A 288,358-nucleotide genomic window follows, 5' to 3' on the forward strand; every position below is an offset into this window, starting at 1 on the left:
CGGACAAAAAAAAAAATTCAGATGTATGAAACACTGCGTACGCCGAATCCCACGCATATTCTTTTGTACATCATAATGAACGTGAAACTGAGCGCAACATGCACGAGCGCAAACCCCCTCCTTGCCTCCTCCCCCGTATGAATATGCTAATGACTCTACTTTGGCAAAACCCAACGAAAAAGCAGACCGGAGAATAACGGTGTTATTTGCAAGTTTGTCCTCCGGAATTTACAACAAAAGAAAAAAATAGAGTGGAGAGAGATTAGCTGATGCGGTTAACACAGTTAAGTCTGCACAACGCACTGTGTGGATTTAAAAAAGACATAGTGTGATTCATAGGTGTAAAATGTTGTAGCTTCCTCAACAGTCTCAGTGGCGCAGCTCATAAAACGTATGGAAACATGTTTTGACACATTCAAGCCTGAACTCGGTTCGAATCCAGCGTCTAATGAACTCATTCTTCTTTTTTTCCTCCGCTACATATCAGATTTTGCCTACTATTTATCACGAGATAGACAAGTAGGAATCATTAATAAGTTTGTGCATCATATTTTATTTGCACATTTATTGAATGGAAATGTTTTTGATTCACGCATGCAAATTCATCTTCAGATAGTGTCTTTATAGCAATGTGCGTGCAGTAGATTACATTGGGAAAACAGGCGACCGATGCAAATTGCGCTTTAATGTTTGGCTGGTCAACTGTATGGTATGGAAACCTTATATACCTGCTAGATGATCCCGTCTCATACAGCTGCCATTGCAAGGCTTAAAGAGACTTTGTAGAGTGCAATTTAACACAACTGCCTCTAGGAGTCGCCAATGGAAATAAAACAGACACGCACAAAAAATGTGCGTACGCCAGCCATAAAGCTGGCGTGGAGCTGCACACATTCCCACGTTCAGTTCATCGTTAGTAAATCCAAACATGAGCGATTCTGAGCGTGAAACCTGGCGTACGCAAAGTTTTTTTTGCATACGCAGCGTTGATACATGAGGCCCCAGGTGTTATAGACTTGCCAATTTTGTGACTGGTTGCTGAAAATATCTGGGCATTATATAAACCCCGGGGGATCACACACTAGGGTTTCAAATTGTTCAGATGTTAGAAATTCACACAGAAACACATGCCTGATTGTTTTGGAGATAAGTAAAACATTTTGTTGTAATATTTTTTGACTGAGTGGGTTTTTAGCTGTATTGTGATCGTAATTCCAAAATAGTGGCACGGCAGTAGCTTGCAGTGTCCGCTCCAGAACCAAAACAGTGCTATTTTTATGTTGTAGCCTGTCCTACGCAACATATGGACACCAGAACAACCAGTGTCCTCGTGTACCGCATTGTCATGTTACACAAAGTTAAGGATCCGATATTTGCACAGCATCCGTAGTGTACTGGTCGGCTTTATTCGAATCAATGCACTCAATTTCAGAGTTGAAGTTTAGTTTAGTGTGGTTTAAACTTCACTGCTGAAAGTTCAAACACTGAAGAGCAAATCCACCGAAGCGCAGCTCCACAAGTCCTGATTCGAGCAAGCCAGAAGCAGCAGTGGTGAGGAACCAATTCTTCTGGCCAAACTTTCTGTGTGGAGCTGCAGTCTAGGCGCCGCAGGCTGGAGAAGCTGGACGACTATTGTGGAGAAGCTGCAGGTGTGAGTAGGGCACCTGCGAGAGGTCAGGCCGTGCGGGGACTCTTTTGTCTCTCTGGTCTTTCAGGAATCAGTCTCATGCACTCCATTCCTCAATAACCACCACATCAGCTTGGGATACGGCTTGGTCCAGAATTATGGCTACCTTGTGATCATCTCCTCACAGGTCTTGGATCGCATCAATGGCACTGCATAGTCTCCAGGGGCTTCAAGATGAGTATCCCCTGGTGGAAATATGGAATAAAGTAAAATGATTAGCATAGCTGCTGTTAATAATGTATTTAAAGAGATGCAATGAAGTCAGAATTGTGAAAAAACATTTAATCTTGCAACTGCAAAAACATTTTTGAATCTCAGAACTGTGGAATAAAATTTAGATGTCTGGCATTTCTTTTGAAATCAAAGGTTTTTATGCAGCAATTATGACATTTTTATTTCATAAAAAGTATGAATTGTTAGATTCTCCTTTTATTGGATTCCTTACATTGATTTCATTTAGCTTATAATGAGTGAAACATTTATAAAAACACTGTCATTTTAGTCAAATATGTAAATTATAAGGTCACACTTTTTTAATGGTTTGTTTGTTAAATTTAAGTTACATTGCATCTACAAGCCAACTTATTTTCGTTAGATTATAAGTAGACTGTTAGGTTAGGGGTTAGTGTAAGTTGACATGTACTTGCAAAGTTTCTTATAGTCAGTTAAATGTCTGTTGAAGAAGCATACTAAAAGATTCAGATAGTCTACTAATACTCAAATGGACCATCAAAATAAAGTGTTACCAATTGTAATTTCGATTGCTTAAAACCAATCAATTTTACATTACCATAAACATTTAATAGTGATCTCATTCAAATTCGGTAAACTCATAATAAAACTGTCCCATATATTATGTTTTGAAGGTATTTTTATTGACGATTAAACAAAAAAGCAGCCATCACACATGCGTGAAACAGAGAGTGAGAGGCTTCAGCGCCTTTAAGGGAAGACAGTAAATGCAAATAACATGATACAGTGCACTTCTCCATCACTGTCTAGTAGGCCTAACAAAACACACACATCAACACAGAATGCATACGCATCCATTCGTTTTATGGTGACAACTAAATAATTTTCCAACATATTATTGTTACACTCGTAAGTTATCTAATTCATTCATTTTCTTGTCGGCTTAGTCCCTTTATTAATCCAGGGTCGCAACAACGGAATGAACCGCCAACTTATCCAGCAAGTCTCTGGGAAACATCCACACACACACACACTACGGACATTTTAGCCTACCCAATTTACCTGTACCGCATGTCTTTGGACTGTGGGGGAAACCGGAGCACCCGAAGGAATCCCACGCGAAGGCAGGGAGAACATGCAAACTCCACACAGAAACGGCAACTGAGCCGAGGTTCGAACCAGCAACCTTCTTGCTGTGAGGCGACAGCACTACCTACTGCGCCACTGCCTCGCCGTTATCTAATTTAATTTAATAAAGATCTATAAAGAAGGTGCCACCCTCATAAAGACCAGCAATACGAAAACTGCAGGATTGGTGTTTTCTGTGGTGGTAAAAAGTACTCAAATTAAGTTCTTTTACAAAATATGATTTATATGACAATGCTTCACACATTCATAAAACAAGTTTATACTTTACACACAGCAATTAGCAACAGCCTTTTCCCAAGTAGGCCTACAGTTGTACACATTCACGATCTCATTTACATTAACAAAATAAACACAATATACTATATTCATTTTTGAATGCCTCCACAAGAAAATTAAACCCATGGCTCGTTCACACTGTACTATTTGAGTACTGGTCTTGGTTATTACAGTATGTCGTTCAAGTCTGTCCACGAGTGGAGTAATTATGTGCTGGTTTATATTTAAGAAGTACATACTATTTTGCTTTATTTTTCTCTCATATTTTATCACAACCACATTAAGTGCTATAATTACAGTTCATAGCTTATAGAGTTTATACCTCAAGGTTTTTCCATGGTCCAAATGATCAGTAGTGACCTACTGAAGTGATATTGTGGTAGCAGATCTGCGGAGAAAAAAAGTATATGAAAATTATTGTGCACAATAAACCTAACAAGAAAGAAAATGAAGTGATCTTACAGAGGATAATACAGCATATCTCTACAGAGGAACACAATATCTTGCCACTTTTTTCAACATTGTACCAGTTTTGCAAATTCCCTTTAGGCATTTTTCAATTACTTATTATTCATTTTCCCATGGAAAACTTGTAGACAACAGGTTTCTCAAGCTTTCAACGTGCACATGATATTTGTGATGAAAACAAATAACATATACGGCTGCATATAATATTCAATGTTGGGAGATTTGTTTACCTCTTAACTATTTCTAGATGTTTTTGTTTGTCCTCTTGATTCCTGTGAAATGGCAACGAAACCAGGAAATTTATTTTCCTTGGAGGAGCCTATATGACGGAAAAGTCATGTTCAAATATTGAAATCGAAAAAGACTTCAAGGGAATGAAAGTCGCTCTATTTAAGTACATTTTCATAAACAGAGACAACAAACAAGGCAGCAGCCCTCAGAGCTATTATTTCATTAAATATAATTTCAGTGCTTGCTCTTAGCAAAGAAAAGCATACCCGGACAAAGTATAAACTGTAATGTGAGATAATGATCTATGATCGTTTTTCACATGAAACTGTGGTAAGTGTAGGTAAAGTGTGTGTGCATGTGGACCCTCTCTGTGTCCAGTGCAGAGCACAGTAGTACTGTATATGTCAGAGCTTCTTTCAGGAGCCCATCATTTCCTGTCTCGTTTCTTTGCTGGAGACACAGCTGGCCTAGTCTGACGTGCATCTCAGCCATTGTTTCTGCAAAGGATCAGCTCCCAGCTGAACTCACATCCTGCCTGCGAAGGAAGCAAAAGGGACAACACAAGAATGTGCACACATAGACCTTTTTTCTCTGAACAGAAAAGTTTAACGAAGCCTAATGAAGATCTATGCGAGTGCAAAGTGGTTTTGACTGATCCGTTAAAGGAGCGAGGCTATGAGCATTTATTCAAAGCAACGGCTTCCCAAAGCTGCCTCGGGTCAGACTCAAAAATTGCTTGCATCACCTGTTTGGAAACAATGTAGCTGTTTGGATTTATTTCAAACAGTATTGTTAGGGAATGGATTTCAATATGGCAATCAGCGATGCTGTTAACATGACTGAAAAGCTACACAGGTTTACTGGAAAAATGTGCCTCTACATGTTTTCTAAATTACATTTTCACTAGAAATGAATTCAGGAAGCAGCAAAACACCATCTATGCTTAAATGAAGATTATCAAAGAAAGCTCATTAACACAGTGTCTTACATAATACTGTTTTAAGTATAACCTTAAAAACACCTTTACTACATTGCATCATTTGCTAATATTTGTCTCAGTGTATACAGTATAGGTCATTTGATTGATTTGATCTCACTAGGCCATAATTTAACTGACTGAAGCAGTGCAGAGCAGAAGGTGAGTGTTTATTGATAGATTGTTATAATTTCTGCATGAGTAGTTCTTTGTCAGAGCATACAGTTTACAAATCATCACGGGGGAGCAATCATTTCCCATGAGTTTCCCATCATGTAACGTTTTTGCATTAAATTGTCAACTTGATGTTGTTTTGACGTCTATGTGCTTGCTGGCCAGAAGACAAAATCCATCTTGGATGTCCTAAGGGGGAGTAAATTGAAGGGAATTTCAATTGAGTAAAAGAGAGGGTGAATCTCTTTTAGTGGGGTGGCACGGTGGCTCAGTGGTTAGCACTGTCGCCTTACAGCAATCATAGCACTGTCCTCCAAAGGCCCGTTTCCACTGAGGGGTACGTTTAAAAGGTACCAAAAAGCGAACCGTACCGTACCACTTTTTGGGTACCCCTTTGCAAAGGGTGCCTAGCACAGCAAATGGGTACCAAAAGGCGTAACAAGACGCACAACTGAACGGCATTGGTTTACAGAGATACATCACTCACTTGTGCAACAAGCCAGGAGAATGAAAACAAAGGAAGTGCCATTTTTAAAAACACAGCTAAGACATTACACCATAATAATATATACATATAACAATGAGCCATGGTTGACCTGAGCTCAAACAAACCTTGTCGTCGTCTTGATAACAAGCCACAAAGCCAAGAAGAAGAGCAATAATCTACCCTGTGCTCCGTAGTTGTTTACAAGGCCGTCTTAAGCACGAGCGGTTTCACTTTTTCTCCAGAGAGCTTGCGATTGCTCGTCGCAGGTATATATTTGAAATATTGAACTTCTTGAGCTGATGATAATAACGTGCGCATGATTATTGAAGTGCTTCTGACATGTGATCCTTTCAGAAACGAACAAACACAAGAGTGAATCGCTAATAAAAACAAAAGAGCAAATGATTCTTTCAGCAATCTACAACATGAACAAACTGTCATGTTTAACTGCTATCATCACCTTTTGGACTATTATGAACTGGGAATGATGGAATGACTCTCTAACAGAGGTTACATGTGCTGGTGAAGATTAAAGATACAGATAAGAGGTTTGCACTGACTGCAGACTATGTTGTTGTTTTTGAACCCAAATAAGGACTGTGAGTAGTTTTTCTGTAATTGGTAACATACTGGAGACTGTAAGTGTTCATCAGTGTTGTATTTATTTATTTTATATAATTGCAGATGTTGCAGTAGCCTATTTCGCCCTCATTGATCTGCAGTTATAATCAAACTATGTTCATAGAAAAGTTAGTAATGAACATTTATACACAAGTATTTATGTGTATAAAGCATATGTTTTGTGAGAAGTGCTTCTCATATAAATGACCCATACAGCTTTACCCTTGACATTTACCTTGACTGAAACTTTCTGTCATACACCACACCCACCAAAAGAGTACCATTTCAGCAGTAGAAATGCAAGCCTGATAAAGGTTACCCATACCATACCATACTGTACCACTCAGTGGAAACGGGCTACTAGGCTTTGTTCATGGCACTAGGTTAACACCTTGGGTACACTTCCCTGCTTTAGCCTATGCAACCAGGTGAGATATAAAACAATGCAGTCCTCTGTAGCACACTCTCATGGTGTCTGTAATTGTGTTGTTCCAGTAGTGAAATTTTAAAAATGTCTATTTCCCACTAACATTTAAGCACCGCTGAGAGCGTTCTTAAACACTACTAATTTGCCAATGTGTTCAACAGTGCTCAACAAAAATGACTGTGATTGCCCTTAAAGGTCATCAGCTCTTCACTGACAAAAAAAAAAAAAAATACACCGACACTGGAGCATTTTAAAGCCGCGAAGATCCGTCGAGTCATCAGCAAATTGCTCATTTGTGTTTGCACTTGATAAACATTGGTGAAGTGAAGTGAACTGATGACCTTCATGGCCAATCAAAGTAATTTTGTCACGTTCAGTGGGTGGGGAAAAGGAGCAAGGACTCAGGTGCATTAAAAAATGGGAATTCATTCATAATAAAATTTCATTAAAGACAAAGCAAACTACCCCGAGAAGAAAATCATTAACAGAACAAATAAACAAACAAAATAAACAAGACTTGGCAGGCTGGCAGAGATCAGGACTGGAACACAACAGGATAATGCAACATATTACAACAAACTGGCATAGGACAGCAGACATAAAGAGAATATAAGCAGAAATAATTAACACACAAACAGGTGAACATAATAAACTAATAATGGGTTAACAAGGAGGTTAGGACTAGACAATAGACAGGAGAGCACATATCACACAAGTCATGCTTTCACAAAACGAGACTAATGTTCACAAAGCACACCACTAAAGCATGCGGCCACAATGTAAACACTGAGCTACGTGCCTAGACAACACCAACATAAACAGAAGCAAGACACAAGCACACGATAAATGAAAACACCTTATCGTGCGCTCACACATGCAACGTGCATGTTTAATTTCAGCGCCAACCAAACCGAAACCAACCAGACTAAGACGCTGGAGAATGAAACAGCGTGATGCCAACAGAACAAAACACAAACTTGAGAACAAGAGCGTGCATCCCAAGTACTCCCAGACCTGCTCAGCACAGCCTGAGCGCGGTCGCGACGCGAAAACTCGAGCCGAGCACAACATACAGGACAAGACAGAACTAGTGTCTGGATTCTGCCACTAAAACAAGAATTTACGACCGAAGACCGAAGTGGCAGAACTCTGACAACTTTCTGTTGAGCACTGGTGAACACAATGGCAAATCAGCAGTGTTTAAGAACGTGCTCAACAGTGCAGTACCGAAATTCAGTATCGTGACAAGTCTAATATTGTGAAAGAATCAGTTCATTAACGTGAGTTTGATAAATAGCATCTAAAACATGTGTTTAGGAAAGAAAATTTTAGCTAACTAGCACAATATTCCCTAACATAGCTGAAAGTGAGATTCAATCTCCTTTTTTATTTTCACTATGTATTCAGAACAGACCTTCGGGTCACTTGGAAGACGGTGAATTTATACATTTGTGTCGCTTTCTTCTCACTGATAAGATGCACAGCCAGGTGCACAATGTTCCTGTGTGACTCCAGGCGATGTTTCTGGGTTTCTTCTCACCGTCTACAGGTTAATTAAATATAATTAATCGACTAGACGAGGCAGTGGTGCCGTAGGTAGTGCTGTCGCCTCACAGCAAGAAGGTCGCTGGTTCGAACCTGTGTGGAGTTTGCATGTTCTCCCTGCCTTCGCGTAGGTTTCCTCCGGGTGCTCCCCACAGTCCAAAGACATGCGGTACAGGTGAATTGGGTAGGCTAAATTGTCCGTAGTGTATGAGTGTGTGTGTGGATGTTTCCCAGAGATGGGTTGCGGCTGGAAGGGCATCTGCTGCGTAAAAACTTGCTGGATAAGTTGGCGGTTCATTCCGCTGTGGCGACCCCGGATTAAGCGGACAAGAAAATGAATGAATGAATGGAAATCGGCTGTAGTGTTTGTGTGTGTGTGTGTGTGTGTGTGTATATGAATGTGAGAGTGTATGAGTTTTTTCCAGTACTGTTGCGTCTGGAAGTGCATTTGCTGTGTTAAACCTATGCCAGAATAGTTGCTGGTTCATTCCACTGTGGTGACCTCTGAAATAGAGACTAATCCGAAGGAAAATGAATGAATCTCTTTTAGCACCACTAGTCAGCCTTTTGATTTCCAAAACACAGACAAACATGATGCATCAGAAGGAAACTGTTTTGCCCTCAGTGATGTGAATATCATATAGAGCTCCCAAAACCCACATAACCCCAGGAGTTCTGTGGTCCACACACTTTAGAACATGAGTACAAAATAAGCATATTTCATCCATTTCTTCTAATGCAAACAAAACCTGAATTTTGGCAGTGGCCCCTGTACTTCGCAGATATGCAGCTGTTAATCGTTCTATAAGGGACTTGGTGAAATCTGCGTACTGTGTGGTAAGTAGGTGTGCGGTCTTGCTTCTTGCGATAGTACAGGCCTCCTTCCTTAAGCCTGAATAGCACTTCTTGGCACACGTGGGATCAGGTATAATGATGTCTTTGGCTGCCGGTACACGGTAAATGAACTCAAAACGCTTGTGTTTATGAGTGATCGGGCTGCTTGGGGACAGATCAGAAGCAGGCCTGTAGCTTAAGCTAGAGTTACGTTATATATTTAGTCAACTGAGCTCATACATTTGAGTCAAACTACATAAAAAGGATCGTCAAAACCTGACAAAGCAGTGAAGGATGTATCTGAAGAATTGAGCCTAGAGATGATAAGAGTCGAAGGACCTCTGAGGAATTTTGCAGACTTGTACAAAATATAAAGCACCACATACCGGAGTATGTCAGGATTTGTGTAATGAGGGAAATTCCTTTTGGTAATTTCGCACAGATGATGGCCTGGATTTTTTTGGTATTATCTGAAGGACTTGCTGCTGCAAATATGCTGTCTAAACGCTGTTTTCTGGCCTGCACTATATTTCTTTTTTCTGAGAGGTATATTTTCCCTAAAATAACAAGTGAGAGCAGCAGATTTGAGTCTTATTTCTAATAGTCCAGATGAATGTTTTGTGGTCCTTTGTGAAGAAACTGAGGAAATCGTGGCATTTATAAAAAGCGTGTGAGCTGGAGGCAGAGATGAAGTAAAAAAGTGAGAGAGCGAGAAAGGAAAAAGACAAAAAAAGAATAAGGGAAAGAGAGAAGGGGCGGTTTTTGTCATCATATCTCCAAAGCCTCAGTTCTGCATTAGACTCATGGAAAACTACTTAGAACTCCAGACGTGCTAGTCTTGCCAGAATCAGCTTCCATTCCAAAAGGAATTAATATTAATATTAGAGAGAGTCGACCCTGACATGTGCAATTTAGGCCAGAACCCGTATAAATCTATCCCAGAAGCCCTCGCTTCCGGTCGGCCGAGACCTGAAATGCTGGAACTTGGAGAGTGGAGCGTCTGAAATATCCATCGGCCAATTATCTCCCTTGCCCTGCTCGGGCTCAGAGCTCCATAAAAAGCCGTCTGTGATGGACACTGAGGCATTTCTGTCTCTCGTGTGGATACGGCTCTGGGCCTCGTATCCCCTCTGACAAGCACTTAAATATGAAGGACAAAAAGAATTCTGCAGTTCATCTATCACCTGTTACAGATTTGGGCTGTAGCTGAGAAGTAATAGTGTAGTGTTACTCACAGAAAGAGATCCATGAAATCTATTACTGAAATGTTCCTAAAAGTGGTTCAGTGTTTGCACATATGGTTGGGTGTGGGCATTTACCTTTTCTGAGTTTAAATGGAGTGAATTTGAATTTGAATATATTGGTCAAGGCCCACAGGACGTTGAAAAAGATTTAAAATCACTTTTAAAAGTCAGTGCATGTAATGAACACAAAATTATATTGATGACAATACAAACAGACTTAGGCGAGGCAGTGGTGCAGTAAAGTTTGCATGTTCTCCCTGCTTTCGCGTGGGTTTCCTCTGGGTGCTCCGGTTTCCCCCACAGTCCAAAGACATGCGGTACAGGTGAATTGGGTAGGCTAAATTGTCCATAGTGTATGAGTGTGTGTATGGATGTTTCCCAGGGATGGGTTGTGGCTGGAAGGGCATCCGCTGCATAAAAACTTGCTGGATAAGTTGGCGGTTCATTCCGCTGTGGCAACCCCGGATTAATAAAGGGACTAAGCCGACAAGAAAATCAATGAATGAATGAACAAATAGCCTTACAGAATCAAACCTTCAACCTAATAGAATCTAGATAAGACTTTGTCAAGCCATCATTCAAGCCAAGTTTTTTCATTTCAAATGACACACATCTTGCAAACCTTTGGATAATTGTTAAGTTTAAATTCAGTTATAGTTTGTAGGGTTAGTGTGAATATTTATACTACAGGTTGTTGAAAGCTTGTCTCTGTTTAAGGAATGTGCAATTGTTTTCATGAAAAGGCAGATGTTGACCTCATTAAAGTTTTATATTACTTATCCAAATGATTTTAATTATTTCTAAATTTCTAACAGCCCACATCAACAAAAGACATTGAGGAAGCAAGTAAACCTAAGAAAAACAAGATACAAAGGACAAACTATACATAAAAAAAATAAATGCGCATGAAATGTACTGCCATTTCCAGCTGAAAAACTGTATGACTGAAGCAGTTAGTAAGGACATACTACATCTGCCATGTTATCGTTGACATATGACCAACCAATGACAGTTGTATCACTTCAATTCTGTTCATCAGTTCTTTTCCACGGACTCGAGAAATAGTGAAATGTCCATTGAATGCGTACTTCATTTCTCAATTTCCTTCGGCTTAGTCTCTTATTTATTAGGGGTCACCGAAGCGGAATGATCCAACTTATCCAGCATATGTTTTACATAGCTGATGCCCATCCAGCAGCAACCCAGTAATGGGAAGCACCCACACATCCACACTCTTACACTACAGCCAATTTAGTTAAACCAATTCACCTCTACCGCATGTTTTTGGACTGTGGGGTAAACTGGAGCACCCAGAGGAAACCCACGAGAGCACAGGGAGAAAGGCAAACTGGCTGAGCACTCAAACCAATGACCTTCTTGCTGTGAGACAACAATGCTACCCTGTACGCACTGAGCCACCATATCACCCTATATATACTTTCAAATACTATGAATTTTTGCATACTATATAAGTAGGATGTACTGAATGCGATTTACAATGCACTGTCTATCTAGAAAGGATGCAGCAGAACACCATCAACAAATCTCTGACTGTAAAATGATCCTTTGCTCTATTTCTGAGAAACTCGGAGAGCTCGCAAAACTTCTGATATTATGGAAAAGTTTATTTGAAATGTTTGATTTGTTGTGTCCAGTGTAAACAGTCTAGTAGTAGTATATACAGCTCCCTCCTGTGAAATTTACATAGTATTTCCTATATTTAATTTTTCTGGAGAAATTCTTATTTCTTTTTAACTGGAATAAAAAAAATTGAAATAAAAAAAAACTGCAAAATTTTATTCTATTGGCCTTCTTAAAAAAAAAAACGAGTATTTCAGATTGGCAACAGAGCAACCCACCATTGTCCAATGATTGCCTAATCAACCCAACTTTTTTTAGTTAATCTAATTAAGCGTTTGAATTTAAATGACAAGTTTGAATTGCACTTTAAGCTGAATGTGTTGCACAATGACTAGAAAAAATATTGTATACAGTCATTATGGCAAAGACAAATAAAATTAGATAAGGTCAAGAATCTTGGTTTGATTCTGGAGTCAAACTTTCAATAGTCATGTCAAAGCATTAACTAAATCAGCAAGCTTTCATCTCAAAAAACATTGAATTAGATGCTTTGTTTCCAATGATTACTTAAAGAAATGTGTTCATGCTTTTATCACCAGCAGAGTGGATTACTGTAATGGACTTCTTACTGGCTTTCCAAAAAGACAGCCAGACAGTTGCTGCTCATTCAGAACACTGCAGCCAAGATTCTGACCAGAACCAGGAAATCAGAGCAAATCACTTTACACCGGTTCCCACCAGCATTCAGAATAGATTTTAATGTACTATTCCTTGTCTCTAAATCACTAAATGGCCGAGGACCTCAATACATTACAGATATGCTCACTAAATACAAACCTAACAGATCACTCAGATCAACAAGATCAAGTAAGGGCGTACTCACATTAGGTACAGTTGCCTTGAACTGTGCCAAAGCACGATTGTCCTCCATCCCCTCTTCCCCTCGGCCTGCACTCACATTGCATTTTACCTACCGGACATGAGCAGGCTTACATCATCGATGATGCAACTGTTTAATTTAACAAAAAGAGAAGTGCTCTTGCTTAGCACAGTGGACATTGCTTTAGTTTTATCATTTTGTATTATTTTTAGTCATTTGGGATGTAGTGACATGCAGTCAATAGGCCTTCAGCTACTACAGCTATTTCAGCTTCCAGAAATGATCAGATGTGCTCCAACATTAGGCACATTCAAAACAAGACTGAAACACATCTGTTTAGCTGTCACTTTACTAACTGAGCACTGTGCTACATCCCACAGATCATAATATTCCGTCTTTCTTTTCTTTTTCATTCTTTAAAACTTGTTTTAACACACTTTAATCTATTTTTGTCTGTTTTTGATACTTTTTAACTTTTTGTTTGTGTTTTTATTTTCTTGTTTCTTTTATTATTGCTTATGTAAAGCACTTTGAATTACCATTGTGTATGAAATGTGCTATTTAAATAAACTTGCCCTGCTTAAGATATTAAAAGATAATTTTTAAAAATGTTGAAATATTTAAAAAAAGAATTTGTAATAATAAGGCTATTAATTTTATCTTAAAACTGTGTTCCTGTATAAATCTTTTGACCAAACTATGCTTGGAAAGATGAAACGTATATTATTTCATTGTATTGGATGGTTAGTAAGCAATGCTCTGTGCAGTCAATGAATGGCTTCTTGTAGACTCCCACGAGAGACCTTCGAAATGGAAGATCTAGCTGTTGGAATTACAGCTGAACGATCCATTTTCACTGGTCTGTTATGAGAATGTGATTTTCATTTCCAGATTTATCGAACTTAATAGATAATATTCGGAACTTAACACTACATCTACAAAATCAGTTGACTGAGTCGCCAATGCTAAGACCCCACTGTTTTTGGGCCTTGTTCCACAGCCGCTCAGCAGGTTCATTGTGTAGCCAATGCTAATATTCTTTGCACCTGTGTAATACGTGCTAGAGATCCCACTGCTTAAGTTAGCCGTGTCTGTCATGCTAGCTGTTTTCATCTTGCCGTTCATTTATTTCTCTTTGCCTCTGGCATGTAACCACCCGTGATTGAGAGAAGTTGAGGGTTTTAATGTTTTTTCTTTCTCTCTTGCGCAGCAGAGTCGACTGGCAGTGAGGAAAACTGTCCACCTTAAACGTCAAAATGACTAAGTATGACAAAGTGAATCAAGTGAGCTAATATTTGAACTTTTTTGAGCTCTGATGGATTGACTGTCCAACACTGAGAAATATCTTCATAATATTTACTCAAATACCCCAGGAAATGAATGCCTCCAAATGGCAGGTTCAATTTACACCCTCTAAAAAGTTTTCCTTTGCTCCCACATGCTCTTCGATTTACATCATGTTTTCTTTATAGCCTTTTTAGTTTTCACATAAAAGGAAATGCTAGATTGTTGGATACTGCTGACGCTTACACCAGCATGGTTGACATATAGTTGGGTATATTTAAAGTTGAAGTCAGAATTATTATCCCCCATGTTTTTCCACCCAATAAAGTGACATTTAAAGGCTTAACTAGGTTAATTAAGTTAACTAGGCAGATTACAGTAATTAGGCAAGTTATTATGTGTTGATGGTTTGTTCTGTAGACTATCAATAAAAATTATAGCTTAAAAGGGTAATAATTTTGACCTTAAAATGTTTTTTAAAAAATTTAAAACTGCTTTTATTCGAGCCAAAAAAAAAAAATAAGACTTTCTCCAGAAGAAAAAATATTATCAGACATACTGTGAAAATATCCTTGCTCTGTTAAACATAATTTAAGAAATATTTATAAAGGAAAGAGGGGGGATACTAATTCTGACTTTAAGTGTAGTTGAAAAGACAACTGGAAGTTTGAGAGTCAGGAAGAGCTTCAGTAAATGAATGTCCTATTGATCAGATTCGATCTTTTATTATCTCCATAAATTGAAGAGGAAATAGTTTGAATTGAAAATGTTTTTTTTATGGCACACAATAAAACAGATTGATGTAGTTTTATTTAAGAGAAAAAGAATAAAGTGAGATCTAGAAGAAACATTCATTCATTCACTCGTTCGTTTCCTTTACTAATTTGGGGTCGCCACAGCGAAATGAACCGCCAACTTATCCAGCATATGTTTTATGCAGCAGATGCCCATCCAGTTCCAACCCATCCCTGGGAAATATCCTTACACACTCATTCACGCTTATACACTATGGACAATTTAGCCTATCCAATTCACCTATACCGCATGTCTTTGGGCTATGGGGGAAACCAGAGCACCCGGAGGAAACCCATGCAAACACGGGGAGACCATGCGACCATGCGACAGCACTACCTACTGTGCCACTGCGCCGCCCTAGAGGAAACTTTTACTCAGAAAAATACTTTTGCTGCTTGTTCAAGCTGATTATTTAAAATGAGTTGAAACAACACAGTTATTGAGTTCTTTGGCAGTTTTTATGTTTAATCCATTTAAATTTGCAAAAGCAATTAAAGAGCACCTATTTTACCCCTTTTTCAAGATTTAAGATAAGTCTTTTGTGTCTCCAGAATGTGTCTGTAAAGTTTCAGCTCAAAACACCCATCAGATTACTTATTATACCTTTCAGAATTCTGCTTTGAGCACAATGTAGCTGTTTTTGTTTCCTGTGCCTTTAATGCTAGTTCTCCTCGCCCACCGTTCCCTCGTGCCTGTCAGAATGTGCCTCAAACTCCGGCTCGGCTGCATCAGATAAACAGCATAGTGACAGACATGAAGGAAGCAGATCTCCTGTAACGTTTGGGAGAAATACTACAGTAAGAACTTTCCCAATGATATTTGTTGTGGAGTTAATGAGTCGATGAGAACGCTGAGCCACACACAATGTTGTTAAAAAGTTCATGCATGCTCACACACACACACGGACACACTCATTTACAGGTTTACATTTACATTGTTTAACTTTGCATTGTTTTTGCATGGCAAATATGACAGGATACATGTTACGCTTTTTCTCAAATGCTAAAACACAAAAGACAATCCTCTAAAACAAATGACCAGTTGTCTAAACACATTTACTAAATCTAGCCACCATTTTCCAATATTATAAAAACATTTCACATGAAGACAATTTACAAAACACAATCTTCTGTTCCCATGAATCTTAACACATTTTTCCTTGCTAAAACACAAGTTGAAAAAGAACTCTGCTCATATTCTCAAATGAAAGCTCATGTGATGCAAAATGCTTGACACAGTCAGCAATATTTCAAGAGTTCCCACTTAGATATGCTTGGCATTGATAGCAGGTTTGGCATGCTGTCTCGAGAGAGACCCCAGAGCTCAGAAATATTTGAGCCCAGGGCTCCCGTCCAGTCTACAAGCATATCATGGGATCCGAGATCAGGTAGGTCTCGATCGCTCCCCCTTTAGAAGGGGAGAAAAAGGAGGAGATGGGGTGGAAGGGGGGATTCTTCCAAAAAGAAGATAGAGCAATAAGGAGAAAGTGATCCATTTATATTAGGTTGGGTCAGTCTGATTGGATTATTACTGATTACGGATGAGTGGCCAGCAGTGCACAATCATATCATGCGCTCCTCTCGAAATTAGTTTATGAAAGTTCACTTGAACACAATGAGCACACCTGGCATCATTCATTACACACAACGACTCAAAATTGAAGACACTAGTTGCTATTGCTGTGACCACATGTATAAAAGAAAACTCAGAGTGCACAGTTTACTGAAAATTCCAAACAAACACAATGGATGAAGGAAGAGTCAGGGGAAAAGGAATTTGAATCAGAGGAGAGAGAAGAGCTGGCCATGGAAAAAGAGGAGCAGGCAAATGAGGAAGAGGAGGAGGCCAACAAGTGAGAGGAGCAGGTCCAGGATGGAGAGGAGAAGATCCCCCAAGACAACCTCGCACCATTATTACGGACAAAATGTGAATAACAGTCATTGACAATGTCATTGTCCATGGCATGACAATGGCTGGAGCAAGATTAAGGGTCCGTCCGAATCTAAGTGGATTCACCGTGGCCACCATAATCAGGGCATTCAGACAACACAACAGGTATTGTACTCTATTGCTTTCTTTGTCACAATACAATTTTACAAGACTGTGAAAGTAGTCTATTGTTTTCAGATCAGTTGTGATTGTGAAACGTGTCAATTGACAAAACTTTTCTTTCTTTAGAGTTGAATGAATGCTATGTTACGTGCAAGTAAGTATACTTCCATGTTCACAGTATAGTTAGAGGACATACTGTGTTGCTCTGTGGCCTATACTGTACATTACTTCTGTATAACACTGTGCTACCTGATTGACTTCCACGTTATCACAGTTGGACGCGATGGCCAGACCTCATGAGTACCTCTTCCTGGATGAGGGCTGGCTTCAACCTGCAGAAGCAAAGCCAAAGAGGCCGTAACATCATTGGCAAAAGGGGGGGTTAATATTACTCTTTGTGAGGCCATGGGTTAGGAGGGGCTTGTCCACCGGCATGTTGTACTTGGGTCTTACAACACCCAACATCTCCTCACCTTCCCAGAGGATCTAAGAGACATCCTCCTAGACTGCCAACAACACCATCCTGGGCCCGCACATCACATTTATGTGTCCATTTGGGACAATGTCCGCTTCCACAGAACAAACCAAATCAGAGAGGAGTGCACTACCAACAGTAACCACTTTTTAAACGTCTGGTTGCCACCCTACTGCCCTTTCCTGAACCTCTAAAGGTCTTATTCTCATCGTGGAGATGGAAGGTTTATGGCAGACAACCATACACTAGAGAGAACTTCCTAAGGGCGATGGAGCTGGTCTGTGTTGACATCCCAGTGGAGGCCTTCCAAGGATGGAATCGCCATATTAGGGTAATTTTCCCACGGTGCCTGCAAAAGACAACGTAGCCTGTGATATTTTTGAGGTGATGTGGCCCGATGCAGCTCAGCAACCTGATGCCACACTGTGATTGTGGTGTGTGTGGTGTGAATAAAGTAAATAATAAAAACTTTACACCATGATGATGTGTTCAAGAGTACTGTTGTGTGCAACAGATTCTGTTTTTTCATTGAGTTGTGTTACAGTAGTGTACATTATATTCTATAGATTTATACTCTTCATATGAAACTCACAATTCTAAATGCCTAATCCTCTGCAGAGATCTAAGAAGATATGTTACTGTAAAGTTTCTAAAAATACATGCATTGGCAGTTATAAAACAAAGAACCTTCTCACAAATTGAGCATTGTGTTTTCAACTGTTTTGCTGTAGTTTGTAATGATGTGAATAGTGTTTACATTTTTTAAAACTTCAAGCTGCTCTTATTGTGAGTTTTGAAGTGAGAAGGTGGGGTTGTGTTTATGTGGGTTTAGAAAAGGGTGTTGTGTTTAGTTATTGGGGAACATGGAGGAAATGTTTGTGAAATGTATTTTAGCACTTGACAAAAACTGTAATATCTACTGCTGTGTATATCCGATATGTTCATTCATTCATTCATTCATTTTCTTGTCGGCTTAGTCCCTTTAATAACCCGAGGTTGCCACACCGCCAACTTATCCAGCAAATATTTTACGCAGTGGATGCCCTTCCAGCCGCAACCCATCTCTAGGAAACATCCACACATACATTCACACACACACACACTCATACACTATGGACAATTTAGCTTATCCAATTCACCTGTACCACATGTCTTTGGACTGTGGGGGAAACCGGAGCACCCGGAGGAAACCCACGCAAACGCAGGGAGAACATGCAAACTCCACATAGAAACGCCAACTGAGGCTTGAACCAGCGACCCAGCAACATTCTTGCTGTGAGGCAATAGCACTACCTACTGCGCCACTGCTTCGCCATCCGATATGTTAATGTACAAAATAAACCTGATTTAGCATCCACAGCCCGGGATGGATTATTATTATATCTTTTATAACCTTTATCTGTTGGGATAAAGATGATAAAATCATTGTAATTCAGTACAAACATGCACTGCTTTAAAAAAGTTTTAAACTCGTAAAACTCATTCTTGATCGCATTTGATGATGATTGATGATCACCGAGAGCTGAACAGATCTTTTAATCCCAGTTGCTTTGCGCACTTCCTGTCTTGTCCTACGTCACATTGGGGTGGGCCCCAAAATGGGAGAAATTTGGTTCCTATTTTAACATCAGGAAATTTAAAAAAGAGACTTATTGTCTTTATATCACCCCAGAATGACTGTGGTCACACTATACCTACTCACAGTTTTTGTCCAAACAGCTTACAAAAGATGATTTTCATTATAGGCACCCTTTAAGTAAACTTAATAAATTTGTGTTGGGCAGGCCCGGATTAAGACCTCAGGGGCCCCTGGGCACATTGTCTTGTAAGGCCCCCTACCTGGCCGCACCCCTATAGTTGAATTTAAAAAATAAGAATTTAATAATTTTTAAATAAAATGAATCTATAATTTTTTGCCCACATATTAAATAAATGATATATAGTACATGTGTATTTATAGTTTACAAAGATTTAACTTATTTTTCAAAGCATTGAATAAAAATACTAATAAAACTATATATATATATATATATATATATATATATATATATATATATATATATATATATTTATGTATTTATGTATATTTTCTGTCTGTCTCTCACACGATGAATCCAGTCCGCGCTGCGCTGCCGTTAGCCTCCTCCGCCTGATTAATGCTAGCTTCTCATCATTTAAAGTTACCATAACGTCTTCTTCTGTACCCTCATTCTCCTGATCATGGGTCAGTTTAAAGATAGTGTGTATGGAAAATGCCTCAATAAAGATGCCTCATCTCCTTTTTCTCTTGCGTTTGCTAAATCAACTTGTCCACTCATTTTTAATCTATGACAGATATAACATTACAAATACAGTCTGCTCAGTTTAGTGCCGGTTATTACAAAACTGACGTGTCCGCGCTTGACCAATGACAGCATTCTGTTTAGTTAAAGAAAGAAAGGCAATTTAAATATAATAATAATATTAATATGTGATCGCGATTTTTTTGCTCAGAGGAAATACAGTTGTCTGAGCAATATAGTTTTTGCAGAGAGGGAGGCACCTATAAGGCTAAACATTGTTAAATACCCACGAGACACTTGTGACTTTATATCACATTTGCATTATTTAAAAAAAAAATTTCCTTCCTGTTAAAAATAAATATATTTCCAATCTGATATGTAACGGGGAGAAAAAAAAAGTAGCCCGAGTTCAGCTGATGGTGGATTCGAACCGAGTTGATGTTCAATAGCGTCAAAACATGAAGATGCGCGCCTTACAAGGTGCGCCACTGAGGCTGTTTTAATTATAAGCTCTTTACTCATCTTGTCTCTATCAATCAGGCATCGATGGGCGTAAACCCTGAATAGCTTATTCCAACTAGATTCCAACTAGATGCGCTATTTGTAATTAGCCTAAAAAAGACACTCCGAAATTGTCTTTTTTTTCTCCCTGCTCGCAGGGGCCCCTAGTGCGCACGGGCCCCTGGGCCTGTGCCCATAAGGCCCATTGGTTAATCCGGCCCTGGTGTTGGGACAGCATGATGGAATTTAGTCGAACTCAGCATTTCTACAGTATTGGGTGCTGTATTAGAGATATGCTATAGACTTGGTCATTTGCTGAAAATAAAACATTTTTTTGCCTTTTGGTCATGGCCACAAGTGTTTTCATTAAATAAAACTGAGAAAAAAAAAACTAAAACACATAATAATTAGGTCTTGATAAATAATTTATGTGCAGTCAAAGTCAGTTTTATTGTCAATTCAACCACATACAGGACATACAGAGAATTGAAATTGTGTTACTCTCAGAGGTGTATGTCACAGCGAGGCCAGGTTCTCCCCACTCACAGTCACCACAACCAGTTAGATCCCCATCACCTGAACTCTAATCATCAAGTTCACCTGCACGCCATACCCGCTCATAAATACTTGCATGCCCCTCACTTAGTGTACAGCCTCGTCTAAACGAGAAGGACAAAAACGGTCAGTCTATTTAGGGTCAGTCATAAATTGTACTTACCTTGTCTGCTCCTTGTATATCTTGGTATTACCATGTCTCTTTCTAGTGTGTATCCCTCCTGGTTGTGTGTCTCCTAATCCTGTCTGTCTCATCTTCATCATCACTCGGCAGTTCACTCCATCATGGTTCCACTGCTCTCCTTCTGCAAGATAAAAGACTTTACCTGTTTGACATTTCATCTGTTTACATCATTAGTGACCATAAACTGTTTACTTACTCACTCAGTCCTCGTCTACGTCCTCCTCCTGTGACAAAAAGATAATATTAATACAAAAAAATAGATTTTTGAGAGAAATTTACAGTAAATTACAAAGAAATTATCTGGTGGAGAAGGTTGATCGCATACTGTACATGTGAATATGCGGTTGGGGGGGCGGATTTGCGCGGGCTCTTGCAAATGTCTCTGGGGCCATCCTAAATGTATGGGCCCTTAGAATCATCCTTATCCCCTCACCCCCCATTATAATTAAAATGTATTATAGTGCAAAAAGCTTGTAAATTTGATAAAGTGACAATGTCCTAATAATATACAGGGCACAAGCAAAGTTCATGGGGAAAGTAAAGCTAATAGCAATATAATATAATAGTTGTCACTTCAGCACATTTAATAGAATGAACATGCATAAAAACATGAACATGCATAAAAACAAAGTAAACTTATTCATAGTGAGTTTTATTATTATTATTTTGGCCTAACCCCTCCTGTTATTTTCTGTAAATAAATAATATTTTCTTGTTAATTCTCAGTGGTTTGTGTTTTTGCTTTATATTTTGGGGAGCGAGCGTGCGGGAGAACCAGGGATAATGTTTGTAATCCCTGTTATCTTGTTACATTTTGGATGAACTTCTTTTTGATTTAAGGATTTTTAAAGTTAGTTCGTATTAGCAGTGCATTATGAATAATTAATTTGGGCCAAAGTAGGCTAAATCTGCAACACTTTTTTTTATTCTGCCATTAAGAAAATTTTAAATAGAATATCTTATACCAAGGAATTTATTTTTGTTTTATTAAACATTCTTGCTGTTTTTTGTGAGAAAATAATCACATCACACACTAAAAACATGTACATGTTACTGTATATTTTGGAAACAATATATGCAGTGCTCAGCATATGGGTACACCCCCCACAAATCTCTCCTTTAAATGAATATTTTCTATAGAATGCTTTACAATATTGTATTTTACATATTCATTGGATCAGTCAGTACTGAAGCCAAATCTGAAGCTTATCTAACAAAATAACTTACAATAATGGTTAAATTAGTAGTCCAAATTTATGGTAGGGAAAAATGTTAAATACAATTTTCAAAAATAGCAAAAATCAAGAGAAGCAAAACATATATACAAGTTTGTTAAAATTTTATAGGTTGTCTTTTTTTTTTGCAATATTCTGCAAGAATTTAAATGTATTATCTTTCTATTTCTAAAGATGTTCTGTGACTAAAATATTATTTTAATAAATATATGTTTAATAAATCTCTTTAGTTTAAATGCACCAATATTTTTTAACCTATATTCACTGAAGAATGGATAAAAAATAGTCATTTTCAAAATGGGCTGTACACAATTATGGTGAGCTCTGTAATTATACCATATTTTGGAAACAAGGTTGTAAATATATCTGTAATCGGTTTTGGCTGTTCATTTACACAACAATGACGTGTTCGGGTTCTGAAAAGTTATACATACATTAATGCCAGGCCAGTATACAGTACTTGACAATGCCAAAACTGACCTGGCATGAATAATACACTTGTTCAATTTTTAATTGTTTTTTTATTTCCATGTGAACAGGTGTTGTTGGGTTCACAATGTGAAAAAAATGCAAGTGTAAAAGATTTCAGTTTTAGTAGTTTGTTGTTGTGTAAACATACCCTCATGCAGTATCATTATTGGCTCGTATTATTATCCCCAAAACAAAAACAGTAATAATTTAGTTTAAAAAAGCAACAACTTTATATTAATAATTATATTTCTTGGCTTGCATTAGGAATATGCTATCTTCTTATGCGTCACCTATAGTGTGTTTTAATCAGTGTACAATTTGTATATTATAAATTTTTGTGCAAAAATATAATATGAAGCATTGAACTATAAATAATTTAGTGTAAACCACTGTTTGTTTTGTTTGTTTGTTTGTTTGTTTTGCATAGTTATGAGTACGACGGGTGCTGCAAGCAGGAGTACAGTTTGTAGTGAAACTAGTTTAGACTGAGGGCAGAGGAACATATCCTGAGCAGAAATGAAGTGGTTTAACTGAACGCTGTAACCTTGAGAGTCCGGCTAGAGTTACAGGTGTACTTCCTTTCCCAGGCTTAAGAGGAGGGAGTGCAAAAATCTCTGCGGCTGAGGAAAGATGCAGCCAGGCCTGCTATTGTCATACACACATTCGCACACAATGAGTCAGGCAGGTGAGCGAGTGTCTCTCCACATCTGGCGCGAGTGAGGGAGAAAGAAAGAGCGGTGAAACCAGAGGCGTCTCGCTGAGCTCACCTGGGGATGGAGCGCCGTTCAGACTTATTCAGGTGTGAGGAGGGCTGTGTTGATTCCCCACACATACTGCACACACACACACACACACACACACACACACACACACACACACACACACACACACACACACACACACACACACACACACACACACACACACACACACACACACACACACACGCACGCAGATACATGATACTTCCTCTGGTCCCACATCCCATCATGCTTCATTTCACACGAACAACTTCTTGCCAAAACATCAGTGCTATGATTAGATGTACTCAAACGTACGTATTAATAGTTTATTATATTATTTGGGATGTTCTTAAATGCATAGCTCACCGTCTTTGTGGAAGAGGGAAGGAATAAATGGAAATTTCTGTATGTGTGTGTGTGTGTGTGTTTGTGTGTTTGTTTGTTTTTGTCCTCCTGTTACGTTTTTTTATTCACTTTCAAATCTCAACATGCTTTTTAAAGAGAGATTTATTCAATAGATATTTAAATAATTTTAATAACTAATTTCTAATATCTAATTTCTTTGATCTTTTCCATCATTAAAGTACATACAATTTTGGTCGTTATTTTGTATAGCCTTCTAGTTTTTAGTGTCATATAAAGGCTTAACTGGGTTAATTGTGTTAGCTAAACAAGTTAGGTTAATTAGCCAAATAATTGGACAACAATGGTTTGTTTTGTAACCTATTAAAAGCAAAAGATTTCTTTTTTAAGTGATATATTTAACATTTTTACAATTAAATTATACAAACATATCAAACAACCCTTATAGAAATAACTCCCCAGAAGGGAAATATAAAAGAGGTACTAAAACAAATCCTTGCTTTTATTAAACATCACTATTTGAAAAATAAAATAAGTAAATAAAATGAAAAGTAGGACTGATAAACAGTATGGTGTTGCACATTATGCCTCTTATAAGTCAGCCTATGTACACGTTAAAAAATGTTTGCTACTTGTTCAAAGTACTTAAAATGAGCGGAAAAATCACAATTGTTGTGATTTTATTTGGAACAACTTAATTGTTTTGTGTATAATCCACTTAAACTGATTAGAGTTATCTTAATCTATTGTGTTTGAACAACATAAATGAATTGTGTGGAAGCCTCCAGGTGTTTTTTTACAGTGTGTTACGATGTGATTTACAGTCCACTTAAATTGATAAGTTGTCTTAATTGATTTTTGTTTGGACAACATCAAATAATTGTGTTTTTATTTATTTATTTTTTATTTTATTTTATTTTTTTACAGTGTGTCTGTTATTGGCTTTCGAATAGGAGGGAAACCAACCAAAATTTCCATATTAATGCAATTCAAATGAGGGCTCAAGATCCCTGGGAAAGTCGCAGGGAAATAACTTTCTGTTTTTCAATTTTTCTGTGTTGCTCAACTTTTTTTTTTTTTTTTTACATTTATCTGAATTCCTATTTTAGTGAGTTAATTGCATTGTAGTAATCACATTGTAATCATTATCAGAAATAATTGTCAGTAAGCATAGTAGCAAAGCTTGTTTTGTTAATTGAAATAATGAAATGTATTCAGTTTGATGATTTTTTTTACATTATCTGTTTTTTTTCCACATACAGATCGGTTAAATGATTGTGAAGTGACTCTCAGGGCAGTTCTGATAATTTCATGTGTTCATGTTTCATATGGCAGACACTGTAAACCGCATGAGGGTCATGTGTGATTGAGCATGTGTACAGTAAACAAAGCACTGTCTGCACCATCCATTCACACACAGGCGTGCATACCATTAATGAATCATATTTAAAAAGTCTTTTCTATATTAATATTCTAATCCAGTGACTCATTAGTTTAAGTTTACTGCACAATTTTTATAATATTCATACAAAAATTACCAAGCAAGAGATTCAGAATTATTCAGCTAATTTTTATTAACGCATACTGTAATTCCAACCATGTTTTATAATAATCAACTGTACCATAAATATAATCAAAGTATCGATTATTCTTTGAATGACACAATGATGAACTGATGCCAGAGAAATGCAGAGCTTGTCAAAACGTATCCGTATTGTTACGAACCAATACTTTTTCAACTGTTGTTTTGATTTTTGCATTCATCTAAACATGGCTGTCATGTTTGTTATACTTATGCAAAGGTATTTCCTACTTATTTAGTTTTATCGTGGGATTAAATCACACAAATTCTCTTGCACTGTTTGTTACATGTACACAAGCGATAAGTTGCTGACTAAATTTAATGGCCATTGGTGTCACTAATTACTGAATTATGTTAGAGATGGTGAGATCACAAAAATGTTTTATATAACTTGTATACTTGTGTACTACTTATATACTTGTGTATATAAGTAGAGCATCTCTTCAATTGATGTTATTTGCATAAAAAGCAGACGAGGATGCTTTATACTATGCTCCATCAACTAAACCCTTTGTGACCATCTTCTACTAGCTGTTTGCAGTCTTCTTGCGGATTGATTTCAGCAGCAATGTGATTATCCTCATCACTTTAGTGTCCACAGCCTCTCATTTCTCAGCGCTGCAACCCTACACTAATATAGCTAGAGTTTATTTCACCCGTTTATTTTTACTGGCAAATGTCTTCCGTCTTCATTCCTCCCACTCCTTAGCCTTCCATTGTTGGAGAGGAAGAACCAAGAGGATGAGAGTTTTGCTAAACATGTGTGCTGTTGGAAAAGTGTTCTGGCTTTCCTCTCCCTCAAACTCTTTCTTCCTTGCCAAACATGCTGTGTTTAAAACACCACTATATTTTGTGTTATACATGACAACCCCCCCACACTGGGTTAAATAGTATATTTTACTTGACCAAAATGCAAAGTCTGCTTTGTTTATTAACCAGAAAATTTTAATATTTAAAACAGGATCATTTGATAACATATTTTAGAGTTCGCACTTATATTGCTTGATAATAATAGCAGGTTTGGCATGCTGTCCTGGGAAAGTAACCCTGAAGTTTTGAGATAACTGAGCCCAGGGCTCCCGCCTAGTCAATGAGCATGTTAGGGGATAGGAGATCAGGTAATTCTCGAGAGCTCCCCCTGTTAAAGGAGGAAAAGGGGAGATGGGGTGGATAGAGGGATTCTTCAAAAACTGAAAAATACTCGTCGGGCTATTTATAGTGAGTTTTTGAATGATCCGATTGGGTTAATAATGATTACAGACCAGACCAGCTGCGATCAATCATATCCGATGCTCTTCTCAAAATTAGTTTGTGAAACTTCATTTAAAAAAAACTACTAATACTAGTACTAATTCATAATAATTTTTAAATGTTTATGTTATTACACCCATATTTTCAAATGTTATTTTTACAAAAACGGTTTGAAGCATTAAAACTAACAGTTGCACTTAGCATGTTTATTAGTATAAATAAAATCATTAATTCATTTTTCTGTGTCAAATAAAATCACAATTGTAAATTTAAACTGATGCTGATTGTTGACGTGAGATGGGAGGGACTTACATCTTAGACCCAGGTATCTTCCTATTTCAAATTCCATTATAAAAATTCACTATACACACTCAAAAAATGGCATTTGCTGTTTGTTCGAACTACTTATTTAAAATGAGCTGAATCAACACAATTCTTGAGGTTTATCTGGGGACAACGTTGTTTTATGTTCACTACACTTAAGTTTGTACAAAATATTAGGTTAACTTAATTCCTTTATGTCATCCTAACCCAAACCGACTGTGTGGAACCCAGCAGTGTTTGTTTAAACTACTTCTTTAAATTAACTTGATTAACAACACCTTTTTTTTTCAGTTTTTAGGGAAGACAACCTAACTGTTTTATGTTCATCCACTTGAACTTGTTAAAAACAAATATGTCAACCTAATTCCTTCATGTTGCCCCAACACAAACTGATTATGTGAGATGTTTTTACATTATATGTTAGTTTTATAGACTTTAAATGAATAAACACTGTTGACTGTTTTTGTAAATTGCACAGTATTTAACTGTAATATGAACTGTCTTTTACTGTAGGACAGTTATGCAGAATGTAACTGTATTTTAAAGTTGCATTATGAATATTACTGTATATCTTACAGTAATGGAATACAATACTGTAAATGCACCTACTGAACGATAAATGGTGCTGTAAATACAGTATTCTTGCTGATTTAACATTTGTTAACAGTGTACCTTTTTTAATGTCATAACATTTGAATAATATTTTCCCCTAAATTACACTCTTTAAATAAAATTGTAAACAGTTGATTTGTTAAGACTTTTGTTCAGTAGTAGTAAACTTTATTGTCCTTGACAGGAAGTTTGTCATGGGCATCACCATATTGCTGCAGACATTCACTAAAAACAAGCAATAAAAACAATACAAAATACAACAGTTACAAAATTTATAATGCTAATAAAGATAATTAAGACTCTCGGTCTCGGTCTCGGTCCCACTTTATATTAAGTGGCCTTAACTAATATGTACTTACACAGGAATTAATAGTTTGTTACTTATTGTGTAAATACATGTATTTACTGTGTACTTATGCTTAATTAAATACATGGATGTAATTACATCTGTAATTAACTTTTGCATTTACATTTGTAAATACACTGTTGACCATCCCTTAATCCACCCTTAAACCTACCCATGCCACCAAACCTGTACATAACCCAACCTCTATCCTTACTCAAAAGCACCACAAGTGTTCTCAAATACATGATAAACACTGTAAGTACATTGTTTGTATTCTTTATGTAAGTACATAGTAGTTAAGGACACTTAATATAAAGTGGAACCAAGATCTCTTATAACGATTTAATCAACACTTTGGGACTCTATATCTTCTACCAGAGGTAAGCAGTTCATAATGTGGAAACAAAGAAATGAGTTGGAACGTTTAAAATCCTTTCCACCTGATTGAGGACACAATTCTCATATAAAACTTGAGGATTAAAATATTCATTACAGAAAATATTCATTAAAAAAGTGAGAGCAAAGTGACAAAAAACAAATACAAATAAGAATAATGCATCACAGTTTACATTCATATATTAAGCAAACAAAACATTGATAACAATTTTTTAATCAGTTTTCAGCATTGATGATAGAAAAAAAATATCGTGAGCAACACATGAAGCATTATGTGGCACTGAAGACTGAAAGAATAATGCTGAGAATTCAGCTTTGTGCTCACAATAAAATATGTTTTAAAATACATTTAAAAAATAGAATACAATTTTTTATTGCAATAAGTGTTCACACATTACTGCTTCTTACTCTAGTTTTGATCAAATAAATGCAGGTGAGCGAAAACAACTTATTTTTAGAAGATGTACACCTTGGAATCAAACCTATTATCTTGACGTTTTTATCGCCATGCGCCATCAATTCAATTCAATTCAGCTTTATTTGTATAGCGCTTTTACAATGTAGATAGTGTCAAAGCAGCTTCACATAAATGGTCATAGTAACTGGAACAGTGTAGTTCAGTTTTTAGTGTTTAAGTTCAGTTCAGTTCAGTTTAGCTCAGTTCAGTGTGACCATCACTCGAAATGCCTTTACTACAAGCTTTACAGTGCAATAGTCTGCATTTTACAACTTTTTGAAGATGTCTAGTAGGCCAGACTGAGTCAATGTACTGGATTTTGTGTGGATTCAAGTTATCATTCGATATCTGCAGACTATAGATGATCTCCATCAAAACCAACACACATATACTTCTACTGACCGGAAAAACAGATTTATTTATTGAAGTTGCACGTGTCAGTGCTTTTCATTGTATCCAGCAGAGGGAGATAAAGGTGTCAGTCTCTTGAGAGTTCAACGATAGTGCTGAACACACTGTATGTACTAATGCCAGACGTGTTATTCAAAGGTCACTCGTTGTTCTTCCCTGAACAAGAGGCCTTTAAGAAAATGAAGTTGTAAAAACAGGTTGCAGGAGGTCAGCGCTAACATGTGTTTGGCAACTGGATGTCCTGTTGGGCACCTGAAAGACTGGCTGAGCGGCATGAGAAAGGTGTGATGCTTCCTGCTTCACAGTGTGTTCAGACTTGACTGTTCTGGCAGCTGCTCTCTTCGGCTTGGATGAACTCTTGATGACATTCGTCTGAGTGTAATGTCTACTCTGACTGCATCCATATTCACACACATGCATTCTGAGACGGTGACCAAATTAGTGCAGGTGGGAGAAAAGCCTGGAGGCGTGAAGGCTGATGGTTTTGGGTAAAGACGTAACAAACTTTATTAGGACAGACCCAGCAAAGCCTGCAAGACCTGTTAGACCTAATTGTCAGTGTTCAGGAACAAGGACATGAGACGGTGTATGTCGTTTGAGTCAAGCCAAATCATTTATAGAGCACATGTACGTCTGGAAACATATTTGTACAATGAAAGTACTGTATGTGTGTGTGCGTGTGTATGTGTGTGTGTGCATGCTCTTCTCAAGTTTCCCAGTCAAATTATTCAAACCTGGTGTCTGTTTCATAGCAAGTGACAATGTCTACACATGAGATGAATAATGATGTCTTTGTCTGGTGTGTTTAAATGAGTCTCTTGGCATCAGTGATTGACATATTACGTTTTTGCTGAAATTCTCAGCTAGGGCTTGACGCTGATGCTAATATTCGTATTCAATGAAATGACATTTTCTCAGCTAATAATGTAAACTATTTAGGGATCACTGTCCTTTGGTATATTACTATAAAATTAAACGTTAATTTAGCTGAGGCCCACTGAATGTCTTTGGGATGTGCTGGAGTATAGAGTTTTAGCCTCGATTACTGTGTGCATTTGTCATTGTTTTGTGTTGACAAGCTTATAATGTGACAAATTTAACACTGAGGCATCCATTATCTACTCCTGCAGATCTCAAATTTTTCAGTGGCGTTTGGGTCGATTTGTGGTCAGTTCATGTGTGAAAACGAACCCTTCTTTAACAGTTTGAGCCCAATGAATCTTGGCATTGTCATCCTGTAATATGGCCATATGATACGCCTTCTAGTATCTTCTGACTAGTAGTAAGTAGTAAGAGAGGATTGTTTCACATGTGCTTCAGTTGAACTGCAATGTCTTCATCTGTCATGATACATTAAAGAGGTTATGGAGCAGCCCGTGTCAGATATTTTTCCCCTTTTTTTATTACTTGTTTGTGAATAACTTATGCCGAGTTCAGACTGCATGATTTTCAAACTAGTCGTGTCACAGATGTTTTCACACTGCATGACTATCTGGGCTAGCGTTTCGTCGCTGCTTTGTTTACACTGCAAGATGGTTCGGCGGCATGGACATTCACATTGCATGAATTTACTATAGGGAGAATCGCCGACAACTTCGTCCAAACTACGTCGCACAGCCAAAAACATGTAGTATATCTTTAGTTATTAACTACATAATGAGAAAGAAGCCTTTAATGGGGTAGAACATGTACATGTTTGCTCACCTGGGTTTAAAGGGAATTAGCCGTTTCTCCTAAACATTGATAATAAACTAATTTCTTTCTGTATGAAATCTCAAACAGACACGGTTGCTCCTGAGTCCTGTCAAACCTCCACTAGTTTTTCCTCCATTTCGTGGGTCCAAATAAACCGAAAAAGAGCGCTTTTAACTTCTCCCTCAGCCTCCCGCTGGCCTGCAGCAGGTATACACACACGCACACACAAGTGAAAGCTGCTCTCTCATTGGCTGTAGGCGATCGCTGATGTTATTTTCAGTAAAAACTCAATTCACACGGCATGATTTGAATCGCCGACAGCTCCAGATATTTAGCATGCCAAATATCTCACAGGCATCGGCGACTCATCGTCGATTCTCTCAGATCGCGTCTTTGATCGTTCATACTGTGTGATTGTCACTCACGTGCACGAGCAGCGATTTGCCTGTGATTTCAGGCATTTGTCTGCGATTTCTCAAAACCTGTCGGCGAGCCAAAATCGGGGCTAAAATCACGCAGTCTGAACTTGGCATTAGAGCAACTAAAATAAAAAAATGGACTTTTCCCAATTTCCTTGATTTTTTATGAAAGCCTGTTGATTTTATGTGAAGGACTTGAATCTGTAACAATCTGGCTGTTGCATTCTTTGACATGAAACAAATGCTTATAATGTTCAGTTTGTGTTTGAGACAACATGTTTGACGTGTTTTATTGTTGAAATCAAAGCATAAATAATGGCACACTTTCAGTTTTATTTATACATTATATTGTTTATTACTGAAAATATCAGTTTAAGTTTTTTGTTGATTTTCCACATCAATAATTGCCAAAGTGGATATCAAGGTGGACGACACAGTGGCGCAAGAGTTAGCACGGTCGACTCACAGCTAGAAGGTCGCTGGTTTGAGTCCCGGCTGGGTCAGTTGGCATTTCTCCGTGGAGTTTGCATGTTCTCCCATGTTTGTGTGTGTTTGCTCCGGGTGCTTCGGTTTACCCCACAGTCTAAAGACATAATGAATTTAATAAACTAAATTGGCTGCTGTGTATGGGTGTTTCCCAGTGATGGGTTTCCCAGCTGGAGGGGCATATGCTGGATAAGCTGGCGATTTATTCCATTGCGACGACCCCTGATGAATAAAGGGACTAAGCCGAAGAAAAAATTAATTAATTAATGAATTATATCAAGGTCTCATAATGCAATATGAAATTGTAAAGAAACAAAAAAGAATAAGCAAGAGGCGGCATGGTTGTTCAGTGGTTAGCACTCTTGCCTCAGAGCTAGAAGGTCGCTGGTTCGAGGCTCGGCTGGGTCAGTTGATATTTCTATGTGGAGTTTGCATGTTCTCCTCGAGTTCACTTGGGTTTCCTTGCAGCAAAATATTTGACTGAGTATCTGTCAGTTATTAAATTAAATCTGTTAATAAATTTATTGAATTTGTACAATAAGCTCATTCTAAAAACGTAGCCCTATCTATACATTTTTGACGATTGTGAATTACTTATTGTAAGAATGGCTGCATTTTATCTTTAAAATGAAAGCTATGTGGCGGTATGACGTCGTTCCTTTTTGTGCTTACCAGCTGACCGCTTATCTTTGTATGGATGGCTTCCTGCTGTTACCAGTTTGTCCAGTAGCTCGTTATGTACATCGGCAAACTTGAGACACGATAATGGGGTTTGAGTACGATGACAAACAGTTTAGAAAAAAGGTAAGACAAAAACACCAACGCCAAAAAATTAAATAAACAAATAAATAACAGTGAGAATGTGTCCAAATCTGAAAACATGAAAAAAAAATCAGGCGAGGCTTTTCTTTTTCTGGATTGCTTTTTTAAACTGTCAATTGTGTTTAGGGAAATGGGTGGGCAGGTCAATGGGTGCTTTTGAAAACACTAATAGTTGGGTTTAGGGAAGGAGGAGGATGGGTCAGTCGATCAGTCAGTCAGTCAAACAGTCAGTAGACAGCAGCCTCTGGTGGATTTACACAAGAAAAATAGGTATGAATGGCACTCGTGAGAGAAATTTGAGATCTCAAAAAGCGTACACAGCGGAAAACAAAAACTGGCCAAAAATGTTGCTCCTGGAACGTATTTGGTGCTCTACAGTAGTGTATATAGCGGTATGTTTTCAAAATGAGCTGAGTTGAATTTTTATATTCGTTAGTGAGAAATACCCAATTTGATCTCAAGGCTCCGGCAACTGTCACTGAGTTACTATGGTTACTACTAATGTTCGGGGGAAGCACATTTTTTTGAACTGTGATCAAATCTGATTGTACCTATGCATTAAACGATTTTATTGCACAACTTCCAGCCAATCAGAATCAAGAATTTCAACTTTAAATTAATATTGATTCAGAAATGATTAAAATTGAGAAATCACAACCCAGCCTCAGTGTCAAAATAAACAAAAAGCTTATCAAATTTCCAGGCCCACAGAATTTTCAATCCGGATTTGAAGCACTTGAGGATCCTAATGCTGAAAGAGCTCACAGAGCTTATAGGCTCTTGTATTAAGGGTGTTGACAGGCCAGAGCTCTGTCGTGTGTTGGAGTGACGGCGAATAGTTAATGACTACCTGTACAGGTGAAAGCAGCTGTGAAACCAGTCTGAAGACTTGCACTGACATCTTCTCAAGAGAGGACGGGCAGAGGCTGATAGGCCAAAACTTCCCCTAAAAGACAAAGTAAACAGCAGGGTTAGGATGACAGCACAAGAATGCCAAAAATGCTCTTTAATGGATCCATCAGTGCTCCTCAGGGCAGGTCAGTGAGTGGGAACAGAGAGGTAAAAGTGATGGGCTGAGCTTTTGGAAGAACTATACAGAAAAGGGAGGATGGAGGGGTGTGATGAGAGACTGGCGGACTGTCAAAAGCATCCACAGATGGAGGTGGGCCTTGCTGGATATACCAGAGACGGGACTCACTACACAGTTACTTATTGTTCAAAGGGAAACTGCTTTCAGTAGACCTTTCGAACACAGTCATGCTCGCTTTGCACTGCTGACAGATTTATCTTGGAGGACGTTAGCGAAAGGCTTAAGCTTTTGAACTCTGCTGTTGTGCCAAAAATATTACTCAACTGTGGCATTACATCATTAGGACTTTGTATTTTTAGGTGGTTGCAATGACTATGTTGGCAAATTATTAAGGAACTTTTAACAAAAAAAAAAACAACAACAACGACGTGCTTAAGTTTAGAGTGAACTTGCTTGTATGTTTACTGTTAATGTGATTTGAATTTGTAACAAGAATAGCAGCCTTATTCTAGGATTAAGTGTAAACACTTCAGTCGTAATGTGTGCGTAATTGTCAAAAACAAAAAGACTTGCTGAAATGCAGTTTAAAGTGAATCATAATTCAGCAAATTGAGGTCAAATCCGTGGTTTTTGTCCAAGCAAATCTGCTATTGTAAGAAATATAGCTGCAATTGTTGACAATTGTGCCTGACCGCCAAAGGAGGATATCCCATGTTAATGGGGTGTTAATGGGTTTCTTTATTGCTAGGGTAATACCATTGAACACTTTCTTGTATTTAGTGACACTTTAAAGAGACAAAGTGGAGCTATTATGTGCTGATTCTTAAATTACACAGATTCCTAGGTGGCACAGAGCAAGACATATATTTGATGGGTTTACAGCGTAATTGGTGTAACTGGTTTTGGTTTCTCTGACCTCTGACCTTTGCCCGCAAAGGCTAAGATGCACCTGCAACTGTGTGTCATGACCCATGTAACCTCAGGCTCACACACACTTTACTTCAACAGGCGAATACTGGTCAACAAAAAAAGGGGTCACACTTAATTTTAATGGTCTGTTTGTTGAATTTAAGTTACATTGCATCTACATGCCAACTAATTCTCATTACATTATAAGTAGACTGTTAGGTTGGAGTTGGGGTTAAGGGTTAGTTCAAGTTGACATGTACTTGCACAGTTTCTTATAGTCAGTTAAATGTCAGTTTAGCAGCAGTCTCAACACATATTTAGTAAACAGTCTACTAATACTCAGATGAGCCATCAAAATAAAGTGTTACCAAAAATAGCAGTGAATGAATTCTCTTTTCCTGTCTATAATGCAATAAGATCACAATTGGGCTTAATATAAGTGACCTAGCTAACTCAAAATGTAAATGTTGTTATTATTTACTCTCATGCCACTCATAATTATAACCAGGGATGGGCAAAAATACATTGAAATGTATTTTAAAATAAAATACCAAGTACAGCAGTGCTACGTGTATCAAAATAAACTACTCAATACAGCAGTCACAAATGTATCAAAATAAATGTATGTATTTAGCATTTTGAAAATACTACAAAATACTTTCAAAAGGGAGCATCACTTTTTTTTCACAAAACTTCCATTAATAGACCCATTGGATCAATCCCTTCACCATTAAACTGATTTAGTAAAGTAAACAATTATTGATAACAGCAGCTTTTCTTTGAGCAAGTTTAAGTCAGCTTCTCTGCACCTCATTCATCTCTACTGTACATGAGGAGGTATTCCAACTTTTTTTTTTTACTTGTATAAGTTTTATTCAGAAAACTTGCACTACTTATGAGTAAAACTTTTTAGTTTTATTCATAAAACTTGTTTTTATCTTTGATTTTTGTACAAGTTTCATACAGAAAGTCCTGTCCTGAAGATCACTGTAAAAACAATTTAATGCAGATAATGAATTGGAATATAGTACTACTGTATATCTATTGATGGTGAAAATTGCCACCATCTCTTAACAGTTTTATTTATTTATTTTTTTTTTACATTTTTGCAATTAAAATCCTCAATAATCAATATGAAATCATGATTTGTGAAAACTACTATAATTTCCAGTTTAAGTCATTTCCATAAATCTTGTTTTTTTTTTTTTTTTTAACTATTGTACACTTCAAAACAGTATATAAAACACGATATCTAAAAGAAAATCGAAAGTCTTTGATCAGTAGAATATTATTTAATTCTGTCTGTTTTTGACCTGCTCCTGAATTTATCCATACCATTTTAACTGTTACTTTCTTTGGTCACATTTTTTTTGATGGTCCATTTGTTGAATATAAGTTACATTGCATCTCCATGACAACTAATTCGTTTTAGATTATTAGTAGACTGTTAGGTTGGGGTTAGGGTCAGTGTAAGCTGCCATGTACTTGCAAAGTTTCTTATAGTCAGTTTCTTATCATGTCTGTTAAAGGAGCAGTATCAACAAATATTAAGCAGACAGTCTACTAACACTCAAAAAGACCATCAAAATAAAGGGTTACCCTTTCTTTATATGTCATGCATAATTTCCATCCAAACTCCAGGCATTGATCAACTTCATTCATTTAGTTTCTTTTCGGCTTAGTCCCTTTATTAATTCGGGGTTGCCACAGTGGAATGAACCACCAACTTATCCAGCACGTTTTTATGCAGCGGATGCCCTTCCAGCTGCAACCCATCTCTGGGAAGTATTGATCAACTTCTTCAACATTAATCAATTTTCTAGTCTGATCTCAAGCCTTGGCAAATAACTGAGAAAACACCAATCAAATGATAGGGGTCTGGATGCAGACCTGATGCAGTGCAATCTGGGCTGCATCCAAAGTTTTTTAATGGCTTCACCTAACCCTACCACTAACCCTACCCCTCACAGTGACGTCACTTGCTACATTTGAGTGTATTGCATCTGACATTGCATCACTGAGTGATGTAATCTCAGCTTGCATCATAAAGGCTGCATCCAGATACGATTGAATCGAAGACCACAATTTTTATGTCATCATGTAGACTTCTTACAAAATATTTTACAGTACTTTAAAAATCCAAAATGCTAACTTATTCTGATACAAAATATTAAAAATATATACCTATTTTCACCAACCCTATTAAATACAAACTCCAAAATACCATTTATATACGTATTTGAAATACTTGTATCATAAATACTGCCCATCTCTGATTATAACTCTATGTCATTCAACTTATGTGTTGTATTCCAAGTATAAAATTTTTCTAATAAATTTTAATAAAGCAGTTTTAAAAACATTATGTGACAAATAAAAGTAAATATTGTGGTTTGTTTACATAGGATGATTAAACTATAGTTTTAAAAAAATCATTCCAAATTTAATAAATAAATGTGCATGATGATGTTCAAATGTGATTTAAAAAAATTATAATTCATGCAGGTTTGGAACAAGAGCAAGGGACTAAATGATGACCACATTTAAACATTTGGCTGAACCACCCCTTTAATATATTGTATTTATAGGATTTAATAGTAATAAATTACATTCATGTTGTAGTTGTAGTCTATTTATAACTCGTGTGTGAGCACAGACCTAAAAATGCTTCTTTTTTAATATAAAATAAGATTTATGGCAGAATACTGTGGAAAATGCATAAACCATTTGGTTTGGACCTTGTACCAAACTTTCTTGTAAATTGTGTGTGTTCACATGGCAAGTGTCAAAATATTTTCATTTATTAATTTTCCTTTAGCTTAGGGCCTACTCACACTATGCCATCCGTACCGTGCCCAGGCCCGTTTCCCGGATCGTTTGAGAAGTGTGAGTGTGCTGAATCGGGCTCAAGTACCGTTCACTTGGCCGGCCCTGGCCCGGTTGGAAGAGGTGTGCCTGAGCGCGGTTCACTTGGGCTTTGGCGCGGTACGCTTGTGTGTGAGTGCAAAACGCGCCTGAAAGCAAGATGTGACTTTTAAGGGACTGTTTCATATGGATTTATTAATCATTCTTACTGTTCAGTGAACGCAAACTGCCGTAGTTTATTAAAGACGCAAACTCCTCACTTCACGACAGCTGGGCGGCTTCAGCAGACCTCCTCATTCCTGCAGCACGAGGGCTTTATGATTGTTTATGAGCGGCAAAAGTGGCGGATCTGTTCGGCGAAATATCTGACTGCGTGTCCCCGAATCCCTAAGGACTGTTTGGCGAAATATTTGACGGCATATCAAACGACTGAAACGATATAACTAGAGAAATCTCCACTGTGCTGCTGAGTGAGAGAGCGCTTCTCACTGAACAGCCCAGCTGCAATGACGTAAGAGTGCCGAAACCCGTTTGTGGTGTGAGCGCGGGCCGTTGGGGGAGACGGGAGGGGGGACGAGCGTGCTTTGGCCCGGTTCGAGGCAACTGTACCTAGTGTGAGTACGGCCTTAGCTTCTATTTCAGAGGTTGCCACAGTGTGCCACCTCAAAACATTTTCAAACTTCTGTATTATTCTGAAGGAAAAAAGAAAACTAGACAATGATAACATTTTGTCCACACCACAAAGATTCATGAAGGCACCCATCAGTAGAATCACTTGAAGAAGGTATTTCGGCAGATGAACGCTAAAAAGATTGATAGTCAATTAGAATCCAATCTGCTTTAAAGAGTGTTTAAAGTGATAGACCATAAGACTATAGCAGAGAGAGATAAATAATCGCTAAAATGAGCAGATGAGGTGGTATTCATGGTGTAAGTGTTTGAGTGATGAATGAGGAGTAATGGCTGATATTTCCATGTGTGTGAGTGTTTATGTGAGTTTGGAGTGAGAGAGAGAGAGAGAGAGAGAAGCGAGATGTGGAAGTTGATGTTCCTTTCCCTCAGGGATGTGACATCCCTGCAGAGGAACAAAACCAGCACGGTATTAGTAACAGGATATGCTGCTAGCGCAAACTGGAAACTTGTACCTCCTTATCTAGAGGGCAAGTGAGTCGTTTTGTATCGCTTTCCCATACATACCTGATCCACCCAATAAGGTCCTGTTTGTGTCTGTGAGCTCTCAATTTACTAGAAATTCCCCGACGATCAGCCTACACACAAGGAAACAATATGACTTTCAGTCTCACGCTGATTTCAGTCACTGTGACTGTGACTGAAATCATCAATATCAGCTAATTGCTTCCTTAATTATTATTGTACAAGTAATACAATGACATACCGAATGAGAATGATCAATAATTCAGACAGCTGTGTGTGACCTTGAATGCCTGTTGTTGTATGCCTTTTTGTTGTCTTAATTTCCTGATTAGTTTTTTTATATTTGTTTATGTTGACAAATGTCACATCTTATAAGACACATGTACAGTGATGTACAGTATACGCACGTTCACATTTGTGAGGGAGCCGTAGGTGAAGACATGGAGGCGGAATGAATCCAAAAGCTGGAGGTTTATTTAAACAAACAGCTAGCATCAAACAAAGGCAGAATTGTGATCATAAACCAGGCAACGACAAGCAAACAAAGAGGCAGTCCATAAAAGCAAACAAGGCAGAGTCCAAAATCCAAAAACAGTAGTCAAAAAGGCAGGCAAAAAGGTCGTAACACAATGGCAGAAACAGCAGTAGGGAAAACGTTTAGTAGGCAGTGAAATTGGCAATACTTCGCAAAGAGCAGACATAAGCCGTGTGCTTATATATGGTGGCTACCAGGTACCACCGAGGAAGTACCCAGTCAATATTCGGGCGAGAGCTCCCTCTGGTTGACGGATGAATGGTAGGCTGCCATTTTCGTTACAACATTAAAGAAAATTTATATCTTAATTAGAATTATAAATAATTTTTTGTACTTTTTTACCATTTTAAAGAAGTAGCAAACTTATTTTACGGGTTGAAAACATCCAATCGAAACGGCATTTTCTTTAAAGTTTTTAATTCACACAAAAATTAAATCTTCAGTTAATCCAGTCATACAGTCATCTATCGTCCTTTGGCTTAGTCCCTTTATTTATCAGGGGTTGCCACAGCAGAATGAACCGCCAACTTATCCATTGTACTTCATTAAAAACCCATTATCATGTTTTACTCAGCGGATGCTCTTTCAGCCGTGACCCAGTACTGGGAAGCACCCTTATACTCCAGCATTCACACACACACTGATACACTAAGGTCAACAGCATGCAAACTCCACACAGAAATGCCTACTGGCCAAGCCGGGACTCGAACCAGTAACCTTCTTGTTGTGAGGCGACCGTGCTAACTACTAGGCCTCTGCCAACTCACTCCAATCAAAAAGTAATTATTATTTACACTTTTTAGTTTGTGCAAAATTGAAACCCTCAGTCAATCCAAGTTATTGATGACATTCTTGTTCAGTAGCGTATTAAGAAATAATCTTTAGCTGAAATATTGGTGATTCAAGTGGTACTTTGGCAGTTAACAACAGCATATAGGGCTCTATTTTAATGATCTAGGTGCAAAGTCTAAAGCACATTGCCCAAAAGCATCAAGGGGATGTCTGAATCCACTTTTGCTATTTTAAAGACAGAAAAATACAGTTTGTATCACGGCACATGATCTATGTGCTTATTCTCTTTATAAGTTTAAGGTGTGTTTTGAGCATAACAAGCATTAAACCAATCAATCTCATCTCCCATTCCCTTTAAGAGTCAGTTGCATCATGCCATGGTGCATTTGCTATTTACATGGTTGACATTGTAAGTGGAAAAACTGAATGCTTCACTAGTGAGAAAACCGTTAAACAGACCATCTGCAGCACAAAGATAAAAAATGAGCCTCCTCATATCTTACTTTCTCTTTACATTACGTTTAATTTTTACTTTACTCCTTTATTTTCATGGATGAGGAAATGGTATTGTGCGCACTCCACTGAAGAAATTCATTAGCCTACATAATTAATTTTGTTTGTTAATCGCAAAGATTTGTTTCAAAACTAAATTCAGCTCTAATTTCCAGCAAATTAATAAATAAGCATTAATAACGAAGTTATAAAAAAAAAGTCATATCCAAACACACGTCCTATTCTTATGCCCCATATAGTGATGCAGGCGTCACCAAAACCCGACAGGTGGACAAATCTAAACTTGTTTTTCTTAAAACAAATATAAATATGCATATAATAAATAATACTGCTAATAATAATAACATTATACGAATGCAAATGGTCATGAATAAACTGAAAAAAAGCCCCTCGAGATGAAGAAGGCATGGAGGTAGTGGTTTTTATATTTATGTTGAAAATAATCATTTTAATCCTTTTATTCTTTTTCAAATGTAAATATATTTGTGGATTGCTGTACATCCTGTGTGTATTAAGCAGTGTGTACGCGTTTGGACCTGCATAGGCGCATAACTAACTTATTCTGTGCTAGACTTTCGACCTGCTTTCAGTTGGTCAATTGCGCAGTCTGTTCTAGTACCTCAAAATAGCAATGCGCCAACAATGCACCACACCTCCTTTGTAGACCCGAACACCCATGAGTCCACAAAGCGCAAATGGATTTGCTATTTAAACAACATGGTGCAAAACATGAAAATTAGGGTTGCGCTTGTCTTAAATTAGCAACAAACGTCTTGCACCTTATTGCGCCAGTTGTATGATAGCCTATACTGTCAAACAATACTAATGTCTGCGCCTCCTGCTGTAGAAACAGTCAGTACAAAAAAACAGAACTTTATTTACAACTTTATATCTTCATTCAGGAGCCTCTGCAAATGATTTAATGACAGTCTACAGCACAAGGTATGTGTTGCTTTATGATATACAGTATGCATTGGAGCAAACTCATGTGAGATTTTGCTATTTGTGCATTATTGAGTAGTACTGCACTAGAACTAAGAAGTATTTTAAAGTCAGTGTATTTGAGTTATTTTAGATACATAAAAATAAGGATCATGTCATTGAGTCTATTGCTGAGATGCTCTAAAATTATATCAGCTCAATGTCTTCAATGTTAAACTGAAGGTGGATGTTGCTATTGATTATGATAACAACAACCAGACATTAGTCGAGAAAGGCTGCAGCGAGAGACACAAATTAAGACACAATTGAGAGCTCTATTTGCTGCCTCGCCTGAGGTTATACTGCTCAACATGACATCTCTCTTCACCCTTTCTCATCAGCTTTCGCTCTCCTACACCGCCTTCACCCGTTTCTGTTTCATACTGAGTTCCGAAGAGTGTTAGGTTGCATGTTTTTCACCTTTTTTTCAGAAAAAGTAAGGCGATCTGATCCGGCTTTCACTTTTTTCTCCCATAACAATTGCAGGAGGTCTGTGCAAGTGCAGACAGTGGAATGAGACGACGGAAGAGTTCAGGGCTCATCTGTAAAATCTCCCTTCTCTGGAGGATGTCCATCTGCCTAGTATCTGGTTGCAGAAATCAGACACACTACTTTTTCAGGGATATTTCACTTAAAGTTAATAGTAACTGTGTGTTTGGTCAGCTAGAGCCTTACAGTTCAACCTGACAGGCTTATGCAGAACCCAAACCCTGGGGTGATCATAACTTTGTTGTGGTTGAATTTAATTTTAATGCTCTGTCATTTATCATTAAGTTTGTTCACACCCAAGGATATTATACTTGCTTACCTTCACTGGAAATGAAGGGTTTGTTGTTTGCATAGTGATTTTAATCGCAGTTCTGTATCAAGAGACTTCAAATGTCAATGAAATATCAATGTAACTGTGCTTATATAAATAGAGATTAGAGTGAACGTCCACAATACGGCGCGTGGTTATCACATGACATTAAGATAATACTGAGTAAACATGAAGTGATAAACATCTCTGTTCTTTTGAGGAACTATGTAGAAGTTAAGTTGAGGTAAAATGTAGATCTTTTCCTGGATCTTTCTTTCTTTCTTTCTTTCTTTCTTTCTTTTTTTTTCTTTTATTCTTTAGTTCAAATTACTTAATATATAATACAGATAAAATAAGCAAGGGCGAGGCAGTGGCGCAGTAGGTAGTGTTGTCGCCTCACAGCAAGAAGGTCGCTGGGACGCTGGTTCGAACCTCGGCTCAGTTGGCGTTTCTATGTGGAGTTTGCATGTTCTCCCTGCCTTCGTGTGGGTTTCCTCCGGGTACTCTGGTTTCCCCCACAGTCCAAAGACATGCAGTACACGTGAATTGGGTAGGCTAAATTGTCCGTAGTGTGTGTGTGAATGTGTGCGTGGATGTTTCCCAGAGATCAGTTGTGGCTGGAAGGGCATCCGCTGCGTTAAAACTTGCTGGATAAGTTGGCGGTTCATTCTGCTGTGGCGACCCCGGATTAATAAAGGGACTAAGCCGACAAGAAAATGAATAAAATAAGCAACTTTGTGATTACTTTTTGTCTGAAATATTTTAAAGGGCACCTATTATGGAAAGATTTACTTTTGTGAGCTGTTTGAACAGAAATGTGTAAGTATACGGGTGCCACAGTCATATTGGAGTGGTACAAACTCAACAAGTATTTTTTTTTTTTTAAATGTCCTGATTTAAAAATTGGATTCAAATCCCAGTGATCTTGAGGCAGGCAGAACCCTCTCCTTTAGTAAAGGTGCAAAAAACAGCTACAATTTTTTCTGACCCAAAAATTAATAAGGCATATAAACATGATAAAATTATTAATAAGGCATATTATAAATGATCTGATTAATATTTTGATGTGAAACTTCATAGTCAAGCCAAGCGGTGGCGCAGTAGGTTGTGCTGTCACCTCACAGCAAGAAGGTCGCTGGTTCGAGCCTCGGCTGAGTCAGTTGGCGTTTCCGTGTGGAGTTTGCATGTTCTCTTCACGTTCACGTGGGTTTCCTCCGGGTGCTCCGGTTTCCCCCACAGTCCAAAGACATGCAGTACAGGTGAATTTGGTAGGCTAAATTGTCCATAGTGTATAAGTGTGAATGAGTGTGTGTGGATGTTTCCCAGAGATGGAAGGGCATCGCTATGGAAAACATATGCTGGATAAGTTGGTGGTTCATTCCGCTGTGGCGACCCCAGATTAATAAAGGGACTAAGCCGAAGAGAAAATGAATGAATGAACTTCACAGACACATTCTGTAGATACGAACAACTTATTTTACATCTTGTAAAAAGGACAATAGTTTAAGCCCTTTTAAGGCTATTAAATTTACAGCATTACAGTAATAAAATGATGGTGTAAATTGACATAAAAGCTTCACACAATTTCTCCAAAAGTGCTTTTTTGATTGAGATCTGATGTGGAGGCCATATACAGTAAGTATAGTGATACAGTATTTTCAAGACACCCGCTTGAGATAATTTGAGCTTCGTTACATGTTGCGATTTCCTGTTAAAGTGTCCATCACCTGATGAGTACAATGCATTCATAAAGAAATGGACATTGTTAGAAACTCCTCTTGTATGCCCATCACCTTCAGGGGGGTCCATAAAGGGCTCGTGCATTGTGGATTGGGCAGTCAAAGACCAGGGTTACAACAACACTCCCTGGAAACAGAAACTAGCTCTTGCAACATTGTCTATACTAGGAGAGAAGAAGCCTGAGCTTACAATTACTGGTAGTCTGTCTTACCACCATGCACAGTTTGTACTCTGGAACTCATATTCTGTAGAAGGTAGTCTGGAAACTCTACAGCTGCAAGGCAGTGGAGGGGGAGGAGATCCTCCCTGAAAACCTCAAGTCACTGGATGAGGTGGGCTGTCTTGGTTGACAGATCTTTACTTCATTGTGTGAAAGTCAGGGAATCTGGCTCTAGACAAGGCTACTGAGATGGTGGTTATTATTTTAAAGAAGGGGGACTGGGGAGTGTGTTCCAACAACAGGGGGATCACACTTCTAAGCGACCCTGGAAAAGTCTATATCAGGCTACTGGAGACAAAATTCCAGCCGATAGTAAAACTGGACTAGCTCTATAGTGAAGTATGCAGATCACATCCATCATCACTGCCCTGCCACTGCAGAGCTTGCAGACTACCTCTGCGACTTCAGTCTGGGTGATGGGCGAGTCAACCCCTGCATCTCCCATCTCTGATTCTTAAATGTAAAGCATGTGAGTTGGATTTATGAGATCCCCAAAGTAGCCTATTCTTTCCACTGGCCGACCACATCCTCAGCCCAACAGTTTCCTACTTTCACTATTGACAGTGAAGTACAGCTTTACCAGAATCTCTTTTTTCTCTTATATGTTCTCTTCCATGTTCTACCTGAACTCTTTAAGCTTAGGTTTTTGCTTATCTGACCACTCCAGGTGGCAGCATGCTTGTGCTCATCAGCTGCCTTGGGGGTCCCACAAGCCAACCAAGCTTGGAAGGGACACCTTTTTTTAGCTTGACAGCACCCCTTACTTCTGGTGTTCACCACCAGGTTTGTGACTTGATGCCACCACAGGCACTAGAGGCCTCACAGCTCCTTACAGGTGTGTCAACAATGGAGTAGAACAACATGGACCACTTGGTCTCAGTGTCTCCTGCCTCCCTTGGGATCTCGTCAAACGTTTTTTGGAGATAAGAGTTGAAGGTCTCTCACAAATGATTCAGTCAGATGTTCCCAACAGACACTCACAATATATTTGGGCCTTCCAGATCTATCTGGGCTCCTCCTCGGCCAGTGGATCCAGATAACCATCATGTGGTGATCAGTTGACAGCTCTGCCCCTCTCTTTCTTTCAGTGTCCAAGACATATGATCGAAGATCAGATGAGACGACCACAAACTCAATCATCGACCTCCGACCTAAGATATTCTTGTGTTATGTGAACTGATAGACACTCTTATGCTCAAACATAGTGTTTATTATGGACAAACTGACAAGCACAGAAATCCATCAACAGAAAACCACTCAGATTCAGATTGGGGAGGCCATTCCTGCCAATCATGCCTCTCCAGGTGTAACTATCATTGCTAATGTGAGCCTTTAAGTCCCCTAGTAGAATGAATGAGTACCCATAATGAGTACCTTCTAGCGCCCCTCCAAAGGACACTGAGAAGGCTCAATTACCCAATAGTAGTGTTTATACTGCAGTAAAGAGCAAAGCATCATACAGACCATAAAAGTATCACAAACAGTCCTGATTTTGGACGATGACAGGATATATCTGCATGTCTGTAAGTTATTGAAACCACACATGAAAGCGTAAATTACACTAGACACTTATGAGCTGCATGAAGCAGTTCTGTTCACACAGCAGTACTTTACCAGAAAAAAATGTGTGACTCTTAAAAATGTACAGGTGTAAGTTTGGTTAAAGAATGCAGTTGTCACTTTGATAAATGACCTAAATGTGTGTGAACGCAGCCATGTTGATGTTTAATACATGGGTTGACATCTGTATTCTGCTGTTTTTGTTCAAGTAAATACAATTGCCTTCAAAAACATTCACAGATTTTATTATACATTAATTCATTCATTTTCTTGTCGGCTTAGTCCCTTTATTAATCTTGGGTCGCCACAGCGGAATGAACCGCCAACTTATCCAGCAAGTTTTTACGCAGCGGATGCCCTTCCAGTCGCAACCCATCTCTGGGAAATTTTATAATACATAAAAATAGAAAAGCATAATTAGATTTTTTGGTCATTGCAATTCTTGACTCTTAAAAAGCTCATTTGGCCTTTTTTCTCTCCCTTTGAGGGATATTTTGAGTTTGATGAATGTTCAGTTGGCCCAGAGCGTTCTTTAAATATGACCACATTTAAAAGGAGCGTGTCAAAAAGAGATTGATTTCTCTGCAGTTGACTTCCGTCTGCTGTGTTTATTACCAGTACAACCCATTCCCAACACAGCCGCTGTGCAGGGACTCTCATAGATTTAGATAGGCTAAATGGCAGTACTCTGAACGTGAATGAAGCAGTGGTTAGCATCATGATAAAATATAAGACCCTTTTGGCCAGAATGCAGGCAACATAGACAGACAGCCATGACTCATTGCTACTGGAGCCAACCTGTCTGCGAAAGTGCTCAGAACCTGGACCCTGGGTCAGACACCCCCCTCTGCCTTCTCCTCTGTCCCCCAGCTGCTGGCCCTTGACAGGACCACAGGCGGCCCCATAGATGGGGGTGTTATATGGGCTGTTTGATCGGCCATAGTTTCATTTTTGTGCATGCTTGTGTGTGTGGGTGTGTGTAAAACAGAAAGTGAGTTTGAGAAGGATACCTGATGTTATTTGCCCCAATATGGCTTGTCTCCTATTATCTCTTTCTTAACCCATGGTTTTATAACAAATGTATAAAGATGCCTATATTGCAACCCTTTCCCCTGGGGTTTTCTTTAGTGCAGCAGAAGAAGGGTGTTGGGTCACAAACCACCATGTCCAACGCAGCCATGAGTAATGTTTCTATTTTAAACCACAGCTATAAACAACATGCATATTTTCTTACAGTGAAAACAAATAGACCAAGTTGCTGAGAAGCCATTAGCTATCAATAAACACTGAGCTCCATTTTTTTTACTTTTAGCTGGAAGTCCTCCTGTGCAAGCAAGAGATTTTTTCCCCCTTCACTGGAAAGCGGTCTGCCGTTTGATCAATTCTTCCTCAATCAGAATAATTATACAAACCTGCTGTTCATCTAACACCATCTCTGTCTGTTTGATTTGCCTAACCAAAGAAACTTAGGCAGAAAACCTTATCAAGTTCAGCCCGGTGTGTCATACTTTAGGCCACATTCAAAGTGCAATTAAATGTGGCTTAAAATTGATGTATTAATTTTCATTTTACACCTTTTCTCATGAACAGCACAAACCACATTAAATCAGATCAATAAATCCATTACAGTGTAAGTCAGGTGTTTTGAAATGCGTCTTCAGTCTGAACATTCATTGGAACTCGGGTAACTTTTTAAACACTAAAGATTTATCACGATTCTATTCTCATGACTCTTGACACTATAGCCCCTTTCACACAGACAGACCTTTCCGGAAAATTACAGGCAATTTTCTGGAAAGGTCTTTATGTGAAAAGACACTTTTTGAAAACACAGGTAAATTCGTTCCGGCTATTTTCCGGAAAGAGAAGTTGTAACATAACTGGTAATTTGCCGGAATGCTGCGCTTTGTGAAGAAGAAGTAGGATTGCCGGAAAGAGCACGTGCACGTGCACGTCTAGAACGCACTGACGTGAGACATCTACTTTAACCAATCAGAACACTCAGATGCATTCACATCCGCGCGGTTTATGAGAATAAAAGACTGCATTTAGCATCCAGACACATTTAGCTGCTGGATGTCAGACATATAACATTTATATGTTACTTCCTAATGCCAACTGTGTAAAAATATCGATACAATACTTATGAAAAGCCGTTGTTTATTTACCTTCAAGCTCTGACACGTGTGCCCGTGAAGCAACTTGTGAGCGCCAGCACACACACATTGAAGTTGTTCACAATACTGATCCATCCACAGAGTTTGTAATGTAGATAAATGTTTACAAATACATGCGCAGCCGTTTAGAGGTTATTTCTGGTTAATGATGTCAGAATTTACCGGTATTTTGGAAAGGTGTGAATGGTCCGGAAAAATTCTGTAACGTCCTCGTCTGTGTGAACAGTGCTCTTTTGAATTTACCGATCAAGGTGTTCCGGAAATTTTCCGGATATTTACCGGTATCACTGTGTAAAAGGACTTATGTTTGAAGGAATTCACATTTTAAATTGCCAATAAATTGAGTTCAATGTCTTTATCTGTGAATGCTTCATTCCTGGGTCCTTTGGATTGATGATTATACACCACCTGACAAAAGCCTTGTTGCCTATGCAAGTTTTAGAAACAACAAATAATAACTTGACTTCTAGTTGATCATTTGGTATCAGACGTGGCTTGTGTGAAAGGCAAAGGCCTCTAGATGACACTTATTTCACCAAAATAAACAATGATCAAGCCTTGATTTTTAATTATTTAATTAGGACAGTAAGGTCTGACTTTGCTTAGACAAAAATCTTGACACTTATCAGAAATAATGTCCAGTATAGAATATAAAGTCATGGTGCAGTAAAAAAATAATTAATATTGTGTATGACTTCCATGAGCTTGGAGGACTGCATCCATACATCTCTGCTACGACTGTGTTATTAATAAAGTTGTATGGAATGGCAAAGAAAACGTTCTTGGAGGACTCCCAGAGTACATCAAGATTCTTTGGATTCATTTTCAGTGCCTTCTTCACCATCTTACCCCAGACATGCTCAATAATGTTCATGTCTGGTTACTGGGCTGGCCAGTCCTGGAGCACCTTGAACTTCTTTGCTTTCAGGAACTTTGATGTGGAGGCTAAAGAATGAGGAGCGCTATCCTGCTGAAGAATTTGCTCTCCCTTGTGGTTTGTAATGTAATGGGCAGCACAAATGTCTTGATACCTCAGACTGCCATCCACTCTGCAGATCTCTCGCAATCCTCCAGACTGAATGCAACCCCAAACCATGATTTTTTTCTTCACCAAACTTGACTGATTTTTTATGTGAGAATCTTGGGTCAGTGCAGATTGCCACTTTTCCAAATGATGTTGGTGTATGGCTTATACAATTAATGTTTAAAAACTTGCCTGTTTAGGCCTACAACAGAATCTGATATAGGTTTATTGGTGTTGCAATGACAAATGTGAATAAAGTCAGGCAGTGCGATTGCATCTCGTTTATTACATCAGATTTTTAAAATGTGTTGTTTAACTTTTTGATTGCAGCATATATTTACTTATTCATCTAAGCATCACTCAAATGCAGCCTGGATGGTGTCTGTATGTTTGTTTTCAGTAGTCTATATTGCTGCAAAGGCTTTTCTAAATTCATTGTACTTCTAATTAAAGAAGGACAAATTAATTTTGCCATGAGTGTGTGAGGGCAACGGTGGTTTCAGAACTCTCCATAGAGCAATGACAACCCAACAAAATTACACATGTTTGACTTAACTTTGGTTACAACAAACAACCACAATTGTCCAGGATGTGCTTGTTAATATTCTCATGTTCAACATAAGATATAAAGTTTTGTTTCGATTGGCCTGTTTTTCAGGATTTTACGCTCAAGGGATTTACATGAGAATGAGGAAACAGCAGGGCTTGAGGCTCGGCATGTCATTTCCATGACAGGGTATAAGATTCTGACGGCATATTAATCTTGAATAAAGATATCAGTTTCCCGATATTGTGATTACTGCTCTAAAATATGTACTTTTTAAATGTCTTGGTAAAAACAAAACCTTTTCCCCCTTTGAACACATGTTTTATTTTGAGAAACATTTAAAATATTTTGGAACAGTGAACATGACAGGCTAAATAATTCAAATGAATCATTGACCTGCTGTCTGCAGTTTCAAAAACAGAGATTTCATTCATTTGTTTTCTTGTCGGCTTAGTCCCTGTATTCCAGGGTCGCCACAGCGGAATGAACCGCCAACTTATCCAGCAAGGTTTTATGCAGCGGATGCCCTTCCAGCCGCAACCCATCTCTGGGAAACATCTACACACACTACAGACAATTTAGCCTACCCAATATACCTGTACTGCATGTTTTTTGGACTGTGGGGGAAACCGGAGCACCCGGAGAAATCCCACGCGAACGCAGGGAGAACATGCAAACTCCACACAGAAAAGCCAACTGAGCCGAGGCTCGAACCAGCGACCCAGCGACCTTCTTGCTGTGAGCTGACAGCACTACCTACTGCGCCACTGCTTCGCCGAACACAGATTTCTTCACAATTTAAAAAAGCACATTTGGATATGTTTTTGCTGGAGATACTGTTGCCCTAAAAAACTAAACAAAAAGAAATGTAAATAAAAAAGATCATATATCACAGTAACGGTAAAGCAGAAAATTTTGACAGTTTTAAAACATTGACTTTTCCAAACCACGGTATACCTTTAAAACAGTTATCATGCCTAGCTATATCAAGATTGTCATTTTATAACACCTTCGAATTAATGTTTGAATCATTCAAAACAACTGCTAAAGTAAAAATGCACGTCTCTGATTGATGTTTTGACCTAAAACCAGCTACAACCACTACATTTGGACTATTTTTTATGTTTGTGAGCATAAATCAACAACCAACAAAACAAACAAAAACACTTTAACATACTCTTGATTATTGTTTTGTTGGCTTTAATTGTATGATTCCAAAATTATTCCAAAAGTCCCGAGCTAGTTATCCCTATAAAAACAAAATTAAAAAGATTTAGCAAATATATTTTGTACATACTGTAAATGTAGTTAAAAGGGCATATTTAGTGATAATTGTTTATCATCAGGCGACGCGGTGGTGCAGTAGGTAGTGCTATCACCTTACAGCAAAAAGATTGCTGGTTTGAGCCTCGGCTAGATCAGTTGGCATTTCTGTGAGGAGTTTGCATGTTCTCCCCCCGTTCATGTGGGTTTCCTCCAGGTGCTCCGGTTTCCCCCACAAGTCCAAAGACATGCGGTACAGGTGAATTAGGTAAGCTAAAAAATTGTCCATAGTGTATAAGTGTGAATGCGTGCGTATGGGTGTTTCCCAGTGATGTGTTGCAGCTGGAAGAGCATCCGCTGCGTAAAACATGTGCTGGATAAGTTGGCGGTTCATTCTGCTGTGGCAACCCCAGATTAATACTAGGGACTAAGCCGAAAAGAAATTGAATAAATGAATGAATAAATGAATGTTTATTATCATAATAAGTCTTAAAACATGCATAAGAGAAGCTGCTTAACCTTTTTGTTATTAAGGATCCTGAAAGCGGGACTCAAAATGTGGTTTTAGCCACTGTGTGCTAAATTCTTTTTTCCCCCTTTCTTTTTACTCTGCATTAAAATTTCCAGGCTGGAAAATCTGAACATAATCCGAAAACATAAAAAGGAAATGAGTGTGAATGTGAGACGGTGAATAAACAGGCTTGGTATATTTCCATAGGGCTCCGCAGTGCTGTGTGGAGCTACTGGGGCCGAGATGCGTGTGTCAGAAATAATTAAGGCTCAATGTCTCAGTCCGTCGTGTCTGTCTGGCCTTCTGTAACAGAGCTGATAAAGCCATGCCTCTCCTGGTGTGCCTGATCATGACCCTTGACCCCTGCCCAACCCCTTAACTCCACATGCCACTATCAGCTATTCAATATATAGCCTACTCTGGGACTTCTGTTGGTCTCTGACCTTTTCTGCCACACAACCCTGATAAGCATCACTATTATGACAGCTTGATGACAGAGATACAACAGTACTTAGCAGGATATTTCAACATATTGATGGTAAGAAGTGCATTGTCTTGTTATCTTAAACTGACATACTGAATATACTTGGTATAGTCAACCACATGGGTTATATTCTCGATTAAAAATATGCAAGAACTTTTTAAGAACTAATGAATGATGGTTTCATAAGGTTCCTTTTTCCTTAAATACCTGTAAAAAATATAGGCAAATGTATTTATTTAGTTGAAATAAAAACAAATACATTATTTCATATATTATTTTTTTGGGTACATTTTACATAGTAGATTTTTCAACTTGCCCTTAGCTACCATTACTTTGTTGGGACTGAGTTATGTTGGTTTGTGTTTTAGTATGTTTTGTCTGTTCAAGGTTGGGGCATGCCTTCAGTGCACCTGATGCTCATCAGCACCCTTGTTTAAACTCAGTGAGCGAGTTTGTCTGGGCTGCTGTTCATTCATTGTTTGGGCAGTTGGCTAGAGCGGCGCTCTAATTTGGGCTTTACGTTTCCATACACTAGCGCTAACAACTGTTACTACATCCACTTGCTTGCCTTTCACACTGATTGAACTTTTGATTATTTTTAAATTGTTAGAATAAATAATATTCTTGACTATTTTGCCATGTTGTCTCCCTTAGGGCCCTATCATACACGTGGCGCAATGCGTCGTAAGGCACGAAACAATTGTTGTTTGCTAGTTTTAGCTCGGCACAAGAGTCGTTTTGACGTTTTGCGTTACGTTGTTTAAATAGCAAATGCATTTGCGCTCATATGTGCGCACATAGGCATTATTAGCAGTATTATTTATTATCTGCATATTTATATTTGTTTTATTAAAAACAAGCTTAGACTTGTCAACCTATGACCTATAAATGCGCTATGACGAGGCGCAACTGGCACTTAAAGGGAATGGAAAATGAGACTTTGATTGGTTTATACTCAAAACACACCTAGAACTCATTAAGAGAATAAGTTCAACCCTGTAAGACCATGCGTCATGGTGCAAAGTGGATGGTCATTAATCAGTTTCATTGGTATACAATTATAATTATTGACATTTAAAGGGCACCTATGATAACAGTCATCTTTTGTAAGCTGTTTGTTCAGAATTGTGTGTATGTAAAGAGTGCCCACCGTCACATTGGTGTAATAGAAACACTATAAGTCTCTTTTTTTTAAACTTCCTGATGTTGAAACTTGGATCCAGATCCCTCCCATTTTAAGGCCCACCGCAACGTGATTTAGGAGTGTGTTTTTTTCTGCTCACCGAATTGATTGACAGTCATGTATTAACAGGTCTTCATAGTAACGCATATAGGTGTGAACCTACACTTGTCTCACGGTTCTGTTCGGTTATTATGCCATCGATTCTTTTCAATTCGATGCATCTCGGTGCATTGATGCTTTCCATACACAATTTTATACTTTACAGCACAAGAAAAATGTATAAATATATTTATATATTATTTGTAATACAATTTTGTCCTTTAATACAAACAGTCAGAACTACACATGCACAAGTACATGCACAGAACAACATGTGCATTTATAGCAAATAAGCAAATGTAAATATCCCGCTGGCTTTATGAGCCCTGTCGAGCGAGTTCTTACACCCCTATGATTGGTCACAAGCTTAACAGAAAGGCCTGCAATTGGCTCTAATACTCTGGTGCTGTTTTACAATGTTCACTAGCGGCAGCAGCAATCACAGCTGATCCATAATAGACGTGGAGGAGAAAACTTGCCCTGCAGACACGCTCGTGTCTGGATCCATAAGTATCGCTGTAACAGCCGAGAGGAGGGGAAATGTCACGCCAGCAGGTCAAACGGGCCACAGTGAGCGAAAGAGAGAGGAATGGAATTACTTTCATTTTCTCAATTGCAGTGAAACAGCTTCTGCTGTAAGTGTCAGACTGTCCAGCAAAGACACACAGTAAATTGTTCAGAGCTTCTGTGTTTTTAAGTAGTCACAGTGTTTGAATTACTTGTGCTCGCCTAAACAATATGCTAATTGTGGTCGTTAATGTTAAGTTAAAATTATGCCAAGTCGTCACAAATTAAACAATGCATGGGAAACGGCTTTAGCATTAGCAACAAGCTAACGTTAACTAGATAAGTAATTTTAATCGCTAATACAGCAGATTCATGGGGAATTACATCGGTAATCAGCATTTTTGCCCCAACTAATTTATGAACGAGTCTGTATTAACTACATTGAAGAGAATCGCCTTATTTAAGATGAATAAAAGCCCCTACTTAGATAGTGAAATTCTACATTTACTCAGCCACAGCCGCACACCAGACGTGTGCCTGTGTGTGAGTAGGTGAGACGAGAGGGAAAAAAAGCACACAGTGGACCGAACCACTTTGAGGAAGGGGAGGGGGAACTTAACTGTTTCTAAATGCATTTTAAATGACAAATGCGGTTTTTCGTTCTACTTAGACAATTATTTTAGGTATATATACATATATTTTTTACAATGTTCCCCCCGTCCCCCCCGGGATTTATGCCCCTGGTCCATTGTGTGTGTATGCTTGAACTTCGTAATTACATTGTGTGTGACTCATCATTGCAAAAAGGCTTAAAATATCTCCACTACAAATACATCAAATAATCATTAGGAAAGTTCTTACTGTTGTATTTATTACAAGCATTACATAAGATCTTCTTTCATGTCTGTCACTGTGCTTACACATCCGGAGATGGAGATACACTTTGACAGGCACGTGGGAATGGTGGGCTGGGAGAATTAGCTTATTTGCATTAAAGGCACAGGCATCAAAAACAGCTACATTGTGTTCAGAGCAGAAAATCTTAATATTCTGAAAGGTTTAATAAATAATCTGATGGGTGTTTTGAGCTGAAACTTTACAAACACATTCTAGAGACACAAAAGACTTATCTTAAATCTTAAAAAAGGGGTAAAATAGGTGCCTTTTAAAGTAATTTTGCTTGTGTGTTATGTGTATATATATTTATTTTAAATGCTTTCAATGTCACAGACACTATGCACCTGTGCACATATGGGCCTTTAGTTTTGGTTGTCAAGTACATACTGTGCACCAGTGTACATTGATTTCAGAAAATTGACAAGGACATAAGATACTAAACGTCTGCACAAACTCAGCACTGGCAAACATTTTGCTTATAAGCAACACACTGAACCATAATGCAGATGTCGCGAATTCATCAACAGCACATTGCAGCGGCTGCTCATGCCATGCACCCCGTCAGTGAGGTTATTGCATCACCGAGTCCTGGAAGACCCATCAGCCTCCTGGCTCTGGGAATAGAGGGGGCTTCCCTCTCACTGGCAACAAGCAACCTGATCAGCACGCATTATCACCTCATAATTACAGTCCTTTTGGACATATTAGCGTAGGCGTTGTGATCCGGTTTCAATGCGGAACCCAATTGCCCAACACATTCCCCACCTCTCCAGTTTTTACAGATGCCTTCTCAACAAACAAGCCTTGTATAAAAATATCCCCTGGCACTACTGGTTCTCCGATGCCATTGGCCGGAACACGCGGGCATGTGACGAGATGTAGCCAATGGGGTAAGATGTAGTGCGAAGCGTCTTATGTTACCTGAGTGGGGCACGATGATTTAGCATGGCGATGGTATTTATATCAGCAGTGAAAGTGTCATGGCGAGAAGGTCAAAGGCTTGAGTAAACACATGAGTCTGCCGTATCAGAGAGAAATCTGCTTGTTAAACGTGCAAGGCCTGCGCGAACACACATTTACAGAGAGCACATATGCTCCTAGCGCTTGTGGTTTTCTCATATCAGGAGGCCTGTCTGACTCGATGAGATCACTCAAGTAGAAATCGAGAGTTACATTTCCCCACTTCTTTATGGCACAATTTATGTCAATTGAAATTGAGTGGAACCAAATCAAATGTACTGAGTCTGCCTGAGGTGATAAAGTGCATATTTCCCCAGTGTAGTAATACTGTAGAGTTTCTTTCACACGTACAGTCTAACAAGTCACACATGCAAATCTCTGACCTGCAGAGCGGGAATAAAATAAAAGCCATGAGAAATAGCAGGTTATCATCGAACTCTCTGTGGGGCTAGCATTTACTTTCCTAGTGCTTCCCTTGCGTATCAGTTTCAAATGACAACAGTGGTGTAATTGCACCATTCCTGAGTGTGATAGATGAAACCCTTATGTCTTCCCTTGGTTATATGAAAGAAAAAACGCTGTTTATTTTCTCCAGGCGGCTTCGTGCTGTCTCAAATGGAAACTATTACCTGCAGTCGTGTTGGGCCAAACAAATATCTATGAAAGCGAAATAATAAAACAAACGAACGTAGGCCGTGAAAAAAATATTTAAGCCCTTAACACTAGTTCTGCACTGGAGATTTATGCAGCCCTGCCTTCCAAAACAGACTTGAGCTTATAAAGCAGAGAAAGCATGAATCTCCGCGGTGTGTGAACAATCGCCTACTTTTAAATCTAATTGCTGCAATCTATTTCTAAAAGCAGCAGATTTATTGTAGCTATTACCTATATTTTTCAGGAGTAAATGTGTTTTCAAGCTTTAATTAGTTAACCGTTTCCCTTACCCTCCTCCTCCAAGAGCTCATATCATTCCTTGGATGGCTTTCATAGTTGTCGAGTTAAACGAGTCGATCTTCCTTCAAGCACTTGGACTTGATGCATCTGTGGGCCTCCAGGACACCTGTGTGGACCATATCAAATGTGCCACTCAGTCAGTCTAATAAACATAATACACATATGCGCACTCACTTAAGAGACACTCGTTTTGGATGCTGCTTTCCTTCCAGCATTTTAGCCTGTCTAGAAAGTACTAGAATGTAATATGACTTTTTTTTAGGGATGTACACAAGTACAATGGTCCCAATATATTTTCTCTTTTACATTTTTAATCTCTATAGCTTGTAAGAAATAGCCACATAATGATAAATAATGTTATGTAGCTGTATTGACATTAAGTTATGAGTGAACTGTCTCTTGTTACAGTTATAAAATAGTTTGATAACAAGCAGGAAATGTTCATGGGCTAATGATATAACCACACTGAAATGGTCTATAACAAAATTTCCTTTAAATGAAAGTCTAAAAAAAAAATGGCTTAAAAATGTCAACATGCTAAAACACATCCAGTAAAGCAACAAAGGCTCATTCTGAAAATGTAGCCCAATATACATTTCTGGAGATTGTGAATTATGTAGCCAGAAGTACATATGGCTGCATTTCATCCTTAAAACGAACGCTACGGGGTGATATGATGCCGTTCCTTTTCATGGGAATGGACAGCTTTCACACCCTTACCAGTTTGTCCCGTAGCTCGCCTTGTACGTCAGGTGTTAATCACGATGAGGTGGTTCGAGTCTGGTGAAGAACAATTCTAGAAAGCGGGAAAGACAAATACAGAATACAAAAAATAAAATAACTGGTGAATCTGTCTTTTTAAAACACTATCGATTGGGTTTTAGGGAAGGGGGTGAGGGGGTGGGGGGGGCATTGGTTGGTTGGTCAGTCAGTCAACAACAACCTCTGGTGGATTTACACGAGAAGAACAGGCACAAATGGCAAATGAGAAATTTAAGATCTCACAGATCTGTACACAGCAGCCTCTGGAGGATTTGAGAAAACAAAAACTGCAAAAAAACGCAGCTTCTGGGACGTATTTCATGATCACTAGAAATGTATATAGGGCTAAATTTTCAGAATGCTATAGCTTGCCTGAGTACTGTTAGAGCTACTGCATTTTTGTGGATTTGTATCTTTGTTTATTGAATCAGTTTCTGCTATTGAATGTATAATTAATTTATTTTTATTACTGACTGTTCTCTTGTCACTGTTGTTTGGGTTTCTAAATCACCAGTGTGGATGTGATGTGGATTGAGACAATATCACCACAAAACGTCCACCACACTCACTTGTATTTCACTTTAAAATGTAAAAATTATGTTATGTCCCTGACATTTTTTTCTGTGTAGTATTGAAAAAGGTATTGAATGTCGATGTTTTTCAACATTTCAAGAAATTCTAGCTCTGTGACAACAATAATTTCCAACAGTTTTTTTTTCAGCAACATTTCTGAATTTCTCAATTGTAGTGTTGGCAACACAACAATTCAAGCATATGACAATAATACAATGATGATGTATTAATATGCAAAATAACCATTATTTTATTATGAATTAATGATGAGTAATGATGAGTTAAGGAATGCAATAATAATGAACTAACTTTGATTACAATATGAGCCACAAGAGCCACAAGAGTTCATGTGTGAATAATGGCTACCTTGATTAATTGTTAATACATGTTGTTAATTAATGTTATTAATGTTAATGTTATTAATTAATTAAAATATAAGTTTAAGCTAAATGTAACCAACATAAACTCATGAGCTGTAAATGTATAATAATGTCATGACTTTACTTGGAGGGGCACATCACCATCATCCTTAACTACTCATGAACTCCTCTGTTGAAACTGTTCATGTTGATGCTGTCTGAACACTTTTCTATTGTTATTCATTGTGAATGCAATAGACGGGCATGCACAAGGAGTTCATGCGTAGATGAGAATGGGTTTATGATGATGTGTACCTCCAAGTAGTCACACTCTTAGAAATAAAGGTACAGAAGCCATCACTGGGGCAGTACCTTTTCAAAAGGTACAAATTTGTACCTGAAGGGTTCATAATTGTACCATAAAGGTACTTTTTCGGTACATTTGGGTACTAATATGCCTCTTTGAGGTACCAATATGGATTCTTTGGGTACAAATATGTATCTTTTGAAAAGATACTGCCCCAGTGACAGCTCCTGTACCATTATTTCTGAGCGTGCACAATATAATTATACATTAACATATCATGAGTTCATGATGATGGTAGGTAATACATTAATTAACAAACAAGCATGTGCTAACAAGTAAATAAGGTAGCGCTTAGTTAAAGTCAGGATTAGCGCATGCATTAACTGATTATTAGTTCATAACAAAGTTAAAAAAAAGAGTTTTACCATATTGTTTTTGAAGTATTGAAATTTACACTTGCATTTATATGTTAAAAAACATCAAAAAAATAAACATATCAGGTTTCATCCTATCATTTAAAATGTCTTTTAGAATTATTATTATTATTATTCATTCATTTTCTTGTCGGCTTAGTTCCTTTATTAATCTGGGGTCGCCACAGCGAAATGAACCGCCAACTTATCCAGCAAGTTTTTACACAGTGGATGCCCTTCCAGCCGCAACCCATCTCTGGGAAACATCCACACTCACATTCACACCCACACTCATACACTACAGTCAATTTAGCCTACCCAATTCACCTGTACCGCATGTCTTTGGACTGTGGGGGAAACCGGAGCACCCGGAGGAAACCCACGCGAAGGCAGGGAGAACATGCAAACTCCACACAGAAACGGCAACTGAGCCGAGGTTCGACCCAGCGACCTTCTTGCTGTGAGGCAACAGCACTACCTACTGCGCCACTGCCTCGCTATTATTATTATTATTATTATTATTATTATTATTGTTATTATTATTATTATTATCATTCATTCATTTTCTTTTCGGCTTTGTCCCTTTATTAATCTGGGGTCGACCACAGTGAAATGAACTGCCAACTTATCCAGCATATGTTTTACACAGCGGATGCACTTCCAGCTGCAACCCATCACTAGGAAACATCCATACACACTCATTAACACACGTATACTATGGACAACTTTAGCTTAACCAATTCACCTATAGTGCAAGTCTTTGGACTTGTGGGGGAAAACGGAGCACCCAGAGGAAACCCATGCAAACATGGGGAGAACATGCAAACTCCACACAGAAATGCCAACTGACCCAGACAAGGCTTGAACCAGGGACCTTCTTCCTGTGAGGCAATCGTGCTATCCACTGCACCACAGTGATGCCCTTATTATTATTAAATTATATAATTATTATCAGAATTTAACTTAAATAAAACTTTTATTATGTTATATTCATTCATTCATTTTCTTGTCGGCTTAATCCCTTTATTAATCCGGGGTCGCCACAGCGGAATGAACCGCCAACTTATCCAGCAAGTTTTTACACAGCGGATGCCCTTCCAGCTGCAACTCATCTCTGGGAAATATTACTGTATGTTATATAAATAACAATAATATTAATAACTTAAACAACATTTTTCTTTCAAATATGAACAATATATTTTTTTTAATAATTAGTTATTTTATTCAAATAAACTTTGTTTCTTTTTAAAATACTTCAATTTGTTTTGTTTTAAAGATTATCAACAATCATACAAATGATCTTATAAATAATAAATAATAACTGTATCAACAAAAACATCAACAATACCAACTGTCCTCATTTTCAGTTGGCAAAACATTGAGTTGTATTTCATTTCAGACTAAAATAAACCTTAAATAGGCTATTACCTTTGTAGCTAAAAGGCAGAGTGGGATGCAATCAGTTCACTTTCACCACAATGGTGACATTGATTGTTCTGTATCATGCTTAGGTAGTTGCCCAAATGTTGTAACCACTCATCAACTTCAGCCCCTGAAGAGGAAATGCAGAGTTTGGTAATGGCTCTTCCTTCACTAATGCAAAATGTTATGCTACTCATCTGTATATTTAGCAATTAAACTTTATTTGTGTTGGTAAAATGTACCATTTATCATGCGCTTTGTAAGAAAATGAAGCTGCTAAATGCAGAGAAACGGTTTTTCTTTCAGATGGACAAATAAAGTTGTGTCTATACCCCAGTGAAAGCTCCTAAAGAAGTGCAACTAACTCATCTGAATGGAGTGTTATTTTTCTGTTCAGTCTCTCTTGGTAACATCATAACATTTGCCTTTCCCACCCACAAATGTGAGCCCTGTCGCTGACATGGTATTAGTCAAGGCTCGCTGTCAGAGTCCGGCTGTGCAACTTCAGGCGCAGGTCTTTGGCACCTGCCAATCAACGCAGCAGCACTGTCCCGCTCCAGCCACAACACTACATGCACACCATCTGTGCAGCTGTTTTGGCCCCTTCCATCTCATCAATCCCACCCAATGCTAATGCTTTTTATGAGCAAATGTATGTATGACCAGTCAGTTTGCTAAAATGTCTGATCTGCTTTTTCTTGGCCAGATTAAAATTGTTTTAAAGTTTGACTGGACTTTGTAGGAAAGGTCCTATGACAATGTCAAGCTTGGTGTTGACGATCAAATTAGCAAACTGCTGAACATGCCCTGTTCGATTATTAATGATAAACAGTATTTTTTACTAATAAAAGTTTTAGCTCTATGTCATGGTTTTAAGTATATATTTTATTGTAAAATGTATGTTGGCCTAGATGTACTTCATTATAATTCCTCTTGCACGTGACTGTAACTGCACACTTTAAAAGTTCACTCAAAAAAAGACTTCAAACTACTCATTTAAACAGTTCAAACAACACAATTCTTTGTGGTTTTTGGGACTACTTAATAGTTTTATGTTAAATCCACTTAAAATTGTAAATATTATTAAGTTAACTTAATCGATTTGTATTAGAACAACATCAAGGAATTATGTAGAACCGAGTATTTTTTTTTACAAGGTATACTCAACCTGCGACGCAGTGGTGCAGTAGGTAGTGCTGTCGCCTCACAGCAAGAAGGTCGCTGGTTCGATCCTCGGCTCAGTTGGCATTTCTGTGTGTAGTTTGCATGTTCTCCCTGCGTTTGCGTGGGTTTCCTCCGGGTGCTCCGGTTTCCCCAAAGACATGCTGTACAGGTGAATTGGGTAGGCTAAATTGTCCGTAGTGTAAAAGTGAATGTGTGTGTGTGTGGATGTTTCCCAGTAATGGGAAAGCTGACGTTTCTGTGTGGAGTGTACATCTCCACCTCGTGCTTGAGTGGGTTTCCCCTGGTTCCCCGGTTTCCTCCCACAGTCCAAAGACATGCGGCAGTGGAATTGACAATGATCAAACCAAATTGCCACTATAGACGAGTCAGCTGGATATTTCCATAGTAATCCATAATTTGCCATTTATAAGTGGGGGACTTCTTGAGATCTACCCGAGCTCAAACTCCCCTCTCACACTTCTTTCAGGAGGGAGCCCCATGTTTGAGTAACTTTTGAGCTCAGCGCTCTCTCCTGGAACAGAATGCCAACTCCGCTTTATTATCAATCATCAGCTAAAGGTAAACTCTTAAAACTCTTTCTGTCTTCCACACTTTTGTGTTGTAATTCTCATACAGGTAGTGGTCTGGACTTGCAGTCTTATGGATGTACGGCTTCTGATTGCATGTGTCCATTTAGTCCATAAAACTTGCCCAATCTTAAATGCCACCATAAGTGTGATGGAATAGCACATTTGCTTTGGCAGGAGTCTGCTTGGAGCTCACTTCAGTGAGAACTTGACAGTAGTGTGCATCAAGGGTTATTACGTCGTCAATAAGAATATTTGCAAGCAGCACCCTTCTGAAATGATGAATAATGGGTTACCCTAAAGCCTCTTGGACATTGCAGACACAAAAGGCTACAAGTGTGCTGAATGAGTGCAATTTGGGATTGGGCCTTTATAGATCTTGTCCTTTCATATAGCTTTCGAAGGGTGCTTGAGAGTGATTCATTTAAAGCTGCTATGCACCCTTGATGAGCACTTCTGTCAGGTCTGCATTGAGCAGGATTCTACAGTACATGTCAGTCAAAGTGGTATTATGTCATTAAGACATGGAAGTGGACGACCTTAAAGGTTGTGATTGGTCATCATTGCAGGTTCAAAGAAGTGAGTACTGAGGTTGCATATTTATAAAGATAAACGGGCAATCTGTGGTCTTGTAGACTTATTGTGCTTATTGACTTATCATTTTTCCTGAGCCAACCATATTTCGTCAATGAAAGCTTCAAGTTTTTTTTAGGACACCACTAGTATTGGCAAGGTATTGAGTGACTTTTTTTATGCAAAGTAATGCAATTTTACACAGTTTTTTCAACTTAGTTGGAGAAGAGCTCACATCTGTGTGTTTTTAAAAAAGAGCTGACACTTTCCACTGTCAAAAACACATCAGAGGAAAAACAAATTAAATTGTATGTAAATGGTGGGGCGATGCAGTGGCGCAGTAGGTAGTCCTGTTGTCGCTGGTTCGATCCTCGGCTCAGTTGGCACTTCTGTGTGGAGTTTGCATGTTCTCCCTGCGTTCACGTGGGTTTCTCTGGGTGCTCCAGTTTCCCCCACAGTCCAAAGACATGCGGTACAGGTGAATTGGGAAGGCTAAATTGTCCATAGTGTATGAGTGTGTGTGAGTGTTTGTGGATGTTTCACAGAGATGGGTTGTGGCATCCACTGCGTAAAAACATGCTGGATAAGTTGGCGGTTCATTCCGCTGTGGCGACCCCAGATTAATAAAGGGACTAAGCCGACAAGAAAATGAATAAATGAATGAATTAATTAATTATTTAATTAATGAATGTAAATGGTGTGTGTAGACATCCATGAACCATGAAAATAAAAATTGCATCACAGGAACAATCGTAACCCATCGAGAAATATGAAGAGCAAAGTATATTCTGGACTTCAGAGTGATTACAGTTTTCTTCTGTGAGATGTCTTTCATTTCAGCACATAACACACTATTTGCTTTGCTGTAAGGAATTCTATACACTCTCAAAAATAAAGGTACAAGAGCTGTCACTGGGATGGTACCTTTTTAAAAGCTACACATTTGAACCTAAAGGGTCCCTATTAATACATCAAGGGTACATATTAGTACATGTAAAGTACAAAAGTGTACCTCTTAAAATGTAGGTACAGATATGTTTTTGAGATACTAATATGGACCCTTTAAATACAAATGTATATCTTTTGAAAAGGTACCACCCCAGTGACAACCTTTACCTTTATTTCCAAGAGTGTATGAACTGCAGATTTGTTGTTAAAAAGTAGGGCAAACTATGGAATATATACAGTTAGGTGCGTACATATTTGGACATCGAACAATTCTAACATTTGTGGCTTTATACACCACCACAATGGATTTAAAAATGAACAAGATGTGCTTTAACTGCAGACTGTCAGCCTTAGTTTAAGGGTATTTACATCCAAATCAGGTGAACACTGTAGGAATCACAACAGTCTGCATATGTGCTTCCCACTTGTTAAGGGTCCAAAAGTAATAAGACAGAATAACAATCAAATAAATCAAACTTTCACTTTTTAACACTTGGTTGCAAATCCTTTGTAGTCAATTACCAGGCCTCAACAGGAACTGTCTTCAGTTCCTGCTTATTCCTGGGGTATTTTCCCTTCAGTTTTGTCTTCAGCAAGTGAAATGCAAGCTTAATCGGATTCAGGTCAGGTAATTGACTTGGCCGTTGCATTACATTCCACTTCTTTCCCTTTAAAAACTCTTTGGTTGCTTTTGCAGTATGCTTTGGGTCATTCTACATCTGCACCGCGAAGCTCCATCCAATGAGTTCTAAATTATTTGGTTTAATCAGAGGGGAAAATATTGCTTGAAACACTTCAGAATTCATCCTGCTGCTTTTGTCAGCAGTCACATCATCAATAATTACAAGAGAACCAGTTCAATTGACACCTATACATGGCCACACCATGTCACTACTACCACCATGCTTCATTGCTTAGGATCATGAGCAGTACTCTTCGTTTTATTTTGTTTTTATTTTCAGCCTAATGATGGCTTGCTTGACTGATAGTGACAGTTCTTTGGATCTCAACTTGAGAGCTGACTGTAACAGATTCTAAATGCTCTCAAATGAACTTGAAAGTAACTCTTTTATCTGCTCGTTGTAATTGGGATGATGAGGGGATAACACATGCCATGACCATAGAAAAGCTTAGAAGCCAATAGTCCAATTATATTTGGACCCTTAACAAGTGGGAAGCACATATGCAAACTGTTGTAATTCATACACCATTCACTTGATTTGGATGTAAATACCCTCAAATGAAAGCTGACAGTCTGCAGATAAAGCACATTGTTTGTTTCATTTCAAATCCATTGTGTTGGTGTATAGAGCCAAACGGTGAGAATTGTGTTAATGTCCAAACATTTATGGACCTAACTATAAATGCTTACTGTATAACATCAACGCTCACAATATTTGTAAATACAAGCCGATATAACATGGATCTAAAACATTTAAAAACGTTAAAAGCACAGTTCAAAATAAATTGATACTACAGTATTTTCACACATTGAGTAACTCAAAAGTCCTGAAGCTGGTTCAAGTGACAAGTTCAAGTTAAGTGTAAAGTTTGAAGTTCATCCCTGGGATACAAAAGTGCTAAAGCTGTTTTACTTTTCACATCGCGCTGAGTAGACACATGAGTATAATCACTCGGTGAGGCTATATATATATTACAGCGACCTGCGTATTCCATATTGTGTAGTTGCTCCCCCGTCGCTCACCTCTGGGTTGCAAATGTTCTTTTACTACTTAAATAGTTCCATCTCCTCCCCAAAACATCCCATATGGTCCCCCCATTGTTCCGACTACCCTACTCCCTGGTGTCATGCCTTGTCACTGTTATTATAGGCTTACACTCACAAGACGCTGTGATTTGTTGTCCTCTTCTGGCTTTGAAGATCTAAAGAGTTGTGCAGCGTGAGATGAGGGGAGATGAAGATGAAGTCGACAGCCGTGGCCTTTCCCTCAAACTTATATACGGCCGCACACATAAACACATGGCCAAGCATGACTATACACAAACTGCGAGTCAAGAGGTGTGGGTCAAGTTACGATTTCCCCTTTGTGTCTTTAAAAATCTGCAGATGACAATTACGGCGGATTTGATTAACTGAGAGGGCGGCGCAGATAGTCGGGCTTTTTTATGAAGGGCCGGCGTTTCAGGTTTCACTAGCTGTCATTTATACGGCCAGAGAAAGGCAGGGGGAGTCCCTTTACTGCCGAGCTGGGGCCTGGATCCAGACTTCAAACACCACGCTCCAGCACAGCGCTCTACTTTATAATGTGCAGGGAAGGAGAGAACGCTCATACACTGCACTTGAGTTACTACATTACAGGATTTTAGAAGAGTAGTATCTAAAGTTTAGCAGAATTCGATGTGTTGTTTCTTGAGAGGTGTGAATGTGAATGATTTTATCTCGGTCATTATTACACTGTAAAACCCAACAGTCAACTTTATCAAATGAAATTAGTGTAGTTAACTCAAAATTTACTGAAAGTTAATTCTACTCATTTGAAATGAGTTTTGAACTCAGTGTTGAAGGTAATAAGTTAATTAAATACCTCATTACTTCAATTTAAATAGAGTAAGTTCACAGTACTCATATAGAGTAGTTCTTTGACTTAAATGGTTTGTAGCAATCGTTTTCTCTAGACGGTTTGAGTTGCCTTAACTTATTGGGTTTTACAGTACTCAAAGGGATTGAGTACTCTTCATTAATTGGGTTTTACAGTACTCAAATTGCTTTGTTTACTCAAATGGATTGAGTACTCATTAGAATTAGTTTTTGAACTCAAATGGTTTGTTGCAATCGGTTTTGAGTTTTACAGTGTAGGATAGTTTAGGTAGAGTAACGTATTGTAAACTTAAACGTTTTGATTAAAACTTTGATTTTATAAAGGCACTATATACTTTTTTTCATCTTATTTTTTTCTTTAAATAATAATATTTTTATTTATTTATTTAATTCTGCAATGCGTAAGCTTTTATTTTGTGCGACTGATTTAGGACAGGGGTGCCCAACCTTGTTCTTATGAAGGGCCAAAAGCCAAACTTGATTGAAGCTAGTGGGCAGGAGGAAAATATAGTTGCCATGGGTAATTTGCTCATTTGTTTAATAATATTTAAAAATAACTAGAAAACATTGCTTCATATTAACTAATACAGAATTCTTTTTACATTTTATAATGAACCCTTTTACGGTAAAAAAATAAAAATAAATAAATAAAAAAAAACTCATTTATACCAGAATTACATTAGTTTTTGCCTCGTTTTTCTCGCATTCAACATTTCAACATTTTTGAAAAAAGCAGATTCATTTACAACTTTTAATTTGAAACATTTCATTTCAGTTTGCTTTTTTGTAGCTAAAATGGTTACGTCAAATTAGAAATAACAATCTCTGTGTTAATCGTCCCAATTCTTTCAATCATTCTCACTCACCTCTCAGATGGGATGACAGGCCAAATCAAAAGATACAGTGGGCCAACTTTGTCCCGCAGGTCCAACTTTGGGCATCTCTGATTTAGGACTTCTGATTCATTTATAAAACCAAAGGTCATTTTAAATATTAGTATAAAAAAATGAAATTTAAACAATATTTTTTGTTTTAATCTAAAATATAAACTAATTAATTAATTTATTTATTTATTTATTTATTTATTTATTATTATTATTATTATTATTATTATTATTATTATTATTATTATTATTATTATTGTTATTATTATTATTATTATTATTATACAAAATAAAAATATCTTAAATTAAATGAAAAAAAATCTATGGATGGTTATTATTACGATTATTATTATTACTGCTCTACTGATTAGTGATAATGATTATTATTATTAGTCATTCCACATTTTATATTATGCAACATTTAATAAAGAGTATTATTTTAATTTTGTATGATCCATGCTTCATAAAGCTCCAGGTTATTTTTGAAAAATATAATCATAATTCATTCAATTGACAGTAGTATTCGTAATAGTATTAACTATTGAACTATTTATTAACTATTTAAGTATTAACTATAATTTGTAGTAGAATTTTTATTAAATAAAAAAGATCAACTTTATGTTCTAATCAAATAAATAAAATGAAATGTATGTATTATGATATTTACTACTATTAGCAATAATCATCCTATATATCTTCACATGTTTATGTATTGTTATAATGCCTTTCTGAGGCTTAGTTATTTTAAACAAAATAAAAAACATTTTTATGATTGATTATGATCAAGCTTATACAGTACTCAGCATATATGAGTACACCCCTCACAAATTTCTCATTTCAATGGATATTTTCTATTGGAAGCTTTACAATATTAAATTTGTCCATATACATTTGTAAGGTCAGTACTAAAGCCAAATCTGGAGCAAAATAACTTACAATAATGGTTCAAAGATTAATAGCAAAAATTGATATGTTAAGTAAAAAAAATATTAAATAAAATTTTTTCAAAAATAGCAAAAATCAAGAGAAACAAAAATATATACAATTTTGTTAAAATAGTTTGCATCACAGGATTTTGCACGCATATTTTGCACAGATTTAAATGTATTCTCTTTCCATTTCTAAAGATGTTCTGTGAATAAAATATTATTTTAATAAATATATCTATGTAATAAGTCTGTTTTGTTCAAATGCACCAATATATTACCAATCTTCACTGAGAAATACAGACAAATATTCATTTTCAAAATGGGGTGTACTCATTTATGCTGAGAACAATAATTATTATAAAAAATATTATTTTTCTCACATCCATCTCAATTAAACCCAAATGATTTCTCTCTGGTTTCTTCTAATCAGCAAACAGCAAATCCAATCTCTTCACACAACCCCTTTTCCCTCCTTTCACTAAAAACAAAACCCTTTTTTGCCAGACCGTCCATGACAAAGGCAGCCTGTAGTCGTTTGCGTTTGGTCATGAATGGTTTAAGCCCACTTGTTTTTACAAGCACTTGTGTCAATGGTCTAGTTTATTGAGACAGGTCTCCTCTTGGCCTTCGAGGCGCTCAGCCGATGGCCGGCACGGATGAGTTACCCTTGTGTATAAATAGCGTCCTTCATTAAATCAGTTGTTCTCTTAATTGAACTTAAATAAAGAATGACTTATGCGGGCCAGCTGGTTTTAATAGAGTATAAGAGAAGCATTATTTCAGCTCGCCAGGCCAATTGCGGGGTGTACTGGGTGTCATCAAACGTAAGAAGGTGAAAACCAGCTTGAGAGCCTCTAATGCATTCTGGGGTTTCAGTGGTTTATTTTCCTAACAATGAAATAAATGGTTCGGTAATTAAATTTTCGGCACTGGCTTTAGACCTAATGGGCATCTGTGACAAGTGTTAATGTATAGCAAAGAGGGTTTGACACGAAACACGCCAGCCTCGTTTATGAACACAACATGCCCTTACACACTTTTCTCCGCCGTCTTTTTAAGCCTGCAAGCAATTTCTTTCCCGTGGAAGGCCAATCAAACTCTTCTGCCAGGGCACAGTTTGCATTAATCTACTAACCCAATGCACCGAGCTCACTGTGATACTTTTCTCCAGCCATCTTTTTTCTCTCTCTCTCTCTCTCTCTCTCTCTCTCTCTCTCTCTCTCTCTCTCTCTCACTCCTCCCTGAGACAGGAATTCTTGAAGTGAGCTGTTGTTTGAAAGCGTTTTGTGGTCTCTGGCAGCAGCAGCTGATGGAAATTTGCTGAGTTGAAGCTCTGAAATGTTGCAGCTGTCTCAGAGGAGCTCGGCCACAGCGCTGGGTCTCTCTCTGCTTGGCCGCTGGTCAAACGGTCGGAGAGCACTGATTGATTTCCTCCCACCTTCTCTTCATTATTCTTTTTCAGTCATATTTTATATAATACTCTGCTGTATTTGCAGTAGGGCTCAGCGATTAAATGAAGATGATTTTTAGGCACATTTTGTCAGTAAAGTCGGTTCTAGTATATAGTACCTCAAGTATTTGCATTTATACAGTGACAGTGACTACTTTTACATGGACACCAATAATTAAATTTTAATGTGATTAAGACAATACTCTGATTAAGAGTAATCATGTAAACAGCAGTTTTTTATTAATTTAATTAGATTAGAGTCATAATCAAACTAAAGACAAATCGAATTAAGACGTGTGGAGTATGTCGATTTTAGTTGCATTATTGAAGTGCAGTACAGACATGTAAACACCTTACGTTTTGAGTAGGATAGTCCACACACACACACACACACACACACACACACACACACACACACACACACACACACACACACACACACACAAGGCTGTTTGACACTCTTTGCACCCACCCAGTCAATGCAAACCACAGACACCTGCATCGTGAAATGCGGAGGGTTTTTTTTTCTTCTGTTCAGTATGTAGTATGAACTTTCATTTACAGCAACACTTCCAGGAGTTCACAGTTGCATCCAATATCTCGTTTGTCATGGAGGGTGTGCATGAAATGTTTGTGAATGAAAGTGAAAGTGCCAAACTGCAGTTAAAGTCCACAAATTAAAAATGAAACCTGAAATTGCATGGAACTCCAGAGGAGATGCGGATAGCACTGTGACGCAATGACGTTAATCGAATTATGTGATAAAACAGGATCATGAGAATAACACTCAAATAGCAACTCATGTAAACACCTTAGTCTTATTATTCTCTTAATTAGATTAAAGCAAATAATTTGATTACTGATGTGCATGTAAATGTGGTCACTGACTCAAATAACTTATTAATAAAGTCATCTGGAATGGCAAAGAAAGTGTTCTTGCAGAACTCCTAGAGTTCAACAAGGTTCTTTGGATTCATCTTCAATGCCTCCTCCTTCATCTTACCCCAGACATGCTCAATAATGTTTATGTCTGGTGACAGGGCTGGCCAATCCTGGAGCACCTTGACCTTCTTTGCTTTCAGGAACTTTGATGTGGAGGCTGAAGTATGAGAAGGAGCGCTATCCTGCTGAAGAATTTACCCTGTCCTGTGGTTTGTAATGTAAAGGGCAGCACAAATGTCTTGATACCTCAGGCTGTTGGTGTTGCCATCTACTTTGTCATGGTTGTAGGTGTGTGCGCACTTCTGAGTGTCTGTTTGGTCACATGACTTTGTTTTGTTTTAAGTTCCACGTGTGTCGGTTGCGTCAGTGTTGTGTCACGTGCTATGTAGAGGCCTGCTATCCTGATTAGCCTGCCAGCTGCGACTCGTTATCTCGGCTATATCTGGACAGTGTGTCTCTTGTCTCGTGTCAGTTCGTTGTTGTTTTTGATGTGCTCTCTGTCTGTGTTCAGGACTGGCGTGGAGATCCGCCTGAGATCCAGATCTACTGTTCTGTTCCTGTCAGTTCCCCGATCCCTGTTTGAGCGGGATACCTTATATCTTTTGTTTGTTTATTTATCGTTTTTGGACTTTGTTTATTGACTACATAAATAATGTATTTTACTTGCATACTGGATCCTTCTAGTACTTATTTCACCCATTACAGAACGAACTGACCATACACATGGATCCAGTGAGTATTGCTCAATTTACAGAGTTTGTAAACCACACTAACACTAGAATAGACCGGCAGGAACAATTATTGGCTAATACAAATCAAGCCATTCAGACCTTTGCAGGTCAAATGTCTGCGCTTACCACTCAAGTTCAGCAGTTGACTAGTGGAGCGGTCTCACAGGAAGCTGCACCACCTCAGCACCAAAAACGGTGAATCGTCCACCTGAACCTCGCCTTCTTCAATCCTTTAATTCAATTCTTGCTTTTCCGGAGAACCTCAGCTGTGTCGATCCTTCTTGGCCAAATGTTCCCTATACATAACCCTCCGACCATCCTTGTTCACTACTGAGCAATCCAAGGTCGCTTTCGTGATTACTCTCCTTTCTGGAAAGGCTGCGTTGTGGGGGACCACCGTGTGGGAACAGAAACTCCCCTGCTGTTCCTCATTCGACTTGTTCTCGGAGGAAATAAAGAAGGTCTTTGATAGTCTACTTTTTACTCATACTTTGAGTAATCTTTACAACAGATACTTTTACTCTACCTGCACTACATTTTAGGCAAGTAATGGTACCTTTACTTAAGTATGATTTTTCAGTACTTACTTCAGTACACTCTTTTCACTACTGTTGAGTTATTAATTGATTGTGTATGCTATTGCAATTCCCAAATGTCTGCAAATTTTCAACTTACTTTTTTAATAATTCAATTTAAAGCATTTGTTTAGAAAAAAATATTTGTACAAGTTTTACAAAATGTAAATCAGAGAGTGTTTTTAAACACCAAAATAGATCTTTAGCCCAACCCACTTCAACAAAGCACTGCAAAGTACAGCCTGCCCACATTCACAAGATTCTTATACTTTTTTTTAAATATGCTTTTTTTTAAATATGCTTATTTTGCAATAACCTCAATGTATTGTTTGTGTAAATACAACCAACAACTTTACAAGAATAGCTAAATATTTTGCTTATATATTTTATTTCTCCCATGTGTCATTCAAAGAAGCTCTTTGTGGCATTGTATTTCTTAACAGCTAAGTATCCAGTCTAATAATGCAGTTCAACTGCCTTGGTTTGATTCATGGTTACCACTTTAACACTGATTGATTACAACAATAGGTGTAAGTCATGTTTATAGATGACGTAATACATAGGCTTGATGCAGTGGTGCAGCAGGAATTTGGTGTGACAATGGATTTCAATGGGCCACACGTATTACTAGTGTCCCCTTGGTGCTTAATACAATGTAATGTAAGTATGATGTCATTGACTGACAATGCAATAACACAGATTGTGTCACTGGTTAAAATAACAGGTTCATTTGCATCTAACCATTTGAAAACATTTTGGATAATGTGTTTACATAAGTCACCAAAATATGTAACACTGTGTGAACGTTACAACTAGTTGCAAATTGTTACATAAAACAAGATAACTCTTATTGGTCACTCATAAACATGTTGAAGGCTGCACGATACATCATTTTAGCATTGACATTGCAATGTCAAGTTGAGATCATTGCTGAAAAGGCACCACAGTTTGGAATGCATGTCATTTGTGGATTAATTGCAAAGTTGAACAATATTACAGTCAACATAGGTCATTTCCAGATGTTTTAAAGGATTGTTAACGTGTAAACTGTAAATTTAAAAATATTCAAAGCATTCAGGAGCAAGAAACAACAAAGGTTGAAGTAAGAATAAGTTTACTATACACACCAGAGACTATCTATTATTTACCATTTGGTCACATAAGCAAAACGCACTGTTAATTTCACTTGTATCTTTTCTCTTGTAATTTGCTTATTACGTTTTACACTACTTTGGTCAAAAGAGCTTAACATGCGGCAATAAGAAAGTTTCTCATTGGTTTGACAGAACAGGTGTTGCAAATCCTCACCACAGAAACACATTAAGAAACATGCTGCAGTTCTCACAGAGCAAACAAATTAAGGAAATGCCTGCATTTTCTCTCAACACATGCAAATAGCACAAACGACAATGGAAATATTTCAAGGGGACCCTAAAATTTAACCCCGGCTTTTTAGGTTATGGTTATTTAGACCAACAATATATATATATATATATATATATATATATATATATATATATATATATATATATATATATATATATATATATATATATAAGACAAGGGAATTGTGTAACCATAATTTTAAAATAACCAAAAAAAAAAAAAAATCTTTCAAATATCACTCGAAACTTCACTGAGCAATAGTCACAGCAATAAACAAATCCAAGCAGGGTCAGTCACATTTTTTGTGTCATCTTAAAAAATTTTCGTTGATGTCGTGCTATTTGCATGTGTTGTGAGAACATGCAGGCATCTTCTTAATTTATTTGCGTTGTAAAGATTTGTATCACATAAAATGAGGCAAACTGTTTCTTAATTTGTGTTCTTTAATTGCAGCATGTTAAGCTCTCTTGGCCGCCATATTATACAGATGAACTAATTACTACAAATGAGGGTACTACAAAGCCACCCCAATCCTTCTAAAATAATTAGTTGCACACTACACTTTTCAATTTTACTTTTTTATATACTTTTTGAGCCTTAGCGTTGAATTTATATTTAACTTTATTTAGTCAAGCACCTTAAACTTATTGTGCGGGCTTTTTCCTGCATTTTTGGAATCAGTTTTGTCCAGCATGTAAAACAAGCAAAGCTACAGTATTACCTCATCTGTGGGTCAAAAAAAAAAACCTTCCACCCCCTTCATTTGGTGGAAATTGAATAAGGTTGCATTACTTTAACCCATGTTTACAGGACCTCCTAAGCCACAGGAGGAAACGGAGAGGCATTTCTTGACCATAACTCACTCCAGAGAGATTTAGAGTTCGGGAAGAGATGCTCCAAAACACCGTGCACTCATTTGTACATGTGTTGTGCTGCACCGAGAGGAAAGCAGCCACTTGTCGTCTGGAGAGCTTGAGTAATGCAATCCTTCACGGCCCAGCAGCAGCACTGCCACATACCTCACTAATAGCAGGTTGATTATCAACAAGACTGTCCTTTAACACATTCCCCACATCTGCTTTCTGTCTGAGCATGGAGAGTGGATGCATGCAGACGTTCAGAACACTCGCACACACCACATTCATTGTAAGAGTATGTAAAAACACCCCTGCTTCACAAATTATATACAATTGAAGGCAAAATTATTAGCCCTCCTATAATTTTTTTTTAAATTCATTTCAATGGTTTCCTAAGTTATGCTTTAAGGAGAAAGCAAATTATATAAAGAGATATAGAGATTTATATATATTTATGAAGTTATTTAAATATATACGTTTCAGTCAATATTCGTAGTCCCTTAACAAATTATTATTTTCTGATTGACTACAGGACCTTCATTCATTCATTTTCTTGTCGGCTTAGTCCCTTTATTAATCAGGGGTCGCCACAGCAGAATGAACCGCCAACTTATCCAGCAAGTTTTTACGCAGCGGATGCCCTTCCAGTCACAACCCATCTCTGGGAAACATCCACACACAGACTCATACACTACAGACAATTTAGCCTACCCTACCCGAAGGCAGGGAGAACATGCAAACTCCACACAGAAACGCCAACTGAGCCGAAGTTCGAACCTTCTTGCTGTAAGGCAACAGCACTACCTACTGCGCCACTCCAGCCTCGCCGACTACAGGACAATACATTTTTATCCATTAGCCTGCTTATAACCAACTTGCTTAGTTAACCTTATAACCTACTTAAGGCTTTAAATTTACCTATAAGCTGAACACTATATCTTATTAATTATGTTGAAAATTGAAATACTGTCATCATGGCAAAGACAAAAAAAAAAGTTAACAAGGTTATAAGTTACACAATATTTAAATTTAATATGAGCTGCATTTTACTGTAGGACAGTTATGCTGTATGTTACTGTATTTTAGTTGCATTGTGTAAATTAATGTATATTGTACAGTAAAGATATAGATACAGATCTGTAAATACATATACATCAAGATAAATGGTTCTGTAAATGTGTATACTGTATCTTTGCTTTAACTGATTTAAGTTACTGGCGTGCCAGTAAGTTACTGTATATTCTACAGAAAGTTGTTAACAGTGTAGTTATTGAAAACTAGTTAAAAACTATTATGTTTAAAAATGTGTTGGAAAAAAATCTCTCTGTTAAACAACATTTGAGAGATTTTCACACTATTTTTATACTATATTTTAAGTTTTTTTTTTTTAGTTTGGCTGAAATGTTTTTTTTTCCATTTTCTTCAGAATAAGTTGTCATGTTTACATTTAATAATAATAATAATAATAATAATAATAATAATAATAATAATAATTTTAAGGTCAATGTTACTAGTCCCTTAAGAAATTTTCTCGCAAAAATGTTGAAAAATATTATATTAATAATATATTTATTAATAAATATAATCATGTCAAAGACAAAATATCCACTGTTGACGATTTTTGTAAATTACAGAGTATTTAACTGTAATAGTTAGTTAGTTAGTCAGTCAGTCAGTCAGTCAGTCAGTCAATCAGTCAGTCAGTTAGTTAGTTAGTTAGGTAGTTAGTTTGTTCGACAACCTAATGATAATACTTGGAAAGTGTATGATAAAGGATGTCTCTCATCATTGACAATCATAGCTTTTTTTAGTTCTCTTTCTTTTTTATATACTTTTAATACTAACTGTATATACATTAATTCTGTTAACAACATTTTTTTTCCCCAATAACTTACTGGCTGCCCAGTGACCTCTTCTGGGCCTCAGAAGCATTTCCATACCAACAAAATGTTGCAATACCTTCAATAAAAGCACTATCAAACATGATCCACAGTATGTTGTCAACATTAAAGTTTCTTTAAGAAATACATTCTCTGTTGAAGCTTTTTCCGGTCAGTCCATACATCCCACTTAAGTTTATTGTCCAACATCACACCCAAATATTTATAAATTTTTTCTAACTGAATTTTCTAATGTGTGATGAGTTTTGCATATTTACAATATGAACTGTATTTTACTTTAGGACAGTTATGCAGTATGCTACTGTGTTTTAAAGTGGCATTGTGAAAATTACTGTATGTTTTACAGTAAACATAATGTAAATACATATACAGCAAGATAAATGGTGATGTAAATGTAAATACAGTATTTTTGATGTAATTGATTTATAGTAGGGTTACTGGCGAACTGATGCCTGTAAGTTACTGTAATCTACAGAAAATTATTAATAGTGTAGTTATTACAAATGAGTTATTAAAACTATTAGGTTTAAAAATGTGTTAAAACAACATTTAAAAATGAAAAAAAGAGATAAACTGTTGAAAGAATTAAAATATCATAGAAGGGCTAGTAATGTTGATTTCACCTGCATATTTGCATATATATGCATGTTTGTAAGATTGTTCACACATTTACTCTCAGACACTTTAATGTGCAACACACACACACACACACACACACACACACACACACACACACACACACACACACACACACACACACACACACACACACACACCATCCATTTATAGTAGAGGCTCTTAGCGACGTCCTCTTGACATTGTTTGGCAACGTTGTGATTGAGAGTGTTTTAGATGAGCAGATAATGCACTATATCCGCTCACTAATGAGCTACAATGAGCTCTGACTTTTGTTATTGTCCCTTCCTGAACAGAGTTTATAAAACTTCCTCACTCACTGTCTTTGCAGAAGGTGGGATTAAAGTCTTTTTGTGTGTGTGTGTGTGTGTGTGTGTGTGTGTGTGTGTGTGTGTGTGTGTGTGTGTGTGTGTGTGTGTGTGTGTGTGTGTGTGTGTGTGTGTGTGTGTGTGTGTGTGTGTGTGTGTGTGTGTGACTTGTGTCAAATGTTCTAGTGAGATTAGTAAAAACTTAAAATTTTGACGTTGTGTCCATGATTCATTTTTTTAAATAACATTATTCTGTTCATCAAGGCGGCATTTATTGAATGTATTTTTTTAATTATTAAATATTAATTTTTAAATATGAATTTATTACTTATTGTATGTAGTTTCAAATGACAATTATTACACTAAAGATTATTGCTTTTATTACTATTACCATTAATAATAATAATAATAATAATAATAATAATAATAATAGTAAGAATATTTAGAAGATTTAATTTCTAATTAATAATAATTAGAGTGATTTCTGAAGGTTCATTTGACTCTGTAGACTGGAGTAATGAAGCTGCAAATTCATCTTTAAAATCCCTGGAATAAATGATAAACTACTTATGATAGGGTATTTTATAGTGCAATAACATTTCAAAATTGAACAATTTGTACTGTATTTTTGATTAAATAAATGCAGCCTTGATGAGCAGAAGAAGCTTATTTTAAAACATTTAAAAATCTTACTGACCCCAAACTTTTGACGGGTAATGTATATAATAATAATAATAATAATAATAATAATATAAAATATAAAAAAAGAATAATAATGGAATAGTTATGTAAACAACCACAATATTATTTCTAGCCCAACCCAAATCAACCCTAAAAAAAAAAAAAAAAAAGGAAAAATGTTACACTAATTCATGATAAAATTGAAAAAAGTGTGTGTGTGTGTGTGTGAGGGGGGGGGGGGGTGCTACAAAACCTTTTAATGTTGAAAAAATAACCCTGCAGTTTTTCAAAGTGACTTACTGACAGTTTTAGAATTTTCTGCTGGTCATATAAATGAATGTACAGAATAGTATATCGTTGAAGTCAGATTTATTAGCCCCCCTTTGATTTTTTTATTTTATTTCCCAAATGATGTTTAACAGTGCAAGGACATTTTCACAGTATATCTGATAATATTTTTTTCTTCAGTCTTATTTGTCTTATTTCGGCAAGAATAAAAGCACCTTTTAGGTTTTAAAAAACATTTTAAGGTCAAAAGTATTAGCCCCTTTAAGCATTTTTTTAATTGTCTACAGAACAAACTATTGTTATACAATAACTTGCCTAATACCCTAACCTGCCTAGTTAATCTAATTAACCTAGTTAAGCCTTTAAATGTCACTTTAAGCTGTATAGAAGTGTCTTGCAAAATCTCTAGTAAAATATTATGTACTGTCATCATGACAAAGATAAAATAAATCAGTTATTAGAAATGAGTTATTAAAACTATTATGTTTAGAAATGTGTTGAAAAAATCTCTCTGTTAAACAGAAATTGGGGGAAAAAATAAACAAAGAAGGGGCTAATAATTTTGACTTCAACTGTAAATGTATTACAGTTTTTTTTCTGTAGTTTTGTCATTTAAAAAATAATTGAATGTGCTTAAAAGTTTTTTAATTGATTTATTAAAATGAATAAATACTAGGGCAAACTATAGTGGTCAAAAGAGCTTAACAAGCTGCAATTTAAGAAAACACATTCACAAACAACTCACAAACAACTGAAGAAATGCGCTGTATTTTGTCACAACACAAATAACTGAAGAAACGTGCTGCATTTTGTCACAACATAAATTTTTGCATTTTTGTGGGTCCCAAAAACATAACAGACCCGGCTGAAATTTAGATGTGTTATGCCTTGAATGTTACTCAGTCAGGCGATGTGCAGGAAAGAAGGTCAGCCTCAGCTAGGTCAGTTGGCATTTCAGTGTGGAGTTTGCATGTTCTCTTCTCGTGGGTTTCCTCCGGGTGCTCCGGTTTCCCCCACAAGTCCAAAGACATGTGGTACAGATAAATTGGCTATGCTAAAAAAATGGACCGTAGTGTATGAATGTGTGTGAATGAATGTGTAGGATGTTTCCCAGTGATGGGTTGCAGCTGGAAGGGCATCCACTGTGTAAAAACATATAGTGGATAAGTTGGCGGTTCATTCCGCTGTGTGACCCCTGATTATAAAGGGACCAATCTGAAAAGAAAATGAATGAATAAATGAATATTGCTCAGTCAAGTTGTTGTTGGTCTTTTAAAGGTGAGCTTTTTTGTTTATATTAATATCCTGATTACACGATTCCATTAGCTTTTGTAAAATGTTGCTTTAATAGTATGTAGCTCACTTTAAAAATGCAGTGTGTTTCTTCAGTTGTTTGCGTTGTGAGAATTTGCAACGTGTGCTGTCTTGATGAAGGTTGTTTTTTTAATATCCTGGTGTATTTTGTAATTGCACGTTTTCTTAAATTGCAGTGCGTTAAGCTCTCTCAGCCACTGTAGCAAACAGTAAAATGGATCTAGAAACCCTGAAACAATAAAAGTATAAGATGACTTTTCATTTTAGGCTTTTGACATGTATATAACAAAAAGGCTTTAGCAAGGAAAAACATAAAAAACAACACATGAATGTTTTAACAATAACTAAAAATATTTCTAAAAACTTACGTCACTGTTTTACCCTTGCTTTAAATATAGCTTAAACTATTTTTTAATTTCTAGCTTCTCATTACTATCAGTCTTTATAAACACACAAGTCATCATTTATTAATTTAGCAGTAATTAAAGCAGTAGGAATAACTTCACTTGTCTTGTTTAATCCATTTTCTGAAACCATTTGTATCCTTTTCAACAAACACACAGATAATATAAGATGCCCCTGGACTTACATTATAATTGACAGTATGATACTAACATGTAGACCATTAGCACAGAACATCTTTCAGTTTTGCTTTACTTTAATGATGACTTAAAAGCCTCCAGATTCACTGCTTGCCCACAAAGCCACATGAGTTTGATTGACACGTGCCTCCCTGGTTGTCAGGACATGTTGCTGATTGAGACCTGGCATGCGATTTCCCAGCGAACCCCCATCCCTGATTTTCACTCATCACGAAGCCCTCTGAAAGTCCACGGTGTCTCGATCTGCTCACAACTGATTTCTGAAGCTCTTCGGTTTCCCCCTCGTTCGGCTCCTGCCGCTCGGCCCGCCAACAAATGGAACCAATTTATACCCCTGGAGCAAGGTGGTTTTGATGACATCTAAAATGTTCACAATGTAAACTCTGGATATAAACATTTCAGGTCAGGAAGAGTTTAGAAACGTCTTTCATAAACACGCACGGGGAAGATTTTTGACTTGTTTTTGATAGATAGGCTTGTCGTGTGTTCCAAATGTAATTCAATTTGTCATGCTGTGTCCTGACGGAGAGAAGGGAGAAGGTATGGAAAAGGCAGGAATTAATAGGAGATTATTAGTTGTGGGAAGATGTGTGTGTCTGTGTGTGCTTGGAAGCTTTGATGTCAGAGGAAGTCAAATGCACATTCAAATAATCAAAAGTCAAAGTGAATGTGCATATTTAAAAAAAACTGTGTTTAAGAATGATACAAGCATCCCCTCTGTCACAAGCATGAATGTTTATTTAGCAAGATAGTCTGCTGTGGTTCTGATAACGTTTTAAAAATGTCTATTACTTTTTTTTCTTTGATGCAAAGTATTTAAATACTTTATGGTATATTTGACAATAGTAAAATATATATTCAAATAGGCAGCAACATCAAAGCTTCAAAAAATGCTAATTTATTAAATTCAATTAATATAAGACTTTTAAATTATTACGAAATTCATTTAATAAAATTTAATTTGTGGAGCTTTTGTGTTGCCGCTTGTTTGAATATTTATTATTTAACAGTAGTGAAATTGATTTAAATTAAGTGTTAAATTATATACATGCCATATGGTAACACTTTTCAATACGGTTGTATTAGTTATTGTTAATAAATGCATTTACTGACATGAACAAACAATAACAATATATTTATTACAGTATTTATTGACATGAGTTAATGAAAAGTTGTTCATTAGTTCAAGTTAACTTAAGGTGCATTAACTGTTAACAAGCACGAATTTGGATGTTAATATAAATGTTGAACTATGATTAAAATATGCTGTACTAGTTGAAGTCAAAATTATTAGCCCCTACTCTGTTTATTTTTTCCCCAATTTCTGTTTAACGGAGAAGATTTTTTCCAACACATTTCTAAACATAATAGTTTTAATAACTCATTTCTAATAACTGATTTATATTATTTTTGCCATGATGACAGTAAATAATAGTTTACCATGATGTTTTTCAAGACACTTCTATACAGCTTAAAGTGACATTTAAAGGCTTAACTACGTTAATTAGGTTAAGTAAGCAGGTTAGGGTAATTAGGGATGTTATTGTATAACAATGGTTTGTTCTGTAGACTATCGAAAAAATAGATCCTTTAGCTTAAAGGGGCTAATAATTTTGACCTTAAAATGTTTTAAAAAAAAATTAAAAACTGCTTTTATTCAAGCAGAAATAAAACAAAAAAGACTTTCTCCAGAAGATAAAATATTATCAGACATACTGTGAAAATTTCCTAGCTCTGTTGAACATAATTTGGGAAATATTTAAAAAAGAAAAAGATTCAAAGGGGTTTAATAATTCTGACTTCAACTATATATATATATATATATATATATATATATATATATATATATATATATATATATATATATGGCTGAATTATAAAAAAGTTTTTTAAGGATCAAAGAGTAGTACAAGAGTTTTTTTCAATACATTGGAATGTGTTGTTTATTTATTTCTTTTTTTATCAGGTGTTTTTAGTACAATAATAATTGTATAATATATTAAAGAAAAACTTTATTTAAGGATCACTGTGCCCTAAAATAAAAATTAATTGAATTTAATATTTTTGTATTCATATTTCCACTTTTCTTTACACATTTGTCAACTAGAAAAAAAAATATTATTTAAAATATGCATTTTATTATGGCAGTATTTTGACATTTTATTTTTCACTAAAGTCATCTGAAACATTGAGATAGACACTTTAATTGTGGATGCACAAAATTATTTCTGTGTGTATAAAATTACAAATTCAATTTGATGTAGACAAAAAAAAGATACGTCTTATTTTTGACTGATAAATAATAAAAAAAAATTAAATGTGTGCTTTGGGGATTTCCAATGCTGCTAGGCTTTTTTTGTGAAGTACAGCTTATAAAACACAGTAAACTAGGTTTTCTTAACAAGAATGCAAAATTATTTCTTTCAGGTTAAGTTTAGACTTAGGGATTGCATACGGTTTGAACAACATAAAAATGAATGTCCATGGAAAGTCCCCATAAAACATGTAAGCTCAACCCTTCTGTCATTCTTAATCTGCTTGATTTTATATTTACACCAGAACAAACTTGTTTACTGTTAGTGATCTCAATATATTGCTAGATGCGCTGGAATTAAACCTGCACTGCATTTTCCAGTCTTGTGGTTTCAGCGTTAGTGTGAAAGGACAAGTTTAGTGTTAAAACCCTACACTGTAAAAGTCTCTTTCTGCAGCTTGACCATCTTAATTGATCCTCCATTAGGGCTTTATAGACAGTGTGTCCGTCGTCTTGTGCCTCTTTTATAGATACTAATAAAATGTTCAAAGTCCCTGCGCAGCTCCTTATCATGCAGCAGTGTTTTTATGCCCTGCTTTCACCAGGATTGTGATTCTGTCTTTCTACTGTACAGTCTGATGATGAGGGTACGGTTTCACAGCCTCTGCCTTCATGTCGCAGCCTGGCACCATTTTATGTCTGGAAAAAGAGAAAGAGGAAAACAGAGAGGCATTAAAAACTGATATAAAGATGGGGTGGGGGATGCAGGATGGCAAGTTTACTTTCTAATTTGTACAAATCATCTTATATATATATATTATATATTCACACCCACCCACATTGTATATACACACACCCACACTTCATGAAAAATGTGTAGAATTTTATAGATATATAAATAATTATATATAAATTGTTTCATCTATAAGCAAATGGGCAGTGGGTAGCTCTGTTGCCTCACAGCTAGAAGGTTGCTGGTTCGAGCCTCGACTAGTCAGTTGGCATTTTTGTGTGGAGTTTGCATGTTCTCCCCTTGTTTGCATGGGTTTCCTGCGGGTGCTCTGGTTTCCCCCACAAGTCCAAAGACATGCGGTATAGGTGAATTGGGTAAGCTAAATTGTTCGTAGTGTATGTGTGTGAATGAGAGTGTATGGGTGTTTCCTAGTGTTGAGTCGCAGCTGGCATCCGCTGCGTAAAACCATACGATGGATAAGTTGGCAGTTCATTCCGCTGTGGCGACCCCTGATTTATAAAGAGACTAAGCTGAAAAGAAAATTAATGAATGAATCTATAAGTGTCTTTGGTTACTTGGTCAAATGGTGCAGTGAGGTAGGGGGTGACAGTATTGAAAAGCCTATTATAGTTTGTGTTCATTTATGTTATTTCTTTCAGTCGTATATTTACATTTCTAGATACAGTAGGGGGAAATTAAACAGATTTAGGAATGAGAAATATGGGGAATTGATAAGATTCATCATTCATTTATGTACACAACGGGAAATTATGTGGATAGACATTGTCCCATGTTGTGTAGTTTGACCTCCTGTAACGTTGCTGGGAATGAAGTTGTGGGCCAGTCATGGTTTTTGTCCCAAGGTGATTTTTAATGCTTAGTTTCTGATGACACAAGACCTAATTTTTCCTTGGTAAAAGCAGATACTAAATATTACAACAGATAATGTGTGTGTGTGTGTGTGTGTGTGTGTGTGTGTGTGTGTGTGTGTGTGTGTGTGTGTGTGTGTGTGTGTGCGTGTGTGTGTGTGTGTGTGAGTGTATGCATTTCATTTGCTCTTGTCATATTTAATCACTTTCATATCTGTCCTCTTTTATATTTGTTTTGTTTTACATCTGAATGAGCAGCTGTGATGGCAGTGTATTACATTATTTTATTTTTGTTTGAATTTGAAACAGAAAAACAAACTGATTATACATTTTTTCTTGAATATTTGTACAGCTGGTGGGACTTTGTTTTAGGAGTAAGTACTTGGTTTATTTTATTTTTTAATTAACATTTACTACGTGTTGAAATTTGTGCTTTATTTTATTATTATTATTGAAAGATTGAACAAGAACTGCACGATGTGTGGAAAGACTTTGTTTTGCTAACATTTTATTTAACTAATAAATATGGTGAAAATGACTGCAAAAACACTGAGAAACTTGTGGTCATTTTCACTATTGAATTTAATATGGTATTACATTGCTAATTTGTTAGAAAATAATAATTTTAACATTTATCCCGCATGGGGAAGGAATGGGGGAGAAATGGTTCTTGCAAGTGTTTGTTTGAGAGTAATATTCTGAATAAACATTAGTTGCAATGACATTTCAATTAGTTGGAAAAAAGAAACAATGTAGTAGATTTTTTTAATGTTTTTATATTTATAGATTTTGCTTTGATCCACAATCAAACTACAAATAGCAGATTCAAATGAATTCTGAAAGATCATGCGACACTGAAGACTTAAGCATTGATTCTGAAAATTCTGTTCAAATAGAAAATAATTATTGTGATGATATTTTACATTAGTGCTGCTTTTACTGTATTTTTGATTAAAAAAATTGGTAGGCATTCTAGCTTTTCACTGAAAACATTTCACATAATTGAAACGTTTCCTGAGTACTGTAAAAGCAGTACCGCATTCCTTCTCAAAGTATATTATCTTTAAAAAGTCTTTCTTTCCATAAAGAGATGCAAAAACAACTAAAGCTAAGTGAATAATTTGCTGAAACACCTTAAGCCCCCTTTAAAGCGAATTGCAAAATCAAAGTAGCACTTGCAAATAATTATGCTTGTGTTTTGGAACCAGGCTACGAAAGAAAACAACAATTAACAGCGAAAGTTCCCTCATTCACTAACTTTGTCGACTCGCTCTGATAGCAGAGGAAGTATCTGTTTACTTTGTGATTACGACAATTTTGCTGTCGCGGGGCAGCAAATTCAAACCAGTCACGAGGCCAGATTACTCCAGACAACGTGAAGCCCGTTCGGCCGACTTTTTTATGGTGGCTTCAAAGTAAAATAAACCTTCATACGTAATTACAGAGAATTCTGTATATTTTTGTGTCCGTTTCCCTCCTAACAAAAAAACGTATATTTTGAGGGCCAAGCATGTCACGCTTAACCACCGGCCTACAAAGTAGATCACACATTGGAGGACCTGACCCGGGTCTCTTGTTTATTCAGAACCAGGGTAAAAGGAGCCTTATTCATCGCACATTCCAAATCACACGGACTGTCATATTTAGACAGTTCATATATCCCCGCTTCAGAGTTGCCATGTCGTGAAAACATTATCAAAGTAAATATTATGACTGCAGACACGTTCTTTTATGCAAAGAGCGCTAGTGTGAAGCTGAGTTTGATTTTCGGGCCTAAGGCAGCGGTGAAACGTCCGCCAACATGAAAGCAATGAGGCTGCTTAAAAGCATAACCGGGCTATCAGTCGACTCCTGATTGTGTTATTATTTCTTGCTACTGTTTTTCTTATCAGTCAGTCAACATTTCATGTCAGGAAACAAGCCGGAGAGCTGCGTTTGGCTGCGTGCCATGTCGACCTGAAAGCATGCACCTCAGAAACCCCACACGTGTGCGAACGGTGAGATCTGGACAGTGTCCCCGTGGCCAGAGAAGGATGTGAGCAATTACCAATTCTCAAAACACTACTTTACCGTAGTTAAATATATTACACGCCTTACACCAGCACCGCTCGCGGTTCAGTCTCTCTAGGGCTGCGGCCTGGGATACGTGGACCTTACAAAAATCCAGCCACCTTCAACAGGCACAGTCTACTGCAATTAACCAATCACCATCATCATCATCATTAACATCATCATCATAATCATAAACCCACTGAACGGGCTTTGAAAATGGGGCTTCATACTAATTTACCCCAGCCAGTGTTAGTTTTTGTTTTATATTCAATTATTTCATTGGAAATTAATTTTAATATATGCTTATTTATAAGATATATGACAATATTTACAGATAAAAGAGATAAAGGCAGAGGGGAGAGTGTTGTGTTTCAGGTCTGAATTACAGTTTGATTTATGAACTGTTATTTTGTGTTGAATTGGTGAACTGGTAGCTGAATATTCATGTTTATTTGATGTGACATTGAGATTTTTATTTAAATGTTCTTTTACTTTTTCTACTTTTTTTATATGTCAATGGGGTTGTGAAGGGTGGCACGGTGGCTCAGTGATTAACATTTTCACCTCACAGCAAGAAGGTTGCTGGTTTGAGACCCTGGAGTGTGGAGTTTGCATGCTCTCCTCGTGTTCAAGTAGGTTTCCTCTGGGTGCTGTGGTTTCCTTCACAGTCCAAAGACATGCACTATAGTTGAATAAAATAAATTAAATTGGTCATAGTGTATGAGTGTGTGTGTGTGTGTGTATGGGTGTTTCACAATACTGTATTGAAGCTGAAACGGCATCTGCTGTGTAAAACATATGCTAGAGTAGTTGGTGGTTCATTCTGCTGTGGCAACTTCTAGACTAAGCCGAAATAAAAAGAATGAATGACTGAATGAATGGGGTTGTGATATCTTCCAGTTTATTGGACGTTTAAAATCAGTTGGTGTATTCTGACAGCTTTGAGTGTGGCGAATACTATGTTGTTACACTGCAAAAAGTTAGTTTATTACTTAGATTTGCTTTTCTAGTGCAAAATATCTAAACATTATAACAAGAAGTGTCAACAAACTTTTTCAAATTACTGTATGAGTTCATTGAATTAACTTATATTATCTTAAACTGCTTTAAACTGTTTGCATAACTTATAAAATTAAGTTAGAATGTGACTAACTTAGTTTAATAAGTTACAATGAACTAAAAACACATGTTGGCAAGACTAATTGTTCAATTTGTTTTTTACATTGTAGGCAAGCAATACATATTGTCTTGTTTTCAGAAATAATATACAATATTAAATGAGTTTTTTCTTAATCTGCCAATGGGAAAAGCAAAATAAATAATCTTGTTTTTCCTTTTGACATAAGATTATTTTCTTACCCCATTGGCAGATTATTTACCTTGTTTTAAGGAAAAACTCACTTCATTTTGGCATATTATTTCTTAAAACAAGACAATATGTTTTGCTTGTCTATAAAATGCTTCTGGATTTAAGATTTGTAAGATATTTGAACTGAAAACAAGACAAAAGAAATCTAAGTAAGAAAATTATTTTTTAATTATTTTAAGTATTTGGATTTATGTATTTGTTTTTATTTATTTGTTTATTTATTCGTTTATTTATTTCAAATAAATAAAAAAATGATCCAATTTTCATTTTTTTATTTTTTGTAAACTAACGACATTAAAAGTTAAGAAATGCAATCCAATTTGTTTTTCTTTGTGGGCATGCAAAGGGTTAAAAAGCCTCCATTACGAATTAAATATTTCAGGCTTAAAATCTCATGATAGTGATTGATTGACAGATTTGTCCCCATTTTTGTTTGAACAATCCCTTTATATCATTGTAAATTATGGCAGATAGGAACTATAGTTTAAATATATATAGGCTACATTTGATATAAATAAATATTATAAATAGGGTTGGGTATAGCAAAAAAATGTTTTATATCATTTGATATCAATAATTATCACGATAAATGTCTAATCTTTATATCTATCAATTTTAAAAGAATTTTCAGCATGACAATGCCTTTGTGCAGCTGATATATAACACATTTTGTGAAATGTTTAAGCTGTCTGACAGCATAAATGATAAAATAATAAACAAAAGAACAACCTAATTCAGCATTTACTGTTAAAGTTTTCAACAACCATACTCTTCTATGTATTGCTACATTCATTTACAAAAATCCACAGTTCTTTTCTCAACGCATCTCTGTATAATCGCCACATTCACAGGAGTGTAGAAAGACAGCGCACACAAATCTAGTCTGTCCACAAGCAACAAAACATATAATTTGACCACGTGTGTCCACCTCAGTAATCCAGCAGACTGATCCTCTCACTAACCAATCCGGGGAGTAATTGCCTTCAGTGCGAGGAAGTGCGCGCACACAGGCCTGGGTGACACTCGCTGCCGCAGCTCAGGAAAAGGCAGACCCCGTTTATTTTCATCCTGGATTTACGAGATGAAACAGCACTGATTGCCACAATTCAAAACCTGGGATGTAATTAGTGAACACGGACATGGCTTGCGCATCAGAGACAAATTAAACAAACAATTATACATTTGTCCCGGGTAACTGCTTCTCGGAAGCTCGAATAAACAAATGACACATGTGAAGTCTGTGCATTAATAAAGATAATTTACTGAGGCTGCCAGACTCAATAAAACAGTCGTCATCGCGATTTGTTTGGGTTGAAGTCTTTTCCTGAAACTAGTAAACTTTAACATCAACTAAAGAAGCATTGAAAACGTGAAGCAAAACAAATATGCGCAAAGTTACTCTCGAAATAGTTTTCATTGTAACAGGGCCTACGCTCAAAAAGCAAGGTGGGAAAAGCCTAAACAGATTATAGGTAATAGCACGTATTTATTTATTTATTTATTTATTTATTTATTTATTTATTTATTATTACCTCGACCATAATTATTATTACTATTATTATTATTACTATTATTATTACCACAACCGCCATTATTATTATTATTATTATTATTATTATTATTGGCCAATTATTATTATTATTATTATTATTATTATTATTATTATTATTATTATTAATATTATGGTTGTTGTTGTTGTTGTTATTGGTCTATTCGTCTAATTATTATTATTATTATTATTATTATTATTATTATTATCATAATTACTATTCATATTATTATTATTATTATTGGCCTATTATTTATTATTATTATTATTAATGTTATTGGCATATTATTATTACTACTATTATTAGTCTATTCTTCGTCTCATTATTACTATCATAATTATCATTCATATTATTATTAATAATATTATTGGACTATTATTATTATTATTATTGGCCTATTATAATTATTATTGGTCTATATTATATTATTCACATTATTATCATAATTATTATTCATATTATTATTATTGGATTATATATATATATATATATATATATATATATATATATATATATATATATATATATATATATATATATATATAATTACAATTTAGACGTTTTAATTCCTAATGTTCTCCTTATAGCATTTTTGTTTATGTTGGATATAAGCAACATTTTCTATCTAACTGATCTCGCAGCTTTAAATCTGAGGTGGTGTGTGATTTATGAACAGGCAGCGGGATTGCGGGCGACGCTTATACTCAATCACCAATTCAAGCTCCTCGACATCACGCTAAACTGAGGGCATAATGTGTCCACTTGGGCTAAAAGCCGGTGTTGGGTTGCATCGCAGAAGCATCTGCCTAATAGATATTGCAGAGACCGAACACACAAATGGGTTTCTCTTAGGATAGTGTGTGCTGTATCACTATACACCGCTCACAGGTACAGTCTGTCTGTATAAATGCTTTATCTTAAGTTTATCCGCCCCGATGAAAACAATCACCCGAGAGTAATGTGCTTAGCTTTAGCTTATTTGGCCATTTAACACCCGCCTCTACCGACATAAATAAGCCTCTCGCTGTAGCCTAAACATTGCACATATTGTTCGCGTTTCTTGAAAGATAAACTAGGCGAAATCAGAGAAGGCCTGTTATAGCGAATGTGAGAAATGTGGATCGACTGTTAGCATCTAAACCTGCTAAACTCACTCATTCAGTCAGACGATTTCCAGATCTGCTTTAATGATTGTTGTCAAATCATATGATTAATGACTACACAACTGCAGCACTAGCTGGAACAGTGAGGGATTTCATGATTTTCATGGCCAAACAAGGCACAGAGAGGAAAGTATTTACTTTAATAATGTAATATAATGTTAGATATTGCCATTCACTCGTTGTCTATGTGTGTTACTAGCTGGCATAACTAAAATGCATAATCAAAACAATCTCAGAGTCAGTTCAGTTGTTCAGTGCTGATTTTCATATATTTCCTTAAAAAATACAGGTGCTAGGCAAAGATACAAAAATACACTGTTACAAATGGGTGTAAAAAATACAGCATATTTTACAGCAGCTAAATGCTTTTCTAACAATAGCAGTTTTTTGTAAAATTTGTGATTACTGCTGTCACATGATAGTTTTACCGAAGGCGACAGAGTATTTACAGCAGACCAGTAGCCAACCTGGTGAAGGGGATTGTTATTTTTTCTCAAAAGGTGAACCTTTTTGCAGTTATTTGCCTCATTTTTCTATTTAGTTATGAGATTTAAATTTTTAGTGACATTTTAAGGGCTATTTTTAGCTGGATTAGTTTGTTGGATGGTCATCGTAACCATACGTTTTGATGTACCAAATATATTTCCTAAAGATGTAGAATAACAAAAATTTGACAATTAACATTATATCATTAGAAAAAATAGGAATCTGTTAAAGTTTTAAATTAAAAAACTGTAGCCTATTGTCATTTATTAGGCAAATAACAAACTGGCCAGCACATTTAACTTTTCCTCAGTTTATGAATAAAAATAATTAAAACATATAATAATAATAATAATAATAATAATGTAGAGCTTCACAATTTTTCTAGCCTCTCTTGTAATTATTATTATTTTTTTTTTTAGAAAATACACGCATAACCACAATAGCCAAAATAGTATTCAAATACATTTTAATATAGTGCGCTTTTGGTGCTTCACCCCTTTTTATTTGTAATTTTTTTGTTTCAGGAGTAGGCCTAAGGTCCAAGATGTTTTCTCTATTTAAAAACAATACAGTAGGGAAAGAGGAGATTACTGAGGTCAAATTGTATGTTTTCTTCCACAGCTGAATGTTAGGGCTCTTTAAAAAATAATTGTTTGCATTGAATAAACTGATTAGCTGAAGTAACTCGAAAGTGACACCCAACAGAGGATTCCACTCGATCTTAAAGCCTTTTTTGATGAGTTATTTTCACAATTTATGATGGCATTGCAGTCAAAATAAGACAAATGAACTCATGGATGGGACAAATTCTGGACCTTTGTCAGTCTTTTGAACCCCCCTGGCTATGGGCCTGTACAGTGTTGGTTTTCACATACTGTAGATACATTTCAGGTTCCCCAAAGATCCATTTTTTTATAGTGTGAAGAGCATTTATAATCCAAAGAACATTTTTGTACGAAAAAAAAAGTTCTGTGATTAATGTGAACCATTGATGCAAATAAAGAGTCTTTATTTTTTAAAGAGTTCTTTCCAATAAAAATAACCTAGCCTAAAATATATACATAATAACATTACAAAGATTTGAATAATGAAATGATGAATTTTGAGATGTGTGTGTGTGATGCAATATTCTGATTCAATTTATCATCCCCAAATCACTAAACCTCTAAATTAGAGTAATTCAGGAGATAATTAGTCCTGCATTAAGTCCTTTGAAGCCACCAATATAATCTGCTGTTATTGCTTTACATCAATTCACATTTGAATATTATGCAAATTCCCATCAGACTTCACGCACATCCTCAGGGCGAGTTGGAGAAGTAATTAAAATGAACGGATACATATAAACACACATTACATATAATAAATTTAAACAATGATATTATCGAAAACACAATTCAGGATAATAGTCTGCATTGCTGCAGGCAACAGTGGTTTGTTAAGGTGTTTGAAAGCGAGTGAAGGAGAATGTGTGTGTGTGTGCATGTGTTTGTGTGTGTGCGTGTGTGCGTGTGGGCGTGCGTGTGTGTGTGTGTGTGTGTGCGCGTGTGTGTTTGAAAGAGAGATGCTTTTCTTGTGGTCTTGTACAGCACAAATGAAGGTTACTGACTGTGTGTCCGTTTGCAGGTTACAGTTTCTGTGGTCACATTGGCCTCTGTCTAGGTTTAAGTGTGTGTGTGTGTGTGTGGCAGACTTTGGCTCAGACTCATTCTGATATATTACCATTTGATCCTTCAGTTTCCTGCCATTGATCAAGCCCCACCTATTCAGCTGATGGGCCAGAGGAGAAACCCGATCACCTAACAAGAGAGAAGCAGAGGAGAGAGGAAGGAGAAAATGAGAGAACTGGTACTGTACCACAGCCTCTTTATTTCCCTTCGTACCTAAAACACATCCCACTCTGTGCAATGCATATCAGTTTTACTGTGTTTACTGTGTACAGTTTTACTGTACATTCACACATACTTAATTCATCGTGCTAAACTTGTCTCTGTAAGCCACTGAAAGTGATTTGCATTCCAAAATGAGATTAACAACATCAAAGGGACTGTAAATGTACAATTTAGAAATTCAGTTGTTATTATTCAGTCCCTAATATCTAAGGCCGTACTCACACTATGTACAGTTGCCTTGAACTGGGCCAAAGCACGCTTGTCCCCCCTCCTGTCTCCCCCGACGGCCTGCACTCACTACATTCGGACCTGGGCATGATTACGTCATCGATGCTGCGCTGTTCAGTAAGCGCTCTTGCTCAGCATCAGCACAGGGGACATTTCTTTAGTTATATCGCTTGGGATGCAGTGAAACGCAGTCAAATATTTCGCCGAACAGATCCGCCATTATTGGTGCTCATAAACAACCATAAAGTCCTCGTGCTGCAGGAATTAGGAGATTGCTGAAGGTGCAGCTATCGTGCAGTGAGGGGTTTGCGTCTTTAATAATCTATGATAGTTTGCCTTCACTGAACATGATTAATAAATCCATATCAAACAGTCCCTTAAAAGTCACGTCTTGCTTTCAGTTTTGGCCTTTGGCATGTTTTGCACTCACACACAAGCGTACCGCGCCAAAGCCCAAGTGAACCGCGCTAAGGCCCACCTCTTCAACCGGGCCAGGGCCGGCCAAGTGAACCGTGCCTAAGCCCGATTCAGCGCACTCACACTTCTCAAACGATCTGGGAAATGGGCCTGGGCACGCTTCGGATAGCATAGTGTGAGTACGCCCTAAGAGCCCACAGATTTGCGATCTAAGCACAACATTCTTTCAAAGCAGTTTCAATGTCAACAAATAACAGTGAGTCAATAATACAATAAATTTTTTTACAAACTATAGGATGACTGTCACTTATAATCTATAATAATAGTATTCAGTTACTTTCCTCATGGTTTAGGTTTCTTTAAGCCATAACTAACTTTGTTTAAGTAGAGCAAAAACACACCAATACAAACATAGACAGAACATCGGATTCTTGCAGCTGCTTTAAATCCTGGAAAATGATTTAAATGGTTTCAAGGTTTGAGAAGTGCCTAGATTTTTGATAAAGTGCCACAAACTGACATGAAAATGTAATTGTGTTGCTTTCATAATAGTTGGTCTTACTAAATAGGTAATAATATTAATAATAATAATAATAATGAACTGTTTTTTAAAGTGCACCTACTTTACCCCTTTTTTAAGATTTAAGATAAGTCTTTTGTCTCTTCATAATGTTTCTGTAAAGTTTTAGCTCAAAACACCCATCAGTTTATTTTTTATATTTCTCAGAGTGTCTCTCAGAGTATTAAAGAGCCCATATTATACATGAAATAGGGTCATATCTTGGTTGTAAGGGTCTCCAACAACAGTTTAATATGCATGCAAGGTCAAAAAACACTTTCGTGGTCTTATAATCTGCATTTATTTTTACCTAATTATCCCAGCGACTCCTGTATGAATTGTCCAGTGATTCATTTGTTCCCAAACCCCTCCTTAGCGCGAAGCTAATCTGCGCTGATTGGACCAATGACAGTCTGTTGCGATTGGTCGACTGCCTTCAGTCAGAGAGTGAAATGCACAACAGCTAATCAGCAATATAAAAGTAATCACAGTTCATACACGCTCGATAGTGTAGGCGTGGATTTTAGCTGCCAGTGGGTCAATGTAAATACAGACTATGGACTTGAAAATTCAGACGACTAACTATTTTATTGAGCAAAAATTCCAAAAACAGTTGAGGAGATCTCCTAGCTTCTCACTCTGCTCTTTTCACAGACACACACACATATTGCACACACACACACACACACACACACACTTAACCCTGCCCCGGACGACAACGCACGCGCGCGCACACACACACACATACACACAAACACACACACCTCCGGACGACAGCGCGCGCGCACGCACACACAGACACAAACTACTCCTCTTCCACGGAGCTCCGTTAACAAAGCAGCACGCGTCGCGTTTTTAACGTGACTTTGCACACGTTAAGAGAATATAGCCAGTTAACCTGATACAGTACACGCGGTTACAAGTAACAAATCACAACTAAATACATTTGCAAGCTAGAGTCAACGAGGCAACTTTAATCGCACGTACTTACACTTGAGAAATGGAGAAAGAGAAATCCATCCTGACGTCCATCAGTAAGTTACTCTTTACTGATCCTTCCTTTAACAAACGCTGATGAAGTATTCTTTGTAGCATGTAGTTTCCAGAAGTTTCCAGTAGTTTCCAACTGCTTGGCTATAATGCTGAGGTTTCATCTTTAGGTAGAGACTCAATATATCCATCTGCAGTGTGACTTCAATCGACCGGCGTGTTTGTGTGTGTGTGTTTGTGGGTGTGTGTGTGTGTGTGTCTGGGTTTCTGCGTCAGAGGGCGGGGCCTCAGGTTTGAAATCTCCCGGGTTTGCGCGTGCACATGAATAACTTGGTTTTGTTCGTACGTCATGGCGAAACACCTAATGAATCGGTATCAAGGCGACTCGTTTGAAGCACTATGAGTCGACTCTTTTATAGATAAATCAACAGTTTTAAACACTGTACACTAACAGATTTAAGCCTTAGCTGGATACTTCACTTCACTTAGAGCTGTGTTACACACTACATGGAGGGGAATTTTCAAAAACCCATAATATGGGCTCTTTAAGAATTTTCTGCTGTGAGTACAATGTCGCTGTTTTTGTTGCCTGTGCCTTTAATACTAGTTCTCCCTACCCACCATTCCCACATACCTGTCAGAGTGTGCCTCAATCTCCAGCTCTGTGTGTCAGATAAATAGCACAGTGACGGACATGATGAAAGCCGATCTCGTGTAACTTTGTGAGAAATACTACAGTAAGAACTTTCCCAATGATTATTTGATGTATTTGTTGTGGAGTTGGAAAGATGAGTCACATGCAGTGTCAATTACAAACTTTATGCACGCACGCATAGCATGTGTGTTTAACTTTGCACTGTTGCACGGCAAATGTGACAGGATACAGGTTAATATCCACTGCTGTAATGTAAAAAATAAACCTGATTTAACGTACAAAAAGTGGTATTGAAGCGCCGTCTGTTATAATTGTCCTGACATGCAGCTGTGGGGATAAAGACTGTAAAATCGCGTTAATTCTTTACAAACATGCACTGTTTTAAAAACGTTTTAAATTTGTAAAACTCATTCTTGATCACATTTGATGATGATTGATGATCACAGAGAGCTGAACAGATCTTTTAATCCTAGTTGCTTTTCGCAAGTCCTGTCTTGTGTACATGATTATATGTTACTACGGAAACATGTAAATACGTGGCTGTCAATCAATTTGGTGGCACCCCTATACACGTTGCGGTGGGCTTCAAAATAGGAGGGATTTGGATCCTATTTTAGCTTCAGAAAATGTAAAAAAGAGACTTATTGTGTTTATAACACTCCACTAGGACTGTGGATACACTATATTTACAGACAGCTCTGTCCAAACAGCTTACAAAAGATAATTTTCATTATAGGTGCCCTTTAAATTTTCATTAATTTAAAATGAATATTTGCTTTTGCACAAAATTAAAACTCTGGAATCTAGTAGGGACTGTAGCGTGATTTGCATGTCCTTTAACAGTGGCAAAAGACAAAATGCATGGATATTACAATTTCATGAGCCATCGTGAAAATAAATAGAATTTAAGATAAATAATTATGCATTTAAGATGTGAGAAAATTACATTTAAAAGGGTTAACGGCCTTAATCCAATGTTGAACTTGGAGTAAACATGCTATCAAAAAGCTTTCTTAGAATACTGTAAAATATAACGTCTGATCTATGATGAAGTGTGTATGTATACGTGTGTAAATACGTAATTGGCACATTTTTAAACTGCCTGAAAATGTACCTGAAAAGTACTTAAATTTGACTTTGGGAAAGGTGTTAGAAGCCAGAGCACGCATCTGTGTTTCTTTCTCTGATTGCGTGTATAGAAGCCACCTGTGGAACAATGTCCCTTTATTAGTATTGAGCACCTCCAACAGTCACGTAACATTTACATAATTTAACTGATTAGGAGGTTGCATTCGAAGGGTGACAATGCATCACTTTAAAGGCAGCCCTATACACTTGCTTACTTTGTGTATAGGGGACACTGACTCTGAGTGACACTATAGTGGCTATTCAAACAACTGCAGCCTGCAACTTGTTACTTGTGCAAATGTAACTGTTAAGAGGTTACACGCCTTTAAATGGTCTATTAAATGTGACGTGCTGCATGACATAGTTTGTCGTCTCTGATTCTCTGATTACCTGAATCGTGTAAAATTGGTATGGTCTTAATTGATATGGAGATGTGATTAGATTGTTTTTTAGTTTTTCAGAATGTACTATGTCATGATTGGCTGCAACACTACAACTGGCACTCAACAATGACATTTTTGTAGGGAAAGTAAAGTATAACATAATTATTTTCATCAAAATTCTCAAGAAAATACAGGACATCATTCATGTTAATGACAAAATGGACAGAAGAAAAAAAGATGGCTGCTGATGCTGTTATGGTAGCTTGATTATAGCAGTAGCATTGCTACATGTTGTGTCGCTTTTAGCTTAACTACATTTCTCAGTAGCGTTGCTACTTTCTTAATCAAATAGCTTTTTATTAGCGAAGCTATTTTTTTAAGTCAAGTAGCTTGGTAGCGTGCACTCAAGCTACATTTAGTTGATCGCAGATCAATACGTAACGGCACCAACATTCACAAAGCTGTGAGGCCGGCATCTAGCTGATGAAAGTAAATCCATGATCAATCAATGATGGCGAGAATGACGATTTCTTCTACTACCTGTTTTACAGTGGTCGACATTAAACTTTTTGGTGCATTACTGCCACCTCTCCCACCGGTCGGTGAGATGAGATGAGAAATTTGCTTGATGATATATTTTACAGTATTCTAAGAAAGCTTTTTGATAGCATGTTTACTCCAAGTTCAACATTGGATTAAGGCCGTTAACCCTTTTAAATGTAATTTTCTCACATCTTAAATGCATAATTATTTATCTTAAATTCTATTTATTTTCACGATGGCTCATAAAATTGTAATATCCATGCGTTTTGTCTTTTCCCACTTTTAAAAGGACAGGCAAATCACGCTACAGTCACTTCTAGATTCCAGAGTTTTAATTTTGTGCAAAAGCAAATATTCATTTTAAATTAAAGATAATTTAAAGGGCACCTATAATGAATAATAATAATAATATAATCATCTTTTGTAAGCTGTTTGGACAGAACTGTGTGTAGGTATAGTGTGTCTACAGTCCAATTGGAGTGTTATAAACACAATAAGTCTATTTTTTACATTTTCTGAAGCTAAAATAGGAATTTAAATAATTCAATAACATTACAATTTCACAAAACGCTTTAAGGGCCATATAATACACGTGGCGCAGTGTGGCGCAAGGCGCGGCGCAATAGTGTTTTGCTAGTTTCAGCTTGGCGCAAGAGTCGATTTGAGGTGTTGCGCTATGCTGTTTAAATAGCAAATGCATTAGCGCTCAGATGTGCGCCCATAGGCGTTCTGGTCTAAAAAGGAAGGCGTTCTGAGGCGTACTGCTGGCCCGTTGCTATTTTGAGAAACTATAATAGATTTTTCATTAGACCAAAACAAACCCGGTCTAAACTCCAGCACAGAGTTGCGCCTCGCTTACACAATGCTTAATACGCACAAAAGAGCAATAGGCAAATATCTTCACATATATAAAAAATTAAATATTAAGGATATATATAGGATATAATAAGAATAGATATAGGATATAAATAAAAAGGATTAAAATATAATAAAACAAATTACTTTCTACCCTACATAAATATTAAAAATCACTGCTTTTATGCCTTCTTCATCTCGGGAGGCTTTTTCAGTTAATTCATAACAATTTGCTTTTGTATAATGTTATTATTATTAGCAGTATTATTTATTATATCCATATTTATATTTGTTTTATTAAAAACAAGCTTAGATTTCCCCGCCTGTCAGGTTTTAGACCATATGGGGCACAGCATGTGTTTTAGGATATAACTCAGGTTTTTGAGCACACTTCGCTAATTTTGTTAATTTATTTGTTTGCTGGAAATTAGAACTAAATTTAGAAATAGTTTTGAAACGAATATTTGCGCTTAACAAACACAATTAATTATTTATATATTAATTGATGTCTGTGCATAAAGGTTTCCCTATCCACGAGAGCATAAGTGAAAGTAGATCGATTACCTCTCATTCTCACGCAGTAGATGCTCTGTTTAACAGTTTTCTGTTAAAAAACTGTTAACTCTTTGCTAGTAAAATGCTAATTTTTTCCACTTAGACTTACTTTACGTCCTGTAAATAGCAAATGCGCTCATGACGCGACTTAGCTGGCTCTTAAAGGGAATGGGAGATGAGACTCTAATTGGTTTATTCTGAAAACACACCTATAATTCATTAGGAAAATAAACTCAACCCTTTTAGACCATGCGCCATGACGCAAAGCGGATTTTCCCGTCCTTAAATTTGCAAAAATGCGTTCTGACACGCCCTGAAATCGTTTGCGCCCTGCGTTTTGCGCTCTGCGCATGGACCGTGAAAATAGAGCTCAAAATGTGCTTGACATGCTCAAGCAGGCCTTAAAAGCGCATTCAAATAATAAACTTTCACTCTATTATAGATAAACTTAGCAATTTTCCCACAAATCACACGTTCTGTACTGTTGTGCCTGATTGTCTACTAATCCTGACTGGACATTTTAGTTCCTGCTATGTTACTATCGTAGATGCACACATTGCAATATCAATGAAAAACGATATATTGTGTCAGACTTTAGTTTTAATTAATCCTGTGGCTCTTTTGCAGTTGTCCTGAACATTATAAACATTCAGTTCATGTGACAGAGGCTCTTGGGAGCATGTGCAAACTTCACATCTCTTTGATTTTCCCAGCAAAAAACCTCTTCAAAGAGTTCTTCAAAAATAAGTCTGGCTTTCATAGACGTTAAGAAAGGTTTTTTTTTTCTTGTTACGAGCTGTTCACACATTGGCAATATAAAAAGCTAATTATACTTGAATATTCTACATACAACCTCTTTAACCTCATTTATCATGCATTTAGCATCTTCCCAAACGGTATAAAGTGTTGGGGTGTTCACACACAGCAAAACCGTCTTCAATATGTGTCGCTAAACCACAGACAGGCATTACAGGATCATATTTACTGGATGATTTTTAGCTGACAGATCTGTCATTAAGGCAAATATCAAGAGAGCTGCAATTATAGTGCGTGGATTCCTTTTACACTGACATACATCATCCTCATCTTCTCTTTTACACTTTTAAACACACATACACACACACACAGTCTGAGTGACAGTAGATCAGCTCGCCTGGCCTCGTGGAGGTCATAACCCACACCATCTGGATCTGATCTCGCTCCGCACAAAAAGGTGCTGGGTTTGCGAGGTAAAGCTGCTTTAGCAGTGGGAACCTGCTATGCGGCCGCTCTCATATTCGACTGTTGACGCTGGGCATCTGAATGCATATTCATACTTCAGTGCTGCTGAAAGACAAGTGTAATGTTTGGAACTAAAGTATGGAAAATTCAGAAGTTGGCAGCTTTTTTTTTGTCATGATCTAGCCATCCAATGTAAATGCAAAATACATTGTATTCTTCCATGTGAAGGGGGAAAGAAAACAATGACGGAATTTTCGGTGTAAAAGCAAATGTTAACCTGCGTCTGTCTGGAAGCTGTTTAAGTCCATGCTTGGCTTGAGAGAGCTCCAGTCATTCACTCCAGCTGTCAATTACTGTCCTTATCGGCTTACAACTGGAGGAGGTGAGCGAGTGACAAACCTCTCTTTGAGGATTTAGGTTACACAATATGGTAACAACAAACTGTCACTGGGCTTTAGAGGCTGCATTGAAGAACCTGGGGAATTCCCACCCTGGGTCAATGCATATAGTGTCTGATTCCAGAAGGTTTGGGTGGGATTATCTCTTTGTAATGAACTTAAACATCAAAAACTGTGTTAGTTGACTGCTGTTGTCGAGCTGTAATTGATTACATTGCATAAGTGTAATTTGGTGGTGCAGCAAATGTTTTTTGTCCCCAAACACCAATACAAAGATAAAGTGTTGCTAATCTGTTGTTCTTCGTCATTTAATAAAGTAATGTGAAGACATTTACAGAAAACGTTGAAGTCTGATTTTGACATAATATTAGTACAATTTAGGTTTAAACATAGTAGTGACAATTTTATTATACTTAAAAAAAGTTTATTTATTCATGTAATGTTGAGATTCCCAAACATTAATTTCAGCTGAACCCATTTAACCTAAATAATTTTAAGTTAATATTTCAATATATATAAATATTTTTAAATTTTTTTTATATTTATATTTTTTTATTTGTTGTATTTAACTGGCTATTTAACTACTGGTATGTAATTTGTTATTGACAAAGACTTTCAGCCATGGCTTAACAGTAAAATAAAGTAAATAACAGTTATAATAGTTCATAATAAATAAATATAAATTAATGTATAAATTATTTGTTTCACCGTTTGATTGTGTACAGTTTTAACTTTTCATTAAGCCTTGAACCTGGTTTCAGAAAGCTTTATTTTTAATGCTGCTGATATATAGATCAATATGTTACAAAATTAGTCCTGTACATATTTATGCACTATAAAACCCAACAGTCAACTTTATCAAATAAAATGAATGTAGTTAACTCAAAATTGACCTAAAGTTAATTCTACTCATTTGAAAAAGAGTTTTGATCTCAGTATTGAAGGTAATGAGTTAATGAAATACCTCCTTCAACTTAAATGGAGTAAGTTCACAGTACTCTTATCGATTAGGATTTTAACTCTAATGGTTTGTAGCAATCGGTTTCCTCAAACAGTTTGAGTTGCTTTAACTTATTGGGTTTTACAGTACTCAGTTGGTTTGAGTTCTCTTCATTTGTTGGATTTTACTGTGCTCAAATTGCTTCGTGTCCTCAAATAAATTAAGTTCACAGTACTCATAAGGGTTAGTTTTTGAACTTAAATGGTTTGTTGCAATCGGTTTCTTCAAATGGTTTGTGTTACCTTAACTTTTTGGGTTTTGCAATGTACATGATTAACCAGTTAAGGCAAACATCAAACCAATAATAATAATAATAATAATAATAATAATAATAATAATAATAATAATAATAATAATAATAATAATAATAAAAAACATGTTATAATAATAATTAAAAAATATATATATATATATGTTATAATAATAATAATAATAATAATAATAATAATAATAATAAAACATGTTAGAATAATAATAATGATAATAATAATGATAATAATAATGATAATAATAATAATAATAATAATAATAATGATAATAATAATGATAATAATAAAACATGTTATAATAAAAATAATAATAATGCTAATAATGATAATGATAATAATAATAATAATAATAATAATAACAATAATAAAACATGTTATAATATTAATAATGATAATAATAATGATAACAATAATGATAATAATAATAATAATAATAAAACATGTTATAATAAAAAATAATAATGCTAATAATAATGCTAATAATAATAATAATATTAATAATAATAATAATAATAAAACATGTTGTTATAATAATAATAATAATAATAAAACATGTTATAATAATAATAATAATGCTAATAATAATAATGCTAATAATAATAATAATACATGTTGTTATAATAATAATAAAACATGTTATAATAATAATAATAATAATAATAATAATAATAATAATAATAGTAATAAAACATGTTATTATGTTGTTTATAATGGATCAGTTTGTGCTTTGTCATGTTATAATTAGTGAGGGATTTCTAAGGAATCAGTATTCTGAATGTGGAGATTATTGGCCCTGAAGTTTGCTGAAATATGTACTGGATGTACTTTTATTCTCTTGTTTACTGTCATTTCAATATTTCTTTCTAGGCGATTAGCGACAGGACTTGCAGTAAATCAGTGGCACTTTAAATGCTGAGGCTGACAGATACGTCTGGCACCCAGTGAAATATGAAGTTGGGTCTCAGTAGCCCATGTCCTTCTGAGGAGTCTTGTGGTGCCCTTGTCACAACGGCACTGACAAATGATCAGGCTCAAATAACAGCGCACTGCCGCTGTCAGTTCCACAGAGACATGTAAACAATATTTTGATGAAACTAAATTAAGCATGTAAACGCTTCTTTCCTGAACCACAGCAGAGCAACACACTAGTGCAATACTCTACCTGCTTCTGCTCTTGCTGAAATTTCAAGTGTCTTTTGTTTGGTTTATAACGTAAACTACTTAGCCAGAGAGTAGCTGAAGTATTAGTGCACAACACATTTGCAACACATGTAAATGGTAAAAGTGTGTCATAAAAATCTGATCATGCATTTAAATATGAATATTTTTTCCCCCACATGTTTCTATATTAGATATCACAGTGATTTTGTTTTGTAATGTAGTGATGGCTTTAGGAATAGAATTTTACATTGATGCTTAACAACAGCTGCTAAGCAAAATCTTCAAAAGAAAATCCTAAACAATTGCATCTTATTCAAATCTTAAGTTTTGATCCACACTTAAATAGAAAATCTTTTACTTTTTTTTTATTTGCTAAAAAAATACATTTATATACATGAAATGTTCAGAGCTAATAATCAACATTGGACAGAATTAAATTTTATAGTATGGACAAAAATGGTTTTAGGAAGGGCATAGACTATTTATTAGAACAATTATTTTATTTATTTATTTTATTTTTTATTTAACAGGGACAATACATTTGACATTGTTATACAAAGACAATCAATGTCGCGTACATAAAGCATATAGTATAAAGCTAATTTGCAGCCTTCGTCCCTGGTTAGGCTTTACATATAGAAATCAAAAAATAAACAAACAAGAAAAAATACTATACAACAAACATGTACAGTATATACAGAGCCACAAACATAACATGTAAGTCAATGTGCATACTAATAAGAAATGTAAATCTGACCATGTAAACCTGTATCAACTCACAGACTACTTTAGGGGCAAGACCATGTAAACTTAAAAAAAAAAAAATCTAATCTTAACAAGTTATATTTTTTAAGAGTTTGACAATGATGCCATTTTATTGGTTTCTGATCCATTACTTTTAAAGTTTTTGTAAAGTGACATTACAGGCTTAACAACTAACTGAGTAGCTTGACCCCAGATTATTGCACAATAAGACATACGTGATAATATCATAGCATGCACAAACATTTGCGCTGCTTTGAGAGATATATAAGGACTTATCATTCAAAAGCTGTTTAAATTTGTCTTAATAGTCTCAGATATTTTTTAACATGCGCAGCAAACCTAGGCTTTGAGTCTATAATGACACCTTACGTAAGTAGGTATTCAAACTCACTCACTTCCTTGATTTTCTTGTGGTCAGTTTTTTTTATTTTTTTTTACAAAAAACACATTGAAACTGTTTTATTGTAACTTAGAGTTAAATAGTTGTCCTGCAGCCACTGAGAAATACAGACAAGTTGCTTGGCTAACACTTCTGCAGCCAAAAGCAATGGTAATGAGCCTTGTGGTACACATTCAAACATTGAATCGTATTAAAATTATACTATTAGGTTAGAAACTTCTGTTCAATATTTTAATCTTTATAAAACACCCATTTTATAGAACAGCCAGAAGTAGAACATTAAGAAGCATTGCTGTCATAAAAAAACATTTCTTATAATCAAAATGTATAACTTAGTTTAGTATGATTATGGTGTTTTCCTGAACAAAAATAAACCAAAGTAAATTAAAATAATTTTCACTAAGAATCATATGAAGTTTGTTATGTTACAAAACAATTTTTAATATTCTGTAGTTTCCCCCTTAAATAAATGGCATTTATTCTAACTAAACCTTGACTTTTTTTTTTTTACTGTATTTTTAAAATATTTATTTTGGCAAACACATGTTCCAGAATTCTTTATTAACATAATAATACTGTCTTAAATAGCATTTTCTAATTTATTACAGCCGTTGACCAAACATCACTCTAAAGCATCAATGGTTGCCATTGTTTGCAAGTAAAACCTAAGAGTGCATGAAAGACACGGGAAGCAATAAAACCACCCAAGGGCTCAGATTTCTTCCTCTTTATCCATATCTCCCTCTAAGGCAATTATCCATTTAGTTTGCTAATTTAGCTTTTCCTTTAAGTCTAGCATGAAGTGCGAAAAAAAAAAATCAAGACCTCAAACAAAGAGCAAAAAACACCTTACATCAGCTTGACATCGCAAATATAAGTGATTGTTATTACTCCAAGGGTCATTTCACTGTTTATGCTATTTCACAATATTGTTAAGCGGCTCATATTTTATATGTGACAAAACATCAGTCTGTATCTTTTCAGCAGAATCTTAAAGTAAATAAACTGTCCCTACCATAGCACTCCCCTACTGAGAGTGGCTAAGATTTCTCCATCACTCTTTATTATTTTCCTACTTCACTTCTTGCTTTTATGCATGCTATTAAAAGCTGTAAAGTTAAGCTTAATTTATTTAAAATATACTCAGCCCACATTTTATGAAACCACAGGCCACAATTTTAGTGTTTGACAGGAAAGAATGTTAAAATTAAGAAACTCACATTGCTCAGCTGGATCTAGAAGGCACATCGGTGCATCTGACCAAAGATATGCTTAACACCATCGATGCATCAACAGAGGCCGGACAGTTGGGCTAATGTAGGACTAATGCAGCAAGCAGGAGCTTGTTTTTATTACCGTACAGCCCAGTGTTTGTGCAGTTTCTTGATTTTCTAAACCCTACGTTGACAGGCCCACTCTTTGAGCCAAGCTCCAGCAGATGTCCAAACATTGGTTAATGTAACCAGCAGGACCTGTGCAGCCAGCATATAGAAAAAAACATGACGGCCAGAGCAGAATAACTGGAAAAGACAATTAGATGACACATTTTGGAAACAGTTGAATGCAATGTTTTGGCTTAAAGGTTATAAACAAAGCGGAGCATCTTCAGTGTCATTCTGAGAGGAATCACTCCTTTATGTGATTTTCTCTGTCGGAAATTGTGTAAAGAATCACTTGACTGCAGTAAAGGATGTGAGTAAGGGATACAGGCTTGTTGCTAGAAGGGATACAGCTGCGGCCTGCAGTTAATGAGAATTATTTATATTATTTATTAATTTAACCAATATTTGTATTTTATTAACTACCCCAAACCTAAACTATTTAACCAAAGTGTGTTGCAGTATAGAATAACACCATGTCCTAACTAAATGCGACGTGTCGCTGTAGCATGTAATAAAAGGTATCTTTTCCATGTTAAAATGAGCTTTTGTCCTAAACAATCTTCAAAATTTCGATATTAGAAATCGGTTCTGTTTCCACAACGTTGTGGCAGAACAGCAGCATGTACTACTGTGACAAAGATTACCCCAGGTTAAGATGATGTGCATTATTCAGTGTTAAATTCTCCCAATGTGAGTTTAAATATAATTTTATATGAGATTTATTGCAATACTATGGAAAGCAGCAGCAGAGAATTTATAGTAGAATTAATCTTGAAAATGAAAGAACTAGCAGGCTGTTTGAAAATTAAATTCAGAACTGTGACTCAGTGGCCTATTGATGATTATAAACAGGTTTAATATGTATTAATTAGATTAAAAGCCTTTAACATTTTATTGGGAGTGCAGTGGCAAATTGCTTGTCGCTGGAATCTTGTTGCGTTGCATGTTATTAGGACACAGAGTAACAGATGTTTATTATTAAAGGGTCATAGACTGACAGTCAGATATGTGACAGACAGCCAATGAGAATTGATCATGCTTTATCAAGTGTAAGTATTTAAAGCAGCAGAAAACAGTTACTTATAGTAAACAAAACTGTAAGCAAGTTGCAACAATTTTATGTTAAGTCAACTTTTTTTACAGTGTTCTTGGTGTGAATGTGCCTTTATTCCAGTTTTAAGTAGATATATTTCCTTCCAGTTAACTATTTCCTTCCAATTTAGCTTATGCACATAAAGGTTTGCAAATAAAGCATTTTTTTTTGCATTACATGTGTTTAAAAGTTTATTTTTTATTTATTTTTTTAAAAGAAAACCACTGTAGCTCTTTTCATCAGAATAAACTGTAAATGACTAAAAACTGAATAGACTGTAAAAGATATGGATGATACCAAACAAGGGCAAACAAAGGCGGAGCGTTTTTGGAGCTACAGACACATGCTGGCATTTTGCTTAGACAGACATTTCTTTGGGAGAACTGGTTAATACTTCATTACCTGCAACTCACTTGTGTCCTGACCACTTTTGCTTGGTTGTACACTATATAAGTGTTTAGTCTTTTATTTACACTGTTGTAATACATTGAGCCACTGAGCATTGTTCTTACGACGTTTTTCTACAGGAGGAAAATGCTTATTACTTCCACTTAAAATATAGTCTGTGTTAGAATATGTCATTATAGAGTGCTTTACACACGGCTCGAAATTGCGACCATTTTGGTCGCATATGCGCCCGAAATTTTATCTATGCGACCTCAAAATATATTTGGGAGCATTTTTGCGAGTGCATGAAGTTGTTGTGTGCGACCAGTTTTTACTGCAAAATGTTCACCACATGCACGGATTTGGGAGGCATTCACGCAGAATGCATCTCTGCACTTGAAACACGAAATACAGCTCTCAGGAATGTTTTAAAACAGTTGACATGTCAACTTGCTGCAGTAAACAAAGCCAAGTCCATAACGCTTGCCCCGTCTTCGCACTCTTCTTATTGGCCTACTGCTCTAGCACTGAAATATCAGCTGTCAATCACTCAGTCAATGACTTGCCTTCTGGCTTGGGATGACAGAGAGAGCTACTACCGCGAAAAAACTGTAAAGCGCTGAAGATGAGAATGTAGATAACACTGACAGATTTTGTTTTAGAAACCATCTAGTTACAAATAATGACACATCTTAGTAGTGATCATGTGCTGAATGTTAATCAACCATCTACACTTTTTGAAGAGTGGATAAAAGACTTCCATTGGCTTCAAGTCCCTTATGAAAAGTCTGTGGGATGGAATTTTCAGGTAACTGCGTGCCACATCTAGCACAGTTTAATCCTTCATATAATCGCCAGATGCTGTCAGCCGTGCAAGTAACAGCTGTATGTAAAATTAAACACCACGTACACCGTCGCAAACGGGCTTACACGGAGTAAACTAATATCGCTACTCATGAAGACCGGTATGGCTATTAACATGACGTATGTATATAATAGAGTACAGTACATATCATAGCATAAAAATACATACAAATACATAAAAATACCACTTTTTAAACAAACTGTTGGGGTTGTCCATATTTGAATCAACGCTGAGACACAACACAGCATTTTTTTAGAATGTAGTTTATGTACACACAGTATATTCCTATCGCATAAAAATGATCCAATTAATTGAGCATTATTTTTAATATACTGTACATGCATATATATTTAAAAATATTGTCACTTTCATCCAGCATAATGTCCTAAATACAGCACGGAGAACTTAAAAATGATAGCAAACCTAATAATGATTAACGAAAATGAGTCGATTTATCATTTGTCTATCTGATTGCTAAACAATGAAAAAAAAACAACACAAGAAATCATTAGCGTGACCTTTCTTGGTGTTTGCTTTTGATCCTGTCTGCCTTCTAATGTAGAGTTTGAGGAAATGATCCAATAAAACAGGATCATCTGTCTAAGAGCATGACAGCTATGAGCAAATCAATATGATACTGTATACTTCAGCGTCGGCTTTCCTCAACACATTCAAATTCTGCTGGCACACTTCTAAGACACTAAACAGCAAACGATATTATTATATATTATTTCATTATATTATTTAATATATATTGTATACTATAGTGTAATATTTCATAAGACCATTGAAGAACACTGAAGTGTATTTCTGCGTAATCTCTTGCTGTGAACAAAACTCAAACCTCCTAGTTAAATAAAATAAAATTACACTAGCAATATGGTTTCAGGTTATAGTACAGGCAGTCTACTGATCCTATGGTCAATGGTTTTGTTTATGAGAAACAGGAAATAATGATAGAATAAGACAAGTTAAGATAAACAGTCTGATTTTCAAACTCCTCCAGCAAATTATCATCTTCTTCTTTGATGAAGTCGTAGTCAAACTTAATTATAGTATAAATATACAGTTTGTTCCTTACAACAGAGGTTTCCACTTTGAAAGAAAAACCAAATATCAAAACCAGAAATTTTCACTCTTCATAACCAATCAAAACCTCATATTGATGAGAAGACAGTTATGCATTTTTATTTTATTTTTTTTTTACAAACGTCAGGTTTTCATTACAGCATAACCAATGACTTTGATGTTAAGGTTCTCTATTATTTGTTTTTCCACTGCCTTTTGGGTATCTTGGTACACTATGTTGATGCTTTAGTTTGTTTGGGCCTCCACTGAGGATGAGAAGTTTGTTGTTGTTTGTTTGGTCGCTATCTTCCCTCCATATTTGGTTTACAGCTAAACTTTGCAATGTGAACTCGCTGCATCAAAATGATGGTTCACTTGAGCAAACCAAAAACAGATCTGAAACTAATTTAAGCAATGTTCATTTTTAACCCTGCCTTTTTAAAAATCATGACATCTCCCGATTTACGATAACCAGGAAACTTGTCATTTGACTTGCACAATCAATAATTAAAAGACAATACAGGCACCTTCTCAATCTTATAATACTGTTAACAAATAGTCCTGCATGACGTTGGGAAAAAAAACATTGGGATATGTTGTTTTTCTACCGTTTCTGTTTGTTTGTTTGTATTTCATCTATAATTTGATATAAATACAATTTCACCAGATTAATTTAATTAAATTGAAGAGTTCATAGTTTTAGATTTCTAGTAAGGTTAAACTTTGCAGTGACTCAACTATAATCTTCTAAAATAGAGAACCACCAGATCTGCACATTTTTCATGCTTCCTTAACCAAACACACCTTATTCAAACCATCAGCTCATTAGCAGAAACTGAAAGACCTGGGCTGCGTCCGAATCCACCTACCGCTCAGTCGGTACTGCATTTGAATTAACCGTTCAACACAGCCGTTAGAAAAATAGTTGCTTCACTCCCATTCATGAGTTCTCTTGCAGGGCATTATGGGATAGTGCAGTGAGCATGGGATGCACACTTCAGAATATTTTTTATATATATAATGTTTTAAAAGCACAACGTTTTTGCGGTTATTAGCGCAGAAAGAAAATTCTCTTCATAGTTTTTTCTGCCACTTTTTGTACATTTTTCATTGCCATCATGTAAATTGTGGAAGTTTATTTTGGAAAATGAGGCTGTCTACACGCATCCGTTCATAGACTGTCCATTTAAAGAACTCATCAAAGTGGTTGAAAGTGTACAAAAGAGATTAAAACACCACGTGTAAACGAGAATGTGTCTCCCTCGTTGACTTTATCTGATTGCCCTGCTAATTCACATGAAGATGTTTGACCAATAGAATAACCGATTGAAATCTAAAATACATTTTTGCAGTGTGGCATTAATGTGGAGTAGTATGCAGATTTTATATTTTATTTATCTAATTGTCGAATTATGTTGCGTCATTCAGAGAAATGTTGTGTGCTCAAAGTCTAATGTATGTAAAGTCTTTGCATTTTTTTAAATCATTCATTTAATCTATTAAAATATTGCCATATGGTTTGTTTATTTAATATGTTAAATTGTTTTGTGATATCCGCATAATACATATGTGGCTTAGGTGCACTATAAAAATGGCAGTGATTTTTAACTGTCAATTTTAAAAAGTTACAGTAAAAATCTGTAACCTGTAACACTTCCCTTTTTGTTTTTTTGTTGGTTCTTTTTTTCTCATCAGGGATGTACATTAAGGTTTGTTGATAAATTGTTAATAAATAATTTTAATGGCATAACTATGGCAACCATAGCTGCCATTTTTTTTACCATGAATTTTATTTATTTATTTTTTAAGTGAAGTGTAATTTGAAAGCAGAAATGGTTTTATATACTCATTTCTAACCACATCAATTATTCCAGAATAAATAGTTCAGTTTTCACCGTATTTGGAACAGTCATGAATATTAACGAGCCATGCTCTGATGCTTGACAGCTTTTGTCAGTCTTGTCAGTGTCACAGCCTGCTGTACTCTAAAATAAACACATTTCATTATACCAAAGTGAGTAGAGATGCCTTAAAAGTTTTTTCAACTAAAGTGGCAGAGAGGTTTATTTATGCTACTAGAAGCGAGGGAGTTATCCTTATGCCACCAGAGTAATAGTTTGCTCCTGAGTTGTGTTTAGGATGAATTTTGCTAAAGTATAATTATCTTCAACTAAAGGAACAGACAGAGATGCATTTAGAGTTGTATTTTAAAGCTTTTTAGAAGTCTTCATGAGTTTGTTGCCTCATTACAAACTTGAATATCGAATTTCACGATCCCGCTTTATATTAAGTGGTCTTAACTAATATGGACTTGCACTGAAATCAATCATTTGTTATGTACTTTTTGTGTAAATACATGTTTTTACATTGCACTTATGATTGATTAAATACCTGCATGTAAAAGACCTCCTAGTTTGTCATGATTTGTTTTGTGATTTATTTGTGCAAAAAAAATACTGATTCTGTGGTGGTAATTCCCAGAAATTTGCAGACAATTTAGCAATTAAAATATTTATATATATAAAAAAATAGCCTAATATGTTAGGTCACGTGTGCAATCTGACACAATGACAATGTCACAAATCATAAAAATAAAGCTTCTTTATTTTGGTCTCTTGTCGACAACATCTAAAACGGTTGGGATTAAACCAAATAAATGTTGTATAACTCTTTATTTTTATCCACTATCTTACTTTCTCACAGATTTCAATCCGATGAGCATCTGAGGTCATGTACAGTACCTCACTCAGAACCAGAACATGTGTTAGGGCTTCCCCTACCGTAATACACTTAAAACACAAATTGCCGTTAGACTTGTCAATGGCAGTGAAGCGTTTTCTTTCGTTAACTGTAGGAAAACAGTTAAACTAAAACATTTACACATCAAATTACCAGCCAAACATGTAAAGCACAAATAATGTTATTCAATACATTTTTGAGTGCATGTACTGTACATACACTGAAAAAAAGTGATTAATTACTTAAAGCGCGTAAACCAATTGTCTTTAAACAAACAAATTGACTTTACAAAAATAATGTAAATAAATGCATTGTAACTTGAAACTGTTAAGTTGACTTAATTTTTATAATTATGCAAGTTGTATTCACTTTTTCTTTTTATGAAAGTAAACTAATCACTTTTTTCCAATAAACATTTATTATACTTGTTTTTTTTTCAGCGTTTCTGTACCTAGCAAAATGACAGTAACAAAAATAAATCTGCTCTTCCAGGCTCCAGTTTGTCTTCTAAATTTAATACAGGCTATAATTGTAGATTTTATCGCCTTAATAAAGCACCAAATATGTAATATTGTGATAATTACAGTAATAGTTTGAAAACAGATGTGCTAAAATAGTCTGACACAAAGGGATTAGTTGACTTTGAAAAAGTACAATTAGCATAATTATAAAAAGTCAACTTAACTGTTCCAAGTTTCAATGGGTTTATTTTCTTTTTGTTAAGTCAACTTGTATTTCAGGCAATTGGTTTACTCGTTTTAAGTAACTAATCACTTTTTAAAGTGTAGCAATCAAGGGCTCTTCAAATGGAACCAATTCCACAATATGCATGTTAAACTTTCATTCATTTTCTTTTAGGCTTAGTCCCTTTATTAATCCGGGGTTTGCCACAGCGGAATGAACCACCAACTTATCCATCAAGTTTTTACGCAGCACATGCCCTTCCAGCCGCAACCCATCTCAGGGAAAGCATGTTAAACTAACAAAAGTTAAATATAAATAGACTCTACGACTCTTTGAGGTGGTGCTATATAAATGTACAATCTGTATATCCTAATACAAGCTTAGTACATGCTTAAATAAACTTAAAAATAAAGAAAATAATATTGTTGGAGGAAGCGGTCACTAGGAAACAATGGCCAGTCAACAGCCTGGGGTGTGCATATTAATCATAGTTGATCATAAGAGTTTGTGTGCTGTTCCGATTGGCTTGTTTTTCACTGGGATTTTACTCTTGCATGTAAAATCATTTCCATATACTTGAACTTTTATTATTTAACTATGTCTAGGTATATATCCATAGTTTAATTCCATAAGCTCTTTAATAATTAATTGGAATTAGAATACTTGGAACGCAGCAATTGGCAAAAATCAGTAAGTAATCATGCTCTTAAATCTAAACAAATAATCATGGTTCTTAACTCAACCGGACTGGTACAGCTCTACTAGCATTAGAGATGGAAATAATCTCAGCTGTTGGGACCTGAGGCCATGCTGTTGTATCCCCAACAAATCATATGTATCGAGTTGCCATCCACTGAGAGGATTGAGAGAGGATTGAGTGTTAACCGTCATGGCTTCCCTATAAACATGCAATCACACTGACACAGAGCCTATTGTGCTCTGAAGCAGAGAGAGAATCAACAATGAGGGAAATTTTGGATGGGGAAGAGGGGATTGCAAGAAAGTGAGTGAAAATAAAGGGCTAAAAGGACAATCTGAAGGAAGAAAGTGAGTAAACGGAGCAGTGTGTGGATGGATGGTCCTGCAGGTCTCAGGTGTCCAGTCGATAACTGATGCATTAGTCTAGAGCTCTGTGCTGGTTTTGGGTTTAAACACACATTTTCTTAATACAACATGACCCCATTTCCCTCTCTCATTAATCATGCAACTCAGTTCGAACAGCCTCCGACGAAGGGGGCAAACTTACTGTTGAACTGTCATGTGCCCATTGACTGATCATAACTGCTGCTTTTTCATCTAATACACACTAAACTAAACTAAACTACACACATGAACTAAAACTTTGTTCATGTATGTGGCCATTTTTGTTCTTGTTTGTAGTGCCTGCAATAGTAAAAAGTTTGGATTTTTCTTTTGTTTTTGTGTCAGGCTCACCAAGAATGTATTTATTTGATCAAAAAAGTTGTGAAATAATGTAGAATATATTTAATATATAAGTTAAATTATATAATAACCATTTGACTGCCTCTCCACCAAACGGTTGACCATGTTTTTACTGTTTTAAATAATGAATGTTAAAGTCATTTGAAGATTGACTATTTTAAATAATGGTCTATACACAGCATTGTTGGTTGCAAGAGTGTATGGGTGTTTCCCAGTGTTGGGTTGTGGCTGGAAGGGCATCTGCTGCGTAAAACAGATGCTGGATAAATTTGTGATTCATTCCACTGTGGCGACCTCTGATTAATAAAGAGACTAAGTCAAAAAGAAAATAATGATTGAATATTTTGATTAGTTCCACAATTCTCACGTTTAAATTATCATATTTTTAAATAGAAATATTTATAACATTATAAATGTGTTTTTTATTAATGCAAAAATAACATTATCAAAATTAAAATAATTATTACAAATTTCATTTGATCTTTTTAAATATATGTAGTTAACGTCAGATTTATTAGCTCTCCTGAATTGTAAGCCCCCCCTGTATACACCCCCCCCCAATTTTTGCTTAAAGTAAAGAAGATTTTTTCCCAACACATTTCTAAACATAATAGTTTTAATAATTCATTTCTAATAACTGATTTATTTTATCTTTAAATAATACTATCTATTAATATTTTACTAGATATTTTAAAGACACTTCTATACTGCTTAAACAGACATTTAAAGGCTTAACCAGGTTAATTTGGTTAATCATAGGCAAATTATGGTAATAAGGCAAATCATTGTATAACAATGGTTTGTTCTGTAGACAATTAAATAAGAGGACTAATAATATTGATCTTAAAAGGGTTTTTTTTATGTAAAACTGCTTTTTTAGTCAAAATAAAGCTAATAAGACTTTCTCCTGAAGGAAAAATATGGAAATTCCGTTGAAAATCACCTGCTCTATTTTACATAATTTTTGAAATATTTAAAAAAGAAAAACAAAATTCACAGGAGGGCTAATTAAAATTATTTTTTTTATTTTACAGTGCATTACCCCAAACTTTGAATAGAAATATAACAATAGAAATTAATATTACCAGATATGTAAAAATAAAACAAATATTACAAGTTTAATATTACTCACTTTTACACTAAACTTTTGACATTAACCTAGACACCACAATACGGCAAATTCACGTTTTCTGAAGCAACTGAGTAAAGCATCTCATCAGAAACAGCCCTTAAATCATCTCAAATTCCTTTTAAATGCTTGACTAAATTTTGATTTGGAGATGCCTGACATATACACAGGGCTATAGGATGTGGATTTTCTCATCCCATTTCAGGTCATACACTGTCATCTGCTCATGGATTAAAGTTGTTTGTGTGCTTGTCTTTCTGTTCCCAGCAGCCCCACGGCTGGTAGTCATATGTGTCAGATCTTCCACTGTGACTAAACATTTCTGCTGCCTTTGGTTTACACAGTCTGAATTCCTCAATTCATGTCATAAACTTGTTTATGAAAGTAAACACTGTGACTTACGGATACAGGTCACCATCATTATCCATAATTTCAGCAAAATGGTAGCGGGCAGCTCTTCAGAACAGAGAGTGAAATGTATTCCGCTTATTCAGGGAGAAAAATATCATTTTTTTCCAGCATATGCTTTGGCAGTTAATTCTCAGATTTTGGTTCATTTGTAAATATTTTACCTCAAGAAAACAATGATGGCAAAACGGTAACACTATAAGGCTTCCCATTTGTTAACCAACACATTGGGCCCTATCATACACCTAATAAGGCGCAAGACATGTTTGGTTCGCTTTGTTACTATTTTCAGACCAGTCCAACCCTAATTTGCACATTTTGTACCACGTTGTTTAAACAGTAAATTCATTTGCGCCGCTTTGTGGACTCATTGGTGTGTCAGTCTAGAAAGGAGGTGTGTTAAGGTGCATTGTTGGGGTATTGTTGCTATTTTGAGGAACTGAAATAGACTATTAAAAACTGGTCTAAAGTCCAGTGCAGATGGTCCAGCGCCTGTGCCAGTCCAAACGCTTGCACATTGTTTAATACACACGTGTACAGCAATATACAAATATCTTTACAAATGAATAAGAATTAAAGGAATAAAATATTACAAAAATGATTTTGTCTATAATATATATATATATATATATATATATATATATATATATATATATCAGTTTAGTAAGTTTCCACCGTTTCCTTACTAAGTAAAGTGTAAAGGGTCTGAATGGAGAAGACCTCTTCTCTAGCGTTGCACTGCAGATGGTCTGTTTAACTGTTTAACTTACAATTCGCCATGTAAATATCAAATGCACCATGCCATGATGCAACTGACTCTTAAAGGGATAGGGAGATGAGACTCTGATTGGTTTAATGCAGGTTATGCTCAAAACACACCCATAACTCATTAAGACAATAAGCACAACCCTGTTAGACCGTGAGCCGGGACACAGAGGGCTCTATTTTGACGGTCCATGCGCAGAGCGCAAAACGCAGGGCACAAACACTTTCAGGGCATGTCAGAGCGCATTTTTGCTAATTTAAGGACGGGAAAATCTGCTTTGCGCCGTGGCGCATGGTCTAAAAGGGTTGAGTTTATTTCCTTAATGAGTTATAGGTGTGTTTTGAGAATAAACCAATTAGAGTCTCATCTCCCATTCCCTTTAAGAGCCAGCTGGATCGCGCCAAGAGTGCATTCGCTATTTACAGGACGCAAAGTAAGTCTAAGTGCAAAAAATGAGCATTTCACTAGCAAACAGTTAACAGTTTTTTTAACAGAAAACTGTTAAACAGAGCATCTACTGCGTGACAATGAGAGATAATGGATCTACTTTCACTTTCGCTCTTGGATAGGGAAACCTTTACACACAGACATCAATTAGTCTATAAATAAATAATTTTGTTTGTTAAGCGCAAATATTCGTTTCAAAACTATTTCTAAACTCAGTTCTAATTTCCAGCAAACGAATAAATGAATAATAATAGCAAAATGTGCTCAAAAACCTGAGTTATATACTAAAACACATGCTGTGCCCCATATGGTCTAAAACCTGACAGGTGGGCAAATCTAAGCTGGTTTTTAATAAAAACAAATATAAATATGGATATAATAAATAATAAATAATACTGCTAATAATAATAACATTATACAAAAGCAAATTGTTATGAATGAACTGAAAAAGCCTCTCGAGATGAAGAAGGCATAAAAGCAGTGGTTTTTCATATTTATGTAGGCTAGAAAATAATATGTTTTGTAATATTTTAATCCTTTATATTTTTATCCTATATCTATTCTTATTATATCCTATTTATATCCTTAATATTTAATTTTTTTTTCATATGTAAAGATATTTGCCTATTGCTCTCTTGTGCGTATTAAGCAGTGCGTAAGCGAGGCGCAACTCTGCGCCGGAGTTTAGACCGGGTTTGTTTTGGTCTAATGAAAAATCTATTATAGTTTCTCAAAATAGCACCGCGCCAGCGGTCCGCCTCAGAACACCTTCCTTTTTAGACCAGAACGCCTATGTGCGCACATATGAGCGCTAATGCATTTGCTATTTAAATAGCGTAGCGCAACGCCTCAAAACGACTCTTGCGCCAAGCTGAAACTAGCAAAAGACTATTGCGCCGCGCCTTGCGCCACATTGCGCCGGGTGTATGATAGGACCCAGAGTGTATTTTTCCATCCTTAAAATAGCAAACATGGATTTGGACATGCCCATGTTTTTGTACCATGTTCTTTAGACTTTGCAATTAGATTGTTAATATAGAGCCCTTAAAGTTAAATTTGATTGACCAATAATAAAAGGAAAGTATAAAATAAAAAGTTGTAATATGAATATATGTTCATATTATTTAATGGACCTAAGCTAACATAAATATAAAATTAACAGTTTTATTAAATTGCATTTACTTTTATTCTTTACTTTAACCTTTAAATGTATTTATAATTGTAAATGAAAACTGGTAAATAGTAATGTTTTGAAAATGTTTGTAAATGTAAGAATAAATAATAAATTTCAAATTAAATTAAAAATGTGCTGATTACTAGTGACATTAGTAAAATCAATGTTATTTGTGGTAATCAATTAATTTATTGATATTTTTTTAATTATGTCAAGAGGCCCCTACATGTCACATTTTTAAATTAGTATTATTTAACTAATCATTTTTTGTGTGTTTATAATTTTGTTTCGAGCTTACATTTGTAAAATATGTTCACACATACTTTGCAATTCAATGGCAGTTTGTAGCAAACTATTGAGTCTCCTGCAAACACATCAGTCTAATGATCTGTCGTTAATCTCACAGTGTGGACTAATGAGAGACTCCAACCAGCACATCCATCTTGTGTCCTCAAAGAGACTGGAGAGTTGAAAGTGCTTGAGCTCAACACTGCTGTTTTCTCTGTGGGCTCCCGCTGCCGGTGTGAGTGACCAGCGACAGCTCTAGAAAGGCTTGTGAGATTGTGCAGGAAACAGAGGAAACTGAAGAAAGAGGTCAGATTGGGTTTACTGGCCTGTCAGTCTGTCAGTGATACCCCCATTGCATCAGTCCATCAACACACTCGCATACACACATACACAAATTAAAAATGTAACAAATGTGTGCAGTGCCATAAAATGACATTTTCCAACTATAGTGTTCCAGAGCGTTTAACACCCAATTCTGTGATGAATAATCTGATTTTGAAACAAGGTTAGTTTTTTTGTTATGGCTACATTTTGGTTATTGGTCCTTTTCTCAAAACATCTTTTACAATTACAACAGAAGGAATTCTTTCATTTACAACAGAAGATTGAAGCAGTCTGTGTGAATCAAAGTCTATACAGTGTTTCCTTTAGGATTTTTTCGAGCTTTGGCTGCAGGCATTTTTTACACAGATCTACCTATTACCTGTGGCGTTATTTCAAAGACAAATGTCAGGAGCGCAGTATTAGAAGTCGAGATAGCATTTATGTAATAGCCTACGAGCATGCGAATCTCTTCAATCGCCGATTTCCTCTGCTTGTGCACAAAACTTCTTGTACGCCCTTTCAAATATAAGCCACTTCAACAGCGCTGATCTTCTTGTGCGCTCAAATAAACGCTGCTGAAGTGCAATTTAGTGCGTTTATGTAACAAGTATGTCTTCAGCATTTATTAGATTTGCTAGGAATATTTATGAATTTCTTCAATAGACCTACAGAGCAGCATTAATGCGTCCTGAAGTAACGGCTATACGTCGTGTTTGCTGGCATCATGCACCTGTCAGTCAGTCACCATGTCACCTTAAAGGGTTAAACAAATGATGCACAACACTACTACGGTTACAGAAAAGATTGTGCTGTTTTAATTCACTTACCTTTTAAAACGTTTTGGTGCGATTATCACCCGCTATTTAAAAAAATAAAATGTTTTGAATGAGAAGCTTTAATGTAGCCGTGGCGGGATGAATTTTGGCGTGGCGCCCCGCCAAGGAAGAATGAATGTAGCGGAAACCATGGCATATTATAATACATTAGTGTCCAATCATTTGTCACTTTTTAGACCCAGTTATATATTTTTAGTTAATGTATGTTAATAACCTAGATATTGCTGATTACCGCTCATTGGAGTGTATTTTAAATTAATTAATGTAAAATATTCAACACATTTGGGTGGTGGGGGGGGGGGGGGGTTAACAAATGCGAATGTAAAGTCCACATCACTTTTTTTCATTGAGCAGTGGTTTAGTTGGTACCACATTTCCAATTTTCAAAAAAAAATTTGACAGTAATATTTTCTAGCTCAGTGGTTCTCAAAGTGGGGGTCAGGACCCCCCGAGGGGTCGCGGGACAATGAAGAGGGGTCGCCTGGTGATTTCCAAAAATCTATTTATTTTTAATAAACTATAAGAATTACCTTATTTTATTCATAACCTACTAAAAAAAGAAATAAATAGTTGTTTATAGTTACTATGTACTACTGTATATATTTACTTTATAGCTTATATTACTAGTTCTATTGGATTGCAACCCCTGGGGTAATTACATTACATTAAAGACACAGCAATAGCGTCAGATGCAGCAGATTCGAAGATATTGGGGGTCGCGAGTCAATGGCATTGTTATTTTGGGGGTCGTGGACTAAAAAGTTTGGGAATCCCTGTTCTAGCTTACGCACTTGTTTAGAATCATAGATAGAGCAGGGATGCCCAAACTAGGGCCAACGGGCAAATGTTAGCCCACAGTAACCTTTGATTTGGCCCGCCATTCCATCTGAGGAGAGAGGAAGAATGGGCATGGCTTGGAGTAGAGCTGCACAATTAATCTTAAAAAGATCGCGATCTCGATTCGACTCCCTAGACGACCTTAATCCAGCATTTCTACGATTCTGCCAATCATATTTTCAAGTTCAGGAGAGAAGCAAAGGCGGCTGCACGAGACTTTTCATTGTTTCACACAAGTTGCTCAGCGACATGGACACCTCCAAATGATGTTGAAAGAGTCACATACTGTATATATATGGTATAATTCACTTAAAAATGTCATTTTTGTCTTGTATAATGATGTATTCGCGGCCGGGAAATTACACGTGACGTGAGCTGCTGTATGTGCAGGTGTGCACCCTAATGATAGACGCACGCACCTCTCCTTTAGTGAACAGAACCTGCATATGCTACGAGTAACAGGTAATGAAGTTGTAAACAATATTCAATATGTGGCACACAGTGATCGTTTGAGGGCTGTGCACGAAGTATGAACACTTAGAAGTGAAAATGAAACCGAAAGTGTCCACATCATTTAAATAATCATATCGCATTTTAAAGATATGATTGCGATATTAATTCCTGTGTAAGTACATATTAATTAAGACCACTTAATATAAAGTGGGACCTAAAACTGATAGAACATACAACTCATCTACACTGAAAAAAGTGTTGCATGCAGAACTGTTGCAAACAATTTATTTGTGTTGAATTTAAACAAACAAATTAAGTTTAATAATGTTCAACTTAATTTGTTTGTTTAAATTCAGCCCAAATAACTTGTTTACAACCACTTGCCGTAAAAAGTATTAATCCAAGGAATCATCTTTGAATATTTTTTTTTTCAGTGTAATAGCTTCCTTCCCACCCTAATATTTTGATTGTACAGTCAGGTTTCTGTACCATGCACTACTAATGTAATCCAAATCTTCACATGAAACACTGCTCATATCGGCATCTCTGTAAGTTAACGAAATCACGCATGAAACCCAAAACATTACATCCAGCACAGAGAGCGGCTCTTGCACTGTTTAATGCAGCGATGAAGAATTTTCCAGTTTACATAGCAGGAAATACAGTTGTGAGTTATAAAAAAGAAGAGTGTGAGTTGCTTTATAGCATGCAGTTGTCATTTTGAAATGTGTGTGAAAGCAGTCGTCTGAATGACTAACAACTGTATTCTGATGCTGCAAAAGCTGCATCATCGTCCGCTGCAAAAACTTTGGAGAAATTCAATCCAAAACTGTGGCTGTATCGATGAGTGACAGGATGTTGCGGGAGAAGCAACACCATGTACACAGATACCTTCGATGATACTGTGAACGTCTTCCAATACACACTCTCATACACACACCCCCACAACACACTCTCAGGGATGGTATTTCAATACACAGACTGGGCAGTATGGAGCGCTTTCTGTCTGTGTGGTTTCCTGTGAAAGCTTAGCAGCTGATTTTACCTTCAACCGCAACAATAAGCTTGACACTAAATACTCCCAAACACACACACAAACACACACATACAGAGAAGCTGAGGCAGAATGAGGTCTCCTTGGGTCTGCGTTGTGCTTGAAGCCCAATAAGATCAAGATTGTTTATCTGTATCTATCTGCATTCATTTTTCTTTGGCTCAGTTCCTTATTTATTGGGATCGCCACAGCAGAATGAACTGCCAACTATTCCGGCATATGTTTTACGCAGCGGATGCACTTCTAGCTGAAATTCAGTACTGGGAAACACCAACACACTTTCACATTTACACACTATGGCCAATTCAGTTCATCTAATACACCTATAGTACATGTCTTTGGACTGTGTGGGGAAACCGGGAGAACATGCAAACTCCACATAGAAATGCTGACTTGTCCAGCCACGACTTGAACTAGTGTCTTTTTTTGTGTGCGGCGACAGTGCTAACCACTGAGCCACCGTGTCACCCCCATTTTGGATATCAAATCATATTTTTACTAGTAAGACATTAGTTTATATGCTTCACAATTGCCGGCTAATCTGCTACACATGTTCAGTAACATTACTGGTGAAGTTCCATCATTGTTTTCCTTTATCTATTAAAGGACACTGTCTGGCCGTGAACCTGATGGACAGATCAATTCAGACCTTGAGTTTCTATCGATATCAATCCCCATGTAGCCTCTTTCCCAGTAAAGGCCACTTAAGCACAAGAGGTCCCATCAAGTTAACATGGATTAACTCATCAATCAGATGGATGGACAATAGGCTCGGCAGCTATTTTAAAAGTTGCCCTGCCCATGTGTTGTGGCTGATGGCCAGACACGGAGGTAATTTAAGCACAGTGCTATGTCGATAGTTGTAATGTTAGCTGCGCTACATCTGTACACATTCATGACGGTGTAGAGCCTGGGCTTCCTTTCACATGTGTTATGCATGGATGCAAACTTACATGATGCTGTAGGATTACAACAGAGAGGGAAGGTGTGTCAGTTGTATTGCTCATTAAAGTATTGAAGTATTGCTTATTAAGGATGCTGGGAAATATGTAAAAAAAAAAGTTTACTTATTTAAAAAAAAAAAAAAAAACAAAGTCTGCTGGATGGCGCAGTGGTAGGGCTGGGCGATTAATCAAAAAGTAATCGAACTTGACATTCAGAGCCTATAATAAATCTAAATTTTCCTGGTAATTTTTTTTTTCAATTACTTTCCCTAGCACGTGTGGAATCATGTGACCCCGCTCTGTTAGGGCTGATTTACTTCTGTGTTGAACTCACGGGTATGGTCTAGCGCAGCCTTCGCGCGATCGCATAACTACACGTTGCATGTTTGGACTACATTGACGATAATTGGAAGCTGTGCCAGAGATGCCTTGAGATATCATATTTTTATAAAATGACTAAATAAATAAATAAAAGAAGCGTTCATTAATTATAATCGAGTTAAAATGTTCAATTGATTGAGATTTAGATTTTTACGTCAAATCGTACAGCCCTACGCAGTGGGTAGCGCTGTCGCCTCACAGCAAGACGGTTATTGGTTCGAGCCTTGGCTGGGTAAGTTGGCATTTCTGTGTGGAGTTTGCATGTTCTCCTCATGTTCACGTGGATTTTCTATGCGTGCTCCGGTTTCCCCCACAAGTCCAAAGACTTGCGCTAGGTGAATTGGGTAAGCTAAATTGTCCGTAGTATATGTGTGTGAATGAGAGTGTATAGGTGTTCCCAGTGATGGCTTGCTAGAAGTGCATACGCTGCATAAAAAACATAGGCTAGATAAGTTGGCGGTTCATTTTGCTGTGACGACTTCTGATTAATAAAGGGACTAAGTTGAAAAGAAAATGCATGTGAGAAATTGCACCTATGTATACATGATTATGCAACTGGCAGCTTGTGTTCTATACTGTAAGGAACACACTCATGACCATTTAAATATTCTAATTTAAAGGTAATAATGCTGTAAACTGTTCAGTTTCTTGCATAGATCAGTCATTTCACTTTATAAGACCTCAGTGTATCATCAGAAGTTACGCTGGGTATTTATTTAATTTTGCTTGTTTATTTTTTGTGCTGGAGGTAATCCTCCTAAACTCTGCATACCCGATAACGGTCCGTGACGTCATTTACATCTGCATTCTTTAAATTTTAAAGGTTAGTACTGGCCCAATACCCCAATAAGTAGTTCCGTTCTCTCATCAGTTGGAATAGAATAACTTTTGCATAGATTATTATTGAGACGTTTTTCCATTTCCCTATGATTACTCACATGTGTAGGAACCACCAAAATTATTTACAGCAACCTACACCACAGAGAACCTTAAAGGTATACTTTCAAATTTGAGTTCACAAAAAACTTTTTTGAAAGGGTTTAATATAACATATGTACAATTAATTTAATTACTTTCAACAGTGTTTTATGAAAATTCAAATGGTTTTCTTTAAAACGATACCAAACCTTTACATGTACACCTCTGCATGTGGATTTGGGAAACTTTTAAATTTAGGGAGGCAAAATCCAGGCGGAAGCCCCAAAAAGCACTTGACTTTAAGAGGTTAAAGATCTTCTAAAGTTCTTGGCTGACCTAAAGAAGAGTAAATTAACAACAGTTTTTCATTTTTGGGTTAACTACGGTATCTCTTTAATCAGCTGCCTAATTATTTAGAATAGTCAACAACTAGAGTTACAGTCTAATTCATCATTCTATCTCCCAAAGTTGTGCTTTCCCCCCACATCTTCACGGAAGTCTGTTTTCCCTCTCTCCTGGAAATGGGACTATCCTTCTCGACCCCCATCTCTCTCCCTCACACAGACGGTACCACTGCTTCATTTCTCTTTTTCCTCTTGCTCTTTCTCACTCTCCCTCTCTGCCTCCTCCCTTGGCGCTCACTTGGGCGGGCAGCCGAATTCCTGTGGGCTATCCGGTTACCAGTTGCCGTGGAAACCAGTGGGAAGGCAGCTCCATTAATCATTTAGAGCGCGCCCGAAGTGGAGGTCAGCCTGATTGCAGCGGATAGGGTATCATCCCTGTGTCCCACCAGGGACCTCCTTGATTTGAATTAAAAAAGATTAAGCTTGCCCCCTCCCAAGCACCCCTACCACCGTGGCCCACCATCATCATCGGCCCAGCCATATCATGTGACCATGCTCCACGGAGCCACGCGGATTAAGAGATCGGAGCTGAGCATTTGTTTTTTAGAGACTCGCTGAAATATTAGACATGCACAGGTGTCTACAACAAGGATTTGAGAAGCTTGTGTAAGAAATGGACTGTGCGTACCCCTCCTGAGTATTTTTTTCATCCTGTCCTCCTATATTTTGCTTCTTCTTATCCTCTTTTCTCCTAATATTCTATCAGTTACTTGTTGCTGTGCTTTTTTCAAACTGGAAGCAATAACTCAGTTTTACTCTCCCACTGACATTTCCCTCTCTTTCAAGCCTATGAAATGGTGCATTTGTTGCAAAACCTTTTTATAACTTAATAGGAATATGATTTTTACAAGCGTGTAGGACAGCTGGCTCTGGCTGGGGTGAAGGGAGGCCAGACGTGTGCGTGGGTGAAGTCGGTGTAACAGCTCTTGGGTCACAATCCTCCGAAGTCTGTCTGGCTGCGGTGGGATCACCTCAATGAAATGTGAAGAGCAGTGAAATGACCAAAAGCGTTAGTCCATGTGAAGTGGCCCTCGGGCCTTTGCTTGCCGGCCCCCCGTTCCCTAATGACGGCAGTGAGAGTTTAGATTTACGGGGCCTCTGTGGGAACGACATGGAGAGCCATGAATCATCTAAGCTATGAAATAGTGGCATAGCCTGCTCCACTGCAGTGGCTCCCAAAGGTGCCCGCCAAATTTACGGGCGCCTGTAGAACTTCAAAAACTTGCCATAACTTAAATCCAGGCAATTTTATCGTTCCATAGAAACTGAAAGGGAGATACGATGAAGGTGATGGAGAAGATGGATGGGTTGAGTAAAAAAATACAGCCTCCTTCATGTTAGTTAATTAAAATTCCATTGGCAGTCAACCCCTATCGCTTGGGAATCTGTATACAGTAATAGAGCTTAAACTAATACTCGTACGTAACGAGTCCAAGCTGTATTGGCTTGATAAGTTTAGGGTTTTATCCTTATATCTCGGTTGTATGAACTAGCCCAGGAGAATGATGACAGTAAAGTAAGAGCTCCAATGAGATTATTATAGACTCTTCTCGTTAAAATTAATGATCTCGACACCTTGCTTGTCCAAGTTACAAGGCATTTCGCTGGTACGCCGTCTTGTTAATGTCCACTTTAATAAGCGTTTCGGTAGCACCAGACTTACAAGGCCTGAACAGATGCTTGCCAGCAGGTTAAGCTGCTATGAAAAGGTAGGTGATGCGAGCAATGTCTGTTACTTGGGACCTGTGTGAGGATATTGACATGTACTTAGGTTATATATATGTGGATTTACACTTACTGTAGTAAGTGAACATTTGTAAGCATTAGTAATATTTAAGTTACAGTATAACATAAGTTATACATAACAAATCTTTTCTTTGTGCTGTGAAATTCTGGTGCCTTGCACATTTGGTATTCCCTATTTTTGGCCATAGTAAAATTACAGTGAAAAGAACTCATTATGGTCAGTGATTTTAAGTAAACCACCACCAACAGGGGGGTCGTGTTTTGCTTCTGTTAGGAAGGCAGCTTCTCAGTTAATGCTCTGGAAGTGTTTCCAAGCTCACTGTTACAATTGATGCTTTTTAATTGTCTTTAAACTTAAGCAATCCTGTTAAATAGATGGTGAAAGTAGGCTAGTGCATGTTGCTCATGTATTTGTAGGATTAAGAGTTTGGGATGAAATGTATTATAGCCATGTCCTTATGTATTTTTTTTGCAAGGGCTATGCATGCATATTCATCTGTTTACACACTTTTTCTTTCAGATATTTTGTAAAACTATCAAACCTTTCGAAATTCAGAATAGTGTATTATATGCACCAACATTCAGTATACCATATACCACTACCAACCAGAATGTTTTCAGAATCTGTGCACAATTCTTAAGTAACATTAGCATGCAAAATTGATTACATGTTTTTCAGAAATATTTAAAAATAGCCACATTTTAGTTTATTCATTTAGCACTTTCATATTGTTTAAAACTGAGGAATGCAGTGAATTGAACATAGGGGAAGAAGTGAAAAGCCAATGAGAATGTTTGTATCTGCTGAAACTTGTGGTTCTGTAGTTGACCAATGTCATATTCTATTGAAGCTGGAAGTTAAATTACTGAAATCCATATGAGCAGGAAAAGCTTCTCCAGCCACTGAAGATGGCTGTTGAGAACATTAATGTGGAGTTTGGCCTGATGTATGTGCTGCCTTGCCAGATATACAGTAGGGTAACTTTTCCTGTAAAATGAGTTACATAAAAAAATGAATAGATTGTTGGGAAAATATATGGAAAGAATTGTAGTTAGGTGTGTATACCTATGCATGGTTCGTTGATTAATTATTTATTAATTTTTTGTAATTTAAGAGTTAAAAATGTACAACCTACACTCAAATTACTTTTGCTGCTTGTTTACCCTTAAACTGAGTTGAAACAACACAATCCATATTTTTTAAACAACTTAATTGTTTTATGTTGCATCCATTTAAATTTGTAAAAACAATTAAGTTAACTTAATCGATTTGTGTTGGGACAACATAAAGGAATTGTGTGGAACCCAAATTTTTTTACAGTGTCCAGTATACACAGAACACAAACGACAACAGAACAAAATGAATATAACAGGTGTATAAACAATGACAATAAGAACTATATTGGTTGTATTTAAATAGCATTTAAAATTCATATTAATAATAATAAGAAATAAAAAATATTAATATTATTACAGAAATAGTCAGTGATAGCAGTAATAATAAAGGTAATGATACTAATAATGTCATAACAATAGTAATAACACATACTATCATAGTGTTGTCACACTAAAAATTCCAAAAAGACAATGTCCACTAAAAATGGCCAGATGATTCCCTTACTTAACAACCCAAAAACCCCTAACCAGAGAGAACACATAATGTCAACAACATAATGGTGACTTTAAAACCAAAACAAAATCAATTTAGGAAGTCAATTTCGGTGGTGATTTCTAATAAAAGAACAATAATAAAAGAATAAAAGAAGCTGAATAATAATTAATAATTAATAAAAGAAGCTAAAAAGAAGAATTGGTGCAAAAGTTGAAGAAATCACTGGAAATTCTCTATAGATATTCATCAAATATTCTATCACTATTCCAAAACCTCAGAATTTCTTTTCGGCTTTGCACGATGACTGCCATCCTGAATTTTATCCTAACTTTTTCTGAGTAACAAATGCAAAAAGTTATATAATTCTAGTAGTAGTTTAAAACTTAAAAATTACCCGAAAATGGAAATTCTATTATTAATTACTCACTCTCATGTCTTTCCAATCCCCAGAGAGATCTCTGGAACACTAATTAAGAATTTTCATTCTTGGGATGAACTGATTTCATTTTTGGGAAGAACTGATCTTTGAAGTTCAACAAATTGTTGGTCCTTAAAAGTCTGTTATTAATAAGGTTCACAGTTTTGGTTTTGAGGTTATACTGTATATACTAAAATTACTAAATAAATATATATTAAAATTTGATATTTTCTTTATTTTTTCTACGATATATTGCCATTTTAATGCAGTTTCATCAGATGACTTGAATAGGTCTATTTAAAATGAATATATTAACTTTGCTTGGAATAAATGTAGAGGAGTTAATAAAAAAATGCAAGTGTAAATAAATAAGATAGAGCAAAGATAAAAGTGAAATAAGTAGTTAGACATTCAGGTACAGTAATTCGATACGATATTGTCATTTAGCACCCGATTATGATAGATCACAATATCAGCGATGCACAAGAAAAACCATCCACAATTTGTCATGATATTTGTAAAATAAAATAAAAAAAGTTTTTAAGCTGTATTTTATTAATAACACATATATTTTGTAGAATTGCAACATTAATATGTGTTCAATCCGACACAACGAGAAGCACCACCTCCTGTACTTTCGCCTGAGTGGTAAATGGTAGCAGAGCAAGGCTGATGAATTAGTTTAGATCTTTTGTACCTTTAAATAAATCTTGATACTTGGCTACATCAATAATGTATCAAGGGTGGAATTATCACATTAAACCAGCATCGATATTCAGGGCTCGAAATAAACCTTTTTGATTGGTAGCACCGGTGCTCCCAACTTTAAAAATGTAAGCCCATCAGCCAAAATTTAGTCGCACCCACCAATTATAAGCACCGTTACTACAAGTTTTATTCAAACATATTTATTGCAGTTGAAATCAACATTAATCAAACTAACAAGCAAAAATAAAATAAAAAATATATACATATATAAATATGCGTGCGTGAGGAAAATATGTCTCAACGAAATTCCGTTTTCACAAGAAAATACATTTTTATAACATAACTGAGTGACAAAAGGATACACAGACCGCTCACCGGCCCTGCACACACTGCTTGACATGAATGAATCTGTTAACGAGATAACTGTGCTGTTCTCACGGGTGGTGTCTGATATTGAACTGATGCTTTTGACAAAAACTGTACCTTATTATATGCATACGTCATGTTAATAGCAAGACCGGTCTTTTCATGAGTAGCGATATTAGTTTACTCAGTATGCGATGGTGAACGGGGTGTTAAATTTTACATATAGCTGCCACTTGCACGGTGGACAGCATCTGCCGAATAAATGCAGGATTAAACAGAAGCTCTCGTGCTAGATGTGGCAAACAGTTACCTGAAAATTCCATCCCACAGAATTTTCATAGCGGACTTAAAGCCAATGGAAGTCTTTTATCCACTCTTTGAAAAGTATAGATGGTGGATTAACATTCAGCACATGATCACTACTAAGATGTGTCATTATTTGTAACTAGATGGATTCTAAAACAAAATCTGTCAGTGTTATTTTCATTCTCCTCTTCAGCGCTTTACATTTTCGTGGTTGTAGCTCTCCCTGTCATCCCAAGCAGGAAGGCATTGACTGAAGGATTGACAGCTGATATTAACCAATCCATTCTTGTTCAGTTCTAGAGCAGTGGGCCAATAAGAAGAGCGCAAAATGGTCGCAATTTCGAGCCCTGATATTTTGTTCTGGACCTTTTATTGAATATCAAATGTAATGTAAAATAACACTATGTATTCTTCATTGCTGATCAACAATGATAGTCCAGATATATATATATATATATATATATATATATATATATATATATATATATATATATATATATATATATATATATATATATATATATATATATATATATATATATATAATGCAGATGCTGCGATGTAATATTGCAAATGCACACATATAATGTGCAGCCCTAGTATATACAGCTAAAGTCAAAATTATTTACTATCCTGTGATTTTTTTTTTCTTTCTTTTCTTTCTTTTTTAATTATTTCCCAAATAATGTTTAACAGAACAGGAAATTTTTCACAGTATTTCGTAAAATATTTTTCTTCTCAAGAAAGTTTTAATTTCAGCTAGAATAAAAGCAGTTTTAATTTTTTTTTAAAAAAAAAGCATCTTAAGGTCAGTATTATTCATATATGTCAACACTGGGATGTAAAAATATGGGATCTGCCCCCTCCCCACTTCCCTAAAAAAACCCTCAAACCTACCCAAAAGAACTCCCAAAATATGACCCTATATTCCCTAATCTATTCATTCAGAGCAGTTTAATTGTATTTAAGCCTATTGAAACAGTTACAAATATGGGGAGGAAATTAGCTTTAAATGATAGAATACGTAACAAACATTAGAAAATTCAAAATAACATCAAAGGTTTAGCCTTTATCAATGGCTTATATGGACATGAAATCAAGTCATAAAATCTTATTCAGTTTTTATTCTCTATATTTAAATATTGATTAAATTTACTGTAATTATTTATTGAAGAGCAGCGAATCTCTCATTTTGATCCCCTAGATCAGTGGATCTCAATCTTTTTTCACCAAGTACCACCTCAGAAAAAAATTGTCTCTCCAAGTACCACCATAATGACCAGTATTAAAATGCAGTAGTGTAGCAGGCCTAATTAAGCAGCTGCAGCTCTGCACAGTTCAAAAACCAGGCAAATGAATTCCTGGTTTTTAGAATATTTATTATTGTCAGCAACTTTAAACATTATAAATAATTTAAACATTAACTGTGCTTACAGGTAAAAAAAAATAAGTTAAATGTGCTTCTAAAATTTTACTAAAAATGGTACTGTTCTTAAAAAGTAAAAAAGAAAACTGCTTTACTTAAATGTAAAGTATTAATAGCCTATTCATTAAAACCTGGAATCATTCCTTGGACTTTATAAATATAGACTATATGTCATCATATTCATATAAAAACTCCTTTTGATATATTTTTTTAAATAGATGTTGCATGTATTTTTATATATATGATTTGAATTGACATATTTACATTAGATCTGCTTACTGCGCGTTAGAGTAGGCTTCGTGTGCCAGAAAAGCAAGTCATTAAACCATACCCATCAACATTGGGATATAAAAAAATACGGAATACGCTCGCAACAACCAAATATGGGGAGGAGATTAGCTTTAAACGATAGAATACATAACAAACATTAGACAATTGAAAATAAAATAAAAGGTTTAGCCTATTCAAATCAATTTACTGATCGCATTGATGTTGTCGTATGCGTCAAAGGGTTAAAAGTGTGTTAATTTTTTACTTTAATTATTCAACAATTTCTCCGCGTACCACAGTTTGAGAACCACTGCCCTAGATAATAGAGGTGTCCGTTTTAGGATACACAGATCTATAATAAAAACTTTCTATTACTTTCAACAGTTTTTGCTCCTTTAATTGTAAAATAAAACACACCAGGATGGACATGTTTACATATTATTAGGTGTATTTTTCTGTTTAAAAACACACCCAAATCCAAAAGTGTCCACTTTCACTCCTCCTTAAATCGCGTGTACAGGAGCTGGGAACAGTTTGTTTATACGAAGCGCCTCTGTAAGTCAGCACCATTAAGGCTGATTTACATGACTGATTCAGAGGTTGCATAGCTTTAATGGAAAAGGGGGTGAATGCAGCTGTTTTAATATTAATTTCAATGTGCTTTCAAGCCATTATAAAGCAAACCATAATTCTCTCAGTCGGATCACATTATATCACAATATTAAAAATACGGGAGAAATACAGGAAAATACTTAAACGGGATGACAGCAGGATAGATTGGTTTCGATTGTCTACTTAATTGCCTTTAAATTAAACTTTAAGCTGAATACTAGTGTCTTGAAAAATATCTAGTAAAATATTACTATGTACTATGTAAAATATGTACTGTCATCATGACAAAGATAAATAAAATCAGCTATCAGAAATTGATTATAAAACTATTATGTTTAGAAAAAAAATCATCTTTGCATTAAACAGAAAATGGGGGGAAAATATATGAGGGGGGACTAATAATTCAGGAGAGCTAATCTTTTTGACTGACTATAAATTTTAAAAGAAAAACTAACTTTTGTAATATACACTGTTAAAATACTGTAAAATTTACAGTAACTTAATGGCAATTTTGGTTGCCTGTAAGTTACTGTAATTTAATAATTTACAGTGTACTTACTATTTAAGTCACTGTAAATTAAATTTTACAGTAAAACGTAATTATTAATTTACAATGCATTGTAAATTTACTGTCTTACTGGTAACCAAAATTGCCAGTAAGTTACTGTAAATTGTACAGTAATTTGTAATTGTTAATATACAGTGCATGTTGCACATAAACTCATCACACCTGTGTGAGCCAAAACTGTTTAGTGCACTTGTTATGCTGTTTTCTGTCGTACTTGAGACAGGCTCTGTCAGTGTTAGCTGACTCATGGGGCGCACTGGATGAGCCGCAGATGCTCTGTTATCTCTGTGAACTAGAACTCTGCTGCTCTGATCACTTTACAAATACCCCAGTCCACCCACTGAGCTGGTCACTCAATCTGAACATGAGCTGATAAGATAACCTTTACCACCAGACAAGCTGCAGGTTGACCCTGGTCTTGAATGAGCTACAGCTACAACGGTAAAAAGAAAGAGAATAGGAAACATACTAATTTTAGATAATTTTTCCATCAGCATGGGCTGAATTCTGTGAGCCATAATTCTTATTAAATCATCTTTTGTCACTTTCCAGGCGAGTTTGTGTTGCCAAAGCGTATGAAGACATCAGGAAATATGAAACATGAAATACAGCTGTGTGAATATTATAAATAAAATTAGCACATGAATATGTGCTAATCTTCATCTCCAATTTATTTATTGCATGGTGTTAAATATTAAGTATCGAGGAGGAGGCTTGATTTTTCTGAACATGCCGATACAAGAGCAGAAGAGGGAGAAGTGTGCTTTCTATAAGCGTCATGAGGACAGTCCCGCAGTTCAGCTTTAATTAAGCACACAGAAGGAGCGACTAAAGGAACAATGAGACATCTGTGCGAGTGCATGCATGTGCGCTTGTGTGTGATTTTGGTTGAAAGCCGCAACCAGCAGCAGCTCTGCTTCAGTGATCGCATGCTGGTACATAGATCCTGAAGCCATTTAGGTGTTGTTGCATTTTTTTGAGTCTTTAAGATTCTAAATGAATATTTTAAGGCTGTGTGAAAGAATGTGAGGTGCAAGTGAAGTCTGCCCAGTAGATTTTTATGATAGACAGATGGGTAAAATCCAACTTGTTTTATACTCAGGGTTCCCACAGATCATTGAAATTCTACAATTTTAAAATGTCTTTTCCAGACATCGAATTATATATTTTTTGTTTGATTCATTTCATGCACTGGCAAACTGATTCATTAAATTTACTAATGATTTTAAGGTAAGTGGTTGCAAACAATTTATATGGGAGGAATTTAAACAAACAATATAAAATTTAGTAATGCTCAACTTAATTTGTTTAAGATCAACCTATATAAATAGTTTACAACCTTTTACCTTAAAAAAAAGTAAGTCCAATATATCAGTGTGTTTTTTCAATTTCAGTTTTATTTATCACAATGCATTTTTCTAAACTTTATTTATTATGCTGTTTTAGATGCCAATTATTATGGTTAGGCTATTTTTCAGCTCCATTTTATTCCTTTCCTGTGCATCAACTAGCAATCACTTAAGTTAGATGCAGTCACCAGACTTGTACCTGTTAAAGAAGGCTACCAAGCCATAATAATATACACTATTGGTCAAAATGTGGGCTCAGTTTTTGATGTTTTTTTTTTAAAGAAAATTATTCTATTCATCAAGGCGGCATGTTTTTAAATGTACAAATATTAGGTTAGGTTACTTTATTTACCTAAAGGTATATTTGGTTTGCAGTCAAGAGTCCTCATTTCATAACAGTGCCACACAAAAAACTCCCATAGTGACAACAACAACTGGACATAAAGACATAAAACATATACACACAAAACAAATGTGTTTTCCAAAACAAACAAACAAACAAACAAACAAACAATAAAGAACAAATAAACAATCACTCCACCCCCCAGAGATAAATGTTTAAAACTATCTTTAAAAATGTAAAATATACTCGTCACAGAAAGACCTTGGATTATTTAAATATCTAATGGCTGCTGGTATAAAACTATTTTTGTATCATTTAGTTCTACAGCTTGATTCTAGGATTATTGTTAAATTGTCAAAATAACTGCTTTCTTATTGTATGCAGTTTCAAATGAAATTATTACTCCAGCCATTGTTAATAATAAAATATTAATAATAGAGTAATGAAGCTGAACATTCATCTTTCATCACTGGATTAAATTATCAAGTTTAATAATTTTGAAAAGTTATTTTATAGTGCAACAACATTTCACAATTTTACAGTTTTTGATAAAAAAAAACAGCATTTCCTATTGTTTACATCGTTGCTACAGCATACCGTTAACAATAGACACTGTACATGTTATGATCAATTTTAACAAATAAAAACACTGGTTGTAGTTCACAGCTACTGCTTTAAGGAGATTTTAACCGAATCCAGCACTGAACTGGGAGAGATTCTGGAGCTGTTTTGTCAAATCATGCTTTCTATGCGTTTTATAATTCTCTGAAAACTAAAAACTGTAAGCACTTCTGTCTTTGTGTCGTGTCCTTTGGAAGGCCAAATACAGAAACAGACGAAGCTCTGTGGAAACAGCAGCGTTTTAGCTCTATCTCTGCTATAACGTTACAGCGCCTCTGGCCTCGGCCCTTAGCTGCGCAGTGTCTGTGCGTGGTAAAAAAACTTTTGTGATCTCACAAGGGCCGGAAGTATTTTTTCGTAGTCCCCAAAATTCTTTCATTGTAGGCTTTGCTAAGCTAACTCTGTAAAAACCTTGAAAAAAAACTCCCTTTGCATTGAACTGAGCTTTTTACATTCAGAGATGTTGTTTATGTTCACACAGCTACATGACACATCAACTAAAGTTTAAAATATGATGTCGTAGTGGACCACCCCTATAAATAAATGCAGACTTGGTGAGCAGGATAAGCTTATTTTAAAACATTTAAAAACATTTATTGTTTGTTTGTTTGTTTTGGAAGACACATTTGTTTTGTGTGTATATGTTTTATGTCTTTATGTCCAGTTGTTGTTGTCACTATGGGAGTTTTTTGTGTGGCACTGTAATGAAATGAGGACTCTTGACTGCAAACCAAATATACCTTCAGGTAAATAAAGTAACCTAACCTAATATTTGTACATTTAAAAACATGCCGCCTTGATGAATAGAACAATTTTCTTTAAAAAAAAAAACATCAAAAACTGAGCCCACATTTTGACCAACAGTGTATATTATTCTGGCTTGTTAGCCTTCTTTAACAGGTACAAGTCTAGTGACTGCATCTAACTTAAGTGATTGCTAGTTGATGCACAGGAAAGGAATAAAATGGAGCTGAAAAATAGCCTAACCATAATAATTTAAAATTAAATTATTATTTAATTTAAAAATCCTACTAACCTCAAACTTTTGACCAGTAAGGGTACATTTTAAGAGCTTTGGCTTTAAAATGACCACTTTAAAAATTGGTTGTTAAAAAGTAGATGACAAAAAAGATACATTTTGTTAAACTATATTGAGCTATCAAATGTCAGACAGTGAGTTCTTCATAGTAGGGCTGTGCGAAATCAAATCGCAATTTGAAACATTGGGATTAGTTCATCGCAAGAGGCTACGATATGAAATAAATACGTATTTTTAAATTTCCCCCGCCCAGAGCATATGTGTGAGTGCTGTCTGTGTGTGACAGTCAATTGAGTGAGCACACTTTAATTCGGCCCAATCAGAATTGCGCAACTGAACTATGTGGAATGCCCACAATAAAAAAAAAGAAAACAAAGAGGAAAGCGCGGAAAAGTGGGATGTTGCCATCGGCTGCTTCAAAAGCATTATTAGACTAATTAATATCATAGAAAAACAGCATTTGTAATATGGGAATAGTTTGGTTTTAAACTCACAGACATCGAACAAAAACAGGTCATTTTTAAGAGCTGTCGCAAAATTAGTGCCACGGCTTGCAGACTATTGAGCTGAGGCTTGTCGACAAAATTATATCGTGAATCAAATCGCAATATCTGTCAAAAAAAATTCACAATTACTGTAGATATTTTTTCCTAAATCGCACAGCCCTACTTCATAGACATGCAAACTTTTTCAGGCATTACTTTTTTTCAAATTCTGAGGTAATGCATTATTGTTCTCATAGTTAAAACTCATGTAAAATAACATTCAAGCTAAAACCATTGTCAATTATTATTATTTGAATGTAATATTTTTAGCATAACTGCTCCCCGTTTATTCATTATAGATCATGGAAATGCAGCTTTTTTTTTGTTAGTAAATGTCGGGGAAATGTCAGGGAATTTGACACTTGGCTTAGAATGGGAACCCTGTATGTCTTTGCAGTGGTCAGAACTGTTTTTGAACCAGTGAACTCCTAGAGACCAGACTGAACGCTGATGACAGGCCCTAAAGCTACGACCGCTATTTATTGCTGCTGTAGCATTTCAGCACTCGGGTAAAGTGCATGTGAGCAGGTAGAGCGCAAAAATGTATCATCCTTTCACTGATAAAACAACGGAGAGCAGAAACAGGGCGGCTATAAAATTGCAGATTGATTCCAGACCTGGATTTTATAGTCCGAGGGTTATAGAATATCTGGTCAGCATGATTCTGCTGTGCCTCGTCTATTATCCAGATGACCGACTCACATAAACCGGCTCTTCACGTAATACTTCATTCCTTCTTTCATGACGGATTCTTGCTTTTTTCTCTCCAGGGTTTATCCTCTTTTTCCTTTTCCATCCCTCCAGTGGGATCAATGTTCTGTATTGACTTAGGATTTTCAAATCCTGCCTTTTGTTGCGTCGACTTTGCTTTTATTACAGGATGGCTCTTATTTTACCCATCAATCACTGAGATGTCACAACAGCTCTGAGCTCTTTAGCCTGTTCAGAGAGGGCAGGAGGAAGAAGTCCTTTAGGTCTGGATCAAGACCAGACACAGAACATCTTTTGCTTTTTAACTTTTCCCTCTGCTCTTGGGTCATGAGAAATGTATTTTTAGTCATTAATGTCAGATTATTACTGCTTGACTTTCATTCTTTCTTTCAATTTTTGATTTTTCTCATATATGATGTTAAATGGGTGGCGCAGTAGGTAGTGCTTTCGCCTCACAGCAATAAGGTCGATGGTTCGAGCCTCGGCTGGGTCAGTTAGCATTTCTGTGTGGAGTTTGCATGTTCTCCCCGAGTTCCCATGAGTTTCCTCTGGGTGCTTCGGTACAGGTGAAGTGGGTAGGCTAAATTGTCCGTAATGTATGAGTGTGAATGAGTGTGTATGGATGTTTCTCAGAGATCTCCTCGTGTGCTGGAGAAGTTGGCGGTTCATTCTGCTGTGGCATCCCAGATTAATAAAGGGACTAAGCCAAAAAGAAAATGAATGAATGATGTTAAATCTAAGTTAAGGGACTACTTTGGTGTTACAAAAACATTTTATTGCTAGATATGGGTGAAATTATTTAATTAATTAACTTCAAAATTTTCAGTATGTGGTCCGGACTTTGATTTAACTATTACATCTTTCACTAAACGTATGAAATATCAAGTCAAAAAATATATTTGTTGGGATAAGGGACTGAAGTTTACTATAGTGCTGATTCAGTTGTAACAGAATGAAAACACGTCACATCGATGCATTTTCTTTTCAGTGTTTGGAGTTTCAGCAGTAAAATTTAAACCACACTGAACTGAACTAAACTGAACTTCAACTCTGAAAACTGGACTGACACAGTTTCAATTTAATAGAACTTCTATGTTATGCTACTTTTACACAATCTACATAGTAAAAGCTCTATAGACCATTTTTGGGAATGTAAAAAAAATGCATGGTCCCAATGTATTTCCAATTTTACATTTTTATTTTCTATAGCTTCCGAGAATCCAAAACGTGCCACACATTGATAAATAACATTATGATAGCTGTTTTAACATTAAGTTATGATTGTCTCTTGTTACAAACATTGTTCAGTGTAGCAAACCATCGTCACTCAGCAGAATAACGTGTATTTTTGTAAAAATGTATCAATATATTTTGATCTGTACTGTTTTAAATATCTAAAAGAATGTATATTCTAAAGGATTTTCAATTCTTCACTTCAATTCTTACAAAAATATATATTTTTTGGGATAATATGTGATAAGGACAATAAGATAAAGGATTTAAATGATAACAAATTAGTATTTGGGGTCTGCAGTGCTTTATTAGTTCTTAAGTAAGCCTGACACACTTATTTTGGTATATAAGTCATGGTAAAAAAAAACAAACAAACTGGAAATCATGGTAAAAAAAGGAAAAATATTAATAAAAAGAACAAAATGTAAAAGCATCTTGTATTTATTAAATTGCTTATTTATAATTGTCCGTAATGTATGAGTGTGAATGAGTGTGTATGGATGTTTCCCAAAGATCTGCTCGTGTGCTGGAGAAGTTGGCGGTTCATTCCGCTGTGGCATCCCAGATTAATAAAGGGACTAAGTCAAAAAGAAATTGAATGAATGATGTTAAATCTAAATTAAGTGACTACTTAATAAGATAAGATTCTGGCGAGACACTGAACTGACAAATACAGTTCTTTATACATAGCTCCTCTGTGGTATAATTAAAAAAAAAAAGTCTTCATAAGCTGCCGGTTGCATATGATGATTGTATGAGGATTCTTCTTAAAAAAACATAGCTAGGGTAGTGTAAGTGAATTATTCTGTAAGGTAATTTCAATAATTTTTTACTCTGATTAGAATTTGATCTATATAAGTTTTCTGTCGCTTGGAGAATTCTCATAATAGCATTTTAATGTTGATAAATCCTAGCCTTACTGAGATTCGTTATCGGTCACATTTGATGAAATATTTGCATTACTGTCTTTTTTAATGTGTGGTTTGTTTAGTCTGTCTTTTGTACTATTTGGACCTAGTGTCTGGAATAAAGAGAATATATCTGATTATTTAAACTCCCTTTAAAGTCTTTGACTTGTATGTCAAAAGTTTAAGATATATTTGAACGTGCTGTACATTGTTTGTTTTATTTATCTTGAAGTCATACGAACCCATGCTTCTGATTTCAGGTTAATAGCTGTCTGTTTTTTAAAAGTTTCTTCAAGCTATGCCTTTGTTAACACACAGTCCACAACTGTTGTTGATAACTTATAAATTGGGACCCTGTACTTTTTTATATGCACAATGTACTTGCAATAGTAAGATATCACAAGTATTATGTGTCAAAAATATTATAACTTCATCCTAATGCATGTTTTTGGAATGAGATCCTCTGAATTAAGTTGAACAGATTTCACAAATTGAACTTGACTCGCCAATAAACCCCCCCTCATCTGCCGGCAGGTCGACTGCAGGACAAGCCCTTCTTGCCAATCAAGAGGGACTGATCCGACTTAGTGTTTTGCAGAAAATACAAACGGTGAAATTCATACTTCAACAATTTCAACTTTCCTCCACTCGCCTGTCACTCATCGGAAAAGGCTGCTAAGCTTTGGTTGTCCAAAGCCATCCAATTTGTAAAAAAATACAGATGCTCAAAAAGAAGATCCTGTGTCTTTTCCTGTTCCTCCGTTCACTTCCTGACCTTTTCGGTTTAACTCGTCATCCCAGCCTCCACCATCTGGTGCTTCCTGTGCCTGGTGCCTACTACGGTGGCCCAGCCGTTCACAACACCAATGAAATGCAGAATGAAAATAGAAGTTTTCAACACAACTTAATTGCCACAATGAAATGAACCAGCATCACAAGAGAAACAAGCTGATGCACACGTAAGGAAGCAATATAACAATAGAAACAGTGCAAATGTATATTTGTTCAGTGCAAACACTCAGAGGCAAATGCCAGTTTCTGCAGACCAACCCCTTTTAGTGGTTGGGAGAATTTCTTGTTGTGTTGTGGCTGGATTTCAATGTGTTGTGAACTTATATTTGCTTTCTAAAATTCCATTGTTTTGACGTGTTTCCATTGTGCTTCTCTAATCAAAACAAAGAAACAATAGAAATCATAATGGAAGCTCTTATAGGTTTGTAATGGTTTTACTGGTTACAACCGAAATATATGGGTTTAATGGAAACTGTATTGATTCTGTGGGTCTCTATTTGTGGCATGTAAAAAAAAAATCCTAATATTCATGTCCCAAAAGACACTGGAAATCATTTAAAGCCGCTGTATTTGATGGTTAAAATTTATAGCTTTGTAAAACAAAATTGTCATAAGACTAATAGGTCCTATTCAATCTGCTTTCACTACATGGCAGGTGATTACCTGCTGAGACAACAACAGATCTGCTACTGCTGGTTAAATTTATGTGATGTTTGCAGCAACAGCATGTTATATTCTCAGACAGCATGTCTGTGAATGTGCTGCCAGTACATTAGCAAGTCTCGGTTCTTGCTCTCCACCACTAATCAAAGCAGCACCAGCCTAGCAGATCTATGGTGACAAGACCAAACACATAAACATTGCTAAATGCACTGTAAAAATGCTGGGTTCCACACAATCAATTTGTGTTGGGACAACATATAGGAATTAAGCTGAGTGGTTTTTAAAAATGTAAGTTGTCCCCCTACAAAAACTCAACAATCCCCCAGCTCATTTTAATTAGGTAGTTTGAAAAAACAGCAAACGTCATTTTTTGAGTGTACAGAAAAGGCTGAAATTATTCAAACCCCTGGTAAATTCTGACTTTAGGTTAATTTAACCAGCAATTTTTTTCCCAAAAGATAATAAGACATCATTGTGGGGAAAAATATTTCTCAGCTTTTATTTACATTTGAACAAAAACTTGAAGTCAGAATTTGCCAGGGGCATGAACAATGTCGGGCTTGACTGTGCATATTCATTACTATACTAAATCTCTCCAAGAGTTGTCATGACAGAAATGGTTTTAATGGTATTTGTAGTGAAAACCATTAGGGATGTGTTATATGATTATATACTGTATATCACAGGGGTGTCCAAACTCGGTCCTGGAGGGCCAGTGTCCTGCATATTTTAGTTCCAACCCCAATAGGGTATATGCCGTGTTGTACATACATTTGATGTGATTGATTCACTGTGTTTTGGCCTGTGTCCTGGTTTCTATCCATTGTGTTTTGGCCTGTTTCCGTTGTTTCGTGGTGGACTGATATTTGTTTTTGCTTAATTTCATGGTAATATGCAGCATTGGGCAACCATAGCCTGCTTGTTTTGGTGGCAGTGGCCTCTGTTAACCTGACTGACTTGGGCGAGATGCCATCCTCCTCTCTACTGAACCTGTGTTTTTGACCGAAAGCTTGAGAAATGGGTGTTTTTTATTTTTCTTGGAAGCTTTGCTCAAAGGGTTAGGTTCTCACTTTTTCTAGCCAGCACTGAAGCCTTTCGCAGCTCACAAAACAAGCTGTGACACAACCTTCTGTATTCTCGTAAAATGTTGTCTTTTTAAAAGTGTAAATCAAGAAAACCAAATAGATCCTGTCTTTAATAAACGGGGCATTGAAAGCCGTGGCAAATTTAAAAGGTGAAAAGCAAGTGAAAGCCCGTCCTCATCAAATTAGTATTGACATGCATAAACTTCCATTTACGCTTTTCTCAACTCAAGTCAGTGTCCATTTTTCCTGTTCCAAGCAGTCTGAAATGATTGGATTAGTCTAGATTTGACTGGACAAAAGCAAAAAAATCTGCTGATCTAAAGATGTGTGCTTAAGTGCTTACTTCCAGAAAAGTCACTTAAAAAAAACAACAACAAAAATATTGCATAAAATATAAACATCATTGCAATGATTCCTTATAATTCAGGTATTTTTAAAATAAATTATGCATGTTTATCACTGACAAATATTACATTTTATATGTATAAATTGTGTTAATATTTGTTATTTGTTTAATTAAAGCACTGCGTAATAATAATGATGATGATGAATAGCAATATTAATATTTCAAATGTTTGATTTTTTCTATAAGTAGTGGTAATATTTAATAATGTCCTGGTTACGAATGTAACCTACGTTCCCCCAATAAGTAAAGAAGATGTGTGTCTGGAACAAACTATGGGAGTTTGCTAGACAACCATACACTCTGAAGAGTGATCTCTTTTAGTCTGTTCCAGTCACACGTCTCCTTTTCGTATTGGAGGAAACATGGGTTACGTTCGTGACCAGGACGTTATTAAAAATTACCACTACTTAGAAAATAATAAAAATATGAAATATGAATATTGTTATTCATCATAGTCCATAAAGGGGAATGTCTTGGTTACGTCCTGGTTATGAACGTAACCCACGTTCCCCAAATAGAGAACAAAGACGTGTGTTAGCTGAGTGATCGGTTCTTCAGCTGGCAAAATTTGAATGCTCGCTCTGCGGACGCCAGCTGATATACTTCTTTAATGACAAATCACTGGCACCTGCAGAGCCATGTTCTGCCAATTAATTTGGCATTTCATTGGCCCTTTTTCTTTCTCTTCAGAGTGATTGGTCGTCTAGTTATCTCCCATAGTCTGTTTCAAACACTTGTGTAGTTCCCATGAAGGGGAAAAATAATACTAAAAATACTTCATAAATGTATTATTTCATAATGTGGTTTATGTTCTAAGAGTAGTAATATTTACACTAGTAGTTATAATATTCATTCATTAATTTTCTTTTTGGCATAGTCTCTTTATTAATCTGGGGTCACCACAGCAGAATGAACCGCCAACTTATCCAGTTCACCTATCCCACATATCTTTGAACTGTGGGGGAATAGTGATAATAATATAATATAATATAATATAATATAATATAATATAATATAATATAATATAATATAATATAATATAATATAATATAATAATTGCTGTATTAATGCTTTATTAACCTGAATTTGGTTTTACTTTTGATAGTGGCTCAGTTCTTTTCAAGTCTAGCAATATATTGTTTAAGTGATGGTTACTGATAGTAAACTGCTGGAATAAAATCAAATACAGAACTGATGTTGACAGATGAAATTCTAAGGCGTACAAGGATTTTGTTAATGTAGCCAACATTTTATTCTTGAGACAGTATAGATTTTTTCATTTTCCAATTTTTAAACATCAAATATAAATTACTACCCCTGTATCAGAGCATTCATAAGCTTAGAAAAACACCTCTGGGCCAGCAAATAACACCCTCGATACTACAAATACCCACAACTGCAATAAACACTTCTGCACCTCCCCTAAGAACAGCGCATTAATGAGTTTGCCAAAACATCAAACTCCAACTGTTGTGCTTGCTTTTCCGCTCCATCAGGGAATATAAAGTTTAAGAGTCTTTCGCTATCAGTGACCCAAGGAGAGGAGGCATTTGTTGAAGAAGTGGCCATTTAATTGCGGAACTGCGAGGGTTGCTAATGCGGCTCTGAACAATGACACCTTTGGAAGTACAGTTACAGGAGAACGGGGCCCCTAATTTATGTCAGCACTTTTGCAGGGTTGAATTTATTGATGGTAACGCAAGCTGGTGAGATCTGCTTAAAAAGCCCCAAGGCCTCTTATTATACAACTTGTCTGTCTTTCACACTAACCTGAACTGTAACTGTAGAGTCTTAGCTGACATGAAGGACATATGGCATCCAAAGAAACCATTAGAAGGAGGACCGTTAATGAACCCGGCGCTCGCCTCCCACCTTCAGACTGCTCAAGTGCTGCTAAAGTTAGACCGCTTGCGTTCTGTGCATTTTTAAACAAGGAACTGTGGAAGTCATTTGACGAAAAGCGAATGCTAATTTTTCTAGTCGCTTTAGGATTATTATTCAAACGCAGAGAGAGGAAATATCAGGATGGAACTGGAGAGCAGGACGAATCCCAAAAGCAGCTGGCCTGTAACCGAGAGGTCAGTTGGGAAACACCGCAGCTCTGCGTACACGGCTGGGTGTATATAGATATTGTTTTAATGTGCAGGTCTGCATTTTCAAAAGTGATTTGAAGACATGTGTTCTATAGGCATGTTGAGTCTGAACCCCTTTGACCCTCTAAAAGACACAAGAATGTACTGAGTCTCAATAATTTCACCTTTGTGTTTTACTGCGGTTGTGGGAGAGGAACATCCAGGTTTATTGGCCATTAGAGGCCCTAAAATTTACCCAGTACCGCTCGCTTCCCTCTTTGAATAAAAGATGTCGCGTCAGGAAGCGATGGACTTTATTCGGATAACGTTAGAGGTCAACTGCATCATGACTCTGAGGTTATCGCAACAAATACAGACATGTTGATACCAGTATTGGTTTTACCTGGTAATCTGTCGACTCAACAGTTCTGAGAGGTGTTGCTTACTACAGGCGCTGAAATTAAAACCAAAGCATCTCTGGAGGATATTATTGATGTTCATTGTCCACACAGCTGTGGAAACTCAGTCATGTATTGATGAAGGTATGCAGTTCACACAAAAATGAGAACAATGTCATTTAAATGATATTTGGAAAATAAAATAAGCAATAATTGACAATGGGCAATTTTATAAAAATGCAAAAAAAAAAAAAAAAGGCATGTTTTGTTTGTTGCACATTAGGTTTGCATTTTTATTCTAAAAATAAATGTCCTCAGTCAATTATTACACTTTTACAATCATTTCGACCTCAAGCCATTAGCCTATTGCTAAATCCAAAAGAACTAGTAAAACAGTCATGGGGTGGTGCTGACAGCATGCTCCGGTTGCACCAATGTTTCCATGTTTAAGCTGGAGAAAGAAAATGCATACTTTCTGTTGATTCATTTTAATTTTAGCAATAATTGAATAATTGACCATTTTGTGGGAAAAGTAAGAGACCAATTGGTCATGTATATTGTATTGTCTTTATATTTATTTTATAGCTGTCGATTTAAAACACTAATTTAACCAAAGCGACACTATCTCGGACTCACTTTCTCTCACCTTCCCTTGTGGTTGATAAGTGGTGTTGAGTAATAGCTAGCAATGCCTTACAGAAAAGGCATTACCTTTGACAGTAACTAACACTGTAACTTATATGTTTTAAGTATATTAAATCCGTTACCTTTTCAATATGATGCGTTTGTCCGTTACTTGATAAATTACTTAATTTTAGCTGCAGTCTAGCCTACATCTTCCTGTTTACAGCTGTGGCGCCTTGTGGGATTGGTGGATGCCAAGTTTGCCAACCAACCACTGTTAAGAAGACGCATCATGTACGAGGCGCCAGACTGGACAAAACTAACATGAAAGCAGAGAGACTGGCCAAGTGCATGTGCGAGAGAGGACTGAATGCGCACTAGGTAGGCTGAGTGTGTACGCGAGAGAGACCGAATGCACGCAAAGTAGACAAAGTGTGCACGCGAGAGAGACTGAGAGACTATTAAAGTTAGTATTACTAATACTGCTATGTATGTTGTTTCAAACAAATAAGCACACATTTGGTATCTGTATAACAATATTGATTAGTTTAGTAGACAACGTGTAGTGTTGTGTTGCTCAAAAAAATGCTGTGATTTTATTTTATTTTTTTCATTGTTTTACACCTTTTTCGAGCTGTATACAATAGCAGATTTTGCACTTTGAATATACACAGCTTACTTTGCATATGTTGTTGACATGCCATGTTTAATTTGTGGTTAGTTTGAAAATTCATCTTTGAGCAGCAGTTATATTTTTGATTTGTTTAAAATGGTTGTCTGTAATAGCAGTTTTTTGATGCTGAGTTTCAGTAAATTGTAATGAGTTTCACCAAATGATAAATCAGCTCTCTTTTATTTATGTCATAAAGGTTGCGTGTTTGTTGTATTTTGTCATTATTTTCATACTCAAGCTGTGAAGGAACATGTTTAAGAGTTAGATACAAACTTTTACGAAGCTGCAACTTAGTTTGACAGCTAGAGTTTAGTTTAGTTTTTGCTTTTTTTGGTTGTGAAAATATTATTCAGCTGGTTTATAACTTTGTGATATTTTCATTTTTATACTACTGGTCTAACTTGAATAAATTATTGTTTAAGTTTGTTTTGTGTTTTAGTTGTGACAATGCAAATTAATTAAAACAGTGAAGTTGATCAATAGTGAATTTTCCATACAGTACTGAAGTGACGATGACGTTATAAGCTCATTAATAAGAGAATTAAAAATGTTGTTTGGAAAAGTAACTCAAAAATTACTTTTAACAGTAATGCATTACTTTTTGATGTAAGTAATCCATAAAGTAACTGAGTTATTTTTGGAATGAAGAAACTAGTAACTGTAGTTAGTTTATTTTTTTGGTAACACTTTACAATAAGGTTCATTAGTTAATGCAGTTACTAACATGAACTAATCATGAACAACACATGTACAGCATTTATTAATCATAATTGAACATTTACTAATGCATTATTAACATCCAAGTCCATGCTTGTTAACATTAGTTAATGCACCATGAGTTAACATGAACTAATAATGAACTACTGTATTTTCATTAACTAACGTTAACTAACATGAACAAATACAGCAGTAAATGTATTCTTTATTGTTTGTTCATGTTAGTAAATGCATTAATTAACATTAACTAATGAACCTTATTGTAAAGTGTGACCATTTTTTTTTTTTTTTGAGTAACTAGCACCATGCTGCATAATACCATGTAATTGGCAGTCAGCACCAAAGTGGATCCCTGTTCATCTCAGAGTCATTTTTATAAATGTCCATGGTTCCGCTTTTTTAGGGCTGTGTGTACTGGGTCACAACCGCAAGCTCCAAATATGATTTCCGACGAAGAGAGGCAGATCTGGTAGCCCCAGCAGCAGAATTCATGCAGTTACAAGTTATTCTACCAATAATATAATTTATAGACATTTCTTTAGTTCACTTTAAAAAGTGTTGTCTTAATTATTTCAGAAACAATAAAACATAACATTTTAATGCATTTAAGAGACCTTTCTCAGATCTACATTTCATACAGCTGATTGCTGACCAACATGATGCAGGCCAACAACTCACTGCAGTCAAATGCCTCAAACATTTACAATTACTGGGTTTCTGTCTGACATTTATATCATATATGGGCAATATCATTTTTGTTTCGGAAATAGCATGAGCGCAAGTGTGATACTGATGTTGCACAACAGTTCAATAACCAAGAATTAATAGTGTTTTAATGTTTTATTTAACACAATATTTTCTGTTTTTAGCAATTAAGCATGCCTCCGATCAACACACATTTTTAAGCAGTGTTTTCAGAATGAATGTGCATTAGAGCAGTTTACTTCAATGGTGAATGAACTAGTCACTTGAATAGATAGACTGTATGACTAACTCAAAAATTCAAAAATGAGCCTTCTGTTTATTTTAACCTGTATGATTTGATTTCACTTGATTTAATATAAGGGACGTAAAATAACTATTGGACTTAGTCCAATTTGCTGGGCCATTGTAGGCTTAGCCTTCATGTATATTAATACCTTCTAAGACACTTTTCTCATTCAAAACCATAATTAAACATTTAATTTTATTTTGGGGGTAACGTTTCAGCTAACTTATGATCTCCAATTAAATTGTGATTTCTAATAATTACAAGGATAGTTCACTCAAAATTAAGAATTTCGTTTCCATTTACTCACACTGAAGTGATTCTAAACTTGTTTATAAATGTATTTCTTCTGTTGAACACAACACAAGATATTATGAACGTTATAAGCAAGCAACCACTGACACCCATAGTATGAACGAATAATACTATGGAAATATCAACTTGCTTCAAAATATCTTCTTTGGTGCTGAAGAGAAGAAAATCAAACAGGTTTGGAACTAGTGGATGAATAAATGATGAGAGAGTTTCATTTCTGGATGAATTATCCTTTTAAGTGCTACATAATGCAATTAATTTGATTGCACATTTTATTTCTTGAAAGCCCTAATTTATATGCTTAGCCACCCTTTTGGTTACTATTGGTCCTATGACTGTTACAGCCTGTAGGGTCTTGTGAAATAAGTGAAATCATTTGATGTAACGAAATGGAAAATCTTTTTATCTATTCAGTGAGAGTGAAAGATATATAAAATAACATTGCACAGAATGACTTTCAATGTAATAGACAAACTTTATGGTTGTAAAACTGTTTTTTTTTTTAACCTAATCTGCACCTAATCAGTATTTCTTTACTTGTGTAAATGTGTGCACATTTATATTTATAAATGTTTTAAAATATTTTCAGTAATAATATTGACTAATATAAAAATGTTCATATGATTTATTTACAATACAGCTTGTAAAGGAATATTTTCTCTCTTTTAGTAGAAATATTATATGAGAGACTTGCTTTGTTTACCAAATAAGTGATCTAATTGCATTTGCATTGTAAACATTAAATAAAAGTCCCTTTATTAATACGGGGTCGCCACAGCGGAATGAACCACCAACTTATCCAGCAAGTTTTTACCCAGCGGATGCCCTTCCAGACGCAACCCATCTCTGGGATACATCAACACACACATTTACACACACACAGTCATACATTACAGACATTTTAGCCTACCCAATTCACCTGTACCGCATGTCTTTGGACTGTGGGGGAAACCGGAGCACCCGGAGGAAACCCACGCGAACGCAGGGAGAACATGTAATAAATAAAAGTTAAAAACATATTATTTCTTATTTCATATATTAAGCTTTTAGTTACGATACTCCCAAAATCATTTCACATAAATACTGATTTTGTCTGGCCCTACTAATCAGACATTGGACTGTGCTGAAGAAGTGTAGAGGTCCTTCAGTGCAGCCCAAACCAAACCGTCCCCCACCAGGCCCTCACAGGAAGCCTCTGAACAGCTGCTTAGACACTTGTCTGGACTGAATTACTGCAAGGTGCCTTTCTTTTTGCTTTTATTGATAATATTACTGTAGTTGATGTAAATATGGCTTTGGCTGTTGTCTCTATATCGGCGTGGGCCAAGGCTGGTCGTCAGACCAAAAGTGTGACCCTTGTACCTCCCTCCCTCTGGAGTCACGCTGGGTGACAATAAATATCCAAATTCTCTCCTTTCTATTTTTTTTCCTTTTTTATGCTTGCAATTGATACCTGGTCATGGCTTTAAACAGAAGCATAAATTACCGTTTTAGGCTTTATCTTAAATGGATAGTTCACACTAAAGTGAAAGGTTTATATCTTTTATGAACATTCATACAATCCCTTTAAATCTTTGCTGGGAAGCGAGAAAACAAAACTATTCTACTTTAATTTGTACGTTATTATTATAGTGCCTCTTTTAGGCTTTTTTTTAAATATTGCTTTTCATGCAGGTTCTGTCTAGACCAAAAAGCTGCCCAAGAACACACCAAATAGATGAAAACCAACTTAGTCTACAGAGCACATTTGTACCTGCGTGGGAGGACTTTTCTTTCTGTACCCTCGGAGGGCAGTATCTGTTTTCTTATTCACAATGGGAAACTGAAACTTCCGACTTGTGTGTGTGTAAAGTGTAAACAAAGCAGCAGTTAGTACCGTTATCACAGTAATTGTCACTCACCACGGAGGAATTTGCTCTTGCAAATATGTCTGATAATAATAATAATACATCTAACAATCCATATTGTTTGCAAATATTTGGGAAATATAGTGACATTACAGCCGGGTTCTTTGTGATCCTTGAATTTTGACTTGAATTTAGTTGCTATGTCACTTCACTCATGCTCTGATTCATTGCTAAATAACCAGTCAGAGCACTCTCTTCAATATGGACCCTGATTCTACATACTAAATCAGGCCAACAAGCTCCAACGTTAACCCGGCGAGAGGAGACATGTTGAACACACCAAACCAACAAGCAGGACCGACTGACGGACCAATGAAGACCAACGGCCCACTGTTGGCTTGTTGTGTCTTGGCCTTTGAAAGGAAGGAATAATTGTCAAAACGAGTCATCATAAATTCTAGTTTCACTCAGTGACTTATCCATGTAGATTTGTAACACAATTACATAACCCTAGCCTGTTTTTTATTGGCAAAATCTACTTTGCCTCTTCTTGCGACAAACAGCCATATGCCAAGAATTCAGAACTGCTGTATGTCCTCCATTGTTGTTTAAGGCTGTTCACATGCTGTGTCTAAATGTGTGGAAAGTTGCTGTAGTTGCTCAAGTGTTTCCTGTTGCTTCATCAGCAAAGTGTGGATTTACTTCACCTCAAAAACAAATCTTATACACAAACTGCAAATAATATAGACATGAGTGCCCAGCTGCTGATGGCTCATCTTCACTTTCCTACAGATACTGTTTACTAACAAGGTGACAGTGCCAAATATTGGCCTGGCATATGTATTACACCATTTTTGTCTTGTTTTCATAGGGGTGTGTAAACATGGATAGATTTGGAAATGTTGACATTAAACTTTTTGAAAACGCACAGGAAAACATATTTTTGGATACATTGTTGTTGTGTACATGTTAAGTCTCGGTTTTAGCACCTGCTTAAAGGTGCTGTATATAAGTTTGACAAGAACTAGGTATTGCAGTGTAAATTCAAGACTTTTTAACCCGGCCGCTTCTCTGACAACTCCATGCAAACACAATGTGCCAAATTGATGACACCAATATGAGCAAGCGTGTCTGGCCATCAAGCCTACACCATAACTCCACATGACCTAATGAATCTTTTTCTTGTTAAAGGGGTTTTTGCCTAAACTATCATCTAAAATTTCTATTTTAGAAACGGTTTCTGTTTCTTCCAGCTGAACAACAGCATAAACTACTATGAAAACTACTATTACCACAGGTACTGATTATGTGCCTTTTTCAGCGTTAAATGCAACCAATGTGAGTTTGAATACCATTTTATGTGACTTGCATTGCTGTATTGAAAACAACAAAAAATGTTTACCTCAGATCTTGAATAAATAAACATGTAAAAATGAACATTAGAACTGTGACTCGGTGCAAATCAAAAAAATAAGTCACTCAACGTGTATTTTTAATAAGGTTAAAGAGGTTTAGTATACAATACATACATTTTAAAACTTTCTATTTTGTTGAAGTGCAGTGAGTGAACTATTCTGTGCTTCTGAATGGCTCTATTTAAATGTTTCTGTCATATTGCATTGCGTGGGGCCAGTCAACTTGCTTGTCTCTAGAATTTTGTCACATTGTGTGTTGTTAGGGCATAGTCTTACAGTGTATACTGCTCAGCTAAGGTTTACATTTGTAATATTTATACTACCTGCGAACTAAAAACCACCTAAAGTGGATTTTTATAATTTGAAATCTAAGGCTCATTTCAGAAGATTCTGTTGTCCTCCAGAGGTCGCATTTTCAGCTGAGGATGCATACACTGAAGCAGTCTTCATCGCTGAAATGAAAAATGGCGTGTTTTCTACCAAGGCAACCCAGAATGCTGAAATATAATTGGGTGTTCTGGCATTAGGCAGGTTATAGAGATGTATAAGCATGTTCACTTAGCATGTTTCTTAAATATCCGCAAACATAAGGGATTTTTATGCTTTAGAGGAGTCAAAAACTTACATGCAGCACCTTTAATTGATTCGTCATTGGACTCGGGTATAAATTGAAAGCTTTAAATTAACACCATTGTTCCTAAAACATGTACAATTACTGAGGATTGATGAATCCTGTGCATCTGAAATTCAGATATATTTAGTTTCAGATACATGGTGTAAGCAGTAGACCAATCACAATAGGCTGTGCCATATGACCAATCAGAGAAGAGTAGACCCACAAAAAGGTGGGGTTTAGAAAGATCTGATCTCTGAACAAATCATTACAAACTTCTTAAAAAATGAGGCTATGTTGAATATGTATGAAAAATTTAAGTCGTTTTTTTTAACCATGGATGCATGTAAACCTTTTAAAAGCTACATCAAAATCCATTAAAATAGCATAATAGGGACCCTTTAAATCTAATTTAAAATACATTTGCAATGCGATATAACAAATATGCCATTTCCCTTTTTGTGGAGGATTCTACAAACATAAAAATAATTAAAGCTTTATATATATATATATATATATATATATATATATATATATATATATATATATATATATATATATATATATATATATATATATATATACTGTATATTTATTTATTTATTTATTTATTTTTCTCAAATGATGTTTTGGATTTTTTTCAGTATTGTCTATAACGTTTTTTTCTTCTGGATAAAATCTAGTTTATTTTATTTTATTATTTTGGCTAGATTAAAAGAATATTTAAAAAAAAAAAACATCTCAAGTATTATTTTTTTAGATTGTCAACAGAACAAACTCTTATGTTTAGAAATGTGCTGAAAAACATCTTTCTATTAAACAGAAATTCGGAAAACATAGGGAGCTAATAATTCTGGATGGATAATTCTGACTTCAAATATCCGTACATCTCACCTTGACACTGTTTGTAAAAAGCTTATTTCCACATATCATTTTGATCAAAGCTTCATAGGACCTGCTAAGCTCATCTGCATGGTGATCATTACAATGCAGATATTACAATATCTGTAAAGCCAGCTGTTCATTCTGCTCTTGGTCATCTGTAATACATACAGACACTTCTGTCTTCAGTCATGAAGGCTTTTATCTGCCCTGACCTGTGGGTGTAAAGTCCTGTTTAATGCGTGACTGCTGAAGACTGATCTACTGTCTGAATGTGTGCCCCAGCTACCACACACACACTCATGAATATGGTGGCGGAGTCGTTGCACTCTCGCACAGTATGTTTTTTTCACTGTTGTTAGCAAGACTACATTTTTTGAGCATTCTGCCTATCATATTACATGATGTACATGCATACAAATATTTCCCTACTAGTAGAACAATGTAGCTGCTTATAATTATTACAACTGGCTGGATGAGTTAGCCGTCGGATCAAAATGGAGAAAAACTGATAGCTGCATTTTTCTACAACACGTTTTTGTGTAGTCTATTTTGTTTTAAAAAGTGATTTTCAATTTCAGATTCAGATTAAAACAAATGATTGTTTTTGTTATCTCAGATGATTTACCCAAATTGTGCTCGCAAATTATTTAACAGAGGGAAAAATAGTGTGTGCTTATTGAGCTTCAAAATTTTTGCATTCCATAGCAAACAGTATGTGTGTAACCTTTTTTTTTAAATAAAAAGTCTAAAAATTTAAACAACTTCCAATTTAAAAAACATCCCATAATGTAAGTAAGTTGTCATTTAATAAGAATATGTCAATAACTCAATTTTTACAATAATGTCAGATAGAACCTTATAATTCTAAGGTGAAGAAATGTCTTATTGATGCATTCAGATAAAATTAACAGCTACTATAAATGCCATGGTTACATTTATAACACAGGAAATATAAACAACCAAACAATACAACATTGTGTTGTCAATCATGTGTGTACCAGTTTCAATTTATTATAGAGATTATACAGGCTCTAAAAGATTACGGCTTTAAAAAGCTGAATGTTTGGCATATGCCCATACAATTTACTGAAAAACGATCTTTATTTATATATTTATCTATATTTAACATTCTCAGATAACACATTTAAATATAAATATATATTATAATATACTATAAAGAATTTATTTGTGTAATTCTAGTTTTTATTGATTTAAGTTGAAATCATGTTTGATTAAAGATTAAGTTTTAGTTAGATCAAGTTTGGGAGATATTTTGAATATAAGCGACTGAAACATTATGGATTGGTATTCTCCACTGGAATGGACACATGTAGCCATCCGTCAGCTGTGTGTGACTGTGGGTGGCCTACACTGACCAAATTATTGTGACTTGTATTCAACTGACAGTAAATCCACATGATGAGCCTTTCCAGCACATCAACACAGATACACACAATCATATTTTATCATATTTACAAAACACATACTTCTAAAAATGTATGAAACTCATTTTAGATGTTTTTTTTTTATTATTATTCAGTTAATAAATACAGTTGTATGCATATTATTATGTTATTAGACATGGTACTGTTGTGTATCTATAGTTCTTTATTCATAAGCCCAAAACACTTTAATAAACAAATAATGTGATCATGACCAGTGCTTTCTTGTTGATGTTAATCTTTTTAAGCAACCACCCCCCACCCCCCAAAAGACTCAAACTTTATTATGTTCTCTTTCTTTTTACAAATTTTCCTATGTAGTGTGTTGCGTGTACATTAATATAAAATAAAATAAATTATGTTAGTTTTGTTTTATTTCCAACAAGTTGTGCATATTATTCTGTGCTCCTGTGTCTCTTTTATTTATTAATTCATTCACTTATTTCCCTTGTTTCCTGTCAGTATCAACAAGCAGCTAAATGTATAAATAATCAAAAACACGCATTAGTAAATAAAATAAAATTGAATAGGTGAACAATGCCATAACACAAAATGCCTGAAATATGCTTGTTTTTCTGAATTTTATCAACTGGTGTTGATGAAAACTAATGCTGACCTGAAGAAGTGCGAAACAAGGAAAAAATTTGAGGCAAGTAATGCAAACATATGTTCTTACTTTTCAAAACCAGTAAAAAAAATAAAAAACTGAAGTCAAACTAAAAAAAAAACCTTTGGAAAAAGCCTCCTCTGTCGACATCAAGTAACAGCCACTTCTCAAAACTTCAATACTGTCAAAACTCACCTCACTAATACCACAATTTCATTTTATTAAATTAAAGTTTACCATTCTATGAAATATTTTTCCAACCCCTTGTTTTATCACATTTTCATGTATACAATATTAAATATATAACTTAAAATAGCTAAAACCTAATTACATATTTATTACATACCAAGCAATTGTGAGGAAGTAGCAAAATACAAATAACTTATTGTATCGTGAATAAAGGTTTGCATTTACAGGTGTTACTTTAACCTGAAGATCAATCGTAGCCATGTACCCAAAGCCAACGATATGTAAACATTTGTACACACCTCTCACCGAAATGCAAACAATTGCCATATAATCTCTACAATGTGTGGTTTCATTTAGGTCCTTAGGGAAAATTAGAGGATTAGTCAGCAAATGTAACCAATGCATGAAAAAGTCTCAGTAAAATCGCAGGTATCAGATAGCATTTGATGTATAACTTGTAAAACTCTTCACCCTAAAATATATTTATATTGTTCTCTTGGTTTTGTAGTTTAATAAACGAAATATTTGTAATATCTTTAATTTTCGATTTATATTCAACGTTTAATTTTACTGATAAAAAATAAACTTTTATTTGTCCGCTGCACTTGCTGCTTTAACATTATTATGATGTTATGAAGAATTAACCTTTGCATAAACAGAATTTTGAGTTAATATTTTATTTGCATTTCTTTAATCATAAATCAAGCAAACTACTGCTACTGTATAGAAGACAGAGCAGGTTCTCGACAAGTCACGCGCGACCCCAGTCACCAGGGAAAACACAAATCATCAAGTCATGCGTCACAGTAAGTTGTGCACCAATAAACAGACCTATCTCTAATAGATTCGTGCACGACAAAGGCTACTTACGTGTACGGAGGTCAGAGAAGGTGAAATACACCACCAAAAATAATAATGCCGCCAAGCCGGCTTTTGAAATAACGCACTTGTTACCCGACTTTCGTCATAATGGGTCATCATCAGCCTAAGTTCAGGAATTATCTACAGCATTAAAATTATTTTCGTTTCCAGTCGAGTACAATGTTTATTAACGGGTTGTTTTTATTTTTATTTAGGCAGTGGTGTATGTCATTTTTTGTTTATCTGTGACTTAAAACGGATACCTTAAAAAACTATGCCAATGTTTATTCCAATATACAGCCTATATATTTATAAATATGTTAGGCTATTTGTCCTTTAACTCTAAAAATCAAGGGCAGATTTAAATCGGCTGCAAATTTGTATTTATTTATTTATTTGTTCATTTATTTTGGTTTTATAAATGCATATATTTTATTATTTATTAAATGTTATTAAATGTATTGTTCATATTTGATTATTCAAATAATCAAAATGATTTTTGTCTATTCTTAGTATCTTAACAATGAGTAAACATTAGAAAAAAAAAAATGGGTTTCGAATCAAAACTATAGCTCTATACTTTTATAAAGACAGGCATTGTATGTATAGGTGATTTAGCCGTTCATTATTGTGTCAAATACAAGCCTCATCTCCAATTTTAAGCGGTCTTTGTTTTTAGAAAAGTACACATGAGTGTTATAGCAAGTGTGATTTATACTATGCACACCTCTGCGACTTGTGTTTTTTCTTATTATTAAATGCAATTAGTTATCTATTTCGCGCGGAATTTTAATGCATTCAGTTTTTTTAATTACTGTGGGTGTCTTGTTTTTCTTCCACCGAACCGCACGCTGACACCACACGTCTGGGTTTAATTCTTACTATTCCCGCTTAACATGACATGTCTGAAAGAATGTAACTCATCAGGTCTTGTGGTGCAAGCCGCGGAGCAGCCGCGCACTGCCGCCACCCTGCGCTTTCCAGAGAGGAAAAAACATCTTGCAATAATCAGTCCAATTAGTGGAGGTCGCGGCTGCGCGCTCTCCGGTTAGCTGTGGGAGGTTGTCAAAACAGGGGGCGGCTATTAGACGAAACGCGATCCCCATTCATCAGCATTGTAATAATCACCATGCAGACGAGCAGCGCAGGTCCTACGAAGCTCTGATCAAAATGATCCGTGGAAACAAGCCGTTTACAAACAGTGTCAAGGCGAGACGTACCTTGATTTGGCCTGTCACTGACATACCCCCACAATACAAAAGCATCCAAAATCCTTTTAGTGTTCGTTTCCATTGCTTCGCTGCATTGTTACAGCTTCATTACAGTGTCACAAGTGGAATATAGATAAAATAACTCACACGATCACACAATAAGCTGGCCTCTATGCTATAACGACTATAGATTATGTAAATGTACATAATTTGGGACAAGAACTTTTTATTTACTCTCAGTAACAAGCCGATATTGGTATATTGTGAATCAAAAAGAGCACTGAACAGCAAGTAAAGATATTCAAGCAACAGGTTTAATGTTTTCTCACAGCAAAGTGCAATTGATGCGACATCTAAATAACTATTTGAACCCTTTCCTTGATAAGTGCAAACAGCTCTACTTTTATTTATGTAATGTTCATTATTTATTTTGGATCAAAAACAGACATTTACACTGCGTAAATTCAAGATTTACACAAAAATATTTGGATATTTGTTGGATTTTACGATTATTTTGCTGCTATTTTATTTTATTGACTATTTTGTGTATAGTTATAATAATCTTGTTAAATTATTGAATTTGTGATGTCTTAATCATATCGCAAGATTGTATTGTCAAAATGTCTTAAAACATTAATTATTGATTAATTTATTAATTATTTTAGCATTTGTTCGTCAAAACTTATGGAAGTATTTAAAAAGTATATCTTTGGGCGACTATAATACGCGAAACAATTAATGAGATGGATGGGATGGGTTATTATCCTAACGATACATGCTTTGACGTGTTTTTGGATAGTTTGCTGTACAAGCTCTGAAGTTTCTTCACAAACAAGCCACATCACAGGCCTTCGCGGCACCACAGCAGTATACGGACATCTACAAAGCGCAACGACACACCAGACCTTATACTAAGCAATTTTCTCTCTCCCTTACATCGAGGCTGACATGCCTCAACAGCGTCAGCAGTTTTATTTCGTGTAAGATGTGATTTTGCTGAACTTTCTTGTGGCCTCAAGTATCATTCAGTTGTAAAAGGAGTCTACCTGGTGAAAATAACTTTGTTTCTAAGCCACTGTACACGTTGAGTTAAAGTTCATTCTAGAGACTGTGACTGATGATCTGCCAATAATGACGTGCTTAATGGCAGGTCATCATTCAAATATGCGCCTTTCTGAACTGTCGCTTACAAACACCTACAGTTTTACTTAATTGACTTGCAAGACAACAAATCAACCGAAGTAGCACATGTATGCGCAAACATAGATTTAGTGTCTAAACAGCATTTTCAATAATTTTCAATGAGTTGTCTTACCTGCTCAAACGTCCCTCGCAGTGTTTTCAGTGCCTTTGTGGTGTAATACTCAATCGCTGTTCAATCTAGCGTGTATCCTTGAAAACCGCTATATACTACCTAAAAACGCCCTCCAACCCCGTTCTACTCCAGTCCATAATGTCTGGCTTCCACGCGCGTGCACTTTGAGAAACATACCCCCTTGTTTGTCTTCAACAACTGTTAAATAATGCATAACACGGGACAACTGGTCCGATTAAACAGCCACTGAATTGAAAACAAATGTAAACAGGACAAAAAAGACTGAAAGTTTTTGCTTATAAAAATGTTTGTGTAAATCGTGACTTTCTTTAAATGAATTTCATTATGGTAATTCATAAGTGCTGCTTATTAATTAGTGAGACATAGTTTATGGATTCTGGGGGTTTTCCGAACTTTGAAACATAGTTTTGGTGTGATCGACAAGTTACAGAGAGAAAAGGTGTGCATATCCAGGGTGGATTGTCTGCTTATGGTCACTCAAACATTTGGTTTGGAGAGCGCCTGGTGCGCAGTCTTGCTCCGGTGCTCTCAGCTCAACTTCTGCTACCTCACAACCTCACAGATCAGCGCTCTTTGGTTGCTAGAAGTGTCTGTCAAACCCCGGGTAAAAAAATGTAATATACATGGAAAGTCGAGGCTATATTTCGATGTCGGTGGGCGGGCTCTAAATGAAGGGAATAATCAGTCAGCCAGCCCAAGGAGCCACCTCAAAGCATATCAGGTTACCTTGAATGACAGCGTAACCATGGCAAATAATTTGACTAAAACTATTGTCTTATCCTCATCATCCCCGGGTCAGATAACCAACCAATCACCGTTCACATAATCGCTTTTCTTGCCAGCTTAGAATAATATTATTAAAACAAGAGAGCGAGGTCCTTCTTCGGGAGTGCGTTATGCTGAAACGACATAGAAGAGGTGGCGAGAGACTCGCGCAGGAGGAACAACTTTCTCTCGTCTGCTATAGATGGATATACGGTGTGCATTATGCTTGTTTGAACGGATCTAAAGTTTTGTGCCTCTCTTCACCCGGTGGGATTTGATTCCATCTACTCAAGAAGTCTTTCTAAATGTTTGCCTCCCAAGGGTTACTTTAAATCTCTTTAAGGACAGTCCAAGTCATCGCTTAGATAGACATACAAGTACAAAGAGGGACGTTTATTTTTGAGACAAACCATGTCTATGCTTCCAACATTCGGCTTTACGCAAGAGCAAGTGGCGTGCGTCTGCGAGGTTCTTCAGCAGGGTGGAAACATTGAACGTCTCGGCCGCTTTTTGTGGTCTCTACCGGCTTGCGAACATCTCCACAAGAACGAGAGTGTGCTCAAAGCGAAGGCTGTGGTCGCATTTCATAGGGGGAATTTCAGAGAGCTTTATAAGATTCTCGAAAGCCACCAGTTCTCCCCGCACAACCATCCGAAGTTGCAGCAGCTGTGGCTCAAAGCGCATTATATCGAGGCTGAGAAGCTCCGGGGCCGCCCTCTTGGGGCTGTTGGGAAGTACCGCGTCCGAAGAAAGTTTCCGCTACCCCGCTCCATTTGGGACGGCGAGGAGACAAGTTACTGCTTTAAAGAAAAGAGCAGGAGCGTGCTGCGGGAATGGTATACCCATAACCCCTACCCTTCCCCGCGGGAGAAAAGGGAACTAGCTGAGGCAACTGGGCTAACAACGACACAAGTCAGTAACTGGTTTAAAAACAGACGACAACGCGACCGAGCAGCGGAGGCGAAGGAGAGGTACGGAATTTTAGTTTGTTGCTTTATTAGTGTTTAATATTATTAAGGTTCTAAAAGTAATTGGAACGCATTATATGCATATATTCGTGCCGTGCAATGTAAGACATCAAGTCAGTGGTGAGTGTGTAAAAAGTCCTAAAGTTCCCACAGATGGATGAGCACAGTCGGTACAAATGTCATCCGTTCTCTGTAATTGTTGATCGTTATTTTTGTAATAAATAGTTCTCCATGTCATTTGTAATATGCAATAAAAAGTAGGCTGCTGTTTGAGAAAAGCAGGCCCATGCTTACGGGAAAAGTCTTAAAGCCCGTGGTGTGTATTTTGGTGTAATCCAGTTTGAGGGAAAAATAATCCGCTTTTAATTAATGGTAATGTTCATTGAATTGTAAAAAAGTATCTGAACATATTCTTGTTATGAATGTGTGCAGTTGCAAAGGCTACTCCTTAAACGTGTCTTGTTTCACCCGCAGGCGAGCTAGTCAAGTTGAAACCACAATGTAAACCATTAAACTAGCTCATACGTTTCCCGATACTTTATCCTTAATTAATACTTTATGAATGAACCTTTAATTGACACCTTGTGATTTAGAATTTAGATAAATCAGTTTGTGACGATGTTTTAACCGACATGATTTATTTCAAACCATATAAATAATTATGGCGTAGACGCAGGAAAAGTAAACTTTATCAGTTAATTTGTTTGTCTTTTATGTAAATTTAATAACGCCAAGAATTAGGATGTGTAATAAGACTAATGTCTGATGCAGAGAAAAAAAGATGCACACTGTTATTATTGTTACATATATTTTTATGGAAATATTCTAAAGTTTAGTCTACGCGAAGTCGTTAGTGATGGTTTATTCCTGTTGGCTTTTATTTATACTGTTTTAACATTTTAAATATTTCTCACCTAAATAACCCACTGTCATTAAGATAAAGGCTATTAATAGTTGTTTTAGATTTGTTTGAGAAAGCATGTTGCATAATTATAACTATTTGTGCAAATTAGCTATTAAGTATTATTATGTTGTTATTATTGTTGTTATTATTATTATTATTATTATTATTAGAAGAAGAAGAAGAAGAAACAAGTGTCAAAACTAATTATATAATTCTATATTGCATCTTAGAGATAACGTTTTACACCAAATGAAGTAAGTTTAAATCTGAAATTTTTAAAAGGTTGTCGGATTTTCTCTAACCCTAACTTTACCTTTTCATTTTTACAGGGAGAATAATGAGAACTCGAACACAAACAGTCACAACCCATTAACGTCCTCCATGAATGGAAATAAGACTATTTTAGGAAGCTCGGACGACGACAAAACACCGTCTGGTACTCCTGATCACACCTCGTCGAGCCCGGCTTTGCTCCTCACGTCGAACTCCGGGCTTCAGTCCCTGCACGGCCTCGCACCTCCACCTGGTCCCAGCGCCATCCCAGTGCCTAGTGTTGATTCCGTGCATCACCACCATTCATTACACGACACTATACTGAACCCTATGTCATCAAACTTGGTCGACCTTGGCTCTTAAACGTGGACCCTTTCAAAAGGACGCTTGTACGTGAACGTTTAGCGTAAATCATCGCGAGATGCGTATAAACACAAACAAATGAGACAAGGAATGGACAAAGAAAGTTGGGGATGTTTGTCGGCTGACCTACTTGCAAAGCTGATATGGAGGGCCTTGATAGAGGTATTTTTCTGGAATGTAATGTCCTCGAGGTGTTTAAAAAAAACTAATAAACGTCTTAATTGTTGATATAAACATTATTTGATATCGTTATTATTTTAGATTGCAATTGACCCAGGACTCCTCAGTCGCATACTCCCATTATTTACATTTATCCTTTTAAAAAGGCAACATCGTTTATTTTTATTGGGATTTCATTTTAATACCAAAACAGCATTTTTAACGACTATGGGCATCTCTTCATTTTTATTTGTATTTTACTTTTGGAAAGCGACTGCATGTAACCTTTGGGATCAATAAACAGTAAATGCATTTACTGAGCAAAACAAAAAGGTTTGAATGTTTTTTTGTTGTTGTGCATGCTGTGCATTGCTTTTTTGAGCAGGTGTCCTGATGTAACATTGTGGGGTCCCTGTTTACAATAATGACATTTATCTGGTCACGTGATGATACCCAGTCAAAATCATTTAAAATAATTTCAAATTGTGCTTTTGAAATTTGCATTTACTTCGGTTAGGTTTTGAATTCATAGCGGTCATAAATATTAAGTTTAAAATAAACTATAACTTTCTGCACTAAAAACATCCACCAACAATATTTATTAATCTTATCTAAATGCTTATATTGTTATACCCACTTTTTATTTCGATATTTAAACTTAACAGCACAATGTGTCAACATGCGCTTGAGCTAGCTGATGTTTTGTTTTAGTTTTCATGATTAAAACTATATTCTAGTGCTTGTTATCGAGCACATTAGGTCTACTGTATGCTTTTTCTCAGCACGGTGGAGGAATTTCTTTCTCTTTGCTAACGACTCAATTGTGAGATAAACAAATTACTCTATTGTATGCATTATTAAAACCCTGTCATTGAGATAAAATAATAACGATTATTTTAATAGGCTACTTTCCTTTGTCAAGTCATACATTTGATAGAATGTTTTATTATTGCTAATATTATTATGTTAGTTTATTTATGGACGGACTTTAATAGCCTTTGATAAACTTTATTTTACCACTGCATGACAATAACTGCTCAACTTTTCAGTAAAAGATATTGCCTATATACACCCTTCAACCCCAGCCAACCCTTATTTCAGGTCATGCAATATACCTAACGGTTTTCGATCAATCACACTTCTCCAAAAGACGTTAATGGGATGTTTCCTCTAGGCCACATTTCTCTGTTTAGAGCATTTACAATTTCTTTCAGGGCTATGATTTTATTTTCGCGAATATATAGACTGTTTACAGTATTTTATCTGAAACTAAATTGGTTGTATATACGCGGGGTCAGATTAGTTTTCAAGTCCCGAGTTCAGACGCATTTTTTTTTTCAAACAAGGTGGTAGCAATTATTTTGAGTAAGCCCATGAACCAACGTGACATTAAGTGTGTTGCAACAGTATTCTCAAAAACAAGTTTTGAATCCACAGTGAATTGGGTACAATAGGCTTATTCTGTCCATAACTCAACAAGTGTCTATATTGCTGTGTCTACATATGCTTTAAGAGAGGCAGACAGGTTGTTAAAAATTCGGGCATACGATGTAAAGAAAAGGAATAGCTCTCAAAGTAGAGAGGCTAATACGCTATAAATGCAATCTTATACGCTGAGTTAATGCTGGAAAGCTGGTTTATGGGAGACGTTTAACGGCCTTGCAATTTTGTGTTAGTTGCATTCCATCAACAGCCTCTCTTGTTGTTGCTATCCCTTTCATTTTAAAACTGTTTGCTTCCAAATGCAAATGTATTACAGTTTGCAGCTTGAATTTTCACAGAATTATGCGTTTATTTGTATTATTTGTTTTTATTATTTTTGTTCTGTTAAAATACTAGTGTCGAGGCGAAGGAAACATGGATGGGTTAAAAATGAAATAGGCGCTGGTGGCACTTGTTTTTCTAGACAATAACTGTACATTTACATATTCTTTTTAATATATAAAACCTTTGTTTAGAGTTTACAATTATTTAAGTACAGTTCGATTGTAAACTTGCACTACCGACCTTAAGCAAGACTTTATTATTATTATTATTATTATTATAATTATTATTATTATTATTATTATTTCGGCCAACAATTTTATACTTCAGATGGATTGTGCGAGTCTACATTTACGAATCCTGTGTTTTAAAACTTATTAACTAACATAGAAGTAATCAACAATGGCAGATCAAAATTGTAAAATCGTGTATTATAATCGAAACAACGTAGTTCAGCGTTATATATTTGTTCTTTGGGTCTACCATTTTTATAAGTTGGTAAAACATTAAAAATCCCAGTGCAGATCACTATTAAATATCTACTTGCATCGTCCTTGGGGGGAAAATATTTAAACGACATTACTTACATTGGTCTCTATAGGCTACCTTGCGACCAAGAATTGACTGGTCGAGAAATGTTAGAGTAGTCTATATAGCAAACAAACAAACAAACAACAAACAAAAAACGGCTATTGTTTACGAAATGTTAAAACATTAAGAAACTCCATTTAGGCCTAAAAGGAAAATCGTCAGTCAACTCGCTTTATTTCAATTATATCCTAAATATTATTCTAAAAACATATATAAATGGTTGAAATCTAGGAAAATCGGCGCATCTAATGACTGGGTAGGCTTTAGGGAAATATTATAATCTTAAGTCAGGTGTAGGTTTCTTCGAGATGACAGTAGCATTTTTGGTTGACAAGATCTCTTATTAAATTGCAACTCGGGCGTTGGTTAACTGATTGTGTCTGTAAAAGAGTACACACCAAAAAACTATGCCTTAAACTTCTACAAATAAGTCGTAAAACAGTAAATCAAATTTGTAATGGTTTTTGTTTTTGTAAAGTGTTTTGCGCACATCTTGCATCTGCCTATTAACACCTTAATGTTTATTAGAAAATCATTACTGCTTTTATCCGTATATGTATGTTCTTTCATTACCTTTAATATTTTTTTTCTTTAAAAAAATGCTAGGTTGTCTCAGCCTACTATTTTGTCAGATTTGTTCATATTAAAACGGTCCATATTTGACCCAAATTGGGTTAAAATGCTGTTTTTTTGCAGTGTTATGGTGAACATATTTTCATGACGTTAGAGAACATTTCAACCTCAACATAAGAGATTCAACCTGGGCATAAATTAGCAAGCTGCAATCCAAATAATGCGTATTAATAGTCAGATTTAAGACTAGTTCCTTTCCGCCCCGCGTGATTTACTGTAAGACTAATGTTATATAGTTTTAATAGCACTGTATGGTAAGAAACTTAAAAAAGTAGGTCTGAAACCCCGGCCGTTCTGGATTCATAAGCGCGCATAAATGGCATAACACAAAGTGGCTTAACAAATTGTTTATGTGAGTTTACCTCTTATTTTGTTTAGAATTTTGAACTCGGTATTGTGTTCAATTTGGCAAAACGTTCTTTTAGGGACGTCTTTTGTACAATAATACAAATTATATAATTCGTCGTTATCTTACAAATTATAGTGTGTTGTAATTAACCATCGTCTGTGCTCATGCCGGTTGCGTTGTCACAATCTTGTAGGCTCAGCAAAACACGACTGAAACTCTACAGATGTAAGAAACTCTGAAGTGCTCGCAGAAGTTACTGGCGCCCTCTCCTGAACGTATAAGTAGTTACAGTAAGACTGTCTGAATAATAAAAAAAAAGGGTTGCTGTTGACAGATGTTTAACATATGTGGGATTTCCCAGTGTGACAGTACTGTATTTCATGATTGTATAATATTAGGCTACACAAAATAAAAATTCATTGAAACAATACATTTAAAAAAGATTATTCTACAATCAACAAGGTAGGCTATGCCAGCCTGATCTTGTAAGGGCAAAGAGGAAGATGGTTCTTCTTTTCATTGACTGTGGTGACAGTTATGCATCTAGAGAACAAGCTAACCATCAGAGAACACAAACACAATACAAGAATCTGAATACAAGTAATCTGAAACCTTCGAGGAGAAGATGAGTTCATTTTCAAAAAGAGAAGCTAAATGAAATTTACAGTACACTACCTGACCAAAGTCTTGTTGTCTATCCAACTTTTAAAAACAACAAATAATAACTTGACTTTTAGTTGATCATTTATTATCAGAAATGGTTTATATGAAAGGCAAAGGCCTCTAAATTACACTTATTTTACCAAAGTGAAATATGATCATGCCTTGATTTTTAATTATTTAATTAGGACAGTAAGGTCTGACTTTGCTTAGACAAAAGTCTTGTCACTTAACAGAATTAATGTCCAGTATAGAATATAGTCATGGTTCAGTGGAAAAAGAGTTAATACTGTGTATGACTCCCACGAGCATGGAGGACTGCATCCATACATCTCTGCAATGACTCAAATAACTTATTTATAAAGTCATCTGGAATGGCAAAGAAAGCGTTCTTGCAGGACTCCCAGTTCATCAAGATTCTTTGGATTCATCTTTAATGCCTCCTCCTTCACCTTACCTCAGACATGCCTAATAATGTTAATGTCTGGTTACTGGGCTGGCCAAACCTTAGAGCACCTTGATATTATGTGCCTTCAGGAACTTTGATGTGGAGGCTGAAGTATGAGAAAGAGCACTGTCCTGCTGAAGAATTTGCCCTCAGCCTCAGGCTGTTGATGTTGTCGTCCATTCCGCAGATCTCTTGCACACCTCATACTGAATGTAACTCCAAACCATGATTTTCTTTCACCAAACTTGACTGATTTCTGTGAAAATATTGGCTCTATACAGGTTCCAACAGGTCTTCTGCAGTATTTGTGATGCAATTCAACAGATAATTCATCAGAAAAATTTACCTTCTGCCACTTTTCCAAATGATCAACTAGAAGTCAAGTTATTATTTGTTGCTCTTACAACTGGGATTGACGACAAGACTTTTATCACGTAGTGTACAGTATGATGCATTTAAACTCATTTCGTATTACTTATAGCATCTTCTGGTAAATGTGCCGGGATACTCTCAGTGACGACTTTAGATACTTCTGCTCAAAAGCTTAGTAATGCAAATATTTAATAAACCAATCATATGGTAGCCAAAATATGCATTTAGACAGGCATGTAGTAAAAATGATCTTATAAAACTGAGTATCAAAATGGATAAAGTAGGTAGCACAATCGCCTCACAGCAAGAAGTTTGCTGGTTCGAGCCCCGAATGGGTTAGTTGGCATTTCTGTGTGGAGTTTGCATGTTCTTCCCATGTTTGCATGGGTTTCCTCCAGGTGCTCCGGTTTCCCCCACAAGGCCATAGACACGTTTTATAGGTGAATTGGGTAAGCTTAATTTTCTGTAAAGTTTGAATGATAGTGTATGGGTGTTTCCCAGTGATGGGTTGCAGCTGGAAGGGCATCTGCTCCATAAAACTATTGCTGGATAAGTGGGTGGTTCAATCCGCTGTGGCGACCCCTGATTAATAAAGAGACTAAGCTGAAAAGAAAATGAATGACTGATCCACATGGATTTTTATGCACAACCTCCAGAGTTACAGGGAATGGGCTGAAAACAAAAACTATCATGTGAGCGGCAGTTCTGGGGGCAAACATGTCTTGTTGATTCCAGAGGACAAGCTGATAAAAAGGGAACGTTAATTCTTGATACCCAATTATTAAAACAGACGTCTGCAAAGGCTGAACACACAACCTGTCAAACCTTTTAGCAGACCAGCTTCAGCGGCAGCATAAGGAGAGGAGCACACCATTGACACTCCTGTAAGCTAAGATCAGAAAAAGTTTTAATTACTAACATTTGCATGAAAAAGTCAGAATTTGCCATAAACAACTTTAAACAATAGATAAATCATGGTGTAATGTTATGCAGGATGTTTTCTTTTTTTTTTTTACATCTTACCAGATGAGTATTTTTGTATTTTGTATTCACGAATGTCTATCCTTTTATTTAGTGAAGTGGGCCTTGTCAAGTATAGTTTTAGGCATACTCGAAATCGGTCCTCTGCTCTCCACACATTTCTGGATGAGGAGTGAGAGCGCGCACACACTTAAACAGAGACTGTGATCATACACCTACATGCTTTCATTGAGATAACACAAAATCCAACAATGGTTGTCATCAAAACATGTCAATGAATTCAGCTGACGAATATACATTAACTGCTTGATGCTTTCAGGACAGCACGGGGCATTTTATTTGCAGAAATGTTTCCTGCAGCTTATTGATCCTATTAAGAACAAAGACAAAAAGCAAAATCCAGCCTAAACCTAATATGAGGTACCTAATAAAGTAGCTGGTATAATTTAGAAGAGCAACAAGCTTCCCTTTAAAGCTCAATGAGCTCTTTGTTGAAGCCACAAATATATGTCTCTTTCTTTAATGGTCTTAAGTAATACTTAATATACACATATAACTCAGACCAGTCGGTTGTCATTTATAATACTCTGTGTAATCTCTGCCACCAAATACAAGAAATAGCATTACTCTAGCCTGACATTTCTCAGTCACTGCACTTGAATGTCACTTTACTGACAAACTAAGCATCGTGAACTCAAGAAAAACAAAACTTTTGCTTTCAATTAAAATGACTAATGTTGCTACAAATGTGATTAATGTTTCGTTTTCAATACGAGCCATCGTTTTCTTTTTTTTTTCAGCTTGCAAACACGACACACACATACACACACACACACACACACACACACACACACACACACACACACACACACACGCATATACAGATGCAATCAGAATTATTGAACCCCCTGAATTATTAGCCCCTATATTTATTTTTTTGCTCAATTTCTGTTTAACAGAGAGAAGAATTTTTAACGCGTTTCTAAACCTAATAGTTTTAATAACTCCTTTCTAATAACTGATTTCTTTTATCTTTGTTATGATGACAGTAAATAGTATTTGACTACATATTTTAAGACACTTCTATACAGCTTAAAGTGACATTTAAAGGCTTAACTCGGTTAATTAGGTTAACTAGACAGGTTAGGGTTATTCTGCAAGTTATTGTATAACAATAGTTGGTTCTGTAGACTATCGAATAAATATACATCTTGAAGGGGCTAATAATTTTGACCTTAAAATGGTGTTTAAAAAATTAAAACTTTTATTCTAGCCGAAATAAAACAAAAAAAGACTTCCTCCAGAGGAAAAAAAATTATCAGACATACTGTGAAAATTTTTCTGCTCTGTTAAACATCATTTAGGAAATTATTAAAAAAGAAAACAAAAACAACGGGGGTTAAATAATTCAGATTGCAACTGTATATGAAAAATACAATATGAGCACTACTGTGATATGGTATGCCACAGTATCCCACCAGAGCTGTACAGCTAAATCACTGCACTACGTGTGATATTGCATCAGTACAAGAGTTTAACAGCAAAATCATGTGTATAAAAAATAAAAGCAAACACAGAGAGGAGATTCTCAAAGAAATAAGAGTGTAGAGTACTGTAAAGTCTTAGTGATGGCAAAAGAGGGGATCTTGCTCAGATCAAGATTATACGGCTAAACAGCATAAAACAACGTCAATCTACAACTGCAATCTGCATATCTGTTGCCATCTTGTGGTGGAACAATGTAACGCCGACGCCAGTAATGGTTAAAGCTGTGATTTATAATAGATTTTTTAAATATAATATAATATAATATAATATAATATAATATATACTTAACATTGCAGTCAAATCTATTTGCTCTGGAACAAATAACATGACTGTGACACATTGTTATCTTTAAATATTCCCAAAACAACTTATATTTCACAATAGACCACATCCATCAGACTCCTGAATAAGAAGCGCCAGAAATGTTCTTTAAGTGATGAAGGAGAAACTGAACTGTTGCTGACGCACTGGAAGTTCGGTATATGTAGGATTGGCCGTAGTATGATAGTGTGTGTGAATGGGAGAGTGTATGGGTATTTCCCAGCACTGAAAAAAAACAGCTCTGAATAATATACAAATGTTAGAGCATGTGTCACAATGCTATTTATTTTAAATTATGTATAGCTTTTTTTTCTTGTTATTGGACTTGTTAAAATGTTTAAATAAATAGGGGAATTGCACCATAGGACTACAAAAAAATTTTTTATGCTGGTTGCAAAAACGTTAAATACATGAAAATTCAAACATTTAACAGGTGCATGTCATGTGCTTATTATATTCATTTTTGTCATGTGTGACTAAAAATTCTATGTCATGTCAATAACCAACACCTGTCACTTTTGAGATTTGGGGCTTATTAACCCTCCAAAAATGTCTGTTTGTTTTCAGTCTAATGTAAATAAAAATAATAATGTTTTTAAGTCACTTTAAAAAACAACTAATGTAATTAATATCTGCAGACAAATTGATAAAGGCTGTTTTAAAGTTGCTTTCTCCTGCACTAAACCACAAATGTCCAATTCATCAGCCCTTAAAAGAGATCAAACTTGACACTTTTATTAATACTGCAAATGCGTTCTAAAGGTTTTTACAGAGGGAAATGTTCAGAATTTGTCAGATTATTTCTGAAAAAAAAAAACATTTTCCTTTTTCACTATATTTGTTTTGTTTGATTTCACAACATTTCACAAAAGAATGCCTCTCTATAAAAGGAATAGACTCAAAAACATCAAGGAACAAGAATTCTGAACCTCCAATGTTCATATTTGTGTGCTATAAATGAATGCAAATGACATTTAATAACTTTAATAACAATTTAAATACTAATTTGCTAATTTATATACATATATATCAAGTTAGGAAACTTGTCATACTTTTTTTTTTTTTTTTTTGCAATTCTTAACATAATTAATCAAAAAGTACACGTTTTTTTCCACCTTATTTACCTGCAGTGTAACCAGTTGCCCTCAGGCCTGAAAAGCAATATGGGGTGTTCATGACACCTAGAGGGTCAACAGCAGTACTACAATCTAACATGTTGGGAGTGTATGTGTGAATTTCACAGTGGTGGTGTTAAAACTGCCCCTATAAACACTTTATTTTACAGTTCGGTTTTGCATGTGTACCTTTTAAAGCCATTACATAAACTAATGTAATAACTAGGTAGAGTAACTAGGTATACTTTTTTAGGTACAATAGGCAGGTCTACGATAAGCGCGTGTTATTAGAACAAATAAAAAAATGCATTCATTTATTTGGTTACATTTATTTTGTCAAATGACATGTTTGGTTTAATTCTCTCTTTAATTTTAGCCCCCAGTGGACTTACATATCCTTTGAAATAAACAGTGGTGGAAAGAGTAAAGAAAAATGATACTTAAGTAAAAATACCATTACTTGCCCAAAGATGTAGTACAAGTAGAGTAAAAGTATCTGTTGTAAATATTACTCAAAGTGTGAGTAAAAATTAGCCCTTTTAAAAGTAAGAGCAGTGAGTATTACGCTGTAAAAAGCTGATGTGTTAACATGTAATTTGTGTGTGTGTTAATGTAACATTCTGTAGCGCATCAGGTATAGTTTGAGGCCATTTCGATCATCATACATTAAACACCCGTCATCTTCACATCATCACTTGAGATCTAATCAGTCTCTCTATAATTGCATGTGAAGATTTTTGACATCTTCTTGGACATTTTTAATGCTTCCAAACAGTTTGCTGCATTTCCAAACAGTTTGAGGCGGTTTACTTTCTATGCGTGATTTGATTAAACAGGAATCACAGAACTGTTTTTTTTCTAATCCCTATAAACAGGAAAAAATAAAGTAGTGACTCCAGGTTAAAGGAAAGTATGGGGAGTAAAAGTACCAATACAGTACTAAAAATGTCCTCAAGGGAAAGTAAAAGTGCACATTTTTAAAACTTAGTAAAGTACAATTTCTGAGAATAACTACTCAATTACAGTGGTTTAAGTATTTGTAATTTTTTACTTTACACCAGGGGTTCCTAAACTTTTTAGCCCACGACCCCCAAAATGACAATGCCAGTGACTTGCGACCCGCAATATCCTCTGAGGTGGTTAGAAATACAGAAACCTTGCATGCAATGGCGCACACACACCAATAGACCCAAGTCTTTATTTTTTTTTATGTATTTGAGTTCTGTCAGTGGGCCAGAAAGTTTAACCTGGTGTTATAGAATCAATATGCTGCATCGGACGCTATTGCTGTGTATTAAATATAATGTAATTACCCCAGGGGTCACAATCCAATAGAACTAGTAACTGAGCTACTATAGTAACTATATAGTATATAGGAACTATAAACGACTATTTTTTTTCTCTTCATTAGGTTATAGATTAAATATGATAATTATTATGGTTTAATGAAAATAAATAGATTTTCATTGTCCCTCGACCCCTTGAGGAGTCCCGACCCCCACTTTGAGAACCACTGCTTTACACCACTGAAAATAAAGGTTTGTTGACATTAAAGGTTCAGGACACCCTGGAGAACTTTATTTTTATATTTACAGATGTGTGTGTGTTGAGCATCAGTTAAGACAATGTTAGCACCCGTCAGCTTTAATTGTGGGGAAAACTGGATAATCTTGAGCTTTTGTCATCTAATTTCAGCTTCCGGGTTTAAAAAGATTTTTGGGGCGGGATCAAAATTGGTGACGTAGCGCAGTACTGCAAGTGCAATGATGACGCGTCGGTTTCTCATTATTATTCATAGCGGAGTTTTCTTATCCTATGAGAAGAGCCGGCTGCTTAATTATTCATGAGAGCACGTGCTTTCCGAAGGCAGACCTGCCAGTTTCAAGCAAGCTGTGAGACAGACCAACGGCACGCAGTAGCCGTTCATGAAGGCTCGCATGTGTTTGTTTCCATGATCCACGCGGTTTGTTGCATGTTTTTTTCCCCGCGATCCTGTCAGGGCCGATCATACAGCAAAGCTGTGTGTGTGCTGCAAGCATTTTTGTCGGGAGAGCACTGCGAGAATTGAAGAATGGCGGACGTTGACTTTTATCAGTAGTTCGTTCACATTCAGACACATCGCCGTGCTGCTGTGTTTGCCTAAATCCTCTATATTACCAGCAGGGCTAATGGTTAAAATAGACAGGTCAGGAGACCTGCTGCACTGAGTCTGCTGGATACGGGGATCGAGGGAGAATCCTCATTTATAGTGTTTACATAAACACACTTATCTTTATAATGATATAAATTGTGGTTATGTGTATATGAAATTACGAATAACAAATGTAGCAGGGCATTAAATTACTGTTTATTTCTTTGCATTTTAACTTTGTGAACTATAAACTCATGCGTCTCCTCACGGTTTGTGTCTCATTTTGTGAGCTGACTGTCAACAAGAGTTATTCGCTCCCCTTCTCCCCTGCTGGCCACGCCCACTCCTGCCCGATGCTCGCGGAGCTCCACGCCCATTAATCATGCATCTTTTGAAAAAATTCTGAAGTAGACTTTAACCGAAAGTGGGGGGTGTCATGGCCCTTTAAGGTTTGCATGAAGAACCTTTCATGGCACAAAAGTTTATTTATAGTGGGAAAAGTCTCTTTAGATTTTATAATGTCTTCACAATAAATAACGTAACATTTAAAGAGGTTTTTATGAAACTCAAAATGATTCTTCTATGGCATCACAAAATAAAAATTATTTGGAGCCTTTTTCTTTAGGAATGTAGGGTTACACTTTATTTTGAGGTGACTTATAGTTACAGACTAACTACTCATTTATTTACAGAGTAATGTTAATTAGACCTGACAGTTGTAACCATAGACTATAAAAAGGTTGTGATACAGGTAATTTGTAACACTTACAATACCTAGGGACTAGTTTCAATTCAGCTGATTAAAAAAACTACACCTAAGAAACTATTATGTTTTACTTAAAATATTTTAGGGATAGCAGTGCCTGGTTTGTAGTTAAGCCCATCAAATTTAAAGGATACGTCAAATGTGTGTCTGTGTTAATATTTGAATGCATGTTGTTGTTGATAATGTTTTATCTGTTAGCTGTAAGGTAAGCAAGTAACAAGACTCTAGTGCAGTTGTAACATTCGTGAAATGTTACCACCAACCCCAAGCAGATTGAAAACTTAATGTCAATGTCATTTTTATTTGTATAGCACTATTTAACACAACCAGAGGTTGACCAATGTGCTGCACAATACACATCAAAACAGATAAAAACATTTAAATTACAGCTAAAACAGACAATTCTTACTGATAAAATGCCAAATCAAAGAGGTAGGTTTTTAACCTAGATTTAAAAACAGACAGGGATGAAACAGATCTAATGCAGAGGGGCAGAGCATTTCACAAACTAGGACCAGCTACTGCCAAGGCACAGTCACCTCTGCATTTCAGCCTCAACTTAGGGATGCATAACAGTCTCTGGTTAGATGACTGAAGAGACCGACCAGGCTGATGCTCAATTTACATTTCTGACAGATAAGAAGGTGCAATTATGCCATTTAGAGATTTAAAAACCAAGAGAAGGATTTCAAAAGTAAATCGATAGTGCAAAGGCAGCCAGTGCAGTGAGCATAAAGTTGGGGTAATGTGGTCATGTTTCTTGGTACCTGTTAAAAGCATTGCAGCAGCAATTTGAACTCATTGTAACCGGGATAAGGTTTTCTGACTAATCCCAAAGTATAATGAGTTACGATAGTCCAATCTAGTGGTAATTAAAGCATGGATTATTTTTTCAAAATAAAATTGAAGCTGAAAGAAGCAGGATTTGACCACTGCATTTATCTGTTTGTCAAAGCTCAAGCCATCATCCAAAATAATACTCTTACAAGAGAAAGACCTCAAAGCCAAATAAGTTTGTGTTAAGTGTTTGACCTGTACTCTGTGGACAGGCTTATGAAGCCTGCACATACACAAATACTGTACAACTGTTGAAGCGGATGCACATTTGCACATTTATTCGTCTTTGCAACACAGAGACACACCAATTATACTGAAAACTCAGTGGTGAATAAAAAGCTATCAAGTCCTTTTTTTAAATTATAATTCTTATTTTATTCTGTTGGAATATGGTGGAAATCATAATGTTACATCTCAAGCCAGTGTGTGTGTTACAACTAACCCTGACTATGGGGTGAATTGTATCATTTCACTCCTCCTGTTTGAAACTAAACTGAATTTTCTGTGAAGATAACATTTATGCTTTCTAATAGCTGACACTTGAAGCTAGTTTCAATCTACATTTTATTCAATGGCTTAAAATATCTAAAAGATATAGGGAGAAATGTACTGTAGAAGATGATACAATTGTCCTTGGTCTCCCCTACTTATATGGTTGGGGTTATAATGTGGGTTATGTTTAGAGTTAGTTACATCTAATTATGCAAATTCATCGTTATTACTATAGTAAGTGTATAGGACATGTAACTACATCAGTTAAACTGTTAACAAATGTAATCCTATACAACAACACTGTAAAAATAAAGTAATGTGGTTTCTGCACTACAGTGTCACCTAGGGGATTTTAAAATAAACCTGTATTTTCAAACATCCTTTGCGAATGCCCTTGATAAACTTTTGTCCTATCCTTAACATTCTTGCCATAAAAAAGTATATTTTACTACAAAAAAAAATAAATAAATAAATAAATAAAAAATAATAATAATTAAAAAAAAAAAATATATATATATATATATATATATATATATATATATATATATATATATATTTTTTTTTTTTTTTTTTTTTTTTTTTTTTTTTTGGACTGAAAACAAGTTTAGGTTCTCAATCGAAACACAAATATTTTTTCTAATTTATCCCGAAGTTGTTGCTCATTTTACACTGTTGTCATTCTCTGCACATATTGGCAAGTTTTAGAATGTTGGCTTACACTTCTGAATGGCTTTGTTACTTCCCTAACCAGCTTAAACCCTCTTTGGTTCAGCCTATAGGATGCGATTCTGTGTAACGTAACTGCTTAAGTATGATGCATTATTAGAGAATCCAAGTATCTAATCAAGGGTTGTTTTTGGTACTGAAACTGACTAGTGGTACAACCCAGTACTGGGAAAACCCATGCACTCTCACGTACACACATACACTACAGCCAATTTAGTTTATTCCATTCACGTATAGAACTGTGGGGTAAACTGGATCACCCACGTGAACACAGGGAGAAAATGCAAACTCCACACAGAAATGCCAACTGACCCAGCCGGGGCTCAAACCAATGACCTTCTTGCTGTGAGGCAACAGTGCTAACCACTGAGCCACTGCCCTGTTATAACTTCTGTTAATTGAAACATTTGATAGGTTACTGCTGTAAATATTGAAAAAGGCAACTGTTTATGAACCACTATTTTTGTTATCTTTTTTCCCCCTGAGCGCACCTCATGGTTCCACTATGGAACTACACATGGTTTTATACTTCCAATAAATTGAAAGTACAACTGATGTGGTGATATAAATCTTACTGCAGCTTAGTATTTTTCCCAAGTGTTGGTCTTTAAATGACATGCTTTGATAACCACAGGCTGAAAGCTGTAGTTCAAGCACGTCCTTGCATGGAAGTATAGAGCATGATTACAACAGTACATGCAAAGGTGACACAACACCCTAATTTCTATTGTAAATAAAAATAAGCGACACTCTTGAAATGTCAACAGATCAGAGTCAGTTATTCCACTCAAACATTTTTTTTTCCTTTAAAACTTTTCTATGTGTATAACTTTTTTATGTTATGAATCTCACCCAAAATTTTAGAGCGAAAGTAGGCTTGAGTCATTCATAAAGTTTATTTGTATTAAGGAAATTGATCAATTAAAAAACAAACAAATTAAAACTAGTCCATAAATAAATTGTCAATTTTCATTTTGTTTCCACATTTTTTACATTTATAATAGACAGTCAGTGTTTGCTCATTTTAGATATAGATGCACGTAAGAACCTTTAGCATGCAGGGTTATATTTTAAATATTTTGGGATTATATTTTTCAATGTTTTGGTAGCCAATGACACTTTTTGGAGCAAAGAGCAAGCCACTGTTTGAACGGCTGAAGCAAATATTCCACCCCAGACCTGACAGCTTCACAGTATAAATTATATGGTTTCCTTTATAACACTGCTATCCTGTTATTTGCACCTTCACTCTGGGCCAAAGTATGGGGTATAAACAATCATAATAATAAAAAAAAGTTCCTTTTAAAGTTCGGAACAACATGGGTGTCTTTTATTTTAGATCAAGCCTCTTTAAATTCTCTGTACTAGCTTGGTATGGGTTTCCTCATCAGGCTGGTTTCCCAGCAAATGTGTAAAAATCAGCTTTTCCCCGAATTTGGCCAGTAGGTGGCCTAAGAGACTGAATAACTAGGCATTCAATTGATGTGGTGCAGAATCCACTACAAATAGGAAACAAGTTATTACAAATGATCAAATTAAATAGATATAAAGAATATCTAGATTACCAGTAATAGATGCATAAATGTTTTAACTTTGGTGGTTGTTTTAAAATGCCCTCTTTTTTCACTTATTGGAAACTGCCGCAAACAGAGTGGTTCCTTGGGCAAGTGTGTTTTACTATTCGAATGCTTTGCCAACTCGGGCACTTACCCTGTATTTTAACTTTAAAAGGCTTCGCTCCAGCGAAGCCCATTAGATTTTTACATTTAGTCTAAAAAAGTCTGGGTATCAGCGGTGAAAAATTAACAAGGGCAGTCCGGATTCCATTTCATTCCGAGCCGTCTCACTCTGTGATCTAGCACACATGAATCCAGTTTAGCTATCAAACATCATTTGACTTCATTATGATTAATTATTTAGTGCGATTGTTTTACGTCATCTCCCAGCGGAGGGCATGAGACACTACCCAGCAAACAATTTCGTGTTTAATAGACATCTAAACGTTGACAGCTCGGCTAAAACAAGGCCAAACATGGACTGCCAGTGAAACTCTAATATCTAAGAATAGCATAAAACTAGACTAGTCGTCAAATAGACAAACTTTATATGTGTGGTGATTCATTTCTGTTTATTTGATGACTATTCTGTAGTTTTGGCCTACTCTTAGACGTCTATTAGATTTTTACAGCCCAAATGTAGCCTTGTTTTAGCCAAGACGACTATGTTTAGACGTCTATTAGACATCTTTAAAAAACTTTTTTAAAAAATGCTTAGATATACATTTTTATAGCAATCTGCAATTGAACTTCATAATTTATTTAACATCAAAGATATTATGCAACTTTGCATGCAATACTCTTGTAAATGTAGCTTTATATATTTTTCCATCACAAGGACGCTTCAAACCTTTTCCCACAAGATGGCGTAACACGCATACGAGATCAATGAACAAACGAGAAGCGCGCTTCACTTGAACTCAACTGGTATTGGACCTGGTTTGTGCACTGCTTGTATACCTTATAATAGTAATCTATTATATTGTTTCAAGCTGAGGTGAAACACAACCTTTACACTTATGATTCAGACAACGGTTAGGCTATGCTGCACTTTTAATTAATGATAACTAAAGATGTGCAATTATTATTATTTAGGCATCTATTACATACAGTACAAGTAAACATTTTATGAAGTATTCAAAATATATTGAAAGCAATTTGCTGTATAAACGATAAATAAGTGCTTGCTTTCTTTGATTGTCTGATTTCCGTATTTTAATTCATGTATATTTTAGCTCTGTTAAATGAGTCCTTTCTTTTACATTCAAGCTACCTCCCCATCTTTGTTTTACAGAAATGAAAATAGAGTATAAACTATTTGTTTTTTTTCCTCTGGTGCATGGCTGTGGGTAAAAACGCCGCTTGTAGTAGGCTATATCTAAATGATGTGCAACCAAGACACCAGCAGCTAACATGACATCTGTTTAAATGCTTTCATGCTAATACACTCCTCTCGAATAGCGTCTTTGTTAGTGCGTCAAAGATTATTTACAGAATGAGTCAATTGCTAAATGGTTTCATGATTGTTGAGCGGAATCGCCGTAGGAGGCGGTTAGGACTATTGGAGGCTGTGAGGTCGAGCTCTGGCGCGCAGCAGGGCTCCAGTAGGAGCGGCGCTAATTGAGGAGGCAGAGTCGAGGCGGGCCAGTAGAGCACGGGAGCGCGAAGAGCTGGGGCAGGACACGGTTCTTGTTGCTCTGCGTATTGTTTAGATGTATAAAATATGAGTGCAACATCTCTCACTTTATATTCTTTGTTAATTCTCTCAAAAATAGATATTTGTTATTGTTTCCTGATGGTATCACTTAAATAGCTACTTATTCATCAACTTATTTTTTATTACTGTGGATTTGTATTTTTAATTCGTTTGCTGCACCATACCGATTTTGTCTTTATGTTCATATATTTGTATAAATCTTGATCGAAACATACAAATTAAAATGCGTTAAAATAGTTCGTTAATTGTGGTTTTTATTATAGGCTAATTCATGTTGTGATTATGTGCAATAGGGCAGGGTAGCCTATACATTATTAAGAGATGAACTTTTGGTATTTTAACATTTCGCATAAAAACACACGAGTTCCCAATGAAATATTTATTTTCGTTTACTTTGTCATAAGACCTATATTTTGGGCTTTAAGTATTTCGATATGAAATGTAATTTGCACATGGTTAAGATCCAGTCGTCAGTATTTGTAAGACTCTTCTCGTTTAGCATCCACTTGTAGCTTATGTAAATGTTTCGGCAGAGACTTCTGCAACCTTACAAGGTGTGAAGGTAGAACAAAACCTGATTATTTCTATAGTTTTTCCACAGTTCATGGGATCTCATCCGAATTAACCTTCAAACGAGCTTTTACACTCTGATCTTACTGCTGATCCTGTATCATAGCCTCTTGTGACCTCTAAATTACTCTGTAATAGAATTACAGTTTTTAATCCTGCTTGCCAAGAACGCCTCATCACAGGCTGCTGGGTCGGGAACAACACTCGCGGTACTCCTTCAAAAGCGAATAGAACTACAGATTTATGAATTCTTATGCATTAATCGACTTTTAAAACTGAAAGTAATTGGTAATTCATCTTCTATGTCTATCAGAAAAGTATTTGCCTGTCTCTTCAAATCAAAGCAATTTTTCTAAGTCAAGTAGTTTTAGTCATTGCTCTTATTACGTTTTCGAACCCCGACGGGAAATGGAAAACACGGAGTAGGCGACCAAAATGAATAAAACAGAATTGATCCAAGCACCCAACAATAGGCCAGGTAAAATAGAATAATGAATGGAGTGATGTAACATTACCTTTGAGATGTGAGAAGGTATAATAATGAATCATTTAAAAGATATCAGTCCTTTAGGAGCATCTAAAGGATGGAAATTGCCGCCAACTGTTGTTGTCACAATTGACTGGACTTGAAACTACTAAATAGACCCACTTTTGAGACTGCAATTATTACGCCAAAATGGGATAACACGAACAAAATAACTATCAATCCTTAAAGTATGAATTAAATTTGTATTAAAATCAACGAATCAAGTAAGTAATGACTTTTCGTGTTCAATATCCCATAAGTTACATCTTTGATTACTTTGTTATTTAGCAGTTCCGACTGTTGTCCTAGCACTAATGCACAGCTAGCCACTGTCGCGATATGTAAGCTACTAATGCACATAGTGGATTCTTGCTCCGCGTACCTTACTCAGTGCTTATTTGTGAAAAGGGGACTGTGTCGGGAGGGAAAAGGCCCAGTCTTGCCAAGAGGGGTTGCACTGACAGGCTATGCCGAGGCGCACGCTTTCAATCCGGGTCAGAGGGAACTGACGCTCATTGAGAACTGCATGAATACACACGAATAGAAAAGTTGTGTTCAGTTAACCGATGAAATCAGAGAAAAAACAGGGCTGTACAATCTTTTCTTATTGCCGTCTGCGGTCCAATTGCATTCATTTGTCTCTGTGCGACTAAGGTTATGGGAACAGGACAAAAAATGTATTCTGCCTTTTTGACACCTTTTAGGCTCTGGACGAAGTGTTATGTATTGTTGCTTGAGTTGTCATTTTTACTTAGCCTAACATTTTCACATTGCAAAGCCACACCTGAATAACCAAACATTTTCAAATAAGTAATTAATTTACTATACAAAAGTTTTAGAATCTTCATATTTCTTTGCAACTTTACGAAAAGCCTGTCTGTAGTCATGGGGCGACATTCAAAGATAGGGTAGCCATATTTATGTTTAACGATCTCATAACATAGTTTAAAGTTGATATAATAAAGCAAAACTCGTAAATACATTTTCCATAATGTTAAAATAATTCACGTTTCCCTGTTTTTTTTATATAACACTATTGATGTTTTACAGTTCCAAAATAATCTGCTTATTATAGGACTTTTTTCTGCCTTAACATGCTTAGATGATTTTGACCAACAAATGAATGTTGTCTAAAAAAATTAAATGAAAATGGTCTGCTGGAAGTGATTGAAACCTCCATTTGCCCATGAGTCTGTCCGTTGCAGATGAACTTGGAGTTAAAAGCAGTCTCTTGCGATAAACTACCAATAAATAAGAAGCTTCTTAGAGAATTTGTGTGACCAAGTCTCATTATCAATGAACATTTCCTTGTGGTCGCGTAAATGACTTTCTATAACATAGCCCTAATGCAACTTTAATAATGAACATGAGTGAAATGATGAACGCTGCCTTATTATTGCCGGTTGAAAGAGCTAAAATTGCTATTTAATCTGCCTTAAAAGGAAAGATAAACTGGCGGAGGAAGGTGTTAAATCAGTTTACTGTTACGGTAAAAAAAACAGCTTAAACAAAATAATTAATTGTTAACTCCTGTTCAGTGAAAGTCAATTTTGACTCAGTTGCAATAATTCGTCTACAAACTTGGCAAGTAGTTTATATGATAACTTTAGTCATTAGTGTAATACATTGCATTTTACATCAAATGGTTTATGTTTGTGAAAGCGCGATGTAAATATTCTGGAGCAAACTTCTGAAGTTCTGAATTAAAGTGCTTTTATGGTTTTCTGTTTGTGCATGCAAATTATATATACTCGCCCACAGGGAGCTTTCTCCTTGCCTAGCTCAATTTTGAATGAATAGCCGTTTCGTTGACTACAATGGGACACTGGGCCAGGGGAGGAGTTCCCCATGACTAGTCAATTTAATAGCGCCTTCACTTAATTTTTGCACTGTGCACATTTGCACCTGACTGTTAACAAATTTATGTCGTTTGTTCTGAAAATGTTTCTGTAATGTGTATATGTAAAAATTCTGTTACATGATTGATAAACATTTTATGCACTCCGAGAAGATAGTTTGAATGTTGTTGTAGAAAATGACTTGTGGAAATGACACACAAAATACAGTTTTATAACAAAATTGAATACTGTATTTTCAGTTTAGAAACGTATACATTAACAGAAACACGCAAGAAAGTAGTATTGAATTATAAGCGCTGGACTGGAAACATGAAGTAGACTTGGTCAGTCGATGATGATATCCAATATTTTCTTTTGCATTAATCTCGACTGATATTTCATAGTCACTAGCGTTCTTTTCATGGCATAAAACAGAGAAACAAAACGCCTAGCACTTAATAGTTACGTTTTGACGAATAGTTTATGTAGGGACACCAAGCCAAGAAAAGTGAACAGGGATAGAAAAGAGAATGGGAATAGCAATATTATTTACAGACGTATTTCTACACATATATTACAGACTGGGAGAATGATCGCATTATTTAAGATATACATAATTCAATATAAAATCTCGAAATAAAAATAAAAATCTGATACAGTCATAACGATTCAGTTCCACATTTGACCAGTACCCCACACAGGCAGTGACAGAAGTGTAGTAAAAAGGTGCTTACGACTCAAATGATTGTCTGATGAACATAAAAGAAAAAAAGGATTGCATCCTGGCTGCTCGTCGTCACTCGGACTAAAACAGAAAAAAAGGCGTTGGACACCGCTTTCTGGTAATTCCCTCTTCACGGTGGTCCTGGTAGACATAATAACGTGGGGCATTTCCCCATATACAAAAATGAGAAAAAATATATTTAGATATATATATATCATGCAAGTGGTGGGGTGGGGGAAAGGTGTGGGGTCCATTGAAAGCGCTTGAAAAAAGACGTGCTTTTATGCTTTTCTTTTTATAATAGTAATATCAATTGGTCCTTTTTCATCTTCCCCGATAATTAATAAAGTTTTTCAGGTCCATTCTCCTTTATATATTTCTCTGTGTGCGTATCATACGTCGCATTCCGAGTCACTTGATGTTACTGAAAGAATTGACGTGCCCGTGTCGACTCGTTCTGTCATACTCGAGACACTGGTTGTTGGACTAGCCGCAGTTGATGGCGACTCCGCCGAACTCCGTGGGGTGCAGCCGGATTCTGAAAGGGACCGCATGCCATTCTGCCCTATTGCTTGATGCTGGAGCCTATAGCAGAAAAATAAGAGAGTGGTATGTTATTTAAATTAAAAATTCCTAGGCCATTTTCTCCACCTAAATGCACCTTCTCTGTTAAACAGCATTTTTAATAGAAACGAGATATCTTAAATAAAGCGACAGTTCAACTTGCTAATTTAAAACTACTTGAAGGAAATGCTACAGCTACATTTTTGGAAAGCGGTTATACACAATGCACGGTCGCTACAAGAATTAGTCTACATACCAAAATAATAGCATGCTCATAGACTGTCGTCGAGATTTGATTGACTTGCTAGATTATTTTTTAACTTGCAATGGTACAATTAAGTATTAGTCCGATTTGTATGTTTACATGTTCAAATCAGCTGACGTCAGATGAAGATTAGTCTTGCTATGTTATACATGAACAAAAATCTCATAGTTCATTTGTTTTTTGTTTTTTTGGCGATGTGTAATTATCCAGTCAAGTGCTTTTTGTAGATCTATGCATTAAATGATACAATGATATTAAATGATATAAATCAGTTCCATAGTTAAATGTCCTTTTTCGTTCCCAAGATACACAGTAATATATATATATATATATATATATATATATATATATATATATATATATATATATATATATATATACATATACATACACACACACACACACACACACACATTCATACATACATACATACGCACACACACAATACAATTTAAAATCAAAATACAAATAAAAAGATTACAGATTTAACAGTCATAGAACATAATAGTCCTTTGCAAAATGTACCACAAACAATTTTATTTATAATTGTGATTTATTTATCAGAGTATGCTGTGTATGTATATTTTAAAAAAATTGTATTTACATTATCATGTAGCAAATCTGTTGAAAAGAATGTTTGTGATAAATTACTTGTTAGAATTAATTGGTTACAATATTAGAAATATAAATCTATTCATAAATAAATTAAAATATCTTTAAAATCTTAAAGAGAAATGCTATAAGTATTTTTTTTATATTTCTAAATTTAGGAGTTATCCACATCTATTCTTTTGTATTATGCAAAAATGTATTGTGAATTTACGACCAAAGCTTAGTAAATTAAAATAGAAACCTTCACATGACTAAGACTATAAAAGGCTATTTTATAACTCAGCATATCTGTGTTGAGAAGCATAAACACGTTTGATTATGTGTTATTTTAATTATGTAAAATTTAATCAGAGGAAACATTTTTTATTAGCTTATATTTATAGTTTAAGGAAAACGATTAAATAGTTCTATCTTGCTTAAAGTGTTTGGTTAAGCCTTTCTAAACATTTTAGCCTACACAACTAAAAAGCCGTCGTTTTCGCTCCCTCATTTGTTGTATTCGTTATAATCTATTTGATTTTGTTTTAACTGCATCACTTCCTACGTTGTGTTTGTGTATTTCCCAACAGATCATTAATAAGTATACATTTAATATCACTGTTGAAGCACACAATTTCTGTAGAACCGTATCAATACATAACATGACTGACCTGTTTTTTGCTGCCGCTGCCCTGTCTCGTTGTCTCCTGTTTTTAAACCAATTTCCGACCTGTGTAGGAGTGAGTCCAGTGGCTTGAGCCAGTTCCCTTTTCTTGCTGGGGTTTGGGTAGGGGTCCTGAAGGTACCACTCTCGTAACAGACTCCGCGTTCGCTCCTTGAAACAATGCGTCTTCTGCTCACCGTCCCAGATGGTTCTAGGCAGGGGAAACTTCTTTCGCACCCTGTACTTATCAACCGGTCCTAGGGGACGCCCGCGTAGTTTCTCGGCCTCCTGATAGTGAGCCTCTAGCCACATCGCTTGTAGTTTACCATGCGAGTCCTTGGTAAACTTGTGGTTCTCCAAAATGTGGTAGAGATCGCGAAAATTGCCGGTGTGAAAGGCGACAACAGCCCGGGCGCGTAGGATGGATTCATGCTTGTTGATCGCCTCGCAAGCACCCGGTGCCACTGGAAGCGACCATAGGAAGCGACCCAGCCGCTCGATGTCCCCGGTCTCCTCCAGCGTCTCGCAGACGCTCGCCACTTGCTCTGGAGAGAAGTTTAGGGTCGGTAGCTGAAACATTGACAAGTCTTCGGGAGACCTGGTGCTGGGCGCACTGCTCGCCAAGAGCAAAGGGCGATCAGCAAAGTTTGGCAGGAAGAAATGAGAGGGATAAAGCTCTAAAGGCGATCTGAAAACCATGGAAATGACCTGAGAGAGAGTGAAATTTGCGAAGGAAAAAAGAACGACGAATTCAGATTGAATGATTCAATAGCTATCGCCTAATGACACCAGCCTCATAATATCTCCCCCTAAATCCACCGTGAGTGTAGCATTGAAATATTTTGTTTCGCTTTTCTATTGGTCTTCTCGGTGTCGTTGTAGGGTTGTCATGGCAGCCCTGCCAATCACTGTCAAGCGTGCCAATCATTAGCCAGTACGTAGAGGCTTTCACCACTTCGGCTGCACGCACGGGGGGTTATCGGGAACTCCAATCTCAACAGCTCCCTCCCTCCCTTGACTCGTGTGAAGTCGAAGCAGACTCTCGCCTATTTGTTGAATGGAATGAGCAATTAGTGGGTGGAATATTATTGTGATCTTAACGAGGCTCGTTAAAGTTAAGAAGATATGTAGGGAGAGAAGGCAGGGGTGGGGTCTCGGGATGACTGTCACGGACACGGGAATTTAAATGAAGCGCTAAAACGGAATCTACTATAGGTGCACAGATAGGCTATTTTATTCTTTAGCACCACTAGAGAAGATATGCTACGATGTTACGCCGTGTCGCTTATCTCATGAATACAGCAGCCGCAAAACGCGTTTGAATTGTGTATTTAAAAGCATGCGCGTATTTGTGGCTAGCTCCCGGAACGTTTTGCATTACAAACGCGTCTCGACGATGTGACCGACCGCTATTCTCACAGTGACAACCGTCGCGCATTCCCGTGGCTGCGCTTTGCTTTTCTTTTTTGCTCGGAGCAAACCACTGGCGCGTAGCCCATACTTGTTTATGGAAGCACGTGATCATTGATTCGCATTTAATGTTTATTTCTTGTCAGTTAGCCTACAGGAGTTATACGAAATCAATTTTTGCACTCCTTTAAAAGTCGTTAAAATTCGAAATAAGTTTCACAAGAATGAAGGACAATATATGTCACGGGGTTCGGCTTGCAGGAGCGTGCTGGAATGGGCTTCCTGGTTTGTATCAAATAGTTTGTGCTGAATAATATTTAAATAGTGCTTAGTTGCTGTTAAATTTGTGCGCGTTCACTCGATCAAGAACATATTGTGAGAACAATAAGAGGCGAGAGACTTACTTCATCTTAATGCTAAAATTATTTTCTGCATTTTCCACGATTGGTTAAAGTCCTAAATTTCTCTTCCAGGTCTTGAATTCAAATAGGTACCTAGGAGTTCATCTGATTATTTAAAAATATTTTGTTATGAACTCACATTCCTGTTCTGATTACACTGTCATAGATTTACACATGCACTGCAAGCTCGTGTGTGTGTGGCAGAAAGGGGCGGGGAAGAGGTCTTTATAGAAGTATTGGGTCACGTTGTGTTTCCAGGATCAAATCTGTTTGTTCTTCTGTCACAGGAAACTTAAGTGAAGTAATTCCAAGTGGCACTTGAAATGGTCCCTTTGGAAAGCTTTTTGGACAGGAAATAACCTGTTACTTCATCATTGGCCATATTTTAAAAATTAACAAGTTGGTCTAGTTATTTACCTTGCTATAGCTTATTGTGGGACTTGTTCTTAAAAGTTTTATTTTATTTATTTATTATTTTATTATTATTATTTGCATGGCACAGTTCAAATATATTTTGCAAAAACTTCGCGCAAATGGTGTAAAGTTTGTTAAATCACTTTGTTTAACATAACCTTTGTGTTCTTTAAGCAAGTAATTAGCATCCCCAAATAAGTTCATTCACCTGGTTTAATCGTCTGTTTATCCCCTAGCTTTCACTGCTCTGTTCTATGCCAAAATCAGCAGGGAGCGAGGTCCTCAATACCGCTGAACGTTTAGCTCCGTCTTTGTTTATTTACTGACAAAGACTTCGCAATAAGAAAGTAATAGCCAGTGGATTATCTCGCAGTTCAACGTATAGAATATGTATATTTGTTTTCGTCAAAATTGTAGTAGGCTATTTTTAATTGATCTGACATTAGACGATTTAAAGTTAACAAGTAATTTCGACTATTATTCTCTCTGAGAGTCATATAGCTCAAATAAAGCTATACGTTTTGTTACGGCATGCCAGAGATCACTGAGAAAAGCTTGGTCGTATGAGAAGGTAAGTAAACCATTTCTTAGCTCTCGATTCAAACTTGCACTCACTTCTTATCACACTAAAACGTGTCCTCCCATCCTCTCTCCAAATGTTGGCAACTACGCGGTTAACATGCATGAGTAATTTTGTGCATTGTGTGGTGAGTCGGGGACTTGCAAGTGTTTGAGAAGGAAAGGGCACGGGACAATGCCTTCTCCCGTTTAAGATTTTATTTTATTTTAAACGCTTTTTCTGTTTTTATACATACACTTAGGTCATTACACACTGCCAAGCAGGAAATCGATCTTCATGTGACGGCGAAAGACAGTTCTATCAAGAGACTTCTTCTCCGGAGCGAAGCGATGGTTTGAGTCTTTCTTTTTACTTTTTTTTTCTTAAACTAACTTTGTGATTTTCGAAACTTTGTTGTTCTATCGATTCTGATCCATTGTTCACTCATTTTGCCCTTACATTACATTTTTATTCGTTTGGTTTTTTCAGCGTTTTACTTGCTTTCATTCATTTATAAAATTAGAGACAAGCTGTTTTCTACTGCGATAAAAACAAATCCATCTGAAACGGCTTGTTTGAAATATGTCCATGAGCTCTGTGCTGCTTCAAGTGTGTAGCATGCGTCTTTGCATCCTATAAGTTTGAAGCATGTTATTTTAAAATAGCTAATTGTTCTGGAAGACTCACCAGAGAGTTGGTCGAGTTCTTAAGAATATTTAGGACTTTAGTAAAAGACACCAAGTAGATCATAATGCGATGGTGGTAGGTTAATCAGTAAGCATCGTTCAGAACCGCTTAGAGTCATGCATATTCCCAGTTTATCTGTTTTAAAGTTGTCATCCTCTGCCGGGACGTTGCTCTCCACTCAGTGAATCACGCGAGACAAGTGCAGCTTGCAGCGTTGTGGGGCCGTCGTAACGGGGCGCAAATGCCCCTTTCTATTCGCTCCGCTTAGGGTCTTAACCTCGGCTGTATTTTGAATCCGCTTGTCTTGTTTAATGTAGGTAACACAATGGAGGCGTTTTATTACTTCTGGCAATATGATGTCACACCTACTTGGGTAGGTAGCCAAGATACCATTTCTGGAAAATGTAAAAATGTTTTGAGTGACAAGTTTTAGATATGTTTTATTTGTTAAAGAATTATATTTTTAACTATTTTTGCGGATCATGTTCATGATCAAAATCCTCATGACTTACTAAATTTAGCATTTTATTAGGCCTATTTAACGCAGGGGGGTTGTTAATTCATTATTTGCATTAGCTATACAACATTTTTGTATATGTATATATTTTCTTGTTTGCCGGGGGAGGGACTCGACATTCTAGCACCATTTTCAACAGAGATGCCCCCCACCACCACCACCCCCCCTTTTTGTGTGGTCTCATTAAGTGGGCATCCTGCTAGGTCTGGGGAGTTATACGGGAGCTGTCCAATCACTGCATTTGCACGGCTTGTTAGCGACATTTAATGAGGGTTCTCTGCGAACCAAGTGAATGGCGCTTCAATGTTAGATTTACCTTGTGTCAACTCGTTACTTCTAATGAAGCCATTGGAGGTTTCGCTAGTGAATGGAGCCGGACGCCTGGAACTGCAGGCCCTCTTTCTTCCGGTTTCTCTTAGTGCTTTGGCTTGGACCAAATCCATACTGTGTGGTGTGGGTGGTGATGACGTGCACTGTGTTTTGGGGTTGGAGGGAGTAGCGAGATATTCTTATAAAGAGATATACGTTGTATCCATTCTGTTTAATTGATTATGTTGATTTTAAGACCCTATTCAGGATCAACGTAAGACCCGTAACCCTTGTTAGAGATAACCTAATTCTTATATCACCCTCCTCGCGATAAATGCCTTCAACCTCAGGCATGTACCACTACCGCAGTTCTTTATTATTCATTTCTGTGCAGCTTTAATTAGTTTCTTTACTAATATAATAGTGATTACTTCTTTACTAGTATATATAGTGATGTGATTTTATTGTGTACTTGATGCATAATTTTACGAATGTATAAATTAATGTACATTAATATAATAACAAAAGTAAAGCTGTACAAATAACAATAACTTAAACACATTTATGAACCAAAGGGACTGCATAGCTTTTTGGCTCTTTTAGATTAGTACAAGAACTGATGTGTGATTTCCCCGATTTAATAAATTGTTTAAAACGCTAGGAGCTTAAGAGTCGATTTAATGTTTTCAAAAAAATTGGTATACGTATTTTGAATTGGGCTGAATTAGATTTTCGTACATCGTCTTTTATTTTGGGTGGAGTTTGATCTTATCTTGCATTTTGTCCTGGTAATCTATTAGTTGTTTTGTCACTGTTGATCTGGTGCAAAATGACAAGATATAACCATTGAGGATGTCATAACGACCCGAGGCAAGCTGACAATAATTCATAAACGCTGCCAATCTGTCACGTTGCATTCACGAAGAGTTTTGTGTTGGAGCTTTTAAATTGGCAGAATGTGAAACGCTGGTCTGCGCCTAGTACGACAACCCAATCTGGAGCAAATCGTCAACATGGGCAAATTATTAGCGCCTCAGTTGAGCTACTGCTGAAAGGGCAGACCCATTCATGATTTTTTGTCTCTTCATCCACTCTCCTTCAGTCATTCATGCTATATAAAGATTCAATTTAGAGATGTTGTAAAAACGAGACTCAGTCGGATGTATTTTGGGATCTTTTTCACTTTAACTTATTCATCCCTATCTTTTTAAGTAATCACATAATTTAATTTATAATTAAGATCATTATTTACATGTGATTGATTTGTGGATTAGGGCACGCGTTTCTGCTTTTAACCCTTCGAAATATTATCACTGTAATACGGATTTGCATCGACACGTCCAAAGTGCAGATAAAATGTTTGTGAGAAAACAGCAAAGAACAAAAGTCCCAATTTTTGAGATATATATTTTGTTAAAATGGGAATAAACTGGCATTAACCTTAAAATAAAAATGCCTATACAGTAGCCTAATGTAACAATAAATTACATGATTAAATACAGCTATTAATCGTGCTTAATTGTTCACATGCATTTCTTTAAACAATTAAATAGATTATATTTTATAGGTAGGCCTACATAGATACTGTTCTAAAGTGAAGTTCGTGAGAAAGCAAAGTACAAAATGCCTTTTCCTGCTCTGCCTAAACTGCCATGTTTAGCATAAGCCTTTTCCTCGTCCTTCATTTGACAGGGAGTCAAGTGACTGAAAAATTACACGAGTGAAACCAGCATATTTAAATGGGACAAGCCCTGCTATTGTAGCTTGACGTGTTTTTGTTCCTGTTATCGAGAATGACAGTGATTGTTGCTTGAGATGATAAATAATAATTGCATTTCGTTTTGTCCACATCAGGTAATTTTTCTATATTAATGTATTTATTTGGACTTAAGTCACTGTTAAACGTGTAGTTTATGTATTGGTATTTTTTTTACATGTTTAATTACTGGCATAATATATAGCTTTTCCCATGTTTTGTCATTTTATTTTTTAAAACTGTTGGTTAAACAATAAATCTGAAAACATTGGCTTAGTGTGCCTGCGTGACCTGTGCTGACCCACAAAAGCTCTCATTTGCAAAGGTTACCAGGAAGTTCTTTGGTAAACATGTCGTATTTAAAACTCTGCTTATCTCTGATATCAATTTACAGTAATTCAAACTCTCTTTCTCTGGGCAAAAAAGGTCAAACAAGTCATCACACAATAAAGACGCAGTCCACAGATTAACCACGAAAGAAACCAAATGCAAACTATATATTACTGATAAGTTATGATATAAATGTTGCGATGCCCTGAAAAATGGTTCAGTTTAGTATAATTTTAGCATATTATACACGAACTACCTATCAGAAGTTTAAGACAAGAAGGCGAACGCTGTTGTAGGCCTACTGTATATGATTACTTGAAATTAACTTGGCAGTTGAAAGTGTAGCATCCAGAACTTGTTATTCATGGGTGAAAAGCATCTGTCGAAAAGGATTTCTGTCTAAAGAAGAGTTTGACCACAGAGATCAATAGACGACGTCTGGATTGCTACATGAGATGAAATGCGCTACATCGCTGTGACAGGTACAAGGCGCTACTTTGAGGAGACGCGCGAAACCTCAACAGGTAGATCTAGGCGTATCCAACGAAAATCTGAAGTGAAAACAAAGAGGGAAAGGATAGTTTTTACGTTACAGTAAACTCATTGAAACATGTTGTTTATTTATAATTTTTTGAATGGTAATCCGATTTTTAAAGGCTACTCTAAAATTTTGTAAAATAATTTTATCAACAAAATGTGCAGTTCAGGGTGATATACAAACAAAATAAGTTTTAGTGTGCTGCTCACCAAAAGAAATAATTTAAACGAATAGAAAATAGAACGAAATTTTTAGTCTTTTTTATATTATTGTTATTATTATTATTATTATTATTCAGTTAGCATTAACAAAAAGAGGCTAAAAAACATTATTTATTTTTTTAATCTGTTTCTTATCTAGAACCTTTGTTTTGCAAAAAATATTTTCATAAAAGTAGATTGTAAAAGTAAATTGTAACCAGTGAATTATTATTTTAGTGTAAATGGTTCATAATGTTTTAAAATTAAGCTTGTGATAAGACTCCAGCCAGTCTGTGTATTCAGTGTCTTTTTGTTTTCAATCCAAAATGAATTAAATGAATCCCAATGCACGTTTCCTTCTTGTTTAGATGGCAATACTACTAAAATACATTAATATAAATAAAATAATAATAACACTAAAACACATTGCCAAAAACAAATGCAATTATAGCATACGAATTTACTGAAACATTAATTTATAGGGTCTGTTCAAATATTTGACCGATATACTTGTCATATCAATGCATATTAATTTTTTATTAGATCACTTAACTAAAGTATTATCAAAAACTCAAGCAGATGTCAAAACGTCTTAAAAATGTTTATGAGTGAATAACATTTGCCCAGTAAGCCCAGTGCACGACGCATTATCCCATGCCCAAATAAAAAATTTATGACTGACAGCTGTAACCTGTAGCCTAGTCTGCCCTTGGTCTTTCAATGGCTGTGATGGTTATCATTCGCCGACATGAATAGATAAATACCCCCCAAAACATCCAAATGATTATCTACTTTTCTGGGTAATGACTAGTGTGGATAGTGCCAGCATGAAAAAATGGCTCAGGTTATATGTGCGATTCTAAGTTAGGCCTCATTTCAAGGGTTCTCAGTCTGTGTGCTGTGACCGCAAAAAAATATGCGCTCGCGCATTCAGACAAGGTGAATCTAAAGTCAAAATGTCGCGCAGAGGTAATGGGAAGTTATTGGGAGGTTGTCCTACCATATTGTCCTGCGGGTCTGTGGTTCATGGCGGGGTTAAAGAAACTGTTGATATCTTTGTTTGCTCTCTCCGCCAAATCCCTTTCCTTCCTAAAAGAGGATGTGTCCTGCCCAGGAGCGCTGCGCTCACCGGCTCGCACCCCTGTTTGTTTTTATAGGTTTACAACATTGACCAAAACAGGAACACAAATAATATTGCGACGTCATAAACTGCACGGTATGGTCTTGTCTTTGTGAAAGCAAACACCCGTCCTCAAACTAAAGTTAATTCTTTGTCTTTGGATTATTGGGGACAAAAATAGCCAGAGTCCTTGTATCCAGTTCTGCCTATTTCCGAGTAACCTGCTATTGTGCGAAAAAAATTCATCGGTCTCCTCAACAGTATTTTAACTAATAATAAGTCTAACTATGTTTAAAAGGTGGATTGGTTTGTTAATAATTTAACAAAAAAAAGTAAATAGCAATAAATACTTTAATATGAATTTTTTGTGTTTATATTTTTATATTTAGTATTGTTGTTGTTGCTGTTTTTATTTTACAAAATAACAAAATATCGACATATTGGCTATAGCAATAGGTTTTAGTGAAGTTAAGAAAAGTATTCTTTAACCGATCAATAAAGAAAGCTAATCCAGGTTGCTACTTTTTATGGCATATTTTAATAAAACAGACATCGAAGTTCATAATGGAGTACATTTCACGATATTTGGAATCACTGATAGGCTATTATCAGTTGCATGAACTCAATTTATTACTCAGTAAAACATTCGAGTTGATATGTTGTCTTTGGATACTATAGTTCATAATACCGAGATGTTCGGAGTATTTGACCGATCAGAACAATAACATTGTCAGCCTGTCACTACTCGAATGACTGGGCTGCTAGGTGTGAGAGTGTATGATATAAAGAGACAGAAGGGGAGGGAACATATTTTATGTCCTCTGTATTCCAGCACATGTCTTGAGGCTCTTAGCATTTTTAGTTTTTTTTCTGTTTGTGTTTGCATGTGTTTATATTGCCTCGATTAGCCTCATTAGATCTTTTTAGCTGCAGAGCACACACTAACAAACTGAACATCATTAGAGCTCACACCTCTCCATCTCTCTTCCACTTCTTCCATCCTCTTCATCTCAGTCGTTTAGTATCAGGTGCATGATGTAACGTAACACAACACTTTTGTATTGTTGCCTTATTGTTTTAATGTTGTGCAACCTATGCAAATCTACATTTTATTTAAGAATCGTATTAGCATATGATTAATATTAATATTTTATTAGGTGACGTTACAATGATCAAAACAATGGCAACCATCGTTTCTGTGGGGTCACATGACATGTTTTTAATTTTAGAGTAGAAACCAAAAATTTAGTTACTTTAAATTGCATTGTTAACTAATTCTTATCACAAGTTTGACGAATTTCCGACTCCAGCAAACATTCGCAAAGTTCCCCGCAAGTTTGCGTGGTTCAAGGTTTCTCGCAAAATGGCATATTTAACTTGAGCAAAGTAAACAAGATAAAACGCAAAACATATTTAATTATGTACATAAACAAGCTGCACTCTATGAGTTTTGGTTTGCTTAGGGATTTAAAACGCAGTTTTCAAGGGTGCGCATGCTCTATTAGCCTACGCGCAACCTAACGTGGTGCAACGGTAATCGGGAATATATAATTTGACGGACAACAAAGACAGAAACCGAGCGTAGCTTAGATGCAATAATCGTACATCATTTTCATCATTTTATTTTATAACCCCGCTACCTGCGTGACGTCACTAACTAGTTTAATAGTTTTGTCCTATAAATCGTCATTTTATCATTAACCGACTGAAATAGCTCATGTGTTGAGGTATAATTAATTTGAACTAATTAATACTTCTGACATTAATATCTCTGTAAGATTTCTGAACAAAATATAGTGATTTATTAGCATGCAACCAACAAACAATTCAGTGACCAGTGTCTAAGCTGAAAATAAAAGAGACTGGAACGTGCTCCGTGACTCCACTGGACAAATGTGAACAATAACAAAATATAGTGCTCTGTAATCCTGTATCTAAAGTATAAATCCTAAATGAAATTCCATAAAAGGATTAGTAGAGTGTCACAGAGGAGCTGTTAAGAGTACCAAAGGTAATTTGTAACCTTAGCAACTACTGGAAATGGGGATTATCACAGCCATGTGGGCTGCCTTTGTGGATTGGGCCAGAGTGAGGTTGCCCAGGATACAACAGGATTCCTAAATAATCATAAAGTGTCACACACCTTTTTAAATTATAATGTATTTAGAGGAATTTATATTATAGATACTGGCAAATCATTGATGTTAAATCAGCCTCTTCTATAATTTTATTCTAATATGAGTGTTTATACAAGAAGAATTCATCCATAATTCATGATTTTGTTTTTAAGTTGAAAAGCATTTTGTATTAATTTACCTATTACATTTTGTGTTTAATGTCAATGGCAAACTTTTGCTGCCACCTTTAAAAGAAGAACCGACACCAAATGACATCTTGTGTTGTGGAACATTTTTAAAAACCAAAGCTGATCTATGATTTGATTAGTAACTGGATTGAACTGGGTTTTCCCAAGCTTTTGTCCAAAGCTTCAGTTCAAAGCAAGAAACTCACAGTCTAACACTTAATCGCGGAGGCATTATCCAGCAAGTTTAACCACTTTCTTGTTGGGACTTCTCAAATGTCTTATTGCTTAATCATGTGGAAGTGACAACAGCCAAACCCTCTCTCTCTCTCTGTTCTCTCACTCTCTCTGTCATTCTATTTTCATTTCTTTGTAAGTTTGGGGAAGCTATTAAAGCAACAGTAAAAGGCTTCACAAATGACATTTGCTGACATTCAAGGAAGTGCATTTATCAGCCAAGTACAGTTCACCTTGGTGAATGAAATCCATTTGTGCCAGTGTCTGCCTGGTGGCCTCTCTTTCTCTCGTTTGCTCTTCCTTTCTCTCCCCTTCTCTCTCTCTCTTTCTCTCTCTAAATTGATGCCCAGCGAATGGGGAAATGGCGAGGTGGCGCACGGTGCGGCAGCTGCTCTCAAATGTCACGCTGGAAAATCTTTAATGGGCTAAGTGTAGCCTTTCCGGCCCCAACTTGTCAGGTAATCAGAAATCTCCGTGACTCCTCTCCCTCCTCTCTCCTCTTCCAACATTTCCAAGCTCCCCAGGGCCACATCCCAACATTAATTACACGTTATTCTGTTCGGAACTCTATCGCCATGAAACAGATAGACTGCTTTTAAAAGCCAAGACACTTGAGCAAAAATCTTCTCAGCCTGTTTATACATTTTTTTTTTATCTACAGAGATATGCTTATGTTCAACACTTGTTTCAAAGTCTTCCGCTGTCACTCTGAAAAACCTCAAAGTAATGGTCAAACAGAAATAAGTGGACTGTATTTTTTGTTTTTGTAAACTGACACGCTGACTTAATGCCAACACTGTGCTCATTAAAAGTTATGTTCGTTAATACATTTATTGATGATTTGTTCTGATTACAAATTGAATTGTAGTTTGCCTGTCTTTATATGTGTAACATGTCATGATTTGATCTGTTTTAGGACTCATGATTTATAACTACTGTATACAAACAATAAACAAGGTTATTTCCTGCATTAAAGTTGTTGACCGTGCATATATATGACAAAAAAAATGTATACCAAATAAAAAAAAAAAGAATGCTACAAACATTTTGTGTTTTGGTCAAAATTGTTTACATTTTGTTATTACATTTTGAGCATGACTGTGTGACTTATCATGAAATAGAGTAAAGTATTAAACTATAATTTGAAAACATTTTAGTAAACTCTTAAAAAAGCTTAAAGGTCCAAGCACCATACCAAACTATATGGGGGGACTAAACAAATGGTAATAATAAACATTTACAAAGCGATGTAAAGGGCCAGAAAGTGTTTAACAATGAAAGTGTGTGATATGACTAAAAAGTGGTCATAAACAAATATTTTCTCAATTCAAAAAAGTAGCCGTTTGCACCCAGAAACTGTATTCAATGTTACTGATGCATCATGACTTAACAAGTGAATAGGCATCCGTGATTCCATAAGGAACATTAAACAAACAACTTTTGAAAAAAGTAAATAAAAAAAAAAATAAAAAAAAAAAAATATTAAATAAATAAAATATTTAAAAATAAAATTATTAAATAAAGAAAATTAAATAAAAAAGAAAATTGTGGAAAAAAAGAGTTGTTTGGATTTTTTAAAATATTGTTCACAAATTGTTCTTTTAAAACTGTTCACTTTATAAGTGTGACGTCACACAAAGTGGCTTCTGGGTCAAAGCACCATATCACACTGTATGGGGAGACTAAACAAATGATGACAATAAACATTTACAAAGCGATGTAATACTTTCGAAAAGCACAATTACAATATATATATATATATATATATATATATATATATATATATATATATATATATATATATATATATATTCTCTGTCCGAGATGCTGCAAATCTAGAGACTGTTGTGTACACCATGATTTTATATAAGATTAATGATATTATGATTATGATATTACTAAAAAGTGGTCATAAATAAATATTTTCAAATGAGTTGCGGCTTGGATCCAGAAACAGTATTTCATATGTCACTGATATATCATGACTGAATAAGTGGATAGGCATCAGTGGTTCCATAAGAAACAATTGAAAAAACACCTTTGACAAAAAGTTGAAAAAAATATCATGTGAATAAATGTAAATAAAAGCTTGTTTGGATTTTTTAAATATTGTTCACACTAAGAAACAAATTATTCTTTTAAAACTGCAGACTGAAAAGCTATTTAAGGAACAATTGCATCATAGCAAAAACTATTTTAGAACCTTAAAATTAGAACCGTAAAAAAATATACTAATAAATTAAGTTTTTATTTTTCATTTCAATTGCGGATTCAGCTTTGCTTTTAGCTAATCATTTCTTACTTTTACTATAAAACTGCTGTATAACTCCAAGTGTCTTGAATTGCCTCTAGTTGAAGATCAGAACATGTAATCATGAGGACATACCTAGAATGCATCGGCTTCTGACAGAGCTGACCTTTTGTGTCAGTAATCTTTCCACAGAAGTAACACTATTTCCAACCCATTCAGGTACAAGATGGCTGATTAATCTTCTCCTATGGCCGTCTGGGTGAAGGTCCAGCAATTGTGACTCTTATTCTCAACCTCAAGGTGGTGCTGATGGGGAGAAAGGTGGTACTGTAGTGCGAGCACTGTAAATATGCACATAAGAGGAGTGAGTGTTAGACTTCCCAGCAAGCATTTTTTGTTTTTAAAAGATGTCGTATAGATGTCTAATAGACGTCTAAACATAGTCGTCTTGGCTAAAACAAGGCTAAATTTAGGCTGTCACTGGAAAATCTAATAGACTTCTAATAGAATGGGCTAAAACTAGTCATCAAATGAACAGAAATGGATGACTACACATATAAAGTCTGTTTAATCTGTCTATTTGATGACTAGTCTAGTTTTGGCCTATTCTTAGATTTCTATTAGATTTTCACTGACAGCCCGAGTTTAGCCTTGTTTTAGAAAAGCTGTCTATGTTTAGACGTCTATTAAACATAAATTGTTTGCTGGGTTAGGGCCCTGACACACATATAAAGTATAGTTGGAGATATTTTTTGTATTGTGATTTAATGTTGAAGAAACACAGCATAACATTCATGTGAAGAGGTTGTTGTCAGTGTCGCAAGAGTAACAAACACACACACAAACGACACAACTGCTGTCACTGAGGGACTGGACGGGCTATTTGGATATCTGCAAGCTACTCTCAATAGTGCATATCCACACATTTCTACTTGTAGCCTGTCTGAAAAGTGCTTTTCCGTGTTAAAAAAAAAAGTTTTTCCCTTTCAATAAACTCCCTTGACGCTGAGCTACTGCTGACAGAGCACTGTGTCTGGAAATCTCTCTCCGTTATGATATCATGCCATGAAAATAAAATGCCATGGAGTCACAGCCTTATCAGCGCACACTTCTGAATAAACCATGTACTGGGACAAAGCACGATCTACATTACAGCACAGCACAATCGTGCATTAACTCTGTGCTACTTTTAAATGTTTTTTAATCATAACTAATTAATTTAATACCATACAAAAGCACCAGGCCTGCAAAGAGGGTGGAGAACGGTGGCGAGATAAGATTTCTATGAAATAATTTTCGCTAATAGTGTCAGTGACTGTAGCACTTCACTGCCATCAAGGCTGCCTTGCTTTAAATGAGAGGACATGTAGTAATCATTATTCTTTAATTTTACTTCAAGGAGCACATAATTAATTCCTCATCTTGAACTTGGAGGGAAAAGCAGAATTCATTTAGTGCCATGCAAGATAATGGGAAATCGCCTGCTATGGTCTGTTGATGCTGGGCTATTGCCGTCCTGCTGTTACAAAGCAGACGCTGCCACAGCAACATTATAGAACTTGAGTACTTTATAAAAGTGGGTTCAAAAATGCTGTTAATGCACTGGATGGGGCATGAAAAATGAAGAATTAAAAAATACTGACCAGGATGGATTAAACCATGCTTGTGGAGTTTAAACTGGTGTCTTGGGGACCTGTTTGGGGGAATAGCAAATCTATATACTTAATCAATACAAAAATAAAATCATAAGTAAAAAAATAGACACATTTAAAATTATATAATTATAATAATTAGAAATTAATACACACACTATTATTGTATAACATTCAAATAAATGAGCTATAATTTGTTTTAAAAATGTTAATAAATAAAGAATAGATTACAATACACAAATAAAAAAAAAATTAAAATAATATTAAAATGAAATAGTACATTTTCCAGTGCTGGGTTGTGGCTGGAAGACCATCCACTGCATAAGACACATGCTGGATAAGTTGGCGCTTTATTCCGCTGTGGCATCCCCTGATTATTAAAGGGACTAAGCCGAAAAGAAAACGAAAAAATTTATGAAATAGTAAAAAAAAAAATCCAAACTACATATTTGAACCAGTTTATAATGTTTAAACAGATAACAAACGTAAACAAGATAACAAATATTTGTATTGCTTTTACTTAGGTTAATCAGTTTTAAACGTAATGTTTTAAGTTATACAAAGTCTAACTTAATATTTTAGTCAAGTTAAAAAATGTAAGTTGAGATGACTAGAAAAGTCAAAAAAGAAAAGACTAAAAAATTTAAGACAGCAACATTTTTTTACAGTGTAATTACCCTAATTTGCCTAATTAACCAAGTTAAGCTTATAAATAAAACGACACTTTAAGCTGAATACTAGTATCTTAAAAATATCTAGGAAAATCAGCTATTAGAAATTAGCTATAAAAATGTGTTGAAAAAAATCTTTCCGTTAAACAGAAATTGGAGAACAATATACAGGGGGACTAATATATATATATATATATATATATATATATATATATATATATATATATATATATATATATATATATATATATATATATATATATCTTCCATTTGCATTAAAAAAAGGAAATGTAAACCTTTTCAATGTAAATGTAAGATATATATTTTTGACCTTTCTAAAACACCAACGCAACAAAAAAAATTACAGAGGGTCAGAAAGAACTACATCAGAAAGTCCCGTACTGTGATATCCCATCTTTCTCACGCACAACTGATAGGCTGTAGTTAAATTATAGTGTAGAGTTGGTGACACAAGAATGAATGCTGTCAGTTGTAATACAACACTGAGATCAAAGGTTTAGCAGGCTAACAGTCAGTACAAATCTTCATTATTGTCTTAAAAGACGATGACGAAGATGCAGGTGTTAAAAAACATTAACACCTTCATTGTCTCCGCCTGATTCTGCCAGAGATTTTGTTACACATTAAATAACTGGAGAATCCCTCATGACAACAGCTTACTGACCCCGACAATGTTAAGCATCCAAATGAGATGTTAAGAATGAACATTTGAAAATATTTGTGTATGACACAGAAGAATGCTTAGTGCTTAATCTGACTTGGAATGTGACACACACACACACACACACACACACACACACACACACACACACACACACACACACACACACACACACACACACACACACACACACACACACACACACACACACACAAAGTTCCCAGGGAATATTAACAGGATAGTTTCCTGCGAGAGCTGTCAATCTGAATTGAAAACCAAGTCTGAACAGGGTTGTGTGATATGTGTGTGTTTGCAAAAGCTGATCTGAGCCTGCGCACAAGATAAAGCACTAAGTGTGTGAGGTGAGGGTTTCATTAATATTTTGACACACACAGGTGCCCTGAATTGAGGAAATTAGAGAAGCCTTGTGTTTGTGCGTGTGCACTCAGAATAAGAAACCAACGTGCCTGGGCAAAGGAATTGGGTGTTCTGCTTTTAGCATCTCTTAATGCACAAAGGCCACGGATTGAGTTTCATCTGTCTCCAGTTTACACAGGCACTAATGAGCAGGCGTGAAATTGGCCGCGATTAACTTCTAAGCACACAGCCTGTTGGAGTGAGGCCTCAGGCCCTGCCTGAAGCCTGACCGCCATCGTACTTCACCACGGAGAGGCATCAGCAATATGAATGATAATCTGACAGACTGACACTTTCGCTAGGATCAACGAGAAGGTTGAAGAATCACTTTTAAAGCCCTCTGTAACACGATCAACCCTTCTATCGGCATATAACCAGCACACAACATCATTGCTATCATTTTCTCCACTAATGATGGTTATGCGGGCGAGCGCGCATTGATGCCCGTGGGCTGATTGTGTAAATGAAACAGAAAACGTACAAATTACATTGTCAATTCACATTTAAGCAGGTAATGCCGCCCATTCATTGCACTGGCTCGCGTCTCTCTAGTAATCTGTGACAGAACGACACGTCGACGGTCTGCTAGAGGAAAAACACAGCGACAGGCAGCAGCAGTGCCTCGACTAGGCTACACCAGAGAAGAGACACGCTACGACATGAAAAATTCATCGCCCCTGCCTGCTAAATCACTGGGCTGTTTTAATTTACGCAGGAAAGAGGCCGTGTCGAAGGCCAGTTGCTGTTCTAATTAAACCGATACAACTCTCAGAATTGGCGCGCTCGTCTCGGCGGCGGCTGTCATCGCCCGCCTCGCGCATCTTCAGACTATTTGAAAATCAATTATCTCAACAAACCAGCTGTAAGGACTGCGTGCCAGCCACTTATTCCTGAAGTGAATAACTTATTTGAAATTCATTACGGCGCAGAAGGGACGGAAGTCGGGGGGTATTTATTTATTTATTTCCATTATTCATCGGCGTTCTTAAACAATACACAATCTCATTCTCATGGTCTCTTAACCTCCATGACTATTACATGATTTCACCAAGCTCACCTCCGTCATCGCCTCTGTCTGCAGTAACCTCGGCGGCTCTTTTCATTTATTTATTACATGCAAATCAAAGCACTCTTGGAGGTGCTCTCCCGTTTTGCATAAATACTGATGGGTGTTTGTTTGTGCCGGGTGGAGGGCGCTAAAGAGGAAGGGGGGTGCGCTGCTCAAAACATTATCTTTGCACCGTCAGATTGACCTAGCGTAAGAACCCGCTGCACATTTTGATGACATCCTTTTTTGTCACCTCTTTTGCAGGGTAGATGACAGGCCAGGGATGAGCTTCAAACCGCGCATGTATATGTGTATGTATGTAACAGGCCTGTGGAGTGTTTGTGTGTCAAGGACGTTAGCGGGGTGGACAGCTGATGGACACCAGCGTGGAGGAGATGTGATAGTGAGTTGATGCAATGTCACTCGTGCTCAGATCTAACCTGAGCTCTCCCTCCCCTACCTCTCTCTCTCTTTCCCAGTCCGTCCTGTGCCTCAGTTCCTCCCTCTACAACTGCTTTCTCCCTATCACACTCCGTTCCACACCCCCCTGCTGTATCTCTGTCTCCCTTAGCCTTGCTTTCCTTAAACCCTTCACACAGGATCAGGTCGCAGGCGTGAAGGGGGGGCCGAGAGAGAAAGAGAGAGAGCCAGAGAGCGCTTTATCAGCAAGTCTGCTTGATGGGTTTGTCAGCCGTGAGTCAAGCAGGGTCAGCCTGGTGACAGGAGGTGTCACTTCCCTGCATCACCGCCTTTTGTGCCACCAGCTGCAGTCTTGAGCACGCTTTTCACAGAACTGACTGGGGCTGTGCGCACAACATGTGTGTGTGTGTGTGTGCAGCGTGTGATCGAGATACTACTGCTTTTTCCATTTATTCCTCTGCCAGTGAAGTGAGGCTCTGCTGTAAGTGTGGTGTGCATAGAAAGAGCAGATTCTTGTTCTTCATTGAGACTGAAGAAGGTTATGGTGCCGCATGACCTAAGCCTGCACATGCATTTGTAGAATCTATTTGTTGTGTATATTGATCCAAGACACTAGATCCTATGTGTTAATTCAGCCTGCAATGTGCAGGTGATGGCAGCAAGCCTTTTCTGAAAATGATGTATCTTTGGCAGAATGTTTCTAGTTTTCTTTTCAATTTGTCAGTTTGTATGTGTTTATGGTATAAACATATAAATGGCATTGACTGTAAAACTATTTAAGGCAGCAACAATTACAGTATTACTGATTGAGCCTGAATTCCCAGATTTTTTTAATTAACAATGTTAAAATGCAAGCCTAATGAAGTACAAACATATTTAATTACGATTGAATTATCCCAGCCTGATCTAACCAGGAAACGTAAGTATTTTAAGTTTTGTCAGTTTAGTAGCTAATTCGTACGAATTGGTATGATTTTAAAAAAGGAGTAGCATTCGAATCCACCCTTAAACCCATTGGGGGATAAGCAAATTGTTCTAAATTGTATGAATGAGCTTGCACAAATTATGCATGTTCACACTAGCAACTACTCTGGCCCAATCCTAATTCTATATTTCTACCCCTACTCCTTGGCCCTTCAAACAGAGTGTGAAGGGGAAGGGCTTTAGAATTTACCCCTAAGAATTGGGACGCCACTACAGTCCTTGCACACATCATCATATGTCATTATGAGTTCTTGCTTCATATGAGATCAGACGATGGCTACTGCTGTAGTTATTCCAGTTGTGTAATTTTTTGGTATTTATCATCAGGAAATCACTGAAGGCAACGATATCATGTTATCATAACGATATAATGTGGCGATAAGTTTGTAACTGTACTGTGCATTACAAAGTAACCATATTCATCAATGTAAACACTAGAAAACATCATTACTATTATAGCAGACACTGTAAAAAGGTCATTCCCAGCCACTTTTCTGAAAGGGTATTTGAGAGTCATTGAGTGACAGAATGTTGTGGGACTGCTGTACAGGAGTTATGATTATGGATTTTAGATCGCTAAATTTAGCGATTTTTATTTTAGCGTTTTTTTTTTTTTAAAGCAGGATGATAAAACATGAACACGGTTATGAATGTGTTAAAACATAAGCTTGTTTGTTGTAAAAATTTGTAATAATGACAAAAAATACTAACTTGTGCATCTCCTGACTTCTGTCTGCAGCCGTACTGCTGTTGTGGCTGGTGTATTCTGGGAAATTTTCTTACCCCTAGGTTTTGAGTGTGGTCCTGAAAAATCTCCATTCGAAGGGCTCTCTATCCCTTCCCCTTAGTCCTACGCCTTTCTCAAGATAAAGAGAATGGGGACACCACTACCCCTTCACAAAAACGCGCAAAACAAGGGGGTAAGGGGAGGGGCTAAAGGCCCGTGCACACCGGAATGCTTTTTGCTCGCGTTTTCGGTTGTCATTTAACACCTTGTGACTAAATAAAAGGCACTAATGTGCTCGTCCACACCATTGTACAAAACACCAGGCGTAAAAGTGTAATTTTTAAAGAAACGTCTCATGCTCGTTTTTTTTTTTTGTTTTGAAACGCTGCGTTAAAACCTTCTCCACCAATCAGATTGGCATTTTTCTTCACGTGCACGGAGCTGCTGAAGTTACAGTAAACAGCACTTGAAGGCGCTGAAGCACAAAATTGTCAATGCGAGCGCACATTGAAGAAGATGCCCAGAGACGATATGAACGCAGAGCTGCTTATTGCACTAGTGAACAATAATCATTTCTTCATTGCTAGAGCACGAGCTGCTACTTGAACCACACATGCTTTTTCAAGTCGCCAGTAACTTTAACAAGCATGTTAACTTTCTCTCTTCTTCTTCTGTGTTACAAGCGGGTGTCAGAAGCTTAAAGTTGTGTAGCCCCTTCTAACATCAAGGTGTGATTTTGCATACTCTTCTGCTCAACACCAGTGAAAATAGCTTGGGTTTAAAACATGAAAAGTGTCTAGTAAAACGCTGACAGTAAACGCAAACGAAAAGCGTCCCGGTGTGTACGAGCCTTTAGGGGTAGAATTGAGATTGGGCCAATGTAGATACCTGTCGTTCTGGGTGGTGACCTGCTGCAAACGCGGGTCTGTGTAGGTATATACAGCATGGATACAACCGGCCTCTGAGAGAGCTGAGAGAGGATCACATGAGCTCTACTGGTGCTCCTATTGGCTGTCGCTCAAGAAAGTCGCTCTTCAAGTGCATAAAGTTGAAGGATTCTCAACTTAGTCGCATTGCTTGACATGTACAACTGGTTGTCAACGGCCGCTGACGCTTGCATAGACAGAGGTTGCCGGAAGTTGCTTGCTTTTAAAATGAATGGTCGCTTGTCGCTTTGCCATTGCAAGTGGCTCATAGTGTGAATGAGCCTTAAGCCACTAAATCAAAAAGTTATGAATTGTCTTTTGAGTTTGTGTTGTTTCATACTCTTATAGTTGATAAATAGGTGATGAAAGAGTCATATTGTGTAAAAACTCATCACAAATATCGTTCCGACAAGCTGAGAAAATACTAATACTTACAGTTGGTGGCCAGTGATATAACTACTAAACACACTCATGGTAGCTCTCGTCACTAACAGATTCAACAACATTAGATGTCATGTAATACCATACAGGACATAACTAATAAGAAGAAACGTTTCAACAAACCTCAAATGATTGTCACACATTAAGTGTCTCAGAATTCTTGGAATGTAAATTTTTGGATTCTCACTGTATTTAATAAAGAAAACTTCATGTTTACCAATTAACAATTAAAACCATAACATTTTTACAGTCTTTAATCATTAAAACCAGTATTTTTTTTTTTTTTTGTAGGTTGCTTTTGTTTTAGGGCTGCCAAAATTGTATAATAAACAATATTAGATTTTTTTTTTTACTTTAATTTGATTTCGAGCTTTAAATACTTTTGTAATTCAGCTTAACTTAATTGATTTCTTAGTTTGTTTCATTTTTCACTTAACTTTTTTTTTAGTTTACAAAAATTCTTTATTTTGATTGATTGATTCATTTTCTTTTTGGCTTAGTCCCTTCATTAATCTGGTGTTTCCACAGCGGAATGAATGGTCAACTTCTCCAGCCCATGCTTTACACAGCGGATGCCTTTTCAGCTGCAACCCAGCACCAGGAAACACCCATACACTCTCATTTATAAATATACACTATGAACAATTTAGTTTACCTAATTTACCTGTACAACATGTCTTTGGACTAGTGGGGGGAACCGGAGCACCCGGAGGAAACACAAACACGAGGAGAACGTGCAAATTCCATACAGAAATGCCAACTGACCCAGCCAAGGCCCAAACCAGTGACCTTCTTGCTTTTCTTGCCGTTTTCATTTTGATTTTCCATATAAATTTTTGGTTTAAAGGCTAGTACACAGACATATTGCAGGTAATTTACTCACACTGAGATGACCAGGTGAGATTTTTTCATGTTCCACAAAGTCACCCATGTTTGCATCAACATGAAGGAGAGGAAATGATGACTTATTTTGTATTTGCAGTTGAACTATCCCTTTGACAATGAGTGTGTTTGCATGCATGTTCTTAAGCCGATTATGCTTATTAAGCTGATATGTGTTATGTTATGTACATGCATTACCTGGATTTATTTTATTAGTTAAAGGTCAAAAACCTCAGAAAATCTGATCGGAACAGGTAGTTTTTTGCCTAATAGTTACCCAAGTGTTGCATTGCATAAAACCCCTTTATCGGCATTCATAATGAATTATTTCTGCTTTTCTGATTGTGCATGTGAGTAACAGTTCTCAGCATAAGCACACCCTGCACAAATCTATCTTTTAAAATCATATTTTTAATAGGAAGCTATACAATATTATATTTGTGCATATACATTAGATTAGTCAGTAATGAAGCCAAACCTGGAGCTTATCTAACAACTTACGATAACGTTACAAAAAGTAGTACACCCAAAGTTATTTGTTATCGAAAAATATTAAATACAAGTTTTAAAAAGAGGAAAAATCAAGAGAAGCCAAAAAAAAGTTGCAGAATTTTGCTTGAATTAAATTGTTTTATCTTTTAATTTCTAAATAAGTTTGGTGTATAAAATATTTTTTAATAAATGTATCTGTTTAATAAATCTGTTTTGTTTAAATCAGGGGTCACCAATCTCGGTCCTGGAGGGCCGGTGTCCCTGCAGGGTTTATCTCCAACTTGCCTCAACACACCTGCCTGGATGTTTCAAGTATACCTAGTAAGACCTTGATTAGCTTGTTCAGGTGTGTTTGATTAAGGTTGGAGCTAAAATCTGCAGGACACCGGCCCTCCAGGAACAAGTTTGGTGACCACTGGTTTAAATGAACCAAAATACATTGCTTACAGTATATCTACATTACAATATCTACTATTGCTTATATCTATATTCATTTTTTAAATGGGGTGTACTCAATTACAGTATGCTGAGCACTGTGCATGTAATACAGAAGTAAGAGTAGAAAACATGGCTATTAATCATCATACATGATTTCCATCATGACTACCCACTTCCACCAGTCCTTACTGTAGACATACATCCAGCTTGAGCGGGCACTTCTAGACTGGGTGGTAATATTTTAGACACTTCAAAGCTTTCTTGTCTAACTACAGCACAAAATCGTTGTCGACTCATGCAGCTAAAGCAGAATGATCAAAACATAAAATGTGTAACGAATGATAACGTTCAATAGCACAGTTTCAGACAGATTTCCATTCATCATTGTTTGAGCTATTGAAACTTCCTGTGTTTTGGCTGTGATATCACTGCCAGTGAGAAATTTAGCTTGCCTTGCAATCCCAAGTAAACGTGTTTTTCTGCATAGCCAGTTTACTGTTTTGCATGAAACACACAAAAAAAGTTTCTGAAATAATGCGATTTTTTGTAATTCTCTGCTTACTTTGTGCTCGTAAACACACTCGCTAACACCGATGTAAGGTATCCTGTAAGTGTGTACAGGGTTGTCGCTGCGGTGTCCATGGCGTGTTCTCAGTACAGTAATGTAAGATTAAGTAAAGGTGTTCTCTCATTCAGCCTCAGGCTAGGGGCTCACAGGAAATCAAAAAGCAGAGCAGAACGAAAATGGGGTCAAATTGCCTTTCAGCCGCCATAATCTTCAAATCGTTGGGAAATTACCTCAGGAGTAAGCGCTAGCAATTTGTTTCTATTCTGAGTAGTGGGATGAGAAGGCCACTTGAATTACTTAATTTCAGAATTTGACGAACACACAGACATGCTATGCACCACGTGTGCTCAGAAGCGCTGAAAGGGAGTTGTTTACATGCAAAAAGAGAATGGGAGCTGCAATCGATGGCCAGGCCATTACAGGATATGCTTAAATGTGGCAGAAACGTTTTAGCAATTTAGCAGTGTCCAGATTCTGCAGAAGGAATTATTTGATCAATATCATTGCTGGCTAATAGACAAGAGTAAATTATATGATCAATGCTGCTGCCCTGTGTGGGCAGGACAGTGATATATACCTTTGTACACAATTTGTCCTTGTGCATGCTTGTGCATGTATGTGGCCAGTACTATTTTGTGATGTCTCTTTTCAAGTATATTGTAGCTTAAATGTTCATTATAGTTAAATGGCATCATCGTTCAGACAACCTGCTGGATATAGCAGGGTATTGTGAATTTGTTCACTTGTGTGTTTTCCATTATTTCATCGCATATTCAGTGGCAGGGCTAGAACTGCTATTTCAGGGAGTCGACACAAACACACTGTAGGCTATATGGTGGAAAGATTTATGTAGAGAAAAAGAAATGTTTTTAAAGAAAGCTTAAGAGACACTGTTACATTGTAGTACCTGAACTGGCCAATTAAGACTACCAAATGTTAACCTGTGGAACACTCACAGCTAGCCCACTTCCCCATAGCTATTAGCTCACTAAATTCTATACTTGAGACTGGCTGTGTTTTCAGGTTAAGCTGAACTGAATCATTTTTACTTTAACTACAACTCGATCAGTATTCTATCACTACGTTCTTGTCGGCCTGACAGGCTTCAATGTTCCAATACATTAAATATTGTTTTGTCTTTTAATTCTCTTTTTCATCTACGTTAAGCATTGTAAAAATTCTATAGAAATAAAGATGAAATATGTGGTTTAAAGGGCACCTATGGTTAAACATTCGATTTTTCAAGCTGTTTGGACAGACATGTGTGTAGGTATAGTGTGTAGACCATCATATTAGGGTGATATACACACGCCCAGTCCTTTTTTTTTTTTTTTTTTCAATTTAACATCATGAAAACGGTGGACCAATTAAAGCAGTTTTAAGACCGACCACAACTTGACGTAGGAGTGTGGTCCCCCCACCCACCAATACTGTTTGTAAGGCACGCAATACCTCAGGTTGTTGTTTCACATCCGCCATTTTCAAAGCAATGAAAATGGTCAAAGCAATGTCACCAAAAAAACACCCTTGTTCTATTTTTTGATGCTCATTGGGCTCAACACAAGAGCCTTGATCGTCTTCCAGCTAATTAGCAAAAGAGATGTTACATTTAGCGGCCATTTGCTCTAAACATGCAATGAATGCAACGTATCAAGAGTCGGGCCATCAAAAACAGCTCTTTCTGCACACTCTCGAAAAAACACGATTGATTTCGGCTGGTGTATCAACAATCACCACACCACCACCACATCACCATGAAATTTTAACCTTACACACAATTGGTATAACTTTGTTTAGTTGCCACAGTTTTGATCCGTGCAGAAAAACGGTGTTGAGAAGCATTTACTATTAATTAACCGTGATGAATTACAGCACGGTTAATAGTGAAACCGGTTAATCATTGCATCCCTTTACGGCTGATGCATGCATCGTTACATAGCGCTGGAAAACTATACAAAAACACAAATGATTTTGTAACTACCACTCTGACACATGCTGGCACATTAAGAATATTGATTCCTCAACAGTAGTCTCTGCTTGGTCTGTGTTCGAATTGTACATGTAAGGCTAAATGCTGCTCCTCTCACTCATGTTGCTTCTCTCTGTCTGCCTGTCTGTTGCCATACACAAAGCGGGGGAGCTCTTGGTTCAACTTGGGCGGGAAGTCGAAAAACTAATTTTCATGTGAAGCAACACACCCCTAAAACAACAACCTGTGTACACGCCCCCAAAATTACACTTTTTAACGCAATATAATAAAAAAAAATCTGAACTGTGTTTTGAACTGAACCTACACTGGCACATTCAGAGGAATCATACTATTTTTATAAAATCTTAAAAATAAGGTAAAATAGGTGCCCTTTAAACTTGCATAATAAAATGTGAAATAAATGCCAATTCATTATACAGTTTGTTAAATATATATTGTATTTGCAGACAAGCAGAACCCACAGTTTGAACGCTATGCAAGAATTAAAAAGTTTCACATGACCATTTAAAATGGTTAAATATGGACAATGGACAAAGATTGTATGACTAAATTTCACACTCACACTCAAAAGCACAAAGTGTACTTATGCACTTTGTTCATGTACATTAGCCAGTCAATTAGTTGCACTTTTTGACTTCCTATTGGTTTCCTAAATTGTGAAACGATGGGCTTAAATGTTGACACCCTGTGGATAAACAAAAGCCCAACATGTACAGTATTTAATTCAATTCAATTTAGTGAAGTTCAATACAATTCAATTCAATTCAATTTAATTCAATTTAATTTAATTTAAATAATTCAATATGTTTCAAAGACTAAAAAATCTTTTTAAACAATGCACATACACTGTACACAAACCTGACACTTTGCAAAATTCTTGCGTTGATTACTTTGTCCATGAAATGTCACCACTAAACTGAACATTGTTTCACAGTCTAAAACAGAGATGGAACAACATCAACAACAAACTACTATTGACAACAGAGAGTGACAACTTCAGACTTTGCATGAAAAAAAAAAACATGAAAATACAGTTTAGATTTTCATTTGATTTAGTTGCTTTAGTTTGGCATTAAACTTATTTTTTAGTTATTGAGATCTGGAACACAATCTGGCAGCTTTCTGAACACAAGAAAACACCCTTGAGACAAACAAACGAATAAGAATGCACTTCATTGAAAACTAGTTTGGTACTTTTCCGAGATACATGTGTGTGTAGCAGATTATGGAAAAGCAGGCAAGGCATGTGTGTGAGAATTTAAAAATGCCCCAACCATTTTAGGTTTTTCATTGCAACATTTGACCGTGAGCTTGCTTGGGACAGTCTTTAAAGTGCATCTATGATGTCAATCATCTTTTTGAAGCTGTGTGTACAGAACTGTGTGTAGGTTGAGTGTGTCCACAGTCACATTGGGGTGACAAAGACAATAAGTCTCTTTTTTGAAATTTGCTAATGTTGATCCAAATCCTTTCCATTTTGAGGCCCACCACAACGTGACATAGGAGTGCGGTTTCCCGCGTATTAACATGTCTCCATAGTAACGCGTATAATCATATCAACAAGACACAAAAGACTTATCCTAAATCTTGAAAAAAGGGTAAAATAGGTGCCCTGAACAGTAGAACCTGAATCCCTGCTGCCCACTTAAAAAAAAACTCTCCAACTCTCCCACTCAAAAAGCAACAGAATACAATGCAGAGCATGCCATTATCGGTTTATTTGATGTTTTTTACATTAAAGAAGTGTGTATTCTTTGAGCAGGTAAAATTAAATGTACAGTTCATACATCTGACTGTGTATTTAATGACAAAACTGTATACATCTTAAGTCAAATTGAGGAGTGCTATGTCAATGCATCATGATGTTGAGTTGAACCAAATCAATGATATGATAATTATAATCGAACTAAAGTTTAAGACCAGTGAATGTTAAAATACCTTATGAATTATCGGGCTAATACCTATCGGGCATACCTAATGAACCTAAGGAATTTTCAAAAGGAATAGAGGATTTTCAGAAACACAGTAACTAAAAGGGCACACAGACATTAAAGTTTTATATTTAATCATCTAATCAAGTGAATATCAGAAAACAGAACAAAATAAAGAAAACGTAGTTCATGGTCCTCTTTAATATTAGTTACTATTTCATTATCTTGGGGGTGCAGAGCATTCACAGCTTATACCCCTGGCATAAATGATAACGCCAAAGAATACTTTGGGCTTGTCTTGCAAACTTAAGAAATGTTATGATTGCATGTTAACTTTCCCCTGATCTAGAATGATCTGTTTACGTGTCTCGCCTGTGGTTAGATATGCGGGAGTATGTTTAGTGATCTGAGATGACATGTTATGGACCCAGAATTTGCCAAAACAACTCTGTCTAAAATGTGCATGAGGCTCTGAGACATCACCCTCTCCAGCAATGAGTCGGTTTCGAGACAGAGGGAACATCTCTTCATTAGATGATGTCATCATTTCTTTTTTTCATTTTTTTTTGAGTTGAATTTATTTTTTTGATTGTTCACTTCTCATATTCATCACATGACAAAGCATGGTGTGCTAGCTAATGCTAAGCAAGTGAGACGAGAGAGTGAGAGAGAGAGAGGTCGCAGGAAGGAGGGAGCGAGTGGGAGAGTGACACAAAGAGAGCTTGTCATACTTGCTTAAGGATGAAATATTAAGTGTGCAGCCAGGTTGTAATTTTCTCCTGCAAGTGCAGAAAGGGTGTGGGGGAGGAATCACACCATGACTTTGCCTTTCATTCTCCAAGCTGCATATTACTATTTCAACAGCATTATTTTAATTACAGGTGCAATAAAAAGCAGAGCTGTTTAAAATCTGCTGTTCTACTTCTCATACACAGAACAATTAACTGATAAACTCAGTGCCACTGTCTAAACAAAAGACGTTAATAGAAACTTTGATCAAATCTTTCAGGTTTAGAAAAACATATATTTGCAATGCGTGTTGTACTTTTGATCAATTTAATACGCTGTGTTAATTTACTAATACATTTCTGCAATTTAAACAAACTGTAAATTATATTTGTGATGAACCTGCAGTGAAGTATTGTGCAGTGATTGGCATTGCCTGAAAAAAAATTCAGACTCAACGTCTGTCTATGTGTGTTTGTGTGATATTCTACCTCTTTTGGCAGAAGTGTGTGTGTGGAAGTTTTCCCCCTGATGTGATACAGATGGACAGGTGAGGATTTCATCTCGCTTTCAGTAGAAGTCAGGTCGCTGGCTCATCTCACTGTCTGTGTCTCTCTTCGGTGTCCTGGGAATAATAGACCCTTTCTGACCCCCTTTCATCATCCCTGAAACACACATACAAATGCATTTGTTTTCATGCTAGGGGATTTCTGCTTCTATTGTTTTATACTGAACTAAAATATTTTAGATCCCCATAAATAAGCACATGGCAGAAGCACAATAGTACAGTATGTGCACTCACACACTATAAGAGTTGATGAAGACTTAAAGAGACAATTGTTTTTTATTTATGCATTTATGTTAGCGCCCTGCATGGGCCTTATATCTAAGAGCCCGAGATGCCTAGGTTGTAGCCCTGCCCTTGTCCAAAAGGTTATTAAAATTTTTGGCCCTAGTCAGATCTCAATCCTGTCTCTTTTTTTTCCACCAAACAGCTTATACTGTTACAGCTATTAAAAAAGACCAACTTTCCATTAAATGCAAATCTGATGTTTTTTCATTTAGTTTTTTTTTATTAAAGTAATTTAGAGAGATGTTTGAAGTTTTTTTTTTTTAGTTTGTTTGTTTTTTAAAATGTAAGTTTTAGTTTAAGTAACATCAATATTTAAGTGGTGAGTGGTCCACAGTGAGTTTACCCAACCGATAAGTTGTGTAGTGTGCACCAGTCGGCTCATCATTTTAAGTTGTCACTATTTGAAAAGTTGCCTTTCTTCTAGCATTTTGGCCATCGCCATTTTTCTCTTTATTTTTTTTATTGCATGTGGCTGGAAATCTCTATGCGCAAGGCATCACTGGCACTTCCGGACTGCATGCATTGGATCTTACTAAACTTTTTGTGACTTTTTTTTTAAAGCAGGACGGAAGCCCGATATGCAAGCTAGCTATGACGTGAAAATTGGGCCAAAGTCTGGCCCAAGGGGCATAAAAAGTTGGGCCCTGCCGGGCTCGGGCTTAAATGCAGGGCTCTGATTTATGTATATTACAATAAAAACAAATCATTATTCTTTTTATAGATTTTTTGTTTATAATTCATTTATAGTTAACTTGTGCAGTAATTTATTTTAATATTTTTCACAGTAAATACTGTATGATTCCCTCTTTGCTTATAGACTTTCATATTTAAATAACAATTTTTTTTAAAGGATTTTCATGCTTTAAGGTTGAACATCAAGGTCTATGAAAAGTAAGTGCATATAAGATGTTAGACATTTTTTATTATTTTTATAAATGTTAACAGCATTTTTTCTGCAATATGTAAACATTTATATACTGTAAACTAGGAATGCTCCGATCAATTGGCCAGAGATTGGTATCAGCCGATAATCACATTTATGGTGTTGTTAATGAGTTTACACGCAAAGGAAGGGATGCTCATGAATTAGATAAAATACCGCGACGAGAGTGAATTAGAAAGAGAACAGATCACGAGAGGCTCAGTGATGTTCTGTCTGCAAGATTTGACAATATTGCAAGTTCACTAAAACCTGAATGAAAAAAAAAAAACTTAAAATGATATATTTTTACTTGAATATTTAATAATATACTTTTATAATATTCTTATTGCAATAAACAAATATGTGCTCATAGGTGTGCATTTTAACTTAATTGAGACACATTGAATTATTTTTCAATTAATTGCAATGTTTCAAAATTGCTTTTTTTTTTTTTTAAACCGGTTTCGTCTACAATGTTCTGGAAAGCTGCTTCAGACCATTACATGTCCATACTAAAAGGTTATAAGAGACAAGTTAAAGAGATTATATGCAGCATCCTTTATTTATTCTCTTAGGTAAGTTAAGATCCCCACTTTATATCATACTTAGGGGAAAATGTGCTTTATGCATTATAAAAATTTAAATATAAAAAGGAATCGGTGCTCGATTTCGGCTGCAAAAATCCTAACTGGAGAATCTTTACTGTAAACTTTCACCTGTTGCTTATATTTAAATAGTCTTTTTTAATTTAATACATTTTTATGATGTATGTATTTTCATGTTTTTAGCCTGCAATTATGGGTCTGAGACGAAGACAAAAGTAAAAATTAGGGTGAAAAACCATTTCAGAAATCCTACATAACTACAGCTCTGTGTTTTTTCAGGAAAGATTTATGAGATTATGCATTGGCCTGATTTTTGTGTATGTCATGTAAATGATCCCTGGCTGTGGAGATTTGCTTCATGCCTGCCGGTGATTATTTTAAGACAATCAAACATGATCCTTTCTTTGTAATCTTGTTTAAAGGAAGATTCAAAATGATTTGCGTCTCATATTCAATCCCGAGGAATAATGCTGTCATAAGCTTATGACACATCTTACATCACACTCTAGTGCTCCTTTAAGTGCAATAAATGTCTGTAGGTGGAGAAACAAATACATTACAATAATATTTTGAGTCCATTTGAGCTGAGTGATGTAAAATGTGTGATGGATCTCAAAAGCGGCCAACGGAGAGTGATGGAAGAGTTAAAAGGATGAGTAGGGTTAAGGAGATGTGTGTGTGTGCGTGTGTGTTTAAGCTTAACACCACTGATTAAATCAACTTCATTTCTCATTCAGTGGAGAGCTATAGGTTATCCTCATTCATCAGTGAAGCTGATAATCACAACAAAGGATGAAGGATGTGGACAGGACATTTGTACATGAAAATGAAACTATTCTCTCAGGTTTTTTTAACCCGTTTAATTTAACCATAAGCCTGCTATAAAAATTACAGAATTTAAGCACTACAATCAAAAAGATTCTCCAGCACAGTTTGTCTGTCATTAATTATAGTTGATGAGCAGTGGTTTAAACTAATCTCAAAGCCATTTAACATGCTTTTCCCACTGTCCTTGTAGGTAACAGAAAGGTTTCACAATTATGATTTAGAAAAGGGTTTACCACGCTTTTTTATCGAATTTACTCCAGATCAGAATTAGCAACTTATTCGTGCAGGTAACGGGACATTATGGTGTCAAATTATGTGTAGAGAAACAATGAGGTGTAAAAATATTTCTGTTGAATTAAATTATTCAGGTGTTTTGGATAGTCAGTTGTGTCAAAAAATGTGTCAGTTGTAAGAAGGAAAAAAAATGAAGAGAAGTTTCAGAAGTGGCGAGGAACAAACGTCATAAATTGACAAAAGTAAAAAAAAAAACTTGAGGGAAACTTCGTACAGTCCAAAACGTAGGCCTATATCCAAGTTAGAACGTCAACCTAAATATGAAGTCAGTCACGCTGGATATTATGGCTTAAAATTTCTAATAGGGATGATTAAATGGTTATAATATAACGTTATAAAAGTATGTTTAAAAATGTAATTAACCAAATACATACAAAATGTATATACAATCTACTTTAATTTTGAAATTACAGTTATTTTAATTCGAGTCACTCCGATTTTCTATTTGTTGCAGATTTCACAGGATACAAATTTTTGGCCAGAGTTCAAGGTGAAAAAATACTACTCAAAAGTAAGGTAGTAGTGTGGTTTATCATCTTTACTGTCCTAACTAATAGTAGTCTATTACATAGCCTATTTTACTATTAATTTCTGCAACTTTTGTAAAGTGATTCAAATGATAAAATGGCAAAAAAAAAAATTATTAAAAGTTTTTGGGTACACTTAAAAAAAAAACAATATCTTTAAAACAGAAAAGGTACTTTCATGGACATTTAACTCAATACAATGCTTAACTGTATACACAAACTGACCACTTTATTAGGTACACCGTACTAGTATCAGGTTGGCCCACTTTTGCTTTGGGAATTTTAGAACACATCTCAAAGCTGCTCTATTGGATTGAAATCTGGTCACTGTAGAGGTCATTCGAGTACAGTGAACTCGTCATGTTCAAGAAACAAGTCTGAGATGATTCTCGCTTTATGACATGGCACGTTATCCTGCTGGAAGTAGCCATCAGAAGATGAGTACACTGTGGTCATAAAGGGATGGACATGGTCAGCAACAATCCTCAGGTAGGCTGTGGTGTTGACACATTGCTCAATTGGTAAAAATGGGCCCAAAGTGGGACAAAAAATATCCTCCACACCATTACACCACCATCACAAGCCTGAACCATTGATACAAGGTAGGATAAATCTATGCAGTCTGGCCATTCTCTGACCTCTGTCATCAACAAGGCTTTTGCGTCTGGAACTGCCACTCACTAGATATTTTCTCTTTTTCAGACCATTCTCTGTAAACCCTAGAGATGATTGTGCGTGAAAATCTTAGTAAATCAACATATTCTAACATACTCAGACCAACCCGTCTGGCACCAACAACCATGCCACATTCAGAGTCACTTAAAACACTTAAAAGTTTTTAACTGCAGCAGACCATCTTTACTATGTCTACATGCCTAAATGCATTGAGTCGCGGCCATGTGATTGCCTGATTTTAAATTTGCGTTATTGAGCAGTTAGACTGGTGTGCCTAATAAAGTGGGCAGTGAGTGTTCATTACGGCTACTACAAAACACCAGTGAACAAAGCAGAATTTTACAACTTATTAACATTAACATAAATTAACCAACTTCAAACAGTTGTTCATGTGCAGCTTGAACTTATCAAAAAATAGACAAATCATTTATCACAATTTTTATAGGCTATTACTTTAACTAATAAAACATTCACAAATATATCTACATTTTAAAATGCTCAAAAGAGTTATCATGACATCATTGTCACATCAAATTTCAGCAGCAAATCATCAGCTTTTAGCAACTGAATTATCCCTGTATTATGCAAAAAAAAGAACATAAATGCCTAATGCAGACTTTGCTATGTGTGAATATGGAAAGTGTTATAAAAGAGGTGCGCTAAAGGAGTGCTCTTATCATCCCTCAATCTTTGCCTCTATTTTCTCTCCCTCGCTCTCTTCTTCTGTCTTCTGTGCAGATGAAATATCGCTATTGTTTATGCTGCAGATTAGAATGAAATTGGGCCGAAACTGGTTGTTCTGAGGAGATGGAGATAAGGCAGAGGATTTGTATGGGGCCATGTGCAGGAGCCTCTTATCGGGGCCCCTGCCACAGGCACCATATGAAGTTGTTCATGCTAATTAGCCCTGGCAGGAGCCCAGTCTTCGGCATGACGGCAATTCCGCGAGGCCCCCACACAAACACTCGTAAATACACATCCTGTTCATTATCATGACTTTTATCCTTTTTCCTTTCCGTGATATGATAAGAAATTTAATTACGAAAATTTACATTTCACAGCAATACGTCTGCATAAACAAATAGTTTTCATCAATGCCATTTTTAAAAGCGAATGTTTGACTTTTTTTCCACCAAGACATTCCACAGCTTGATGCACATTCGCCTAAAATCGAGTGTGAAATAATGTTTGCTCGGGTCTTTGATAAAGACTTATTCATTTGATGACACAGTATTTGCAACACATTAATTGATTAACCTCCTCAGATGATTCCTTTGTCGCCATTAGACACGTGTGTTGTTTCCCAATTTCGGAGTACAGTCTAGTTTATTAACACTCTCACCTTGACACATCTTGCCTCATGTGAGCACCCACTAGAGTCATCTGACCTTTGCAGAAAAATGGAGTGGTTTTCAATATGTGCGGACCCCAAGGACTCCTATTTGTGCTTGTAAATTACATGTATTAGGCATTTTACACGTCTCTGAGCTTTTGTGTGTGTGTGTGTGTGTGTGTGTGTGTGCGGATGTGTGTTTTATCCTGAGTGCTTTTGGATGGACCGAAGAGCCCCCATTTCGAAAATATACCATTTCTTTGGTAACGGCAAGAAATGTGAAGCATCTAATACATTTATCAATGCATTATATTAAAGACTGGAGGATAGTGTTATTTATTCGATAATATACAAGTCAAATGTTAATCGCTTTACTTATTAGCTCATCTTCTGATAGGTCAATGCCATGCCAACTGGCTATGCATGTGAGTATATTGTGTCTTAACTTGTGTCAACATTTACAGTTAATTTTCTCACAATACATATTGAAACTGCTTATGCTTGTGTCCTTCTGGGTTTCGTTTATGCTGTGTATTTAAAAGCAGCAAAAATTATGAAGGTAGTGTGAAAAACAGTTTCAATTTGACCTTCATAAATGCTAAGAGACCACTTGAAAATTCTTGGTTTCTATGGATTTACATGATTTATTAAGCATCGGCTTGAGTAAAATGCTAATCTGCGTTCTCAATAAAAGTAAATAAAGGTCAAAAGTAAACATTTCTTCCAAATATTAATATTGCTTTTTTCTTTCAGAGAATGTTTTCTCGATTTATTTTCTATCAGGAACGATTTCAACCAATTATTCAGCTAAATACTTATTCTGTAATGCTTCTGAATTGAAAACGTTAATATTGTGTTGTCTAAAATTTAATATAAATTTTATGTACACACAAAAATACTTTTTTTTATTTACAATTTGTAATAAATGTCATTAGTAGCTTATGGAATAAATTTTGTAAAAAAAAAAATAAAAATAAAAAAATAAATAAAAATAAAACAACATTTTAGGCACACAACATAATTTTAAATTTATATTTATGTAATCAAAAAAAATAGTCAAAATAGGCAAATATTTATTCCGTAATGCTTCTGAAGTGAAAACGTTAGTACCGTGTTATCTAAAATGGAATCTAAACTTGGACACACAAAAAACACTTTTTTTTTTATTTAAAATTTGGAACAAATGTAATTAGTAGTTTATCGAATAAAATTTGAAAAAAAAGATATTTTCCTCAGGCAACTTAAAAAAAAAACTTTTATTTGATAAAAAATTGTCTAAATACTAATTTTGTGGAACATTATTATAATATTTTCATATTTTTGTGGAAACTATGGCTGTTTTGCAATTCCAAGAATGCAGAGAATGGAATTCTTGTAAAGACCGTTCTTGCCAATCTCATTACTTGGGAGACCAAGAGAACACAGAACGTGTCTTATGAGAAATGAGATGCTGTGTTCTTCCCGATGGTCACAAGACCTTTAATAATTTTTAATGGAAAATGATTTAAACATTTTATTTACAACAATTTATTATTTTTCCCTTTTCAATATATATATAACACACACAAAATCCTTGCAAATATACTTTGCACAGTACAAATAAAACAGATTTTAATACGAATTTCAGAAAATAAACACCCTTAATGTGTTTATGCCGTTATTAAGATTTTCATGGTAATGTTTACTATCATGGTCTAGATAAATAAGTTACATCCCTAAACTTTAACAATAAATCTATATAAAACACTGCGCTTCCCACCTCCTTCATTCAGTCGCATAGACATCTGGGACTTCTAGAGTGAGTTCGGAACTCAAGTTTGCATCGGTGCATCCTCAATACCAAGAACACATCCAGGAACTTTCACGCATCCTCCACTCTTGTGGTCTTGAGTTTTGGAACTGAACATTGGCAGTTGATGATGACGTTACACAAGAACATGAGGATGCAAGATCAGGACTATATTCTATAGAAACTAAATAAAAAAAACGAAACAATAATACATCATTTATTTGAAATACAGCAGAACCCATTTGTATCATTCTAAGTTGGTGTATTCTCAGTTTTGAGCAATTCAATACTCCATAGACATAATATAAAAGCCTTACTGCTCTCTAACTTTGGAACAGTATATTCAGATATATATGTATGTATATTATATATGTATGTATGCATGTATATGGAATATTCAGAGTTTAAAATCTGGTGAATGCGACTGCAGAAAAATGCTCTCTTTCCACTTCCTTCCCAGGTTCTTATCTACAGTATTTTCTTTATCTACCAGGTGTTAACAGGTCAGCCTATAGTGTATTACAATAAGTGAGACGTTAATTATTGGACAATTAGCATGTAATTAGCTCTTCTTTGACATTCAGCTGACTATGCAAACAAATCCCAAAGCCAAGCATGCTAAACTGCTTGGCAGGTGAAAACACACTTCTGTGTGTAGTTGCAGAGCGGTTTGTATGAGATTAAATGGAAAGTGGTGCTTTTTGAGAAGGCTTGCTTTAAAACTTCTCTACCATCCGTTGACCACACAGTAGCATGAATGGCATACTGCACAAACAACTTCATTCAGGTAGCAGGTAATTAAATTAGTGCACTTAGCTGAAGGTTAGTGTGCACACAAAAAGAGATGATTCTATACCGCGTGAACCTTCTGGTGTCTTTCAAGAGGAATAAAACGCATTTATACATCTACTTATACAGGTATCTTAATGTCTGAAGAAGGCAAGTCACCTTGAACCGCAGCAAGTAATGCTAATTCATTGGGACAATAGAACACACTCTGCATTCACAGGCCTGAAGCGTATTGTGCCTGCTTTTTGAAAACAGTGGATGGATGTAAGACACCATGCGAATGAGTTTTTGTGGTTTCCAGGGAGATAAAGAGGGAGAAAGAGAGATGAAGGTTGCGCGAGACTTTTTCCACAGGCTTTATTTGTACTTGCAGTGCAACCGTTTTCTAGCAAGTGACCCTGCGCACCGGCGTTTTCAAAATCTCAAAATCTCTGGGTGTGGGTGTTTGTGTGCACAACATAAAGTTGGTTTCCTTCCAAGAAGGACACGGCGTTCTTCATCCGTGCAGTGATGTGTGCAGCAGTATGTTTGTGTGAATGTGTTGATGTGTGCAAGTGACAGCCATTGCTAATTAGCTTGGAATGTTTGGCCCAGTCTGTTAATCTGCACGCCAAACCAAAAATTACCCAGCTGCCCTGAACAAGATCCCCCTCAGACGAATGACATGTACTTTCTCTGATCAACAAGCCACCATTTTTAATAGGCCACTGGGATTTCATGAAGGTTGCATTATACATACTATCAATTCCAATCACCTTACTCCCCTTTAAAATCTTATCCACAATCCCAGCTCCCAAAACTAGGGCACCCTCTTTCCTCTTCCACCCATTACATCACACACACCACACAAAACCTTTCACCCCACAACAAGAAGGTCGCTGGTTTGAGCATTGGCTGGGGTCAGTTGGCCTTTTTGTTCGGAGTGTGCATGTTCTCCCTGCCATTGAGTGGGTTTCCTTCGGGTACTCCGGTTTCCCCCACACTCCAAAGATACAAGAAGGTAGAGGTGAATTGGGTAAGCTATATGTTCCGTAGTGTTTGAGTGTGAATGAGACTGTATGAGTGTTTCCCAGTGGTGGATTACAGCTAGAAGGGCATCTGCTGCATAAAACATTTGCTGGATAAGTTGGCGGTTCATTTCGCTGTGGCGACCCCAGGTTTACAAAGGTACTAGGCCTAAAAGAAAATGAATTAATGAATGAACCATGCTCCAGTTGGATTGCAAAATCTAATTGTAAGAAAGTTTTCAGATCATGAAATTTTAACTGACTTAAATTATGATTGCTGACTACATCTTTTTGATATGTAGCCCAAACTTGGGAGGATTGTCCCAAAATATCTGAACTTCCCATCACTGCTGTGTATTTAACCTCAGAAGCAGACTTGCACACATATTGAGCTGTACCTAGGCCTGCTAATTTTGTGGGCTGTTGTATTTGAACTTGAGGATGGGTAGATAGTAGTGGTAGAGGGTAGTGTTTTTAATAAAAAAGTTTTTATTGACAAGTTTTTATTACACAATATTTATTTTGATGATTTTGAATGTTGCACCAAACAAATATCCTAATTTACAACAACAACAAAAAAAAACCTTAAAACTAATACTGGAACTAATTTAAACTGAACTAAACCTTAGCAATTTCAAAATATAAAAATTAATAAAGACTAGTTAATCTACCTCTACACATTAATTAAAATTAACTGAATTTGAAAACAAAAAGTCAAAACAAAAAAAATAAAACTAATGAAAAATGCTAAACTATTATAACGTTGTTGGAGACATGACATTTCATTTCACAGTACATCCACACATGTAGTAAACAATAAAGCTCAACTTGATCAGGCTTGAACTTATATCTGTTAGGTCATCTTTATACAGTGTAGATTGAACCAGAAAAAAAATAAAATCAATAAAAGCCAGAAAGCCTGGTTGTCTTTTTTACATGTTAATGAGAGTAAAACTAAAATAACTGTGATTGGTTCATCGGATTCTTTTCGTACACCTATAAAAAGTGTTCTGTAAAAAATGAGATTCTGTAAAGTCTTGGGTATTATTTTTTTGAGTTTAAAATTTGATAAACAGATAAAAACAGTTCCTGCTTTTTTAGCTTCTACTTTTAGTGAATGTAAAGCCTATTCAAGGACCAGTTCTCCTCTGGCCAGATGGAAAACAGGCAAAGCTTTAGTATAAAAACCTTGGTGACCATGAAAATGATGAGTGTCCTTCATGGTGGAAGTGCAGATGCAGGTATAATAAATAGGTCCAGGGCTGATGTTCAGACTGGCCAAAGGGACTGTAGAGACACAATTGTCACTGAGGTTTTTGCAAGACCTTAGAGCCATTGAGTAATTTTTGCAGAGCATAAATACGACAATGGGAAATTAAATAAAGAAATATAGCTTTTAGCACTACCAAGTAAAAGGTTTTTTAGTTCTACCAGGAAGACCAAGGGCCCTATCATACACCCATCGCAATAAGGCGCAAGACGTGTTTGGCGCTATTTTCAGACCAGCGCAACTCTAATTTTCCCGCTTTGCACCATGTTGTTTAAATAGTAAATACATTTGCGCCAAATTGTGGACTCATGGATGTGCTGGTTTAAAATAGAGGTGTGTTATGGTGCATCGTTGGTGGGTTGCTATTTTAAGGAACTGAAATAAACTGCGCCATTGACAGCAGGTCTAAAGTCCATCGCAGACAGTGTTAGTTATGCGCCTATGCCAGTCTAAATGCTTATACATACAGGATGTACAGCAATACAGAAATAACTTTACATATGAAGAAATTAAAGGATGAAAATGTTACAAAAAATATTTTCTACATAAATATAAAAACCACAACCTTCATGCCTTCTTTGTGCCTCCATGCCTTTTGTCAGTTAATTCATGACAATTTGCATTTGTATAATATTATTATTATTACCAGCATTATTTATTATATGCATACTTATATTTGTTTTAATAAAAATAAGTTTAGATTTGACCACCTGTCGAGTTTTTGAGACGTATGAATCACCATATGAGGCATAAGAATAGGACGTGTTTTGACACCACACTTCGTTATTAGTGTTTTATTTGTTTTGCTGGAAATTAGAACTGAATTTAGGAATAGTTTTGAAACAAATCTGTGCACTTAAACAAAATTAAATATGTAAAATCTAAAAATATGTCAAATTAAACTGTTTCCTTACTCCACGAAAGTAAAGAAGTAAAGTAAAAAGTGAAGTAAAGAGAAAGTAAAGAGGCGGAATGGAGGAGGCTCGTTCTTTATTCTTGAGCTGCAGATGGTCTGTTTAATTGTTTTCTCGCTAGTTTTTCCACTTACAAAGTCGGTGTGTAAAAAGCAAATGCACCATGGCGCGACGGAACACTCTTAAGGGAATGGGAGATGAAACTCTAATTGGTTTAGTGAACGTTTTTCTCAAAACACACCCATAACACAATAGGAGAATAAGCACAAGCCTGTTAGACCATGCGCCATGGCGCAAAGCATATTTTTCAATCCTTAAAATAGCAAAAGTGGATTCGGACATGGCCTTTAAGCTTTTGCATCATGTGCTTTAGACTTTGCGCCTAGACTGTTAAACTAGAGCCCCTAATGTCATGTCACTCATCACAAACCGTTACAATCAATAGCCACAAGACACAAGGAATATATAAGCTGTCCATGCATTTCATTCATTTGGTTGCAGATACAGATGCGGAAGTTCACCCACCATCCTCCCCACCACCACCAGGTTGGCCCTGTCCAGGGGGGAAGGCTCCGCCCCTGCCCTCGTCCTTGGAAGTCATAGCTGGATCTACAAACTTTTAATTCAAACCACAGACAAGACCTCCACCAAAGAAATCTTGTTTTGTTAAATCATATTTTTTGTCAAACATTACTCATCAAATAAATGTAATTTAACATCACATTCGTCTCCCTGGTCTTTCTAGTAGAACACAATCTTCTATATTTCTGCTCTAACACTGCGATTTCGTTTTGTAATCAAGACTTGTAAGAGAATATTTTTTCACCTTCAAACTAAATTTATGAATATTGGCGGCATGCTTCAACATATTTGTTAATGTTTAAGAATGAAATCAGAAAGAAGACAGTTTAGTTGGTCTTTTGTGACCGACTAAAAGGACACTTCTAAAAGGACTGGAGTGAGTTTTTAATGATAGGCTACTGATGCTCTACTACATCATAGGTCCACAGAGGCAAGCTCACAATGAATACCAGCTTGGAAATTGGCTTCCAGGTTTATATGGAGGATGTCAACATTTAAGTGCCCTGGCTGCTGTCATTAAATATTCAAAGCAAATTCCCTAAGGCGAAATCCCGCTGCTTAATGGATGAAACCGCTTGATGCATTTACAGGAATGATGGAGTAATATGTCGTTCATTAAGTGAATATACAGGTAAACCTGGCTATGAATCCCTTGGTGGTTCCGTGTTCGAAGAAAGACAACGCACATGAAAATGCAACTGGGCTTCTAGGTAGTGTTTATCAGATTGCATTACACATTACATCAATATTCTGCTCCATATGTAAAGTATCTGCAATATTTATTCTGCAAGTCCATCTGGGAGAAGGCATATATGCGCCAACCAATCCCACTGATTTCCCCCTTCACCTGAGCTCTAATGGAAGTTTCATGTATTGAAGTGACCAGTGAATTGACGAGGAAGAGATGTTGAATGACACCAGAGGAAGAAGAGCTGAATGTAAAAGTGATGCAGTTGTTGACTGCACATTAAACTAATTAAACTAAAGGAAACACATTAAACTAAAGGAAAGTGTAATTTTTTTAGTGTTCATATATTTTCTCTGATCTTAGAGACAGTTACCTTAGACAGTCAGTAGTGTTACATTGATTCCTTTAGGGCACTATCGTCAGATTTAATTTGGTTGTGCAGACCAACCAATAAGGTGAGTTTGAGGGCGATGCCTGACAAATAGCAGATGGGGGATTGTGTGGGAAACCTGTATGAAAACAGTAAATGAAAGCATTCACAACAGCACACAGAAGGCAGTAACACTATGTTAAAACTAGGGCTGCACAATATATTGTTTCAGCATCGATATTACAATGTGATCAATCGCAATAGGCACATCGCAAGTTTACGCAATGTTCAGTCTGAATAATAATTGATCATTGATCAAGTGTTTTTTTTTTTTTTGAGGCCTGTGGCTGTGTGAGGGTTTTAAAAGCATTCAGGCCTAAGAAAATGCATTATTTGTAACTTTAAAAAATTAAAGAGCCCCTATTTATGGGTTTTTGAAAATGACCTTCCATGCAGTGTGTAACACAGCTCTAAGTGAATAAAAACATCCAGCTGAGGTTTAAATCTTAAAGAGTACCTTGTTTAAAAAAATTATTCTTTAGCAAGAGTCGAATAAACAAATCGAGTTTGGTTTGGATCTTTTGTTTGATCGCATCGACGCTGATACAGTACACCACAAAAAATGTACTTCCAGTTCCGTTAAAATGTGCACGCACTTTCCCTCCACACTCTAGCAGAGGTGAAGGGGTCACGGGACTGATCATGACGCGAAGATGACGTGAATACCCTCGATGCCTGTATCGCCTCTGTGGACGCACCGGTCCTGACTGCAGGAAATAAAAGGTTAAAGTTCATTTTCACAACAATAACACAGTATAGCCAACCTAGTGCTGTGTTTGCTCCTGTCATCTTTCAAATTTTTGATACAATTACCTACACTGCAACGCGGAATTCGCTGGCTGTTTGCTATTAAAGGAAGGAGCAACAGAGACTATGTGACTTTGTCAGTAACTGTAACAGTTCATATGGACCAGTTTCTTCTTCCTCCGCATCATAACATGTAAGTGTCAATAAAATTGTTCCCTTGTTTTGTGTCGTTTGCAAAGTATATGTTTAATTGTAAACTTGTAATCATGTATTGATTATAGATCAGTGCTTGTACTGTATCTCTCAGGTAAAATCTGTCAGGTGCTGTTCACATATCGCGTCCAAAACCACGTTACAAACGTGATGCGTGCTTCTTTATTTCAAGTGCCTTTTTGAACTGCCGATCCTCTGCTGCTTGCCTTTGCTATGGCCACCATCAGCTGTTCCTACACACACGCAGCGCAGTGAATTTGCAAAATAGTTCAGCATTTGCCACTGTGTGGATAAATACTAAATGCGTGTTGTTACGACTTGGGGTTAGGTTTAGTTGTAAAGAAATATGCTGGTCTTTAACTGCATTTATTTATTGCATTCCTGCATTGGGCTCTCCTACTCTCTGGCTGCTATTTCATAGCTGTGGTGGGCTTTTCCTTCTGTCTCGTGCTGAACACAGTGGACCAATCGCAACAGACTCAGTCATCAAACCAATCACCGCAGATCACCGCTAAGGAGGGATTTGGGAACCATATGAATCGTTCAGCAATTCATTTGGAGTCATTTGGATAATTAAGTAAAAATAAACGCATATTATAAGACAATGACTGTTTTTTGACCTTGCACATGAATCAGCATGTTGTTAGAGACCCGTAAAACCAAAAATATGAAATTTTTTATTGCAAAATAGGGGCTTTTAATAACAAATATATGTATTGAACTGTTTATAAAATTAAGACTTTGCAATATTATTTTACATTATTTTACTACTGTATACCTGTATACCTGAATACGTTTTGACTTCTTGGATAACAATAAGACGGTGTTTATTTAATTTATATCTTATTCTTTATTGAATTTATGCTAGCAGATTGTTTATTATAATGTATGCACTACCCAACAGAGTCATCTCAATCAATCTAAAATGATAAATTCTTTCTAAACAATATTTCAACTCATCTAGTGAAGTTGTAGTCATATCGTAATATAGATTGCAGAATTTAAAAATATTGCAATGCTAGAATTTTCCAATAATGTGCACACTAGTAAAAACAGTATTATGTCTCAATAAATAGCATTTTTAAAATAGCTGCATGACAAAAAGTTCCTGGTCACATAATAATGACAACACAGCAGATGAAGTACATTACATTATATTTACACTACACACATTCATGAATTAATTACTTATTCAGAATAATTGTTTGGTTTATTTTATATTGACTGATAATATGGTTATGTTCAGGTTTTCAAAAATTTGCTTTGGAGATAACTTATATATTCAGTAAACGCATCATTTACAAAGTACATATACAAGTTGTTGTTCATTCATTCATTTTCCTTATAGAGTCTATTTCAGAGGTCGCCACAGTGGAATGAACCATCAACTATTACAGCATATGTTTTACATAGCGGATAACCTTTCACCTGCAACTAGTGCTGGGAAACATCCAAACACTCTCCTATTTACACACACTCATACACTATGGCCCATTTTGTACACCCAATTCACCTATAGTGCACGTCTTTGGACTGTGGGGGAAACTGGAGCACCCAGAGGAAACCCACGCAAACACAGGGAGAACATACAAACTTCACACAGAAATGCCAACTGACCCAAAAGGCTTGAACCAGCGACCTTCTTGCTGTAAGGCAAATGCTGCCAACTGCGCCACAGTGTGCAAATGTGAGGCTCTGCCATGTTGTTTTTTGTCTGTTCCCGCATGGGTGCTCATACTCTCATTGAATTCAACGTGATTACACCAATTTTATAGCAATTATTTTTTTAAAAAGTGAATTATTTTATCTAAAAAAGTAACTTGTGTTACATTTTTAAAAAGTAACTCAAATATTATTGCTAAATTTTTTTAAAGTAATGCATTACTTTACTCACTACTAGCGCCAGACAGAATCTGCACACATTTTTTGCTGTTTCTGATGAGAATTTTGTAAAAAAATTTGTGGATTTTATGCAGAATTATTTTAGGCGTAGCATAACAAAAAATCTTAATACATGAAATAAAAAATAAAAAAACTTTAAAACTTTTATTTAATGTTAACAAAGCATTTATGAATCCATTACAAATCCATCTAGAGCCAATTATCTAGTAAACAAAGCAAGTCTCTCATATAATACATCTACTAAAAGACACAAAATATTACTTTACAAATTGTATTGTAAATAAATCAAATGAACACTTCAAAATTAGTCAATATTACTACGAAATTAGTATTAGTCTAAATTCACTTAAAAAACTGAATAAATATAAATGGACACACATTTACACAAGTGCAGTACATACAGTTGAAGTCAGAATTATTAGCCCCCCTCATTTATGAGCACCCCTGTCACATTTCTAAACATAATAGTTTTAATAACTCATTTCTAATAACCTATTTATTTTATCTGTCATGATGACAGTAAATAATATTTGACCAGATATTTTCAAGACACTTCTATACAGCTTAAAGAGACATTTAAAGGCTTAACAAGATTAATTAGGTTAACTAGGCAGGTTAGGGTATTAGGCAAGTAATTGTATAATAATGGTTTGTTCTGTAGACTATCAAAAAAATATATAGCTTGAAGAGGCTAATAATTTTGACCCAAAAATGTTTTTTTTTTTTTATTAAAAACTGTTTTTATTCTAGCCGAAATAAAACAAAAGAGACTTTCTCTGAAAGAAAAAATATGATCACACATACTGTGAAAATTTCCTTGCTCTGTTAAACGTCATTAAATAAATGTTTAAAAAAGAAAACAAAATTCAAAGGAGGGCTAATAATTCTGACTTTAACTGTAAATAGACTCATAAAAACTAAAATCTGCAGAAATCTGTGGACATCTGGGCGCGCCGATTCCGTGTGAGCGTACTCAATACTTAGAAAATTAATATCATTATATAACTTGCGTTACTTGTAATTATTACCCCAACACTGGATTTAACATTTCCAAATATTGAAGTTCCACAAGATTCAACATTTTTGTTTTAAGTCAGTTTAATGTTAATTTAATTTGATTCAACTTAACATCAACTAAACCCAGATTCAGCACAATCTTTCAGTTAATAATATCTAATATTTCCCTGTATTGTATTAAAATTACACTTTGTTCTCCATCTGTGTCTACCTGTTTAATGTGAAAAATGGACATCTTTGCGTTCACAAACCGTTTAATCCACAATGTGACGTAGCCTGGCTGCTATAATTCCCACTGTGATTACAACTGTTTGTTAGCTTGGCTGAGCTGTTAATACCCAGGCATTAGTGAAAAATGTAAAGAGGGACGCAGCCCGCCACGTCCCAAAGGGCAGGTGATCGCGACTGATGATGTCATCAAAGAAGTTTTACATAAGCATGGCAATTATGCTGATTTGAGCGGATGCTGCTAGATGAGCAGATGTTGCCTGAAGCAGCCTGGCTAGATCTACCTTTGCAAGGTGTATGTTTCTTGGGTGGTGTTCACACTGTTTTGACACCTAACTGCCGATTCAAGTGCTGTCATGGAGTGTGGTTACGCTCTCCATCAGCTTCACTGTGTCAATATAGCATCTGGTTCCAGCTTCAGGCTTCTCCGCACTGATCTCTCCCTCGGTTCAACCACAAAAATGTCATGCTGGCACATCTACAAGTAAATCCTGGTCATGCCGTGTCTTGATTTGCTTATGAAAGTGGAAGTTATCTTGGGTGAACAAGATTAAGAGTGAACATCCGAGCCCTAAGAGGATGCTATTCGTTCTGTAGTAAAAAAAAAAAAATTTATGCATTAAATCAGACATTATTTCACAATGTTTAATGTGGAGAAAGCAGAGCTCTGTAAAGGCTTTCTCGACTGAAGCAATGGTGTAGTTTGATTTCCAGGTTATAAACAGTTGTTAGGGACGCAAATAGGAAGTGACATATCACTCGGTCGCCCAAAGGCAAGCTCAGGTTTTATTTGACTGGTGTTGTCTAATTGATACTATGATGGTCTGTCTGACCACAATCTCAGGACGTTGACTGTGCACAATTGCATGTTAGGTCACTGCAAAATTTCAGTTTTGACATGGCACAAGTTTAAGTTCTTTTTTATTTTTTTATAACCTGTTTTAATCACATTTTAATCTGATTTTATCTGCTTTTAATCACTTTTATTATTTGTTTTTATTTTCTTATATGGGTCTCTTTTATTACTGCTTATGTAAAGCACTTTGAATTGCCATAGTGTTTGAAATGTGCTGTATAAATAAACTTGCCTTAAAAAAAGAAGATGAATTAAAAACCCTGTTTAACGCAATTGAAACATCTCGACTGGTCCTGTACACCAACCATCATAACTTGCTATCATCCTTTCCATTCTCGTAAATGGAAAAAAAACATACAGTAATTACATATGTTGTTATCTAACAAAAGATTGATGCTGGTGTTTTAACCAATATTATGTTGATAAGTCAATCATTGTGGCAACATTTGTCAACAAAGCAACTTTTATGAAAACAAAGAAAACTTGAATGCAAATATGACGAATGCAAAAATAACATACTTTCAACCTGACTTTCACACTAAATTAAAAATTAGATATTGCGATCATTGTAACCATATTTGGTAACACTTTATGAAATATTAAAATAATCATTTGTTTTAACAAGCATTAACTTTACATTTACAGACAGTTTATAACTGCAGATGCAAATGCTGTATTCTTGACTTATAAGCACATTTAAAATCAGCCTAATAATTGTTCTTTCATAATTTGATACTGATTAATTGTTCATGACTAAACTAAGTATCGCATTATTTACAAATCACCAGTATTTAAGAGTAGTTGGAGGGTTTTAAGATTATTCAGAATGAGTTAGTAAATGATTAATGAACTATTCAAATCAACTTTTATATTTTATATTCAGGCATATTCCTATAGTCATATTTGTATGTTAATAAATGCTTTTTAACTTGACTTCTTGCAGTTTTGTGATTTAACCTAAAGTAAGGACTATTTATGCTTTATAAATCCATAATAAATTAAAATTAAAGGCTCAGTATCAAATGAACAATACATTTTTGCAATCTAATCTAAAAATTACAAATACTGTACAGCTTTAACATTGCTGAATAAAATGAGTGTCAAAATATAACAAAAATTGTATAAAACAACAATATAATAATTCAACAATATATTAAGATACAACATTTCAAAATTAATTAGCGATGTATAAACTAGACAGTAAATTTATTTTGGTTAAGATTGCAAAGATATATCTTTTATTTAAAACAGTTTCCTTTGTGTAGCTTCAAATAAATTGAAATGAATAGTCTTTTTTTCCTATTTAGAATATAACTAAGCATTTATTTGTTATGATTTATAAATCATAAATGTCCTCACTTTAGGACACAAGTTAATTTAATAAAGCATTTATTAACATATAAATTAACTATTAAATGCCTGAATAATAAGATATATAAATGTTAATTTCAACAGTTTATTATTATTTACTTACTTATTCTGAATAATCTTTGAAAACCAGCAACTTTTCTCAAAAATCAGGCTTGTAAATAATGTGATACTTGATTTAGCAATGAAAATATAATAATCAAAGTATGAAAATACATCAATTCTGTGCTTATAATAATGTATAATAATGTGCTTATAAGTCAAGAATAGAGCATTTGTATCTGCAGTTTTGAACTGCCTACTATCATCTGTTAATATACAGTTAATGCTTAACAGATGAATTAACTATTTGCTAATGCTTAATAAATTATTCATAGTGTGTAGTTTTATAAAGTGTTACTCAATATTTTATACTCCAAAAAACATATTTAGAATAAGACTCATTTGGTGACATTAAAAGGTTATAGGATTCAGGACAGATTTAAGGATGCAAATGCAAAACAATAAATAATTGTATTTTCAAATCTTTTTACTTTCCTGGAAACCATATGATTTTACAACATGATCTCACACCCTTTCGTAACTTTTTACTTTATTGGTTAATTCGTATGAATTTGTTCAGTTTCAATTATACAATTTAGTACGATTTTCTTATCCCAAATGACGATGGTTTTAGGGGTGGGGTATGGTGCCACACCTCCTTTTTAAAATTGTATGTTGTCATACGACTGAAAGCATACAAATTCATACGAATAGGGTATATGCACAGTTAATGTTTCTTCCTATACTGATAAACTTCCGGTGAATGGTTATTGTGACTTTTTTCCATTTGATAGGGTTCCTTTTACAGTATCAATGTTGTAATGTAATTAAAATATAATCAGTTAAACAGACTTCAGCATTAATTTAGATGTTCAAGCTCAAAACAAGACAAAAACCCGTTTACATGCAGACGCCTATCAGGATTAGCAGGCTAGCGCAGAAGCTCCATTGAATATACTGGGGTAAAATAAATGTTCATATTTTAAAGACATGGCGGGGAAAATGTAGCTTAATGCAGTGCTTCTTAAACAATCTAAGACCCACTTTTATATCAGATATTACTCAGCCTATGGAATTTTAAAGAAAACAGATCTTAAACACACCAATTTTGCAATGGCATACAGTTCACCGGAAGTGCTTGACCCAGGTTACTGACAAATTAAAAGTCCTTCCGCATATACCCTATTAGCCACTAAACTGACAAAATGTAAAATAGTTACATTTCCTCATGAGATCAGGCTGGATTTTACCCACAGTATGACTTTATTATTTTACATATTTTAATAATACGTGTCAGACTTTCATATATCCATAAATGACAACGCAATAACCCACCTGTGTTTCGACATTCTATATTATTTACAGGGCTCGAAATTAACTTTCTTACTTGGTAGCACCGGTGCTCCCAACCTGAAATATTTAGGAGCACCAGAAAAAAATTAGGAGCACCAGAAAAAAATTAGTAGCATCCACCAAAAATGAATGATATATTTGACAAGTTGTGTATTAAGGGATTTATTGTATTTGAAAACAACATCAATTGGGACTAACAAAACCCAGAAACAACTATCTAACTAATGCTGTGATGACTTAATATTTGGGCAATAATTCCAAAATGAATGTTGAATAATTATAAAAAATTATTGAAGATGATGATGACAATACTACTAATAATGAATAATATTTCTCATCATCATGCTGCCTTGAATGTGCTTTAATGCAAGTTATCTGCTATATAAAGTCCTACTGTTAATTTATGAAAAATAAATTGATGGTTTGCATCAAACACAAATGAAGCATTGTAGTAAGAAATATTTATTTTGTACTATTGTTTTTAAATGCTTGCCAATTTAATAAATAATATTTCTGCTACAAAACAAACGAAATAATATAATAAATCGTTAAAGCCAATGCTGAAAGCTGCAAAGCAGTCATCAGTAATTAAATAGAAAAATAATATACACCTCAAGAAAGAACAGACAAAAGAAAGGAAGAAAAGTCTCACTTTTAAAAAAGTTTTGGTTTCGGTTCGTGTCGTTTTAATGCTCAGCCTCGTTATACGCTGAATTACATTTTTCTGTGTTTGCGGGAAAGCATGCGAGTCAGCCGGCCCAATAAGAGGGGGGCAGAGCAGGATTCCCCCGATGCCCACCGGCGCAATACTGTTCTTTGTTATAACCGGCATCAGATCAAACTCAGTAAAGCCGAGCTTCTTTGGCGATGGTGTTGTAGCGGACATTTGCGCTGTTGCAGCCTGCTCACGAGGAAACGTATTAAAAAGTTATGAATTGCCGTGAGATTGTGTTGGCTGAACACGCAGTGCATACAACGCATCGAGATTCAGTGTACTTTTCACACTTCAGCCGTTTGCAATCCCCGCGGTCACAAAAGCTCCCTCCCTGTCATCTGACAGCAGAAAGTCTTGAGTGATTGACGGCTAATATGAACCAATATAGCGGCAGGAAAGGGCGAATTTACCACGTTTTTAGAAAAAAAAACAAACAAAAACAGGTCGCACTACAACCATAATATGCAGTCGCACGAATGCTCCCAATATATATTATGAGTCGCATAGCTTAAATTTCGGGCGCATATGCGACTAAAATGGTCGCAATTTCGAGCCCTGATTTATGTTAATTTCACTCAATTACCCAAAATGATTTGATTCGCCTCATCTTTGACCCATTAACCAACATTAACAAATAGGAACTTATTGTAGTCTGTCACCATTAATTTGTTCCCTCATTTTCAACCGCATTCACTAATTCCTTTCCTCATTGTAACTGAATGCATTCCCAAGCACAGAATGAACGTCTGACTCAAAATGACAGAGCTTGTGCAACACATCAAACACACAAAATACGCCAATGTGTGCAAACAAGCATGTGTAGTAGCATGCTTGTGTACAAAATGTAAATCGTCCAGAAGATGCAGCAACCTCGGCTAACAATCCCCGCACAATGTGGCGTTGTGCGCCGTGTGCTTTGGCAGCAGCTGAATGACAACTCTGAAGCCCCAACCACCCTCCTCTCCCCTCCTCCCCTCGGCTAGCCTGCCAGTCTTTATCTCACTTGGTTGGGTATAGAAAAAAAAGCAGCATGTGTGTGCGTATTAGTGTGCACGTATTATACTGAAGGTCTCGAGAGTGGCTTGTGGCCCTCATAACATGCTTGTGTCCAGTGGGGGCTGTTTACATAAATGCACGGGTCAGCGTCATTTTTTTTTTTAGTGTTGTGGTGGTGGTGGTGAAGGCCCTACCAGACTCAACAGTCCTGAATGGAGCGCCCTTTTCCGGACACTCCCTGCCAGCCTGCAGGGTTAATGGAACCGTCATGCAGGGGTCAAGCGCAGACACCGTTAATATGCTCACAGCGATTACTGTGCCAAATGGGCTGACCTCCTCTCTCCTGCTTGCTTTTTCTGTCTTTCTCCTTTTCGCACTCTCCTACGCTTTCTCTCCGTCTCTCTCGCACCTGCCATCTTGCTCTGGCATTGTGTGGCTGTGAAAACGTTTAACCGGCGTTGAATGAGGAACCCCTGTGTTAAAGGGGAAGGGGGCAGGACATGGAGAGAGAGAAAAAGAGGCCAGAAAGGGCACGTCCTCCCTCCCGCTCGCTCTCTTTCCACTCGTCGCCGGCGCTCGAAGGGCACGTCTTTGTTTGTTTTTGAATGAGAGATGTTTGGGATGTCTCCTACGTTCGAAATGAGCAGCACCGTCGCGAATATGAGCGCCGCAACACACTCGGCTGGCTCAGATGCGCATCGAACGGTGGCTGGATGTGTAGCTCGAGGCTGTGAGGCTGAAAGGAATGTTCATCCCCCCTCGTCCTCCTCCTCTCTTTAATTCTTCTTTGTAGCTTTTAAGCAGTGGCATTCCTGCTGGCTTTTGTTTTGGGGGTGGAGATGAGGCTGCTAATTGGTAATTGTTGTCCCTCTTTTGGCCACTCAGAATACTCTCAGAGCTGTTAAAGGATCACCTGGGTGACAGGTCATGGTGGGCACTTCCGTTGCACATGCTTAACCCTTGTCCCTTGTGTCTTCAGCCCACCTCTCTCCTTGCAGATCACGACCTCTGGCCTCACCTGTCCCGGCATGGGGTCAAATGGAAGGCTAGCCTGGGGTCAGATCTACAGGACTCGAGTTGTCTACAATAAGTTCCTACGTGCTATTTGAGCCATGAGAACTAATTGGCATGTCACACTTATCAGGGTTGTATACAAATCAGAACTGAAGAATTGTCTCTCTTACAAATCAGGAGTGTGAAGTTGGATTGAACTGTCCACACACACACACACCATAGGTAGTTGGACTGGAATGTTAGGGCCACCAGATTCCAAATTTTCCATTTGAGTTTTTTTGTATTCCATTTGTTATGGTTTAACTGAATTTTAATAATCAAATGTATAGTTGAAGTCTGAATTATTAGCCCCCTTTTGATTTTTTTTAATATCAAATGATGTTTAACAGAGCAGGAAAATTTTCACAGTATGTCTGATAATATTTTTTTTCTTCTGGAGAAAGTCTTATTTGTTTTATTGGGCTAGAACAAAAGCAGTTTTAATTTTTCCAAAAAAAAATAAATAAATTTAAGGTCAAAATTATTAGCCCCTCTAAGCTATATATATTTTGATAGTCTACAGAACAAACCATTGTTATACAATAACTTGCCAAATTCCCCTAACCTGCCTAGTTAACCTAATTAACCTAGTTAAGCCTTTAAATGTCACTTTAAGCTAAATATTACTGTTGAAATACATCAAGTAAAATATAATTTACTGTCATCATGGCAAAGGTAAAATAAATCAGTTATTAGAAATGAGTTATTTAAACTATTATGTTTAGAAATGTGTTGAAAAAAATATTCCCTCCATTAAACATAAATTGGGGAAAATAAATAAACGGGGGCTAATAATTCTGACTTCAACTGTATATCTCATCAATTAATACAATTTGAACAACTAATTAAATTTGAACAACAATAGACATATTTTACATTTTTATCAGAAGTTCCATGATTCCTATTTTAATTTTCATGGATTTGTGTTTTATGAATCAATGCACATTTCATTTGAAAATAAATGGTATTAGTGGTAAATGGTATTGATGTAATTAAAGGAATCCTTTAACAATTTAATAACAAAGGAGCACAAGTTTAAATCAAGGATGTATGAAAGTCTGTCATATTGTGACATATTGAAGGGATAGTTCGTCCCAAAATAAAGATTCTGCAATCATTTACACAACCTCCACATATTCAAAAACAATTAAGCTGAATTCTTCTGTTGAACATACAGTTGAAATCAGAATTATTAGCCCCCCTGACTTATTAGTCCCTGTTTATTTTTTTCCCCTTTTTCTCGGAGAGAAGATTTTTTCAACACATTTCTAAACATAATAGTTTTATTAAATAGTTTCTGGTAACTGATTTATTTTATCTTTGCCATGATGACAGTAAATAATATTTTACTAGATATTTTTCAAGACACTTCTATACAGCTTAAAGAGACATTTAAAGGCTTAACTAGGTTAATTAGGTTAAACAGGCAAGTTAGGGTAATTAGGCAAGTTATTGTATAACGATGGTATAAAATATAGCTTAAAGGGGATAATAATATTGACCTTAAGATGTTTTTTAAAAAATTAAAAACTGCTTTTATTCTAGCTGAAATAAAACAATAAAGACTTTCTCCAGAAGAGAACATATTATCAGACATACTTTGAAAATGTCCTTGCAAATATATATATATATATATATATATATATATATATATATATATATATATATATATATATATTTTTTTTTTTTTTTTTTTTTTAATAAAAGGGGGCTAATAATTCTGACTTCAACTGTAAATATATTGTCAAGAATGCTGAAAACCAGTAGTCATTGATTTCCATACCATGTTTTCTGACTTTGGATATAAGTAGCTACTGATTTTAAATTAATTGTATTATTAATTATTTGATAAACCCATTTGCTGTAAATTGTTAATGTATTTCTCTCATAATTTGAACTGAACTTTTATTTTGACAAGTGCATCAGTGGAGGAGATGCACTGCATTGTTTATACATTTACAGAAATGAAGATACAAACATTTCATTTTCCAATATTCATTAAACTGTAATTCAAATAAATTGAGAATATTCTGTGAAATGAGATGTTCATCCACCCTGATCCACAAAAATGAATTTATTAAATATGTTGAAAAATAGAAGCTAAATGCATTTTTTATCTATAAGGAAAACTGTAATTTTTTGACAAGATTTTATGTTTAGAAATGACAATAATATTTAATTAAAATTAATTTTAATCTTTTACTTATTCAATACATATTTTATATGATTCTAATTCTATCTCAACTGGGATCTACCAGGCATTTTAAATTCCACTAAAATTCCACTTTAAATTTTATATCAGTGTAGGTGCTGAAGCGATTGTTCAAGTGAACTAGAAATTCTGACTTTACTCCTGACCATAATTGTTTTATAATCAAAAGAGTGAAAGAGAAACAAATGAGAAACACATTATTCATTCACTGGATAAGAACAACTCTCACACACACACTCACAGACATGCCGCACATCCATGAAGCACGCACACACACACACACACACACACACACACACACACACACACACACACACACACACACACACACACACACACACACACACACACACACACACACACACACACACACACACACACAAAGAAACAATTACAATTTTTCATTAAAATACTCTTAATCCTTTTATACGAAACATAGTTACACAAGTCCGCACAATGAGGGGCGAAGAAAGGAGGAGAAGTCGTGGGGAATAATTACACATATCATGGAGCCAGGCTTTTATTTGGGGTGTCACTTGTGATGTCACAGGCTGCCGGCACTAATTTGAATTCAGACCTTTATCTCTGGCCCGCAGCAGATTTGAGTGACGGGCCACCAAACGCTCGCGCCACTGTCCTATTGATTTCTCTAAATCCCCAACAATGGCATTTGCATGCTTGTTTCTGTAATAATACAGATATGCCATTTGGAATGAAAGGCTGCGCAGACCAGAGGTAACTAATTGTGTGGCGTGTAATGAGTGCAGTTTCAATTTGATATAACCCACAGCTCCACTCGCCGCAGCCCCACGCTAAGTACTTTCAAGTCTTTGTGGGGAAATAATTGATTTTTTGTGCTTTGGGCGCGAGGAAAACTATTATGATCTTTTTGAATAATGGCAGCGGAAGGCCCGTGAACGATTTAAATTGGTATTAGAGGAGGAAGCCGTGGTGGGAAGATAGCAAAGCTGCTTGACTGACAGCTTGCAAATGGAGCCCAGGCTGCTTGATTAGTCATTCTCTTAAGGTGGAGACGAGCTTTCGGTGGTGGACCGGCTTACCGGAGAGCATCGCCGCTGACATTTCACTTCTACGAGTGCTCGCTCATCAGGACATTTAAGGGGCAGCTCCGTTTGACTTTGGCGTTGCTTTGATTTTTTTTATTTTTGGTGTGTGTGAAAGAGCTCGCACTCCAAAGGCGAATGGTGGAGAACACTTCTCCGCACCTCCTTTTCCCTCCCGAGTAGCCAGTGGACGGTCTTAAATGAGCTCTACCTGTGCCAGCTACAGGGATTTGAGGCAGAATGTGATTATTCTGGGTATCAGTGAGCCTTGGCGCTGCTCTCTCAAGGTTGAAAAACTCATTTTTTCCTCAAGCTTTTGTTTCCTCAGGAACAAAAGCGCTTTCTTAGTTAACGCAGCATGTTCAAATTTCATGCTTTTAATTGTGCCCATAGATAAATGTGTCTGCGGTGCTGAGGGAACGTTGGCTGCACGTGTGCATCATTGTGAAGACAGCATGTGTGCATGTGTGTGTGTGTGTTTGCGTTCAGAAGTATGGCGTTCTTTCAAAGGCACTTGCTCATTGCAAGAAATCCAGGGGCTTGTTTCCAGTGCCGTAATCCAATTCCACCGTCGCTTTCAACAAGAAGACTTAATCTGGTTGAAAATGTGACTAGCTTGGATGGCTCTGTGTACTAGTGTGTGCACAAGTGTCATCCCGTGTCATGTCTGTGAAGTTATCTTGCAGAAACACCGTGCTCGTGACGGACTGTGTGTGATAGCTTTCAAATTGATGGTTGTGTTTAGGCCGCAGTGCGTATATGAAGATATATGTGCGATGACACATGTCGTCATGACTAATGGTCCAGTAAAAAACCCGACGATTGAAATCCCACTTTCCATTTACTGATATGACGACAAAGAAAACAAACCTTTTTCACGCCAAATTTCTCCACACTACTTTTGAGACAAATATATGGAGGCTTAATATCACAGCAACCTCTAGACATGAAGTGGGAATGAGAAAGAGAGAGCCTGAGGCATTAGGGTGCAGTCAGGTTTAAGTTTGTAAGGATCACCGCATCGCATCTCTTGTCAGTGATGGCTTAATATGTGTAGCTCTGCCAGTGGTGGCGGCGTATGTGCGTATGCTGAGGGAAAGGCAGTGGGCTGTACAGCACTTTACCCCCCAGCCAGAGTGTGCTTATCTCATCTGGAAGCAAACACACACACGCGCGCGCGCAGCCCTTTTTCTGGCTGGGATCTGCTCAACATATTGTCTCTATCACATTATTGCTTTGACCCCTGTCAAGAGCAGTGAGCTCAGACTGCAGGCGAATAGAGCCTCTACATCCACTGCTACACTGACACGCTCATGTCCCTCTTTTTCCATCCACATCTGCTGCGGTCTCTTGATTTTGCCTAGTTAACAAAGGCTCCTGAATATCTAAAGATATGCACAATAGTTAAATGTAGACTGTCAAAAATATATGGGAATTCAACATTTACAGTTGAAATTAGAATTATCAAACCCCCCTGATTTATTAGTCCCCGTCTATTTTTTCCCCCAATTTCTGTTTAATGGACACATTTTTTCAACACATTTCTAAACATAATAGTTTTAATAACTCATTTCTAATAACTGATTTATTTTATCTTTGCCATGATGACATTAAATAATATTTTACTAGATATTTTTAAAACACTTCTATACGGCTTAAAGTGACATTTAAAGGCTTAACTAGGTTAATTAGGTTAACTAGGCAGGTTAGGGTAATTTGGCAAGTTATTGTATAACAATGGTTTGTTCTGTAGACTATCGAAATATATATAGCTTAAAGGGGCTAATAATTTTGACTTCAAATGTTTTAAAAAAAAATTCAAACCTGTTTTTATTCTAGTCGAAATAAAACAAATAAGACACTCCCCAGAAGAAAAAAATATTATCAGACATACTTTGAAAATGTCCTTGCTCTGTTAAACATCATTTTGAGAGTGTGTAATATTTTTTATTATTATTAAAACAAAATTTGGAATTTCCTAACGGGCTTTTGATTTCAAATATATTTCAAATCTCGATAAAATTTATGTCAATAACAATAATCAGCTATTAGCTTTTTCACTCTATATTGATTTAAGAGTAATTAACACAGCAGAAATGTGCAACAATCGGAATCTAAAAGTGTGGTAATATTAGAGGCCACCGAAAAGTTTTTGGCTGAAAATATGTCATTCCATTTATAAACCCTCTAATTTTTTGGCTTCAGTCATTGTTGGGGTACTCTTTAAAATCTGGAAGCATTAACAACTTATTTCGAAATATACATTGCTCTCGTTAATATAGAAAATAATTATCGAGATTGCATTTTTGCCCTATCGCCTTAACTCTTTTTGTTGAAATTTTAAATCTGCAGTTTAACAAAGTGAAAGGTATTTACATTTTTAGTAGCTTGAAACTGTATATTACTGCCTCGATGTTCATGGGAAATGCAAAAACTGGGTATTCAGCTGCCAGAACATTTTCTGTTATTTTACCAATAGATTTTGGGATAGCTTTTTTTGAATGAGGATTGTTTTTTGTTTTTGTAAAAACCAAATATCTTATTGAAAAGCATATTAACTTAACAGATAAAGCTTTGATTTATTCATTTATAAATGTTTCCAAATTAAGTGACTATATTTATATCTATAAACAGTGAGAGTAATAAGTTTGTTTTTATTTGAGTTCATTTTTTTCTGGCATATCTTGTTTTAAGCAAAAAAAAAAAAAAAAAAAAAAAAAAAAACGCCTAATTTTCAAAATGTTAAACCAGAATTAATACCTTAAAATGTTTTCTCATTAATTCATTTACTCATTCAAGGACAAAATGCATGATTATTTTGATATGACGTTAATAAATGAGCCACATTTCTCTGCATATAAAAATGATTTGTGTGTACACACTTATGTTTGGTCTCGTTTGTATTATACCCTCACACTGCCACTGGCATCGTTTTTCTATTCCAATATATAAATGAACACATAACACTGAGATAAAATTAATTGGAGCAAAATAAGTCAGTAACACACGTTTCTTAAAATGTTTAAACCAATTATGAGTAGAAAATTAATCTCAAACAATAATTGTTCAGTCCAATAAGCATTAAGCAATATTTTAATGATTCCTCTGAATTAATTGATAGAAGTGCAGCGTAAATCTGAATTAAATGCTACTTTATTTATTTATTTTTTATTTATATCAAGAAGGAATGATCCACACTATTCTTATTTAATCCCTTTTTTATTCTACATTTACTTTATTTAAATTAAATTAAATTAAATTAAATTAAATTAAATTAAATTAAATTAAATTAAATTAAATTAAATTAAATTAAATTAAATTAAAAATTAAATTTTCACGAAACAACTGAACTGTATATTTTTCTACAAGGCATTTCTTGCTTAATGCTAAACGATGCTGACATGCAAATCTAAATAAAAACATTAGTGAATACACATATGCAACATACAAAACCCAATACGAAAAGCACTCTTACATCCACACGCATTCAGTTGTGCATGACCAGTCTCTCTAGACCGTCTCTCTCTCTTTCCCTTTCCTATTATCTCTCTTCCTCTCTCTGTCTTGCTCTCCATCCAGAGAGGCGAGAGCTGTTCATTTAGTTAGTCATAACTAATAGTGTCTAATCTGAGAGAGGGAGTCTCCGGAGAATATTGGACAGTGTAAAGGTTAATCACCGCTGCCTGGTTAGCCAAGGAAGACGGGGCTAATTCCTCGGAAGGCAAATGGCATGCGCTCGTTATCTGGAGCGCCGATAAGGAGTGTTAATGTACCAGACAGAATGGATGCTCAAGGGCCGGGTTCGCTTATCAGCAAACTTTACAACAGGAGCCCAGGAAAGCGCACAACCCCCCGCGCCACACAATAAGCACCTCAGTTTACCTCTCAAGCAGAACTATCAGAGAAACCCCCCCAAACACACGCACATACACGCGCGCGCACACACAGCGCCTCCAGATCCAGGGTATTATGAACGTGGGCTAATTGGAAGATCACTCTAATACATTGAGAGATAAAATACTCTGGCCGGTCGCCTAAAGCGCGGATCAGGACAACATTGGACAGCTATCTAGGCTTGTCACACATTCGGAGATTTCCATACAAACACAGCACGAGCAATTACCCAAAACACATCTCTGTTTGTGCTACAACATACTCCCTGCCAGTGTGGCGGCCTAAGGAAAATTAGTAGAGCTGTATGTGTGTGCGTGAATTAGTGAGAGGGAAATTGTCTCAATGTTTGTCTGATTGTTTATGTATTTATTAGCTGGGGAGGAGAACTGTCTGCTTGTGTGTGTGCCAAAGTGTTTGTGTCTTTAGGGAGGTGAGAACTATCAGGGCTTCTTTGGAGAAATACATCCTCAAAGACAAAGGCATTGAGGTAGAGAGGAATTGTTTTGTTGGTGTGAAGGCGGACATGCATATGCTTCGCTGTTGTCGTCTTTGTAATTGCTAAATGCTTTTCCCATCCACTCTGATGTCTGCATTTATTGTTAGTATCACATTCTCTGGCCTTTGGTTGCAACAGCAGGAGGTAATTTCACTATAGTTTTGATTAAATTTAGGGTTATTATTAACTAAAGCTAAATCTAATATTTTATTTTAACCCTTAACAATCAAAAAGATTTTTTAGCTGTATTTTCCAGCGAAATATATAGATATCATGTTAATTTAGTTTAACTAAAAAAAAATTGTAAATAAAATTAATAAAAAGTACTGGAGTATAAAAAATTACATTTACACAAACAAAAACTGATACATCTTGATTACTAAAACTAAAATATAAACTATTTTACACAATCATGTTAATTGAAGACAACAAAAATGTATATATAGAATTTATTATATTTATGGTAACACTTTACAATAAGATTGTATTAGTTAATGTTGATCCAATTTCTAATATGAACAATGAGCAATACACTTTACAGTATTTATTCATGTTGGTTATTGAAAATACAGTTGTTCATTGTTAACAGATGTTAACTCACAACACATTAACTAATGTTAACCAGCATGAATTTGGTTGTTAATAATGAATTGGTAAATGTTGAACTATGATTAATAAATGCTGTATAATTATTGTTCATTATTAGTTTGTAAGTAAATACTTGAATTAATAAAAATCTTATTGTCATCTTGTTGACAAGAATGTATTTCTGATTTTTATTTTAAAACTAAAATGACTAAAACTAAACTTTTATCAAATAAATAAAAACATTATAGCGCTACAAAAAACCTAATCACAAAAACAAAACACAAAAAAAGCAGTTGTAATAAAATGTCACACTATAAAAATCACAATGCAACATTTATATCCAAAATTTAACCATAGCTGCACAATCTTGCAGATTTAAAGTTAGAATATTTTAATTTGGTGTCAATCTTTAATTTGGCTGTGTGAAACAAACATGCAGGTCAGAATTAACCAATCTTCAAAACAACTTTCCAAAGCTTGTGTTTCCTGTTTCCAGCATTTGTGTGTGTACTGATGAAACTCAACGCAAGGAAAAGTGTACATTAGGTCATTTAGTGTACTATGACACTTGTTTACATTGATTTTTCAATGTGTTTTATGCTTTGAGTGGTTATCTACTCATACACTGACCTTCTTCTAAGATTCCATAAACCATGATGCAACATATTTTACATTAAAAATATAAACTGTAAAAAAAATCTGTAATTTTACAATTTATTTCCAGCAGCTGAGGTGTCAGAGAAAAAAAAAAAAGTAAAATAACGGCCAATAAATTACAGAAATTTACTGTAAAACAACAGAGGTTGAATAACAGAAATTTACTAGAAATTTAAATTTAAGAACATTTCTGTAATTTAATGTCCGTTACTTTGTGGTAAATTTCTTTAATTTAACAGCCTTTATTTTAATTTTTTCCCGGCACCCCAGCTGCGGGAAATAAACCATAAAATTACGGATTTTTTTTTTACAGTGTATAGATTTTTAAACTGAAATATTTTAATTTGGTGTCAATCTTCTATTGGCTGCGTAAAACTAACATGACAAAATTTTGACAAAACTTGACAAAATGCAAAACAACTTTCCTAATGAGCTTGTGCTTCCTGTTTCCAGCTTTTGTGTGTGTACTGATAAAACTCAACGCAAGGAAAGTGTACATTTAGTCATTTAGTGTAGTATGACACTTGTTTACATCAATTTTGCAATGTGTTTTATGTTTTGAGTGGTTATCTCTTACTCTTACCCTGACCTTCTTCTGTAAGATTCCAAAAACCATGATGCAGCATATTTTACATTCAAAATGTATACATATTTAACCTGAAATATTTTAATTTGGTGGGGCAGCACGGTGGAGCAGTGGGTAGCACAATCACCTCACACCAAGAAGGTTGCTGGTTCGAGTCCCGGCTGGGTCAATCGGCATTTCTATGTTGAGTTTGCATGTTCTCCTTGTGTTCGCGTGGGTTTCCTGCAGGTGCTCTAGTTCCCCCCACAACTATAAAAACATGTGCTATAGGTAAATTGGATAAGCTAAATTGTCCGCAGTTTATGTGTGTGAATGAAAGTGTATGATGGTGTCCCAGTGATGAGTTGCAGCTGGAAGGGCATCCGCTGCATAAAACATTTGCTGGATAATTTGGCGGTTCATTCCGCTGTAGTAAACCCAGATTAATAAAGGCACAAAGCCGAAAAGAAAATGAATGAATGAATGAATTTAATTTGGTGTCAATCTTCTATTGGTTGCGTGAAACAAACATGCAGGTCAGAATTAATCAATCTTCAAAACTTGACAAAATGCAAAACAACTTTCCAAATGAGCTTGTGTTTCCGGTTTCCAGCACTAACGCAAATGTACTGTACTGTGTACTGATGAAACTCAATGTAAGGAAAAGTGTACATTTAGTCCTTTAGTGTAGTATGACACTAGTTTACATCGATTTTGCAATGTCTTTTATGTTTTGAGTGGTTATCTATTCTTACCCTGACCTTCTTCTGAAATATTCCAAAACAATCAAGAAAAAAAATCACCTATTGTAACAATCACAACGTTAAATATACATCCATAAAAATAACAAAAATTTGTTAAAATTAGATTTTTCTCTCTGAAAGCTACATACCATGTAATTTATATCCAATTAAATATTCTTATTTTTTCAATTATATATTTACTTCATATATATGGATAAAAAGTAAAAAAATAAATAAAAAAAAAACACAAAACACATTTCACAAATAAATTAATTTACTGTAATTAATTTAATGAATGCTAATTTCATTCCACAGCTGTTTTTTCATTCTGTGTCAAAATGAAGGTTCATTTTTAACTTCCAGTTTCATCTGCACTGGTCACAAATGGATAAACAAAGGCAAAACAGGGGCTACAAAGCTTGCCAAAAGTCAAAAACGTATGTGATCGGATTGCTTTTGTTGTGTAAACACTCATGTGGGCAATTTGTCTGACCGGATCATTTGATTTGCAATTAGCATGTGGAAAAAGGTCAAAATGGAGACTAAAAGATGACAGGATTTTAGTTTTTAAGTGAACTTTCTCATCAAATAACAAATACTTCAGTAGTTGTTTGCTTTGTACAAATATTACTTATACTATAAACGGAAGACCATGAGTGGCAAACCTTGAAACGCATTGAGGGAAGCCTTCGGGCTATAATCATGTCGTACATGAGGCTGTACCCTAACTAAATAAAGGAACTGTGGCTTTTAAAAGTCAGATCAATTTCATACTCTGTAAAGATGAATCTGTTTGGGATATTGGGCCTTTTGTGTTGGCAAAACAACATGCCGCAGTGTACTCAGCTATTGTTGTGGTGATGCGCCGTTAAATCCGATTTTCTGCCCGTATGGAAATTTTGTGTCACCCCTGCTGAATAAGCCCCTTTTTACACCTCCTATCCTGTTCTTCATCCGCTATGGTGCGGTTTTGGGAGTTAATATCGCCTGGAGACACACTCTTTACACAACGGATGTCTTCACTCTGTCTGTAGGCCTTTTTCCTACCACCCACCACTTTTGATAATTAGCCGCAAGCGATGACTCAAATCTCTGTTAACCCAAAGCAAACTTGTGAGGTATGATAGTGTTAAGACCACTTTGAATGTGATCCTGCTTTATTTTGCGCATGCAGTTTTGATATATGTTATTCTTTTAAACAGATGAGCTTTTCTAGACTCAGAGCTGAGCACAGCACCCCCTGCAGGGAGTCACAGCTGAACAGAGTGCAGCAGACATTAAAAACATAGAGCTGAAAACCAATGTAAATTTACATTTCATTATTATAACGAGTACAGACAATTACAGACTATATAATGATTATTATACAAGTGTATCTTCAAATTTTTAGATGAATATATTTTATTATATAAAAATTAAAACCAGTTGATTCTGGATTTAATGTATTTAAACAGCAAATTGGTAATTTGTCTTAATGAGTTAAATTTCATATATTCATATATTTTATACATTCAATATTTTAGACAACAAAATACCAACAGTTTAACTTAAAAAAAAAAAGAGTTCAGAAATCAATATTTGCTGGAAAAGCCCTGATTAGTTATTTTGAGCAATTGCCATTTCAACACCAAAAACAATTTAAAGAACATTGTATTTGAAATTTGGAATATTCTCAAACCTTTACAGAATAAAACAAATATAGTATATGCAGAGCTAATGTTCCTTCCCATACCGATAAACTTGCGGTGAACATGACTTTTTTTTTTCAAACTTATACGGCTTCTTTTACAGCGTTGTGCTGCGTTAACGTGAGACTCTTATCGCGTGATAAAAAAATATTGCCGTTAATATTCTCAAAGTTGGGTTGGGAGCTGGGTCTATTCTACGCAAGCTATGACGACTTTCACCTTGATATTTTAGTGAGGATGTATACCTGACCGGTGAGCCGTCTGACAAAAGTGCCCTACAGAATCAAATCAGCAGGATGCCTGACTTCAACTGTAGTTTGGCAGTTTCACTTTAACATTTCATTCATGCCCCATGACAAACTGGGGTATTAGATGCAAATAAGGAGTAAGGGCTGCTGGGAGTGTTATGGAATTTAGTAACGCACGCCAAATGGGGAAAAAAAACTTTTGCATTTCGCAGTGTGTTTGTGTGTGTGCGGTCCTTTACTGACAGCAGCGTGTGTGGATCTTATCTGATAATATCAGTAGTATCTGGATGCAGCCTTTATGATGCAAGCTGAGATTGCATCACTCAGCGATATAATGACAATATGGCGAAAAGTCCTATGATGGTAATAGTTTGATTGTGGTATTTACTTCAACAATGCCACTAATATACGCTTACTCCACATCTTAATTCCATTTCTGTTTAGTTCAGTTATGACTTTGGACTGTGGCGGAAACAGGAGCACCCGGAGGAAACCCACGCAAACACGAGGAAAACATGCAAACTCCACACAGAAATGCCAACCAGCCCAGCCGGGTCTCAAAGCAGTGACCTTCTTGCTGTGAAGTGACATCGCTACCCACTGCGCCACCATGCAGCTCATGATATACGTTTACACATTTATACTAATATTGCCAATCAAAACAGTTTGTAGACACGCATGCCTTTAACATAACCTGCCACATAATTTGAAATATCAATTTAATTGTGTCTTTTCCAAAAAATCATATCTTTATTGCTCCAGCTCAGCACAGAGCATTTGGAAACGTGACTCTGACAACAGTTCCTGGAGCCAAGCTCAGGTTCAGACCCAGCTGAAAACAAATGCTTGGAATTCACTACATGTGACAGGCCTTGATAGCGATGAGGAGGGATTTCAAAGAGCCAGGGGGAGTTTCTGCTCAGACCACCCTCTCCTCTCCTCTCCTCTCCTCTTCTCAATCATGGTCCAAAAGCCAAAAATATCCTCTTTACACTGACAGAAGGGATCCGTGTTCTACTAATACTTCTTATGGTTTCAAACCTATTCTCATTCTGCTCTTCATTGGGTACATTAACATCAGTAATCTAATTATTTACCTTATACTGAAATAGACAATATTATGATTAAGGTGTTTACTGGAGTCTCTATTGGAATATTCCTGTCATTATCGCATGTCATTACATTCCAACATGGCACCATCAGATGCTTCCGACAGAATTTCACATATCAACATCCAGTTCATCTTCGTGCCATATACAGTTTTAGGTGTTTCCTTTAAAAGCTTCAAGTGCGGTTAATTGTTTGTGATGTGATATGTACAAACAGATTATAGCAGATGCAAATTCTAGCTCAAATCCATTTGTTTTCAAAGCTCTTCTGTTTGCTGTCAAACTGTTGACCACTGTTGTGTGTGGATTCTGTCTCAAAATGTGCTGAAAAGTCCTGTATTATGGTAATAATGTGATTAGGGTGCACTGTCAACAAAATCAGAAGTACTTTTTTTTAGGAAACAAGCTTCAAGGTCAATTAGTTGTATAAACTCACAAAACAATATACTTTGACATCAACCAAATGTATTAAGCTGAACAAACTTTTAGGTAAACTTCCAGTTATATTTGGTAAACTAGAAACCTTTTTTATAATTAGAGAATATAAGAATACAAAATAATAGTTTAAGGTAAGAGTTATGAAAAAAAAATACAATTCTTCCATGGTTTACTCATACTTCATTTATTCCAAAACTGACTTTTTTTCTTTTGAACACAAAAGAAGACATTTTGAAGAAAGCTGGAAACTTGTAACCAATTACATCCATCAAGTCAATGGTTACACCTTTCTTTAGTATATCTTTTTTAGTGTTTAACAGAAGAAAGCAACTCATAAAGGTTTGGAAGGCAGCGCGGTGGCTCAGTGGTTAGCACTGTCGGCCCACAGCAAAAAGGTTGCTGGTTCGAGTCCCAACTGGGTAAGTTGGCATTTCTGTGTGGAGTTAGCATGTTCTCCCCGTAGCGTATGTGTGTGAATGCAAGAATTTATGGGTGTTTTCCAATATTGGGTTGCGACTAGAAGAGCATCCGCTGTGTAAAACATATGCTGGATAAATTAGTGGTTCATTCTGCTGTGGCAAGCCCTGATGAATAAAGAACTAAGCCAAAGGAAAATTAACAAATGAATAAAGGTTTGGAACCACTTGATGATGAGTAAATTTTGCTTTTAAACTATCCCTTTAAGACACTGTAAAAAAAAAAAAAGAAAATATGAGAAAACAAACATTTAAGGCAACCAGATTCAAAAGACTTTTAAGAGTGTTAAACTTAGTATTTTTATTTATTTTTTTTTAAGAATTATTTTTTCGGGGTTTTCACCTTTATTTTTGACAGGACAGTAGAGAATTGACAGGAAAGCATGGGGAGCAGAGAAAGGGGAAGGATTGGCATAGGATTGTGAAGCGGAATCGAACCCTGGTCGCCGCGAGCACCGAAGTGCATGTGTCGACGCACTAACTACACCACTGGCGCCGACAAACTTAGTATTTTTTATACTGCACTTCAATAATGCAGCTAAAATACAGTAGGAAGACCCCGCAATCATTCATTCATTCATTTACTTTTTAGCTTAGTCCCCTTGTTAATCAGGGGTCGCCACAGCGAAATGAACTGCTAACTTTTCCAGCATGTGTTTTACACAGCGGATGACCTTATAGCCGCAAACCCATCATTGGGAAACATCCATACACTCATATACACTATGGACAATTTAGCTTAACCAACTCACCAATAGCGCCTGTCTATGGGCTGTGAGGGAAACCGAAACACCCAGAGATAACCCACACGAACACAGGGAGAACATGCAAACTCAACACAGAAATGCCAACTAAACCAGCCAGGGCTCAAACCAGTGACCTTCTTGCTGTGAAGTGATCGTGCTACCCACTTCGTGACACCCAGACCACACATGTCTAAATTCAATTTGTGATTAACTGTATCCAGATTAAGGTAATCAGAAATTGGTATATATGGCAGTTTCTTAGAGTATTTTCTTAATATCATATAACTGTTGTTGATGTAAACGTACTGAATGTCTTCATGAAAACAGCAGATATAATATTCAAGTAAATGCAGTATTTCCTCAGGGCTGTCTAAATGTAGTTCACTTTGTGAAGCAGGTCACATTACAATTTGCTGAGGAGCTTGATTTTCGAAAACTGCAGACAGAGAGAGAGAGAGGAGAAAAAAAGGAAAAGTAATTTCTGGATCCTTGTTGAAAAAAGGTCAAATGCTTTTTAATGACTGTGTTTTCCGATAATGGCAAACGGGGACGGGCAGTAATAAACTTGCAGATTGGTATCGTGCGTCGCGCACTTAAGCGGAGCGTGGCACTGAGGACTTAATTTACCAGCGACTGTCACTAGGTGTTATTTCTCTATTCCAGATGCTGGTTCTGTTTGCCACAGCCCAGAGCCAATTTAAAGAGAGCAAATACAGAGGTGCGAGAGTGTCTGTGCGGAGATACTGCTATTGAATGATGAATTATAAACAGAAGACTGATATGAACAGTGAGTGGACTGCATTTATTAATATTAAAACTTTTCTAGGATCTAAAGAGAATGACATGGATAAGAGCAAAAGAGAGTGTAAACATAATGATTCTAAGAACTTATTGCTGTATAATTTAGCACTAACATACTGTTTAGCTTAGTTTGTATATGATTAGTTCAATTATATGGACATACTCTAAAATTTTTATTCAAAGTTACATAAATTGTAAAATGCTGCTCCTATTATTATTATTATTATTATTATTTCTAAATAATATTTAATAAATTATTTTATAGGTTGTTGTACGTATGAAGGATTTTAATAATTGTTTAAAACATACATTATTATTATTATTATTATTTTTATTATTTAAAAGTTATTTTAAAAGTAACTTTTTATTTTAAAAGTTACTCTTTGAAAGCACATCCATGCTGATTATTTTTTTTAATGAAATATTTTTTAATCAGAATAAAACATAATAATGTTTATGCAATCTTCCTCAGCAGCTCTGAGAAAACCTATTTTTGCCCAAGTTGAATAGATACACTGGCATTAACATGCATTTATTTAGCTGTGAAGAAGTTTATCACTATTATATTTTCCTCCTGAGAAGCTGTAAACTAAAAGCAGTAGTGTTTGGGGATTTGGATGGCTATCACATATGGCAGAATGTTTCAGTTTATCCTGGGATTTTCACTTCACTTCAGAGTTTTCATTCTACTGAACACTGCAATGTCTAGTAAATCTACACACTGACAGGGTAATTAAAGTGATAAATCTAGTTAGTGTTCAGTAAGCCTCAGTCATCACTTCTAGCATTGACTTACATAGATTACATGTATATATTGTTTTAAGAGTTATGTGATTAACCTGTGATATGAAAAAGATTTTGTGCTAGTTTTTTTTATGTTTTTGTACAAAATGTTATTTTTTATATAATTTAAGGCTTTAAAGAATTTTTGATTAACACAGCAATAATTGCAAAATAACAATTCATACTTTGCTCATATTATTTTTTACTATATAAAACATATTGGGCACCAGTTTCTTGGTGGAAAGATCAATAAAAAAATTAATGAATCAAAAATTATGTTGTTTTTAATCAGTGAGCATTTTATGAATTTTATACAATTGCCATTGCTTCATTCATCCATTTTCCTTCGACTTAGTCTCTACTTGTCAGGGGTCACCACAGTGGAATGAACCACCAACTTATCCAGCATATATTTTACAAGTGGATGCCCTTCGAGCTGCAACTCATACTGGAAAACATCCACACACACACTTATTCACACACATACAGTCAATTTAGCTAACCCAATTTACCTATGGGGCACGGACTGTGGGGCCAGTTTAGTTTATTCAATTCATGTCTTTAGACTGTGGGAAAAACTGACGCACCCGAAGGAAACCCATGCTAACACAGGGAGAACATGCAAACTCCACACAGAAATGCCAACTGACTCAGCTGGGACTCGAACCAGTGACCTTCTTGCTATGAGGCGACAGCACTACCTACTGCACCACCGTGTCACCCCCAATTGTCATATAATATATTAAAAATAATTGTTTTTTCTTTTTTAAACATCAAGAATCTGAAGTATATTAGGATAATCAGAACTGCTGCTGGTTTAAAAAATGTCAGTGAAAGTGGAAAACTATTTTAGTGGAAAGTGGAAAACCGTTACTATATAACATTTATTCATTCATTATGTTTTGGCGTAGTCCCTCTATTAATCTGGGGTCGCCACAGTGGAATGAACCGCCAACTTATGCAGCATGTTTTACGCAGCAGATGCCCTTCCAGCAGCAACCCATCACTGGGAAACATCTATACACACTCACACACATACACAACGGTCAGTTTTTTTAGCATACCCAATTCACCCATACCACATGTCTTTGGACTTGTGGGGAAAACCGGAGCACCCGGAGGTTATCCACTGAACACGAGAAGAACATGCAAATTCCACACTGAAATGCCAACTGAACCAGCCGAAGTTTACCAAGCAACCGAAGCAAGCTTACCAATGCCAACTGAACCAGCCGAAGCTTACCAAGCAACCGCAGTAGCACAGGCGAATGTGCTACTGTGTCACCTACAATATAACACTCATATGTACTATACAAATACATAAAGGTTTAGAACCACTTGAGGGTGAGTAAAGAGATAGTAAATTCTTTTTTTGGCTAAACTATACCTTTAACTTTTTTGTATAATTTACATTACTACACAATACATAGCATGAAATTACTAAAAATCTCAATAAAATTCTTTGTTAAAACTGCAGAGTTGTTAAAACAATTTGAACGTGTAAATGAATGTAAAAAAAACACCTATAAATCGTGAACTATAACCATTTGCTATAGACATTTGCTCTAGGAGCTGTCAAATACTAATAGGTGAAATGTTCCATGAAAGGAGAAGCAACAAAAAAAGCAGAAAAACAGACAAAGCATAACGGAAGTCTGTCTCCCTCGATTGTTCTCCATGACCTCCACCAAACAAGCACTACCACGTGCATTGCAGCTTTTAAGAGCGGTATGAATTTTGAACATTCCCAAAGTGGAGATATTCGACTTAGGAATGCGACTTGCGAATGGATTTTTGTCTTCGGTTCATTCTTAGGTGCGTGATTGCGAATTATTGGCAAAACACAAACACATTCCTTTGTCTATTTAGGCCTCGTTCCATTTGCGGCCGCCACGTTTAGAATTTGCTTCTCGTCGTCGTATGCCAAAACAAGCATTTGTTTAGCTGAGGAGGAGGAGGTTTAATTCAGCCGATCGCCTGAAAGCGTTGGGTTCCTCCTTGAGCTTTTGACAGCGAACTACACTAACATTCTTGGCGGCCTCAGAGGTCTAGTGCATTCCACAGAGAGTGAAATCTGAAGCCAACCTTACAGATCCGTCTATAGTGACGTGGAAGATTTTTTTTTTCTGTCTCCGTCATTATTTTTCTTACAAGCAAGCGCCCCCACCCTTCCTTCAGTCGTGTTCCTGTCCTGAGAGAATTCTCAGGGATGGACAATGCATCCCAAGCAGACCCACTGGACCTGAAGGGCATAACGGTTGGGATGCAAAAGGCCCATCACCACCCCGCTTCAAGCAAGAGAGCACTTCTGTGTCTCAAAGGTGCATTTCAGGGATTTTTGAGGGCTCCAGGAGTGGGGAGCTTTGGACAAGGTAAATAGATGCACTCAGGAGGGAGAAGAGCATCTTCGCTCTTAATTGGGGATCCGAGAGGGGGGAACTCGCTTTGGCACTGTTGCGAGTTGCTAGCGAGCCTTTAGGCGCATCCTCACAATGTGAGGTAATTGGGATTTCTACCTTTGCGAAAGCTGCTAATTTTCCATAGGAAGTGCTAACAGGACCTTTGTGCAATATGTTTTCCTTTTTCCTTCCTCGGAGAGTTACAGGACTGAAGAGCTGGGAATGGCTGGGGCCGCTACCTGAGTGGAGGAGAGCCTCCGTAATGAACCACTTCACATAGTGGTTTACAGGGGGAGAAAGGAGTGAGAGAAAGGCCACAGAAAAGGAAGCCTAATTCTGTGGCCTGAGAAAGGCTGGGGCCACAAAAGGTCTTGTTTAAGGACGTTATTAAGGGTATTCTTCAACCGTGCTTAGTCTTCAGCACCAATGGGCCACTTAGGACAAGTGTACCAATCTCAGTCCCCAATGGAAACAAACTGACGCCATCTGTCAATGTTTACCATTATGGATTTCATCTACCAAATCACATATGCATGGCTTCAATACCGTAATGGTCTTCGCCATTGTCCGGGACCGAGATGTGTTGACCGACTCGTAAAGAAACAGAGCTGAATGTCTCTTCAGTCTTAGTTCTGGCTTGATTGCTTGCGATTGTTTGTCAAGTGACACTATTTTCGTTCAAATGTTGTCAAATGTCTAAGTGCAATTCACAATAATGTCTTTCTGAACACCATCCAAACAGGTCAAATGCAACTTCTCGGTCTTGTAGCATGTTTACATCCTCGGACCATCCAAGATGTAGGCGACTCCTTGAGGCAAACATGAAAGAAGATTTTGAGCTGACACTCAAATGTAAGTCGAAAGGTAATAAAACTGTAACTGTGTTTGTTTCAGAAGACTAGGAGCAAGAAGTATACAATTTGTTTGGCCTGAATGAATTTTTTAACTGTCAAAATCAGTCAAAAAAATAAATCTTTATTGTCCTCCTGAAGAAAACAAAAGTCACTTTTTTTTAAGACAATTACCAGCAAACTTCAAATTTTTGGTCAACTATTCCTTTAAGACAGAGGGGAAACGCATTTTTTCCTGAATCTAAAGAAAGAAGCTGATTCTTTTCTACCTTTTTCTCCCCCTTTACCCACCCGGTCTCTCTCTTTCTCTCTGTCAAACAATGGCCCACCACCCCTTGTCCTGAGTCAGTCCGCTGCCCTATAGGACATTAGGCATTCCTAAAAGTTAGCCCTTCTTCCGTTGTGCTTTTGTATCTTGGTGGCCTAGCTCCAAACGAATGCCAGCAGTATTGTGAAGTTTGGTGGCCTTTGGTTTCTGGGTGTATTATGTTCTGGATGCTTTTCAAGCTTTTTTTTTTAAAGCTGCTCTGATTGGGCTGCTGAGATTATAAAAGCCAAAACTGCAGACACAAGAAACTCTTGCTCTGATGTAAATTGCAAAATACAGTATTGAATGCACCGAAAAAACTGCAAGTCTGGGTTTAGAATATAAAAAACATAATTAGCTATTATGTCACGCAGCAAGGAATATGACTTTCAAATCTTAATTTATACACTCAATTTTTGGTTTCACTCAGTAATTACTAGTAAATTAACCACTGAATTACAAAGAATGTAAAACATGGACAATTCCCAGTACGACATGCTCCAATAATCAAATTTTATTTGGATATTTGAATTGGTTTATAGTTTATAACACTTAAAAGCTTATACTGTAAAAAGTGTGGAAACCGTTTTCTATCAGAAATGTCTAGTATAATAGATACACTCTCAGAAAAAATGGTACAATGTTATACCAAAGAAGGTACAAACCCTTGTCACTGGGGCAGTACCTTTTTATGGAACAAAATTGTACCAGAATTGTACATAATCATTGTTTATGAGAATTGAGAAACCGTTTATATAACCATTGAGAATGTTCAAAAACAGAAAGTAATAAACTCTAATAACACATTTTAGGTAAAAACAGAAATAGTACATTATTAAAAACTGTATAGTATTAATGTGCCAGAATTTTCTGTGACTGTTTTAACATGTTTTGTATCTGCACTATAAATTTTGCAGTTTATTAAACCTGAATGCTTACATTGAAAGAAAATGTGTAAACTATTTTAACTTAGTAACTGCTTGCAACACATTGAATTACTAATAGCTAAATTTGGTGTTCATTGTAAAGCACACTTCAATAATGTTACTCATTTTTTGAGAAATAATTTCACTATTTAATGTAAAATATATATATTTGAAAGGAAAATAAATATTCAGTTTTTTAATTCACAATTTCTAATTCACATTTACTTCACAAGTTTAATTTAATTTGTTCCTTTGTAAGTAATTGTTCGAACAATAGCAATTTTTTTCTGAAATCAGAATCTGCTATTAAATGTCCAAATCAATTCCAAAGCATTGAAGGAGAATGTTGAATTAAACATTACAGTTTTAAATAAGAAAGACTTGGATGTTATTTTCTTGTAAACACTAAGCATTCAACTTTATTTTTGAAATTACAATGACACATGAAATTAAGTAGCAGCACTGAACCAGTACGTTCTTGTAAAAGAGTCCAATAATCTTTGTGTTCATTTCAAAAACATCTCTCTGAAAAGACTCTCTATGGAAGATGTAGTTGTGTTTACAGAAGACCTTCCCAAAAAGCATGATGCAATAGCACAAATAGTGAAATAAAATGTTTCTGTGTTTTTTTCTTCTTCTTTCCCTGACACTCACAAGTTACATAGTGCCAGAGATGTTGCGGTAATGATTGTGTAGATCTTAGAAATGGCTGGTATGACTGCATGATTCTATTCAGCAGTGGAATATGATGATTGTAATTTCACACTGTGAGAGACAGACCGGCACACAGATTGACGGCCAGTGTCACGCTTGCATTAGACTTACTTCAGTGTGAACTGGCGAAACGCTCTGTTCTAGAAACCACTGTCACCGCTCCGCTGCCGAAATGACAAGCGCTCCAAAGAGGACACGACTGTGAATGTGTGTCATCTTTTCTTCTCCCCTCGCAACGTCTTCCTCAATAAAGCTGCGGCGGAGGGAACAAAAGGAACAATGAGAGGAGAGAGAGAGAGAGAGCATACTGTATTATAGAGAGAGAATCTGCGCTGACATCTGAATTACATTTCAGACATGTGGAGAGAGAGAGAAAGCGAGAAATAACCACGTCTCAAATGTTTATTTAACTCCGGCTTTGTCTTGTCACTCACAACTCAGAAGGCACTGCTCAAATGGGCATGTATACATTCAGCGGCTCGCTGATAACTGACAGACTATCTGTACATATTGCAGGTTTGGACGCACAAGTGCCATAGTTGACATTTATATCATTTAACTTTGCTGACATTTTACCCTATTGCTCGGTGTAAGGCACTATCTTCGTATGATACAACTCGCCTTTCACAAGAACGATGTGTCAAAAACGCTATATTTGTATGTAGTTTTGTGTATATATGTATGGAAAGATGTTATCCAGACTCAGACGTTAAAGATGCTGTATTGCATTAAGTAAAATGGCAAAACAGATCATTTTGATTAATACATTCTTTTTTTTCTAGGAAAAAATGTCTTTTGCATTTATAGTAGGTATGTTAAGATTATTATTAGATAGGATTTAATTTCAAGTTTCTATCAATAAACCAGACCTTGAGCATATTAAAATACATTGAGTTAATTAATGTTATTTACTACTTATTTGTGTAATTGCAACAAATAAAAACTATTTTAAGTTACGTTCTTAACAAACTCAGAAGGCACTGCTTAAATAAGCATGGATACATTTAGCGGCTCGCTGATAACTGACAAACTATCTGTACATACAGAAAGAATATCTGTAACATTTTTGTGAAAAGTGTTGTGAAATGTTTAGCAAAAAAAAAAAGATCTTTTGATTTATGTTAAAGGATGTTTTATTCTTTATTGTAAATGAAATAGGTGCATTTACACAAAAAGAAACTCTTTTTAAAACATTGTTAACAAATGTATTTGATATTTTATATTAACTGAAAATAAATAGACGCATTTTGGATATAGCAAAAGGCCTTTAAATAGTTCTTGAAGGAACACATTTGACACTGTTAAGGTAAAGAGTGTCTTGTCACGGTAGTGGTACCTTCATGGATCGAATTTGTACCTTTGATGAAGGTACAATATTGTATGCAGGTTTTAAAAACCAAAGGTGCCTTTTTGTTTCCCATGGTACAAATCATGTTGTTTCTTTGTCTTAAGGTACAATTATGTTCCATAAAATTGTACTGCAATACAAGTGTTTGTACCTTCTTTGGTATAACATTGTACTATTTTTAATGAGTGTAGTTGACATTTATATCATTCAACTTCACTGACATTTAACCCTATTGCTGATGTGTCTAATACAGCACATTTGTATGTAGTTTTGTGTATAAATGTATGGAAAGATGTTATCCAGACTCAGACGTTAAAGATGCTGAATTGCATTAAGTAAAATGGCAAAACAGATCATTTTAATTAATACACTTTCTTTTTTTCCAGGAAAAAATGTCTATCGCAATTATAGTAGGTATGTTAAGATTATTATTAGTTAGAATTTAATTTCAAGTTTCTATCACTAAACCAGACCATAAGCATATTAAAATACATTGAGTTAATTAATGTTATTTACTAATTATTTGTGTAATTGTAACAAATAAAAACTATTTTAAGTTACGTTCTTAACAAACTCAGAAGGCACTGCTTTAATAAGCATGTATACATTTAGAGGCTCGCTGATAACTGACAAACTATCTGTACATACAGAATGTATATCTGTAACGTTTTTGTGAAAAGTGTTGTGAAATGTTTAGCAAAATATAGATCTTTTGATTTATGTTAAAAAATGTTTTATTCTGTATTTTAAATGAAAAAGGTGCATATACACAAAAATAAACTTTTTTTAAAACATTGTTCACAAATGTATTTGATATTTTATATTTACTGAAAATAAATAGACGCATTTTGGATATAGCAAAAGGCCTTTAAATAGTTCTTGAAGGAACACATTTGACACTGTTAAGGTACAGAGTGTCTTGTCGCGGTTGTGGTACCTTCATAGATCAGATTTGCACCTTTGATCAAGGTACAATATTGTTTTTGCAAGTAAAAAAAAAAAAAGTACATTTATAGTAGTTATGTTAAGATTAGTATCAGTTAGGATTGATTTCAAGTTTCTATCCCTAACTCATACCCTAAGTAAGCAATATTATAATACTTTTAGTTAATTAATATTAATCATGGTTGTGTAATTACACAATAATAAAACTACTTTAAAATAAAATGAAGATGCTATATTGCATTAAGTAAAATGGCAAAGCAGATCATTTTGATTAATTAACTTTGCCTTTTTTTCTAGGACAAATCATCTTTAGCAGTTATAGTTATGATTATGACAAATACAGTATAATTACAGGTATCTAACCCTAAACCAGACCTTGAGCATAAAAAGTATGTTTAATCAATTAATATCATTTAGCACTTATTTGTGTAATTACAGGACAACAACACCATAATCAAAACATCCTTAAAAACAAGACATACTATATTTTCTGGACAATAAAACAATTTTTTTGGATTAATTTACTACAGTGTTACAGGAAAACAGATATAATATAGATATTTGTAAGGGAACGGATAAAGAAAACTTATTTGTATGTAGTTTTGTGTATATATGTATGGAAAGATGTTATCCTCGGACGTTGAAGATGCTGTACTGCATTAAGTAAAATGGCAAAACAGATTATTTTGATTACTACACTTTTTTAAACTGTTTTATGATTAATTTCAAGGTTTTTAAATATTCTTAAATTCACAAGGCACTGCTCAAATAAGCATTCAGCGGCTCAATGAGAACTGCCAGACTATCTGTACACATTGCAGGTTTGGACACACACGTGCCATATTTGAAATTTATTTCAATTAATCTTATTGATATTTACTCCTGTTGCTGGGTATGTAAGGCACTAGCTTTGTATGATGCAACTTGCCTTTCACCAGACTGTGATGTGTCAAAAAAAACATTGTTCAAATGAACTATATGGAGATGTTTTGTTTGTTTGTCTAGTTATTTTAAGATTAAATATTTACATTACATGAACTTACTATTGTTAAAACTGCAAATTGTATATTATCATTTCACTCATTTAGTAAGTAAATTTACTTAATTTAATTATTTAGTACATATGTGTAATTACACAATAATAGCACTAATTTATATAAAATATAACCAAAACATCTATGAGACCATTTTAACACAATAAAATTGTTTTGTTTTATTACATTTTTAATGGAACAATAACACTTATTTTTCTATCAGTAAGATGTATCATGCTATATCCCAGTTTTTAAACACGTGATTTTAAAGCTGTTTAGATATGAAAAAGATGAAAAAGATAAAGCAAAAATTAAAACTATTTTAATTGATTGTCTTTACAAATAAAACAGATCACACTTTGCTTAAAACTAAATAAATCTTATTTTAAGCTCAAATTCTTTCTCGTGATATGAAATCTAGTTACTGTACATTTTAGAGATTTAAAAAAACATATTGAAGTCATATCTTATGCTTTACTGATTCCACAGTAAATATTTCTTCTTTAAGGATTTTTAGATATTTGTGGAAAAATAAGATCAAATTAAAAAGAAACATTTGTAACTACTAAACCCCTAATTTTGTTAGCCAATGTGATAATGAGACAATATCATGCATTTGAAGAGAATATAAACACACTAAAAAAAAAATTTAAAATAAGTGTTAAAAAATAATATTTTTTGTAAATGTGGATAATGGCTTCATATATAAAAGAATGTCAATTTAAATAGTTTTTTTCCTACTGTTTTTCATACTAAGCATTTTACATATAAACATCTACATAACTTTAAAAAATAGATAAAATTTTAGTAGTAAAATAAGATTCTCTACCAATATATTTTTACCCACAAATACATACTAGGCATGGGACGATACGTTTTCAAGGTATACCACAGTTTGGAAAAGTCAAGGTTTTAAAACCGTCAAAACTTTCTGCAATACTGTTCCTAGGGTATGTGTAAGATTTTTATCTACGTTTTTTTTTTTTTTTTTTTTTGCTTTTTGTGACAACAGTATCTCCAGCAGAAAAGATATCCAAAGATGCCGTGTTAAATTATTTAAAAAAAACATTTTAAATAAAACATTTTGAAATAAAAGACAGTAGAAGTCAATGCTTCAGTTGAATTATTTAGCCTGTAATGTTTACAGTACCAAAACATTTTACATGTTTCTCGAAATAAAGTATATTGTGTTCAAAAAAGGGAAAAGTTTTTGCTTTTTACCCAGACGTTTAAAAAAAAAAAAAAACATATTTTAGAGCAGTAACCACAATACCATGAAACCATGATGTTTTCATCCAAGGTTATCATACTGTCAGAATCTCATACTGGCCCATGCCCAACCTGTACAAGATGAATTAAAATGAAATTAGTTGAAAACAAAAATATGACTTACTTGTTGAGAAAATAACTTAACATTTACCACAAGAGACATTTACTTTTACATAAAAAAAAAAATACATTTAAAAACTAGCAGCAGACAATATCACTCAGTCTTCCAGAAATTAACTTCAGTTATATTTAAGTTATATTCTATACAAATCAGTTGTAACTATGCTTTTAAAAGTAAATTTAGCTCGCTTTCAAGAATGTTTGAATATTAGTATGAAAAAAAATATAAAAACATTCTTGCAGTTTACCCATAATAGCTCACGCACACCATGCTCTGCTCTGACTGTAAAATGTTGTAAATGTCCTATAATTGCAAAAACGACATCAAGATTTCTTTTATTTTTACTTGTTGCCAATTTGTAAGCAGCTTACATTGCTAACAAGTTCTGAATTCATTTCAAAATAAAGTTGCACATTCCCGCACCCCTCTTTACGTTTAAGAATAACATCGACTGAAATGATAATCCTGTGCACATATACGTGAGCATGTGTCTTGTGCAGTGTGACTAAAATGGCAGGTTTGGTGACACTATATCACAGCACAGCAGGGCCAAATTATCGTCTAAATGAATAGGGGTTATGAGTGTGTTACTCTGACAGACACAGCCTAACACACACACACACACACACACACGGATGCATGCATATACTCTACATGCCAAAGACCAAACGCCTGACATCTCACCCTCATATAACCTCATTACAACCTTTCAACAAGAGGTTAGAGCCCTAAAGCATACACTTAGTGTGCTTTGATGGTTCTGGACCTCAAAGTGACAGTCAAACAGCCTCTCGCTATGCAGCTCGCGCTTCTCTCTCCCTCACGCTTTCCCTCCGCACTTATTTGGGAGTAATTTTATGTGCCAGCGTGGCACATAATACACTTTTAATGGACAACTAATTCTCTGCCATTAATTTGTCAACATGATTACTGGATCTGCCGTTTCAGCGCGGCAAAGTCTGGCTTCCTTTTAAGTATATACGAGACGTTAATGTGTTTCTATTCAGGTTTACATCAAGGGACGTCAGAGATTTACATAATGCGACCATTGAGGTCCATGACAGCCTGCTTTCCCCCTCGAGTTCACTTTTCTCACTTGATTCCCACAAAAGGCTTCAGCATTTTCAGGCTTCGCCCAGCTGAATACTGTCATTTTTTTCCCTTTCTGAACTTAAGAAGTGAGTGGAGGTTGGATAGCTGGGTTAAAAGGAATAAGGCGTGAGAGAATAACCTGTTTGGTTACAACAACACAAATAAGTGTGTATACTGGTTTAAGGAGGTTAAAAACAAAATGCAGCCCATTTGGTAATTTTACTCGTAGGAAAACGTGTCAAGCAGTGCAGTGGTGTAGTGGGTAGCACTGTCACCCCACAGCATGAAGGTCACTGGTTCGAGCCTCGCCTGGGTCAGTTGGCATTTCTATGGCTGCATTTACACTGCAGATCTTGATGGTCGATTCCGATTTTGTGACTGTATTCGATTTTTTTGATAACCTGCTTACAACATCTTGTATCTACTTGTCTGCATTTACATAGCACACAACAAAGGAGCAATGACCAGGAAAAAAAGAGCGGGCGCTGAATAACAGCTGATAATTAAAGAGTGCTCTTTTCTCTATTCCTGTATGTAGTTCGCAGCTTTTGACAAGCTGTTTTACTATAGTTTATGACAGAAAGGTTCTCATTTGTCCATCTTCTTTTGATATAAAGGCCTTTTTAAAACTTTAAGCATCTTAATGTAATGTCCATAGTGAGATTTATGCAAGTGATGTATGCACTAGTTTTATATTAGTTTATTCTGGTTACGTGGTGGACATTGCGCTCTCTCGCTCTCGTTAACATGCTTATACATGTGCTATATGACAATATAAAAGTTGTTTAAGTCCTTGTGCGTGAGATTTAAGGTTTGGGACTCTGTTTAAGTCTGTACTAAAATGAAAGTGTAAGACTTGAAAAGTCCAAAGTCCAAAGACATGCACTATAGGTTAATCGAGCAAGCTGAATTGTTCCTAGTAGATTGTATGGGAGTGTACGGGTGTTGCCAAGTGATGGGTTGCAGCTGGTAGGCCATACGCTGCGTAAAACATATGCTGGACAAGTTGGCGGTTCATTCCGCTGTGGTTACCCCTGATTAATAACGGGACTAAGCCAAAAAAAAAAATGAAAGAAAAAATGTATCAAATGGACTTTGAAATATTAAAAGAGCAAAAAATTACTTAAAACTCAGTCATAAGGAATTAAATTAATCCCAATTTGCACAATTTGACAGCTTCCCAATTCCCATTAAGGGCTTTTAAATAAATATTTATAGTTTGTTTACACTATTTATAAGATCTTATTATGTATAATTTTAGATTGATGGTTTATACAGTGCCTACATGTATTTGCTCACTTGTCATAAAAATAAACTGAATTTAAATACATAAAATTTCCTTGTAAATTATTAGGCAAATATTTACCCAATCTATAGAGTAGGACCTAGTTGCCAGATCCCATGAAAACCTCTGGCCCAGCGGTGCCCAAAAATTTCTTATAAAAGGCCAAAAAACCAACATAGCTTAGGGCTGTGAGCTGAAGTTAAATTAATCAAACTGTATTACAAAGTTGTCCTGTAATTTCCTAATTAAAAAATATATATATTTAAAAATAAATAGAAAGCTTTACTTTAATCTCATTAAATGTATTGAATTGAATGTATTTTCTTTTTACATTTTATAATTAACTTATTACGTTGAAAACAAACAAATCCATTTATAACACAATGAACATTCAAATAAATCTCATTAATTTACAACATTTAATTTAAGCTTGCTTTTTGTAGCTCAGCAATAAAACAAACAAAAGATTACATTAAATTAGACATGGAATGGCAAGCCAGATCATAGGTTAGCATGGGCCAATTTAGGCCTGCGGGCCCTACTTTGGGCATCTCTGCTCTAGCTTATAGCCAACTCAAAATTTAACCAAATGGAATGAAAATCTGCTGAAATTTCTATTATTTTTATAAGCTAAACATTTTTATACAGTACTTTTAAAATTTATAAGGCCATCTGTCATAAGAGAAACTATTCTATTCTAGAAAATATTGCTTAATAAGCTTGCTTAAAAAAAACTTGTCATTTATTAGGCAGAGTAAGAATTTAGATTTTCATTGGCTGTGATGTAAACCTTTTTTTAAGTGACTTATCCCGAAAAGAAAAAAAAAAGGTAAAATGTTTTAGTTGCATGAGTTAACGGATACAGAGCCTATATAGTAGATCATCACACCCTATAAAAATCTATACCTTTACTCACATTACATCCAGCTTTCAAAAGGGCTTGCAGTTAAAGTTGTAGAACGGCACAGGTTAGGAGAAGGCTACAAAAACATTTCAAAGACTTGGAAAGTGATCATTAAATGTGATTTGATTTTAGGTTGTATGACAAATAAAATAATTATTTCAAAGGGGCAGGGTGATTTTCTATATTTTCTTTTTTTACTCAGATCTTTAAAATCATATAAACTAGAAATTCCGAGGGTTCAGTCAAAGCAGAATGAATCCGCCTTCAGCTACTACGCCCCCCGCTGCTGGAATTAGCTTCCAGAAATGATCAGATGTGCTCCAACATTAGGCACAGTCAAAACAAGACTGAAAAAACATCGGTTTAGCTGTGTCTTTACTGAATGAGCTCTGTGCTATATCCGACAGATCGCACTCTTGTCTTTCTTTTAATTTTCGTTGTTTTATATCCTGATGTAACACATTTTAATCTGTTTTTAATTACTTTTATTACTTGTTTTTATTTTCTTATACGTGTATTTTTTATTCCGGTTTATGTAAAGCACTTTGAATTGCCACTGTGTATGAAACGTTCTATATAAATAAACTTGCCTTGCCTATAGGCACTGTATATGCTGTCATATCACAATATATCATATCATAGTTTTTATATCAACATTTAAAGAGCATCACAAAAAGCCATGCACAATTCTACAATGGAAGCCAGTCTTATGACTAGTGAATCAACTCTGCATAAACATGCAGTGAGAACATCAGCACAGGAAGTTGCATTTGATCCAGACCTCAATAGACAGGTCACAGCTTCACACAAACCCCCAAACTCTCTTCACCATCCAGTTCCTTCTGGCAGGAAGTTTACGAGGCAACACAGTGAGAGGTAAAAAAAAAAAAATCCTGTGCTGGCTCTGTTCCATTCTGCATATACAGTATATAGTAGACTGTCATCAAAGCACACGCGATTGTTTTTGCCGGTTGTTGGACATTTCCTTATGAGCAAGCTTTGATGTATAAGAGCAGGCTGGAGTTGACAGACAGGTCAAACAGAGGAAAACACGCTTTTCTTTCAGCATATTCCTGCTTTGTGTTTCTCAGATAATATAATACCAGAGTCAGAATTAAATTCGGTCCTCATTACGAAGTTAAAGAATTATAATAGATCATTTACATATTAACTAAAAAAGGTGTAGACTGAAGGTGCCTTACATTTTTTCATTGGCAAGGCAGGCTTTTTTATTTACTTTTTATATAATTTTGAAAAAATAACTTTTTCATGTAAATATGGAAAGTGTAATTTATTTGTAACTTTAAATGCACTGTGCAAGGATCTTTCTGATTAAACAGTTTGATTTTGCTTATTCTATGTATAAAGTTTTATTTTGATTATTTTAGCTAGACTTTTTTATACAGTGCTTATCAAATGTATACACAAGTATGTGAGCAATTGCAAATCCCCCCCCCCCCCCCCCCCCCAAAAAAAAAAACAAAAAAACAATGCTAATCAGTAGAGGTGTGAACCTACATGGTTGTCACGCTTCGGTTCGGTTATGATTATCATGCCACCGATTCGGTTCAATTCGATGTCTTAGTGCATCACAGTGCATTGACTGTTTTCCACACACAATTTAAAATTTTACTTCACAGAACAACCATTTTTGTATTCAAATGTATAAATATATTTATATATTATTTGTAATAAAATGTTGTCCTTTAATACAAACAGTCACATATATGTACTGTACCTTTAAAAATACAACATGAGCATTTATAGCAAATAAACAAATGTAAATATCCTGCTTGCTTTCTGAGTCTTGTTGAGTGAGTTCTTACACAGTTTTGCATGAAGTAGTTGAAGAATTGTATTTACTCACGCTAACCTCCCTCGCCATAGTAAGCTACTGCAAAATAGCGCATATGAGATAAATGAAGTCAGTACGTAATAATCAGTTATGATCTATTACAGAGTATTTTTACAGTACTGTAAAATATAAGCCTACACAAAAAATAGAAAGGGTTTTGCTGTTTTGGTGACTTTTTTGACGTTTACAGTTAAATACATGGAACTAACATCAACATTTGTGTTTGTGATAAAAGAAATACATTGAATATATTAGTAAAATAATAATAATAATAATAATTTATTTCTAATTGTTTTTTAAATAAATATTTATTTTTTTAATAAAATATAGCTTTAGATATACATGATGATTTCGATTTAAAATACGAATGATGGTTTAAAATAATCCTTGTATAAACAAATTAGTTCTTTAATTACCAAGAAAGCCCATAATTCTGAAAAATGATAATTAGATATGTAGCCTAATCATTTAAAATGGCTCATGATCCATGATGAGAGAAGCATGCTCCAATATAACATATTCTACAAAATTTATTTATTTGTGCTGACAGGGTTTAACATTGACATTAATAATTTCAGATATTTTTCCACAAAAAAGCATTTATTATTAGAAGTGATTGTTGTTTATCATTAATAGGTAATAGGCAGCTTTATTATATTTTTTATTAACAAGTACCACGTATTCCATAAGATCAATAAAAATACGACATGTAAATCTACATGTATCTGGCGTCAAGCTGGAAAGAAAATCATAGACACATTTCTCTATTTCTTCTCTGTCTAACTGACTGATTATCGAGGACTTTTATATGTAATTCATAAAGTTGGCACTGCTTTTGTGCTAGAAATCTACCGAATTTGGTTAATCAGATTTGAAGATGTGCAAAGAGCTGAAAGCTGAGAGTACAGTATTAACTGGCAGCTGAAAGCACGACCAAATTAGACAAAAATATCTACCAAAAAGGGGTGACAGAACATTGAATGAGGACTGGGACATTTAAATTTTGTAAAAATAAATAAATAAATAAATAAATAATGAAAATAAAGTTGAGCATTCACAGATTTCATGAAGGCGAAGTTATGCAATAGATTTTTAAGACGAGGCACAGTGTGACAGGCGAAAAAACATCAGCTCTGCTTGTTGAGAGTGGGTAGACGTTATCAATTTGAAAAGCGGTGGGAACCCAATTAACAGCATCAAACAGCTAATTAGCATGAGCTGTGTGAGTTAAACTGCAATAAGACCTGGCTGTATTTTATGAGTTAAGTCTGGATACATTTTCTGTAATCCGAGCTTCGAAGTGTGGCATAATCTGCTTAGAAAAATACCCAAGCAGGAATTCATGCGCCAGACAAAGGGCTCGGGTTCAGGATAACATTACAACCTTCTGACTCTCATTACATTACATATAACAAAACGAAGTCATTTTTGTCAGTTTGTTAAAAGAAATTAAAACGTGAGAATAATTATGAAAAGTTGTTTTGTATAAAATGTAGTAGCAATTTGATTAACATTTAAGACGAGTGAGCTGTGCCAACAAATGACAAAAATACCCTATAGGCTCTGAACTGGGTGTTGTAACAATGAAACCAAGTATAATAAAGCTTGAATCAAACCAACACCACAAGCAAAAGCTCACATAACAAACTAAAATGGTTCCAAGAGAGCAAAGTAAAGCATATTTGCATTGTTGAAATAAGCAACTGCTTAATCCCAGTAAAGTCCACTCAAAATTAAATTAAACTTCCTGAAAATAAATCCAAGTGTGTTCCGGGATGATATACACGCTTAACAAGAGCTATGCATTACATTTAGTTTCTTTGGAGAAAATATTATAAATTCAGAATGTTATAATTGTAAAAAAAATAAATAAATTAAAAAAAAGGTGAAGGATATATTTTATATATATTTTCGTGGATATTTTCATAGAAAGACTCTAAAAAAGTAATTCTTTGCACAAAAAAGGTCACAGTGATACAGAAATAGGTCACTACAGAGCTTATATCAATTCGTTGGCATTCAAATTTAATCAATGAATTTCCACACATGGTAAAAAAAAAAAAGGGTTAGGACAAATTTTACTTTACCCTACTTCTGAAGCTGACCTTCATACTTTAGGATCATGATGATTGATTGCCTGCTTCCTTGGTCTTAGACAGGTAGCAGATAGATAGGCTTCGGGACTTCCAGTCATCTCTCCTTGAGCCCAGTTTAGGCCTTCATGGACACTTTTCATCCATACACCGTAACCAAACCATGCCTTTGAAAACAAAGCTGTTGAATAAGCATATACTTAAAATCAATGACACTTCTTTCTTCCACATATGTAAAGTACACAAATGATCAAAGTCTTGAACGTTATTTAAAATATAAATTCAGACGGTATATAATTCTAAATTAGGATATCAAAATATTGAATAAATAGCCAATAAAAAATCATAACATACTCACTAATATTTGTGTGTAACATGTTGATAACTAAATTGTTTCACATAAGAGTTAACGTTACATGAATCAGGCAAATTACTCGGTATTGTCCATTCAAAAGGTAACTGTTGAAAATGTCGAGATGTTTACTTTACATCACTAGATTATGCTGTTGGTCATCTATCTAACATTTCTATTTTACATAACGTACAGCTGCCAAACATTAAAAGAGTCAAAATTCAAATATTTACGTTAATTACCTCGCTTTCTTTCCGCTTTTTAACACTTCATCCGCGTTTTGCTTTTGTAAACTGTAAAGTCCGCCTAACGTTATACGTTACTTTAATTACTTTGGCTGTCTAAAGTTACACGTTATATGTCAAACAGAATCAGTATATTTTAGGTTTATTGCTAAATGTGCAAACGTAAACATATTAACCGATTTTGCGAGAGAGACTAGATTGATGGTGGAGTGGGAGGGGCTAAACGTAATTTTTTGTGCCGTAAAGTATTATGGGTATTGTAGTTTTTCACATAAATTCCACTATTAAACATTGTTTGACCAATAATTAAAAATTGATTCAAACATATGAGTTCGTGAAAAGCGTACACAATTACTTAACAACCTCAGAGCTCACAACAGGTCTGTCTTCAAAGGTTTAACAGTTAGGCCTATTGTAAAAAAAAAAAAAAAAAAAAAAAAAAATAGGCCTATTCACTAATGGAGAAATTAATAGTTTCTACTTTTAGTAGGCTTGTAACCAAGGATGGGTAGTATGATACATTTATTTCAAAAATAATTAATTAAATAAAGATTAAATAATTAATATTGTGTTAGAACAGTGTTTGATAGGGCTGATGGAAATGGCTAAATATTTTGTATTAATACACTTTAGTGTCTTTGTGTTTTTGTACTTATAAAATACTGTAAAATACTTTGTAAAAAATCTACATCTACTTTGAGTGTTGAAGAGTTCAATAGCAAAAAAATACTATAAATATCTGAAAATATCTGTGAACAAAAAATTGAAATTCACTGTTTATTTACCACCCTTTAAAAATATTAAGAGGATGGCAAGTTTAATGGCCATATTTGCAATCAAACATTGTTTACTTCAAGTCAGTTTAATGGTGAAGGGATTGATCGAATAGGTCTAAATGCTGGAACATTTGCAAAGAAATGTCATGCTCCTTTGTAAAAAAATTTTGTAGTATTTTTAAAATACAAAATACTGTATTATATTTTGATACACATTGTAACTGCTGTATTTTTTATTTTATTATACCCATAAAATGTATTTGGTATTTAAATTTAAAATAAATTCAATGTAGTTTTGCCCAACCCTGCTTGTAACCTTGCACTCTGTTGACCATCTATCATTTTGGTGTTCATTAACTAAGTAATTCTAACAAGAAAACAGAGCACCATGTAGTCATTCATTGTGTTTTTGGATTAGTCCTTTTATAAATCAGGGGTCGCCACAGCGAAATGAACCGCCAACTTGTCCAGCACATGTTTTACACAGAGGATGCCCTTTCAGCTGCAACCCAACATTGGAAACTCTGTATTGGAGTGTAAAGTTAAAATAGTCTCTTGGGTAACAATTTAATCTTTTATTTATTTATTTTTTTGTTACGGTCCTGAAGATTTTTAGCCCCACTTTTTATTTTTTATTTTATTTTTTTTTTTTCTGTTTAACGGGTTAGTTTTAATAATTCATTTCTAATAACTGATTTATTTTATCTTTGCCATGATGATAGTAGGGGCGACGCTTTGGTGCTGTGGGTAGCACGTTTGCCTCACATCAAGAAGGCCGATCGGTCGCTGGTTCGATCCTCGGCTCAGTTGGCATTTCTGTGTGGAGTTTGCATGTTCTCCGTGCGTTTGCGTGGGTTTCTTCCGGGTGCTCCGGTTTCCCCCACAGTCCAAAGACATGTGGTACAGGTGAATTGGGTAGGCTAAAGTGTGTGTATGTTTCTTAGAGATGGGTCGCAGCTGGAAGGGCATCAGCTGCGTAAAGGCTTGCTGGATAAGTTGGCGGTTCATTCTGCTGTGGCGACCCTGGATTTATAAAGGGACTAAGCTGACAAGAAAATTAATGAATGATGACAGTAAATAATATTTTACTAGATATTTTTCAAAACACTTCTTTACAGCTTAAAGTGACATTTAAAGGCTTAACTTGGTTAGTTTAGGTTAACTAGGCAGATTAGGGTTATTAGGCAAGTCATTGTATAATGACTAAATTCCGAAAAATATATTAAAAAATTCCATGATTTGTTTAAACATGAGAAAGAAAAAAAACAAAGGGGGGTAATAATTCTGACTTCAACAGTACATGCAAATTGTTTACAAGATTAAATGAAACATACAATTTTAAATTAAACAGCATTTTCGCGAGCAAAATCCTATAACCTTTATTTAAAACTTTTTAAAAATCCTTTTTTTCTCTACAGCCTATGAGATTTCAGTGTGCCCATCCATACAATATATAGGTTTTGCTGATGTATCTTTGTCTGTCTGGGGGTAAGTGGTGCGCATTGCTGCTTCATTGCCCTCCAGGCTTAGCAGGCCACTTGTGAGAGAAAAAAGCTTGTTGACCAATCGCTGCAGTTGCCAGAGTTCAGAGGCGTTCACATAGTCGCCTTGACGACTAAGAGAAACCAGAAGAACTTCATGGCACCAGAGCCAGTTCAGCTTGTACAGAATGAATGAAACTGCCCATTCAGAACACATACATGGAGAACAGAACCATTGTGTGTGTGTGATGCTCACATATACAAGATGCCAGGTCAAAACTGCCCACCCACTCCTTCATGTAGACTGCATACTAATTCAACATTATGTGCCACCAATCAACTCCACTGAGTGCATTTGCTTTCACAAAGCCTCTACCTCTCGAGCGGTTTGGATCGTATCCAAACGGCTTAATGTCAAATCCAGGTGGAGGATAGGATAAGTCAGTTTGATGGAGAGCTGGCTTTCTGGAACTACTCTTTTAATTTGCCACTTTCTCAATCAACAGAGCCAAGAGGTCTCTATGTTGTACAGCATTAATATCCTGTTTAGTTACAGGGCCAGATTTACTATTTTGCACCACTGCGGTTGGCGTTTGAAATTACTTTCAGGATTCACTTACGACATGCAGGGAATAAAATGTTAATTGGAAGCTTTGGCCAGTTATTCTTGCACTTGGCATCATTTCATTTGCATTAAACGGAGTTCAGATGTAAAGATTTTGGCATAAGATTGTATTTGAATGATGCAACATAATTTATTAAAGGCCGCGGTAATCAGTTTACTATTTTAAACACTGGTCCATGGTGGGGATTAAACAACACTGTGTAAATGATTAATCAACACTAAGTCTGGATTTCAACTGCTAATTTTTTTTTAAATATGACCACACCTTTTTGAGGTGTAAAGAATTATGGGTAATGTAGTTTTTTACACAAATTTAGCTATTAAACATGATTGTTTGACCAATAAGTAGGCCCACACGAAATCTGTGCGCGCAGAATTCTGCAGATTTTCCCCAGATTTTTAGCCCATCATTAAATAATTCTGTTTATTTACTTGAGTAAATGTGTGCAAATTTATATTTATTAAGTTTTTAAATTATATCAGTAATATTATTGACTAATGTGAAAATGTTCATCTGGTTTATGTACAATGCAGTATGTACAATGCAGTAATATTTTCTTTTAGTCCTCAAGTATATATAATATATGAGAGACTTGCTTTATTTTCTAAATAAATTAAATCTAATTGGATTTGCATTTTAAACATTAAATAAAAGTTTAAAATATATATATTTTTATTTCACATATTAGGGTTTTAGTTATTATAATCCCAAAATAATTTCGCAGAAATCTGCAGATTTTTATCAAAATTCTCAGCAGAAATAGCAAAAAACGTCTGCAGATTCTGTCTGGCCCTGCCAATAAGTTAAACTAATTCAAACATAAGTGTTTGTGAAAAGCATATGATTACTTATCAACCCCAATGAAGAAATTATTAGGGTTTTTTTTTGCTTCTAGTAGCCTTGTAACTTGCTTTCTGTTGGCCATCTATTTAAGTATTTGACAGAAATGCTTAAACTAAAACAACAGCGCGTTGAGTATTGGAGTGTAAAATAAAATAGCCTATATAAAGAAGAACAATTTAATAATTTTTAAATTTCAGTGCTTTTTTATTTTAAGGGTTACAACCGTGAAAATAATTACACTCAAATCATTCATAAGATTAAATTAAACATATTTTTTTAAGTAAACCTGAAATAGCATTTAGAACTACACTACCGGTCAAAAGTTTGGGGTCAGTAGGATTTTTAGATGTTTTAAAATAAGCTTCTCCTGCTCACCAAGGTTGCATTATTATATCAAAAATGCAATACACATGGTAAAATTGTGAAATGTTATTGCACTATAAATTAACGGTTCAAAAGTAGTTTATCACTTATTTGAATAATTTATTCCAGTGATTTTAAAGATGATTTTCAGCTTCATTACTCCAGTCTTCAGAGTCACATGAACCTTCAAAAATCGCTCTAATATTAATTAATATTGTTATTGTTATTGTTATTATTATTATTCTTAATATAATAGGGTAAATGCCGAGCTAGTGTTTTTCCCATACCGATAAACTTCCGTTTATACGACCTGTATTCCGTTTAAACAACCTGTTATTGTAAATTTTTTTCCAATTTGTAAGGTTCCTTTTACAGCATCGATGTTGTAATGTAATTAAAATACATTCAGTTAAATAAACTTTGGCATTCATTTAGTTGCTCAAGCGTAAAACGAGACAAAAAGCCTTTTACTCGCACGTGCCCGTCATATTCTGCAGGATAGCGCAGAAGCACTATTGAATATACTGGGGTAAAATAAATGTTCATATTATAAAGACATTGCGGGAGAAAATGTAATTTAATGCAGTGTTTTTTGTACAATCTTTGACCCACTTTATATTGGATATCACTCAGCCAGTGGAGATCAGCAGAGCTGATTTTGAAAGAAAACTGACCTTAAATGCATCAATTTTTACATTGGCATACAGTTGACTGGAAGCGCTTAACCCAGGTTACTGGCAAATTCAAAGTCCTATTAGCATGCTTCGGCATATACGCTATAGTAATAAAAGCAATAATGACTGGAGTAATAATTTTATTTGAATCTACATACAGTAAGAAAACAGTTATTGAATTGCCTTCTATTCCCGCTTGATCTGCAATTATTCATTGTCCTGAACTCTCCAAAAAGTGAAAATAAATCTTGTGTGTATGAAGAGACTTTCAACCACGTCATCATTCTCCACTTATCCAGTACCAGGTCGCTGTGATGGCAGGAAAAGTAAGGCCGCCCATGTCCTTTTCCCTCTCAGCTTCCTTCAGCTCCAGATCAAGAATCCAAAGCCGATCTGGGCCAGCAGAGAGATATAATCCCTTCAACATGTCCTAAGTCTGTCCTGGGGGCTTCTCCCAGTTGGAGATGCATGGAACACCTCCACCGCAAGGCATCCAGGACACATCCTAACCAGATGCCCAAAACAATTAAACATGCACACAAGCAGCAACTCTACTTTTTGTCCCTTCCAATTTTGAGCCAGCAGTCAAGGAATATGAAGCAAATCACTTCCAGATCAAGTCAAAAATGTTTAAATTGATTGTTTTTTTTAGCTGGGAACTATGGCCTTGGATTTAGAAGGGTTGACCGTTATGCCTACCTACTTATCCCTACTTTCTAACCCCTATCCCTACTCAAATTGAATCTGAAGTTTATAGACTGGCGAGGTCTTCAGGACAATATCATCTCCATAAAACTGAGATGGCAACCTAATGCCACCAAAAAACTGGACAACCTCCATGAACTATCCTGTATATGGTCAAATCAACATAACAAAAAAACTTGGGAAGAAAAAAATCCCTACTTTTTTGGCTTAAATGTGTCCCTTAGAATGCATCAACATGTGAGCCACAGCACATATGCTGTTTGTTATTATAATTTCGAGAGCTGTAGGATATGCATTGACTTGTTTTCTGCGTCATTCACAGCTTTAATCCACACAGTCATGGTACGCAGGCATTCGGTTCTTCTGAATAGCACAATTTCCTCTCTGGAGGGCATGCGGAAAAGGTATAACTGACTGATTACTTTTATTCATATGAGGCTGCATGTCAGTAAATTCATCACAGAAAATATTCAGGTTTGTTCAGGTGAACAATGCTAAAATGGTTCCATTAAATCTAATTTCATGCATCTCTCCTGATGTTCCTGGAACATTCTCGGAAATACAACATTTAAAGAGGCATCACTGCAGAGATGCCGGTGCTCAGAAACAGGCCGAAGGCTCCTCGTTTATCTTGACTTCACTTAGCATTTCAGCTCTCTATTTCTGCAGAGAGGGTGGAAATGAAAAGGTAATCCAGGCCCCACAGGGCCGGTAGCAGGTGTTGGAAGGGAAAGCATTCCAGCTCCTGCTGCTAGCACACTCAATGGCTCTCAGTGGAGAAAATGCTTTCAGGAACTGTGCACTCACTTTCCCTGATTTACTCGGCCCGTTAGAGGGAAACCTTTTTAAAACCCTATACTGCAGAATTAAGGACAGATACTTTTAAATCTACTTCTTCAATAAAAGCCACATACCAAAAACAACAAGAAAAAAAAAACCTTTTGAAGGAGAGGAATTTTAGGAAGGGGTCTTTTATGGGTTTTAAACTCAAGGTCAAATGATGTGGCTTGGCCAGAATTTGGGAAGTAAAATAAAATGTCGACAAAGTGCAACGAGCATATTTGAAAGTTTGCCGTTAATGGAGTTCGTGTGGGGACAAAAAAATAAAGAAAGAAATAAAAAAGAAAGAAATAAATGTATTTTTTCATGCAGAAAGTATGTTTAGAATATTTAGCTGTAAAAACGAAGGACATATTATGGTCCTGCACAACTTTCAGTCCAGTTATGTTCGAACTAATGATAATGTCAACATGATATGATAAATTATCTAGATCTTACTTTCAATAATTCATTCATGCATGTTTCGTTTTTTGTACTTTGTAATGCTTAGTCAGAATTAAATACAGTGCTTTGCTCAGATGATGTATTGTGGCACAATCATTCAATCCATTTAAAACTTCCATTTATGTCTACAATGAAATGGATATAAATACAATTAATAAGCAATGCACATATACAATTTACAATTGAATCTACAGTAAAATTTATTAGCTTTTTTGTTAAATTGTAATTTAAGAAAAACAAAATCTCAAGTAATGTTTAGCGTAATAGTTTACAACTTATTTTTATAAATAAATTATTTAGTCTTTATCATGATATTTAACTAGTTATTTTGCAAAGAAGCATTCAGCTTATTGTACAATTTAAAGGATTAACTAGATTAAATGGGTTAAATAAGTTAATGGACAACAGTGGTTTGTTCTGTAGTCAAAAAAAAAAATTATTAAGGGCGCTAAAATATTGATTTTGCACTTAAATATATATATATTTAATAATAATAATAATATATATATATATATATATATATATATATATATATATATATATATATATATATATATATATATATATATATATATATATATATATATATATATAAATAATATATATTTTTATTCCAGCCAAAGAAATGAGACTTTCTCCAGAAGAAAAACATATTAAGAAATACTGTGAATTTTGTTTTATCATTGTTAAATATCATTTGGGAAATATGACTTGAAATATGACTTTGGGATTTGTGGAGCTGCACATTGATGGATTTGCTCTTAAGTGTTTGTACTTCCAGCAGTGAAAATTAAACCACACTGAACTGAGTTAAACTGAACTTAATCTCTTTGAACTGGAATAGAACTGCTATAGAAATAAACATGAATTGAATTAAAATATTTGAAAAGGTATTCAAGTGGAATGTTTTGTATGTATTAAATCATGTCATCATGTTAAGAAATGTAATACAAGTACATTTCAATAATGTACAGCACACAGTGTTTTGTCTTTTTAAATCCGGGTTAATTTGCAGTCTTGTTTCCTAGTTTCAGGATCGAGTGGGCCTCACAGCGCAAAACCCCCAGCAGTCAAACCTGAGCCATAATCCATCCTTGGTAAGAAAAAAAAAAAAAAAAAAATGCTCTCCTGAAACCATTGAGTTCAGTATATACAATATCACTGTCAGTTCACCTGCTTTTGCCCTGACGCTGCCAACCAGCCTCAGGCAGATGGGCACACACATCAGCATGGTGCATTCAGTAACAGCATGCCTCCTATCTGAGTCTGTGTCAGGTATTGTACTGTACATTCAAAACATGTTTCAGAGAGAGACACCAAAACAAACTTGGGATTTCCTGAGCAGATACACTCACACCAGCACTACAAAAAAATTATACACAACAGGGTTGAAGTGCACACACATTTATTTGTTTATTTATAGCGTGCAACGTTTTAAAAAATGCAGGATTCCCCACAATTCATTAATGTTGTCTCAACACAAATCAATTAATTTAACAATTGACAAACAAGAGGTCTGAACATAAAACAATTTGGTAGTCCAAGAAAAATCTCAAGAATTGTGTTGTTTCAGATCATTTTAAATATGTTATTTTAACAAGTAGCAAAAATATTTGTTTGAGTGAATTGTATTTATAAGTACAATGAGTATTAAAATGTGTCAGTAACTCTTTCATTAATTGATGTTGGTTAATTTGTTGTTAGTTGATGTAAGTTATTAACATGAATAATAACAAACAATACATTCATTGCAATATTTATTCTATATTAACTTGTTATCTCACTGTGCATTAACTAATGGTAACAAACACATCTTTGGATTTTATTAATGTTGATCTTTTATTAATAAATACTGTGGAAAAACGCAAATTGTTGCAAACAATTTATATAAGCTGAATTTAAGCAAACAAACTAAGCTGAACATTACTAAATGTAATTTGTTTGTTTAACTTCAGTAATATACATTGTTTACAACATCATACCTTAAAACATTTAGTAAATCCAATAAATAATTTTTTTAGCACTGTGAAAAATGCAGGGTTCCACACAATTAATTCATGTTGTCCCGACACAAATTGATTAGGCTAACTTAACACTTTTAACAAATTTATGTGGATTATACATAAAAATTTAAGTTGACCCAATGAAATCTCAAGAATTGTGCTGTTTCAGCTCATTTTAAATAAGTAGTTTGATAAAGTAATATATATATATACATATATACATATATATATATATATATATATATATATATATATATATATATATATATATATATATATATATATATATATATATATATATATAAAAGGAAGAAAAAAAAGAAAAAAATATATATATTTTTTGTGAGTGTTGGACTGGTGGTTTATGTTTATGTAGTAAACAGATGAAATAAATTCTTCCTATAAAATCAAATTATTTAAAATGATTTAAAGACATAATCAGCGTCAAATTGTCATAAATCAATCAATTCAATAATCATGTTAATGAATAAATGTTAATGTTTCGAATTATACTTATTTTGATATCAATTTAGTTATTCATGTTAATTTATAAATGCATCTTTATACATTCTATTTATTAATATATTAAATATTGATGAATATGGATACATCTATTATAGCTTGTTAAAATACAAATATATAATTGATTATGAATTGTGAATGTATTATCTTAGCACATTTAATTTATAGTTATTTTATAAGTGCTTACATTATATTAATGAACTGATTGTTTAGTAGCATAAATAAATTAATTTCGAAAAACTTTTTAACTGATAAATATATATTTATTTATTTATTAATAAATTAATTATTTTATAACTCTTGATAATTTTAGATAACCATATAGCTTTCAAATGTATTTTTTCTTTACATTTTTATATGTACTCATTCATCTGTATATTTATATTTTTATTAGCTCAGTATATTAATTTTGACAATTATTATAACCATGTTAATCTACAAATATTTTATTGTTAATTCATTACACATATTCATGTTGAAGATTAATGTATAGACGAACATGTCATAAGAGTCTTGGTATTTATTTTGCTATACACAAAAATCCATGAACAATGTCAATCAGTTGTGCCTTACTAAAATGTGTTCCCATAATTTCAATAAACAATCAAATCGTAGACTAAAATATCCAATTAGTTAACTAAAGCACTACATCCCTTAGATGTTATCAAGTGTAAATTAATAAACAATCTTATGTCGTCTATAGTAAACAATCAGTCAAACTAACAGACATGCAGCAGCTTTTAATAACTTGCCTCACTATATCATGTTTATTAATAAATATAGCTTTATGCATCCTATTTATTAATATATTAAATGTGGACACATTAATAATTGTTAAATAATGATAATCATTGTTAAATTATGAATATATGATTGGTTAAGAATTGTAAAGCAAATGTTTTAATGTCTAAAACAACAATCTTATAGTAAACAATAAGTCAAACTAACAGACATACAGCAGCTTTTAATAACCTCCCTCTTTCTCTTTTTCCGTATCTCTGTTGGTTTACAGAGTATCTCGATTCTCGCTCTCTCTCTCTCTCTCTCTCTCTCTCTGCATCTTGACACAGCACACTGAGCTTAATCGCACATAATTGGGTGGGTGGGACAGTGGGACGGCCCAGGCTTTGTGTGCAAAGGCCAAGTGGTCAAGTTAATGGAGCCCTTGTAGTGAACAGGAGCTCTCTCTCCCTCTACTGGGACAGAGGGAGGGGACAACGGGCCTCTTTTCAAATCTCAAAAGACAGAGCTGGGTTCCTATTCACCCCTCCTGCTCCCCCCGTTTCTCTTTTCCATAGACTGACTGACAGGATTAGCAGCCGAGCGACTCTACAGCTGAGCAGAGCAGGAGAAATGAAGAGGCCTGCAGTGAACTGAGACACATGAGGCCGTCCTACGCTAAACTGACTTACAGACACGTTCAAAAGTGAGACCATCAGCCAAAACGCTTTTATTTTGTCCTATGAACTGATGTAATACTATAGTGTTTTTGAACCATCCTATAATAAAGTGTGCTAAACTGAATACAGCATAATGTACACTATAACAATCCTGAAAAAAAAAAAAAAAAAAAAAAAAAAAAAAAATATATATATATATATATATATATATATATATATATATATATATATATATATATATATATATATATATATTATTATTATTATTATTATTATTATTATTATAGAAAAAAACACTTGAAATTTAACATGAAATTTCACTTTTTTTTTTACATTTAACTCTCTACCCTCTCTCCCCCAAAGCAGGTAAATTCAATTGAGCAGGTAAATATAATTTTATACATGGGCTAAGGCAAAGAAAATCATACTGTATTCCACACACAAAAATACACATATACAGTTAAAACCAGAAGTTTACATACACGCTTAAAAAGGAACATAACTATTTAAAAATCATACTAATTGTTTACTATTTTAGGTCAGTTAGAATTACTTAAATGATTTATATTTACTAAATGGCAGAATAATGAGAGAAAGGGAGAATTTTTATTATTTCTAGACAGTCAAAAGTTTACATACATTTCCTTGGTATTTTTTTTAGCTTTGCTTTTAAACTGTATAACTTTGGTCAAATGTTTTGGGTATCCTTCCACAAGCTACTCAAAATAATTTGAAGAAATTTTGGCCCATTCCTCCTAACATAATTAGTGTAACTTAGATTACACTATTAGAGTTAATTAGAGTCAAATTTTTCTTGCTCGCACAAGCTTTTTCAACTCTGCCCACAAGTTTTCTATAGGATTGTGATCAGGGCTTTGTGATGGCCACTCCAGAACATTCACTCTGTTGTCCTTAAAGCACATTTTAACTAATTTGGCAGTATGCTTAAGGTCATGGTCAGTTTGAAAGACCCATTTGTGGCCAAGTTTTAATTTCCTGCTGATGTCTTGAGATGTTGCTTCAGTATTTCTACATAATGTTCTTTCCTCATGATGCCATCTATGCTATGAAGTGGACCATTCCCTCCTTCTACAAAACAGCCTATCAACATGATGCTGTCGCCCCTATACTTCACAGTTGGGATGGTGATCCTAGGCTTGTAAGCTTTCCCCTTTGTCCTCCAAATGTAACACTGGTTATTATGGCCAAACAGTTCAATCTTAGTTCCATCAGACTACAGGACATGTCTCCAAAATTAATTATTTTTCCCAGTGTAATTTAGCAAATTGTATTCTGGCTTTTGTTGTTGATTCTGGCTTGTTGATTTTCCCATGTTGTCACACAAGGAAGCAGTGTGTTTCAGGTATTCCTTAAATACTATTCTATAGTTGTGTCTCCTATTAACTCAAATGTTGTCAATTACACAAACAGAATCTTCCAAAACCTTGACATCATTATCAGACCTTTTTCAGAGGCATACTAATCTAATGGTATGTAAACTTGACTTTCAAGAAAAGTTCTAAAAATTTCTCAAAAAACATCTTTCTCATTAGTATACTTTCAAGCATTCCAGAAACAAATTGTATTATCCAAACTTACCAAAAACAAGAAAAAGTTTAGTCACATTAACATCTGACTTTTTTTCTAAAATGGTAATGTGCCTTTTTTACAGTGTATGTAAACTTCTGGTTTCAACTGTACAGATATCAATCAATTAACCATAGCGTGAGAGGTATCTGCTTGTGCCAATGTATGGTTTTGTTCCAGGAACTGTATAAACAGATCCCAAATTTATGGTACTCCTTTAATTTGCCCTTAATACTGTAGGTAATTCTTTTTAGTGCAATGTAATGAGTCAAATCTTTCAGCTAGTGGTCAGTATGGACTTTCTTCCAACAGAGTGCTGTCAAATGCCGTGCAATAACAAGACACATGTCAGTCATTTTAGTTTGATAATGACACACTGACAGGAAATAAACCCAAAGTGCATATTTCAGGTGTAACTGGAATTGGTTTTAAAATAATTGAGGAAATTGATGATTATGTTTTCCCAGAAAATCTCAACCACCTCACATTCCCAGATACAATAAAAGAATGTTCCTTTATAATCTTGGCATTTGAAACACATACAGTTGAAGCCTGAATTATTAGCCCGCCCTATTTATTTTTTCCCTAGTTTTTGTTTAATTAATTTTTTTAACACATTTCTAAACATAATAGTTTTAATTACTCATTTCTTATAACTGATTTACTTTATCTTTGCCATCATGACTAAATAATATTTGACTAGATATTATTCAAGACACTTCTATGCAGCTTAAAGTGACATTTAAAGGCTTAACTAGGTATTAAGGTTAGGGTAATTAGGCAAGTTATTGTATAACAAGGGTTTGTTCTGTAGATTATCGAAAAAATATAGCTTAAAGGGCAAATAATTTTGACCTTAATTTTTTTTTCAGATATTAAAAACTGCGTTTATTCTAGCAGAAATAAAAAAATAAGACTTTCTCCAGAATATAAAATAATATCAGACATACTGTGAAAATTTCCTTGCTGTTTATCATCATTTTGGAAATATTTAAAAAAGAAAAAAAATTCAAAAGGGGGCTAATAATTCTGACTTTAACTGTACATGCAAATAGTTTATAAGATTAAGGGTCCAGGATGTCTGGGTTAAACTTGTTTAGTTTTTCAGGTGTGATTAGTACACATTGCCCAGTTATATTGGATCATTTTAAATAATGTTAATTGAAAAGTTCTATGGTTTAACACATATTTGGCTCTATTCTAAATCTGTCAGGTCATATTGCAAATCTGTACACCAAGAACCATTCTTGGATTCTGATGTTTCTTCAGAGCCATTGACCAATGAAACAAAACTTAATACAGTTTTTAGAAGTCTAGCTAGTGAGTAGTTTTGCTTGACATAGCTGTGAACTTTTAAGTATTTAAAAAAATGTGTCAATGGGATTTCCATTTGTTATTATTTTTTATTCAGGTCTTTAAAGGATATCAATTTATCTCCTTCAAGTCCACAATCTTTCTGATACCTTTTAAAGCCTTACAATTTTTTAGCTGTTTATTTCTTATAACCGATTTACTTTATCTTTGCTATCATGACAGTAAATAATATTTGATATTGTATAATAATTGCATTAAATACAATTTAAAAATGTTGGCGTTAATTATAATAAACATGAGCCATCACACTGCACATCAATTACACATTATGTGCCACACAAAAATGACTGGGACACAGGAGGATTGAAAACAATGATTTAATCACAGTCGTTACAAGCACCTGCAGTGTCAGTGAGAAACAATCACTTTGGACTCATCCGTGTTTTGTACAAATGTAATCACAGTGCTGAAGCGCACAGCCCTGAACAATTCACAACCACCCAAAGAGCTCTGAATGAGGTGTCACCAGCTCACCACCAGCACAAAACAACAGTGGAGAAAAGGTTACTGTGAGAAAGCCCTGTGTCAGAATAACAAACAAAATCAACAGATTTAACCGACAGAATCCATAAAATAGATATAGAGTTTAATATTTGAGCAAAATAATACTCTTCTGAATACAACAGAAATGCCACACATCAGAAAAAACAACAACATTGTTTCCTGTTAATTCAGTTCACACTTTTGGTGTTCGCACTTGTCAGGTTTAGTTTGATTAAATAGAATTTGAACCAAACAAACAGACTGAAACCACAAAATGTTTAAGGCTCAGTCTATTGAGTGGTTTGACTGGAATATGGCTGCAATACAGACCAAACACATTTAAACAAACCAAAAACAGAATATGATGTTATAAAATGTGGCTATTAAAAGGCTGTTTGTATGTAAAAACCCTGGTGTTGCTCAATACAGGCATCAGAAACACCTCTTGCAGCAGATTCTATATTATGTATGAGGCGGAGGAATTTTTTAGTGCTGTTTGACTCTTTTACACATTTTAAAAGGCCTAACAAAAGCACAAAACATTGTTTAGGATCTTTTGTAAGTTCTTAAGTCAAGAATTATGTCATGAAAGGCATTCTATTGTAAATAATAAAACGTATAGTGCGAACATTAAGTGAACCAGGACTAAATGTATCATTTCCGCTTTTGTACCAGACCAAACAAACCAAGAGAAGTAAATAGCAAGTGTGAACAAGGTCCAGTATACCTAAAAATGAAAATTAAGTCAAATATTGTAAATTTTTTTTTAAACTTTTTTCTCTCTTTCTTCCATGAAACATTTCTAGCGAGCGTTCAAGCTGCTCTTTTCCCATGCAGTAAAAGTAGATGGTGATCAGCGTCAGGTTTCTAAAAAATTTCAAAACATTAAATTATTTGACACAATTTAAAGCATTTGTGTGCAGAAAATACAAAATTTAAGCCATTATATCCTAAATCAGAGATACCCAAACTAGTGAGAACAACCTGAGGGAGAATTTTGGGGAGAATTTGGGTTAATACCTTACACACATGGTCATTTCTAATTTAACATAACCTTTGTTTGTTTTAATTTAAGCTACAAAAAACTAACTTTGATTAAATATTTCAATTATATGTTGTAAATTATTATTAGGATTCTTTTAATGAACATCCAGTTGCTCAACATCCAGTTGCTCAACACCACAACTCAGAAATCCTCAGAGAGCAAACCAAGGCAAAGACAGATGCAGCTTGACTAGTGTTTTTGGCGTTAAACTCAATTGTGCTATAAATGAAACTAATATCATTATAAAGTATATATATATATATATATATATATATATATATATATATATATATATATATATATATATATATATATATATATAAGCATTGCTTAATCTGATCATGTTTTCTATTAATGGATTTTATCAATGTTAATTTTGTTATACAGCTTGAAATACCTTCGGCCCACAACTCTCAATCAAGATTGGAATTTGGCCCCTAATAACAAAAAGTTTGGGCATCACTGCTCTTAACAATCCTGCATACAGTCTCTATCTACTTTAATTGCATGGAAAACAGCACATTCATTTTACTAAGATAAAAAGAAAAGCAAATTCATTTAAAAGAGAAAGTGGGGCTCTTTCGAGACCAGTTATCAAGATGCATTTGGGTGGGGAAGGATTAAAAAAAAAACCCCAGATGTAATGTCTTTAAATCACCGCAGTATGACTGTGGACGCATCATACCTATACACAATTGTCCAAACATCTTTCAAAAGATGATTTTAATCATAGGTGCCTTAAACAAATACAGTAATAAATTTATTTTTCAGTGTTCGTAAAACTAAAATTAATTAATATAACCTTATTGTAAAGTGTTACCTTTTATTGTTTGTTTGAATGCATTGTTAATTGCTGACCTAAACAGGCAATGAGTAAATGACACCATATTTATCATATCTGTGGTGAAATATATCTTTAAAGAAGAACAGTGCTGCGGGTCTTACCAGTAAAGCAGTGTGTAGTGACACAGTCAAGACATCAGTTCAGCAATTCTGGCCTGATCTGTCATATCTTTTCAGTTTTCGATGTGAGAGAAATTCACAGTGAAGCAAATAACATTCAGCGCAGCAGCAGAATCCATCTCAACCCTCCTAACCTTTGGTGTCAGAGTCAACCTCTGAGTGTAAATACAGAATCAGTGGCTAACGGTGAACTGAGAGCTGGTATCATTACAATAACTAGATCTCATGACCAAGACGGCCTCATTTACGAGGCCAACCTGATTAGCTGTATCAGCCTCCAGAGTCAAACTCATAAAATCATAAGGTTCTGCCCTGAATCATCATCATCTCTGATATCACGCATCCTCACAGGCATTGAATGAGTTCATATCTGAGCATCACATCCACAGCTTCTTTTGTTATTATGAGAGGGAGGGATGTGTTCTCCCTTCCCATTGAACGCATTTCACACTGGTGTTGCACAGTAAACAGGTCAAACACACACAGTGACTCACCTACATACATAGTTTGTTTTTCAAAGCATACACACACACACACACACACACACACACACACACACACACACACACACGCGGTAGTTAAAAAAAAGTTGAGGAGTGTGATAAGTGGCCGCTTAGCCCTGGTGCTCACACATACACACAGACATACGCACACACACACACATACAACCACACACACAGTGGCACAGGCGGGGTGGGCGGTACAGGAAGGCAGCCTGGCATGAGATGGCTTTGCCCAGTGGTGATCAGGTCAGATCAGGGCTGGACTGGACCCATGAGTAAGAGTCAGTAGAAGAGGATAGTGGATGTTCTCATCGTACACCTCCTTTCCCTCTTGCTGCATCTGAAACACAAGAGGAGGAGGGGAAAAAGTCACGTTATTATTCAAATATTATTATACTACTGCTCAAAAAAGCTAATACTTATGATAATTAACGAAAACAATGATTTAAAAATATAGAAAAAAGTACAAAATACCTTAAACGTTAACACTTTACTTAAATAGGGAGGTCATAAAATTTTTGGTTTGAAACATTTATAATAATGACGTGACACGTGATGAAAATGAATGAGATTTTATGCATGCTCATAATAACTGTCATTAGGTGTCATTTGCAAATTTTTGTCATTTTAAATGCAAGGGTGACACTGTTTGACATTACAACATGACAACTTGCATGACATAAAAAACTTGACATCATGTCAATTAGTACATACCAAGTCAACAAAACATCATACATTTGTGATGAACATGATTGTCATGAGGCCATTATAATTTGGCATGAATTTTATAACAGCGTCAATAAAGGGCACCTACATGTATATTAAAAAATCAACTTTTGTAAGCTGCTTGGACAGAACCGTGTGTAGATATAGTGTCTCCTTTCATTTTGGAGTGATATAAACACAAGTAAACATAAACAAGTCTCTTTTTTTAATTTCCTGATGTTATAATAGGACCCAAATCTTAGTGTTTTTGAGGCTCATCCACCACATGATGTTTTCCCCGCCCACCAAATTGATTGACAGACACTGTGTTTCTATATTATTCATTAATTCATTCTATTGTCGGCTTAGTCGCTTTATTAATCCGGGGTCGCCACAGTGGAATGAACCGCCAACTTATCCAGCACGTTTTTACGCAGCGGATGCCCTTCCAGCCGCAACCCATCTCAGGGAAACATCTACACACACACATACTTATACTCTACGGACAATTTAGCCTACCCAATTCACCTGTACTGCATGTCTTTGGACTGTGGGGGAAACCGGAACACCCAGAGAAAACCCACGCAAACGCAGGGAGAACATGCAAACTCCACACAGAAACACCAACTGAGCCGAGGTTCTAGCCAGCAACCTTCTTGCTGCGAGGCGACAGCACTACCTACTGCGCCACTGCGTTGCCGTTTCTATATTAACATGCAGTAAAAGCTAATATGTGTGTGTGTGACATTCATCATTTCAGAGAGGCTTGAATTAGCTCAAACACAAATACATCAAATAAACTTACTAGGTATTTTTGACTAATGAGCTGTATTTCAGCTTTATTTCTCTCTATCACTGACTGCTGTTTATCTGATGTGACGCAGGAGAAGCAGGCATGAATGTGAGGAAGGTGGATATGGAGAAGCAGCTTATTTACATTTAAAGCCAGAGGCTACACAAATAGCTACAATGTACTCCAAAATAGGCATATCCTAGAGTCTATAATATATTATCTGTTAGGTATTTTGAGATGAAACTTTACAGACACATTCTGGAGACACCACAGGCTTATCTTACATCTTGGAAAAGGGGTAAAATAGGGGCCCTTTAATACTCTGATACTCATATAGTGGTACAATTTGAATTAGTCATTAAAATGTCATTAAATGTCATTTGCTAATAATAAGGCTGTTATAAAATGATTGTATTGATAGCTTTCATGACACATTTTATTGATAAAAATCTGTTTTTCTAACGAAAAAAAAAATGTTCATGACACAATTGAAATGGTCGCATAACAGTCATGTTTATGACAGATTTATGACAAGTTATGGTGTCTTGGTAATGTCAGGTTGTCATGA

General features: G+C 35.7%; 3 protein-coding genes and 5 long non-coding RNA genes across 37 annotated transcripts in view; 2 read left to right on the forward strand and 6 right to left on the reverse strand.

Moving 5' to 3' along the window:
- Window positions 1-8,491, reverse strand: part of LOC110440194 (uncharacterized) — a 12,141-nt gene extending 3,650 nt beyond the window's left edge. The window contains exons 1-3 of one of the 2 annotated variants that reach the window (XR_015505736.1): window positions 4,003-8,491; window positions 3,627-3,692; window positions 1-1,872 (exon numbers count right to left, since the gene is read on the reverse strand). The exon at window positions 1-1,872 is cut by the window's left edge and continues 3,650 nt beyond it. This is a non-coding gene — a long non-coding RNA (uncharacterized LOC110440194). Of the gene's footprint in view, window positions 1,873-3,626; window positions 3,693-3,766; window positions 3,806-4,002 lie in introns of those variants that run through there. The other variant, XR_015505735.1, reaches the window with a different exon arrangement.
- Window positions 8,492-33,061: 24,570 nt separating this feature from the next.
- On the reverse strand, window positions 33,062-71,163 carry LOC141377138 (uncharacterized). 3 transcript variants are annotated; one of them, XR_015505737.1, is made up of 4 exons: window positions 70,949-71,163; window positions 60,061-60,184; window positions 56,209-56,324; window positions 33,062-33,459 (listed from the first exon to the last, which is right to left on the reverse strand). It is a non-coding gene; the product is annotated as an uncharacterized LOC141377138 (long non-coding RNA). The 3 variants fall into 3 exon arrangements; XR_015505738.1 differs by lacking the exons at window positions 60,061-60,184; window positions 70,949-71,163 and adding an exon at window positions 65,171-65,355; XR_015505739.1 differs by lacking the exons at window positions 60,061-60,184; window positions 70,949-71,163 and adding an exon at window positions 56,939-57,014.
- On the reverse strand, window positions 35,648-39,205 carry LOC147840998 (uncharacterized). Its single transcript, XR_015505740.1, has 3 exons — window positions 38,880-39,205; window positions 38,515-38,585; window positions 35,648-38,392 (listed from the first exon to the last, which is right to left on the reverse strand). It is a non-coding gene; the product is annotated as an uncharacterized LOC147840998 (long non-coding RNA).
- Window positions 71,164-81,292: 10,129 nt separating the features above from the next.
- On the reverse strand, window positions 81,293-157,332 carry LOC103911981 (uncharacterized). Its single transcript, XR_015505748.1, has 3 exons — window positions 157,189-157,332; window positions 91,569-91,645; window positions 81,293-82,323 (listed from the first exon to the last, which is right to left on the reverse strand). It is a non-coding gene; the product is annotated as an uncharacterized LOC103911981 (long non-coding RNA).
- LOC141377137 (uncharacterized) lies at window positions 88,954-145,209 on the forward strand. 3 transcript variants are annotated; one of them, XR_015505747.2, is made up of 4 exons: window positions 88,954-89,085; window positions 91,584-91,694; window positions 117,257-117,444; window positions 144,337-145,209. It is a non-coding gene; the product is annotated as an uncharacterized LOC141377137 (long non-coding RNA). The 3 variants fall into 3 exon arrangements; XR_015505746.2 differs by lacking the exon at window positions 144,337-145,209 and adding an exon at window positions 138,605-139,334; XR_015505745.2 differs by lacking the exon at window positions 144,337-145,209 and adding an exon at window positions 119,081-121,715 and having other exon boundaries at window positions 117,257-118,717.
- Window positions 157,333-158,132: 800 nt separating the features above from the next.
- On the forward strand, window positions 158,133-160,973 carry six2a (SIX homeobox 2a). The gene is given in 2 exon segments (NM_131783.2): window positions 158,133-158,945; window positions 160,176-160,973. Coding segments are annotated over 2 exon segments (867 nt in total). The 5' UTR covers window positions 158,133-158,385; the 3' UTR covers window positions 160,483-160,973.
- A 19,837-nt stretch (window positions 160,974-180,810) lies between these two features.
- Window positions 180,811-269,855, reverse strand: six3a (SIX homeobox 3a). 24 transcript variants are annotated; one of them, XM_087277466.1, is made up of 10 exons: window positions 269,658-269,855; window positions 269,076-269,244; window positions 261,718-261,785; window positions 257,229-257,370; window positions 211,908-212,081; window positions 198,354-198,459; window positions 198,065-198,114; window positions 196,557-196,762; window positions 183,398-183,935; window positions 180,811-181,891 (listed from the first exon to the last, which is right to left on the reverse strand). In XM_087277466.1, exons 9-10 carry the CDS (start codon window positions 183,700-183,702, stop codon window positions 181,699-181,701), a joined length of 498 nt encoding a protein of 165 aa, XP_087133592.1. In that variant the 5' UTR covers window positions 183,703-183,935; window positions 196,557-196,762; window positions 198,065-198,114; window positions 198,354-198,459; window positions 211,908-212,081; window positions 257,229-257,370; window positions 261,718-261,785; window positions 269,076-269,244; window positions 269,658-269,855; the 3' UTR covers window positions 180,811-181,698.
- Window positions 269,856-283,599: 13,744 nt separating this feature from the next.
- The window catches only part of camkmt (calmodulin-lysine N-methyltransferase), a 250,520-nt gene continuing 245,761 nt past the window's right edge, over window positions 283,600-288,358 (reverse strand). The window contains exon 11 of one of the 2 annotated variants that reach the window (XM_087279009.1): window positions 283,600-286,632. In XM_087279009.1, the coding sequence (XP_087135135.1) occupies window positions 286,540-286,632 (93 nt within the window). In that variant the 3' untranslated portion in view covers window positions 283,600-286,539. The remainder of the gene's footprint in view (window positions 286,633-288,358) is intronic. The other variant, XR_015505741.1, reaches the window with a different exon arrangement.

Source organism: Danio rerio, chromosome 13 (genome assembly GCF_052040795.2).
Source record: "Danio rerio strain M-AB ecotype USA chromosome 13, GRCz13ab, whole genome shotgun sequence".
In the NCBI taxonomy this organism is placed as follows: domain Eukaryota; kingdom Metazoa; phylum Chordata; class Actinopteri; order Cypriniformes; family Danionidae; genus Danio; species Danio rerio.

Bases quoted from the DNA above. Each gene is read 5' to 3' on its own strand.
- six3a (XM_087277481.1), bottom strand. From the start codon at position 183,702: ATGTGGCTAGAGGCTCACTATCAGGAGGCCGAGAAACTACGCGGGCGT. The intron at 181,892-183,397 runs GTCAGTCATGTT...TTTCTGCTATAG, and splicing joins GCAGCGGCAGCAAAAAACAG to GCTCCAGCATCAAGCAATAG.